Genomic DNA, 288,358 nt, shown 5'->3' with positions numbered 1-288,358 from the left:
CATCAAACCCATTTCTAAAGCACCACATCTGAAGCTATCCAGTGTGTGAGTCCAACTATGAAATTCAATGAAACATCTTAGCATGCATGGGGTAAACTGTACTATATTGAATAGTAAGAGTGCACTGTTCTTGGTGTGCTCATGGCATTCAATCGATGGCGTGCTGTAACATTACCTGGTGTGTTTGAGCGGGCAGCTTAGGGTGATTTATGAACGATGATGAAAATCGATGAGGAATAAGAAATGAGAAACAACTGAGCAGATTATGGAGGTTATTAAGGCATTTTGGCAAAGAGAAAAAGAATAGACACTTACTACGGGTCGGCTAGGCTAAGAGGACAGAGGAGGAGCTGAAAGAAAAAAACTTGATGTGAAAATACTGTGTGTGAGCACATATCCTTAGCAGTCTTTTCTGACTTTTCTTCAAGGAAAGAAGAAGTTCCATGTAAAACCTGCACTGAGCTAGAGGGTGTCATCTTTAGTTGAAAACTGCTGGATACAGAAAAAATGCAATCGTAAACCAAACAAATTAAAACCAGAATCATTTGTTTCATTATCTATAAGAAAACATACACGAGCCGTCTGCCTCTTCCAGAAGATTAATTAAAATGTATATTGATTAAAATACGCCTGAGAAACCTGCACAAATAAAAATGTAATTGGGAGTATGTGCCGTTTAAATAGAGGCTCCTTGGACAAAAACAAACCAATTGGAGTTGTATAACAGACAGGTGAAAATAGAGATATTGGAAAGAGTTTGCCTAATCTGCATTAGACAGACATTTTTAAATGGAGGGGCTGGATGGACTGATCCAATATGTTGTGAATGTGGGAGGAATGGTAATTGTCAACAATGCCGTGAGTTGGACAATGAAATGCTTCCAAATACAATTGTATCACTTTGACTACAAATGTCCATCAGTCTTTGCCTCACTCCAACAGTGTCATTACAGTAGGTGCATTACCAAGTCAAGACAGATGCACCCTCACTAAAATTGGCAGATTGCAGCGATGTATGGAAATTATTTAAGGTGTTTTAAAGTATTGTTCGATTACTAGGCATAATTTACCAAGAACTACTGACGTACTCCTCTATGTAAAGAGTCACTGCTGCATTTCACCAAAATGAGATGTGTGCGACATGTCTTGGAAATGAGTGGACAAAATTATTATCATCTGGCACTCGTTAATCATATGCCCGGCACATTAACTTAGTGAGTTCAGTCAACTGGGAATGTTGATTCTGTCTGAGAGCAAACTCTAGTCTCAATATATGACCTTTGATATAGTAGGTGAAGTACTACTAGAGTTGTACTACAGTAGCCTACTACAGCTACAATGGTTATTTTGACACAGTAGTAGAAGTAGGATATTAATGTGGAATCTATTCATTTGAATACAGGGGTTCTAGTTCCCACTTACAGAAATTTCAGAAGTATGTCAAAATCACCACTGCAGCTATCACAAATAGTGCTGAGCGATTAGTGCTTTTTGAGATCGGTTTGGATTTGGTTTCATAAAAAAAATATATATATATATATACTGTTTTCACTTTTGGTTTCGATGCATATTTTAACACTAAATGCATTGTGAAATAATTACATTACAATGATTTTAGAGCTTTTTAAATGGAAATTCCAAAGCCAAAAATGGTGAACATTCAATTGCCAAAATATTACTCCATTGTCTCTGTTAGGACCACATTGGGTAGACATCAATAGAAAAATAGGAAATTACTATGAATTAATTAAACTTTTCAACCATTTTCATTCGTTAAAGTCATCTCTGCTCAGGCAGTATCAGTCAGCCATCCAGACCATCTAACCTATTTGCTCCACATACTGTATTTAGTTATCCTATTTAGCTAGCCTGCCTAAGTATGCTGCAGAGCGGTCTGACGGAATTATTTTACTAGTTCTTCAAAGCATAATTTCATGTCTCTGTCCCTCTCGTCGTTGTGTTGTTTACATTCCTCTCTCATGCGGTCCAAATGTCTGTGTACGTGTTCTAACCTCACGGAGCAGTAGTAAAAGTGGATCTGTCCAGAGATCTGTAAATTGTGAGAGAAAAATGATGTACACTGCTCAAAAAAATAAAGGGAACACTTAAACAACACAATGTAACTCCAAGTCAATCACACTTCTGTGAAATCAAACTGTCCACTTAGGAAGCAACACTGATTGACAATAAATTTCACATGCTGTTGTGCAAATGGAATAGACAACAGGTCGAAATTATAGGCAATTAGCAAGACACCCCCAATAAAGGAGTGGTTCTGCAGGTGATAACCACAGACCACTTCTCAGTTCCTATGCTTCCTGGCTGATGTTTTGGTCACTTTTGAATGCTGGCGGTGCTTTCACTCTAGTGGGAGCATGAGATGGAGTCTACAACCCACACAAGTGGCTCAGGTAGTGCAGCTCATCCAGGATGGCACATCAATGCGAGCTGTGGCAAGAAGGTTTGCTGTGTCTGTCAGCGTAGTGTCCAGAGCATGGAGGCGCTACCAGGAGACAGGCCAGAACATCAGGAGACGTGGAGGAGGCCGTAGGAGGGCAACAACCCAGCAGCAGGACCGCTACCTCCACCTTTGTGCAAAGAGGAGCAGGAGGAGCACTGCCAGAGCCCTGCAAAATGACCTCCAGCAGGCCACAAATGTGCATGTGTCTGCTCAAATGGTCAGAAACAGACTCCATGAGGGTGGTATGAGGGCCCGACGTCCACAGGTGGGGGTTGTGCTTACAGCCCAACACCGTGCAGGACGTTTGGCATTTGCCAGAGAACACCAAGATTGGCAAATTCGCCACTGGCACCCTCTGCTCTTCACAGATGAAAGCAGGTTCACACTGAGCACATGTGACAGTCTGGAGACACGTTCTGCTGCCTGCAACATCCTCCAGCATGACCGGTTTGGCGGTGGGTCAGTCATGGTGTGGGGTGGCATTTCTTTGGGGGGCCGCACAGCCCTCCATGTGCTCGCCAGAGGTAGCCTGACTGCCATTAGGTACCAAGATGAGATCCTCAAACCCCTTGTGAGACCATATGCTGGTGCGGTTGGCCCTGGATTCCTCCTAATGCAAGACAATGCTAGACCTCATGTAGCTGGAGTGTGTCAGCAGTTCCTGCAAGAGGAAGGCTTTGATGCTATGGACTGGCCCGCCCGTTCCCCAGACCTGAATCCAATTAGCACATCTGGGACATGTCTCGCTCCATCCACCAACGCCACGTTGCACCACAGACTGTCCAGGAGTTGGCAGATGCTTTAGTCCAGGTCTGGAAGAAGATCCCTCAGGAGACCATCCGCCACCTCATCAGGAGCATGCCCAGGCGTTGTAGGGCGGTCACGTGGAGGCCACACACACTACTGAGCCTAATTTTCACTTATTTTAAGGACATTACATCAAAGTTGGATCAGCCTGTAGTGTGGTTTTCCACTTTCATTTTAAGTGTGACTCCAAATCCAGACCTCGATGGGTTGATACATTTGATTTCCATTGATCATTTTTGTGTGATTTTGTTGTCAGCACATACAACTATGTAAAGAAAAAAGTATTTAATAAGAATATTTCATTCATTTATATCTAGGATGTGTTATTTTAGTGTTCCCTTAATTTTTTGGAGCAGTGTATTTACCATTAATGGTTAACAATTAATACTTAACTTCACCAGGGTAGGGGGCAGCATTCGGGATTTTTGATGAATAGTGTGCCAAAGTTAACCAGTTAACCATTTGGATAGAAAACACTCTAACGTTTCCAAAACTGTTAAAATATTGTCTGTGAGTATGACAGAACTGATATGACAGGTGAAAACCCGAGGAAAATCCATCCAGGAAGTACTATTATTTTGAAAGGCTGTTTTTCCATTGAAAGCCTATCCACCATACAAAGACTTAGGACCCAGTTCACGATCTCTATGGCTTCCTCTACATATGGCCAGTCTTTAGGCATTGTTTCAGGCTTTTACTCTGAAAAATTAGGGAGATACAGCACTTTCAATGAGAGCACAGTGGAAATTTCCAGACATGAGTCCAGCGTGCGATCGGGAGCGCGCCTTTCTTGTTTCTCCTCTTCTATTGACTAAGCTTTTGTCCGGTTGAAATATTATTGATTATTTATGACAAAAACAACTTGAGGATTGATTTTAAACATCGTTTGACATGTTTCTACAAACTTTTATGGTACTTTTTTTATTTTTAATCTGTCTGTTGTGACCGCGCTTTGTTCCAATGTATTGCTGAACAAAACGCACCAACAAAATTGAGGTTTTTGGACATAAAGAGGGACATTATCGAACAAAACAAAAATGTATTGTGTAACATGGAGTCTTCGGAGTGCAACCATATGAAGATCATCAAAGGTAAGTGATACATTTTATCGCTATTTCTGACTTTTGTTACTCCTCTTGGCTGCTAACTGTTTGCAATGATTTGTCTGCTGGGCGCTGTTCTCAGATAATCGCATGGTTTGCTTTCGCCATAAAGCCTTTTTGAAATCTGACACAGACGGTTGGATTAACAAGAAGTTTATCTTCAAGCTGGTGTATAACATTTGTATCTTTTATGTATGTTTATTGTGAGAATTTCTGTCTTGTTGAGTTTCACTTTCTGCAATTTCACCGGATGTTGTTTGAGACTGTGGATTTTTGAACAAAATGGAGGTTTTGGATATAAACATGGACTTTATCAAACAAAACAAACATTTATTAAGTAAATGGGAGTCTTGTGAGTGCAAACATATGAAGATCATCAAAGGTAAGTGATTCATTTTATCACTATTTCTAACTTGTGTAACTCCTCTACTTGGCTTGTTACTGTTTGTAATGATTTGTCTGCCGGGAGCTGTTCTCAGATAATCGCATGGTATGTTTTCGCCGTAAAGACTTTTTGAAATCTGATAATTGTTTAATAACCAAATAAAAAGGGAAACAGGTTAATTGCTCAGCACCAGTCACAAAGCTATACAATTGGAGCTTTGCTGAAAAAAATCATAGAGTATAACACATAGTTATCAATACAAGAGGGAGAGGGTCCACAGTAAAATGACCACTTCATTCAGAGGTTATAGCACAACCCTTATCATTTAATAACATCCATTTCATTTTGTACAATTACAACAGCAGTATCCATAGGGACCGAGCCACCGACTTTGTCTATTACTCAAATCTGCTCTCTTTTTATTGTGGCTATTGTATCACCAAAGGTGGGTAACACACAGACATGCACAAACACACATTCCACAAAGCACAGGTTGTCCTAGGGATTATGGATTAAGGCTTGGACAATAAAAGAATGGGCCAATTGCTTTGATGGAATTGCAAGGGCCATGCACAGCTGGCTGTATTGAATTCAAGGTGGCTGGCGTGGCATGGGCCAGAGCGGGGCTCCAAGGGCTTGGAGCGGATGTGAGACCTCCCCATTCAGAGAGCTCCATCTGTTCCCTCTGTCAAGTCTGATGGGCAGGAGGCCCATGCCAGGAGCCTGCTGGCTGGGCTGCCCCGTCCTTATTCTCCTCTGGAGCCCACACACTGGAGTCCATTCTGGAAAACAATGAGAAGTAACTGTAGGGATAGGAAAGCAAAAGCAAACCGTAGTCTATAGAGTGAAACAGATCAAGTGTACTACCTGGGGGTCTGTGGGGAGGGAGAGAGTATGAGATGCTCCTTCTCTTTGACCCTCTTCCCCTTATTCATGAACTTGGCAACAGTGGTACAATGTTGCAGAGGATTTGTCCAGTGTTCGCATGTTGCCAAACTAGCCTGGGTTTTCAACACACCTAACAGCATTTGAATCCAGACCTTGTCTTGTCCTCACACAAATGCCCCACTGAGAATCCCACTAAACTGTATGTACTTAATTTAAACACGTTTCAAATGTTACTTTGGATTATACAAACTGGTGTTGAGGTCATTTTTAAAATACCATTAAACACACCCAAAAATGATGTTTGCTATACTGTTCGCTATCCCTTATGGATGGAAGCAACATTTTACTTGATTTTTAGCTTTCTCTTAGTCGATAAGAGGATTCCACTCTGCTAGGTGGCTCTGTGTTTTAAATCACTGTCAACATTAGGGCTTTCTCCAAGGATAAGATCTGTGATTTCATTACATTTGCTCCAATACTATCTCCCACTGAGTTGAAGCTTTTCTTAATGTTTTAAACAGAAAATGTTTCCCCAGACTGAAATTCATTTAAAGTTAAAGAGACTCGGATTGTGTGTGCAGACACTGCCACGTTCCTTTTGAAGCCAAATGAAAAAAACTTTCCTTTTGAACTCTCTGTCAATCAATAGGACTGCCTCTGTAGATTTGATTTCTTGTATTTCAAAAGGCAAGTGTCATAGGAGTGGATACCTTTGTGTGCATGCTTGGGGGATGGAATCTGAAGAGACATATTGACTTCATGGCAATGTAACCTCAAAGCAGCTAGAATTAATTCAAGAGCTTTGCGTAAGGACAGCTCTTTCGTATGGGCACTCACTTCTAATCAGTTACCATTTTGTCTTGTTCACAAGTGCTTATGACTCAGAGAGAGGCGGAGTGTGGTGTGTGCGTGTGCGCGTGTGCGTGTGTGAGAGGGGTTGAAAAAAAAGTTTGGACAAGTGGGAGACAGTAACACAGACAGACAAGTCTAGTTCCTTGTACAGACTTGTGTCAAGTACTTTTCTCGTTAATACAATATTTTATATTTATTTAACAAGGCAAGTCAGTTAAGAACACATTATTTTCTTCAATGACGGCCTAGGAACAGTGGGTTAACTGCCTTGTTCAGGGGCAGAAAAAAATATTTTTCCTTGTCAGCTCAGGGATTTGACCTTGCAACCTTTTGGTTACTAGTCCAACACTCTAACCACTAGGCTACCTGCCGCCCCAATATGTAATACAGAGCCGAAGGGTCGAGAGTACAACAATCTGAGGGATTTGGGGCTGAATAGAATTAATAAGCACGAACGGACCACCCGACTTTATCCACTTTGTGATTTGCAGATACAAATCTCATTTGAGGAGTCGTAATAGAGGGGTTATCCTCTCTAACAGCTGTGCAATGGAGGAATTGCCTGGCTCACTCCAACCAGCTCATGCTTGATAGTGCATTATCATTAGTGGAGAACCGCAGATTAATATTTCATTATGAGTACTGTGGCTTTGGCAAGGGCCTTCCAGGCGTATAGGGTGATGTGTTATTCTCCATTTCTCGCTGATTTGTCTTTTCCCGGTATAGTGATGGACAGGCCAATAGTGTGAGGTGCTGAGGACGAAGAGATATTCATTCATATCCATATTCATCCATAGTGAATGAGCAATACTCTTTGGAGTGACGTATTATGCTCTTTCTAGAAGAGGGATGAGTGAGTTTGAGACTGTATTACATTTTCCATCAGATTTGCCATAGGCCTATCAGTAAACTGTTTTATAGGGGATATACAGTATGCACTGGTAATTGGTATTCTATATAACACCTGTGGTGTTTTATGGATCAAGAGACTGATGGTTACACATACAGCATAAAAGAGATGTTGTAAAAATGTCCTTAAACTTTTGAGTTTATGGCAGCTTGCAAGCCTGGGCAGTGTCGGATTTAGGTGCAAAAAATGCACTAGATGAAAGCTTGGTGGATTCCAACCCCTTTAAAGTAACTGTCTGATTTCTGACATCCTGCATAAACTCTGTGAATGTTCAAAGATGACATGTTTAAACCTGGGCTCATTTGAAATATCAAAGGGGTGTAAACCAAATTTCCAAATGTCAGCACGGGGGATCCTCCAGTCTTTTGATACCTGTTTTATGAGAAGCACAAATGACACATCTGAAGGTAATTTACCACAGCTATCAGCATGGAAGTGGTGCTCTTCTCTAAGTATTTTACTTTGGAATTGTTACTTTGTCGATATTAAATATGAATAACTATTTCTCTACTCTACCCTTGACAGTTGTGTAGTATTTTGAAAGACATACTAAGTCTTTGGCTTAAAGAATAATGATTAGAGTTGGCGTTTCCTTGGATTTCCTGCCTCATGTAACCGGTGTGAAATGGCTAAATGCCTTGAAGGCCAGCATCCCGGAGTCACCTCTTCACTGTAGACTTTGAGACTGGTGTTTTGTGGGTAGTATTTAATGAAGCTGCCAGTTGAGGACTTGTGAGGCATCTGTTTCTCGAACTAGACACTCTAATGTACTTGTCCTCTTGCTCAGTTGTGCACCGGGGCCTCCCACTCCTCTTTCTATTCTGTTTAGAGACAGTTTGCGCTGTTCTGTGAAGAGAGTAGAACACAGCATTGTACGAGATCTTCCGTTTCTTGGACATTTCTTGCATTGAATAGCCATGTCTCAGAACATACTGATGAGTTTCAGAAGAAAATGGCCAGAAACAATGTCTGCACTGTTTTTCTGATAATTTTTGTTATTTTAATGGACAAAAATGTGGTTTTCTTTCAAAAACAAGGACCCCAAACTTTTGAACGGTTGTGTACATGATGGCTTCATGCTTTGAGTGACTCTATTATGTGACTAATGTAAAGTAAGTCATTTGCTAAGCAGCAGAGAACATTGGAGGGGTCTGTACACTATAATCCTTAATTGAAACAATAACAAAGTCGTCAACCAGGCTCTGTTTTGGTAAAAGGCTGAGGGAAATTTAACCACTCTCACATTCATAGACAGAGCTTTGGATGCAATGACTGACCATCCATGATATCAAAACGATAGTTTTAACCATGTTTTTAGGCTATACAGTGTTTGTTTACATTTAACTTGTAAAACAAGCTTACAGTTGAAGTCGGAAGTTTACATATACTTAGGTTGGAGTCATTAAAACTCGTTTTTCAACCACTCTACAAATGTTAACAAACTATAGATTTGGCAAGTCGGTTAGGACATCTACTTTGTGCATGACACAAATCATTTTTCCAACAATTGTTTACAGATTATTTCACAAAATCCAGTGCGTCAGAAGTTTACATACACTAAGTTGACTGTGCCTTTAAACAGTTTGGAATATTCCAGAAAATGATTTCATGGCTTTAGAAGCTTCTGATTGACATAATTTGAGTCAATTGGAGGTGTACCTGTGGATGTATTTCAAGGCCTACCTTCAAACTCAGTGCCTCTTTGCTTGACATCATGGGAAAATCAAAATAAATCAGCCAAGACCTCAGAAAAAATTGGAGACCTCCACAAGTCTGGTTCATCCTTGGGAGCAATTTCCAAGCAGCATCATGTTGTGTGGGTGCTTTGCTGCAGGAGGGACTGGTGCAATTCACAAAATAGATGGCATCATGAGGCAGGAAAATTATGTGGATATATTGAAACAACATCTCAAGACATCGGTCACAAATTGGTCTTCCAAATAAACAATGACCTCAAGCATACTTCCAAAGTTGAGGCAAAATGGCATAAGAACAACAAAGTCAAGGTATTGGAGTGGCCATCAAAGCCCTGACCTCAATCCTATGGAAAATTTGTATGCAGACCTGAAAAAGCGTGTGCGAGCAAGGAGGCCTACAAACCTGACTCAGTTACACCAGCTCTGTCAGGAGGAATGGCCAAAATTCACCCAACTTATTGTGGGAAGCTTGTGAAAGGCTACCCGAAACGTTTGACTCAAGTTAAACAATTCAAAGGCAATGCTAGCAAAGACTAATTGAGTGTATGTAAACTTCTGACCCACTGTGAATGTGATGAAAAAAATAAAAGCTGAAATAAATCATTCTGACATTTGACATTCTTAAAATAAAGTGGTGATCCTAACTGACATAAGACAGGGAATTTTTGCTAGGATTAAATGTCAGGAATTGTATTTGGTTAAGGTGTATGTAAACCTCTGACTTCAACTGTATATTTTGGGTTATGACAGATGAACTAAGCTCATGGCAGTTATAAGTTATTTTCTTCAAGAATCAATTAGTATGTATTGTTAATTGATCAAGCAACTCGGATTCCAGCTTTAGGTGATGATGAGTCTACGTCATTCATTCACTCAGTCACTCAAAAGGGACAAACTTTCCCTTGGTGATGATCTTGCGATCATAATTTCATAAATGTCTGCTCTAACATGTTCTGTGTGTCTTTGACAACATCAGCTCTCAGTCCTCCTCCTTTCTGTCACTCGTTCTCTTCATCTCTATCCCCCAAATGCTCTTCTCTTTTGTCTTTCTCTCTCTCACTGGTCTCTAGACTCTTCCATACACTGTGGATTTCCTTTGCCATCTAGAAGAATGTCTGATGGAGTTGAATTAAGCTGATTACCCCCCCCCCCCCACCCCTATCCTTTCTTTACTGCTTGGCGTGTGATCAGGATGTAGAAGGCTCACAATAAAATAGCTGGTGATTGTTACGCAACACAATGAGTGTATCCCAAATTAAACCCTGTATCCTATGTAGTGCACTACTTTTGAACAGGGTCCATAGGGAATAGGTTGCCATTTGGGACGTAGGCAAGCATACAATGACTTCACAACCAGCTAATCAGCCCATCAATTCTTGCTAAATAACAGTCGCTGTAGCAATTTCTCACGTCTCCAAAAAAACGTCCTACTTCAGTACAGTGCAGAAGTCATTAAATATTAGCAATCAGTGGTATGAGTGAGTGATCAGGACCGAAGAAACAAGAGCAGTGGGATCGAAGGAGGGGGGGATCATTTTTTGGGGAGCAGTGAAGGGGGTACCAGCAATCATGACCGAGATACCTCACCTCTCCTTGGGAACTGGTAGAAAGAGGGGCTGTGGTGCACAAAGTGATCGAACAGACAGAGCATGGAAGATACAGGTCTACTAGCCTTTTTGCATTTCAAATGAATAAATTACAAAAGCCCACCTTTAGCCAGTTGTTGATTGTCCTCTCTCTCTCTGTGTCGATCTACGTAGCTCAGATTTTTATATCCCTCCTACTTGTTCACCTGTTTCTCAGGTCTTCCTCCAGTATACTTCAGGGTGAGTGCGTCAGTAATGTCCTTCACCATCTGAAACAAGCATTTGTGTGGATTTTAGAGGTCTAGATGGCTTTGTTGTACTGCTGGGAAAAGCCTCATACACGTATTGTTCTGTGTTGTATACCAATGGTCTTGCTGTTGCCATTTTCGGTGGTGGAGTGCTGCGTAGTTGAAGCATTTCAGCTTGTGAAGAAATGGATGCATATGGACACACTCGGGCACACATGCGCACACACACTAGCCTACTAAACTCTGAAACGAATTTACATTCAGTATTTAAGCAAACCCAAGGCAACATGTAGAGGCAAAAGTACAATATGTCCCAAATGATTTGCCAAGAAAAGCACTTTGAGCGATGCTAATGAGATCCACTTTAAGTTCACATCCTTCCCAGTTGCAATATTAACCTGATCATTAACAAATGCCTCTCACAGCAGGCGTCTTTCATTAGCTTATTAATTAGAGACGTTCTTTGTGTTGGATAGTAGATAATTGCACAAGGGATGCCCTCCACTAAACCTATTTGCACACCAATTCTCCAGGAAGTTTGCAGATTTGTCTAAATGTTTAAGGGTGAGTAGAGATACATCAGACTTTCTTTGGGTTGTGTGTGTCTGTGCAAGGAATGCAGAAAAGAGAGAGCGAGAGAGGTAGCAAACTCTCCAGGCCTATAGGTGCTACCGAGAGAGGGAGAAAGAGAGAGAGGGCAAAGCAGGCGAGAGAGAGAGAAATAGCAAGCTCTCCCTAGGTTCTGCTGCAGAGAGAGAGAGGGAGACGGAGACAGAGAAAAAAAGAGAGGTAGCACACTCTCTAGGCCTCCTAGGTTCTGCGGAGAGAGGGAGAGAGAGCTAAAGCGAGTTAGAGAAATAGCTAACTCTCCAGGCCTCATAAGTTGGTTCTGCAGAGCTGTTCTGTTGCCTAGGCAAGCCTCTGATGCCTTCCCCTTCAGTTTGACATTCAACACGGTTCCACTCAGCTTCTGACCCCATGACCTCTTCCTATCCCTCTCCCAGCTTGTCTGTGACTCACCAGAGTGACTGCGGTGACCTTAAGTTGTGCACTCAGCGGACCTCTATAAATAGAGCCCTGAAAAAACCTGCCATAAATATTTGACTGTCCAGATGGATCTATCGTGAGTATAGGTTGTGGGTTACAGGATGTCTTGGGCTTGCAAAAGTTTTTGACTTATTCAATGCTTTTTCTAAAGCGTATCAACATACAGTATTCTGTTCCCTTAGGAAATGGCTGTATTTGTTTTGTCTACTCGGTTTTCAGCATTGTTTCTGTTGTTCAATCCAGGCGTCTCACTGAATACAAGAATTATGTCCAGCACTGATTGCGTAACTACAGCTTTTTTGGGAGTTCGGGTTTCTAAATTCATCGCCAGTCAGAGTTATCGGAAATGCCAGAAGGCTTAAGAGGAAGATTACCCTGTTGCTGTTTTCCATCCCAATGGCGGCAAAGTTTTCCCAGCATGTTCTTCACATGAATAGCCCTCCTCCAAGGAGTGTCTCCCAAAATGGCAGGCGTAGGAGCATGCTAAAGGTTCTCGGAGGCGAGTTTTTCTAAAACAACACTAGCTTTTTTTTCTTGCTTTCTACTTATTATTCCCAAAAAACAAGTGAATTCCCAGGGCAACTTCATCATACTTTTCTCTCTGAGTCTCAGTATGGTTGATGTTATGGCTTCAAGAGGACCCTGTGAAGTCTCACTCTCCTCAGAGCTGAAGCAGTGAAGGGTTTCAGCCATCAAGAAAACAAAGGACTCTGGAATCACCAGTTCCCCATTTGCCAGAGCAAAGTTAAAAGTGGCACAGTTCCTTCCAATGCTCAGATGCCTCTTTTCAGATATACAGTACTTATATTTTAATGTCTAATGTACACTGCTGCTGCAACGCTCTCAAAAGTTACAGTAGCTGTCTATTGTAAAAGGTTGTCTTTCAAAGAAAACAATAAACAAATCAAATCAAATGTATTTATATAGCCCTTCTTACATCAGCTGATATCTCAAAGTGCTGTACAGAAACCCAGCCTAAAACCCCAAACAGCAAGCAATGCAGGTGTAGAAGCACGGTGGCTAGGAAAAACTCCCTAGAAAGGCCAAAACCTAGGAAGAAACCTAGAGAGGGACAAGGCTATGAGGGGTCGCCAGTCCTCTTCTGGCTGTGCCGGGTGGAGATTATAACAGAACATGGCCAAGATGTTCAAATATTCATAAATGACCAGCATGGTCAAATAATAATAAATCACAATAGTTGTCGAGGGTGCAACAAGTCAGCACCTCAGGAGTAAATGTCAGTTGGCTTTTCATAGCCGATTATTGAGAGTATCTCTACCGCTCAGGCTGTCTCTAGAGAGTTGCTAGCAAGTTGTTGAACTTGTAACCTCACTTTTGAGAAAATGGCCTTGAATGCTTTGTTACCAACTGGAGAGCTTTACTTTGTCTACACCCATTCCATTCAGCATCGTTCACACCTGCTTAAGCTTTAGCCCAACCCATCTCTTTAAGGGTTGATCCGAGAATTCTGTACTAACAGCAGTCAAGCACCCAAGCTAACTGGCTAACTTGCTAGCTACTTCCAGACACAAATGCGAGAACAGCTTACTGAACATTACTCGCCCTAGCAGAGCTAGTTAGGCTGTTACTGTATGTTATCCAGAGCGTTGGTGACTGCAGCTGTGCTGTCAGATTGTCTGTTTATAAATTCAGAGCGTTTAGAGTGCACACTGGACGCTCTGGCCGACGATTTGGGTTGATCCGAGCATTCTGACCTCACAACAGCTAGCTTCCTTGCTACTTCCAGACACAAAATGAAAGAACACCCCACTCTGACCATTTTACTCGCCCTAGTAGAGCTGGTTCAGCTGTTTTCATGCTATCCAGAGCATTGGTGACTGTAACTGTGCTGCTGGCAACAATTTAATTACACTTTTTTTGCAGACTTTTACTGACACTGTTCAACACCCATTGAATATGTCAGTTTGTAAATTCATCAGTTATTCTGCACTCTGGCACAATCAGATGAGACAGAGTGTTAGTAGTAGATTGCCAGACTGAATTTAAGAAAACGCCTGAAATGGTTACTTGAATAGTGGAGTCTTTTGTTAAGACATGTAGCTAGCTAGCTAGGTTAACCAAGAACCATAGTCCCAACTCATGACTTTACTACCCTGCATGAATCAGCATGTAGCTAACCAACCAGGTTCAATGTTAGCTAAATAACATTAAGCTATAACTAGCTAAGCAAAATCACTCTGAGATAGAATAATAAGCTCACACACTTAATGCTAGCTAGCTAACAGTACACTTTAACTTGAAATTAAAATGACTTTGTCAAAATTAGAAATGCGTAATATCTGAAAATGTAGCTAGCTAGCCTATCGTACCCATGTTCTGAAATCGGAGTAGATAGCCAGAGCGAATTGACCAGTTACATCTATCAACAGTTGTGGCATTCTATTGAAATGCATACTTGCATATTGAAGTTTTTTGTTAAGACGTGTAGCTGGCTAGCTAGCTAAACAATTAACCTTAATCCCAACTCACGATGTTACTATCCTGTATGAATCAGCAGGTAGCTAAGCAACCAGGTTTAACCTGTTAGCTAGCTAAGATTAGACTAAAACCAGCAATGCAAATGGCTCTGAGATATGAATAATAAGATCATACACGTAACGTTAGCTAGCGAGCCAACAGTACACATTATCTTGAAATGAAACCACTTTCTGTAAAAATGAGAAACATGGAATATCTGAAAATGTAGCAAGCTAGATTATTTTACCCCTATACATAATGGATGGACACGTCTCCCTGTCACCGATGCCATGGCTGCCCTTCGTTTGAAGATGTAATCCGGAGAAAGGTGTTTTCTTCGTCTCCTTAGCTATCATACTCTAATTCCACAGATTTCAAAACTCGGTCCTCCAGAAAGTGGAGAGCAACACTTATGCAGTTTTACTACGCAAAACAAATATATATATTTTTTTTGAATTACCCCTTTTTCTCCCCAATTTCGTAGTATCCAATTGTGTAGTAGCTACTATCTTGTCTCATCGCTACAACTCCCGTACGGGCTCGGGAGAGACGAAGGTTGAAAGTCATGCGTCCTCCGATACACAACCAACCAAGCCGCTGCTTCTTTAACACAGCGCACATCCAACCCGGAAGCCAGCCGCACCAATGCGCCGGAGGAAACACCGTGCACCTGGCCACCTTGGCTAGCGTACACTGCGCCCAGCCCGCCACAGGAGTCGCTGGTGCGCGATGAGACAAGGACACCCCTACCGACCAAGCCCTCCCTAACCCGGGCGACGCTAGGCTAATTGTGCGTCGCCCCACGGACCTCCCGGTCGCGGCCGGTTACGACAGAGCCTGGGCGCGAACCCAGGACTCTGATGGCACAGCTGGTGCTGCAGTACAGCGCCCTTAACCACTGCGCCACCCGGGAGGCCGCAAAACAAATATTTTAAATTTTTTTAAATGCCACGTTAGACAGGATTACCTACTCATACTGACCAGCTCAAATAGACAGAAGCGTGCTATATAGCAGACCAATCTGAACTCATCTCTCGGCATGTCCAGCGCACTCATTATCTCAGCCAATCATGGCTAGCAAGAAGGTTGCTGTCTTTAAACCAACTGGGCTCATAATTTGACAGTTTTATTCGTATTTACAGATGAACATGAAAGTTAATGTAAAAGAGTGGTTGGCAGGTGGTGGGTGGCGGGACACAATGCAGATAGCCTGGAGCACTGGTTGGTCGGCCCAATTGAGGTAGTATGTACATGAATGTATAGTTAAAGTGACAATGCATATATGAAAAACAGAGAGTAGCAGCAGCATAAAAAGAGGGTTTGTGGGGGTTGGGGAGGGAACACAATGCAAATAGTCCGGGTAGTCATTTGACTACCTGTTCAGGAGTCTTATGGCTTGGGGGTAAAAACTGTTGAGAAGCCTTTTTTTCCTAGACTTGGCATCGCTTGCCATGCGGTAGTAGAGAGAACAGTCTATGACTGGGGTGGCTGGGGTCTTTGACAATTTTTAGGGCCTTCCTCTGACACCGCCTGGTGTAGAGGTCCTGGATGGCAGGCAGCTTAGCCCCAGTGATGTACTGGGCCGTACGCACTACCCTCTGCCTTGCGGTCAGAGCCCGAGCAATTGCCGTACCAGGCAGTGATGCAACCAGTGAGGATGATCTCGATGTTACAGCTGTAGAACCTTTTGAGGATCTCAGGACCCATGACAAATCTTTTTAGTTTCCTGATGGGGAATATGCTTTGTCGTGCCCTCTTCACAACTGTCTTGGTGTGTTTGGATCATTCTAGTTTGTTGTTGATGTGGACACCAAGGAACTTGAAGCTCTCAACTTGCTCCACTACAGCCTCGTCGATGAGAATGTGGGCGTGCTCGGTCCTCCTTTTCCTGTAGTCCACAATCATCTCCTTAGTCTTGGTTACGTTGAGGGATAGGTTGTTATTCTGGCACCACCCAGCCAGGTCTCTGACCTCCTCCCTATAGGCTGTCTCGTCGTTGATCAGGCAAACCACTGTTGTGTCATCTGCAATCTTAATGATGGTGTTGGAGTCGTTTCTGGCCATGCAGTCGTGGGTGAACAGGGAGTACAGGAGGGGACTGAGCACGCACCCTTGTGGAGCTGCAGTGTTGAGGATCAGCATGGCAGATGTGTTGCTACCCACCCTCATGTAGTATGTAGAATAATTTAGTAACCAAAAAAGTGTTATACTGAGATTCTTCAAAGTAGCCACCCTTTACCTTGATGACAGCTATGCATACTCTTGGCATTGTCTCAAACAGCTTCATGAGGTAGTCACCTGGAATGCATTTCAATTAACAGGTGTGCCTTGTTAAGTTAATTTGTGGAATTTCTTTCCTTAATGCATTTGAGCTAATCAGTTGTGTAGGGGTGGTATACAGAAGATAGCCATATTTGGTAAAATACCAAGCACATATTATGGCAAGAACAGCTCAAATAAGCAAAGAGTGTAATGCGGTGCGTGCTGGTGGCAGGGAAATCAGGCGCAGGATAATGAACTCGGTAAAAACGGAGCTGTTAAATAAACCTTTTTTTTTTAACCTGTTAGAGCTCTAGGGGCGCTATTTCATTTTTGGATAAAAAAACGTTCCCGTTTTAAGCGCGATATTTTGTCACGAAAAGATGCTCGACTATGCATATTCTTGACAGTTTTGGAAAGAAAACACTCTGAAGTTTCAGAATCTGCAAAGATTTTGTCTGTAAGTGCCCCAGAACTCATTCTACAGGTGAAACCAAGATGATGCATCACCCAGGAATTAGCAGAATTTCTGAAGCTCTGTTTTCCATTCTCTCCTTATATGGCTGTGATTGCGCAACGAATGAGCCTACACTTTCTGTCGTTCGCCCAAGGTCTTAGCAGCATTGTGACGTATTTGTAGGCATATCATTGGAAGATTGACCATAAGAGACTACATTTTCCAAGTGTCCGCCTGGTGTCCTGCGTCGAATTCGGTGCGCAATTGCCAGCTGCTTCTACTTTACCATTTGATTCAGGGGAGAAAGCATGTGTCCAAGAACGATGTATCAATGAAGAGATATGTGAAAAACACCTTGATGATTGATTCTAAACAACGTTTGCCATGTTTTCAGTCGATATTATGGAGTTAATTTGGAAAAAAGTTCGCGTTTTGAGGACTGAATTTTCGGATTTTTTTTGGTAGCCAAATGTGATGTATAAAACGGAGCTATTTCTAATACACAAGGAATCTTTTTGGAAAAACTGAGCATCTGCTATCTAACTGAGAGTATCCTCATTGAAAACATCAGAAGTTCTTCAAAGGTAAATGATTTTATTTGAAGGCTTTTATGTTTTTGTTAATGTTGCGTGCTGGATGCTAACGCTAATGCTAACGCTAAATGCTAACGCGAAATGCTAACGCTAGCTAGCTACTTTTACACAAATGATTGTTTTCCTATGGTTGAGAAGCATATTTTGAAAATCTGAGATGACAGTGTTGTTTACAAAAGGCTAAGCTTGAGAGATGGCATATTTATTTCATTTCATTTGCGATTTTCATAAATAGTTAACGTTGTGTTATGCTAATGAGCTTGCTGATAGATTTACACAATCCTGGATACAGGATTTTCATAGCTAAACGTGACGCAGAAAACGGAGCGATTTGTCCTAAACAAATAATCTTTCAGGAAAAACTGAACATTTGCTATCTGAGAGTCTCCTCATTGAAAACATCTGAAGTTCTTCAAAGGTAAATGATTTTATTTGAATGCTTTTCTGTTTTTTTGTGTAAATGTTGCCAGCTGAATGCTAATGCTAAATGCTACGTTAGCCATCAATACTGTTACACAAATGCTTGTTTTGCAATGGTTGAGAAGCATATTTTGAAAATCTGAGATGACAGTGTTGTTAACAAAAGGCTAAGCTTGAGAGCTAGCATATTTATTTCATTTCATTTGCGATTTTTATGAATAGTTAACGTTGCGTTATGGTAATGAGCTTGAGTCTGTATTCACGATCCCGGATCCGGGATGGGGAGATCAGAAAGGTTAAACTCAGAAAACCAAAGTATTCAAAAGTAACATAATAGAGTGCAAAATCCATCACACACCAGAACAAGTAACACACCTACATACAACAAACAATCTCTGACAAGGACATGAGGGGAAACAGAGGGTTAAATACACAACATGTAATGAATGGGATTGGAACCAGGTGTGTAGGAAGACAAGACAAAACCAATGGAAAATGAAAAATGGATCAATGATGGCTCGAAGGTCGGCGACGTTGACCGCCGAACACCACCCGAACAAGGAGAGGGACCGACGTCGGCGGAAGTCGTGACAGCACCCCCCCGATGCGCGGCTCCAGCTGTGCGTCGGCACCGACCTCGGGGATGACCCGTAGGGCGATCCGGATAAAGACGGTGGAAATCTCGCCGCATAGAAGGATCCAACACGTCCTCCACTGGAACCCAGCATCTCTCCGCCGGACCATACCCATCTCAGTCCATGAGGTACTGAAGGCCCATCGCCCGATGTCTCGAATCCAGTTTGGAATGAACGGAGTACGCCAGGGCCCCCTCAATGTCCAGAAGGGGCGGAGGAACCTCCTGCACCTCAGACTCCTGGAGTGGGCCAACCACCACCGGCCTGAGGAGAGACACATGGAACGAGGGGTTAATGCGGTAATCGGGGGGAAGCTATAACCTATAACATACCTCGTTCACTCTCATCAGGACTTTAAAATGGCCCCACAAACCGCAGACCCAGCTTCTGTCGGGGCAGGTGTAGGGGCAGGTTTCGGATCGAGAGCCAGACCCGATCCCCTGGTGCGAACACCAGGGCCTCATTGCGGTGACGGTCTGCGCCCACTTTCTGGCGCAGCATGGCGCACTGAAGATGGACATGAGCAGCGTCCCATGTCTCCTCAGCGTGTCGGAACCAGTCGTCCACCGCAGGAGCCTCAGTCTGACTCTGATGCCAAGGAGCCAGAACCAGCTGATACCCCAATACACAATGGAAGGGGGTAAGGTTTGTGGTGGAGTGGCGGAGCGAGTTCTGGGCCATCTCTGCCCAGGGCACGAACACTGCCCACTCCCCCGGCCGCTCCTGGCAATAGGACCGCAGAAACCTACACACATCCTGGTTTACTCTCTCCACCTGCCCGTTACTCTCAGGGTGAAAACCTGAGGTAAGGCTTACCGAGACCCCAGACATTCCATGAACGCTTTCCAGACCCTTGAAGTGAACTGGGAACCTCAATCAGACGCTATATCCTCAGGCACCCCGTAGTGCCGGAAGACGTGTGTAAACAAGGCCTCCACAGTCTGTAGGAAGACCGGGCAGAGGGAGGAGACGGCAGGACTTAGAGAAACGATCCAGGATAGTGGTGTTTCCCTGTGAAGGAGGAAGATCAATCAGGAAATCCACTGACAGGTGCGACCATGGTCATTGTGGAACGGGTAAGGGTTGTAACTTACCTCTGGGCAGGTGTCTAGGAGCCTTGCACTGGGCGCACACTGAGCAGGAGGTAACATAAACCCTCCCGTCCTTAGCTAAAGTGGGCCACCAGTACTTCTCTCTAAGAAAGCGCACCATCCGACCTGAGGAGGGTGACATATGGTCCCAATAGATTAGCCGGTCGATGAAAGCAGACGGAACGTATATACGCCCAGCCGGACACTGAAGGGGAGTTGTCTCTGTACGCAATGCCTGCTCAATGTCCGCATCCAGCTCCCACACTACCGGTGCCACCAGACAAGAGGCCGGGAGTATGGAAGTGGGATCCATGGGCCGCTCCTCTGTGTCATACAGCCGGGACAATGTGTCTGCCTTAACATTTTGAGAGCATGGTCTATATGAAAGGGTAAATACAAATCGGGTGAAAAATATGGCCCACCTTGCCTGGCGAGCCTCCTCGCCGCCCGGATGTACTCCAGATTACGGTGGTCAGTCCAGATGAGAAAAGGGTGTTTAGCCCCCTCAAGCCAATGTCTCCACGCCTTCAGGGCCCTGACGACAGCCAACAGCTTCCGGTCCCCCACATCATAGTTTCGCTCCGCCGGGCTGAGCTTCTTCGAGAAGAAGGCACAGGGGCGGAGCTTCGGTGGCGTACCCGAGCGCTGAGAGAGCACCGAGCACGGGAGCCGAGGTAAACAGAGCCCTCAGGTGACTAAAAGCCCTGTCCGCCTCAGCTGACCACTGCAAGCGCACCAGGCCCCCCTTCAGCAGTGAGGTAATGGGAGATACCACATGACCAAAACACTGGATAAACCTCTTGTAGTAATGGGCAAACCCTAAGAACCGCTGCACCTCCTTTACCGTGGTGGGAGTCGACCAATTACGTACGGCTGCAATGCGGTCACTCTCCATCTCCACCCCTGAAGTGGAAATGCGATACCCTAGGAAGGAGACGGACTGTTGGAAGAACAGGCATTTCTCAGCCTTGACGTCCAGGTCATGCTCCAACAGGTGACCAAGCACTCTACGCACCAGAGACACATGCTCAGTGCGTGTAGCTGAGTATATCAAGATGTCATCAAAATACACCACTACACCATGTCTGTGCAGGTCCCTGAAAATCTCGTCTACAAAGGCTTGGAAGACTGATGGCGCATTCATCAACCCATACGGCATGACGAGGTACTCATAGTGCGCAGAGGTGGTACTGAAAGCTGTCTTCCAATCGTCTCCCTCACGGATACGCATCAGGTTGTAAGCGCTCCTGAAATCTAGTTTGGTGAAGTGCGCCGCGTGCATTGACTCTATCGCTGTAGCTATGAGCGGTAGCAGGTAACTATACCTCACAGTTATCTGATTCAAACCACAAGTCAATACACGGGCGCAGACCCCCATCCTTCTTCTTCCTAAAAAATAAACTTGAGGAGGCGGGTGAAGTGGAGGATCGAATGTACCCCTAGAGCAGGGATTCGGAGACATATGTTTCCATAGCCTCTGTCTCTGCCTGTGAGCGGGGATACACATGACTCCTGGGAAATGCAGCGTCTACCAGGAAGTCTATTGCACAATCACCCCCGTTGATGAGGTGGTAATTGAGTCGCCTTCTTTTTGCAGAAGACGAGAGCCAAATCGGCATATTCAGGGGGAATGCGCACGGTGGAGACCTGGTCTGGACTCTCCACCATTGCAGCACCTACGGAAATCCCTAAACACCTACCTGAGCACACTCGCGACCACCCCGTGAGAGCCCTCTGTAGCTAAGAAACAGTGGGGTTATGACAGGCTAACCAGGGAAGGCCCATTACCACGGGAAACTCTGGAGAGTCAATGAGGAAGAGACTAATTCTCTCCGTATGACCCCCCTGCGTCACCATACCCAGAGGCGCGGTGACCTCCCTAATCACCCCTGACCCTAATGGTCGACTATCTAAGGCATGGACGGGGAAGGGCACATCCACGGGGAAAATGGGGGTGCCTAAACTATGAGCTAATGATCTATCAATGAAATTGATGGTGGTGAGGGTGGTGTCTCTGCAGGCCAGCTCCCGACGGACGTCCTCGCGTCCATCCAGCCAGGGTCCTAAACTCCGGAGCGAACTCCTGGGCGCTCCTCGTCTCCTGCCTCAGATGGTAGAGGCACTCACCCACCGCTCTACCCTCGGGCGGGTGGTCGAAGACTGGCTGGAAACGTCGGGTGAACTCCTCAAACTGGTCCAATGCCGCATCTCCCTCTCTCCACACGGCGTTGGCCCATTCCAGGGCTCTCCCGGGGTGAGGCTCGAGACGAGGGCAGACACCCTCTCATGGTCCGATGGAGCCGGGTGGACGGTGGTCAGATAAAGGTTCAACTGCAACAAAAAACCCTGGCAGTTCGCAGCCCTCCCGTCGTACTCCTGGGGTAAGGAGAGACGGAATCCACTTGGTTCAGGCGGGAAAGGGGCGCTCAAGAGAGACCCCGGTTGGGCTGGTGGAGGCGCTGGAAAAACTCCCTGTCTCTCCCAGCGGTCCATAGTTTGGACAACGCGATCCATGGCAGTGCTAAGTTGGTAAAGCATTGCTGCATGCTACCGGATGCGCTCCTCCACCTCAATGGCCGGGGTGTCGTGTCTTTACTATCATTAACTGAAGACTTATAGTTTTTATCAAAGATTCTCTGTAATTAGTATTACGCGATTAGACTAATTAATCATGTAACCGTAATTACTAGGAAGTCGGGGCACCAAGGAAAAATATTCAGATATTTTATCTGATCAATTAGTCTTCGAATTAATTAATTATTTACTTTACCTCACATTAGTCTCATTCCAATCGTCCTAAATTGTTGGTTATCTGCACGAACCCAGTCTTCACTATGAGTCATCCATACATCAATTGTCTTAAATCATTTATTTATTACTAACTAAGTAATTCACAGAAATGCATAAACATACAGTATGTATGGTTACAAGAAATGATAGGAGAATGTGCCCTAGTGGGCTAAACCGGCATCGTGGCTTGTTAGACAAAAGGGGAAATGGGGGTCGACTAAGAAGTCACTACACAGTGATAATTACAACAATTGAAATGCTAATCCTTTGCACATGAACGCTCACTCATTTGTGAACAATTGCAATCAATATATATATTTACGCTCAGTGTGTCGTCTTGATCGCTGGTGAAAAGTCTGTTTCTTTTGTAGAATTGTCAGTCTCTCTCCCTCTGTCGTGGTTATAGTGGCTGGTTCAGAGTGACATTAATTTGATTCGTTATAGAGTAGATATTTCGGCGGTTGTCGTTCTTTGCGTTCAATGTTACCGAATTTCTAGCTGGAGACTAGTAATTATTATCAAAGACTTGTTCTTATTCTGTTGGTATCGATAGTCTAAGAGTTTAACCACGTGGTATTGTTAAAAGATTCAGCAACCTTTGTCCTCCTAATGGAGAAAAACATGGTCCGCAACCTTTAGCCATCTCGTAATTGAGGTAAGCTCAGTCTGCTGATCGAAAACCCGAGTGGGGGTTTTATTCGGAAGGGCCGAAAAAGGGCTGTCCCAGGAGGCCTGACCCTAACTGGGCTCAGGGGCGGTCCTCTGATTTAGTTCAAATCAAAAGTGAATTGTATTTTCTTCATTAAACAGTCCAAAATCATATTACACAATTATACAAACAGTATCATACTCACTCATTCATCTTATTCAACAATTAGATGTAAACCTCATATCTGAGGCTATTATATAAACAACATTATGGTAATGTGGTCACACCGTCTCCCATGAGCTTCCCCAAGTTGTGACAAACGGACCAGTTCGTAGCTGGATTCTTCACTGATCTTCTATACTTTCTCCGGAACATGACATTTGTTCGTACCTCAAGTTCTGTGAGGTGGAAGGATTTCCTTTGTCCTCTATGAAAATGTACTCTCTCTATACTGTGTGTCCATGAGGAGATCCTCAGGAATTTACGACGTCTCTCTGACCACAGCAACCTAGTTGAAGGAGGAAAGGGGGAGGCAGGGAGAGGGGGATGGGGCTTGCTATACCCAAAGAGGCCAACGTCATGACACTCTCCTGCTGACTCCATAGTGTGGTCAGAGATTGTGTAATGCTGCTGGTGGCAGGGAAGTCAGGCGCAGCAGAATTAACTTGGTAAAAACTGAGCTGTTTAATAAACATTAAAAATAAACTCAGAAAACCAAAGTATACAAAAATAACATAATAGGGTGCAAAACCCGTCGCACTCCAGAACAAATAACACACCTACATAAAACAAACAATCTCTGACAAGGACATGAAGGGAAACAGAGGGTTAAATACACAACATGTAATGAATGGGATTGGAACCAGGTGTGTAGGATGACAAGACAAAACCAATGGAAAATGAAAATGGATCAATGATGGCTAGAAGGTTGGCGACATCGACCGCCGAACACCACCCGAACAAGGAGAGGGACCGACGTCGTGACAAAGAGAAATGACAGTCATCATTACTTTAAGGTCAGTCAATCCGGAAAATGTCAAGAACTTTGAACATTTCTTGAAGTGCAGTTGCAAAAACCATCAAGCGCTATGATGAAACTGGCTCTAATGAAGAACGCTGCAGGAAAGGAAGACCCAGAGTTACCTCTGCAGCAGAGGATAGGTTCATTAGAGTTACCAGTGCTTTGCTGGTGACACTGTCAGTGATTTATTTAGAACTCATGGCACACTTAGCCAGCATGGCTACCACAACATTCTGCAGAGATACGCCATCCATCTGGTTTGCACTTAGTGGGACTATCATTTTTTTTTTTCAATAGGACAATGACCCAACACACCTCCAGGGTGTGTAAGGGCTATTTGACTAAGTAGGAGAGTGATGGAGTGCTGCAGCAGCCATTTTTCTGTGCACTAATATCAATGGCTAATTGATTTGTGGTTTAACACCTGAGGAAATGGAAACTAAAAACATTAACTAGATTGCTAACTCTTAATATAATTCCCACTGCTAGTAGCCATGTAATTGTCCAACAGTAAATTAATTGCCCTATTTCTTTGCACTTGTAGGCTACAACCCATGAGACCTATAGGCCTTTGCCCTCACAATGGCCCTCGCATTTGGACTCCAGTCAAGTTGTAGTAACATCTCGAGGATGATTGATGGAAACAGGATGCACCTGAGGTCAATTTGTAGTCTCATCGCACAGGGTCTGAATACTTTCATATACTTCCATTGATAATCCGTGAGATGTTCTTTCAACTTTACTGTCGTTCACCTGTGGTAAAATCAACAGAGTGGACATGATTTGGAAAGGCACACACCTGTCTATATAAGGTCCCACAGTTGACAGTGCATGTCAGAGCAAAATCCAAGCCATTAGGTCGAAGGAATTGTCCTTAGAGCTCTGAGATAGGATTGTGTTGAGGTGCAGGTCTGGGCCTCCATCGTTCGTAAAGAGAAGAAGTTTGGAACCAAGACTCTTCTTAGACCTGGCCGCCCGGCCAAACTGAGCAATCAGGGAAGAAGGGCCTTGGTCAGGGAGGTCTGATAGAGCTCCAGAGTTCCTCTGTGGAGATGGGAGAACCTCCAGAAGAACAACCATCTCTGCAGCACTCCACTAATCAGGCCTTTGTGGTAGAGTCACCAGACAGAAGCCACTCCTCAGTAAAACACTGTCAGATTATGAGAAACAATATTCTCTGGTCTGATGAAACCAAGATTGAACTCGTTTTTCAGCGGCAGGGACTAGGAGGCTAGTCAGGATCAAGGGAAAGATGAACGGAGCAAAGTACAGAGAGATCCTTGCTGAAAACCTGCTCATGAGCGCTCAGGACCTCACATTGGAGCAAATGTTTTGCATCCAAGAGGACAACGACCCTAAGCACAGAGCCAAGACAACGCAGAAGTGGATTCGGGACAAGTCTATGAACTTCCTTGAGTGGCCCATCCAGAGCCCGATCAAATATCTCTGGAGAGACCTGAAAATAGCTGTGCAGCGACGCTCCCCATCCAACATGACAGAGCTTTAGAGGATCTGCAGAGAAGATTGGTAGAAACTCCCCCAATACAGGTGTGCCAAGCTTGTAGCATCATACCCAAGAAGACTCAAGGCTGTAATCGCTGCCAAAGGTGCTCCAATAAAGAACTGAGTAAAGGATCTGAATACTTAAGTATATGTATATTGATTTGCAAAATTTTTGAATAACGCTGTAAGGTAACAAAATGTGGAAAAAGTAAAGGGGTCTGAATACTTTCCGAATGCAGTGTGTGTACAGTGCCTTGCGAAAGTATTCAGCCCCCTTGAACTTTGCGACCTTTTGCCACATTTCAGGCTTCAAACATAAAGATATAAAACTGTATTTTTTTGTGAAGAATCAACAACAAGTGGGACACAATCATGAAGTGGAACGACATTTATTGGATATTTCAAACTTTTTTAACAAATCAAAAACTGAAAAATTGGCAGTGCAAAATTATTCAGCCCCCTTAAGTCAATACTTTGTAGCACCACCTTTTGCTGCGATTACAGCTGTAAGTCGCTTGGGGTATGTCTCTATCAGTTTTGCACATCGAGAGACTGACATTTTTTCCCATTCCTACTTGCAAAACAGCTCGAGCTCAGTGAGGTTGGATGGAGAGCATTTGCGAACAGCAGTTTTCAGTTCTTTCCACAGATTCTCGATTGGATTCAGGTCATTGGCCATTCTAACACCTGGATATGTTTATTTTTGAACCATTCCATTGTAGATTTAGCTTTATGTTTTGGATCATTGTCTTGTTGGAAGACAAATCTCCGTCCCAGTCTCAGGTCTTTTGCAGACTCCATCAGGTTTTCTTCCAGAATGGTCCTGTATTTGGCTCCATCCATCTTCCCATCAATTTTAACCATCTTCCCTGTCCCTGCTGAAGAAAAGCAGGCCCAAACCATGATGCTGCCACCACCATGTTTGACAGTGGGGATGGTGTGTTCAGCTGTGTTGCTTTTACGCCAAACATTTTGCATTGTTGCCAAAAAGTTCAATTTTGGTTTCATCTGACCAGAGTACCTTCTTCCACATGTTTGGTGTGTCTCCCAGGTGGCTTGTGGCAAACTTTAAACGACACTTTTTATGGATATCTTTAAGAAATGGCTTTCTTCTTGCCACTCTTCAATAAAGGCCAGATTTGTGCAATATACGACTGATTGTTGTCCTATGGACAGAGTCTCCCACCTCAGCTGTAGATCTCTGCAGTTCATCCAGAGTGATCATGGGCCTCTTGGCTGCATCTCTGATCAGTCTTCTCCTTGTATGAGCTGAAAGTTTAGAGGGATGGCCAGGTCTTGGTAGATTTGCAGTGGTCTGATACTCCTTCCATTTCAATATTATCGTTTGCACAGTGCTCCTTGGGATGTTTAAAGCTTGGGAAATCTTTTTGTATCCAAATCCGGCTTTAAACTTCTTCACAACAGTATCTCGGACCTGCCTGGTGTGTTCCTTGTTCTTCATGATGCTCTCTGCGCTTTTAACGGACCTCTGAGACTATCACAGTGCAGGTGCATTTATACGGAGACTTGATTACACACAGGTGGATTGTATTTATCATCATTAGTCATTTAGGTCAACATTGGATCATTCAGAGATCCTCACTGAACTTCTGGAGAGAGTTTGCTGCACTGAAAGTAAAGGGGCTGAATAATTTTGCGCTCCCAATTTTTCAGTTTTTGATTTGTTAAAAAAGTTTGAAATATCCAATAAATGTCGTTCCACTTCATGAATGTGTCCGACTTGTTGTTGATTCATCACAAAAAATACAGTTTTATATCTTTATGTTTGAAGCCTGAAATGTGGCAAAAGGTCGCAAAGTTCAAGGGGGCCGAATACTTTCGCAAGGCACTGTATATATATATACAGTTGAAGTCAGAAGTTCACATACACTTAGGTTGGAGTCATTAATACTTGTTTTTCAACTACTCCACACATTTCTTGTTAACAAACTATAGTTTTTGCAAGTTTTTTATTTTTATTTTACCTTTATTTAACCAGGTAGGCTAGTTGAGAACAAGTTCTCATTTGCAACTGCGACCTGGCCAAGATAAAGCATAGCAGTGTGAACAGACAACACAGAGTTACACATGGAGTAAACAATTAACAAGTCAATAATACAGTAGAAAAAAGGAGAGTCTATATACATTGTGTGCAAAAGGCACACAATGTTTGGGACATCTACTTGGTGTATGACTTTATTTCACTCAGAATTCACTGCAATTTGTGTTTAGAACTGAAAAAGTGTGTGCGAGCAGGTCTTCGCACACACTTTTTCAGTTCTAAACACACATTTTCTATAGGATTGAGGTCAGGGCTTTGTGATGGCGCTCCAATACCTTGACTTTGTTTTCCTTATGCCATTTTGCCACAACTTTGGAAGTAAACTTGGGATCATTGTCCATTTGGAAGACCCATTTGTGACCAAGCTTTAACTTCCTTTCTTGAGATGTTGCTTCAATATATCCACATAATTTTCCTGCCTCGTGATGCCATCTATTTTGTGATGTGCACCAGTCCCTCCTGCAGCAAAGCACCCCACAACATGATGCTGCCAACCCCGTGCTTCACGGTTGGGATGGTGTTCTTCGGCTTGCAAGCCTCCCCCTTCAGGTCTTCAAACCTGACTCAGTTACACCAACTCTGTCAGGAGGAATGGGCCGAAATTCACTCAACTGATTGTGGAAGGCTCCCCGAAACGTTTGACCCAAGTTACACCATTTAAAGGCAATGCTACCAAATACTAATTGAGTTTAAGTAAACTTCTGACCCACTGGGAATGCGATGAAGGAAATAAAAGCTGAAATAAGTCCCTCTACTATTATTCTGACATTTCACATTCTTAAAATAAAGTGGTTATCCTGACCTAAGATGGTCAGGAATTGCGAAAAACTGAGTTAAAATGTATTTGGCTAAGGTGTATGTAAACTTCCGACTTCAACTGTATACATAACATTACTGTTTTTGTTTGCCAATTTTAACCTGCACACCCAAGAAAATAATTGTCCAGCCCATCTGGCATTTGCCAGAATTACCAGAGAAACTGAGCAATGGGGAGCCAGAATGGCCAGGAGAGGGCTCTGCCTGTTAGGGAACAGACAAGCTACTGATAGCACTGAGCCTGTACTATCACCTCATCCACCCTCATCAGCATCCTCATCCATCTTCATCCATACACCTGAAGACCTGGAAACTGACCCAGGCATTAATACGCTGGGCCAGGCATCGACTGCCTTTGAATATTTCAATGTAGCCCTGTTTATCTCTCAGCCCTCTGACCTGCCGTTGAGGGAGGGGGAGAGAGAGTGCAGCGTGAGAAGTATGGAATGGATACTGTCTGTGTGCTGACATATAAGTGAAGTACAGCCTGAAGGTACAGTAGGTTTGTCTATGAATACCAGGTCTGGCTGCACTGTCATTTGTGGGCCCACAACTGATACTGAATTCCAGTCTTTTTCCGAATCCCTATTCAAATAGCCAGGGGAATGTAACAAAAGCAACTGCTATAGTAAGTCTTTCATTTTTTTGGAAAGAGATCTTCTCTAGTCTGCTCTTTCTGAGTCAACTGCGCTACTCCAATGTCCAATTCGTAATTTAAAAAGGTTCTTAGGTAGGAGTTTAGAGAGTATCTGCTTTAAAAATACAGATTAGCGTATGCAGATCAATGTTGAGGTTAATTTGCGCTGTAGATTTATCAGTTTAACGGTTTCATATTCAGGGCTGTAACCTACCCGTCATTAACTACAGTATCTGTCTTAATGTGAATACCATGGCTGACTGGTCCGGCATCATTTGGCTCCCTGACAAACTACAGAAAATGTATTTCAGGCCTGCCCGGCCTGAATTCCTTGAGATAGGACATCAGTGAAACAACCCAAGCTGTCACAATGACCACATACTGTATCTACATCACTCTCTTGTTAAAGTTTATACATACAGTCTACAGACAATCTGTGGATGCTATTGACACATGGGCTGAATACGGCTGAAACAGCATTGGACTGTGAATGTGTAACGGATCTCCTCGTCGTCTGACCAATGCGCAGCGTGGTCAGTGTCCATGTTAATTTATTAATTAAACACACAAAACAAAATAGCGAAGTACATACTCTAAACAGAAAACAACCACCCACAAACAAGAGTGGGAAAACAGGCTACCTAAGTATGGTTCTCAATCAGAGACAACGATTGACAGCTGCCTCTGATTGGGAACCATACCAGGCAAAACACATAGAAATACCAAACATAGAACAAAAACATTGAATGCCCACCCCAACTCACGCCCTGACCAACCAAATAGAAACATACAAAAGGAACTAAGGTCAGGACGTGACAGAATGTCATGGCCTCCTTGCCAATATATATTACCATCAGTCAGGTGATACTCTTACATGTAGCCTAGATTTTTGGCTTTGTCCCAAATGTCACCTTATTCACTACGTAGTGCAATACTTCTCTATGGACCCTGGTCAAAAGTAGTGCACTACATATAAGGAATATGGTGCCATTTGGGAAACAGTTTCTTAAGTACAGACCCTGGTCTGTCCTTGATTTGCAATTGGTGGTGCTTCCTGATGAGGCAAGGGAATAGACTGACCATCAGGCATCAGGGTAATCCCATCAAAAACCTCACACTGACTGCCACATGTCAGCAAGCTCATGCTAATGCATTTAAATGGAATTCACACTGTTAGCAATCTAGAGGCCATTGCACTGTTTTGTTGTCTGGTAGCAAACAGCATGATTGAACTCAGAGTAATAGCAGGTAGTGGGTTGCCAATCTGTCAGAAGAGCCCATCCATGGGGTCTGATTATTGAGTATGGGAGCATGAAGAGCAGGAGGTAGCTTCACCTAGAACCCAAGACACACAGTGGATAGGCCCTGGTGTAGACTCGGTCTAGAATGGAGCACAAGCTTGAGGAGGGATTTAGCACCAACCAGCAGAGAGAAGTTAAAGGATCATGGAATAGCCTAGTGTGTGGGGTAGGAAGGTAGAAGGAAGGAGGGAAGGAAAATGGGTTGAGGGAACCAGCAGCCCCTAATTGGTTTCTCATTCTGGGGCATCTATTGCTCCGTGCCTCGGAGAGCTAGAGCTGTACTCAGAAAGCCAAGACTGAGAGAGAGCAAAGCCTTTGGATTTAAAGGGAATATGTATCTTAAAGGAGCACTGTGTTGCTTGTGGAGGGGTACTATACAGGGATCTATAATTCATAAGACCTTCTCCTTATTAGGGGTCTTCTAACGGTGCCAAGGGTGCTTACACAGGGCTCTGTATCAGATGACAGGCTTCTCGGAGTAGCTACGTGGTCACAGAGGAACCCGCCGGCGCTCAACGACACCAACACCAACCACCACCACTGCACTCTCACCAGTTTTTCGACACAGATCCCTTTGTCATTCATGATCACTCACACATCTGGAACTCCTCCGCCACCCCAATCCATGCATCTTAGCATAACAATGGGTATGGTATATAAACTCTTGGCTTGTTTAAGGAAGTGCTGTTGCTGCCGTTTCAAGCCTTACACTAGGTCCAAATGAAGGAAAAAATACTATTTGTTTCGATAGTGCTCACACAGGCAGGATATGCATCCAGGGTATGAACTGTAAGTGTGTGTAAGCATGTGTGTGTATGGTGTGTGTCTGCTGCACTGTGTGTACAGTGCGTGTGTGTGTGTCCGTACGTGTGTGATGTGTGAATGTGTGTGTGTTTGTATGTACGTGTGAGAATATGTACAAGCGTACGCGTGTGCACATGTGCGTGTATGTGTGTGTGACTGACAAACACAGAGGCTGGACAGACAGGGAGGCCAGCCCTCATCTCTGGCCAGTACTCATTAGAGCGCAGCTGCAGCACGATACATTTCTCATTGGCCATGTGAAAAGATCTAATCATGTCAAACGAAGTCCTCAGGTTTCTTTTTTTTATCATTACCTCCCCCAGGTTTCCTTTTTCACTTCGTGTTTGGATCATAATCGAAAGCAATATTGACGGCAGTGAAGTTTCTTTCTTGAGTGGAACATTCAGTCCAGATTTCAAGGCTAAAACTTAAGTATGAGTAGTATCCAACAGTACACGTGGTTACTATATGGATATAAGGTACACAGTTGAAGTCGGAAGTTTACAGACACTTAGGTTGGAGTCATTAAAGCTCGTTTTTCAACAACTCCACACATTTCTTGTTAACAAACTATAGTTTTGGCAAGTCGGTGTGGACATCTACTTTGTAATTTACAAGTCATTTTTCCAACAATTGTTTATAATTGGGTCAGAAGTTTACATCGACTAAGTTGACTGTGCCTTTGAACAGCTTGGAAAATTCCAGAAAAGGATGTCATGGCTTTAGAAGATTCTGATAGGCTAATTTACATCATTTGAGTCAATTGGAGGTGTACCTGTGGATGTATTTCCTACCTTCAAACTCAGTGCCTCTTTGCTTGACATCATGGGAAAATCAAAAGTAATCAGCCAGACCACGCAGCTGTCATACCGCTCAGGAAGGAGACGTGTTCTGTCTCCTAGAGATGAATGTACTTTGGTGTGAAAAGTGCAAATAAATCCCAGAACAACAGCAAAGGACCTTGTGAAGATGCTGGAGGAATCAGGTACAAAAGTATCTATATCCACAGTAAAACATGTCCTGTATCGACATAACCTGATGGGCCGCTCAGCAAGGACGAAGCCACTGCTCCACATCAGTCATAAAAAATCCAGACTACGGTTTGCAACTGCACATGGGGACAAATATATTTGGAGGAAAAAGGGGGAGGTTGCAAGCCGAAGAACACCATCCCAACCGTGAAGCACGGGGGGTGGCAGCATCATGTTGTGGGGGTGCTTTGCTGCAGGAAAAGTATGTGAATATATTGAAGAAACATCAAGACATCAGTCAGGAAGTTAAAGCTTAGTCACAAATGGGTCTTCCAAATTAACAATGACCCCAAACATACTTCCAAAGTTGTGGCAAAATGGCTTAAGGACAACAAAGTCAAGGTATTGGAGTGGCCATCACAAAGCCCTGAGCTCAATACTATAGACAATTTGTGGGCAGAACTGAAAAAGCGTGTGCGAGCAAGGAGGCCTACAAACCTGACTCAGTTACACCAGCTCTATCAGGAGGAATGGGCCAAAATGCACCCAACTTATTGTGGGAGGCTTGTGGAAGGCTACCCGAAACGTTTGACTCAAGTTAATCAATTTAAAGGCAATGCTACCAAATAATTATTGAGTGTATGTAAACTTCTGACCCACTGGGAACGTGATGAAAGAAATAAAAGCTGAAAGAAATAATTATCTCTATTATTATTCTGACATTTCACATTCTTAAAATAAAGTGGTGATCCTAACTGACCTAAGACAGGGAATTTTTACTAGGACTAAATGTCAGGAATTGTGAAAAACTGAGTTGAAATGTATTTGGTTAAGGTGTTTGTAAACTTCCAACTTCAGCTGTATATGGATGAGTACTGTATGGATAGACATGATCCTTTAATAGTAATACTGATGATATAATTAAGAAACATTCCCACTAAATACTGTAAGCCTACATAAAGAACCACGAGGGACTGATAGAAGCAATATTCTATGGTATTTTGAATTCCATATGTGCACTTAATACAACTGAAATGGAATGCTGCGTAGCCGTGATCTGAACCAGATAAACGTTGATTACAGTTACACTGTGATAAATGGATGGGCTAGGGTGCCCATGTGAGCAGTTTAACTCACCATAGATCACAATTTGTCAGCCTGCTGTAGAGGAGCAGCATTCTACTGTCCATTTCACAAGGAGTCAATAAACTGTACTAATGTAAGGTTGGATGCATAGCAGAAACAACAACTGACTTGCATTAATTCATGGATGGATAACCTGTGCGGGTGCATGGCTGTGGGTGTGTGTCTTCAGCAGAGGACACACACATTTGTGCAGAAATTAGATGATACTGTGGTGTAGTCTTCCCTGCTGCTGCTATCATGCCTCATTGCACCCTCTCATTTTCCTTACAAGACACAAGCTGCTGTGTTTATCACTGTGGTTACACCGTCTCTCATGTCATTAGCCCTGATCATCATTCTTCGTATGGTTGCATGCCTGGCAACTATGTGTGTGTGTGCATGTGTGCAACACACAAATACACAGAACTTGATTTGCTGAGCTGGAACACTGGCAATTTGAGCCTCGTTGTCTAGATGAGTTAGGACAGTCTGCTCTTGTTCCATGCATGAAAATCATTATCTACTTATATATGTTTATGGCCTTTTGACCATGCAAGGTTGGCGATAAAGCAATGGATTTCTCTTACATTACTGTATGTGGCACTTTTTTGAGTCAATATATTTGCTAAATAATTAAGCATGGAAATCAATAATCATATTGATATTACACAATGTTTCCACTGCAGCTGAAAATACAACTGAATTCTTTCTGAGAAATGAAGCTCCAACCCAACCTGAGGATTGGCCAATCATGATAAGAGACTGCAGCAAGCCAGGGGTCAAAGGTCAACTTATTAATAGAGGGGTGCCAGGTAGAGCGTTGGGCCAGTAATCGAAAGGTTGCTGGATTGAATCCCCGAGCTGACAAGGTAAACATCTGTCATTCTGCGCCTGAACAAGGCAGTCACTGTTTCCCGGTAGGCTGTCATTGTAAATAAGAATTTGTTCTTAACTGACTTGCCTAGCTGAATAATTTTGTTTTATTTAGTCTCAAATCATAGGTTTCCATCAATTCCCATATTTTTAATTAAGTATAATGGTGATTGGCTGAGCAGATATGCTGAAAATAGAAACGGCCAGTAACTAGGCATATTATATTACATCTGAGTGAATTACAGGAAATTACAGAGCTCTCAAAACAATGTCCACTGAACTGGATTCAATTAACATTCACAATAATTTGGTTGATTCTGAAGCAATTCTGCCAGGTACTATTTTTTATTTTACCAGGTAAGTTGACTGAGAACACATTCTCATTTATAGCAAAGACCTTGGGAGATGAATGAGCAAATTGTAAGCTGGGGATAATTAGGTGGCCATGACGGTATGAAGGCCAGATTGTGAATTTAGCCAGGACACAGGCGTTAACATCCCTACAATAAGTGCCATGGGCTCTTTAGTGATCACAGAGAGGACACCTGTTTAACATCCCATCCAAAAGACAGCACCCTACACAGGGCAATGCCCTTAATCACTGTCCTGGGGCATTGGGACATTTTTAGACCGGAGGAAAGTGCCTCCTGCTGGCTCTCCAACACCACTTCCAGTGGCATCTGTTCTCCCATCCAGGACTGACCAGGACCAACCCTGCTTAGCTTCAGAAGTAAGCTAGCAGTGGGATGCAGGATGGTATGCTACTGGCTACTATAAAGTACAGATAATTTTGACTCATCTAGTAATTACACATTTGTTACCAAATTAAATGCTCTATGACCACATATCATTTGGAGAACATACTCCAATGTAAAGGATTGTGACCAAAATACATGATTTTCTTTATGAATTTTCTCTCTCAGTATTATTACCCAATTTAACATGAAAGTGAAAATTCATGAAAGACTATTTAATAAAGTGTGACCAAGTACTTCACCAAAACTCATAAGTACTTTATATTTTTGTTGTCTTAATGTCTTGTTTATTTCCTAAAAATAGCACATCATTTGTTGCTTAATAATTCCTTTGATTTGAGTTGGAAATATTAAGCTACTGGAGCCTTTTATGCATTGAATAGAAATGCTAAAATAATCTCTCTCGCACAAGACAGCCATTAGACTTTTGTTTACCATTGAAGTTCGTTAGACTTTGTTTGTCGTAGAGAGAATGTCTTCATGCCTTATTCTCTTTGAGATAATGAACTGCAACATTTCATTTCGTGTTGGCCTATTACCCTCGAGTATATAGAATGAGAATTTCAGCTCTTGAATTTTAAATATTTAGCAACTATAAATTGTTTTTATATGCGTATTTTTGGCTAATTTCCAAGTACTTGTGTCAGTCAAAAAGGCAATGTGACATTGACATGTCATTGCTCATTTAAAACAAAATACAATCTGTCTGTCATCTAATCAAGACTAATACTGCAGTGGTGGGATGCTTCTGTTGAACGGCAGCTACTGTGACATCGTAATCCTGTCTCCCATAGCTTCCTTGTTTCAGTGCTCATGTTAATTTTGGCTTCCCTTCATAGCAGAACTTTGGCTGGCCTCTCGCCAGCCTCCTGAGCGTGCCTATACTACTGGACAGCCATGTGAAAGATTGCAGTCATTGTTCTCCCCTGAATGGGACAATGTCCCTCCATAAAAGGATCCTTGGCATTATCTGCTTAATTGTGTCTCCGGCTTTCTGCCTGGATGTCCGACTTCCATTAACTTTTTATCACTGGTGCTGCAGACAGCAGTGGTACTAGCTAAGGTGTTGGCTATAAATTAAAACAGAAAGGTGATATTCTCTTGTTGTGATGTCAATGTTTTTTTCCCCATTTTAAAAAATATTATTTTGACGCTGCTACTTCCTTTGGTCGGAGTCTGCTGCCTCGTCCTCCGTCTATCACCTGGTTGGGTTTGGGCTGATAAAAATAGCTTGGCTTTCTGCAGCAGTGTGTATTGTTAGCCAGTGTTGCTGTCACAGCCTGTTCACAAACAGCCTTTCCGAAAGTCTGCAGTCCTCATACTGTCATATGTGATCGGGGTAGATGGAGTTGGATGGCCCATTCTGCCAGCGTGCAGATGATGCGTTACGAAGGCCCGAGGCCTTAGCCTGAGCGGTCACTGTCAGTTCTGGTCTTGGCTTAGGGGCAAGTGGATCAGCCATGGTAGAGGATTGAAAGGTGACATGAGAAGGATGTAGGGGGAGGAAGGTTGCTGACAGAATATGCTTTGGAATGGAGAGATCCTGTGAGGGCCAGCTTGACTAAAACCACACATGACTCACTGCCCAAAGGCAGATCAGGAAAGGGTCCTGTCATGCGCTATTACTCTAGCTACCTCTGTTGTAAGAGCAATGTTGCTGCTCCAGCACAGACCTACCCTGTTGTGTGTCGTTGTCCAGTGTATTTCCTCTCAGGAGGACATGTTTACAGTAGGTAGCTCTATTTGGGGTAGTGGAACCAGACTTAAAACATACTGTACAATATTTTGATTGTACAGTCACCTTTTATGTAGGGTCAATAGGGTAGCTCTGTTATTCTTAGGACTCCTCGCCATAGTAATTTCCCTGAGTGGTTTATGCACATAGCATGCCGTTTTAATATACGCAACAAATAACGACAGTAAAGCAGATTACGTCGATATTACAGGTCCGTGTGAATATCAGTCACTCAAGCGAGACAGCCATTAGACTTTTGTTTACCATGGAAGTTCGTCAGACTTTGTTTGTCGTAGAGAGAATGTCTTGATGCCTTATTCTCTTTGAGATAATGACCTGCAACAAGATGAAAACGAGTTACTTTCTTAATTCACTCTGCGTTTAGCATTGGCCTATTACCCTTGAGTATTTATAATGATCATTTAGGCTCTTGAATTTTCAATATTTTGCAAGTATGAATTGTTTGTGTGTGCTTATATTTGGCTTATGTCCAAGTAAAGTCTGTCAAAAATGTACATGTCATTGCTCCTTTAATCAAGACTGATAATCCAGTGTTGGGAAGCTGTTGAAAGTGAGCTTGGGTAGCTCTGTTTTTATTTTTTATAGAACGACAGTAAAGCAGACTAAACCGCTATTACACGTTAGTGTTAATATCAGTCTCAGATTTTCATTAGCACATCAGCCTACGACAATCTCTTCCATCATACAATATCTCCAGGAACCCCACAGTGCCTTGAGCTAGCATCAACATGGTAACACTCAACAAATGAGGACTCCTTGCAATGGCAGTGACAGCAGTAAGGCACATATCTGCTGTAAACTGAATGAGTAATCCATGGTCAGCAGGAGTTCTAGTCACATTTTAAATATCTCCTCCATAGGAATCCAAAATGTGTTATTCATGTGTTGGTTTTGCTCTTCCTACTAGTACACAGGGTCATTCAAATTACTGATAAACGCTAACAACAGGCAAAAAGGGTTATTCAAATCCAATGTTATTTGTCATATCCTCCAAGTACAACTTACGAGCCCTTAACCAACAATGCTTTAAGAAGCTAAAGAAGAAAAAAGTGTTAAGTAAAAAATAAATAACTTTTATTTTCTATTTTAATTTTTGACTTATGTTATCAGTAACAGTTTGTATGCCAAGAGCATTCACAACAAAGCTGCTAAATGTGATAAAATGGACAGGTGAATGGCACTGCAGTTAAAAAGGATTAAATACAACCATGTTCATTTGTCCAAATCTTTTAGCTGCACATTGGCAGCTACATAACAGAAAGCCAAACTTAACAGAAGAGATAATGATGGATCAGCCCTAACATTATGGATTTAGCCTTGGTTCAATTTGTGGAGGTAATTCATTTTTCAGGGAACTCTCGATGGTAGCTACTAGCTACACAGGGTCACTGTTGGTAGGCCAGCCACCCAGCTGTTTGCCTAAGGGTTGGTTGGATGTTTAGTTGGCTGGAAGGGTTGGTTGACTATGAAGGAACAATTGAATTAGACAGCAGTGGGAAGCCCGAGGGCCTCTGTGGCTGTCCTAATTTGGACACTGTTTATTGACACTCCCTTAGTTGGCCTCATGACTCAACACATAACTCCATAGGGACTGCTCTAGTCCTAAATATGCTTTGCGAAGACTGGCAGTGACCCGGATATTATACTGTCGATTTTTTTAGCAGATGTATGAATGGATATGAGTCCCTCACCTATCACTCCACCAATACTCTCACAAACCATAAAACACCCCATACAATCCAAAAACATAAAAATAAAAATAAATCAATTTGCAATGTGTTTCCCGATAAGCATATTGGGGAAGGGCCAAGCTGCTTTAACCTTTAACCTTCCACTGGGATCAAGGAACTGGAATTTCCCGCTCTGGTAAACAGTCAAATCTTTATCCTCCATATTGATTCCCCATTTCACTGGGCTTTTTTCATCACTTCACTTCAGGCTTCAATTTAAAATGTTCTGGACTTGAAACAGGCCCGAACACCAACTGTGTTATCATTATTATAAATCTCCTATATTTTCTTATCCAGATGGGTGCGTTTCATTGATCCATGAAGTGGTCATTGGAGTGTCACTCGATGAATAGAAGCCTGATCAAGCAGATGCGGTTGCCATGGAGATGGATAGGAGAGAAACACAGGTAAGGGCATGGATGATTGTCTGAACTGAAGTGCTGGTTGATGAGAGGACGGAGCTTCACTGTACAATCACAGCCAGCGAGCATTGAGCGTTCTGTCTTTTAGTGACAAAAAAAACACTGAGCAGTTTGGATGGAGCAGTGATTGAGCCGTGATTTCCAAATCTGAAAGGGATTTGCCGATTGACCGAGCAAATCCCTTCTCCTCAGGTTTTCAAAGCTACCCTTACAAAAAATATTGCGGTTTTGAAACTGCAATAAATGTGCAGTAACTGCAGCCGACTGTAGTATTTTGGACGCAGTATTTGCATAATAACTGCAGTTACATTGCAAAATTAAAACATATATACATGTATATATTTTGGACTCAGCATTTGCAGCATACTGCAGTTGTACTGCACTCTGACTGCAATATTTTTTTTCGTAACAATATATCTGAAATCTCATGAGAGTAGCGTAGGTCTCAGTCTGATATAGTCTGAAACCTTTTAATGGCTGTAGTATACCTGCCTCCATCCATTTAGAGAAACTCTGATTACCATATGAATTTCCACGATTGCAAAACAAAATCAATTGGAGGCAACATGCAAACACATTAGTCTAAAAAACATTACCCATTTTCCTCTTGGTACAGGACGTCATGACCCATCTGTGACACGAAAATAGCCTTTCACAATGTGTTCTTAAAGATGGTCCATGAATCACCTATGGGGAATGTGCTTAGTGTAAAATGATGCCCCACAGATGCCCCATTATCGATTCCCATCCACAGCCAATACTAAGCGTAATCTAGCAAGGCAGTGGAGCAGCACAGGCATCATCCCCCCCTCCTCTACGATGTGGCGCATAGAGATAAATGGCTTCCTAAAACACAGCAGCTTATTTTTTAGGTCTCAACCCTCTCTGCTGACAAATTAATTGTAGCTAATAAAATCTTTGTCCGGCTCCTTGCATCATCATGTGGCTGAAGCCAAACAAGAGGAACATTTAGAGGGTGAAAAAAAAAAACGCTGTACTGCAGCCAGCCTAGCCAGGGAAAGACTTGTGTTATCTTATCGTGCAGGTGCTGTAAGTGTGAGTGGTCTTGTGGCCATGGTGTCAGGTGTTGTCTGTATAGTAGGCACTCAAAGTCACTGGCAGCAGGCTTGTGAGAGAGACAGCATGCCAGAGAGCAGAAGAGAGGACGAGGGATGTGGTAGACATTGGAGGTGAAGGGTGTTTGTGAAAGGTGCTCAAACCTCAAAAACACATAGTAGAACATTGAAATAGCCTGCCTCTGTCATTTTGGCTCATTAAAATACAGGATTCAGTGTTTAATATGCAGTTCAGATGTGGGGTCGGGGTGGTGCAGGGGCTTATTCCAGATGCAAATAATGTGGAGATGGTTATTTTTTACAATACAGAGAACATAGGCTTTTGCAAATCTAATTTCTCAAATCTCATGTGCACAGCATGTCACCTTTGCCATGATTATCTTATGCTGTAACTTTGATAAGTCAGATTTTTCCCTGTTCCATAATTTTTCTGTTATTGTGGCTCGCATGGCAAACCAAATTTTCTGGGTCAAGAAAATATCTGAAATTCCCTCCTTGACTGTTGCGCCTGTAGCGTTTGTTTTATTCTGCTTCTTTCTTTCATATAAGCCTGTTTTATTACCTTACCAAAATGCAGTTTTTATTTTGTTTTGTATCATATTCTACAGCTGTACAAGTGTGAAAACATTTGATCAGTGTTATTTCCTGATAGTTTCTGGATGAAAATACCATCTACACAGGACTTTTTAATTAGCAGGTTTGCTTGGTGAAATCACCAGGTGGTAAATTGGCTACAAAGAGTTCCAAACCCAATCAGACCACTCCCAGACAGTCCTGGCAAAATTATTGCTTGAGAAATATTTTTTTTATTAATAAAAAGCTATTTTTTGTCCATTTTAATGGAAAACTATTACAGTAAGGTACTTAATTGTTACCCAAAAATGTTTTGATAATGATATAAAACAGCTGCATTGGGCCTTTAACACTATACATTTTGTTGAAATGATGAGTTGAAATGATGAAAAACTGAATGTATACAGAAAAGATATTGATACAGAAAACAATGACACAACATACTGCATATTACACAGGTCTGGTATGTATGCAACGGTTATATATGAACTATTTACTCCTTGTTAAAAAGGTTTAGAATGGACTGACATTACTGTAACTCTTGTAAATGAAGGAAATAATTTCCTATGTACAATCAGGGGGCTTTTCCATGATGTTATTGGCCAGGCAATCTTCCAATTTGTAGTTTAAGTTATTGATACATTCAGTGTACAGTATACACTGTATAACTCCTTGCCTGGTCTCAAACAAAACCACTTACATGCAAAGAAATGGGAGATATACACTGAGTGTACAAAACATTAAGAACACCTGCTCTTTCCATGACATAGACTGACCAGGTGAATCAAGGTGAAAACTATGATGCCTTATTGTTGTCACTTGTTTAAATCCACTTCAATCAGTGTAGAAGAAGAGGAGAACACAGGTTAAAGAATGATTTTTAAGCCTTGAGACAATTGAGACATGGATTGTGTATGGACAAGACAAAATATTTCAGTGCCTTTGAACGGGGTACGGTAGTAGGTGCCAGGCGTACTGGTTTGTGTCAAGAGCTACAACGATGCTGGCTTTTTCACACTCAATAGTTTCCTGTGTTTATCAAGCATGGACCACCACCCAAAGTACATCCAGCCAACTTGACACAACTGTGGGAAGCGTTGGAATCAACATGGGCCACCATCCTGCTGGAACACTTCCGACACCTTTTAGGTTGACACCTCAATATTAGGAAGGTGTTCTTAATGTTTTGTACACTCAGTGTATGCCCCCTCCAAACAAGCTATTTATGGTCTGTACATTAGCCGTGCTTCTATTTTGAGATCATGCGATTCAAATTATGCAAGCGGCGAACTCATGCCAAGTTCTACATGCAATGATACATACAGTACATAGCTACATCCCAAAGTGCACATGCATATTCATTAAATTTCAACCCCAGTGGGCATGCGCTACTGCTCTATATTTATTCCCAGATGCTTTCGACATGGTTAGCAGGCTGAGGGAGGCGCTGCGGTTAGAGAGAGTGTGTTCACAGAAGCAGGTGAGGATCAGGAAATATCGTAGTTGTCATTTATTACCCTCGGTGACTCAAGTTTTATGAAAGGTGTCCAGTGTTGCCAGATCTGCACAAGCAGGCAGGCTGGGGAGTCCCCACTGGCCTCTTCTCTCTGGGCAAAGCCGAGGCGTCAAGCTTAATCCGGCTCTCTCCTGCCAGAGGGGATATCTCGGAGATTGATAAATGATGAATTCCTGACGGATTGCCCCAAGTTAGTCAGCAGGACAGAAAAAAGCACTGCGCCGTAATAGACATGAGGGATGTTATCTGGTGCACACTGTACTGCATCTGACCCCCAGTCAGACAAGATAGATGACGTCCTGCGTCTTTGTTATTCTGTTACATCATTTTTTTTTTTACAACACACTTGATCTGTCAATAGTGCTTAACAATTATGGTCTCGAGCCCTATGGTTACATTTCAAGTGACCGGGTTTCATTTCTTTAACATACACATTAATTGATCGTTAGCTTCTGAATTGTTCATTAAGGCACGGGACATTTCCTGGGCGAGCCGCACATTGGTGGAGAGAGAATCATTAGTGGCCCTTTGGGTGCTTTTAATATACTCTCCCGACAGTGGCCGATTCAGCAGTCACTTCGGGGGGGTGGGGGGACGACGACGCTAAACCCGCAAATCAACCTGCTTGACCTGCAATTTGCACTGGGGTAGATCCGTAGCAGTAAAAGCAGGCGACGCCCCCCGGTGTTTCCCTACTATTGCTTTTCTATTTACCAGCCTTTTATTGTCAGCAAGAGAAGAGAAAGCTTGACATAGCATGCTGTGCTATTATAGGAAGTCATTGACCATAGTAGCATAAGTTAAGGTAGGGTGATTCTAGGTTTTGTGCAAAGTATCCCAGTTGTTTACTTATTGTCATTTCTGTATCTATTCATCTCCTCCTTTCCAGCCTTTATTGTCAGGAAGAGACAGCGCCACATATCATGAAGCAGTGTTGCTATAAGAAGTCATTGATAATAGTTGTAGTAATAGAGTGATTCTAGTTTTTGTGCTACCAACCCTGTATCTTAGCTGTTTATTTATTGTAATTTCTGTATCTTTCCCATGATTCCTGTGTATTTATTCTGATAACATTAGAACTTGCACTGTGGGCCATGTTAGTTCAATAAGAAATTATCACCTGTCCTGGAATCAATTATACCCTTATTTTTTAATAAATAAATACACCTCTTCCCCATTCATTGAGGAGACTCTCTCCAGGCAGACACATTGTTGGATTTTGGTTGTGGCATTTTTTGAGGCCATTTAGTTTGTTTTCTTGCTTTGGCACCTTTCAACACCCCTCATTATCACATCTATGCATGCAAACACTCACACTCACAATACTACTGACTACATACACCATTATATGTTTTTGTTTTTCCTTATCTCCACGTTGTGGGCTTCGAACCGGTTCGTGACACATTGCATTTTAAAAGACCTCTTCTTCGGTTCATCCATCCATATGCCTACATATCTTCACAAAGAGAGGCTGTTTGATCGGAATCGATCTCACCTTGAGTACATAAAAAGCCTCGCTAGTAAGATGTTACATTAAGCCGACTGTCTCTGACACATAACACACCGTAAAAGGCTTGTGACCTTTACACGACGAGGAAGTGCTTGCACTCCATCGATGATGAACTTGGCATGATGGGAAAAAATGACAAGCCTTCAAAAAAACTAAGAACAAGAATCAATAGGTCTTCCTGTTCTCAAAGGGAATGGTGGTCTACAGGGCTAAAATGTTGGGGTTGGCTTTTCCCTCATGTGCTGCATGACCTGGCGAACAGAGGCACCTCGGGTCACAAATCAAATCAAGCGCTTGATTGCAACCGATATTGATTTCCTGGGTCGGAGGATGACCACAAGTCAATGTCCTCCCCCCTGATTAAACATCAACGTCTCCTTTGACAAACTGTTGGAGGTTATCTCGACCACTATCTCCCTCACTGGGAATCCATGGCTGATTGTTAAGTGTTGAGTTATTTGATTGGTATAGAAATGATGGTAACACTTAGCTGTTTTCAATAGGCAAACACATGAAATACCTTCTGAGTGCATGTATAAGGCCTTATGATACACTTACATTATGGTGCACTATAAAACTTGCTATAAACTATTGTAACCTTTCGTATGGTGGATATACAGTGGGGCAAAAAAGTATTTAGTCAGCCACCAATTGTGCAAGTTCTCCCACTTAAAATGATGAGAAGCCTGTAATTTTCATCATAGGTACACTTCAACTATTACAAACGGAAAAAAAATCCAGAAAATCACATTGTAGGATTTTTTATGAATTTATTTGCAAATTATGGTGGAAAATAAGGTCTACATTTGCCATGGTTTTCAGTTATCAAGGTAAGACCCAGATGCAGACCGTGTCGAAGTAACAATGTTTAGTACAGCAACAGGTGCAAAGGTACAGGACAGTAGGCAGGGTCAGGGGCAGGCAGAGTGGTCAGGCAGGTGGGTAAAGTCTCAAAAACCAGGAGGACGAGAAAAGAGAGACTGAGGAAAAGCAGGAGCAGACACAAAAACGCTGCTGGCTTGACAAACAAGACGAACTGGCAACAGAAAAACAGAGAACACAGATATAAATACACAGGGGATAATGGGGAAGCAACACCTGGAGGGGGGTGGAGACAATCAAAGACAGGTGAAACAAATCAGGTTGTGACAATGGGAGACCACAGTAGTTTGCATTATATCTCCATTTGCTTTGGAGGTTGCTATTTCTTAAAAACTAGTGTGAAACAAGCGAGTGAGAAGTTAGCCCAAGTTTCACTGTGGAATGCAAGCTTGCAAAAGAAATGCAATCTACTAATTTACTGAATCACGTACACATGCTGTGTTGAGAAAACTGCACAACTTAAGAAATCACTGTGTAAATTCCCCCTGAAGCAGTAAGTCAATGTTGCCTTAGACGAATTGCCATAGCGTTATCTTTCAGTACGATATGCATATTAAGACCTGGATGCTACCTCAGACATGCCACAGCTAGCTTTGTTGGGTGCTGTCCATGGTCCTGGCAGTTTTAGATCCTTCGGTGGTGCTGAAAAGACCGGCTACATATTATAAGCCGTGTACCATATCTTCTTGTATATACGGTGTCCGTATTGTACAGCCTCAGAATCAAGAAGTTGGTGTCAGTCATTCAACTACATGCACACAACAATCAGCTATTATAAACTGAATATGTTTCCTTTTACAATGACTAAAACCCAAACCTTTGATCCATAGGATGATTTGAGGCCATCAGTGTCAACGGTTAAACTTCTGGAGATGCAATTGGTTGCCTGAAGCTATACTGTAGGAGCAAAGTTGGACACAACAAGCTTTGAAACGTTTGAGGCACACATTACGCTAATTACTTCAGGACATTTATTTGAATTAATTTGCTTCAGAAGTTCAGGGTGAAACATTCATGGATGTGTGTTTTCACCATGAATTTACAAAAATTCCACTTCCAGTTTGTCAACTCATAAGTTGGATTTCCTTTCCAATTGCCAACATGTTTTCATGCACATTTTTCTAAAATCTGTGCAAAAGCATTGCTCATTTTCCCACCAGAAATGGGATTCCATCAAATTGACTTGTTACATATAAAAGGCTGTGCGTGATGACATAGTGCTTGTGCTATGAAATGTAATGTAATGTAATATTTTTTAACTGTATATAACTGCCTTAATGTTGCTGGACCTCAGGAAGAGTAACTCATGCATTGGCAACAGCTAATGGGGATTCTTAATAAATACAAATAGTACACATAAAAATAACTGCGGTTAAATTTCCATGTACCGAATAAAGAATACAAGTTAAATGGGTTTCTAACTCTACTGATGGTTTTGTCATTACAAATGTTGTGTCGACCCCATTGAGCACACCTGTTGGATCAGAGGGTGAGGGCCATTCCCCCCAGAAATGTCCGAGAACTTGCAGGTGCCTTGGTGGAAGAGTGGGGTAACATCTCACAGCAAGAACTGGCAAATCTGGTGCAGTCCATGAGGAGGAGCTGCACTTTATTCGGTACATGGGAATTTAACCACAGTTATTTTTATGTGTACTATTTGTATTTATTAAGAATCCCCATTATCTGTTGCCAAGGCATCAGTTACTCTAATGCAGCTGGTGGCCACAACAGATACTGATGGTTACTTTTGATTTGACCCCCCTTTTGAACAGGGACACATTATTCCATTTCTGTTAGTCACATGTCTGTGGAACTTGTTCAGTTTATGTCTCAGTTGTTGAATCTTGTTATGTTCATACAAATATTTACACATGTTAAGTTTGCTGAAAATAAGCACAGTTGATTATGAGAGGATGATTATTTTTTTGCTATGTTTATAAGCAATACAAAATATCTATTTTTAAAGACCCATATTTAACCCCTTTTTTTGGCCATTAAACTACTTCCATATATACTTCGATATATTTTTAAAACTGGTACCAGGCTACCTTCGAAGAGTCTTGTTTGTGAGAGTCTCATCTTTCCATAGAGTGGTCATACTAGCTGGTAGGCCAAACCGTTCAGACGTTTTCATTAGAAGAAAGATTTTCAGGGTGTCTCATGGTCTGACAAACACCGCTGGAGCTCGACCACCTTTCACGGCAGATGGGAAAGGTCACCATTGGCGGATACGGTGTATTCAAATCAAATGTTATTGGTCACATACACGTGTTTAGCAGACGTTATTGCGGGTGTAGTGAAATGCTTGTGTTTCTAGCTCTGCCAGTGCAGTAATATCTAACAATTTCACAACATATATCCAAAGCACATCAAATCTATATAAAGGAATGGAATTAAGAATATATAAATATATGGACGAGCAATGTCAGAGCGGCATAGACTAAGATACAGTAGAATAGCATAGAATACAGTATATACATATGAGATGAGTAATGCAAAATATGTAAACATTATTAAAGTGACTAGTGATTTAAAGTCTATGTGCATAGGCAGCAGCCTCTGTGCTAGTGATGGCTATTTAACAGTCTGATGGCCTTGAGACACAGCCCATGCAAAAAAAGCTTAATACAGACAGATTTTGATTTGTTTTCTTTATTGTGCTATTTAGATTGGAGATCGACTCTAGGAAAGTTAAAATTGGAATTTCAGAATTTCAATTCAGCCTTCCTGAATTGATAAGGAATTGACAACAATATTGCTCACCAGTAAGCTTTTATGTATTTTGTACACAGGGCCAATGTCCGGTATCAAGTTTTTCCCCCAGGCCAGCAGGTCTAAACCGACTAACGTGTAGGAACTAGGAAAGTGTTTCTCAGTGTCTCTGACTGCCTTCCAGGAGGATGTGGGAAGTTAGGAGGCCTAGGAGGATAGAGGATTTGGGGAGCCAGCAGAGGCTGACTAATCAGCGGCTGCTTGGGAGAGCATTAAGACCGACGTGTGGAGGGGAAATGTGACACCTGGAAATTACACAATGTAATGGAATCATCCAAGTGGTAAATGTAGCTTTTAAATAGGTTTTGTGTTCTCCATTAACTTCCCAGACACTGATTGCCTTTGACAGTCGGGGAAAGTGTCGGACAGCATGTTGACCCCACCCCCCACCTGACTCCCCCCACCCTCACTGATCCAACACACACCCCCTCCCACACACACACCTCCCACCCACAACAAGACACAAACTTCTTCATAGTTAGTAAGATTGTCGGTGGTCAAATGACAATCAGGTTGGCGGTTGGTGTTCTGTAGAAAAAAAAATTGTGTCGGTGATCCCATTGGACAATGGGGCAGTCGTTATTACAGGACATTTTGTGGCTATAAAATATGAATGATCTTTGCAGATCTGACAAGTATTGCACGTTACGTTACGTTGGTTATGTTAACAAAAGCTCTGCAGCTAATGACTCAATTATTTAAGTATTTGTGACAGGGAGGAAAGTTTGCTCCTCCTAAAACAGAGGCTCATCATGCAATCTGTCAATTTGGTACTACCAATTAAAGAGCAACGTCTACAAATTAGCTGACTGATAGAAGGATCACTTTTGTGTTCTGATTTCTTGGTAAGATGATAGTGGAGAAGGATGTGACAATGTGAAAAGATCTCACGACTGTGTTATCCATATGAGGTTTAAAAGCAAATGTAAATATGCTCTTTGGCATGGAATATGGTTATTGTGCATACAACACAAACACTACATCATCATCTGCTCAGTCCCGCTTTGAAGATGGATACCATGCTGTTTAGGTTTTGTTACATCAAAGAAACATCAAAATATGTTTTTGGTCCAGTTAATTATTACTTCTGTAAACTATTTTCAAAGCGCTGGTACAGTTCCTGTCCCTGTAAGCTGTATCAATTTAATAAATGTACTATATTCAAATTAAAATACCTAAATTATCAAGTACCTTTTGTTACTGTGCTGGAATAGCTTGGGTAGTCATGTGAAAACCAGACTCTTGGAACTTGTCCATGGGTCCAATACTGTATTTAACAGTATAGGTTAATGCCATTAAATCTCTCTTGAATCCATACCAAGGCCCAATAGGGATCATGCAATAGGTATCCTGCTTTTCTCCTCATAAATGTAGAACAGGCAACTGTTTGGACTCACATTTGCCTTGAAATCCATTGAACATGTACTCTAACATGTGGGAGTGGGAGCTGGCCCAATGGGGACAGTTCTGTGCCATGAAACAAGCAACCCTCAGCCTTCACTCTCACCTTACAGGCCTTTCAATGCAAATTAGAGGAGAGTTTGGTGTGCATCCATCTGCTTTCCCTTTTTTTGCATTTCAAATGAATAAATGATGAAAAATTATAAAAGCCCACTTTCTGCCAGTTGCTGATTGTTCTCTCTCTCTCGCTCTCGCTCTCGCTCTCTGTCTCTCGCTCTCTCGCTCTCGTGTAGCTGCTCTTTTCAGGTCTCCAAGGAGGAGATGCAAGTGTATTAACATCATCAAATGAATAACTTTTGAAATTATGACTATTGATGTGCTTTGCATAGTATGCGACTGATGCAACTTTTGTCACTTTCCCAGAGCCCCATAGTTATTACCCCACTTATAAAGCCAAGTGGCTTTGGCACAATATCTGAAACACATTGCAAGAGGCTAATGTGTCCAGTGGTTAATTTTTTTTTGCTGGCAATTAATTACATTGACTTCAGTGCTCAGTGCCTGTGTGGTTCATGTTTGTCATAATGAGGAGGACCCTCTATATTAACATCCCACGCAAGTCAGCAGAGTCTCTCTAACTGAGCAGAACCACTGGTAACACAGTATCTCTGAATTCAGTGTTTGCTCTAACGATGAACATCCTACACTAGCTCTATTTGAACACTGGGATCAAGCATGGCACGTGTAACCCTGGGGTTGTGGGTTCAATTCCTACAGGGGACCAGTAATAAAATGTATACTTTTTCACTCTCAGAGCGTGAGCTAAATATGTCAAATGTAACACTGAACACCCTACACTTAAGTCAGTGTTAGCTCTTTAACACTGAATATCCTACACTGAATTCAAGGTTAGCTCTTTAACACTGAATATCCTACACTGAATTCAAGGTTAGCTCTTTAACACTGAATATCCAACACTGAATTCAAGGTTAGCTCTTTAACACTGAATTCCTAGAGACAAGCATTAAACTTTCTCCACCATTGTCTCCTCCTTTGCTCTCGAACAGTAGCAGCCTCAGGGAAACATTGCAGTGTGCACAGATCTGTAAAATAATGGGCCATTACTGCTTCTGTTCCTGGTAGAATGTCGAAGTCCACCACCGCAATGCTAGAATGGTGGGAGTGTACGAGTCAAACTGTGTGTTGCCCCATGGGATGTGGGGGTGTAGAAGAGCGTATGTTTAAGTCGAACACCAATTACTGTAGGCACTGAACTCTGGATAATCCAGAGCAAGAGTTTAAACTCTGCTGCAGGTCCACCATGGCTAGGAATGACAGGTAACTCCCACAACCTGTCCTTATTTTACTTATTGTAAATACATCTCAACTTAATATCTTAATTCATGAATGATGTATGAGTTATGTGTAATGTTTTTCAGAGTGGGTAGGATATTAATGTTTAGAGCGGTATCAGATACCTAGGGAATAAGCATATGGTCCCCAGTCAGTCAGTGCATTCAAATTCGACACTTTAAATGATTAATGTTCATTTGCATGTGAATGAATGTTCAGCATCCCATAGTACTCAACAACACACATGGTGATGATATCAAAAACTTTTAGTGTTTCCAACACATTGTTTAGATTGGCCACAGACTGGTTTGAGAGAACACAAATCTAGGACAAAAGCATAAATTATTCATCTAATTTCTCATCTGATTATCTGCTTTTTTAAATGTCTGTGCTCGATGCTGTTGAATATTAATAATTCAGAAACTATGCTGGCTCACAGACACAGATATTTTGACATCCCATGCTGTTTTGTAATGAATATAAAAGGTTGAGCTAACACAGTTAGTGTAATACTAGATCACCTTTACTCCATATGTGATATCAAATATTTTGAAGTTTGAGTGACAAGATATAAAATATATACAGCACTTAAACAATATTCAATTTTTTTTAATATACATTTGGTATTCCCACCGCTTCCACCAAATGTAATGTAGTTGACCACACCCAAGTAATTACAATACCTCAAATATCACATTGACTGGAAAAGGAATTGGACATAAAGAATGTTGAACATCATTCAAAGCCTTGCTCTGCCTTTTTTGAAGATTTGCACCGATACAACCTCTTATTTTCAGCATCTCAGCTTCACTGAAGCTCAACTCCAAGGTTGAAGTAGCAAGAACAAGAAAATGAGAGATGAATGGCTCCAGTTCCAAACATAGTGGCAGTCCCTTTGTCCTATCTTCAGATTGCTATGTGACTGGAAATTCTATTAGGCCAAACATTTAACCAAATGTAATCTTTAATGACACTGTTTCTAATTTTATCGTATTTCCCCTTTTAGAGCATCATCTAAAATCAGCCTTGCCTTGTGAAAATTCAGAGACCGTGGCGCGAAATGGTCTTATCAGCAAAGACAGATGGGATTGTCGATAGTTGACAGACATGCTGATAGCGGGATTCGTTTTATTTTTTTAATCTCAAATCACTTTATAGGATGGAATTCCAGGCAGGCTGCATCTTCAAAGCAACACAAAGCCAGCCAGACGGAGGGGGCTATGTTTTTAATAACCTCAGTGCCACAGAGGCCTCGGGATGACGCCAGACACCGGGGCACCAACCGGGACACTGCCACGTGCCTCTATGCCAGGACACCGGGCCTTGGCCCTCACACACGTAGGACAGCCAATACAACAGACTGCTGGCCTGAAACAGGTGATAATGTCTTTGCGTGACCGCCGGTTCCACATGAGGGAAAAAGTCAACAGTGATAGTGGAAGGTATCTTGGTATCTCGCCGGCTGTGACATTTAGCATTTTTCCCCCCTCTGGAACAAATGTTTTTGTTGAATGCTCAGTCGATTGTACTGTGGAGTTGTGATATGTCTCTAAATACTGTAACTCAGTTATGAGTTTCAAGGTTATATTACTTTAGCTTTCCTTCCCAATGTTGAAATAGCAGTTTCTGTTCCAAGCCAGTAGTCGAGGTCCAAAAATCTATAAAAAATGTTGAAAATAAACCTTTTGGTGAAGAACTACATTCTTTATACTCAGATTTAAGTGCGAAAAAAAAATGTTGATACCAAATGCATGAAGACCTAGTGCATATTTCTCAGTATTACCAATAGTTCCCAATGAGTGTTACAGTACAGTATGTGCTAGCCATCATGCTATTGAAGAGAGCTCTTACAGATAAGGTGAAATATATATATATATATATACACACACACAGTTGAAGTCAGAAGTTTACATACACTTAGCTTGGAGTCATTAAAACTCGTTTTTCAACCACTACACAAATTTCTTGTTAACAAACTATAGTTTTGGCAAGTTGTTAAGGACATCTACTTTGTGCATGAAACAAGTCATTTTTCCAACAATTGTTTACAGACAGATTATTTCACTGTATCACAATTCCAGTAGGTCAGATGTTTACATACACTAAGTTGACTGTGCCTTTAAACAGCTTGGAAAATTCCAGAAAATGATGTCATGGCTTTAGAAGCTTCTGATAGCCTAATTGACATCATTTGAGTCAATTGGAGGTGGACCTGTGGATCTATTTCAAGGCCTACCAACCTAACTCAGTGCCTCTTTGCTTGACATCATGGGAAAATCAAAAGAAATCAGCCAAGACCTCAGAAAAAAAATTGGAGACTTCCACAAGTCTGGTTCATCCTTGGGAGCAATTTCATGCACCTGAAGGTACCAAATTCATCTATACAAACAATAGTACGTAGGGTAGCCTCGTGGTTAGAGCGTTGGAGTAGTAACCGGAAGGTTTCATGTTCAAATCCCAGAGCTGACAAGGTACAAATCAGTGGCAAATCTGTCGTTCTGCTCCTGAACAGGCAGTTAACCCACTGTTCCTAGGCCGTCATTGAAAATAAGAATTTGTTCTTAACTGACTTGCCTAGTTAAATAAAGGTGAAATAAAAAAAATAATACCACGCAGTTGTCATACTGCTCAGGAAGGAGATGAGTTCTGTCTCCTAGAGATGAATGTACTTTGGTGCGAAAAGTGCAAACCAATCCCAGAACAACTGCAAACGACCGTGTGAAGATGCTGGAGGAAACAGGTACAAAAGTATCTATTTCCACAACCTGAAAGGCCGCTCAGCAAGGAAGAAGCCACTGCTCCAAAACTGCCACAAAAAAGGCCAGACTACAGTTTTCATCTGCACATGGAGATCAAGATCATACTTTTTGGAGAAATGTCCTCTGGTCTGATGAAACAAAAATAGAACTGTTTGGCCATAATGACCACCGTTATGTTTGGAGGAAAAAGGGTGAGTCTTGTAAGCCGAAGAACACCATCCCAACCGTGAAGCACGGGGGGGGGGGGGGGGGGGGGGGTGCTGCAGTAGGGACTGGTGCACTTCACAAAATAGATAGCTTCATGAGGAAGGGAAATTATGTGGATATATTGAAGCAACATCCCCAGACATCAGTCAGGAAGTTAAAGCTTGGATGAAAATGGGTCTTCCAAATGGACAATGACCCCAAGCATACTTCCAGAGTTGTGGCAAAATGGCTTAAGGACAACAAGTCAAGGTATTGGAGTGGCCATCACAAAGCCCTGACCTCAATCCAATATAACATTTGTGGGCAGATCTGAAAAAGGTTGTGCGAGCAAGGAGGCCTACAAACCTCATTCAGTTACACCAGCTCTGTCAGGAGGAATGGGCCAAAATTCACCCAATTTATCATGGGAAGCTACCTGAAACGTTTAACAATGCTACCAAATACTAATTGAGTGTATATAAATTTCTGACCCACTGGGAATGTGATGAAAGTAATAAAGCTGAAATGAATCATTCTCTGTAAAATTACTCTGAGATTTCACATTCTTAAAATAAAGTGGTGATCCTAACTGACCTAAGACAGGGAATTTGTACTAGGATTAAATGTCAGGAATTGTGAAAAACTGAGTTTAATGTATGTGGCTAAGCTGTATGTAAACTTCCGACTTCAACTGTATATATATATTTTTTTTTAATGTATTTACTTTTTTTTTCTCCCCAATTTCGTGGTTTCCAGTTGGTAGTTACAGTCTTGTCTCTTCGCTGCAACTCGCACGTGGACTCTGTGCGTCCTCCGAAACACAACCCAACCAAGCTGTACTGCTTCTTGACACAATGCCCACTTAACCCGGAAACCAGCCGCACCAATGTGTCGGAGGAAACACCGTACACCTGGCGACTGTGTTAGCGTGCACTGCGCCCGACCAGCCAAAGGAGTCGCTAGTGCGCGATTGCACTAAGACATCCCTGCAGGCCAAATGCTCCCCTAACCCGGACGACGCTGGGCCAATTGTGCGCCGCCCCATGGGTCTCCCGGTCGCGGCCGGCTGTGACTAGAACAAAGTTTGATTTGGACTAGAACCCATAATCTCTAGTGGCACAGCGATGCAGTGCCTTAGACTGCTGCACCAATATTTCTGACATCCGCTTGCCATCCTCACCCATCATGGATCCCTACCCATCATGGATCCCTTCCCTTCAGCTGATGTTGAAGGGAGTTATATTGACAAGGTTATGGCAGAATCTTATACATGGAGGCTCTGGGAGCTGCCATCCTACTCCCTTTTGGGCCCTGCTCTGCTTCTGAGACCAAGGCTTGTTATTCTGGTTCTATGGTATAATTGAAAAGGGAAGGAAGCCCAAGTAATTGAACACTTGTTGAGAAACAGTGAATCACACATGCTGAGCCATAGTGTTCCATCATGTCTCAGAAATCCAGTATATCCTAGAGTAAAAAATGACTATTGACATGCTATTGATAAATAATGTATCACTCCACAGTCCAATGCAAGGAGAATCGCAGATTAGAGGTAGCGCTCAATGTTTCATGGGAACATCGTTGAGAATGTGATGCTATACATGCACAAAGGATCTAGCCTTTAATTGTTTTCAACCACATGCACTGTTGCTCTTTTTCTGCAATATAGCAGTGGTTGAAAACGGGAAGATTAATCCAGTTCTTTACTGTACACAGCACATACATTGGAACATTGAGTCACAATTCTGATTCATAGAAAATGCTTTCATTCAGATATCATGTCTACATGCATTCATGGACATAAGGCATAAACATAAATGGGACCTATGTGCTTAGTACTGCAAGCTCCTGTACATAAAATGTTTCTATTTTCACATGGTTGTATCTCAATCACTTCGTTATCATAATAAATGTACAGCTGTTGTAATATACTCACTAAAAACTAACAGCAGACTGTTCAGCAACGGTGCACCTCAGGCTCAATCTATGCACATTTTCCAGACAGGTTTAGCAAACGGATGGTACATTATTAATGATGCTCCCTTAAGCGACAGGCCGTGGGCCAGGCCTAGAGACGACATCTGTCAAGCAGAACTACTTTTCTCTTTTGGTTGGAAATTCGTACAGGGCCTTATGGAGAAAAAAAACTTGACATCCCAGGAGCACCCCAAGTCCAAAGAGATCCCTGTTTGAAGGGCCTCTAATTTGACATTCCCGGGAATATTCCGGAATTCTTCCACTATTTCCATGTACCTCTTTCTTATAAAAAACCATTGACAGCCCAGGAGTATCTCAGCTCCAAAGAGATCCTATATGGAAAATCTTTGAAGGTGACATTCCAATCACAGTTCCTGATTTTGGGGAATATTTTAAGAGTTCTCCCTCTACTTTCATGTACTTCTATATATACACAACTCCAGTTTTGTCAAACAGAACACTTGGGGGTATTTTGAAACTCATTAGTTTAATTGGCAATAAACTGCAATTATTTCTGCAGCTGGAATGAGCTTGACGGTACTACAAACAATGTTGGGAAAAAGGAATGAAAGTAAAAAGGAAATGGAACGCCAGCTTTCAGTGAGTTTTCTCTCTTCATCCTCCATAGCTTTTAGGAGCGATATAATTACTTACTGTGGGGCAGGCAGGTTCATCTTGAGAAGTTACTTGGCACGACAAAGTGTCAACTTCTCTTTCCTCAGTTTAATAGTTATACATTTGTGGCCTTGTTTATTACTTCCCGTGACTTAATAAAAAAAATGTATGAATAAATAATACGGTCAATTTAAGGGACTTGCTCTCTCTTTCTCTCTCAAACACATACTGTAGCTCCCTGTTCCCCGACCATATCCATAATTCAATAGGTTTATGGAATGCAAGTGTTGGGTTAGACATCTCACAGAGGAAGGGTATCTCACCTAGAAATAACTGGAGAATATACAGTATATTGAGAATTTTGTAAGATAAAAAAATTACAGAATATACAGAATGTACAGGAGAGACGGTAAATCTTATGAGGTTGAGGCCAGAACCTTTTACATCGCTGGACTTGAAAAGGGATCAAGTATGGTCATTTCTTAGATTTTTCAATGAAGAGACTCATGGAATGCCTCACATGACAATAATGTTATGACCGTTTTGTTATGCCATTTTGTAGGGATTACAGCAATGGAGCAGGCGAGTGTGATGTAATGTTTGAATGTTGACTGTTGTAATCATGTGTAGATGATGGTGGTCATAAAGGGTGGCAGAGGACATCCATCCAAATTGCGGGGTCAGACAGAGACCTGCAGTTACTCTGTGGGGCTTTGCAGCACACTATTACGGGGGAAAGAGGTTGAGTTGAATTGGCTCAACTGACATTCAGGCACACAATAATTCAGAGTATGAAGCGTATACTGTGTGTGTGTGTGTATGTGTGTGTGTGTGTATTCGTGCACAGGCCCTATGCATTTGTGAGTATCTCACAGGCAATGAGATCTTGGACAGCAGGAGTAATTGATTTAGAGAATCTTAAAATCAATTGGTGGACAGCTGGGGAAGGAGAGATTAGAAGTGAAGCGCAGGTGGGCCGGAGTGCAGTCAGACAGGCCCCAGAGCAAACAGTAATCTCAGGATTATAGGCCTGGGGGAGATGTACCTGTATTCTCTCATTTCGTTCCCTCTCTCTCTCCAAACGGTGACAGTCTATTCACTAACCACTTTCCCCTGTACTCCCACTCTCACTCCACCAAACTCTCCTCCTTATTCTCCCATTCTCCTCTGATGTCTTACAACAAGAGAAAATAAGTAAATGTCCCCCAGCATTGCTGCAATGGCAAAATATTGAGAGAATGAATGACTGTAGGAAAAGGAGAAGGACAAATCAAATCAAACCTTATTTGCCACATGTGCCGAATACAACAAGTATAGACTTTACCGTGAAATGCTTGCTTTCAAGCCCTTAGCCAACAGTGCAGTTCAAGAAGAAGAAAATATTTACCAAGTAGGCTAAAATAAAAGTAACACAATAAGAATAACAATAACGAGGCTATATACAGAGGGCACCGGTACCGAGTCAGTGTGCAGGGGTACAGGCTAGTTGAGGTAATCTGTACATGTAGGTGGGGTAGCAGCAGTGTATGGGGGGGGGGTTTATGAATTATTCAGCAGTCTAATGGCTTAGGGTTAGAAGCTGTTGAGGAGCCTTTTGGTCCTAGACTTGATGCACTGGTACCGCTTGCAATGCGGTAGCAGAGAAAACAGTCTATAACTTGGGTGAATGGAGTCTCTGACAATTTTATGGGCTTTCCTCTGACACCGCCTATTATATAGGTCCTGGATGGCAGGAAGCTTGGCCCCAGTGATGTACTGGGCTGTTCGCAATACCCTCTGTAGCGCCTTATGGTCAGATGTCGAGCAGTTGCCATACCAGGCGGTGATGCAAACGGTCAAGATGCTCCCGATGGTGCAGCTGTAAAACCTTTTGAAGATCTAGGGGCCCATGCCAAATCTTTACAGTCTCCTGAGAGGGAAAATGTTTTGTTGTGCCCTCTTCACAACTGTCTTGGTATGTTTGGACCATGATAGTTCTTTGAGCAATCATGGTTAGCTAAAGCTAACTAAAAAGCAGCATTCCCCAAGAGAGGATGGCTTTCACTTCAGCAGTGATAAACTCATGAACTTCTTTGAGGAAAAGATCATGATCATTAGAAAGCAAATTACAGACTCCTCTTTAAATCTGCATATTCCTCCAAAGCTCAGTTGTCCTGAGTCTGCACAACTCTGCGAGGATCAAGGGAGACAGTTTTAGTACTATATCTCTTGACACAGTGATGAAAATAATTATGGACTCTAAACCTTCAAGCTGCATACTGGACCCTATTCCAACTTAACTACTGAAAGAGCTGCTTCCTGTGCTTGGCCCTCCTATGTTGAACATAATAAACGGCTCTCTATCCACCGGATGTTTGGCAGTAATAAAGCCTCTCTTGAAAAAGCCGAACCTTGTGTCATGCACGTGATTGAGGACCCAAAAGCGGTTTAACAAAAACAGAGTTCTTTAATGTCGAAACACAGGTAAGACATAGATCCTCTTCAAATGGATATGATGGCAAAATAAACAACCCGCAGAGAGGGCGACAAATGAAACATAAAGTCCTTCTGAATATCACAGAAGAGTTCCCCTTCTAGCAGCAGAGGAGAATAGCTGGGTTAGAGTCCTCTTCTAGCAGCAGAGGGGATTAGCTGGGTTGTAGAGGACAGAGGTACCTGATCACACGTAGCCTCAGATGAACAGGCAGATTCCGACAGGACAAGGTTGAAGCAAACAAGACGATAGTTTGGTTCTGGCATGAGAAACTCAAACGAGAATCTGACAAAGACAGAAGCAGGAACAGAGAGAGAAATAGAGACCCAATCAGAGGGAAAAAGGGAACAGGTGGGAAAAGGGTGAACGAGGTAGTTAGAGAAGACAAGGAACAGCTGGGGGAAGGAGGGGAAGAGAAGGCAACCCAATACGACCAGCAGAGGGAGACAGGGTGAAGAGAAAGAACAGGAACAAGACACAACATGACAATACATGACACCTTGACCCAGAAAATATATAAAACTATCGGCCTAAATCAAAACTTCCATTCCTCTCAAACATGTTTGTAAAAGCTGTTGCGCAGAAGCTCACTGCCTTCCTGAAGACAAACAATGTATATGAAATGCTTCAGTCTGGTTTCAGACCCCATCATAGCACTGAGACTGCACTTGTGAAGGTGGTAAATGACCTTTTAATGGCGTCAGACCGGGGCTCTGCATCTGTCCTCGTGCTCCTAGACCTTAGTGCAGCTTTTGATACCATCGACCACCACATTCTTTTGGAGAGATTGGAAACCCAAATTGGTCTACAAGTTCTGTCCTGGTCCATGTTTGTCTCTGTGAATGGTTTGTCCTATGACAAATCAACTGTAAATTTTGGTGTTCCTCAAGGTTCCGTTTTAGGACCACTATTGTTTTCACTATATATTTTACCTCTTGGGGATGTCATTCGAAATTTTCACTGCTATGCGGATGACACAGCTGTACATTTCAATGAAACATGGTGAAGCCCCACAATTTCCCTCGCTAGAAGCCTGTGTTTCAGACATAAGGAAGTGGATGGCTGCAAACGTTCTACTTTTAAACTCGGACAAAACAGAGATGCTTGTTCTAGGTCCCAAGAAACAAAGAGATTCTTCTGTTGTATCTGACAATTAGTCTTGATGGTTGTACAGTCGTCTCAAATAAAACTGTGAAGGACCTCGGTGTTACTCTGGGCCCCGACCTCTCTTTTGATGAACATATCAAGACTGTTTCAAGGATAGCTTTTTTTCCCATCTACGTAACATTGCAAAAATGAGAAACTTTCCGTCCAAAAATGATGCAGAAAAATTAATCCATGCTTTTGTTACTTCTAGGTTAGACTACTTGCAATGCTCTACTTTCCGGCTACCTGGATAAAGTGCTAAACACGGCTGCTAGAATCCTGACTAGAACCAAAAAATGTGATCATATCACTTCAGCAAGGGCTGATTTCAAGGTTTTATTGTTAACCTACAAAGCATTACATGGGCTAGCTCCTACCTATCTTTCCGATTTGGTCCTGCCGTACATACCTACACATACGCTACGGTCACAAGACGCAGGCCTCCTAATTGTCCCTAGAATTCCTAAGCAAACAGCTAGAGGCAGGGCTTTCTCCTATAGAGCTCCATTTTTATGGAATGGTCTACCTACCAATGTGAGAGACAGACTCGGTCTTAACCTTTAAGGCTTTACTGAAGACTAATCTCTTCAGGTCATATTGAGTGTAGTCTGGCCCAGAAGTGTGAAAGTGAACGGAAAGGCACTGGAGCAACGAACCGCCCTTGCTGTGTCTGCCTAGCCGGTTCCCCTCTCTCCAAGGGGATTCTCTGCCTCTAACACTATTACAGGGGCTGAGTCACTGACTTACTGTTACTCTTCCATGCCGTCCCTAGGAGGGGTGCGTCACTTGAGTGGGTTGAGTCACTGACATGGTCTTCCTGTCTGGGTTGGCGCCCCCCCGTTGGGTTGTGCCGTGGCGGAGATCTATGTGGGCTATACTTGGCCTTGTCTCAGGATGGTAAGTTGATGGTTGAAGATATCCCTCTAGTGGTGTGGGGGCTGTGCTTTGGCAAAGTGGGTGGGGTTATATCCTGCCTGTTTGGCCCTGTCTGGGGGTATCATCGGATGGGGCCACTGTGTCTCCTGACCCCTGCTGTCTCAGCCTCCTGTTTTTATGCTGCAGTAGTTTGTGTTGGGGGGCTAGGGTCAGTCTGTTATATCTGGAGTATTTCTCCTGTCTTATCCGGTGTCCTGTGTGAATTTAAGTATGCTCTCTCTCTCTTTCTCTCTCTCAGAGGACCTGAGCCCTAGGACCATGCCTCAGGACTACCTGGCATGATGACTCCTTGCTGTCCCCAGTCCACCAGGCCGTGCTGCTGCTCCAGTTTCAACTGTTCTGCCTGCGGCTATGGAACCCTGACCTGTTCACCGGACGTGCTACCTGTCCCAGACCTGCTGTTTTCAACTCTCTAGAGACAGCAGGAGCGGTAGAGATACTCTCAATGATCGGCTATGAAAAGCCAACTGACATTTACTCCTGAGGTGCTGACTCGTTGCACCCTCGACAACTACTGTAATTATTATTATTTGACCATGCTGGTCATTTATGAACATCTTGGCCATGTTCTGTTATAATCTCCACCCGGCACAGCCAGAAGAGGACTGGCCACCCCTCATAGCCTGGTTCCTCTCTAGGTTTCTTCCTAGATTTTTGAACTCTAGGGAGTTTTTCCTAGCCACTGTGCTTCTGCACCTGCATTGGTTGCTGTTTGGGGTTTTAGGACGGGCTTCTGTACAGCACTTTGATATATCAGCTGATGTAAGAAGGGCTATATAAATACATTTGATTTGGTGATGTGGACACCAAGTAACTTGAAACTCTTGACCCGCTCCACTACAGCCTCGCCAATGTTAATGGGGGCCTGTTCGGCCTGCCTTTTCCTGTAGTCCACAATCAGCTCCTTTGTCACTATGGTGTTGAGTGCAGGAGCTGTAGTCGATGAACAGCATTCTCACATAGATGTTGCTTTTGTCCAGGTGAGAAAGGGCAGTGTGGAGTGTGGTTGAGATTGCGTCATATGTGAATCTGTTGGGGCGGCATGAGAATTGGAATGGGTGTAGGGTGTCCGGGAGGATGCTGTTGATGTAAGCCATGACCAGCCTTTCAAAGCACTTCATGGCTACCGACGTGAGTGCCACAGTGTGGTAATCATTTAGGCAGGTTATCTTCGCTTCCTTGGGTCTATTGTGTTCTGCTTGAAACATGTAGGTATTACAGACTTGCTCAGGGAGAGGTTGAAAATGTCAGTGAAGACACTTGACAGTTGGTCCATGCGTGATTTGAGTACACGTCCTGGTAATCCATCTGGCCCAGCGGCTTTGTGAATGTTGACCTGTTTAAAGGTTTTGCTCACATCGGCTACCGAGAGCGGTATCACACAGTCATCCAGAACAGCTGGTGCTCTCATGCATTCTTCAGTGTAGCTTGCCTCGAAGCGAGCATAAAAGGCATTTAGCTTGTCTGGTAGACTTGCGTCACTGGGGAGCTCGCATTTGAGTTTCCCTTCATAGTTCGTAATAGTTTTCAAGCCCTCCCACATCCGAAGAGTGTCAGAGCCGGTGTAGTAGGATTCAATCTTAATCCTGTATTGACGCTTTGCTTGTTTGATGGTTCATCTAAGGGCATAGCGGGATTTCTTATAAGCGTCCAGATTAGTCTCCCGCTCCTTGAAAGCGGCAGCTCTAGCCTTTAGCTCGATGAGGATGTTGCCTGTAATCCACGGCTTCTGTTTGGGATATGGACGTAGAGTCACTGTGGGGACGATGTCTTCGATGCACTTATTGATGAAGCCAATGACTGAGGTGGTGTATTCCTCAATGCCACTGGATGAATCCCGGAACATATTCCTGTCTGTGCTAGCAAAACAGTCCTGTGGTGTAGCATCCGCGTCATCTGACCAGTTACGTATTGAGCAAGTCATTAGTACTACCTGCTTTAGTTTTTGCTTGTAAGCAGGAATCAGGAGGATAGAATTGTGGTCAGATTTGCCAAATGGAGGGCGGGGGAGAGCTTTGTATGCATCTCTGTGTGTGGAGTAAAGGTGGTCTATGATTTTTTTCCCCCTGGTTACACATGTGATATGCTGGTAAAAATGATTTAAGTTTGCCTGCATTAAAATCCCCGGCCACTAGGAGCGCCGCTTCTGGGTGAGCATTTTCTTCTTTGTTTATGGCTTTATAGAGTTGGTTGAGAGCGGTCTTAGTGCTAGCTTCGCTTTGTGGTGTCAAACAGACGGCTACAAATAATACAGATGAGAACTCTCTTGGTAGATTGTGTGGTCAACAACTTATCAAAAGGTACTCTACTTCAGGCGAGCAATAACTCGAGACTTCTTTAATATTAGACATTGCGCACCAGCTGATATTGACAGAAAGACACACACCCCCACCCTCGTCTTACCAGAGGTAGCGTCTCTTTTCTGCAGGTGCATGGAAAATCCCGCCAGTCAGGCACGTGATTTAGCGTGACCTTGCACCTGTTTACTCTCTTCGTAATTGTCAGTTTCCCCCCTAAAGTCCATTTCTTAAGACGTCAGGTCAGAGAGAGGTAAGCGGGCAATCTCTTACTGTACTAACTCAAAAGGGAACCACTTAACCTAATGAAGGAACTAAGGCAATGCGTTCAAAGGTCATTTGTATAATTGTTTTGGTTGACCGAGCTTTCGGAGAATGATGCAGACCTTTGTCCCAAAGCTGGAATATATCTTGTGCTCTTTCCGATAGATTGGATTAAATTACAAGAGTAAATCTGTCAGCTTAATAGTGGAAAGATTGGCTTCAGAAGTAAAGGGAGAGTGCATGGAGAGAGGTAAAGGAGTAATTTGAAAAAAGAGCATTGGAGCCGCCAGCACTACAGGCTAAAGTTGTCACAAAAATGTGCCACTTCGCTTTACAATTCCCTCCCATGTTTGCAGTTCCACCTTTTACTTTTTTCAGTCCCAGAGCTGCCATGATAAAATACAGTTTAATACAGTTTAGGCCTAATTAACTAGGGTTTGCTTGGTCCATTGTTCCACTGTAAGCATTTTCTGTGTACATAATGTGATGTCTATGAATGGGAAGGAAAAATCTAATTTTATTACAAAAAGTTTGTTTTTTCTAAGGTTTTAATCATTTGTCGAGGGATTTTAATTAACAATGGCACATCTGCATGAAGGGCAGTGCAGCGCTGCACTGTTCAAAATTGATCCAATAATTCAAATCAGCTCCTTTCAACCGAAAATGAAATACCAAGCTTGTTTTCATTACAGCGTTAAATATTTAATGAACACAAGCTATAAAAAAAAATGAAAGGTGAGAAAACTCTTGTATTAGGGACTGTGTTTTTTTCATCACCTCCAAATGAGAAGTGAACAAATAGACTCCATCTTATTGTTCCATTCACTCATGACAATGTTAAATGCACAAAATGCACTACCGACCATTACAACAACATAAAAAAAATTAAGACATAACCGATTTGCAGTGAATGAAACTCGACCAAACACTGCAATTAAAAGACGCTACCTGTTGAGCTGTGTGCAGTTCCTTAATGTTTATCTTCCTCAGGAACAAATGAATCATGCTGCTGTCTTATCAATCTGTCTATTCGTCAAACTCCCAAAAGCTACCATTTGACTCTGATCTTTGTCTGTCTGTTACATCACAAACTCCTCCCAACAGCATCAATGCCACTTTGCTGCCTCTTCTTCCATTCCCATTCTGGTTTCACATTCACTGACGTTAGTGAAACAGTGATTAGAATTGGTCCTTGCTGTGCCATATATAAAGCAGCTGTCTGACTAGTTTTGCAGAACTCTTGAGGAGTATTCAGTACTGCGTACTACTTCAGCACAAGAGCCTTGTTTGACGTCAATGGAGAACCAAGGAGACTGCATGGTCATGGAGAATGATACTGGACATAAGATGTCACTTTGCTCTGTGTGTATTAAAAATAGTCTGAGGACAGATTTGAACTCAGTGTGCTGGAGGCTTTATGAACAATCATAGGATCCATTTTGATGAAACATTGAGGCTGAAGTACGCACAAGGACATTGGGGATTAGAAAAGTGTCTCTACTGCACCTTTTAATTGGCTTATAACAGTACATGAAGTCATTGCCCTGAACTGTTTGAACATTTTACTAATTTTGACTTTGCAATTCACCATAGCCTCTCTAAAATAGTTCATATCAATAGTGTTCTTCCTCTCAGTCCTCTCTTAGACAAAAGGCAAAGCTCTCTCAGTAATTCTCTGTTTCCCACAGCCCTGCACAGTGCACAGACCGCAGACCTAAAAACGAGGTGCTCTAACTGGTTGTGATTCTTTTCAGCTGTGTTGTGACATTGCTGAGAGTAGTGGCTGGCTCGCTGCATGCAGCTCCCAGACCTCTTCACTGGGCTTTTAGGATGATTTAGCATTGTAAGTCAGCCGATGCTTCATGGTTTAGAAGTAATGGGCGCTCCTCCTTCAGTTCATAACCTTCCCATAACCCTCATTTATGGTCACTGGGGAAAATCAGTCTGAGCAGAGCATACTTAGAACCGTGGATGAGATCTGACTTAGATCTCACAGGGGACTGATGAATACAGTCACATGGTGGAGAGTCATAGTAGACTGATTTCCTTTTCATTGTTACGGTGTATGACCGCTATGGTATTATAGACTTTTGATTTAATTAGTATATCATTTCCAGAGTTGTCCTCTTTTGTTATGGACTGTTAATTGCAACCTTTTGCTGACTGGTTCTTGGGGGTAGCCTGGATATCATTACATTGTGAAAAATATGATGGCTTTGGTGCTGGTCCAAACCTAAATCTAATAATACATCTACATCCAATTACTGACGGAATATAGCACTAGTTGTTACGATCACAACTGCTGTTAATGTTTCGACAGACCCTTCAATTTATATGAAACCACAATCTTGACAAAGATGCACAAGTCATCAAAATATATGCAGATCTCTTTGCGGTTGGTGGAAACCCTTAGTTCGCCTACAAATTTTTCCCTTTGCGGAGCTCTCCCAAGTCTGCTGTGGGTTTCCTGAGGATTTGCATTTCCCATGGGCTGTGGAGGGTAGGTTCGACACCATAGTAGAATCGGTAGAGGGTGGGTGTAGGGGTATATGTGCTCACCGATCCAGAAGATGTGGGGGATCAGATCAAAGAGGGAAAAGGGAAAGCTGGGAAGCTTCTCAGTGTATTTCGCAGCTCTCCATGCCGGAAGCCTAAGATTTGACAGGGCTGGGTAATTTATGCTAGTCAGAATGAGTATGCACAACATGTAAATCAGACCTGACAAAGACCACAGCCTTTGGGCAGTATTGAACACAAAGCCAGCTAATGCACAGTAATGTACACATACATCTTGTTTACATTTATCCAAAGAATACATTTAAGACACGAAAGTGGTTACAACTGGAGTGGACTTATTTATTTATTTATTTATTTTTTAATTGCAGGTGTCTAAAAATCCCTCCCTGGCTGTTTTAGCATTGCCATCGACAGTACAGAAATCAATAGCTCAAAAATAAGGCTGCTGTACATCCCAATCCTCCACGATTACCAATAACTATTGTAAAGCTCTTCTTTATCCGATGTATCTAATACACATTTCAGAATGACCTGCCTCTGAATGTGCTCCCTCTAGGCTCCAGACACAGTTTCTTATGGTAAAAATAATAGACAAATAAAATGGCGACGGCACATGCAGCGCTGTTATCTACACTGCACCATACATCAATGTATCCTACCACCTCCATGATAACCATGGTGTTACACAAATACAGTGTACATCTTCCTGGCCGTTGTATAGCACTGTGGCAGATTCTCTGGCCGACTTATTGCTTCCTTTTTCAGGGGCCTAAAGCAGTTGCAATTGCCCAGTTTCGTCATAAGCCGGTTGAGTCGCACAGGTTTGGAGGATTGGACTGGCAGGGCGGGGTCCCCTTCAAACAGACATCAGGCATATGCTGGCTGGGAGGATTTTGCTGGCAAGGAGAAGTGGCAAGAGTTCAAAGGCTGTGGGCGAAAATCCTCAGCACCTTTTTCGTGATCAACCCCAACGTCAAGTTACAGCACAGACGGCTTAAACTTCCATAAACACATTTTTTTGTATTTTTTTACCTTTATTTAACAAGGAAGGGCTCATTGAGATTTAAAATATCCTTTTCAAAAGCGTCCTGGCCAAGATAGGCAGCACCAAGTCATTACAAAAATTACAGACAAACAACATGAAAAACTACACATAATCTAGTAAAAACCACAGAATTCACAAGAGTATAACAAAATAAAAAACAGCAAATTAAAAACATTGACAGGTTAGGGAATCAAGATCATTCATCAGTGATTTAAAAATACCAATCGGGACAAGTTCTTCCAGTTTAAAATTATTTTGTAATGCGTTCCAAGACAATGGCGCAGAGTACATAAATGCCCTTTTACCAAATTCAGTTTGGACATTTGGAACAGTTAGCAGGATAAAGTCCAGCGAATGAGGAGAGTACCCACCACATTTCTGTAAATAAAAGTATACCAGTGCCTGAGCCTACGAGTGACTAGAGAAGGCCAGCCAACCCTGGTATACAAAGTGCAGTGGTGCGTAAGGGTTTTGCAGTTTAAAATAAATCTCAAAGTGCCATGGTAAAGGGTATCAATTGATCTCAAACACTGAGCGGAAGCATTCATATATAAAATATCCCTATAGTCTAGTAAAGGCATAAATGTAGCTGATACTAGCCTCCTGGCTTCAAAAGAAAAACAGGCCTTATTCCTAAAATAAAATCCCAATTTCAGCTGTTGTTGAATATGCAATTTAAAAGAGGCCGTCATCAATTAAAATTCCAAGATATTAATATGAGGTTACAACCTCAATCTCCTTGCCCTGACAGGTAGTAATAAGTGAAAGGTTCAGAGGTCTATTTCTTGCTTTAGTTTTGTCAGTATTGAGGATAAGCTTCAATTGACACAAGGTATGTTGAACAGTATAAAAAGCAGTTTGCAAGTTCTGGAAAGCTTTTGTAAGAGACGAGGCACAACAGTAAATACCAGTATCATCAGCATAAAAATGAAGTTGTGCATTTTGGAAATTTTTGTCTAAATCATTTATATAAATAGTAAATAAGAGAGGACCAAGTACAGAGCCTTGGGGCACACCATTAAAGACAGACAATTTAACAGACATAAGCCCATCAAATTGAGTGCACTGAGTTTTATCAGACTGATAGTTAGCAAACCATGCAACTGCATGCTCTGAAAGACCTACACTCGACAATCTCTGCCTTAGTATAGCATGATCAACTGTATCAAAAGCCTTAGAGAGATCAATAAAAAGTGAGACACAGTGCTGTTTTTTGTCAAGGGCTTCAGTGATATCATTTAAAACCTTCATGGCTGCTGTAATTGTGCTATGTTTCTTCCTGAAGCCCGATTGGTACATTGATAAAATAGAGTTAGTAAATAAAAACTATTTTAGCTGTTCACTCACAAGGGTTTCAAGTATTTTCACCAGGGGTTACAGCTTTGGTATTGGCCTCTAATTATTTAAAAGAGTTGGATCTCTCCCTTTTAGAAGTGGTAGGACAAATGCTGATTTCCAGATTTTCTGAATTTCATTACATTCGATCAGTGCAATACACATTGTAACCACTTATACAAATATCCTTATCATAAACAGACTTGCTGAGCCAGGTTTCAGAAAACACAATTACATCAGCATCAGTGGATTTAGCGCAAATCCTAACCCCATCTATTTTTGACAACAGGCTGCGTACATTTAAATGAAAAATACCAAAACCAGATCTTCATTTAAAATCAGAGGGGGTTTGGAGACATTGCATATCAGGGACAGGGTTAGGTTGCACGTTACCTGATATCAACAAAATAAGAATAACTAGGCACCTCTGTTTAATAACCTTGCACGGCTTCTCTTTTTTAAGAGACCTACTGCAAGCGAATTCTACAAGTGAGTTTCCAGACAATACAAAACAGTCATTTAAAACCATTAGACTTTAGTAGTGACACAAATTCGTACTGTTCACATTATGCCACAAATACATCGGCACTTGGATGAGTGGACCTAGTGAAAAAGAGCGAGTTCCTGCAGACAAAATGTCGAATGGACGGCAGAGCACATTGTCAGATGTACTCACCCAGCGACAATGTTAGTTTTTTTCAGAGTTCAGTAAAGTCAGTGCACAAAGCAATACCACGAAATTGTTCTTTTGTCACGCCCTGACCTTAGAGATCCTTTTTATGTCTCTATTTTGGTTTGGTCAGGGTGTGAGTTGGGGTGGGCATTCTATGTTTTGTGTTTGGCCGGGTATGGTTCTCAATCAGGGACAGCTGTCAGGGACAATCAATCAGGGACAGCTGTCTATCGTTGTCTCTGATTGGGAACCATACTTAGGTACCCTTTTTCCCACCTGTGTTTGTGGGAGGTTGACTTTGTTTAGGGTGCTTAGCCTTTGAGCTTCACGGTTTGGTTTTGTAGTGTTTATTGTTTTTGTTCGGCGTCATTTTGATCATTAAAAGATAAGGTACGCTCACCACGCTGCACCTTGGTCCTCTCCTTTCATCAACCGTAACACATTTTCTCTGACAAATGTAAAAAATAGAAGCCAACGAAGGTAAGGGGAGAGAGGGACAGCGTGTATGTATGAGTCTGAATGTGAGTATTTGCGCGTGTGAGGAGATTGGGTGTTGAGGTCGATTGAGAGAACGGGTTGGGGATTGTTGAGCTACCACTGACAGCCAGGCGAAGAGCACAAAGGACCAGCTTGGACGAGACACTCCGCAGATGAAGAATGAACTCAAAAGATAACGTACGCTCACAACGCTGCACCTTGGTCCTCTCCTTTCATCAAACGTGACAGAACCTCCAACCACCAAAGGACCAAGCAGCATGGTGAAAGGGACTCCTGGACAGGTGAGCAGCGCTATCTGGAGTATGAGACAACCTGGGAGCAGATAGCGAGGTGGTCGGTCGACCCAGGGAGAGTGCCGGAGCCCGTCTGGGATTCTCTAGAACAGTGCGAGGAGGAATACCGGAGAATGGAGTTGGCGACACAAATGACTGGCAAGGAAGCCCGAGAGGCAGCCCCCAAAAAATCTTTAGGGGGGCACACGGGGAGTGTGGCAGAGTCAGGTAGTAGACCTGAGCCAACTCCCCGTGGTTACCGTGGCGAGCATGGGACAGGTCAGGCCCCGTGCTATGGGTTGATGCTCACAGTGTTGAGGCGGCGCATTCACAGGCCGGTGTGCTCAGTGCCAGCGTCCCGCATTTGCCGGGTGGAAGCTGGCATCCAGCCAGAACGGGTGGGGCCAGCTCTGCGCTCGAGACCGCCAGTGCGCCTCCACGGCCCAGTGTATCCGATGCCTCGGCCAAGGAAGAGGCCTCCTGGATGTCTCCCCAGCCTGGTGAGTCCTGTGCCTGCTCCCAGAGCCAGGTCTCCTGTACGTCTCCCCAGCCTGGTGAGTCCTGTGCCTGCCTCCAACCCGGAGCTGCCAGAGTCGCCCTCCAGACCGGAGCTGCCAGAGTCGCACTCCGCGGATGAAGAAGGAACTCAGGCCAGCCAGAGATAGGGTTACTTTGGTAAACTTCAAGTAATGAAGTGCCGAGTTGAGGAGAACCCCTGATCTTTACACCAGCAAAAACAAAATAGTTTGCACTACACAACAAGGAAGTTAGTCAACCATAAATAAATAGGTTATTAGTAGGTTAAAATGTACTAGTCACAGACAAACGAACTGACATGCTGCCATCTTGGATTTGCCGCTTGTAGCCAATGGAGTAAAACAAGCTTGTATTTTTTGCAAGTTGCAAGTTATTTAAGAATACAAGTATCCTTTTCAGGGTCTACAAAAGTAAAGTAGGAAAATGAAGTAGGAAATGTTGTCTTTTCACCTTGTTGAAACGTTCCACCTCACCATTCATCTACTAATTTCATGAGTTCCACATTCATGCATGTGATCCAACCAATTTAGGGAGAGAGAATGCATTATCGTGATTAGCAGGTGGCCCAAAATGTTGATTAAGGTGATTTGATACAGGCAGATAATTCCGCCTGATGTTTAATATTTGGCTGATCCAAAAGACAATGGACATTAATTATTCATTAATTATCATCGTTACACATGCTCCTGGCATGAAATTCGCTCATTACCTATTCCCATCTAATTTACAAACATTGAGAATGAAAAAGAGAGGGAGAGAGAAATTTGAGAGAGGGTGGGGGTAGAGAGAAGCTGAGAGAGAGTAAATGTATTCAGAATTCCTGGAAGTGTGAAACGAGAGGGTTGTCCACATACAGACGAGAATAAGATAGTCATTTTGGACAGTAAGTGAGTGAGCATATTATGGATGTTCAGTGGCGATCCGTCATTCAAGGCAGGTGGGGCAGAGACACATTTTTAGCAAAAAAAATGTGGTATTAATACAGTGGGGCAAAAAAGTATTTAGTCAGCCACCAATTGTGCAAGTTCTCCCACTTAAAAAGATAAGAGGCCTGTAATTTTCATCATAGGTACACTTCAACTATGACAGACAAAATGAGAAAAAAAATCCTGAAAATCACATTGTAGGATTTTTAATGAATTTATTTGCAAATTATGGTGGAAAATAAGTATTTGTCAATAAAAGTTTCTCAATACTTTGTTATATACCCTTTGTTGGCAATGACAGAGGTCAAATGTTTTCTGTAAGTCTTCACAAGCTTTTCACACACTGTTGCTGGTATTTTGGCACATTCCTCTATGCAGATATCCTCTAGAGCAGTGATGTTTTGGGGCTGTTGCTGGGCAACACGGACTTTCAACTCCCTCCAAAGATTTTCTATGAGGTTGAGACCTGGAGACTGGCTAGGCCACTCCAGGACCTTGAAATGCTTCTTACGAAGCCACTCCTTCGTTGCCCGGGCGGTGTGTTTGGGATCATTGTCATGCTGAAAGACCCAGCCACGTTTCATCTTCAATGCCTTTGCTGATGGAAGGAGGTTTTCACTCAAAATCTCACGATACATGGCCCCATTCATTCTTTCCTTTACACGGATCAGTCGTCCTGGTCCCTTTGCAGAAAAACAGCTCCAAAGCATGATGTTTCCACCCCCATGCTTCACAGTAGGTATGGTGTTCTTTGGATGCAACTCAGAATTCTTTGTCCTCCAAACACGACGAGTTGAGTTTTTACCAAAAAGTTATATTTTGGTTTCATCTGACCATATGACATTCTCCCAGTCTTCTTCTGGATCATCCAAATGCTCTCTAGCAAACTTTAGACGGGCCTGGACATGTACTGGCTTAAGCAGGGGGACACGTCTGGCACTGCAGGATTTGAGTCCCTGGCGGCGTAGTGTGTTACTGATGGTAGGCTTTGTTACTTTGGCCCCAGCACTCTGCAGGTCATTCACTAGGCCCCCCGTGTGGTTCTGGGATTTTTGCTCACCATTCTTGTGATCATTTTGACCGCACGGGGTGAGATCTTGCGTGGAGCACCAGATCGAGGGAGATTATCAGTGGTCTTGTATGTCTTCCATTTCCTAATAATTGCTCCCACCGTTGATTACTTCAAACCAAGCTGCTTACCTATTGCAGATTCAGTCCTCCCAGCCTGGTGCAGGTCTACAATTTGGTCTTGGCCATAGTGGAGTTTGGAGTACGACTGTTTGAGGTTGTGGACAGGTGTCTTTTATACTGATAACAAGTTCAAACAGGTGGCATTAATGCAGGTAACGAGTGGAGGTCAGAGGAGCATCTTAAAGAAGAAGTTACAGGTCTGTGAGAGCCAGAAATCTTGCTTGTTTGTAGGTGACCAAATACTTATTTTCCACCATCATTTGCAAATAAATTCATTATAAATCCTACAATGTGATTTTCTTTACTTTTTTGCCCCACTGTACATGTCACATATCAGTTTGCAAACAATGTAAAAAAAAAGTATAGATGTAATTGAGTTAATAATGCCGCATTACAAACAATCGCTTTTTTGTTTTCATCATCAAGAATCAAGTTGATAATCTACTGGCAAATATTTTTTAATCCTCGTCATATGAAGATAAATTATAGATAAAATGTATTGTTTCTCATCTGCCATTGGACATAAACACACCAAGTTGAAAATCGCAAATTCAATAATTAGTGGTTTGGAAGGAATCAGTGACAGTGGCTAACTGCCAGCATTGCAAAGCAATCACTAGCCTGTTATTCAGTGGATTGGCTGTGTGGTCCCAAATCTGGGATTGAGGGGATACTTTCCATGCTACAGTGCCTTGCGAAAGTATTCGGCCACCTTGAACTTTGCGACCTTTTGCCACATTTCAGGCTTCAAACATAAAGATATAAAACTGTATTTTTTGTGAAGAATCAACAACAAGTGGGACACAATCATGAAGTGGAACGACATTTATTGGATATTTCAAACTTTTTTAACAACTCAAAAACTGAAAAATTGGGCGTGCAAAATTATTCAGCCCCTTTACTTTCAGTGCAGCAAACTCTCTCCAGAAGTTCAGTGAGGATCTCTGAATGATCCAATGTTGACCTAAATGACTAATGATGATAAATACAATCCACCTGTGTGTAATCAAGTCTCCGTATAAATGCACCTGCACTGTGATAGTCTCAGAGGTCTGTCAAAAGCGCAGAGAGCATCATGAAGAACAAGGAACACACCAGGCAGGTCCGAGATACTGTTGTGAAGAAGTTTAAAGCCGGATTTGGATACAAAAAGATTTCCCAAGCTTTAAACATCCCAAGGAGCACTGTGCAAGCGATAATATTGAAATGGAAGGAGTATCACTGCAAATCTACCAAGACCTGGCCGTCCCTCTAAACTTTTAGCTCATACAAGGAGAAGACTGATCAGAGATGCAGCCAAGAGGCCCATGATCACTCTGGATGAACTGCAGAGATCTACAGCTGAGGTGGGAGACTCTGTCCATAGGACAACAATCAGTCGTATATTGCACAAATCTGGCCTTTATGGAAGAGTGGCAAGAAGAAAGCCATTTCTTAAAGATATCCATAAAAAGTGTTGTTTAAAGTTTGCCACAAGACACCTGGGAGACACACCAAACATGTGGAAGAAGGTGCTCTGGTCAGATGAAACCAAAATTGAACTTTTTGGCAACAATGCAAAACGTTATGTTTGGCGTAAAAGCAACACACCATCCCCACTGTCAAACATGGTGGTGGCAGCATCATGGTTTGGGCCTGCTTTTCTTCAGCAGGGACAGGGAAGATGGTTAAAATTGATGGGAAGATGGATGGATCCAAATACAGGACCATTCTGGAAGAAAACCTGATGGAGTCTGCAAAGGACCTGAGACTGGGACGGAGATTTGTCTTCCAACAAGACAATGATCCAAAACATAAAGCAAAATCTGCAATGGAATGGTTCAAAAGTAAACATATCCAGGTGTTAGAATGGCCAAGTCAAAGTCCAGACCTGAATCCAATCAAGAATCTGTGGAAAGAACTGAAAACTGCTGTTCACAAATGCTCTCCATCCAACCTCACTGAGCTCGAGCTGTTTTGCAAGGAGGAATGGAAAAAATGTCAGTCTCTCGATGTGCAAAACTGATAGAGACATACCCCGAGCGACTTACAGCTGTAATCGCAGCAAAAGGTGGCGCTACAAAGTATTAACTTAAGGGGGCTGAATAATTTTGCACTGCCAATTTTTCAGTTTTTGATTTGTTAAAAAAGTTTGAATTATCAAATAAATGTCGTTCCATTTCATGATTGTGTCCCACTTGTTGTTGATTCTTCACAAAAAAATACAGTTTTATCTTTATGTTTGAAGCCTGAAATGTGGCAAAAGGTCGCAAAGTTCAAGGGGGCCGAATACTTTCGCAAGGCACTGTATCTATGTAGCAAGATTTGTGCCGTGCTCAAAACAAATGCTAACTAGGAATTGTGAAAACTTGACTTCAGTGAGTTCAATACAACTGGGAAGTCGGGAATAAATGAGCTCTGACTGGAAAAGTACGTTTTGAATGGTCATCCAACCTCTTTCTAGAGCTACGAGCTGAAGATCAATGACGTCATCAGGATTTAACCTTGTTTTTGTTTTGAAAGCACCATAAATCCAGAGAATGCTAGACTTTGATCACAAAATTTGCCCACGAAGGACCGTCGCGCCACCTTCCTGTTCAAGCACAACAAGGTGAATCCAAAAATGTATTGTATGCTGCTGAATAAATGATGTAATATGCCAGGGATATATATATATATACTGTAGCTAAGAAAGTAATACTAAGTGTATGTTGTGTAGTAAGACGTTAGTAGCCCATGTTACTCATCCTAATAGTTTGGTCTATTTACCCCTCTTAATTTCACCTACATTTCTGACTTGGTGGTGCACATGTAGCCAATAACCTGTTTTTGAAAAATGTAATCATCGAATATTGTAAGAGCTTTCACTGTCTGCTTATATGGCCCCTTTATTTATCCTACGGAATTGTTGTACAGGGAGAACACTGTAAGAACGGCCTATGTTCTGAATTCTGTTACTGTACAGTTCAAAAGTGCTGAACAAATAATTATATTGACTACCTCCGTCCTAGCTCGCTCATTAATGTCTTATTACATACAGCCCGGAATAACTATTGGATATAAATGCGATGTCAACTTACCAACATTACGACCAGGAATACAATTTTCCCGAAGCGGATCCTTTGTCAGGACCTCCACCCTGGACATGGGATCTAATCCCAGAGGTCGACCCAAAACAACGTTGTTGCCGCAGGAGAGGCAGATGGAGCGGCCTACTGGTCAGACTTAGAAGGCGAGCATACAATCCACCGACTCCGAGCATATTACTCACCGATGTCCATTCTCTAGACAACAAGGTGGACGAAATTAGGGCACGAGTTGCCTTCCTGAGAGACATCAGGGATTCTAACATGGCTCACTCGGGATATGTTGTCAAAGTCGGTACAGCCACCTGGGTTCTTCATGCATCGCACCAACAGACTCATGGTGCAATCATAACAACATACAGGAACTCAAAGTCCTTTTCTTCACCTGACCTAGAATTCCTTACAATCAAATGCTGACCGCATTATCGCCCAAGAGAATTCTCTCCGATTGTAGTCACAGCCATGTATATCCCTCCCCAATCAGATACTTCATCGGCCCTGAAAGAACTTCACTGGACTCTATGTAAACTGGAAACCATACATCCTGAGGCTGCATTTATTGTAGATGGAGATTTTAACTAAACTACTTCTTTGCTCGCTTTGAGGACAATACAGTGCCACTGACATGGCCCGCTAACAAATCATGTGGACTCTCCTTCTCCGTGGCCAACGTGAGAAAAACATTTCAACGTGTCAACCCTTGCAAGGCTGCCTTCCCAGATGGCATCCCTAGCTGCGTCCTCAGAGCATGTGCAGACCAGCTGGCTGGTGTGTTTACAGACATATTTAATCCCTATCCCAGTCTGATGTCCCCACATGCTTCAAGATGGCCATCATTATTCCTGTTCCCAAGAAAGCTTAGGCAACTCTACTAAATGACTTTTGCCCGTAGCACTCACTTTTGACATCATGAATTGCTTTGAGAGACTAGTCAAGGATCATATCACCTCCACGCTACATGATACCCTAGACACACTCTAATGTGCTTACCGCCCCAATAGGTCCACAGACGGTGCAATCGCCATCACACTGCACACTACCTTATCCCATCTGGACAAGAGAAATACTTATGTAAGAATGCTGGTCATTGACTACAGCTCAGCTTCAACACCATAGTACCCTCCAAACTCATCGTTAAGCTTGAGACCCTGGGTCTCGACTCCGCCCTGTGCAACTGGGTCCTGGACTTTCTGAAGGGCAATCCTCAGGTGGTGAAGGTAGGAAATAACATCTCCTCTTCTCTGATCCTCGACGTGGGGCCCCACAAGGGTGTGTTCGCAGCCCTCTCCTGTACTCCCTGTTCACCTATGACTGCGTGGCCATGCACGCCTCCAACTCAATCATCAAGTTTGCCGACCATACTGCAGTGGTAGGCTTGATTACCAACAATGAGGAGACGGCCTACAGGGAGGAGGTGAGGGCACTCGGAGTGTGGTGTCAGGAAAACAACCTCTCACTCAACGTCAACAAAACAAAGGAGATGATTGTGGACTTCAGGAAACAGCAGAGGGAGCCCCCCCCCCATCCAGATTGACTGGACAGCAGTGGAGAAGGTGGAAAGTTAAGTTCCTCGGCATACACATCACAGACAAACTGAAAAGGTCCACCCACACAGACAGTGTGGTGAAGAAGGCGCAACAGCGCCTCTTCAACCTCAGGAGGCTGAAGATATTTGGCTTGTCACCTAAAACACTCACAAACTTTTACAGATGCACAATTGAGAGCATCCTGTCTGGCTGAATCACCACCTGGTACGGCAACTGCAACGCCCTCAACCGCAAGGCTCTCCAGAAGGTAGTGCAGTCTGCACAACGCATCACCGGGGGCAAGCTACCTGCCCTCCAGGACACCTACAGCACCCAATGTCACAGGAAGGCCAAAAAGATCATCAAGGACAACAACCACCCGAGCCACTGCCTGTTCACCCCGCTATCATCCAGAAGGCGAGGTCAGTACAGGTGCATCAAAGCTGGGACCGAGAGACTGAAAAACAGCTTCAATCTCAAGGCCATCAGTCTGTTAAACAGCCATCACTAACATAGAGAGGCTGCTGCCAACATACAGACTCAAATCGCTGTCCACTTTAATGAACGGATTAATGAAGGTATCACTAGTCACTTTAATAATGTTTACATTACTCATCTCTGATGCATATACTGTATTCCATACCATCTACTGCACCTTGCCTATGTCGCATGACCGTCGCTCATCCATATATTTATATGTACATATTATTATTCAACCCTTTACATTTGTTTGTTGAAGGTAGTTGTGATTTTGTTAGATTACTTGTTTGATATTACTGCACTGTTGGAACTAGAAGCATTTAACATCTGCTAACCATGTGTATGTGACCAATAGATTTCGATAATCAAAATTAAGGATTGCCTCTTATCCACTTCTGCCATAGTTTGTGCATCTCAATTGTCAGTAGAAACCACATTTGTTTAAGCAAGTCAGCCATAGCGGCTATGTTTTTTTTAAAGGCAATAAATGAGGCTAAATGAACTGTTTTGCTGCCAGACCCTATCCGCTGTTAGCCAGGTGTAGTAGTAGTGGTGAGATATTGAGACTGCTGTTGGCACAGCTTTATGTAGGCCCTAGCAGTTTGTGGCCACCGTTTGTCAACGTTACATTGCAATTCATGTATTGTTTAGTGTTGTGTAGTGGCTTTGCTGGCATGCATCCCACTTTCTTTTTGCCCCACCAAGATTTACATGCTACAATCGCCACTATGGATGTTAATAGATTTGTAAGGTTTCTACCATTTCAAACAACAGAATCACACCCTTACCTCCGAGGTAAACATCAGTCAGACTGTAAGCATTTTCCTAAATGCAACTTTTAAGGTCATCCTGAAGTTCTCTCCAGTAGTCCTCTTGTTAATGTTCATGGCAACCTGTTGGTGGTTATATAACTGTCAAAAGGGCCAGGTTTACTTTGAACACAATTTCGACATACTTTTCCAAATTATTTTCCCTTTCCCTTTAACAATTCAAAAGTGATGTGCCTTTCAGATTTAGAACATGGAAATTGTCAATGAAATGGCTTCCCATTACTGTATTCTTGCTAAAATGTACTAGGTCCCTCTGTCCCAGCTCAATTTTGAGAGTCCATAGTATCAGACAAAGTGCCACACCAAGCAAGAGAAATCGCCTTGTCACCACTATGATCTGGGGCAGTTTTGAGCTTTCCCATTCAATAGGTTTGGATTAGGATAAAGATGAACTGATCCTACATCAGAGTTTAGAAACCAAACCCTTAGGCCACATAAAACCTGACTCGGTGCAACGTTTTCCTCTAGTGTTCAATAAGAGAACAATGAGTGGCCCGAGGGAGAAGCTGTGAGATTGATAGGCGTGCCGCTTTGATCGCTCAACCAAAGCAAGCTGCTCCTTTCTCCGCTTTGTACACATTTATGTTTATGAAATTGCAATCGATTGTTTCAATTACATGAGCAGTTGGACCATGGCATTGTCACCATTGATGTGCAAGCCATGAACAAACCTTCATACACTGTATTAGGCTTTTTTAGGCTTCACGTGGATACTCTACCTCAAATGATGCATAATGATGAATAAGTCTGAGATGATTGCTCTCACAAATGCTGTCAATCCCATTGAGGTGCATCAGTTTTTGGGTAATGCTGTTGTCCATGGTGATGAAATTATATGGGGAAGTGTGGTTGTTGGAAGCAGATGCTTGGTGTTGTTGCTCTCCATGGTTATGAAGTCTTGGTCAATCTGTAGTGTAAGTGCTTTAAATTAATAACATTAAATAAATAAATAACATGATCAATAACATTGAACCCCACACCCCACACAAAAGCCTAATCTGAATGAGTATAGAAAAAGAAAGGAGCTTATGTGAGAATGCTATTCATTGACTACAGCTCAGCGTTCAACACCATAGTGCCCTCAAAGCTCATCACTAAGCTAAGGACCCTGGGACTAAACCCCTCCCTCTGCAACTGGATCCTGGACTTCCTGACGGGCCACCCCCAGGTGGTAAGGGTAGGTAACAATACATCCACCACACTGATCCTCAACACGGGGGCCCCTCAGGGGTATGTGCTCAGTACCCTCCTTTACTCCCTGTTCACTCATGACTGCACGGCCAGGCTGGACTCCAACACCGTCATTAAGTTTGCCTGATGACACGACAGTGGTAGGCCTGATCACGACAATAACAAGACAGCCTATAGGGAGGAGGTCAGACACCTAAGTGTGTGGTGCAAGGACAACAACCTCTCCCTCAACGTGATCAAGACAAAGGTGATGATTGTGGACTACAGGAAAAGGAGGACCGAGCACGCCGTCATTGTCATCGACGGGGCTGTAGTGGAGCAGGTTGAGAGCTTCAAGTTCCTTGTCGTCCACATCACCAACAAACTAACATGATCCAAGCACACCATGACAGTTGTGAATAGGGCACAACAAAACCTATTCCCCCTCAGGAGATTTGGCATGGGTCCTCAGATCCTCAAAAGGTTCAAGAGCATCGAAGCATCCTGACTGGTTGCATCACTGCCTGGAATGGCAACTGCTCGGCCTCCATTCGCAAGGCACTACAGAGGTTAGTGCGTACGGCCCAGTACGGCCCAATAACTCTACCTACATTGACATATTACCTCAACTACCTCGACTAACCGATGCCCCTGGACATTGACTCTGTACCGGTACCTCCTGTATATAGCCTCGCTATTGTTATTTTACTGCTGGTCTTTAATTATTTGTTACTTTAAGGAATATTTCTTAAAACTGCATTGTTGGTTAAGGGCTTGTAAGTAAGCATTTCACTGTAAGGTCTACACTTGTTGTATTCAGCGCATGTGACAAATACAATTTGATTTGATTTGAGTGTGAGAAATATTTTGTAGATGTTAGGGAACATTTTCTCTTTCTTCACCATGCTCGCGCACACACACACACACACACACACACACACACACACACACACACACACACACACACTGCTCAGCGTAATTACCAGTGCTGCACCTGTATTCGATTATAGCTATAGGTGATTGCTGGGATCATCAGCCCATAACTGGAGCATGTCGAAGACAAAGACTTCTGACAGTTAATATAATAGCGCTGGCTCTCAAAAATGGTTATCCTTAGTATCGGGTGGATGCGCCCCCTTGAATGCAAAGCACACATCATGTAACGTGAAAAAGAGCTGCATGGAAGTCTTGCGTAAGATATTAGACTTGATGTTGTTTTACTCATTAATGCTGCGAGAAACATCCCTCTGACTTGTCCCTGTCTTCTGTAATTATCACAACCAAATCGCCCAAAGACAGTGAAATGAAAATGGAAATGTCTGCTGCTAAAGGTATAGCTAAAATTCAAATACATATGTTTTTTAAATATGTGATTTAAAAAAAATGTTTACATTCAACCATTGTAGTTATATATCACTTTTGGTGACTCTTCGTAATCTATGAAAATACGTACTCTATGCAAGTACAGTACGTAACCTTTCTGAAGTTCAGACTTATGTACACATCAGAGTTCAAATGCTTTCTCCTCACCCCTCTTCCACTGCTCTGTGCATCAAACTGGAAATGTTATTGTCTTTAATCTTCAGTAACAGTCCATTGCCTGCAGTCTGACTGTAATTGTTATGTTTTCCTCTCTCTGTCTCAGTAAACATATCCCATCATTCACCATGGGGGGACGCGTAATGACAGTTGGTTGAGATAACACACGGATAGAGTCTTGGGTTGAAGAGAGCTCATTGGTTTGGGTGAAACTTGGCTAAACTTGGCTTTCTGTAGACACATATCGATGAGTCATATGTACGGAAAGCTTTGACAAACTAGAACAGTCAGAGTGGGGGTTGCTATGGACAGTATACTATAGTTGGCAAAGAATCTGTTACAAAAGATCATAGGGACAAACCCCAACATAATATTGTTTGTGGGCATCCCAAGGGGTACGTTAATAGAGATTAGTTCAATCTTATACAGCAAGAATATTCCAACCACATAGAAAAAATATATTGTACACATGCATGTCCCCCTCTCATAGCATAGTCTATCTGCAATTGCCATAGTAGTTTGTCTTGGAAAACGGTGATTGAAATTCCATTGACTACACAAATCCCTACTCTCTAATCCTTATAATTCGAGCATATTGTATTGTCATTAACCGCTCAGTGGCTGGTAAATACAAATCCCTTCACCTTTCACCATGCAGTCAACGGATAATTGCTGTATTCTTCTCTTAGAAGGGGGCCCATGGGGAAAACAAGCAAACAGTCAGAGAGAGAACCAGCAGCACAGTTGGGCTTAACACCGGTAATGGTGGGGTTAGCTCTGAAAGGGCCTTGTCTTCTAGAGGTCTGCCATCCCTGACAGAGCAAACAAAATGGCTAATTAGACCTTTGCAACCCAAGGTGGTGAAACACTTAAAGGGCTACTTTCTCAGTTCAAGCTTTAAGTCTTTAAGGCCAGTCTCTGGTGGGTTGGGGCAATGCATGACGCTCTGATGCATGACTTCATTCATCAGTGGTAGGATACTCACATGCTTTTACTGTGCAACTTCTCTCTTTCTGTTGTCCTTAACCTCATCAGGCCAAAGGATGCCAGCAAAAATGTGTTTTACCTACATGTCCAACCCCTCAAAATGAAGTGTTTTACCATGTCTTTTTTTAAGGACAATCAGAGCAACAATTTGACATAAACAGTTGCATTCATGAGTTTTATTGACAAATGTCAATATAAAAATAAGGATCCGCCAGGTAAAACCCTGATAAAAATGAATTTATAAGAATGCTGTAAGTACAGCAATTCTTTACTCAGTGGGAAATTAATATCTAACTAGTCAGTGACAACAGTGTGGAGTTTGTGACTGCAACTATGTGAGCTTATTACAGTATTTTATACACTATATCCTGAGATTTCCTATCTAGAATAATTTCTAACTACTGGCTTGTGAGCATCATAGTGCAAAATATGACATGTTCAGGAGAGCCTCAATTTTTAATAGATGGGTCATAATAGTTTGTAGCTCAAACCATTCTGACTTTACATACATTTTTGTGAGAAGATCCGCCCCCTGACCACTTCGGGATCCGCCCTTGTCTCACAAACACTGCTCTAACTCAGCCCCCACTTATCATACAGACTAATGGTATCAGTGGATGCCATACCCAATGGTACAACTCACAAGTATGTAGCTCAAACACACAATGTTTAAAAGGGGTTAGAAGTCCAAAATGCTGTTTGGGGTTTCAAAGTGGGTTTTATAGCACTTTGTGACATCGGCCGATGTAAAAAGGGATTTATGAATAAATTTGATTGATAGTAGCCCATGTGCCTCACCCTAAGAATATGGTCTATTTTCCCCTCTTAATTTTGCTTACTGTTCTGACTTGGTGGTGCACATGTAGCCTATAACTTATTTTAGAGTAACGTAATCATCTAATATTCTGTTACGTTCTGACCATAGTTCTTTTGTGTTTCCTTTTAGTGTTGGTCAGGACGTGAGCTGAGTGGGCATTCTATGTTTGGCCTGACGTGGTTCTCAATCAGAGGCAGGTGTTACTCATTGTCTCTGATTGGGAACCATATTTAGGTAGCCTGTTTCGTGTTGGGTTTTTGTGGGTGGTTGTCTTCTGTCTTCATGTGTCTGCACCAGACAGAACTGTTTCGGTTTTTCACATTTGTTGATTTGTAGTGTTCACGTTTATCGTCTTTATTAAACATGATGAACACTAACCACACTGCGCTTTGGTCCTCTCCTTCGTCCACAGAATTAAGCTGTTAAATATTCTAAGAGCTTTCATTGTCTGCTTATATTCCCCCTACAGTTCTGATTTGGTGTACAGGGAAAACACTATAAGAACGGCCCATGTTCTAAATTCTGTCGCTGTACATTTCAAAAGTGCTGAAGAAATAGTTACATTGACTATGTGCATCCTAGCTCGCTCATTAATGTCTTAATCGAAATTACAGATTGCCTCGTATCTGCTCGTCTTCCCCTTGTGACATAGTTTGTCCATCTCAATTGTCAGTAGAAACCACATTTGTTTAAGCAAGTCAGCCATATCAGTTATGTTTTTTTTAAAGGTAGTAAATGAGGCTGAATTACCTGTTTCACTGCCAGGGTTCTGTCACGCCCTGGTCTTAGTATTTTGTGTTTTCTTTATTTATTTGGTTAGGCCAGGGTGTGACATGGGTTTTGTATGTGGTGTGTTTTTGTCTTGGGGTTTTTGTTAGGTATTGGGTTTGTGGCTTAGTAGGGGTATCTAGCATAGTCTATGGCTGTCTGGAGTGGTTCTCAATCAGAGGCAGGTGTTTATCGTTGTCTCTGATTGGGAACCATATTTAGGCAGCCATATTCTTTGAGTGTTTCATGGGTGATTGTTCCTGTCTTTGTGTTTGTTGTCGCCAGATAGGTTTTTCCTCACGTTTGTTGTTTTGTTAGTTTATTCATGTATAGTTTTCTTCATTAAAAAACAACCACCACACTGCATTTTGGACTGCCTCTACTTCACCTGAAGAAAACCGTTACAATATGTTTCAGGAGGACACCAATTGTTCTATGAGGTCCTGTAGCAAGATTCCCAATTGATTTGAATGCTTCCTTTCATCAGTATTGTCAGTGCATCCTATTGATCCATGGTGCAAGAAATGGATGCATATGAGCCTGCAGCTACAGTACAAGACACATCAATGAGGTAAAACTGAAGACACTTGCAGATATGTTGAAGTATGGTCAGGATTTTCCCCCCAAAGCTTCAACATTCAAGTTTAAAGAAAGCTATGGTTTTTGAGTCATGAAATTATAACATTTAATACCTAATACTCAACCTAGTACCCAAGGGGGGGAAATTATTTAGATACATGGAAATGAAGTTGTAACACATTGATGGGTAGTTTACAGAAGTCAAATGAAAAAATGCCAAATCGTTTAATTAGGAGCAATTGAAGATCTTTCTAAACATGTATATATTTGCATTTTATCAAATGTTTTCCCTCTCTGTCTTAACAAATTACTAATCAACACAGCCTTTCTGATTCAACTTGGATACCAACATATTCAACATTGACATTTGCATCCGGTGCAATTTGAATAACTTTATCTTGATAATCGGCTTGAAATTGCTTGCTGGCTTTCAATTGGAGAAGAAAAAAAAAAGTCAAATACAAGGCATGTTGAAGTGTTACAAATGGGTTGATAAAGGCGCTCATATTCCCTCTGATGTGTTTCAGCCTCCTCCAGATAACATCAGAAACGGCGATTCATCTGATACCGTCTCAGTGAAACTGACTCCTGTAACTCAATATATGTTAATGTCACCCAGGCAAGGTTCACTTGTACTGATTATCTCTGTACCAGATCTTTGATTAAACCAGTGCACTGGCTGCTGCTGTATGCATTGACTGAAAGAGCAGGTTTTCTGACTAACCTATTTTTCACGTTCTATCTTTTTCTTTAGATCTCAGACAGCGATAACTTCAATGAGGGAGCTACTCATTTTCCACTGTGTTTTTGATTTAGAACGATTCAGTCAAGCATGAAATCAGTGTTAAATACTGAAACACAGGAAGGCATCTATTTTTATGCATTGTGTTATGAAAATGGTGTTATTATACAGACAAAAACACAGAGAAACTCAACTGCAAGAACATTTCAGAGGAGTTGTCATGCTCAGAATGATTATATTTTCACCGATTTTATTGTTTGGAAATGAATGCAAAATAATGTCTCCATTCTCAAAAGTTTTATTTTGCAATTTCATCCCAGCCCATTGCATTTTAGTACATGAGATTCAGAATTAAATGGATTTTCAGACTGAAACTGGCAGAAACTGGAACATGCTGTCCGTCGATCCAGAGCATCACAAAAATGCCCAATGGGTGTCATGTGTAGTGAGATTGCAGCACATGGAAGAGCTGGGACATTTTCAGCTTCCAGGAATAGTGTACAGATCCTTGCGACAGGGGTCATACGGAAACATGAGGTGATTGTGGTAGATGAATGGCACAACAATGGGCATCAGGATCTAATCACGGTATCTCTGTGCATTCAAATTGCCATTAATAAAATACTATTGTGTTCGTTGTCCGTAGCTTATACATGCCCATACCATAACCCCACCGCCACCATGGGGAACTCTATTCAAAACGTTGAAATCAGCAAACCGCTCGCCCACACGACACCATACACGTGGTCTGCGGTTGTGAGGCTGGTTGTATGTACTGCCAAATTCTCTAAAACGATGTTGGAGGCGGCTTATAGTCGAGAAATGAACAACAGCTCTGGTGGAAATTCCTGCCAATTGCACGCTCCCTCAAAACTTGAGCCATCTGTGGCATTGTGTTTTGTGACTAAACTGCACATTTTAGAGTGGACTTTTATTGTCCACAGTATAGGTGTCACTGTGTAATGATCATGCAGTTTATTGATATGCCACACCAGTCAGGTGGAGGGATTATCTTGTTTTTGAAAGTGTTGACAAGCTGAATGTACCGAGCTGTCTGTTTAAACACCCATACATACCCCACAAGACATGCCACCAGAGGTCTCTTCACAATCCCCAAGTCCAGAACAGACTATGGGAGGTGCACAGTACTACATAGAGCCATGACTACATAGAACTCTATTCCACATCAGGTAACTGATGCAAGCAGTAGAATCAGATTTTAAAAACTGGTAAAAATACACCTTATGGAACAGCGGGACTGTGAAGAGACGCACACACACTCTACAGACATTGTTGTATGGTGTTGTTATACATTTTGTATTGTATATGCAGTGCGTTCGGGAAAGTATTCAGACCCTATATATGTTTATGTATTGGCCAATGAGAGGGTTTGAAGCCACCGGTCTGCCAAATTGGCAATCCCCAGAAGAAGCAGTCCTCCATAGGAATGAATGGAATTCTACAGTATTTCAATTAAATGTTTCAATGACATAATTCCATGTATTAAAGTACTTTTTGTTGTAGTGGGGACAGTAACATTAGAACTTTCCAAAAAAGTATATTTAAGTAACATATTTTTATACATTTTGTCATTTTAAATGTTTGTTTATCTCACATAATATAATGCTAAGATATGCATTAAGGTGTCTGTAATAGAATAACTGTGGCAAAAACAAATGTAGACATCAATAAATACATTTCTATAACTTCTAAAATATTTTTTCACAAAGTGCCCAGATTGAGGCACGGTTGCTTCAAAGCAGAGTCCCCTGTCAGTCATCTATATATATATAAATCACTGGTTATAACAGGTATACATCAAAATGAAGAATACTTTGTAAACCAATATTCACGAGTGTTTTAATGGTTTACCACCCTTTATCCAATTCCAATGTTGTATTGCATTTGCCAGCAGGCCATTCATGTTTAGAACAGAATTGAGTAATGCCTCTTTCCTTATTATGGATAACACCTCATAGAGAGAGAGAGAATCAGGGGTGCCATCAGAGAAGTAGTTATTAACCCAGCATGGAATAATATGAGCATTCCTTATTTTCTATGGTAGAGTAGGTCAGGGCGTGACTGGGGGTTAGTCTAGTTTATTCTTTCTATGTGGAGTTTTATTTTTATTTTTCTATGTTGGTGATTTTGTATGATTCCCAATTAGAGGCAGCTGGTAATCGTTGTCTCTAATTGGGGATCATATTTAGCTAGCTTTTTTCCACCTGTGTTTTGTGGGATATTGTTTATGTGTAGTTGCATGTTAGCACTCCATTGTCGTCATGTTTCGTTTAGTATTTATTGTTTTGTTGTGGTTCATTTATTTCTAATAAAAGATGAACCCAGATCACGCTGCATGTTGGTCCGAGTTTGCTTCCAATGATCGTGACAAAATCAATCATCAATCTATACACAATACCACATAATGACGAAGTGAAAAGTGTTTTTTATTTTTTATTTAGCTAAATGTATTAAAAATAAAAACAGAAAAAGCTTATTTACATAAGTATTCAGACTCTTTGCTATGAGACTAGAAATTGAGCTCAGGTGCATCCTGTTTCCATAACTTGATTAGAGTCCACCTGTGGTAAACAATTGATTGGACATTATTTGGAAAGGCACACATCTGTCTATTAGGTCCCACAGTTGACAGCACATGTCAGAGCAAAAACCAAGCCATGAGGTCGAAGGAATTGTCCGTAGAGCTCCGAGACAGGATTGTGTCGAGGCACAGATCTAGGGAAGGGTACCAAAAAATGTCTGCAGCATTGAAGGTTCCCAAGAACACAGTGGCCTCCATCATTCTTAAATGGAAGAGGTTTGGAAACACCAAGACTCTTCCTAGAGCTGGCCTCCTTGCCAAACTGAGAAATCGGAGGGTCTTGGTCAGGGAAGTCACCAAAAACCCAATGGTCGAGCTCCAGAGTTCCTCTGTGGAGATGGGAGAACCTTCCAGAAGGACAACCATCTCTGCAGCACTCCACCAATTAGACGTTTATGGTAGAGTGGCCAGACGAAAGCCACTCCTCAGTAGAACTCCACTTGGAGTTTGCCAAAAGAAATCTAAAAGGACTCTCAGACCATGAGAAATAATATTCTCTGGTCTGATGAAACCAAGATTGGACTCTGGAGGAAACCTGGCAGCATCATGCTGTGGGGATTTTTTTCAGAGACAGGAACACTATTCAGGATCAAGGGAAAGATGAACGGAGCAAAGTACAGAGATATCCTATATGAAAATCTGCTCCAGGGCGCACAAGACCTCTGACTGGGGCGAAGGTTCACCTTCCATCAGGACAATGAACCTAAGCACACAGCCAAGACAACGCAGGAGTGGCTTCGGGACACGTCTCTGAATGTCCTTGAGTGTCTCAGCCAGAGGCCCGGACTTGAACCTGATTGAACATCTGTGGAGATACCTGAACATGAAAATAGCTGTGCAGCCAACGCTCCCCATCCAACCTGACAAGCTTGAGAGGATTTGCAAAGAAGAATAGGAGAAACTCCCCGAGCAGAGGTGTGTCAAGCTTGTAGCGTCATTCCCAAGAGGACTTGAGGCTGTAATCGCTGTCAAAGGTGCTTCAACAAAGTTCTGAGTAAAGGGTCTGAATACTTATATGATTTCTGGTTTATGTAAAAATGTCTAATTAACAGTTTTTGCTTTGTCCTTATTGCGTATTGTGTGTAGATTGAGTTTTTTTTTTTTAAATCCATTATAGAATGTAGTCAATGGGTCTGAATACTTTCCGAATGCACTGTATGTAGTGGTGCAATAATGTTGAATGATGTACTGTTTTATATGTAATGTAAGTTCCTTAATGTGTTTGGACCCCAAGAAGCATTTGCAGCATTTGCTAATGGGGATCTCTAATAAATAGAAATGCTCACTAACAGGAATGTAAACAAACTTGTGCACAAAATTTGAGATAAATAAGCTTTTTGTGCGTATGGAACATTCCTAAGATCTTTTATTTCAGCTCATGAAACATGGGACCAACACTTTACATGTTGCGTTTATATTTTTGTTCAGTGTAGTAACAATCGGGTTGGTTGGAAGTGATCACGATATGTATTCGTAAAGCCTTTATTACAACCAGGATGTTGCAGGACAGCCTGGCCACCACTGGAGGGTACAGCAGACAGAGCTACTATTGCCAATCTACAGGTCTCCTCAAGCCTACTCGACCCACTCACTGACTCTTGTCTTGTCCATTAAAAGACTTGCGTCTTTCCCTGAACTACTGAGATGGAGTATAAGGTCCCATGATGCCAGTGATGTCTTAAAGGTGTGTGTAGCTCCTGTCAAAGTGCAGGGGTACGAGGTAGTTGAGGTAATTGAGGTTACAGTATGTACGTGCAGGTAGGGATAAAAGTGACTAGGCAATCCGGATAGATAATAAACAGAGTAGCAGCAGTGTATGTGAAGAGTGTGAAAGTATGTCTGGGTGAGTGTGTGTGGCAGCAATATTCATGTGTGTGTGTGATTTGTGTGTGTGAGCTTATGTAGTATGTGTATCTGTATTTAATAAGGGTCAAGGCAGTGGCTACTCTTCCTGGGGTCCAACAACATTATTAGCTGTTCAGCAGTCTTACGGCTTGAGGGTAAAGCTGTTCAGGATACTTTTGGTCCCAGACTTGGTGCTCCAATACCACTTGCCGTGCGGTAGCACAGAGAACAGTCTATGGCTTGGGTGGCTGGAGTCTTCGAAATTCCATCTCTATTGTGAATTTCTCTCAGACCCTAATGCTCACAGTTGAATTGTTGTGACACCAGGACACTGCTCTCACAGTTTCAACTGAGAGAAATGCTTTGGTTTTCGAGGGAGCCTCAGTCATCCATCTGAATGAACCCATGACGATGGGCAACAAATACACATTCATGAATGATTCCAACAGCATACTGACCTGATCTAAAGTGTTTGTAGCAGACCTGGGTTCAAATACTATTTTACATTTTTCAAATACTTTGAGTGTTTGTTCTAGAGTTCCACATTGGCTGGGTTTTAATACTATTTTGCTATTGGTCCATTAAGCCAGGCAAGCTCAATCAAGCACAGATGTAGTATTTGAACCCAGGCCTGGTCTGTAGAGTGGCGTAGTCTAACAATGTTGACAAAAGTGGCCTCTCTCCACCGAAAATAAATACAGACTTTAATCTACAATTCATAACTGTTCCAAATATTGCATTATTTATTACAATTCACTAATCCTACCCTGAAATTTGCAAATACCACTGTGCATGCCCTTAGGTTCCAAACAACCAACAAAAACAGACATATTTACAGACAAATTTTCATCATTCAAAAAGAAAAAGCCCTGTAAATACACAAGCGAGTCCAATAATGCAAGACTCTAGTGCTGGCATTAATTCAGAAGAACAGTACGCTTTGTAACATAATTAAAAGTGGTCCAGGGGTAGGGAATGCTGCAGGGTGCAATTACTCATAACTGCCAATGTGATAACATGAAAGTCAGGGGATCACTGTATTGTTTAAATTTAAAAACATTTTAAATGAGCAGGGGGCCCTATTCAGAAGGGTTGTAATGTTTCACGCACGTATGCACAGATACAGACACAGACACACACAGACACGAATGCACGGATATGTCATGTTCGTGCATACACATGCTCACATTAGCACACATACTCACCCCCCCAACACACACATAGTACATGCAAACACACATACATGCATACTCACACACAGTCCACGCAAGCACACATCATTGTAGCTATTGCACAACAGTAGTATGTTGAGTTTAAAGTATAAACCCTGTGTGACCTTAAACCACTACATTACAAATGCTGTGTGCTGATTGAAGTCTTGTAGTATTAACCCACGTCTCCAGGGTCAGGTAAGCATATAGTGCCTTCAGAAGGTATTCATACCACTTGACTTATTCTACATTTTGTTGTGTTACAGGCTGAATTCAAAATGGATGCTATGTATATTTCTCAACCATCTACACGCAATACTGCTTAATAACAAAGTGAAAACATGTTTTTGAAGGTTTTGCAAATGTATTGAAAATTAAATACAGGAATATCTCATTTACATAAGTATGCAGGCCTAAGTATTCAAACCCGTGAGCCAATACTTTATAGAAGCAATTACAGCTGTGTGACTTTCTGGGTAAGTCTTGAAGAGCTTTCCACACCTGGATTGTGCGTAATTTTGCCATTATTCTTCAAAAAATTAGGTCTTGCTATAGATTTTCAAGAAGCTTTAAGTCAAAACTATAACTCAACAACATTCACTGTTGTCACGTTCGTTGTAAGGAGGAAACCAAGGTGCAGCGTGGTATGCGTACATTCTTCTTTATTTAAGAATGAAGACTGAACAAAATAACAAAATGAACCGCGAAGCTAATATGAGTAGTGCAGACAGGCAACTAAACATGGAAAATGGCCACCTAAATATAATCTCCAATCAGAGACCACGATAAACAGCTGCCTCTGATTGGGAACCATATCAGGCCACCCTAGACATACAGAAACTAGCATACCCACCCTCGTCACACCCTGACCTAACCAAAAGGTGCGGACTCCCGGCCGCAAACCTGAACCTATAGGGGCGGGTCCGGGTGGGCATCTACCCTCGGTGGCGACTTCGGTTCTGGACACAGCCACCCCTCCTTACTCTGATCCCTCCGCCTTTGTAAAACTGGACCGTGGATCATTGCCGGGGGGCTCTGGACTGCGGATCATCGCCAGAGACCCCGGGCTGGGGACCGACCCCGGACCATGGATCATCGCCGGAGGCTCTGGACTGCGGACCTTCGCCGGAGACCCCGGACTGGGGATTGTTGCCGGAGGCTCCGGACTGTGGCCCGTTGTTGGAGGTTCTGGACTGTGAACCGTCGTTGGAGGTTCCGGACTGTGAAACGTAACCGGAAGCTCTGGACTGGGTACTGTCGCCGGAAGCTCGGGACTGAGAACTGTCACAGGAAGCTCTGGATTGGGGACTGTCGCCAGAAGCTCTGGACTGGGTACTGTTACTGGATACCTGGTGCGTGGTGCCGGCAATGGTGGCACCGGGCTGAAGACACTCACCTCAGGGCGAGTGCGAGGAGGAGGCACAGTACGTACTGGACCGTGGAGGCGCACTGGTGATCTGGAACGTAGAGCTGGCTCAATGCGTCCTGGCTGGATGCCCATTCTAGCCCAGCAAATGTGAGAAGCTGGAATAGAGCATACTGGGCTATGCATGCAAACTGGAGACACCCTGCATAGCACGGTGCCTGACCAGTCACACGCTCCACACGGTAAGCATGAGGAGTCGACTCAGTCAATCTCCTTGTGTGCCCCCCAAGATTTTTTTATTGGGGCTGCCTCTCGTGCTTGCTTCATTTGTATTTTTCCCCGTAATATCGCTGTTCCGCTTTCGCTGCCTCTATTTCTTTCGAAGGCGATACTCCCCCGCCTGCGTCCAGGGTCCTGCTCCATCCAGAATCTCTTCCCATGTCCATTCCTCCTGAACACACTGCTTGGTTCTTTTGTGGTGGGTTCTTCGGACTGGGGACCAGAAAACAGAGATATTAAAGGTCAGAGCGTGACAACTGTCTTCTTGGTAAGCAACTCTCGTGTCGATTTGGATTTGTGTTTTAGGTTATTGTCTTGCTGAATGGTGAATTCATCTCCCAGTGTCTGGTGGAAAGCAGACTGAACCAGGTTTTCCTCTAGGATTTTGCCTATGCTTAGCTCCATTACGTTCATTTTTTATCCTGAAAAAAAATGCCCATTACTTAACGATTGCAAACATCCCCATAACATGATGCAGCCACCACTATATGGAGAGTGGTACTCAGTAATGCGTTGTATCGGATTTGCCCCAAACACAACACTTTGTATTCAGGACAAAAAGTGAATTGTGGTTTACAGAGATGAGGTAGTCATTCAAAAATCATGTTAAAGACGATTATTGCACACAGAGATAGTCCATGCAACTTATTATGTGACTTGTTAAGTAGATTTTTACTCCTGATCTTATACATGCTTGCCAGAACAAAGGGGTTGAATACTTATTGTCAAGACATTTCAGCTATTCATTTTTAATTCATCTGTAAACATTTCAAAAAACATAATTCCACTTTGACATTATGGTGTAATGTGTGGAGGCCAATGACAAAATTATATTAAATTCATTTGAAATTCAGGCTGTAACACAACAAAAATATGGAAAAAGTCAAGGGGTGGGAACACATTCTGAAGCCACCCCTGGAACACCTTATGCACCACACACATCAGAAATACCTCATCCATTTCATGAAAGTATAAATACTTTGATGTATATTCTGTTTAGTACCGTACTGCTCCAATATCCATCTTCAACCAATCCTCCCCCATCCCTATATTTCTCTTAAAGAAAATTGCTGATCTCCCACACGCATATAGATTCGGACAATAAGGCCATGAGAGACTATATATACACAACCTGTCCAGTCCGAAAATATCAGATTTTGCTAATCCTATCCGGCTTTTATAAAACAGCCATTCTCAATATCCGCCCCCCTCCCAAACCTCCCTTCCTCCCCCAGTCCTGACACCTGTTTTAGTTTTGAATCCTATTTTTCATTGGTGGAGAGCATTTTAATGGCCCATTTGATTTGGAAGCCACAAACGAAAACAAGTCTGTCTGGGATGGATATTGCATACAATTCATTTCTCATTGTTTGTATTAGACAGGGTCATTTAGGTTAATTGAGTCTTATTTCAAAATCCTGGCTGGGGGCCACGTGTGGAGCCTTTACTGTATATTGAAGGAGTAGGCAGCAGCGAGCATTGCCAGCCTAATGATGGGCAAACACAATGTAAACAACAACAAAGCCTGGCCTGTTTAACTGCTGGAGCGATATTAGCTGACGTAGCAGCTAATCGGACAGTCGCTGTCATCGACGTGTCTCCCTTTCGGTCACTGACAGACACTGAGTGGGAATTATAGGAATATAGATAACCTCCCCAAACAAAGCATTAGGTTTTTTGACTGGTGGTGTATTAGCTAGCTAGGCATGTTTATGATACAGTCCAAACGTCTCATAAAACTTCTAGCAAAGTATGAACCCCATGGAGATAATCAACACATTATTCTGAAAATGTGTTCTACTGGTGGCATGTACAATACGTAATGATCAAAGTGAAAAGTCATTTTTTTATTTGTTTTGTTTAACCAGGCAAGTCAGTTCCTATTTACAATGACGGCCTCATTAGCTATATGTATTAGCCATTTGCTTTAATGTCAAGCCCTGTCAACACGTATGGATATGAATTATTTGCATTAGCTCCATAACATGCAAACAAGAAACATAAGTGTAGGTAGTGGAGTTGAATTTGACTTCAGCTAAGAGGGATACATAATGCTTCATACATGTAGCAACATCTCTATACCTGATGTTACTACACGTATGCAGCAAACCTCCATTTAAAAGGTTGAAATGTGTCTTTCATCGTAAGTGTTTGGTGGGTGTTGGATTACAAGTATTGAGTTGGCAAAAAAAGTGCCACTTCACCGACTGTTGTGGGGATTGCGGAGTGTGCTGCAAGACAATGCTGATGATGATGGAGGTCTTGAGTTCCACATGCTAATTAAGTATGCAAATTAGATTTTATCAGCATAGGTCAAACAGCGCATTACATGTTTTCAAATCGCTCTCTGACAACCCTGAGTGTAGGTCAGGACAACATTTGATCTCTGACCTCTGAAGCACTTTGTTGCAGTCCAGGGTCAAGTACATTTCAGTCAAGTGAGTTCTCTGAGATAATGAATTACTCCTTGATTAATCTCGACAAGGTCGCCAACCATCCCTCTCAAGGGTCCTTTTCATGCAATTCCACCATAGCTCCTTGTGTGGCACACATGCTGCTATTTTACCAATGACCTGACATTACATTTCATGTAATGTAATCACCTTGAGGAAACCAGTGGTAGAAATACATAATTTGGAGAACGAATCAATGAGTTTGTAGGTCACTGGTGTCAGCTCCTGCACAGCAAACATGGCCTCATCATGTCTTGAAGCTATGCTACTGGTACGTTTGGATATCGTACTGAAATCGGGATTCTCATCTATAACTTTTTGGATTGAAACCCTTGCAGCATTAATTTCCCATCTCCCAGACTGTCTAGATGAATGATCAGGTCAGTGATTGTCTGCCCTCCCGCCACGGCACAACAAATGTCAGGCGCACCACATAGATCTTCAACTCAGTCTCCAGCTCCGAGCCAGAACGGGCCTGAGCCCACAGCATATAAACGCTGTGATCAGAGCCAGAATTTTGCCAATTCCTCATAACCTCATCTGCAGATGGCACGCTGCCTTGAATCATACGCGACTAGGCCACGGCAAGAGTTCAACCTGTCAACAGTGAGCAAAGCAGTAGGGCGATATTGCTTTAGTAAAGTTGAAGAGAGTAAATCAACATTTAATTATCTGTCTGCCCACTAAAGCGGCAAGGACGTTATGGCAGGATGATGGAGTCGCCACAAACACACAGCGTTGACAGGCTTACAGTATGTGTTAGGGAGGTGAAGTTCAAATATTTGTGGTTCAGCGTGACCATGCTAAACAATGTAGACTATAAGATTATATTTTTGACCAGTACAGACATAGGGTGAGAAATGATTGAAAAGTTCTGGAGGGAGACACTGTGGGCCCTTCCTCAATTATTTTTGTTCTATATTCCTCACATCCTCTCTCCTTACCACCTCCTCAACATGCATTGGAAAATAAGTTCTGAGAGGAGGGATCGACGAGACAAGGCCTTTATCAAGATGTATAGAACGACATAGAAGTAACACGGTCTAAATGTCTGTCCATAATGCAGTTTATTCGTATATCCCTTAGAAACCAGGGTCCAGCGTCTGTCAACACAAGACTTTAGCCGTATCATGAACAGATCCAAACCTCTTGACAAGGTTGCTTGGTGTTGAGTTACGTTTGCTACACTACATTGCCACAGTATGCAAATAAATTACCATATCAATCAGGCTAAACATACTTTTGAATTTGCAGCGCATAACTTTTAAAAATATTTTTAACATTTTTGTTTGAATCTCATTTTAAATTTCCTTTGGGCCCAAACAATTTCCATTTATGGTCTGGAAAGTAGATTGTTGGATTTGATGAAACCAATCATAAGATTGTGTTTTAAACCACTTCACAACACCATTCAAAGCTTTGTCATCAAAGAAGTGGTTTATTTCAAAGGAGACGCTCGAAAAACCTGACACCCAATTCATAACCATATTAGACTGTAGTATTTCTGAAAGCCGGGTTCCTATTCACCTTTTGTTGTAGGGAGATGTTCGATCTCCAACATTATCTTCTGCCTGGTGGAGATGCCTTTTATAATCTTCTTAAAGAGAGAATGAAAATCAATGAGAACAAATGTTTCACATGATTCATTTTTGCAGCTCAATAGCAGCACAGCAATTTATCAAAATAATTATGAAGAATCTAACACTGTGGATTGCACAACTCATCCTAGCCAATCCCAGGCCTTGGTTATAAGCAGCCACTGAAAGGCGCCTTGGGAGAAGCATTGATCGTGTCTTTCTATTCTGTTACCGTCACTCCAAAACAAAAATGAGCTGATCAATCCAGTCAACTAAGTGCAACACTTGTCGATGTTTCTAGTTTTACAGGGGGAACTTGGTGTTTTCTGAACCATTAGCTATGACTGACTCTCCAGACAAGTCATTGATCGCAAAAGTCTGCTAGCTTGTAAATGCGAAGGCAATCATTTCACCAGGACAGAAGCACACTCAAACTGTCGTCATATCTGAACGTGTGACTTAACAGCTGTCAGGTTGAATTATCTTTTAATTTACTGCTTGGCCGATGTGTAATGATTTTTGGTCATATAGGCTGCCCAGTAACACCACAACAGTAGTGTTCATACAGATTCTGACCAAAACTCCAACCCTTCTTTCACATAATAAAAAAATACTTACATTATAAACTCTGGATTGTTGATGATATGTATTGGCCAATGAGAGGGTTTGAAGCCACCGGTCTGCCATATTGGCACTACCCAGAAGAAACAGTCCTCCATAGGAATGAATGGAATTCTACAGTATTTCAATTAAATGTTTCAAGGACATAATTCAAAGTATTTAATTACTTTTTGTTGTAGTGGGGTCAGCAACATTAGAACTTTCAAAAAAATTATACTTTAAGGAACATTTTAAACGTTTATGTTTCGCTAACATAATATAATTGAAAAGTATGTGTTAAGGTGTCTGTAATAGAATAACAAATAAAAAATGGCAAAACAAATGTATACATTAAGAAAGGTATTTCTATGACTTCCCAAATATTTTTTACGAAGTGCTTCAAAACAGCTCCCTCTGTCAGTCATCTAGTGTATAAATAAATCATTGGTTATACCAGGTATACATCCAAGTGAAGACTACCAAATAAACTATCCCCAAAATGACTTTGTAAACCAATATTCACTGGTGTTTTAATGTTTTACCGCCCTTTTACTTTTTCCAATGTTGTATTGTGTTTGCCAGCAGGCCATTCATGTTTAGAACAGAATTGAGTAATGCACCTTTCCTTATTATGGATAATACCTCATAGAGAGAGAGAATCAGGGGGTGCCATCGAGAGGTAGTTATTAACCCAGCATGGAATAATATGAGCATCCGATGTCATTTAAATTTCCACTCATTATCCCTGTTATATTCAACAAACTATCTGACAATATTTATTTAGCATTATATCCACCTCGTTGTGTTACAGAGAAGGACTTACGGTTGAAGTCGGAAGTTTACATACACCTTAGCCAAATACATTTAAACTCAGTTTCACAATTCCTGCCATTTAATCCTAGTAAAAATTCCCTGTTTTAGGTCAGTCAGGATCACCACTTTATTTTAAGAATGTGAAATGTCAGAATAATAGTAGAGAGAATAATTTATTTCAGCTTTTATTTCTTTCATCACAATCCCAGCGGGTCAGAAGTTTACATACACTCATTTAGTATTTGGTAGCATTGCCTTTAAATTGATTAACTTGGGTCAAACGTTTCGGGTAGCCTACCACAAGCTTCCCACATTTTTGGCCCATTCCTCCTGACAGAGCTGGTGTAACTGAGTCAGGTTTGTAGGCCTCCTTGCTCGCACATGCTTATTCAGTTCTGCCCACACATGTTCTATAGGGTTGAGGTCAGGGCTTTGTTATAGCCACTCAAATAACTTGACTTTGTTGTCCTTAAGCCATTTTGTCTCAACTTTGGAAGTATGCTTGGGGTCATTGTCCATTTGGAAGACCCATTTGCGACCAAGCTTTAACTTTCAGACTGATGTCTGAAGATGTTGCCTCAATATATCCACATAAGTTTCCTGCCTCATGATGCCATCTATGTTGTGAAGTGCACCAGTACCTTCCTGCAGCAAAGCACCCCCACAACATGATGCTGCCACCCCTGTGCTTCACGGTTGGGATGGTGTTCTTCGGCTTGCAAGCCTCACCCTTTTTCCTCCAAACATAACGATGGTCATTATGGCCAAACAGTTCTATTTCTGCTTCATCAGACCAGAGGACGTTTCTCCAAAAAGTACAATCTTTGTCCCCATGTGAAGTTGCAAACCGTAGTCTGGCTTTTTTATGGCTGTTTGGAGCAGTGGCTTCTTCCTTGCTGAGCGGCCTTTCAGGTTATGTTGATATAGGACTCGTTTTACTGTGGATATAGATACTTTTGTACCTGTTTCCTCCAGCATCTTCACAAGGTCCTTTGCTGTTGTTCAGGGATTGATTTTCACTTTTCACACCAAAGTACGTTCATCTCTAGGAGACAGAACGTGTCTCCTTCCTGAGCGGTTTATATTTACATAATATTGTTTGTACAGATGCATGTGGTACCTTCAGGTGTTTGGAAATTGCTCCCAAGGATGAAGCAGACTTGTGGAGATTTACAATTTTGTTTCTGAGGTCTTGGCTGATTTCTTTTGATTTTCCAATGATGTCAAGCAAAGAGGCACTGAGTTTGAAGGTAGGCCTTGAAATACATCCACAGTTACACCTCCAATTGACTCAAATTATGTCAATTAGCCTATCAGAAGCTTCTAAAGCCATGACATATTTTTTCTGGACCATTTCCAAGCTGTTGAAAGGCACAGGAAACTTCTGACCCACTGGAATTGTTATACAGTGAATAAGTAAAATAAACTGTCTGTAAACAATTGTTGGAAAAAATCATGTGTGTCATTGCACAAGGTAGATGTCCTAACCGACTTGCCAAAACTATAGTTTGTTAACAAGAAATTTGCGGAGTGGTTGAAAAACGGGTTTTAATGACTTCTGACATCAACTGTACATCTTGTCAGGGGAGGAGTGCTGCGTGACTGGGTGATTGTGATTGCAGACCTGGGTTCATATATTTGAAGTCTTCCAAATACTTTGAGGGTTTGCTTTAGGGTGCCTGGAGTGCCAGTTGAGCGGGGTTTACTCTTTTGAGACTTTTATATTGGTTCCATTGCTCCAGGCAAGCTCAATCAAGCTCAGCTCAAATATTTGACATGCTTTCAAATAGTATTTGAACCCAGGTCTATCTATGCGATAGCTTGCGTGTATCCCATAGTTTCCCATAGCATCCCACCACATCTTGGGTGATGACACACCTGTCTGATCATTGTCATTGATCAGTCTGGGTGATGGTGAGCACTGCCACGAGGCTCTCTATAGAGGGCACCCCCAGACCCCCAGAATGTATTGTTTGCTGAAGCGGTGTACATTTTGTATTTGAAATAGCAGCAGTCAATTAATCTTGATAATGTGAGAGCAGGGCCACATAACTCACATTGATAGTCCTTTTATTGTGCCAAGGGTCTGCTCCTCAAGACAAGAATATGCAGTGGCAGAGACAGTTATAGTTATTTTAGCTCGCATGCCCTATGATACAAGCAGCCCCCCCCCCCCCCCCCCCCCATTCAAAATAGGAATATAAAACCAATGGGCCAAGCCATTCCCCCATCAGTGCATTCATACGCTCATTAAGACTAGATCGCCATTTCGCCATCTTCAGACTGAGTATCTCCAACAGAATCTTTTAAATCCCTTTATATTTCAATATGTAAACCAAGTGCAGAGATAAGAGGTAGAGACTCAGTCTAGAGATACCAACATTTCACTCTCAGCCTTTCCTTCATTAAAATATCAATTCAATTTCTAACAAGGTGACAAGCTGATATAATTAATGTGCGTTTTTCACTGGAATGTTTCATGGCAGTAAATAATACAGTACTGTGTATCACCGCGTAGATTAATACACGTGTGATGTGACTTGATACTTCCACACAGTCACTACTGTACCTACGGCGGAGAGAGGGGGCTGTGCACTGCAGGCGGTGGCACACTCTCTATGCGATCGCAATCATGTTTCACCCACCGTCTTGCGACGGACGGCTCCATATAAAAGCATGACAAATTGACAGACAGAAAGGCACTAAGCAGTTACGTGAGTTGAATGTGCTCATTGACGCAGACAGAGATTTCCGAATAACCATGATGATCAGTCTGCTTTGTCAGTGGCCCACGCCCCACTGCCAGACTATTATCTCCCAACATGTGAATACACAATTCAACCCGTTCGTTCAATCGTTTCCTGCTACATTTGTTCGCAGGCTTTCTTTGTCTTTCAACATGTTGATTAGGCCTGAATGGAGTGAGGACATGGCTGCACTTTTTTACCATAGAGACAACTTTACATTTGAGCGGCCTATGACTCAGTGGGATGAGTAGACTATACACTGTTAAATTAAAAGGGGAAACTTTTGTAGTGTGTTTCATTGCAATTGTTTAGGTATAATTGGCAGAATATGCATTTGAAGCAATGCACCATTGATTATTTTTGACAAACAAGATATTTATACTGAACATTTCAACAGTTTTTTAGGGAACATTAATCTAACCAAAAGTGCACCATCAACACATAGATGTAAAATAAGTAATAATTGAACATTTAGTAATCTGGAGGTATAATCTCACGTGTCAAATGTTTCATGGACATATTGTGATTTATGCCTAATGATTCAAGTGCCTCTAGTGGCACTATTGAATAAGGCTGGTGGCGCTAGCTCCCACAACCCAAGCTTTGCTCAGTACCAAAAAACATCATCACCAGTGAATCTGTCCAACCACGCACAGGTTGCGAGTTGAACAAGCATTCAATTTTTAAAAAGCCATTCTGGTCGTGCACGGATATTTTGTTATTGATTTTTCTAAAACTTGAAGCGCAATAGGTTTTTCCTTCACCACGCTATGAGAAAAACAGACAGCAATGACTACTGCATCATGAAGAAGCTTTTCTTAAACCTTTCGAGTCATTTTTTCTAGATGAACATTAATTACCATTTAGACAATAATCAGCATGATAACTACAATTTGGCTAAAGCTACATTTTTGACAAATGTAATATTTCAAATCAACACTGATATTTTATATATTTGAAATATGTTATGAGCTTGCATGAATTCTGAGGAAACTTATTAAGAAACAGGTTTTCAAGGCTTCTTGTGTCTAACACCGGTCAGAGCATCGTTGGAGGCGACCAAAAGTACCGCAGGCGCAGTCCCCTTCCGCGTTTGTACGGGAATCCAGCCCGGTTGTTCTCGAGCCAGCAGACAAATAGCATCAACGGTAGGAGGGGAAGGGATACAGACTCGTGCAGGCTAATTGTAGCAGCCAGCATTCGCAGGTGTAACACTGATCCGCCTGTGTGTGTAACTGGGGTATAATCTTGACAAGCCGTTCAAAGCATTGAGAGAATGTTGCACCAAGTACAATGAGAGCCCATTTGTCGCAGACACACAAACCCACATATGACTCCGTCGAATTCAAATTTGATGAGCAACACTGAAGCGACTTTGGAATTTTAAAAAGTGGATCACACGACTTTACAATCATGCGAAACACTTTGTTGTCTGCCCGGAGTTCGATTGTGGAATACTGGACATCGGCCATTCTATGTCTCTTTTGGATTCAGTACTCTTGTGGGATGCCTCATGTCATTCGAATAGGTAAGTGTCATTAATTGTCTATTTATCTGCAATATGGACCGGCTATAGGTAAAGAATCAGTTTCGTTCTTGGAGTGGAAATCCTATCTATTTAGCAAAGTGAGGGTCTCTATCTGTGCTTGTGCAGCATCTGTGGTTTTTGGAATAACGGTCTTGCCCTTCATCTATAATATATATATATATTTTACGCCCATTTCAAAGGTATGCCATCAGATGATTGTGTGCATCTAAAACAATATTGCAGAGACTATAGCCCACAATAGTTTATATGACAGTGATACATTGGATTAAATGCTGTGCCACTATTGTGACTTCATGTCAGGAGGCTTCGATTCAACCACATTGTATCAAAAATGTTTGAAAAAGTAGATAAAGTTTGCATAGCAATACAATATGTATATGCACAACCCAAACATCTTATTGCACTTAAGAGATGGCAAATAAGGAACAACAACACATATTAAGGGGCCCCGTGTGCTGAGATGGCACAAGTGTCGCCTGCTTTGGACAGCCGCATGACGCGAAGGCCTATGGAGTGAAGGAAGTTTGTAAGCAACTCCTGCGTTGATCTCTAGTGCCTTTTCTTTCCAAATCTTTCCCCCTTGCTTTACGGTTAATGTGATGATACAAGTGAGCACGTGATGCTGCCGCTGTCTTTTGGAATCACTCCAAGTAAAACAATGTGAGAATTCTCATTCTGAGCGCGGCGATACGATGAAGCGTTTTGTTCCGGGAGGAGAGAGGGACAGAATGAAGATCAATAGGTTTTTGTCCCAAGGCAAATCGCTTTTGACAAGTGGCTCGGTGCCATGCAGGACAATTACTCAAAATGGCATTAGTCGACATTAACGTAGCTATAAAAGGCTCAATTTAAATGATAGGGCCCAGGACAAATGTGAATATTTTGTTTTAACAGATACCCTAACCAGTCATTATGTAAAATAGTGAACAAACACTATTGTATTCTATTCTTGTTGTATTTTATTTTGCCCAAATCCAGTCCATTTGTTTTTAAAGAAGAGGCAGGCCTATGTCTTACAGTAAAATATATGTTATTACATAGTTATTAGGCTACACCATAGTCTAGTTTCTAACCTGTCAACAAATAACCAATAAGACAGTCATATAGGCCATACAGTACACATTCTAAATAATCAAATATTTGGATAAGTAAATGTTGATTTCTGGTAGTTGAAATGAGCAGCCTATACATGTATATTTTCCTATATAAATCATTAGAAAAATATTGAGAGCAAGCCAAACCATGATGCCTCACTAGAAAACTATGCATTGTATTGAGTATTACAGATGTGGTTTGTCATCGTTTCTGGCTGGTCATGTCTTGATGATTGACTGCAGCATTGTGAACAGCTATGACACTGTTGTGGAGAGTTGTGATTTCTTAGATGCTGCGCAGACTCTGCTGTGTTTTAGTGATGCAAATTGAAGAATTCCATTTTTTTCTATTACAGCCTGAGACAAATGTACCTTGAAATGTGCTACAGCTGCGTTATTGCAATTTTTTTTGTGAATATAATTTAGATTTTTCTTCTAGATGAGAAGGATGTGCCAAGAAAATGTGCTGAATTTGAGTTCATGTCCTCATGAACAAAAATGTGTACGTGAACCCGTCAGAATGTGTGTGAGAGTACAGTGGGGCAAAAAAGTATTTAGTCAGCCACCAATTGTGCAAGTTCTCCCACTTAAAAATATGAGAGAGGCCTGTCATTGTCATCATAGGTACACTTCAACTATGACAGACAAAATGAGGGGAAAAAATCCAGAAAATCACATTGTAGGATTTTTAATGAATTTATTTGCAAATTATGGTGGAAAATAAGTATTTGGTCACCTACAAACAAGCAAGATTTCTGGCTCTCACAGACCTGTAACTTCTTCTTTAAGAGGCTCCTCTGTCCTCCACTCGTTATCTGTATTAATGGTACCTGTTTGAACTTGTTATCAGTATAAAATACACCTGTCCACAACCTCAAACAGTCACACTCCCAACTCCACTATGGCCAAGACCAAAGAGCTGTCAAAGGACACCAGAAACAAAATTGTAGACCTGCACCAGGCTGGGAAGACAGAATCTGCAATAGGTAAGCAGCTTGGTTTGAAGAAATCAACTGTGGGAGCAATTATTAGGAAATGGAAGACATACAAGACCACTGATAATCTCCCTCAATGTGGGGCTCCACGCAAGATCTCACCCCGTGGGATCAAAATGATCACAAGAACGGTGAGCAAAAATCCCAGAACCACACGGGGGGACCTAGTGAATGACCTGCAGAGAGCTGGGACCAAAGTAACAAAGCCTACCATCAGCAAGGGCATTGAAGATGAAACGTGGCTGGGTCTTTCAGCATGACAATGATCCCAAACACACCGCCAGGGCAACGAAGGAGTGGCTTCGTAAGTAGCATTTCAAGATACTGGAGTGGCCTAGCCAGTCTCCAGATCTCAACCCCATAGAAAATCTTTGGAGGGAGTTGAAAGTCCGTGTTGCCCAGCAACAGCCCCAAAACATCACTGCTCTAGAGAAGATCTGCATGGAGGAATGGGCCAAAAGACCAGCAACAGTGTGTGAAAACCTTGTGAAGACTTACAGAAAACGTTTGACCTCTGTCATTGCCAACAAAGGGTATATAACAAAGTATTGAGATACATTTTTGTTATTGACCAAATACTTATTTTCCACCATCATTTGCAAATAAATTCATTAAAAATCCTACAATGTGATTTTCTGGATTTTTTTTCTCATTTTGTCTGACAGGCCTCTCTCATCTTTTTAAGTGGGAGAACTTGCACAATTGGTGGCTGACTAAATACTTTTTTGCCCCACTGTATGTGTGTGAGCTGGTTGTGTCTACTGTACTACTTAGGCATATTTTATACAGTAATAATATAGTGACATCTATGTCAATAACACTGTCTCTGTAAACATTAATTTTTAAGTTAATTTCTGAGTGCCTTTTAATGGGTTTGTATGTCTGTCTGCACGTAATCTACTGTATGTTTTGTCTATTGGCATCATCGCATGCTCATGTATGGTACATGTTATACCCTAGACTATCTGTGTGTAAGGGGTGTTAATTGGCAGTCACCATAACCTAGCTCAACATCAACAATTAAAAATAGGCTAGTAAAATCATTCCAACCCTTAAAAGCCAAATGCAGTTTAGTGATATTAGCGGGTTGACTTTAGGACCATGTGGTAGCCTGGCTGGCTAGAGTTATGGAGAGTGTATCGATGCAGCTGCAGGGAACAGCACGTAAAGATGGCTGTAGTAGATGGCTTTGGCTAGGTAACTGCTGTTTGACTTGACATGAAACTAAACTAGAGTTTTAATCCCGGTGCGTAGCAGTGAATTCTTGTATAGCTTGTTTGTGGAGTGTTAAGTCCCCTATTGACTGAGGTGAGTGACACTACAGCAACACGGTGATAATGGCTGGAGTCAATTTAGCTTGCCATACTCTAGGTTTAGTTGAAACGACTCCGCTGTGTGCATGTGCATTATGTGTGACGTTAAGAGAGTGTATCTGTGGGTATGTGTGTGTCTGTACGAGTATACTTTTCACACACTCAAATTCCGGGTCAAAGCCATTTATCAACAGACCACCAGAGGGCCCTGCTGTAGTTCATGGTCGCCGGTCAGCGTGGGAACAATACGTTACAATAGCAAACAAGCAAGCAACATTCACTGGAAGTGGGTGGTGGTGGCGGGCCAGTGGCGTGGGGTGTTCTGTCTGTGCAGTGTCTGCTCTTCGTTAGGAAGCCTAAGCAGTTCTCTCCAAGTACACCATCTGTGTAATGGTGGGCATCCAAGGTGGAGTTGTTTCCATTGATTTGAGTGTTTTTACAGTGCATAGCTCCATACTGAGGGCCAGATGGTCAATCGCGCTCCTTCTGCAGGCCTGTAAACGTCTGAGGGAAGAAAAGAGAGAAGTCTCATTCTACTATATCTAGGCCTATTTTATTCCTCCTAACCTTCAGCGTCCTCCCTCTTCTCTTCTTTTTCTTGTATTTACCCTGCTAAACAACTAGTGTTCATACCATCATTTCTATGGTGGATAGAGTGATTTTAGTATATTTTTTGCTAGGCTACCCTGGTTGACAATGAGGTCTGGTTTTAGCTTGTAATCAGTGAAGCTCAGACACCTATTGATTGTGTCTACCGGTGCTCATGATTAAATTGATTCTCTCAGTCATACGTGGAAACAAGGACCATGTTAAATGGTGCAACACTGTACAATAGTCATGAATTCAGGCATTTGCTTGTGCTTTGTCAGAGACTAGACCAACGGCCTAATCTGTTTCTCTACAGCATGCCATTGAGAAAATTCTAAACAAATCGAGACATGATCTCTTTCAAGGACAGTCTCGCAAAAAGAAGCATTCTTGCGTTCTAACTACCCGCTATTCAAAGTAGAGGTTGACCGACTATGGTTTTTCAACGCCGATATCGATACCTATTATTGAAGGACCTAAAAAAGCCGTTACAGATTAATCGGCCAATTTTTAAAAATTTTAACATGTATTTGTAATAATGACAATTACAACAATACTGAATGAACACTTATTTTAACTTAATATAATACATCAATAAAATCAATTTAGCCTCAAATAAATAATGAAACATGTTCAATTTGGTTTAAATAATGCGAAAGTAAAAGTGCAATATGTGCCATGTAAGAAAGCTAACGTTTAAGTTCCTTGCTCAGAACATGAAAGCTGGTGGTTCCTTTTAAATTGAGTTTGATATGTGATGAATCCAATTCGTAGTTGTGCTTAAGATCCCGGACTTCGTCTTTAAGTTATGCCAACTTCAATGGACGCCAATGGTTATGTAACAAATTCAGCCAACCACTGAGCTTTGAGTACACTTAATTTGTCATGAGGTAGGCTATAGCACCCATTTTAGAATGTAAAATGACAAGTTTAGAGGGAAGTTACTGAAAGCTAAGTGATGCAATGCAACTATATAAATACCTGAACAGTAGGTAAAGAGACATTAATTTTTCAACAGCTTAGAACAATGGCAATGATTTTATATATAATGGATGGCTCACTCTCATGCCTCACTGTCATAGAGCAGCCAATGCTTATGCTGAGAAGCAATGAAATTACAAACCAGCCCACAAACCTTTTAATAGATACTTATAGTTATGCTTATTTCATTTTAGTTGTAGGCAGAAGATTAATTAAACTAATTTATAGTCTCTTGTCTCTTTTATTTCTGAATGCTGCTTTTAAGTGCCAGACAGGGATGTATTGAATATTCAATTACTTTATCTACTGTACCTAATACTTCATCATGGCCAGTCAATCAATCTTCCTCATGATATGACATCACTTTCATTTATTTTGCTCCCTTTTGCCCTTCCTCAAACAGCCGATGTCTGCTTTTTCATTTTGTCTCCCCAAATGTAATTTATGCTTTGGGGAAAACACTACCTAAATACATTTTGTGTGTGAAATTGCAGTCGAGAAGTCTCAATATGTATTTCCTGCTGTATGCATTGTGACTGTTCCAAAGCCACACACTTCTGTGAGGAGAATTAGACCTGCTGATCGGTTGAAATTCTCCAAACACGACGAGTCACTTCAGAGGCTGGTATTTATCCCTTCCAACCAGAAAATGTTCTTCACGTGATTAGCTTCTCCAGAATGCAGGCGAGAAGGAGAGCACTCTCCGTTCACTCTCTCTCTCACTCACTCACTCACTATCTCTCACATACACACACTTGCCTAGATCCTCCTCACCGGGGTTCATGCAAACTTCTCATTTTTAAGGACTCGCCAATATTTCAAAAGGTTGGGAAAAAGGCCGTTGTGTGCAATCAGAATCCCGACAACAGAAAGAAGAGAGAAAGATAGTGGTGAACAGGGTTCAATTCTCGGGCTGACTCTTTTCTCTGTATACAGTGGGTCAAAAAAGTATTTAGTCAGTCACCAATTGTGCAAGTTCTCCCACTTAAAAAGATGAGAGGCCTGTAATTTTCATCATATGTACACTTCAACTATGATAGACAAAATGAGAAAAAAATTCCAGAAAATCACATTGTATGATTTTTTATGAATTTATTTGCAAATTATGGTGGAAAATAAGTATTTGGTCAATAACAAACGTTTCTCAATACTTTGTTATATACCCTTTGTTGGCAATGACAAGAGGTCAAAAGTTTTCTGTAAGTCTTCACAAGGTTTTCACACACACGTTTCTGGTATTTTGGCCCATTCCTCCATGCAGATCTCCTCTAGAGCAGTGATGTTTTTGGGCTGTTGCTGGGCAACACGGACTTTCAACTCCCTCCAAAGATTTTCTATGGGGTAGAGATCTGGAGACTGGCTAGGCCACTCCAGGACCTTGAAATGCTTCTTACGAAGCCACTCCTTCGTTGCCCGGGCGGTGTGTTTGGGATCATTGTCATGCTGAAAGACCCAGCCACGTTTCATCTTCAATGCCCTTGCTGATGGCAGGAGGTTTTCACTCAAAATCTCACGATACATGGCCCCATTCATTCTTTCCTTTACACGGATCAGTCGCACTGGTCCCTTTGCAGAAAAACAGCCCCAAAGCATGATTTTTCCACCCCCATGCTTCACAGTAGGTATGGTGTTCTTTGGATGCAACTCAGCATTCTTTGTTATCCAAACACGACGAGTTGAGTTTTTACCAAAAAGTTATATTTTGGTTTCAACTGACCATATGACATTCTCCCAATCTTCTTCTGGATCATACAAATGCTCTCTAGCAAACTTCAGACGGGCCTGGACATGTACTGGCTTAAGCAGGGAGACACGTCTGGCACTGCAGGATTTGAGTCCCTGGCGGCATAGTGTGTTACTGATGGTAGGCTTTGTTACTTTGGTCCCAGCTCTCTGCAGGTCATTCACTAGGCCCCCCGTGTGGTTCTGGGATTTTTGCTCACCGTTCTTGTGATCATTTTGACCCCATGGGGTGAGATCTTCCGTAGAGCCCCAGATCGAGGGAGATGATCAGTGGTCTTGTATGTCTTCCATTTCCTAATAATTGCTCCCACAGTTGATTTCTTCAAACCAAGCTGCTTACCTATTGCAGATTCAGTCTTCCCAGCCTGGTGCAGGTCTACAATTTTGTTTCTGGTGTCCTTCGACAGCTCTTTGGTCTTGGCCATAGTGGAGTTTGGAGTGTGACTGTTTGAGGTTGTGGACAGGTGTCTTTTATACTGATAACAAGTTCAAACAGGTGTCATTAATACAGGTCACGAGTGGAGGACAGAGGAGCCTCTTAAAGAAGAAGTTACAGGTCTGTGAGAGCCAGACATCTTGCTTGTTTGTAGGTGACCAAATACTTATTTTCCACCATAATTTGCAAATAAATTCATTAAAAATCCTACAATGTGATTTTCTGGATTTTTTTCCCCTCATTTTGTCTGTCATAGTTGAAGTGTACCTATGATGTAAATTACAGGCCTCTCATCTTTTTAAATGGGAGAACTTGCACAATTGGTGGCTGACTAAATACTTTTTTGCCCCACTGTATATCAACGATGTCGCTCTTGCTGCGGGTGATTCCCTGATCCACCTCTACGCAGACGACACCATTCTGTATACATCTGGCCCTTCCTTGGACACTGTGTTAACTAACCTCCAAACGAGCTTCAATGCCATACAAAACTCTTTCCGTGGCCTCCAACTGCTCTTAAACACTAGCAAAACCAAATGCATGCTTTTCAACCGTTCGCTGCCCTCACCCGCCCGCCCGACTAGCATCACTACTCTGGACGGTTCTGACCTAGAATACGTGGACAACTCCAAATACCTAGGTGCCTGGCTAGACTGTAAACTCTCCTTCCAGATTCATATCAAATATCTCCAATCCAAAATCAAATCTAGAATCGGCTTTCTATTTCGCAACAAAGCCTCCTTCACTCACGGCGCCAAACTTACCCTAGTAAAACTGACTATCCTACCGATCCTCGACTTCGGCGATGTCATCTACAAAAGAGCTTCCAATACTCTACTCAGCAAATTGGATGCAGTCTATCACAGTATTGTTACCAAAGCGCCTTATACCACCCACCACTGCGACCTGTATGCTCTAGTCGGCTGGCCTTCACTACATATTCGTTGCCAGACCCACTGGCTCCAGACCATCTATAAGTCTATGCTAGGTAAAGCTACGCCTTATCTCAGCTCACTGGTCACGATAACAACACCCACCCGTAGCACGTGCTCCAGCAGGTATATCTCACTGGTCATCCCCAAAGCCAACATCTCCTTTGGCCGCCTTTCCTTAAAGTTCTCTGCTGCCAGTGACTGGAACTAATTGCAAAAATCGCTGAAGCTGGAGACTTATATTTCCCTCACTAACTTTAAACATCAGCTATCTGAGCAGCTAACTGATTGCTGCACATAGTCCATCTGTAAATAGCCCACCCAATCTACCTACCTCAACCCCATATTGTTTTTATTTACTTTGCTGCTCTTTTGCACACCAGTATCACTACTTACACACCATCATCTGCTCATCTATCACTCCAGTGTTAATCTGCTAAATTGTAATTACTTTGCTACTATGGCCTATTTATTGCCATACCTCCTCATGCCATTTGCACACACTGTATATAGACTTTCTTTTTTTTCCTATTGTGTTGACGGTACACTTGTTTATTCCATGTAACTCTGTGTTGTTTCTGTCGCACTGCTTTGCTTTATCTTGGCCAGGTCGCAGTTGTAAATGAGAACTTGTTCTCAACTAGCTTACCTGGTTAAATAAAGGTGAAATAAAATAAAAGATAAAGAAAGGCAACAGCAAGAGGTGAACACATCAACAGTTGTGTGGAATTAAGATGGCCATCGATTGCCAGAGTGGAAAACGACTAATTTATGTGAATTTAATCTGTCCCTAGACAGAAGAGGAGGCTGCAAGCAGGGAGAATCCTCTTGGCAGAGCGCTAGGCTAGCAGCCTGGGAGTTGTTGCGGTGCATACGAACAAAGACGGGGAGAGGTCACAGTACAATTGTATCCAGCGAGAGTGGGCTCCTTTAATGTGTGTGATGCAGTGGTCTCTGTTAGCGACGCAGAGACAGATACGGAGATTGAAAGGGAAGAAGGATACAACAGTTATTCTACCTGTCAAAAACACACTTCACTCGCCCACACAGGCACAATATACACAACGTCTTCACTTAATAACTCATGCCTCTCTCTCTCTCTCTCTCTCTCTCTCTCTCTCTCTCTCTCAGCATCTCTCTCTCTCTCTCAGCATCTCTCTCTCTCTATATATATATATATATATAAAACGCACACTCACAAGAACTCCATCCACAAACACACTCCAGAACATATGTCTGGTCTCACAGGGGCTCTTGTACACAATCCAATTCCATTCACTGTCAGCAAACTTGCGGCCCGTCATTAGCTTGAATATAGCTGATGAGAAACGGCAGATGTTCATATTGTTCAGGAGAGGGCCCTGTCTCAGAATGTGTTCTTTCCAATCCTCCGCTGTCATCAGAACACACTGTTTCTGCTCCATAGGAGACACAATGTTACCCTACAAACAAGCAAACACTCCAGGCAATATACTGAAATATAAGGCTACTGTTAGGAACTTTCATATTCATGTGTTACGTGTTATGAATCCAGAAATATGTCAGCGTAAGTGACATATTAGTGTCACTATTTTGACATAATCTAATGAAATTCTAATGAAAGACCATAATAGGAAAGGTTTAATATAAGGCCTTATGAAAACGTTGACACAACGGGAAACACCATGATGATGCTATACGTTGTCTCAAGAAAGAGTACACCTGCCGTGTACATTAGTAGAGCTGTTGCATTATGCATGCTAGGTAATGATTATTAAAACCAAAATCCATTGGGGATTAATGTAACGGATATCCCTAACCGTAAGGTTGACACAGTAGCGCCTTTTAGCTACACAGCTAGCCTAGCTGTGTTCCCACACCAGATGGTGTTTTCATATCATACTACAAAGTGTGCGCTCCACAGTGAAAGATCTGCGGCAAGCATTTGCTTCTGATAACTGTTTCAATAAATAATATTGAGCAACCCCCACATCAATGCGTCCGTCTAGTTCTGAAGAAATTAGCCAAAAACTTGAGTTGGGCAGGAGTTTTATTGAGTAGAGTTTCAGTATTAACTGTTGATGTTTTTCTAGATTACTCTTATGTATTCAGTGTGAAGTATTGAGGTAATATATTGAATTGAACATAACCAAAAACAGCTTGCACGCATGATAAAGTCAGTTATCCGTCTCCCTGTCTCTCCCCAGCAGCCTCCTGGGACTATTATAGCAGCCGGAAGTGTGCTTTCCTGGATTTTGACAGCCATTTTATTTTGTGGGTCATGGTTCTCTATAGCATGGTTAATTGGAACCGATCCTGTTGGTGGAAAATGTGTCCCCACACCTCTCTGATTCAGAGGGGTTGAGTTAAATGCATTCAGTTGTGCAACTGACTAGGTATCCTCTTTCCATTCCCATCCCACACATGCATACACACACAAACACACACACACCGTTATGGTCTCCCATCCATTATTTTTCCCTCCAGACTGGAGGGAGACGGAGAGGGACGGGGAGAGAGAGAGAGCAGACGCAGCTTGGGAGACTCTTATTTAGTTTGTTAATTAGCTTGAACCTTTTGATCCCAATTTTAAAACCTGCCACGTGGCTATGCTCGCTTCTTTTGTGCATTGCCCCAAGCAAGATAAAAACAGAGCCTTTATTGCGTCGCCTTTCAAATAGCATGGCATTCAACGGAGCAGTTTCCTCCGCCTTCTCTATAAAAATACAGCCTTATCTGTCCACGGACTGTGTATCCTGGTGTAACTACGCAGCTCTAAGACACCCCTTGTTACACAGACATTACAACAGCGAGACCTTTTCTCCTCCTCTTTATAGTAATCAGGATTTGACACCGAAGGTATCAGTGGGCGGCACGGGGTTTAAATCCTATTTAGCTGGGACTTAGTACAATGTACAGGGCGTGGTATGATTTCAGTCTGCCTTTTTAATCAGGCACCTTATTGTTATGGGTGCGCTGCAAATGTCAGGTCTGGTCGTGTGAATCCTTCCCTGCATTGTGTGTGAGGTTTCATGGCGGGGGGGGGGGGGGGGGTTTGTTGCTAAAACAAACCTCCCTGGGCCAAACCATTGCAGAGAGATACCTCTCGAGCTTCCGCGTTTACTGCACTCGCTCACTCCCACCATTGACTGATAGCTTGGAGGTTGGAAGCCACTGTCAATTTAGTTAACACAGTGAAAGCACCTGAAGATCCCTCTGTGGCCTCTCCGTGTGCTATATAAGACAACCTGGGTATCCTCCTCCATCTAAAGGAATGTTTAACCGTCTACTGTCCCCGGGGTGCACTATGGTTAACCACAGAGTATATGAATCACTTAAGGCCTGCCCTTCTGCATGTACCCAGACGAAGATAGATGGGACTTGAGATGGAGATTATCATTGATGGGGAGGCACGGGAGAGGAATTGAATGGGGGAGTGGAGGTTAGTGGGCGACTTGGGATTGTCGCTGCAGATCAGCTAAGCTATTAGCGATGCATGCATGAACCATAGCATTGGCAGAAGGGCATTCCATCCAACGTTCAGAACAGTACCCTTCCCTCAGGTCACCACTACAGAAGTGAGCGAGAATCTTAGAAGGCCTGGGATGGCTGTCATAGTAATAGCAGTTTATGTTGTCAGCAAGGGGCCTGCCAATCTGCGATGTGATTGGATGACACCTGACCTTTTATTTTTTATCAAGAATGAAGTGTTTGATTGGTCCTCGGTCTAATCAGCACGCGTATTCTCCAAAATCAATTCTCTATCAAAGAGAGTTAATGAGTAGTTTCGCCGCAGTGTTTTTCTCAAATGTATATTTTTTCACTCTCAACTTTCCCCTCAGTATTTTTTATAAGATTGATTTGTTCATGGCAGGTAGGCTAGTGGTTAGAGCATGGGGCCAGTAACCACAATTTTGCTGGATCAAATTCCTGTCGTTCTGCCCCTGAATAAGGCATTTAACTCACTGTTCCCCGGTAGGCCGTCATTGTAAATAAGAATTTGTTCTTAACTGACTGGCCTAGTTAAATAAAGGTAAAATAAAAAATGTAACGGTTTCCAGTTACTCATAGTAGCGCTCGGTTTGGTTCCACGGTGTTATAGTTCTGTTCTAACTGCCAGTCTTTTTTGGTTAACCACTGTCTTCTATGTCATGACATGGGGTTTGACTCCACAATTGGGTGCAATAACACTGTCTATGAACCATCTGTGTATAATGCATTTTAGTGTTCATATCATGGCTCAGTCTATATACAGTACGAAGGTTATACATGATTTCATAATGCGCCGCTTACTGGAGGCTTATAGACATTGGTACTAAAATCTGTCACTGTTCATTTGATCACTAGTAGTGTGGTTTGCATATTGCTCGAAGATGTGATGAAAATGAATAGTGAATCGCTGGCTACAAGTCCAGCAGAGCAGGAGTCAGTCAAGCGTAGAAAATTCAATCTCACAAACAACAGCCCTTAACCTTTAAACTTCAACCTGATATTACAGTACACACAATATACAGAGTGAGAAATCTGATCTATATTCTGCACTAAAAAAATAGCAATTTTGAAACTGGTTAATTAGGTGCATGACATCAAGGGTAAACTTGAGATTATACAATTTGCATGAGGAACAATAGCCTTTAATCAGTGACTATTATTTGCTTAGATGAGTCAGCGGAAGGATGTCACAACAATCACATGTAAATGTAACGAGACATCTGCAACGTATGAATTACTCTGACGTCGGAAAGTAAACAATGCTTGTCATATTTGTCCATGCTAATCATTTTAGATCTAAGGAATTATTATTCTGTGTATTTTTGTTATACAGTATGTATATGATTCGAGCCTAGCAGAATATTCTATAACTGGACAGAGATGTTGTCATGTTGGCATGGCAATGTTCTCATTGTTTGTATTTCTTCTGTGTGCTTCGTGAGATATATATATATATATATATTCCCTTAAGTGAAACATGTATTGTAAATGTTTATCAGCACAGCATTTTGACAGCATTTTCTAAACTGTAGAGGGGGATCTTGCTCATATTTTGTAGGTTTCCTATACCATTACCTTTTCATATTATCTTTAAGATTATAGTCTTCATATGCGAATGGAATCCTTTCATACAATCATCCCTTCTGCCATCCTGATACCATCTAAAACATGAAGGAAGCCAGGGATAGCAAATGTGCAGTGAGCTCATTACACTGGAAATGGGGGAAATATGGGGAAATGTCAAAGGCACTGCTGAGTCATTCTGCTAAGGCCCAAGAACATTGAGGTGAGAGGTGCATCAGTGACCTCTAGGATTGGAAATAAACACAGGAAATAGCAGCTTAACAGCCGCCCTCTACGACAATGCGATGTCTAGACGGTGAAATATATTACGGAAACATACATGAGCATTGCAGCTTAGAAACAGCAATACCCTGAATGTCTAAAGTGATATATTCTAAATGTCAGACATTAGGGTTGAGGAGAGGGTAAGGCTGCCTTTGGTGGTAATAGAGAAAACCCTCTGATTTTTCATGGGATTGTTCCTCACCCTTACATCCTGGATACATGAAAACATTCACATATAGTCATGGTGTCATTATATATGTCAAAATAGTGAAATGTAACATTAGTTATGTCACTTCCATTCACATATTGCTTATATCACAAATTATTTGGATTTCATTCAACCAAATTATACTTGTACCTACTATAGATTGTATGGCATTTTGCAAAGTATCTCCTATGAGAACAAGAGACCCTCAACATTACCAGTCTGATTGTTGTACAGTGATATATGACCAACAGAGAAAGGCCACACTTAAAATGATTGGCATGCAGGGGGCGTCCCAGAATGAATGCTTGTTTAATGCCCTGCACTTGCTCTCGCTGCACTGTCCACGTATGGATCGCCTGTCTGTCTCAAAGAGTAATTACTTTAAATGTGCACAGGCCCATTCCTGAAGGAGACGTAGGCATTCTGTGGAGCGCACCCTGCAATGTAAGTCATGTTTGAATACTTTTCAAATGAATCCTTCCTTCTTCCCTTCATTGGGTTTGTTTACAGGAACACAATAATGTGATTATTGTGAATACTCAGATTAATACAATAGTTCTATTAAAATGTTTACATGCTTTACAAGAATAATTGTTTCCTTAATAATCCCTTTTACATGGGACTTTGATACATTCAGAAAATCGGCAGTCAAAATAAACCATACCCACCATCTTATTTCTGGGAAGCCTATTTGATTCTGTGTTTGGACACATAAAGTTTGTATGTGAAAACTATAGGTAACTGACAAAATAAAGGAAACACCAACGTAAAGCATCTTAATAGAGCGTTGGGCCACCACGAGCCAGAACAGCTTCAGTGCGCCTTGGCATAGATTCTACAAGTGTCTGGAACCTTATTGGAGGGATACGACACCATTCTTCAAAGAGTAATTCCATAATTTGGTGTTTTGTTGACGGTGGTGGAAAACGTCGTCTCAGACGCCACTCCAGAGTCTCTCATAAGTGTTCAATTGGGTTAAGATCTGGTGACTGAGATGGCCATCATTTTCATGCTCATCAAACCATTCAGTGAAAACCCATGCCCTGTGGATAGGAGCATTGTCATCCAGCCATGGTAGCCAAAATAATGGCCTACCCAGCAATTATATACATGACACTAAGCATGATGGGATGTTAATTGCTTAACTACCTGTAACTACCTGGGGAAGCACCTGCTTTCAATACACTGTATCCCTCATTTACTCAAGTGTTTCCATTATTTTGGCCGTTACCTGGATTTCTATGATGCATACTTTGAGTTTTTTTCGAACTCTCTTCACTCACGCAAAAGAGGGAGGCTTGAAAAGCTGGTGTAGGACATGCACAGATCCAATACACCACTGGAACTCCAATTAAAGGTGTTTACATGCCCTAATCATTTGAAAGATTGCTCAGATATCTGGTTTTAGTCAGCAGTGTGCTTACTTCGATTATGACCTTTACGCCAATTAAGATAAGCAGAGTAAGGTGTTTAGATTACTAATGCCGTACTTGGCCTACAGCCATCAAATTATTAGTGTGCATGTAAACGTACTCGTTGAAGTAATCACTGATCTGACAAGGATTGATAGGTAACAGTAAGGGTTAGACAACACAGCTTCCAACAATCCACGTTATGTCAAATTTGTTATTTCTTCAAGGAAAGTAGGAAGGAAATATGCATTTTTTTAGGTAAGTGAACAGGGCCGTAATGATAAAGTAACTGGAAATATACGTATTAGGCTGTACATTATACGCTATGTATAGAATTCATTGATTGATCCAAAGTTTGAATCATGTATGCATCACAATTGCCCATTGTTAGACTTGGATAGTCGGTTTTGCTCACACCAAAATCACTGATTGAACCACATGAGATCGTAAGGGTGATTGAAAAAGCTTTATTCCTATTCGGGGCACTCTTGGAGGCAAGGGTACAATCAGTGGGGCTTTGTGAGCCTCTGTCTGCAGCCGTTAATGACGGCTGGCACGAGCTGAGCAGAGAGATCAGAGCGTGCATGTTCTCCGTCAATAGACAGAGCAAGCACTTTGGAGATAACAGAGCCAGCACAGTGTGTGTGTGTGTGTGTGTGTGTGTGTGTGTGTGTGTGTGTGTGTGTGTGTGTGTGTGTGTGTGTGTGTGAGAAAGAGAGAGAGAGACTGTGTGTGTTCCGAGTGGTACCTATTAGAGCGGGGAGCTGCTCCAGCCACTGTCAAACTTTAAAAGAGAGGACCAGAGAAGATATTACCTGCAATGATGGGCTTTTGCTGACTAACGCTTCAGTGTTCAACTGTAAAGACTGGGCTTTATCAGACTGTCAGGATGTTAGACTTTTGTTCATTTATTAATACATTTTTGCCTTTGTTTCATCTTAGACATGAAGATGATAGGAAAGGGCTCCTTTTCCCCTCTTAACAACCTCCTCCCTCCTCCTTCTCTCCTCCCTCATTTTTTTCTTTGAGCGGTGAAAAAAACGCTCATTTAAACTCTTATTCCTTTAGGAGGAAAAGATAAGCTTTTGTTTGGGGTTTCATTCAAATAAAGGTATAGTAATAAATTCACTCTCTATTCCAATTCCTGTCTAACTGGAGATGCAATCCTGTTCAGCATGTGCTCATTGTTGTAATTCCGGCATGGGGACAATGGCCTTTCCCTTCCCCTCTCCTGCCCTTTTACGAATACCCCATCTTCCTCCTCTCACTGGATTATCGTCCATACATTTACATTTTTCAGACCAATTACAGGGTCTTACACGCTGACGGTTGTGAGGGAATTGATGACCATTCAATCATTTCCCATGTTTCCAATCGTCTTATGCACATTTGAGGGTTGAAATAACTTCAATGGAGCACTCAGTCAATACTATGTCCAGTGCATGGGCCTGAATGTGATCTGACAGCATTGTGTTTTGCAAATCATTGGGACCATAGGGACAATTCCAGACGACTTTGACACCAACAGCGGCACACACTTTTTTTTGCCAAATAATCTCTACCTTTCCGTCATATTCAACCCCATGAACGGTTATTTACTTGCCATTTTCAGATTTTCCCATCCCTTGAATTCCCCCCTCCCTTCCTTCCCATGGCTTGCCAGTCATCTGTACACCTTGATTTGTACGAATTGATGGAGGTAAGAAAAAACTGCACATGGAAATGGGCTGGTGATTGCCTCCCTGGGTGGTGATGGATGGTTTGAGAGGAGGGTTTGAGAGATCTCCCCACAGACGTAGCCCCTCCATGGGGGTTGATGAGCTATGGAGCAGGGTGCCACGCTGGCTGAACAGCCCCGCTCAGCCTTACTCAGCCCTGTCAGGGACCCATTGATTGCAGGGTGCTTCAGAAATCAGCCCGCCACTCTGCCTCGCGGTTCAGGGCTAACATGCTATCAGGTGGGACAATGCACAGTGCATTACTTTTCCATTTGCCGGTGAATATGCACATTTGAAAATGTTTCACGTACTTGGGATGGTGGTGGAGGGACGGCCAGTCAGCCTGTCTGGAGGATCTAACCATTGTGTGGTTGGGTCCAAACTGCATGGGAGGATACTGTCAGGGTGTTATATATTGTCCCTATAAATGTCCAAATGTATCCCTCCTCTGTGGTTAGTAGTCCTCCTTCTGAAGCTTGAAAGACACATTACAGAGACACGCTAAAGGCTGAGAGTTTTGGTGTCAGTGGATGAAATCTCTCAGAGAGAGATATGCTGTTATGTAACACAGTGTATTATTGTGCGAACAAAGAGCAGGGATGAATTAGTTGTTCTCCGTTGGGTGTCTGAGCTTGAGCAATGGATGTTAAAGAGGGTGGCTTCTCTCACTGTCACCAGCGCCGCCAGCTGAAAATGGGACTCATGTAATGACTTGAGCACGGCAGTTCTAATAGAATATCTATAATGGCATTCATAATAATTTTGTCATGAGACAAGATTGAAATTAAAATGGTTCTGAAATGAGAGTTCCAGCTCAGGTTATTGGTTCGTATGTCGCTCGTTTATATAAACTATTGGAGGACTGCAATTTATTTAATCGCAGACTATTAATTCAGACTTCGGATTCGTCCTCGTCAATCTTTTATGACCGTTGCAATTTGTTTCATTGGCTGTGGGTGTTAGTCACAAAACTACTGGAGATCCACCCACTTCATACCATTTCAGCGGTTCATCCTAGGACAAACCCAACACATTTGAATGTGGGTATAACTGTACCGAAGTGTGTTCTAGACTATCCCAAATCATATCTATTCCATAACACTGAGTCCAGTAACACATGTAGGCTACACACGGTACATGTACAGACTGCTGTACATGCTGTCGAACAAACAAACACCCAAGCACAGTCGCTACCTGGCAAACCGTCTCTGCCCTCCTGTTGTCCATCCTTCTGCCTCAAGTCAAGGGCCCAGCAGGCTCGCCTTGGCCACACAAGCATGTCCAGGCTTGTCCACTCACCAGGTAGCTGGGACAACCTCCAGTCACTCAATCCAGCAGCTGTTTTCACTCAACCAGGAAAGGAACACACAAGATGACAACATGCTACTTTGTCTCTTAAAGGGTTTTTCGTAATCCAAAACACTGTCAATAAAACATGACTTTGTCCATCGAAGCGGAAATTATTATTTTTAATGTCGGTTCTGATGTTCCTCTGTCTAGACCTGTGTAGTGGTATTTGGACTGCAAAAAGATTACAAAATCACTGTGACCCTCTTGATGTGTGCAATTGCATTTAGCTGGCTGCCAGCTTATATCCCATTTTCGAAGAGAAGTGGGGGACTGTGACCACAGGGCTCATTCATGTCCAGTTGGAAATATGTCTCTTTATTCAGACATATTTTGGATAAAATCACTCCCCCCGAACCCCATGTTTGTTGCTAACCACATTCTATATTTCCTTTTGCTTCTTTCAAGGGGACATTCATGTTTTCCAGGTGATTTGGTTGGATGCCAGTCTCTCCCACCCCTCTGGCTACACCACTGTATAATATTCTATATCTAGCTATGTTGCTCCGCCGCCATTAAAATGTCAGTCAGTTTAAGCCATTCCCAACACCGAGCTCCTACTATATGTTTACCAGACATTTCGTAGTAACCCTACTCTTTTCTCAGTGCTCCTTTGACAAAGATTATAGTGTCACATCACTTGAATAGTATAGGTTTCAATGTCTCCCCTGTGCCGGTAATAGACTTGTGGTCTATTGCGGTAGAATAGTATTGGAAAATAAATCCACAATCATATTCTGCACCTCATTTGCATAAGAAGTGGAAGGCTGTCGCAGACGAGTGTCTTGTAGTAACATTACACATTTGTTCAGCAAAGAATGTTCGTCAAAGACGGGGAAGCTTGAGAGAAAATATTGGCTTTGTCAAGGGCCCCTGAAGAGTGTTGTAATCAGAGGAAATAACATGCTAGCTAATGCTACTGCAGCATGCGGGTGTGTATGTGAATGTGTGTGTGTGTGAGTGCCATGCTTTTTCGGAAGATAAGCTAGGGACTTTGAATACCAGTAATTCATTTGTTCCCGCATTGGGTATAGATATGGTGGAGGGGGGCGGTGATGCCTGTGGTGGCATGTCTCTCCCTCTCTTCTTCCCCCAGACACTCACATGCTACCCCCCCCCCCCCCCCACACGCACATGCCCTCGTTCTCTCTCTCCCTCTTTCTCTCCACCAACACCCACATACCTCTACATGCCCTCTCTCTCTCTGTCCTTCTCTCCCTGACACACTCTCTTTTCCTCTCCCCACACACCCTCTCTCTCCCCTCTATCTCTCTCTCGTGCCCTGTTTGCCAGGATGTGTGTTTTTAACTCAAAGGTTGTGAGAGATAAGGGGACATAGCCTACCCTTGATATGGCCAGTCAGCCAAACTAAACTCAGCCTCTCAAAGTGTCACGCTCTCTGTAGTGCTGACCAGAGGCGGAAAAAAAATCTGAAAAATCTGCAGGTACACACACACACACACGTGAAACAGATCAGGGTGTGACAGTATCAGCCTCTGACCTACGGAGGGAAAATAGTCCGTTTTGACATGAACAACATACATATTATTATGAAATGACTGGTGACACATGACCTTCCATGTTATACCTCTTATAAGCCCCACGCCATCTGATGTTCTGACCCTTACGTTTGTCATGTGAACTACAGTATGTGACAGAGGCAACAGCAAGCAGCTTTCCACTGCAATTAAAATGTTGTTTTCTACTCTGTTTATGACATACACTTCCCTCCGCACATTCCTGATAGCGCCTCCCTGCAGGACACAGTTACAGTAGAGAGAACCATTCAAGGCAAGGCATATAATTCAGTTGACAAGTAGTTCTAGCTATGTGCCTGCGAGCATGCATTTTTAAGAACACTGGTTATGTCATAGCCTGCATTTTTATATGAGGAACCTCCTTAGTCCATTTTAAGCCACATGGAAGTCAGCAGAGTGGCTGTCGACCTGTGCACATCGTTTTCACCCCAAATGGCAGCCTATTCCTTAAGTAGTGCACTACTTTTGACCAGGGATCTGGTCAAATGTAGTGCATTATGCAGGTAATAGGGTGCCATTTGGGGTGCATGTATTGTGATTAATATGTCCAGAGGCTGGATGAGCTGCAATTAATGTCCGTTTGAGGTCAAGGAGATGGCAGCCATTTGTTTTCTTCTCTGAATGTGGAGGATGGGGCATTTTGCCAGTGCCACAGTTAATGTCCACAGTAGAAGCCGATTAACGGCTAATATTTGCAACCTACATTAACATTCAATTGCCAAGCTGTGTTTTTTTCTCTCCTTTTTGTTGCTGCAACAATTTGTTGTGCTGCACATTGTTATTTGTTAACTTTGCACATCATGATCATGAACATTGTCTTTTTGCATGAGTTCTTGTTGATTGGAAGATATAGGTGCATTCCATAACTCATGTAGTACATGACTACTCTCTAGAAATATTTGAAACTCTCGTGACATTTAGAGAATAGTGAGCGGAAAATGGCTTCTCTTGTGGTTATGTTTTTGCAAACAATGTTCTCTCTAAATGTCTCTCTGATTCATCCCTCCCGCTGATTTACAGTAAAAACGGATCCTGATTAGCCATATTTCATCCAATGAGAAGGCCCATTTTGTCCCTCAATCTCTGATGTTCAACAAATGTATTCAATATTTTGGGCACTTCCCATTTCCCTTTATCCCCAATGACAGTGTGGAATTGAAGTAGCAGATGCCTCTGCTTTTATTACGACATTCATCCTGATTTTTTTTGATTTGTAAAAAAAGTTGTCAAAGTAATCGTGCTGGTAAGGATCAGACCTTGCTGTCTATCTAAAGCATTGATGTGGGCCTTATAAGGCAGCCATGGTTACATTAAGCTGTTCAGGTATTTAAAAAAAAAATCCACTTGATTCACTATGCAACTTCCCAAACATGCACAGAGGCACTTACCCATACACAAACCTGAAGAGACACACAGACACACACACACACACTGCAGGGTATACTGCATTTCTTCAACCCTGCAGGGAAGAGGAAGGTGAAGAATATGAGACAAATGGTCCATTATATAAACTTGATCTTTTCTGTGGCGGCAAACATCAGCAACCCCATTTAATCCCCCCTCCCTGTCTGGGGCCTCCACCGTTCATCATGTTCTTGTCAAGCATAGCAGACAGCCTAATATGAGAGGGCAAGCACTGTGTAAACAGTGGGCAGATTTGAGATGTATCACTGTAATGGAGTAATTACCCGGCAGTGGGGAACTGCACAAGGGCGCTAACCAACACGCCGGCGTTTGCATTAGGGTCGACCTCTCAGAAGATCAAAAGGAATGTCCAAATATGGAATTTAATTTTTTATCACCTAACCCCTATTGCCCTCATTTTTTTGTTAAGCGCTTCATAACCACGGGACAGCTTCTCCTCTGTTTTTTCTTTCTTTCTATTGGAAACCAGAGGCTGCATGGGGAACGTGAAATCGGTAGACTGCCCGCAGTTGCGGCAGCCGCTGTATTGTAAACAAATGATTAGACATAATGGTATGTAGGGAAGAGAAAAGCAATGAATAAATAACAGGTTATGCAGGCGCGGAATTCAAATCAGCTTCGGATTCAATTTGTCGACGGAATGGTAATCGGGAGGCCAGAGAGGGGAGGCAGAGAGCGGTGCGATTCTCTCTACCCCACCAGTGTCACACCGTGCTAATTCGTGTTTCATGCTTGGCAAACTGCTATTTTCTCCCTTCAACCATTGCCTGCCATTAGAGTTCTCTTTTTTTTCCCTCATTTTTTTTTAAAGGGATCTTTTCAAAGTGCTCCCCCTCTTTGGAAGCATTAGCTGTGGATAAAAGTAATTTTACGAGGGGGTTCGAGAATAAACGTCTAGAGCTTAATGGCCCTTCCGTGAGTCGGTGAGATGTTTGCGAGGCCTCTTCACATCCATCGGCTGCAGGGGCTAGTTGGGCCTCCTTTCCATGGCTCCTGTGTAGCAGCACATCCTTGTGGCTTCTTCAAAGCACTTTGGCCCCATGCTAGCGGAGAGTGTGTGGATAAGAAAAGAAGCAGACTATAAATGCCCTGCTAATGACTATCAGCAGGACTTCCCTTGTATCTTTTATGAAACGGGGGAAAAGGCCTGCATCATTATACAACGCCCCTCTGAATTCCACCGGCAGCATGATGCTCAACAAAGAGAATCCCCTCCTGGTGAATTGCGCATAATGGGACACATTAGCGTATCGTTAGCCTGCTAGCGTTGCCTGGAGGTCAAGCCAGTGTTTCGATGTTCATGCCAAAGAACTCCTGTGTCTCCAGATGGTAATTAAGTAATTTCTGAACAGACAAACACTAGTAGCTAGAAACGCTTGCAGACACAAATGGGTGTGTAGTTCACATGATGTTGTGTCATTGTTGGTTTTTTGAAAGAATTATAAACTTGAGTTAAAGAGAAAATCCACTCTAAAACTACTTTGGTATTGGTTTCATTAGTCCACTGTTGATACACTTCCAAACGCTGACATGCAAAACATTTTGGGACTTTATCAACAAAATAACGTTTTGGGGGATTTTCCCTTTAATGTAGGCTGTGCGTCTAATGGTTAGTCTTGTAAAGAAGATTCTGGCTCTTTAGTCTATACTGCATCTAGCTGAAGGTGGGCAGGTGAACACGATGATCGATTCCAAGCTTTCCAGTGGCCATTGTGTTGGTCTTTGAGCAAAGGAGGTGAAGGATGGGCCTTTTTGTGGGAGAGTTCTTTGAAACTCTGGACCATTGTCAAGCCTCCTATTGGGCACGCTTCTCAGAACTATGACTCATTGTCCCTCGTCTCTCCACTTAACGCTTGAAAAATGGAGCAGTCGAGCTAAGTTCAGAGCTCTACAATCTGCAACAAATGTGCTCTGGAGGCTGTTGAGTATTTCCATTGTGTCACCCAGGGCCTGGAATGACAAACACTCGAGTATAAAGATAGAGGGAATTAAACTACATGGCAACATGAATGATTTGAATGATTCAAGGCAACAGACTTTCGTTGCTCCATTTTTCAGGAGAGTTTTTTTGCTCCCTTTCAGTTCCCAGCTCCAGGAGTGGACAGGGTCATCGCCACGATAGAAGATGGTTACATGACAGAGGGGTCTGATTATGGTATTGCCAGTTGGAGGGATGGGTAGACAGAGCCAGAGATGGATAGTGAGGAAGATAGGTTGTAAGCATAGAGATTGTTGAGAGGGATAGATGGGTGGACAAAGTGAGAGAGAGCACAGGGAGGAGGGGGCTACTGCAGCTGAAGCAACTACATACCAGGCTCTATCTGTCACTCACTCAGCTATTCTCTCATGATAAGATATCAATTGAATATCAATTGTCTCTGATTTCACGGGCTGGCGTTAGTCATCATGGAGTTTACCATCGGCCAAATGATACCAAAAGCAACCGTGATAGGCTGGCCCTAAAAGAACACCTGTTCATCGAGAACCTTATTTTTAAGATTGGGAGATTGTAAAATAATGATAACGGGAGGATCAATTGTTCAGTCTGAATGCAAATGTGTGTGGAAGGTGTAGAAGCGATGGATTGTCAGGCTAACAAGTGAGGGTAAGTTAGTGGATAATAGGAAAGTTATGTGTGAGAGATGAGTATCAATTATAGGCACCAATGATCAGAAAAAGGATCAGTGAAGGTGGTGTCACATTTCCCAGAGTCAAGAGTGGCGCCTTAAGATTCCAACAGAGTGCTGAGAGCTATGAATACACAAATGTCCTCAAGACCTGCTGCCAAGGTCGTCAGACGGCACAATGCAATTAACACTATTCCAAGGTTGGAACATGTCTCTCATCTCTTACAACATGAGATGGAACTGCTGTGCTGCTGTTGGCTTGAAATGACAAGATTTGCTGCTGACTGTGTGTGTCCGTTTTGAAGTGCGGTATGGGGCCTGGTAGTCTACGTAAAAATGTTCAGGCAGAGAGCAGTTTCACCCAACATTTAGCCAAGATGGTGAGCTAGCTCGCTAAAGTTGTTCACTCCTACAGTCGATTGCCAGCTAATGTAATGCTGTTGTATCAAAAACATGGCAAAAAAGAGGTTTCTCCATTATTTAGATTTTACACATTGTAAAGTAATCCCTTTTTAAAATTGTTTTCAAATAGGGACTCATGCACCCTCTGTGTAATATTAAAATTACACGTTTCATTTTCACTAGTTGTTAGGGTCCTCTTAATTTGGTGAAATTGTTTGATTGGCGGTAGTTATTCCAAACTGTTTACATAATGACTAAATCAATAGAATTAACCAACACTTGCACTTGACTCCCTCGCTTGCTAGCTTTGACTTTTCTAATAGCTTCATTGAGGAAAGGTGTACTTACTATGCCTGTGATATGTGGTTGTCTTAAGCTCTTAAAATGAATGCACTAACTGTAAGTCGCTCTGGATAAGAGTGTCTGATAAATGGACATTGGGCAAAGTCTTTGGGAGGTGTTGAATTGGCCCTATCCAAAGTTCTCTCCCTGTCACACCCTGACCATAGAGAGCCTTTTTATTCGCTATTTTGGTTAGGTCAAGGTGTGAATAGGGTGGGTAATCTAGGTTGTTTATTTCTATGTTGGCCTGGTATGGTTCCCAATCAGAGGCAGCTGTTTATCATTGTCTCTGATTGGGGATCATATTTAGGCAGCCATTTCCCCACTGTGTTTTGTGGGATCTTGTTTTTGTGTTGTTGCCTGGGAGCACTTCATTGACATCACGTTTAGTTTGTTCTGTATTGTTTTGTGCGTTTCACTTCAATAAATATGTGGAACCCACATCACACTGCGCTTTGGTCCGAATGTTCTTACGACGATCGTGACAATCCCTTTGTTCTATGACGTTTGGGCCTTGTGCTTTGGGTGCTTTATGAAGAGAACATGTCTGGCCAAGAAAGAGAGCATGTTACCACTGACATCGCAGCACATTTCCCTCACTCCTGGGTTATTAGATTATGTCTGGTGGCAGCCTGCTCCGAGATTACCTCATTATCCATCTGGCGCACAGGTCAGCTCCACATTTCGTCAAATAAGACGTACTTTTTGACAATCTCTCATCACAACACCACAGGAAACATGGGAAACGCTACAGTAGGAAGAGCAAGAGGACCCTGTAGATTCAACAATGACACAGCAATGGGTTTATAGATTGATTCATTCACATACTCTAGGCATATATTTTCCCAATTTTCCGCAGATGGCTGTAGCCATTGAATTATGTTTTTGAAATATGTTATTTATTTGTACTTCAGGGCATCTGGAGCATTTGACCTCCTGAATTGAATTGCAAATGCAATATCCCTTCTACTGCCCACTCCACTCTGCTTGTTTCATTTAGTCTCAGTCTACCACAACATTTTATGATTAAAGTGTGTAAGAGTGTAACAATGTGCAAGAAGTATTAATTTCAAGGTTATACAAAGGTTTATTTAATGCATCATGTTTTCTTGACATTTAAGGACTTAAAAGGAGGAAAATACATGCAATGATGGTTTATTTATGAATGCATCTCACAAGCGTCACTAAATCCATTACTCAGATTATTTATGAATACATTATTACAACACTGGTATTTTATGATATTGTATGCATCTTTTTGTTATTTATAATCAAACTAATGATTACTTCTTGAGTCTGTTATTTCCTCTGAGGGGACTAGTCCAGAACGGAAGACATTTTCTATTGCTATTTTTAGTTTAATCTCTGACACCGTACAGTTGTTGCCTTTCTGAACCCCCAATGTTAGGCAGAACTCAGACTGTCCTTGATTGGCTGATTGTAACCAATAACATACAGTGGGGCAAAAAAAGTATTTAGTCAGCCACCAATTGTGCAAGTTCTCCCACTTAAAAAGATGAGAGGCCTGTCATTTTCATCATAGGTACACTTCAACTATGACAGACAAAATGAGAAAAAAAATCCAGAAAATCACATTGTAGGATTTTTTATGAATTTATTTGCAAATTATGGTGGAAAATAAGTATTTGGTCACCTACAAACAAGCAAGATTTCTGGCTCTCACATACCTGTAACTTCTTCTTTAAGAGGCTCCTCTATCCTCCACTCGGTACCTGTTTGAACTTGTTATCAGTATAAAAGACACCTGTCCACAACCTCAAACAGTCACACTCCAAACTCCACTATGGCCAAGACCAAAGAGCTGTCAAAGGACACCAGAAACAAAAGTGTAGACCTGCACTAGGCTGGGAAGACAGAATCTGCAATAGGTAAGCAGCCTGGTTTGAAGAAATCAACTGTGGGAGCAATTATTAGGAAATGGAAGACATAAAAGACTACTGATAATCTCCCTCAATGTGGGTCTCCACGCAAGATTTCACCCCGTGGGATCAAAATGATCACAAGAACGGTGAGCAAAAATCCCAGAACCACACGGGGGGACCTAGTGAATGACCTGCAGAGAGCTGGGACCAAAGTAACAAAGCCTACCATCAGTAACACACTACGCCGCCAGGGACTCAAATCATGCAGTGCCAGACGTGTCTCCCTGCTTAAGCCAGTACATGTCTAGGCCCGTCTGAAGTTTGCTAGAGAGCATTTGGATGATCCAGAAGAAGATTGGGAGAATGTCATATGGTCAGATGAAACCAAAATATAACTTTTTCAACTCGTCGTGTTTGGAGGACAAAGAATGCTGAGTTGCATCCAAAGAACACCATACCTACTGTGAAGCATGGGGGTGGAAACATCATGCTTTGGGGCTGTTTTTCTGCAAAGGGACCAGGACGACTGATCCGTGGAAAGGAAAGAATGAATGGGGCCATGTATCGTGAGATTTTGAGTGAAAACCTCCTGCCATCAGCAAGGGCATTGAAGATGAAACGTGGCTGGGTCTTTCAGCATGACAATGATCCCAAACACTCCGCCCGGGCAACGAAGGAGTGGCTTCGTAAGAAGCATTTCAAGGTCCTGGAGTGGCCTAGCCAGTCTCCAGATCTCAACCCCATAGAAAATCTTTGGAGGGAGTTGAAAGTCTGTGTTGCCCAGCAACAGCCCCAAAACATCACTGCTCTAGAGGAGATCTGCATGGAAGAATTGGCCAAAATACCAGCAACAGTGTGTGAAAACCTTGTGAAGACTTACAGAAAACGTTTGACCTCTGTCATTGCCAACAAAGGGTATATAACAAAGTATTGAGGTAAACTTTTGTTATTGACCAAATACTTATTTTCTATCATAATTTGCAAATTAATTCATTAAAAATCATACAATGTGATTTTCTGGAATTTCTTTCAAATTTTGTCTGTCATAGTTGAAGTGTACATATGATGAAAATTACAGGCCTCTCTCATCTTTTTAAGTGGGAGAACTTGCACAATTGGTGGCTGACTAAATACTTTTTTGCCCCACTGTATCCTCTGTTGGTTCATCTATGAGTCATTGATAGCGCTTTCATATACTACAAAATCAGTTCTTCTTTCCTTCCTATTCCTGCTATCTCATCCCATGGGGTTACTTTATGTAGTACTCTGAGGAATTGCTGTGCTCTCGATCATCCTGAGGTATTCCTGTTTGTGCAACAGTGTTTCGGGTCAGACAAAGTGAGATGTGTGCCATAGTGTAATATGTGGATTTCCCAGCAGTGACATTCTGCCTTGTTTTTGGATAGACCTGAGATAGGGCTTGTGACAGGGTCCCTTGCCTCAGCTAGGGGTTAATTGCATCTAGCTTGGAAAATGCTCTCCTCTATTACCTTCTCATTTGATATGGCTGCATTCGACAGGCCTCAACATGTAGGCCTGTACCACAGAAGGAGGATGTGGGCTCAGTGTTGAGAGTGAGCTAGGCGGTGTTCATTTAGGGAACAATGGAAAACAGAAATTAGCGTTTCTTTATTGGACAAGACTAAGTTGTCCTTCCCTTTTTGAGCGGCAATCTATTAGAGGGACTGACGGTTAGGGTTGTTTTGAAATCTATAAAAAGTTTCTTTCAAATGTTGTGCACAAATGTATTTACATCCCTGTTAGTGAGCATTTCCCCTTTGCAAAGATAATCCATCCACCCCACAGGTGTGGCATATCAAGATATATTTTGTTACACAACACAATGTGACAGACGTCTCAAGTTTTGAGGGAGCGTGCAATTGGTATGCTGACTGCAGGAATGTCCACCAGAGATGTTGCCAGAGTATTGGATGTTTCCCTATTATAAGCCGCCCCCAACCGTCGTTTTAGAGAATTTGGCAGTACATCCAACCCGCCTCATAATCAGGACCTCCACGTCCGGATTCTTCACCTGCGGGATCGGCTGAGACCAGCCACCCGGACAGCTGATGAAACTGTGGGTTTGCACAACCGAAGAATTTCTGCACCAACTGTCAGAAACCGTCTCAGGGAAGCTCATCTGCGTGGTCTTCGTTCTCACCAGGGTCTTGACCGGACTGCAGTTCGGCGTCGTAATCGACCTTCTATTGCCACTGGCACGCTGAAGAAGTCTGCTTTTCACGGTTACAACTGTACCGGGCAGATGGCAGACAGCGTGTATGGCATTGTGTGGGTGAGTGGTTTGCTGATGTCAACGTTGTGAACAGAGTGCTCCATGTTGGCGGTGAGGTTATGGTATGGGCAGGCATAAGCTGCAGACAACGAACACAATTGCATTTTATCGATGGCAATTTGAATGCACAGATATTCCGTGACGAGATCCTGAGGCCCATTGTCGTGCCATTCATCCGCAGCCATCACATCATGTTTCAGCATGTCCCAGTTGTTCCGTAGCCTGCATACTCGGCAGACATGTAACAAATTGAGCATGTTTGGGATGCTCTGGATCAACATGTACGACAGGGCATTGCAGTTCCCACCAATATCCAGAAAATATCAGTAAAGTGTTACCGACAATTGTGTGTATGGGGAACAGAGATGAGGTTGTCATGCAAAAATTAAACTCTATTAATGCGCGCAGAATGAGTCCATGCCACTTATTATTGTAATGTGTTCTCTAGGAGTCGGGAAGGAAGTACAGGGAGTGTATTTTAATAAAAAAAAAAAAACATGGACCAAAACCAAGAAACACGAGTAGCATACCAACATGGGACAGAAACAATAAGGCCTAAGGAAAGAACCAAAGGTAGTGACATATATAGGGAAGGTAATCAGGCAGGTGATTGAGTCCAGGTGAGTCTGATGAGGTGCTGATGCACGTAATGATGGTGACAGGTGTGCTTAATAATGAGCGGCCAAACTAGCTCGTGCACCGGAGAGGGAGTATACGTGACAATTATGTGACTTGTTAAGCACATTTCCACTCCTAAACTTATTTAGGCTTGCCATAACAAAGGGGTTGAATACTTATTAACTCAAGACATTTCAGCTTTTCATTTTGAATTCATTTGTAAAAACATTCACAAACAATTCCACTTTGACACAATGTTGTATTGTGTGTAGGCCAGTGACACAACATCTCAATTGAATCCATTTTAAATTCAGGCTGTAACACAACAAAATGTGGGGAAAGTCAAAGGGTGTGAATGCTGTATATACTGGCAGTGTAGAAAGGGGAAACGGGGATACCTAGTCAGTTGTACAACTGAATGCCCTCAACTGAAATGTCATCCGCATTTATATATACTGTATGTGTGGCTTTGCTCTGTATTTCCACAGTGAAATGTATGAGTAGTATGGGACATTCAATAATTCATTGAGTTTGTGAGCTAACTGTTTAAATTAAGCCATCTTGTAACCTCTTCCAATGGCTTACAGTGCACTATTTCTAGAGTTCCATGGGGGTTGCAGCACAACACTCCACTTCCCTCCTCATGCATCACCCCAGCCCTCACCCCTGCTAAACTCCAGGGGGATGTCCCTGCCCACCGACACCCCCACACGTGGCCGGCCTGCGCCTCCCCCCACCTCTCCTCTGCGCCTCCTTCTCTTCTTCCTCCTCCCACTGGCAGCAGTCTAGGCGGTAATTAATTTTCCACATTTAACAAAATGTGGCAAAAACGGCTAGCGTCTTGGGACACGGCAGCGCATGCCACCAGCCTGCATCCCGGATTCCGGGGATTAGGATAATTAGCCCCCGGAAGAGCGTACCAGACAGATGGAGGAGATGGTGGCATCTCGTGGCCGTGCATGGTGGAGGACTGCTGATCCCTCCTGTTTTCCCCCTCTCCCCCAGTTCTTTGAAAAAAGTAAGACTGTAAACAATAGCTTTCCCACCCAAGAAATGAGGAGGAAGAGCCCGAACACGACCAAATCTCAGAGCAGTTCTGAACACATTTCTGCCTAAGGGTAGAAGTTTTCTGATGTGCTCTGTTTTGTTGTTCTGGGTGTTTAGGTTGAGATTGTGGATATGTTCTCCAAAATTTTGAAATCAAATAATGACTTTGAGGTTAAAGTGCAGACTGTCAGCTTTAATTCGAGGGTATTTTCATTCATATCGAGTGAACCGTTTAGAAATTACAGCACTTTTTGTACATAGTCCCCCATTTTAGGGGAGAAAAATTGGGACAAATTCACTAACGGTATATGTATATTAAAGTAGTAAAATTGTAAAATGTTTGTGCCATATTCATAACACGCAATGACTACATCAAGCTTGTGATACTACAAATTTGTTGGCTGCATTGGCTGTTTGTTTCGGATTATCGTGAATAATGATGAGTGAGAAAGTTACAGATGGACAAATATTATACCCCCAAGACATGCTAACCTCTCACCATTACAATAACAGGGGAGGTTCGCATTTTAAGGGTGGGTATGATATTTTACCGTCTAACTTTTTCATTCATCGTTATTCACTATTCATTCAGGATTATCCGTTACCATGGTAGCATCCACATTCACGTTGAAGTGTTTAGAAACATATTATATTCTTATTTATAATAAAAGTGACTCCGAAATGACATAATACATTATGTACCATTAATTTATATTGGGAACAAAATTATCTGAAACACAACCAAAACAAACAGCAAATGCAGGCAACAATTGTGTAGAGTCACAAGCTTGATGTAGTCCTTGCTTGCTATGAATATGGAACCAAATACTTAACTTTTTAGTACTTTAATAGAAATATAAGTGCTCCCTTAAAATGGGGGGGACTATGTACAAAAAGTGCTGTAATTTCTTAACTGTTTACCCGATATGGATGAGAAAACCCTCAAATTAAAGCTGACAGTCTGCACTTTAACCTCAGTCATTATTTGATTTAAAATCCAAACTGAAGTATAGATTCAAAAGAAGAAAACATATTTTTACTGTCCCAAAAATTACAGAGGGCCCTGTATATACGTAGGGTGGATATGCTACTTGTTGAAATACATTAATGTGTGTTTGTGTGCATCCATACAGGCGTGTGTGATAGTGGGCTCTGTTTTCAGAACACTGTGTGCCTTGCCTGTAGTGCTGAGTGATTTTTTCTTTAAGTGTTGCCAGTTCAGAAGGGAAACCCGAGTTTGGTGACATCAACTGATCACATCAGTGGATATTGCACCAATTGGATTCACACTACTTACATGCAGTATATTTAAGTTGACCAGTTCTACACATGCTTCCTCGAAGCCGGATCTCTTGCGAACCATGCGCTGGTGTCTCTTGCTGCCATTGCGTTGCTGCTGTAACTAGCTGTTACTCCCTATGTTTGCTGTTTTCTGATATCCCACCACCACCCCAGCCTCCACCTGTCTGGGTTCTGTGTTTGTTCTTTCAGGGGATCTGGTATAGCATATCGTGCTCACTGCCAGTAGTTATTGTATCATCTTTATATGATGCTTCGCTCTGGCAGTGAGCTACCCTGAAGGAGCAGAGCCAAATACCAAGACGATCCATTTTAGTCTTTGCCAATAAATGGTTAAATGTACACGTGGTGTTACCTTTTCTGAAAACAACTAATTGACAGACATTTGTTCAGTTACTTGAATTCTGTTTAGTTTTTTTTTTTGCAAGCCCAACGCACCGTTTCTCTAGAGAGAAGTTAAATCATTCACGAGAGAAATCAAGTCAAGAACTAGGTGGGCTGCTGGGTTTAGGGAGTTGTGGTTTTCATTAAGCAAATATTCAACCTAGTTCAGCACAGAAACATGGTAATTAACTACAATGACCATAATCCACTGTCCCAGTTTTTGTTGGGCTCAGAGACGGATCAGAGAGGAAGAGGCAAAGAGAGAGGCTTCACTCTTGCCAAAGTCTGTCCAAAATAAGCTCAGTACGTTTCTATGGGCTTATTTTGGATCTAAGCTTGTCGCCTGCCTTCCTAACATTGGGACAACGACTCCCATTGTTAGGGCGGAGACGTAAGCATCTCGTCATTATATACAGATGTCTGGACGGATACACTTTTGCACCTGCTACGTTAGGTTAGATACACACATAGACCGCTTGAGAGAGGAAGGTACACAACACAACTAGGAGGGACAGAGGCAGTTTGTGAAAGTATGCCTTATCTACTTTGAAGAACTAGTAAAATTATTTTGTCAGACAGCTCTGCAGCATACTTAGGCAGGGTAGCTAAATAGGATGACTGAAGACAGTACAGTATGGGGAGCACATAGATAACGTTAGGTGGTCTGGCTGGCTGCCTGAGCAGAGATGAGATTATGACTTTAATGAATGTAAAAATAAAGTCATAAAATAAAAACTAAGTAGTAGACACAACTGAAATATTGTATTATTTCGTGGTCATTTTCTCTATTGATGTCTACCCAATGTGGACCTGGCAGAGACAATGGAATATTCCCAATGTTTTGGCAATAGTATGTTCACTACTTTTGGCTTTGGAATTTCCTTTAAAAAGCATTCAAATCATTGTAATTTCATTATATCATAATGCATTTAAAGGTGCGCTATGCAGAAATTGCTCTGCCACTTCCTGTTTGCAAAAATGTTAGTTTGTGACAAAACAAGCAAGTATAGTGTGGAGGATCATTGTAAACTGCTGTGAAAAATCTGCTCCACACTCCAGTCCGCTGACCAACCGCCCGGCCCCAGCCTCCAGACTCCCTCAGTCGGTTAATGCAAAAGAGAGTGGACTTGTTGCAATGCGCCGATGTAGAAAAAAGATGAACTCAGCTGGGCTGCACAAACCTAGGCCCCAACATCAGCTGCACATCATGTGGTGGGATATGGAATGGAGGGAGTGAAAGGTAGCAAGGAAGGGCGGTGGGGTGAGGCTGTGTAGATATTCTAGCCCTTGGGGCGATTCCTTTGACCCCTCACCTCCCCTAGCCCTCTGGTATGGCCGCATCGCCAAAGACATTAATGTTACAAGCCTCTAAACATGTGTATCTCTTAAAGATTTCTAGCGGAGTCTGACAGCTTTGGCCGTCTTTTCCATCCTGGGTGTTTTTTTCTCTCCCCCCTCTCTCTCTCTCTCTCTCTCATGAGCAGAACAAGAAAAATAAGTGACAGTTAGCTCCAGAGACTCTAACGCAGTGGTGCGCAATGTCTGAGGCTGGCATCTGACAAACCGCAATAGGGGGTATGCGATTGTGAATCAGCTTGACTGGGGGAGACGAGAGGGAGAACGTAGGAGGGGAGCGGGGATACAGAGAAGGCTTTTGACAGGTAGACAGCAGGTGCAGGTTGTGCATGTTCCTCCCGCACAAAATATTTTGTATCAGTCCTCACCGCAGTCTTCAGAGTTATATTAGTGTCTTATCATTTTTACAGTTATGCATGTAGACCAACTGAATTTAAATGATGTGCCAATCTCCAGTACTGCATGTCAATTCTCTGTCTATTAGATCCTAGGCCATTTTTGGGTTCTCAGTACATAGTTTGGTCTTTTAGGGATTAGGGTCTACTAACATGCTCTCATGTTTCATGTTGCATATTGATGTTTTGATCTTATCCTAGCATATTTATGTTGGGAAAACCTTCCCTGTTCAATAATATAGTTTCTAACGCTTGCCAACAGCCTGTTTTGCTATTTCTGTATAAAAAAAAATCTACAACAAAGTTGTCTCTTTTACAATGGGGGTCTATGGGAAAGAATGTTTGTTTTCCCCAATTTGTGGGCGTGGTCAATGGGAATTCTTTATTATTACATGAATATCGACTCGGGGTATACCGCCTGGTGATGTCTCCACGAGCCAAAACTCCACCCATGCAAAACCTGCATATTACAAGGTCCTGTGAAGATTGGATTTTCAATCAGCAACAATCAGGAAATAACACAGATCAGTTTTCTTCACAGTTTCATCAGCTGTTGTACAATATGATACACAGGTAAAACTGAATGTTGACTGCACTGGGCCTTTAAGTAGTCAATTCTTTGAATTTGGTCAATAAGGCTACTTCTGAAGTAAATTGCTTCACAAACATATTGCAATGTTACCATAATAGCTTTAAAAAAACAGTTTTAGATAGAAGCTCACTTGGAATAGTGTAAGTGACTACCTGGATGAATAGGCTACCCTGTCTATTTGATAAAGTAATTTGTTGGGGCCCATAACATCATTGATCCTACTCATCAATATTTTTTAATAGATACGCTAACCTTTAGCCTTTCTCAGTCAATTTACAATAAAAAAGTGTTTTATTGGATAGTGAAATGCAATGGCTCAGTGAAATTAGCATGGTTAGCTGATTGATACAATACATAATCAACACGGCTAATTAAAGATATAGGCCTATTTGTTAGGTGTTGACAAAATGCTGACTTGAGCGTGTCCCTGTCCTTATTTGCTCTGAATGAGAGAAAAAAAAAACTCTTAAAGGCAGAGAAAGTTGGCTGTAAATACCTGGTGTCATAAGTTCACACCAGGTGTTCGGTGGGGTACATTTGGGTCACGGCTTCAATCTTGCTGAACAAGCTTAATTGCTTGTAACACATGTGAAATGGCAGAGTTGTGACGTGATGAAATCGAATAATACTTCCAAGATACAATTAAGATAATTAATCAAGACATATAGATCTGAATGTAGTTAATTTAGTTAAGGGGAATACATTACAACAATCGTATTACTTCTACTCTACCTCAGTCTCTTTTGGCCAGGAAGCAAAGCAAAGTAGGAACATTTTTTTTTTACATGCCATAATCTAAAATCAGCTATATCTATCTGTTGGCAAACACAATCCTAAACTCCCCTGCTTTACCTTCGTAGCAGTAGAGTGGATAAACCCTGTAAAATGTAATTCTGTACGGTATGAGCTTGCTGCAAATAGAGATAATATGTCCAAATGACTTGGTAAGAAATCACTTCATCTTCCTTATCGCATTGAATAAGGTTTCATTTGCATGGGAAATATTACAAGATGAATAATTGAGCAGCTCCCATGCCAAATGAGTCTTGGGGATTGATTAGTGTGGTCTTAACCTGTGATCCCAGGAAAAATATCACACCACCTATTGGTGTCATCACGCAGACAACTTCCACCCAATGATTACTACATTGACGTCAACTTCATTTCAGTTGACTGAAATGACTCTCCCAGTCGAATCCGGGTTAGGTAAATAATAAATAAGCAATGTCGCTTCATGCAGTGGACCGAGTTATGATTGCGTAGCCACTGAGCTTGTTAATTAAGTCTGTTAACAGGCAACGACACCGCCTGAAACAGCACGCGTCACATGTAATGAGTCCCCGTGATTCCACCAGACACCTAATATGATTTAGTTCAGTGTCCTTTGGATAACGACATGTCTTGACTGATAAGCAAGGTCTGACTCTCCACTCACTGGTATGTGGCACAGGTCATATTGTGACCCATGCTGTCGAACATGTAAAATGTTCAATGTCTGCGTATGTATGGCATATTCTCTTGATTGCCATGGCAAGCCCTGGCCACAATAGACTTACTAAAGTGTTTCAAGGGCTGTCAACGTGTAATTTGAGAAACTAACTAAACCAGTGCAGTTTAAAGTCCTTAAGGAGTCCTGGTACTTACTCTCTCCTCACCCTCTCTCGCTGTCTCGCTTTCTCGACATGCTCTCGCCCTGGTCTCTTGATCCCTCAAGCAACCTAGAGGTTGGCCACTCGTATTTGAAAGACGACCCTCCTGGCAGACGCCGTTCATTTAATTGGGTTAGATCGGCAGGGAAAACAATAGTGTCTTTTTCTCCCAGAGGCCTCGGTCAGGCTGAGCTCACGCCAATCAGAGGGCCTCCCCGGGAGGTCTATGTATGGACAGATGAGATATGAAGTGAGGAAAAACCCTGCACACTCCTAGTAATAGTCTTTAGAATGTTAGTTGGTGTGTTGACCTGAGATATTCCATGATCGGAAACAAAATACGGAAAATTTGCACTGGTCTCATGAGATACCCTTATCAAATATTTAGGCTTAATACTGGCTACAACAATACGGTAGTAGCCAGTCATCAAAATGCATTTAACATGTTTTTGGGCACTCTGTATGGTCCATAGCTAAATCTTGTAAATGAAACATTGTTTGCTTGATATATGACAACTTCTGCAAAGCCTTTGTGAGATGGGAGAAAGTGATTTCAATTTCTAGGGTCTATTTGACATACACTCACAATAGTGGGGTGGTAGGCGGAGAGTTGCAGACTGTGCAGTTATTGGTCAAAACTTTAACAGTAAAACCCCTTCGTAAAAAAGACCCAGAAGCAACACAGGTTCCTGTGATAATGAACTTGTCAGCTTTCAAACTTTGGAGTTTTGGGCTTCGTAGTTTCTGCTGTTATTATTTAATTCAGCACTAAGGTTGCTCTCCTCTCACCCTTCTGATTTCTCAAATGCCACAATCTGCCTCTTGTTTTGCTACCAGGAACACATTTCCCACTTTCCCTGTGGAGCTGGGCTATATTTTATTGCCTCTCATTCAAAATAAATAATCTGCTCCTATATTGCCACTGATGCCATGTATTCGCACAAATGCTAAACAGCCAAACGTCACATAAGCAGAGGGGATTTTGTTATCTTTTTCAATAGTATTAGCGAAAGCCTATAAATACATTAGTGACTTGACTTCACAAGAAGGTGAGGTTCAGCGTGCTGCATGGATTTGAGCTCAGTCTCAGTTTTAATGGCCCTCAGATGTTGGAGGAAAAGTGCCATAGCCAGGCAGACTGTATAGATAAGCCTAACATGCAGTGCTCAGAACATATATGCGAGAGCATTTGTAGCATGGGGGAGGGGTTTGATGACAGTATTTGTGTTTTGTATTTGTATTTATAATGGTTCCCCATTAGCTGCTGCCAAGGCAGCATCTACTCTTCCTGCGGTCCAGCAAAATTAAGGCAGTTTATACCATTTTTAAAACATTACAATACATTCACAGATTTCACAACACACTGTGTGCCTTCAGGCCCCTACTCCACCACTACCACATATTTACAGTACTAAATCCATGTGTATGTATAGTGCGTATATTATTAAGTGTGTATATGCATGTGTCTGTGACTATGTTTGTGTTGCTTCACAATCCCCACTGTTCCATAAGGTATTTTTTTTATCTGTTTTTTAAGTCTAATTTTACTGCTTGCATTAGTTACTTGATGTGGAATAAAGTTCTATGTAGTCATGGCTCTATGTAATATTGTGCGCCTCCTATAGTCTTCTGGACTTGGGAACTGTGAAGAGACCTCTTGTGGCATGTCTTGTGGGGTATGCATGGGTGTCCGAGCTGTGTGCCAGTAGTTTAGACAGACAGCTCGGTGCATTCAACATGTCATGTCACCTCTCATAAATACTAGTGATGAAGTCATTCTCTCTTCCTCTTTGAGCCAGGAGAGATTGACACGCGATATTAGCTCATTGTGTACATCCAAGGGCCAGCCGTGCTGCCCTGTCCGGAGCCAATTGCCTTTTTTTTGTGGCACCTGACCACACGACTGAACAGTCGTCAAGTTTGACAAAACTAGGGCCTGTAGGACCTGCCTTGTTGATAGTGTTGTTAAGAAGGCAGATCATATGTGCATACACAGTGTTAGAACTAGATATGATTTGTTGTTGACAAATCATACAAACGGTACATGCAGTTTCAAACCCGTGTGAAATAACTTTAGACATATGTTTGATAGTACTGCTGAAGTAATGGTATGCCAAACCCCCCTTTATTGGTCAAGGAATACAGCACAGATGGATAAAATTAACACAGCTATGGGCATGCACTATATTACGACTACTGTATTTCTTCACTCATAACTCAAAAGGTACATTAAAGGTACTGTGCCAGCCCACTATTACTATCACAGAATAGTCGTTCAAAAATGGAGGTGGTGGAAATTCAAGTTATTCATAAAAGCTAGGCAATGAATTCTGAATGGGTAACGTTTTCACAAAGACAATTTCATATCAATGCGCCTCCTCTTATTTATATATATGTCTTTCCCCCCATAAGCTTCTCAGTGGTCTGTCTTGACAGGTAGGCTAGTGCCTGCTGTAATGGAATTATTATATCAGACAGGTAAATCATTGTACTGCAGTCTCTCTCTCCACTGTAGCACAACAACACCTACATGAAACATATCGCCCAAGACTGTGATATGAAAGAGATCCGCAAGGTGCAGCTCATCTCATTCTCCCCGTGTTGTTATTTTGCTGTGCAACGAGTGAGACCATCCCTCAAAGAGAAGGGGTGGAGGAGCTGACGTACTTTTTGATATTTGTTTTAAAACAAGCAGTTGTTCAAGACAGTCAGAGAGATAAAATCATATGGCGTGAAGTCATTGAAGACGAGAGAGCGGTTGATGTTTAGATATCCCATGCACCTTTAAGGCTACACAGATACATCTGCGAAGCCATACATCCTTCTAATCAACTTTCCCCTCTATCTTCTTTTATCAAAGAGCAACTCATTCTCGGTTCGGTTTCAGATGACGAATGCCAACGGTTGGGAGATTCATGTCATTTACAAGTGGGAGAGGAGTCAAGGAGCATGTACAGCTGGGTGCAGCATTGCAGTTCTGTTCGGTGAGAAGAAACTGAATCGAAGAGCAATTCATATAGAGGATCCCAAAGTTTTACATTAGGTATGGTGTACTCAACTCACCCCTCCTTGAGTCAATTGATGCTGAGGATATCCTAAAATGCACACTGTGCAGGGAACATTACTGGAAACTCAGAAATGAAATGAAAGTGATATGTTTTTTGTTTCACTCTGTTTATGCATTGCTCATGATTGCGTTGTTGACAGTGGTATTAAAGTGGTATTACATGTCTGGGACTTGGAACATGGGGATCTGTACGTAAACAGCACCAATGCATGTTTATATGCTTCCTCATCATCAGCAGCAATTCCAATCAAGGACAGATTGGTGTATGGGCAGCAGGTAGCCTTGAGGTTAGAGCACTGGGTCAGTAACCAGAAGGTTGCTGGATCAAATCCCAGACCGGACAAGGTGGAAAAAAGTATCTGTGGATGTGAGCAAGGCACTTAACCCCAATTGCTCCAGGAGTGCTGGGCAATGGTGACCCTGGCTGTGACCCCACTACCGGTGGGTTTCTCAGTGGAGTTGGGATATGAAGAAACACATTTCCATTACACACTTGTGTGTAATAGAACAAATATCAGCACCCCCAAAATGAGTTGGACAGAAGCTTGGGGCTTGAGTTACGGTTTCAAAATCTGGTGGCAATGATATGGGCCTTTTAAGTTTTTTTAATATAGCTGTAATACGGGAATGTAAAATTGCGTTTAGGTTTTCGGAAGGACAATGAAGTTAGGGCTAATGTACGGTGTCCATATTAGGACAGTCACATGTTCATGGAAGCTTGACACTGACCAAATTTCAGATCTGCTGAACATTGTGGAAATTCTGTGCAACTTCTGGCGCGCGTTTATTGTGAACACTGAGGCTGTACCCACTTTATGTTACAGTTTTAACAGTGGCCAAGTAGGCTGCTGTGGATATTTGATTATAATGTAGGCCTACCAGAGTGACCTACCATCAAAAACAATGGAGACAAATGCATCCCATAACATTTTAACATGGAAATAGCTGTGCTGTTCAATGAGACTTAAAAAAAAAACATACAGGGCTTGACATTAACCTGTTTATCCTTCAGATAAGGAGGTGACACGTCGTGTTGTTTGATGAAAGAAACCACTTTATTATCCCCATACCATTACTAGAGAGAAACAGACAAATTATGCTACCCTCTGCCTATTGTCTGCTTAGCTTATTCAAGACCATCTCAAAATACAACACGGGCCTTTAAGACATAAAACAAGCTCTTTACCTGACTCGATTTTTAAAGATGGCTAGAAATGCACACGTTGTTTTCTTGTAGGAAGCAACCACTTCCCCATTGTTGACTAGAAATGATCTATAACTGGGCTAATAACTCACTAAGTAGCAAATAATATGATCAAATGTGCACAGGTGGCTACATGCAGCTCTCACTTTGTTATAAAAACAAGCATATCTACTAGCGACCACTCATGCTATAAACACAGTCCAGTTCAAAGTGAATGGCACAGATCCATATATGGCAATGGTTATTTGCATATAGGCCTACTGCAGCTCAGATTTTTTTATGGCGCACTCAATGCAATCGTCCTGTCAATGGAATTGAATCTTACTCCAATGCCTACAAGAAAATCTCCCGCACAGTTAGTGTTGCATACTAAGTCTTGCATAGTTTGTTTTGTTTTGGTATGTTACATTGAAATTTGCTAATATTGAGTTGATTGGAGCTCAATTCCCACAATAGAGCGTACGGTTGATAGTGCTAACTAAAGGGGAAGCTTTACAAAGTTGAATGAAGTTCAATCTCGTGCTTCTCTGCATGGGCTGATATTTATTTTGTGCGCCAGTCTGGGGGGGGGGGGGGGGGGGGGGGGGGCTGCTCACCCACGCACATGTGCAGCTTAGAGGGAACATTGGTCCTAACCCTAGGACTAGGACAGTGTCCATATTAAGACAGACTCACACTCTGACACAACTTCCATGGTGTCACGCCCTGACCTTAGAGATCATTTTTATTCTCTATGTTTGGTTAGGTCAGGGTGTGACTCGGGTGGGAAAGTCTGTTTGCTATTTCTTTGTTTTTGGCCGTGTGTGGTTCCTAATCAGAGGCAGCCGTCTATCGTTGTCTCTGATTGGGGATCACATAAGTTGTCGTTTTGTAGGATCTTGTTTTCTGTTTAGTGTCTGTACCTGACAGAACAGTTTTTTGTCTTTGTTATTTTTTGGTGTCATCAATAAAAACACGATGTACGCCTACAACGCTGCGCCTTGGTCTCCTTCTCCCAAAGAGAGCCGTTGCAGAAGATCCCACCACCAAAGGACCAAGCAGCATGGCCAGGAGGAGCAGGGATCCTGGGACCGAGAGAAAAGGGAGTGGAGGACATCCTGGACCTGGGAGGAGGTAATGGCAGGGGACAAGACCCTGCCATGGAAGCAGGCGGAGGCAGCGAGTGAGGAACGACGACTTTACGAGGAGTTAAGACAAGGACGGAAGACTGAGAGACAGCTCCAAAATAAAATGTGGGGGGAGGCACACGGGGAGATTGGCGGAGTCAGGGTTTAGACCTGAGCCAACTCCCTGTGCTTACCGTGGGGAGGTTGTGACCGGTCAGGCACTGTGTTATGCGGTGATGCGCATGGTGTCTCCAGTGCGCATTCACAGCCCAGTGCACTCTGTTCCAGCTCCCCGCAGTTGCCGTGCTAGAGTGGGCATTCAGCCAGGATGGATTGTGCCGGCTCAGCGCTCCTCATCTCCAGTGCGTCTCTTAGGCCCAGGATATCCTGCACCAGCTCTACGCACGGTATCCCCAGTTCGCCAATACAACCCAGTGCAGCCTGTTCCAGCTCTACGCTCCAGACCTCCAGTGCGCCTCCACGGCCCAGTATATCCTGCGCTGGCTCTACGCACTATGCCTCCAGTACGCCTTCATAGCCCAGTGAGTCCTGTGCCAGCTCTCCACACTCACCGAGCTAAAGTGGGTATCCAGCCAGGACGAGTTGTGACAGCTCCACGTACCAGGCTTCCAGTACGTCTCCTCAGTCCGGTGAGACCTGTTCCGGCGCCACGTACGAAGCCTCCAGTGATGATCCATGGCACGAAGCCTCCAGTGATGATCCATGGCACGGAGCCTCCAGTGTTGATCCGCGGTCCGGAGCCTCCAGCGACTGTCCCCTGTCCGGAGCCTCCAGCGACGGTCCCCTGTCCGGAGCCTCCAGCGACGGTCCCCAGTCCGGAGCCTCCAGCGACGGTCCCCAGTCCGGAGCCTCCAGCGACGGTCCCCAGTCCGGAGCCTCCAGCGACGGTCCCCAGTCCGGAGCCTCCAGCGACGGTCCCCAGTCCGGAGCCTCCAGCGACGGTCCCCAGTCCGGAGCCTCCAGCGACGGTCCCCAGTCCGGAGCCTCCAGCGACGGTCCCCAGTCTGGAGGTCCCGGCGATGATCCCTTCACCAGAGACGCCACCGAAGTGGGGGGAGCCTCAAGCGGGGTCTGCGTCCCGCACCGGAGCACCCACTGAGAGTAGATGCCCATCCAGGGGGTCAGGGTAAGACTCGGGTGGGAAAGTCTATGTTTTCTATTTCTTTGTTTTTGGCCGTATGTGGTTCCCAATCAATCACAGACAGCTGTCTATTGGTCTCTCTGGTTGGGGATCACATATAAGTTGTCATTTTCCTTTTGGGTTTTGTGGGATCTTGTTTTCTGTTGAGTGTCTCTACCTGACAGAACTGTTCCCTTTCGTTTTTTGTCTTTGTTGTCATCAATAAAAACACGATGTACGCCTACCACGCTGCGCCTTGGTCTCCTTCTCCCAACGAGAGCTGTTACATATGGACAACATACTGGTGCTAGGAATAGGGTTAAATGAAAACTTGAGTGAAAGAATCAGTATCAATAAATGAATGTGAAATACACATTTTGAATTAGTGCATTCAGAAAACTTTGAGAAAATATCTGTATTTTTAATAGCTTCAAGGACAGAGTAAATGTTGACGATGTGACATTCTCGGATGCATTTAATATGGCAAAACAAATAAAAACCTGAATTATTTTTCAAAAGGCATTGTCTTTGATCTTTATCTGCAATTGTGTAATGAAACTCGTGCCTAATGTTTTGTTTAAAGTGGCTTAATGGTGTTCTTGGTTGTCGTCCAACGAAGAGGCAATACAGGAATAATTTTTACATTTAATGTTGAACCATATATTTTTTGTCAAGGGCACTGATCTCATTATTATTCGCATATGCAATCTGAACTGGGTGTCTTTCGAGCTAGTGCTTTGTTTCCCTCCAACTTGTATTTCTTTGATTGCGATTTCACTGAGCGAGACAGAGAGACAGCGAGAGAGAGAGAGAGATTAGTGATGAGATGAGTCTCGATGCACCTGTCAGAGTTGACCAGATCAGGTAATGAGGATATACTCCCTGAAGATGCTAATTATGCTAACGAACCCATTAGCCACTCATGTGCGAATCACTGAGAATTACGGAGGATGCCGGGACATTCAAACACAGCAGCCAAATTAAAATGCGCCGCACATGGCCCTGAAATGTAAATATCCTGCCTTTGCAACGATGGAATTGGCCCCCTTCTCGGCTCCTCTAATCGGCTTTCAGAAGACGGTGCAAAGTACTCAGGAAGTCGGTTGTGTGCTGTGATAAAACACCAAGCTTTTATTATAAACCGACAATAGTCAAGCTGTGTTTGAAAAGGAACTCAAATGTAAGCTCTGTGCATATTGTTCAACCCATCTCAAATAAGTATTCCTTCTTTTTGCCCTGCCGTAGCGATTTTGTCCAGAGACAATGGCCTGTCTCGTGTTACACATTTCCATTTTCATATTCATATAAACACGGGTATTTCCTTGCCAATTAGATTGTGGTATAGAGGAAATTATATTGTGTTGATTTGTGCCTAGTTATTTATTTCATGTGCCATGCTGCATCCTCCAGTATGGACATGACAGTATGCTATATACACTTATGGCATATATTTGGTTCCCCGACAGTCCCCTCATATATAATAGGCATACTTAGAGTAACAACTATATTGACATATAACTACTGTTGGTTGAGGGTATGTTGGCAGAACGTGTTTTAGATACTGTAGCTGATATTTTGCTAAGAATGTCAAATTGAGATGATTGAAGTGAAATGTTATATAAAGCAGACCATTGCTAAATGTCCCTTGGCTTATCGCCAGGTTCCCCACCTCTGGGAAGACTTCAGAAGAGGAGCAGGTAACCATTTCTTTTATGACTGCAGGGAATAATCTTGCTCCCCAATAACACCAGAAAGGGAGGGATGATGTAAAAAGAAAGGGGTAAAAAAAAAAAGTATTGAACCCGAATTGAGATTTCGCGATTGGTTCTGTTCCAGGGGAAGTGAAGGCGATCCAACAGATCACACTTAATTTCCATTTGAGTGTCTAACTGTCCTAGAAACTAGCCAGAGGTGTCCCAAAATGATGTTCCCCTGCACCTCTCCCTCATTTGTCTACATTAACATTGCATGGTGTGTGGTCCTTGCCCATATTATCTGGGACAGTTTTACATTTAGCCATGTCCACAAGCACCTTGAAAACAGGGTAACCTAGTCTCCTCGAAACCTGTCGACGATGTGGCACGAAACTTTCCCTTCTTCCCCATAGAGCTGCACCTGGCTACATTTTAACACCTTTGACAAAACCTGTTGTGAAGCAGTAATAGAGACTTCCTATACTCAATGTTTTATTTTTTTTTTCAATTTTGCACTTAAAACATTTATAGAATGTTTCAAAGTAATACAAGTGATCATAAACCAAAACTTCCTTTCGTTTTTTTATGACCGCTTTTGGCAACAGAAACTAATTTCCGTGTTTGTGGGAAGATAATAGCTCTGTCGAGAGAGTTTTATACACAGCTACGAACAGAATCTTCTTTTCTAATTTTGTTACGTCGTAAAAACAACAGAACCAGGGTCAAAACTGCCTAAGCTAATCACATGGAGTCCATAAACAATGGCAACTCTTTCCCTTGACTCCCTACATATGGAATTTGAGGTGGCACTATCCACAGGGCTAAACACAGCTTCGATATTAATTGCATCCTTAGTTGTAAAATCAATGTCAATTACAGCAGCCTAAGTCGTTGTGACCCGCAGTAGATATCTAACCTTGTGATCTATGTTTTAGAGACCCATTTGGCAGCGGTTGGAGAGACGGGTGGAATTAAAAGCCCCTTTCAAGTACCAAGAATGAAAACGAAGCCACGAAGCCCCTAAGCTACCAATTGACCTGTCGTATAGAATTATGCACATACAAATATACTGCTGCACAGTTCCGTTGTTGAAAGCTATTAATCTTCTCTACTCCTCCTCCTTGTCACACTCAGTCAGCTTTTAAGCTGTTATTTCCCTGACCCTGTTCGTTGAGCTACTATTCAGGCACTTTACATTAAAGAGGATACGAAGAAACAAAACGCAAAGCAATTGTTTTGTGAAAAAGGATTATAATTAGTCTGGATTTGTGATAATTGTCCATTTTCATGTAAGTGCTGACCTAGAATAGGCTATGACACTTCGTTTTATTTAATTTGACTGTTTTTACATGTGCGTTTTTTCTACGTTGACATTGCAGGGAGTGTTTAGGGTGTGCAGTGCCTGCTAGCAGGTGATGTGCATTTGGAAGAGAAAAAGTGATGGTTTGGCAGTGTGTCGCAGTGTTTCGTGTGGGGCAATGTGTGGCAGCTGGGATGTTTACAGAGCTCGTTCTCCATGCTCACCTGGCTCATCTTACTCATTCAGGAACCCGCTAGGGCACAAAGATTTCAATCTTTGATGCCATCCTCCTCTCCCTGACTCTCGTCTCTATCTTTCTCTCTCACCTCTCTCTCCACATAAAAAACAATGGCATCAATACAAAGAAACCGTTTTTGTCTCTCCGCAGATGCAGAGAGAGTGGCTTTCTCCTGCTGCGAGCCACCTTTGTGTCCTGCAGTGAAAAGAGGCCAAGGCTATGGGTACTGGTTCTTCTCTGCCACCGTATGTGGACAAAAGAGGGGGATGGTGGGTATGGTGTTGGGAGTGAAGGGGGTGGCAGGTGGAACGGTGGAAAGCTGGCACTGCTCTGGGCCCCCATCCACCTGGCTTTAGTTACCATTGTCCCTTGTTCTGGCACTATTTAATGGGGGGGGGGGGGGGGGGGGGGGGGAGTTGTTGGTACAGATTTACCTCAGTGATAACAATGGAACTTAATGGAGAGGGGGAGATGAGGGGGTGTTTGTACCTGGCATGGTGGACTGTCCATTGGAGGTGTGCTTCGCATTGGGCTGCTGTGCAGAGAGGGATTTATGGTCCATAAAAAAGGTAGTTGTGTTTACCCTATACACACACCATTATATTAATCAAATCTCTCTCACCCCCTCTGGGTTGTCCCAGAGCCCTGGTTGTAAGGGACTTCAAGCTATTTATAATGAGGGATACCTGGATAAAATCTGACCTCTCTGAAATTAAAATGTATATTTTTTACCCGACCTTGACTGCATGCTCGGAAAAAAAAACAAGTGGCCCTCCCCTATACCCAAAATAATAATTAAAACATAAAATGGAAAACAGAGAATATGCCTATCGTTTACACTCCCTCCTAGGACAGACCAGAGTTTTAGAAACTGTTCTTCGTTTTGTAAGCATTAAATGGCAAATTAGCCACAAGGTTGGGAAAAGATTACAATCAAAGCACTGCGTGAATCAATCATCTTATTTGCGGCCCGAGAAAACATTTGCCATTTCATGCCATTCTACGTAATTTTACATGACTGAAAATAAGCAGAGTCTTTTCTAATACCACAATAGAGCTTGAAAATGAATGAGTGCGTGCTTAAGCACCGGAGACGTTTTGATTTGCATACAGGCTATTGTTAAAAAAGTGGATAGTCTAAGTTTGGAACAGTGCTAGAGTTGTCTATCAACTGCAAAAATGTAGCGCAACAGAACCAGTTACAACTGAAGTATCTGATCATCAATGAATTCGAGAAAAATAAATTTGTTGTTTAACACAGCAGCCACATATCATCAGGTAGACCTAAATACATTTTTTTCATTTGGGAAACTATGATTTTCAAATGTATTATATTTTATTAATAATATTGTGGTACAAAATAGATTTCTGTTGACTGTGATTAGGGCATGGGAATATAAGAACATCTGCTAGGCTAAATTAACAAACTAGGCATGCATAGCTCAACACACGAGCCTCAAACCGAAGACTGGCCAAACACTGTATAGCCTAATAAGGCATTTTTCGTTTCATTATTATTTAATTCTAAGTCGTTATTTTTTTTAAATGTAATTTTATACAGCCTAAATACAAAATGTATAGGCATGTTGTTGAAACACTCCTGCTAGCCTGTAGCTTCACAATTGATTTCTTAAAATGGCAGGCTACAGCCTTGAAATAATAATAATGTATCCCAAACAATTAATTGTCATTCATTTTTAGGCTACCTGGCTTGCTCATGACTGATTTAGAGTTAGTATGTTGTTTAACCCTCCTGTTGTTTTTGTTTTATGTTAATTAATTCTGTGTTCCCGGTCCAAAATGACCGCCCCATTATAGCTGATTATAAATCCATAATAATACATATATTATCACCTAATGTTGTGTTTGATCCTAAGTTTTTGAAATGGTGCTGACAGAGTTGGTCGCCTCGCTTCACGTTCTTAGGAAACTATGCAGTATTTCATTTTTAATGTATTATTTATTACATTGCTACCCCAGGAAATCTTAAGTCTTATTACGTACAGCCGGGAAGAACTATTGGATATAAAAGCAACGTCAACTTACCAACATTACGACCAGGAATACGTCTTTCATGAAGCAGATCCTCTCGTCGGACCCAGGACAATGGATCTAATCCCAGCAGCTGACCGAACACAACGGCGACGCAGAAGGGGCAGACGGAGTGGTCTTCTGGTTAGGCTTCGTAAACGGGCTCACCGCTCCCAAGTGTACTACTCGCCAATGTCCAGTCTCTTGATAACAAGGTAGACGAAATTCGAGCAAGGGTTGCCTTCCAGAAAGACATCAGAGATTGTGACATTCTCTGTTTCACAGAAACATGGCTCTATTTGGATATGTTGTCGGAATCGGTCCAGCCACCGGGCTTCTCCATGCATCGCGCCAACATAAATAAACACCTCTCTGGGAAGAGGAAGGAAGGGTGTGTATCCTTTATGACAACTCATGGTGTGATCATAACAACACACATGAGATCAAGTCCTAATGCTCACCCGACCTAGAATTCCTTACAATCAAATGCCGGCCATTCTACCTACCAAGATAATTCTCGTCAGTTATAGTCAGAGCTGTGTACATCCCCCCTCATGCAAACACCAAGATGGCCCTCAAGGAACTTCACTGGACTATATGTCAACTGGAAACTATATACCCGGAGGCTGCATTTATTGTAGCAGGGGATTTTAACAAAGCAAATTTGAGATCAATGTTACCTAAATTTTTATCAGCATATTGATTGCACTCTCGACACTGCTACTCAAACTTCCACGATGCATACAAAGCCCTCCCCCGCCCTCCCTTCAGCAAATCCGACCACGACAACATCTTGCGGGTCCCGGCTAATAGGCAGTAACTCGAACAGGATGTACCAGTGACGAGAACCATTCAATGCTGGTCTGACCAATCGGAAGCCATGCTGCAAGATAGTTTTGATCACGTGGACTGGAAAATGTTCCAGTCAGCCTCAGAGAACGACATTGATCTATACACTGACTCTGTGAGTGCGTTTAAAAATAAGCGCATTGGCGATGTCGTACCCATTGTGACTATTAAAATCTACCCTAACCAAAAACCGTGGATGGATGGCGGCATTCAAGATAAACTGAAAGCGCGATCCACCGCATTTAACCATGGAAAGAGGTCTGGTGATGTGAATGAATATAAACAGTGCAGTTATTCCCTCCGCAAGGAAATCAAAGAAGTGAACTGCAGGTACAGGGACAAGGTGGAGTTGCAATTCAACGGCTCAGACACAAGACGTATGCTTATTTAAAAAATATATATATTTCACCTTTATTTAACCAGGTAAGCAAATATCATTTACAATTGCGACCTGGCCAAGATAGAGCAAAGCAGTTTGACACGTACAACAACACAGAGTTACACATGGAGTAAAACAAACATACAGTCAATAATACAGTAGAAAAATGTATGTGGCAGGGTCTACAGGAAATCACAGACTACAAAAAAAACAGCCACGTCTCGGATACCGACGTCATGCTTCCAGACAAACTAAACACCTTCTTTCCCCGTTTTGAGGATAGTACAGTGCCACCGTCGTGGCTCGCTAACAAAGACTGCGCCCTCCCCCTTCTCCTTCTCAGTGGCTGACGTGAGTAAAACATTTAAACTTGTTAACCCTAGCAAAGCTACTGGCCCAGACGGCATCCCTAGCCGTGTCATCAGCGCATGCGCAGAGCAGCTGGCTGGTGTGTTTACGGACACATTAAATCGCTCCCTGTCCCAGTCTGTTGTCCCCATATGCTTCAAGATGGCTACTATTGTTCCTGTACCCAAGAAGGCAAAGATAACTCAATGAAATGACTACCGCCCGTAGCACTCACTTATGTCATCATGAAGTGCTTTGAGAGGCTAGTCAAGGATCATATCACCGCCAACTTACCGGCCACCCTCGACCCACTTCAGTTTGCATACCACCCCAACAGTTCCACAGATGACGCAATCGCCATCGCACTGCACACTGCCCTATCCCATCTGGACAAAAATATTACTTATGTAAGAATGCTGCTCATTGACTACAGCTCAGCATTCAACACCATAGTACCCTCCAAGCTCATCATCAAGCCTCAGGCCCTGGGTCTCAACCCCTCCCTGTGCAACTGGGTCCTGGACTTTCTGACGGGCCACCCCCAGGTGGTGAAGGTAGGGAACAACATCCCCACTTCACTGACCCTCAACACAAGGGTGTGTGCTCAGCCCTCTCCTGTACTCCCTTTTCATCCACGACTGCGTGGCCATGACCGCAGACGACACAACAGTAGCGGGCGTGATCACCAACAACGACGAGACAGCCTACAGGGAGGAGGTGAGGGCACTCGGAGTGTGGTGTCAGGAAAACAACCTCTCACTCAACGTCAACAAAACAAAGGAGATGATCGTGGACTTCAGGAAACAGCAGAGGGAGCACCCCCCGTCCACATCGAAGGGTCAACAGTGGAGAAGGTGGAAAGTTTTAAGTTCCATGGTGTACACATCACAGACAAAATGAAATGGTCCACCCACACAGTCAGTGTGGTGAAGAAGGCGCAACAGCGCCTCTTCAACCTCAGGCGGCTGAAGATATTTGGCTTGTCACCCAAAACCCTGACAAACTTTAACAGTTGCACAATCGAGAGTATCCTGTTGGGCTGTATCACAGCCTGGTATGGCAACTGCAAGGCTCTCCAGAGGGTGGTGCGGTCTGCACAACGCATCACCGGAGGCAAACTACCTGCCCTCCATGACACCTACAGCACCCGATGTCACAGGAAGGCCAACAAGATCATCAAGGACAACAATCACAGAGCCACTACCTGTTCACACCGCTATCATCCAGAAGGCGAGGTCAGTACAGGTGCATCAAAGCTGGGACCGAGAGATTGAGAAACAGCTTCTATCTCAAGGCATGAGTCTGTTAACAGCAATCACTAACTCAGAGAGGCTGCTGCCCACATTGAGACCCAATCACTGGACACTTTAATGAATGGATCACTAGTCACTTTAAACAATGCCACTCTAAGCAATGCCACTTTAATCATGTCTACATGTCTTACATTACTCATATCACATGTATTTACTGTATTGAGAACCAATCACTGGACACATTGATAAATGGATCCCTAGTCACTTTAAACAATGCCACTTTAATAATGTTTGCATATCTTACATTAGTCATATCACATGTATATACTGCATTTTATACCATCTACTGGACCTTGCCTCTGCCGCTCGGCCATCGCTCATACATATTATATGTTACATTATATGTACATTTTCTCATTCACCCCTTCAGATTTGTGTGTATTAGGTAGTTGTTGTGAATTGTTATAGTATTTGTTAGATTTTACTGCACTGTTGGAACTAGAAGCACAAGCATTTCACTACGCTCGCATTAACATCTGCTAACCATGTGCATATGACCAATAACATTTGATTTGATTTGAAGTTCTTGTGTACATTACCTGAGCTCATACAACTCATTTTTGAGTTAAAAAAGCATAATGTATGGATTATTTTGACTGTAACAAATACTCAGATGAAACATATTGTGCTATATATCATAGACTACTTTGTGTCAAAGTTTAACAAGGACATTTGTTTTGAAACCATTTCAAATTTTTAAATAGTGGCAGGATTTTATGTGATCAACCCGGGATATGGCGTATCTCGTTGGCCCTGGGGTCATCCTGATAACATTTTCAGCCGACAACTCTCCTCTCAGATGGGGATGAAGACCAGGACAAAATCCCATTATTTGGCTGGAATGTAACAACATCCTCAGCAGGGCCCTCTTCCTCATCACTGGATTGTTCCACATCGGTTGTCTCTTGGTCTGGATCATATTCTGTGTTGTCTTCAACTTCTGACACTTCCTCCGCTAATGCATCTTCACTGTCATTTTTGCTGGCCTCTTTCCTCCTCACCAGTGTCATGATCAAAGATATGATCAAGAGCCTCACATACAGGATATTGTTTGGTCATTGTGCTGCCACAGAATGAATTGTGAGCAAGGCCTCAAAAAAGCTTTATATACCAGAGCTGCGAGAAAAGTTCTATATATTATTGAAACAATGTTGCGATTGTTTGTGAGAATGCCAACAGGTATAGTTCCCATGGGGGAAAGATTCTATTGGGGGTTGCCATGGGAGCCAAGAAGGGGAGTGAGGTGTGTGTGTGTGTGTTCAAACACACATGCATGTGGGGTCTGGGGGAGGAAATGTGTCCATCTGATGAATGGGAATGTGCCTGAACTCAATTTTATACACAAATTGTAGTCTTACCCAGACATTTCTAATGACCGGTCATTTTTGACCGGGAACACAACAGGTGTACAAAAGTTAAATAAAACACACAAAATGTCATGAAAATCATCCAAATGTATTTTGTGTGTTCAGATGCCCTGTGTGGACAAAGTCATGGAAATTTATGACAATCAGATTAAAGTAACTTGTAAATCGTTCCAATTTGACCGGAACACCGGTCGAAGGGTTAATAGCCTGTTTTAATGTGGAATGTTAGAATCAAATCAAAGTCAAAGTCATTTTTTTAAATCTCTTATGTCTTAAAGACAATCCAAAGATGTCCAATATTCAGAGTCACGTCTTTCCCCGCCATTTTAAAGCTTGATTCTTGAGGACTAAAGCGTCTAGTGGTTAGAGTGTTGGGCTAGTAACCAGAAGGTTGCAGTTCAAATCCCCGAGCGGACATGGTACAAATATGTCGTTCTGCCCCTGAACAGGCAGTTAACCCACTGTTCCTAGGCCGTCATCGAAACTAAGAATTTGTTCTTAACTGACTTGCCTAGTTAAGTAAAGGTAAAATAAAAATAAATAAATAGATCGATTATATCAGGGCTGGGGGCCAAAAAAAACAGAACTCATCATGAGGGGCTGCAGTGGCTCGTGGGTCTGCGTACCCAGATCTAATTTCCTACAATTCTACACATCTTGCCATAGGGTGGAGGCAAATGTTTGCAGCTTTTTGTATGATAACTGATGATCAATGGGCCCCACCCCGGTCGGTAATTTGACCATGCTTACTACAAGTTTTTAGATAGCTGGCCGGGAGACTCATTTATCAATCTATCTAAAAGTGCTTTGCTGACATGGGCTAATTGAGTGACTGTTGATGCACAACCACATTTCGAAATTGCACCTTTTGTATTCTATTATATATACATACACACACACACACTAATGTTCAAAAGTTTGGGGTCACTTAGAACTGTCCTTGTTTTTGAAAGAAAAGCAAATTTTTTGTCCATTAAAATAACATCAAATTGATCAGAAATACAGTGTAGACATTGTTAATGTTGAAAATGACTGTTGTAGCTGGAAACAGCAGATTTTTTTATGGAATATCTACATAGGCATACAGAGGCCCATTATCAGAAACCATCACTCCTGTGTTCCAATGGCACGTTGTGTTAGATAATCCAAGTTTATCATTTTAAAAGGCTAATTGATTATTAGAAAACCCTTTTGCAATTATGTTAGCACAGCTGAAAAAGAAGCAATAAAACTGGCCTTCTTTAGACTAGTTGAGTATCTGGAGAATCAGCATTTGTGGGTTCGATTACAGGCTCAAAATGGCCTGAAACAAAGATCTTTCTTCAGTCTATTATTGTTCTAAGAAATGAAGTCTATTCAATGCAAGAAATTGCAAAGAAACTGAAGATCTGGTACAACGCCGTGTTACTACTCTCTGCGCAGACTGGCCCTAACCAGAATAGAAAGAGGAGTGGGAGGCCCCGGTGCACAACTGAGCAAGAGGACAAGTACATTAGAGTGTCTAGTTTGAGAAACAGATGCCTCACAAGTCCTCAAATGGCAGCTTCATTAAATAGTCCCTGCAAAACACCAGTCTCAACGTCAACAGTGAAGAGGCAACTCCGGGATGCAGGCCTTCTAAGCTGAGTTGCAAAGAAAAAGCCATATCTCAGAATGGGCAAAAGAACACAGACACTGGACAGAAGAAGATTGGAAAAAAGTGTTATGGACAGACAAATCTAAGTTTGAGACAGACATTTTTTTTAAGATACTGAAGGAGTGCATGACGCCATCTGTCAAGCATGGTGGAGGCAATGTGATGGTCTGGGGGTGCTTTGGTGGTGGTAAAGTGTGATATTTGTGCAGGGTAAAAGGGATCTTGAAGATGGTAGGCTATATCACTCCATTTTGCAACTCTATGCCATATCCTGTGGACTGCACTTAATTGGAGCCAATTTCCTACTACAGCAGGACAAACCAAAGCACAGCTTCAAACTATGCAATAACTATTTAGGCAAACAGTCAGCTGTTATTCTGTCTATAATGGAGTGGCCAGCACAGTCAACGGATCTCAACCCTATTGAGCTGTTGTGGGAGCAGCTTGACTGAATGGTACGTAAGAAGTGCCCATCAAGCCAATCCAACTTGTGAGAGGTGCTTCAGGAGCATGGGGTGAAATCTCTTCAGATTACAAATTGACAAGAATTGCAAAGGTCTGTCTGCAAGGCTGTAATTGCTACAAATGGAGGATTCTTTGGCAAAAGTTAAAGTTTGAAGGACACTTATTATTTCAATTAAAAATCCTTATTTATAACCTTGTCAGCGTCTTGACTATATTTCCTATTCATTTTGCAACTCATTTCATGTGTTTTCATGGAAAAAATGACATTTCTAAGTGACCCCAAACTTTTGAGCAGTAGTATATATATGTAACTCAGTCTTGGTCTCATCTTACTGTTGAGAGTTAGAATAATATATATATAGAGTTGAAGTCGGAAGTTTACATACAATTAAGGTGGAGTCATTAAAACTTGTTTTTCAACCACTCCACAAATTTCTTGTTAAACTATAGTTTTGACAACTTCCCACAGTAAGTTTGGCCCATTCCTCCTGACAGAGCTGGTGTAACTGAGTCAGGTTTGTAGGCCTCCTTGCTCGCACACGCTTTTTAAGTTCTGCCCACAAATTTCCTATGGGATTGAGGTCAGGGCTTTGTGATGGCCATTCCAATACCTTGACTTTGTGGTCCTTAAGCCATTTTGCCACAACTTTGGAAGTATGCTTGGGGTCATTGTTCATTTGGAAGACCCATTTGCGACCAAGCTTTAACTTTCTGACTGATGTCTTGAGATGTTGCTTCAATATATCCACATAATTTTTATTCCTCATTATGCCATCTGTTTTGTGAAGTGTACCAGTCCCTCCTGCAGCAAAGCACCCCCACAACATGATGCTGCCACCCCCGTGCTTCACGGTTGGGATGGTGTTCTTCGGCTTGCAAGCCTCCCCTTTTTTCCTCCAAACATGACCAAACAGTTATATTTCTGTTTCATCAGACCAGAGGACATTTCTCCAAAAAGTACAATCTTTGTCCCCATGTGCAGTTGCAAACCGTAGTCTGGCTTTTTTTATGGCTGTTTTGGAGCAGTGACTTCTTCCTTGCTGAGCGGCCTTTCAGGTTATGTCGCTATAGGACTCGTTTTATTGTGGATATAGAAACGTTTGTATCTGTTTCCTCCAGCATCTGCACAAGGTCCTTTGCTGTTGTTCTGGGATTGATTTGCACTTTTTGCACCAAAGTATTTTCATCTTTAGCAGCCAGAACGTGTCTCCATCCTGAGCAGTATGACGGCTGTGTTGTCCCATGATGTTTACACTTGCGTACTATTTTTTGTACAGATGAACATGGTACCTTCAGGTGTTTGGAAATTGCTCCCAAGGATGAACCGGACTTGTGTAGGTCTACAGTTTTTTTTTAGGTCTTGGCTGATTTCTTTTGATTTTCCTTTGATGTCAAGGAAAGAGGCACTGAGTTTGAAGGTAGGCCTTGAAATACATCCACAGGTACACCACCAATTGACTCAAATGATATCAATTAGCCTATCAGAAGCTCCTAAAGCCGTGACATAATTTTCTGTAATTTTCCAAGCTGTTTAAAGGCACAGTCAACTTAGTGGATGTAAACCTCTGACCCACTGGAATTGTGATACAGTGAATTATAAGTGAAATAATCTGTCTTCAAACAATTGTTGGAAAAATTACTTGTGTCATGCACAAAGTAGATGTCCTAACCGACTTGCCATAACTATAGTTTGTTAACAAGATATTTGTGGAGTGGTTGAAAAACGAATTTTAATGACTCCAACCTAAGTGTATGTAAAATTCTGATAAATATAAATATATAAATAATATATACTCTACCGGGCAAAAGGTTTAGAACACCTACTCATTCATTTTTGTAGAATAATAGTGAAGACAACAAAACCATGAAATAACACAGTGGGAATCATGTAGTAACCAAAATAGTGTTAAACAAATCAACATGTATTTTATATTTTATATTCTTCAAAGTAGCCACCATTTGCCTTGATGATTGATTTGGGGGTGAAATACATAAGATAGCCCTATTTGGTCTTAACACACCAAGCTCTTCACTGACACTGATATTTAAAGGGTGCTTGGTGACTGAAGCAACTGGCTGACAAAATGTATGGATAGTAGACTATACTTGAATCTGTTAAACAGGTAGGCCTACCTTTAATTTTGTTAATTGGAAGAAATATGCTCCAACACAAAGCCCTCTTGTTGTTAGAAGCCTAAAACCAACTTAAAATGCTAACTCTTTCAATGAATTAAGCCTTCTCAAATTTGCCTACTTTTCAGCACCCATGCGCTGTCCATCTCCACAGCTGCTGCTTCATAGTTACTCGAATATGGCTAATTGTGAGGTTTATAACTCTGATTAATAGCTTAATTTTGGGTACAACCAAACATATTGTTTTATTAACATCAATTATAGCAGTAGCAAGTTTACCTCTGGTCCTCCTTCTCATCTTCACCCTCTCCCTCGCAAATTGAACAGGACATCAGTAGGTCTAGTCCGCACTCATAGATATTAAAAAGTTTTTTTTTTTTAAGTATTTTCGGAAGAAGCCTTTGACTCGCCTCCTGAGGTGCCACCTTAGGCAGCACAAAAGGTTTGCATCAGCAAGAGCAGTGCAGGCCAGGATGACTGTGTAATGCAGTGTAGCCTAGTTTTATATACACCATCCCAGCCACGCAAAAAATCTGTAAGGAAGTACCTTTTCTTAAAATAGAACTTTGCCCATGCGCTTCTCTGAGCATGCTCTTCATAAAGCCTAGGCCTATAGCCTATAGTATAGGCTTTGGATCATTTTACTGAGACCACACTAGGTGCACTTGATATTGTGCGGCCAGCAGAAAATCAGGGATGAGTGGCATCATTGGGCACACATCAAGATACAGTCGTGGCCAAAAGTTTTGAGAATGACACAACTATTAATTTTCACAGTCTGCTGCCTCAGTTTGTATGATGGCAATTTGCATATACGAAGACTGATCAGATGAATTGCAATTAATTGCAAAGTGCCTCTTTGCCTAGCAAATGAACTGAATCCCCCAAAAACATGTCCACTGCATTTAAGCCCTGCCACAAAAGGACCAGCTGACATCATGTCAGTAATTCTCTCGTTAACACAGGTGTGAGTGTTGACGAGGACAAGGCTGGAGATCACTCTGTCATGCTGATTGAGTTCGAATAACAGACTGGAAGCTTCAAAATGAGGCTGGTGCTTGGAATCATTGTTCTTCCTCTGTCAACCATGCTTACCTGCAAGGAAACACGTGCCGTCATCATTGCTTTGCACAAAAAGGGCTTCACAGGCAAGGATATTGCTGCCAGTAAGATTGCACCTAAATCAACCATTTATCGGATCATCAAGGAGAGCGGTTCAATTGTTGTGAAGAAGGCTTCAGGGCGTCCAAGAAAGTCCAGCAAGTGCCAGGACCGTCTCCTAAAGTTGATTCAGCTGCGGGATCGGGGCACCACCAGTACAGAGCTTGCTCAGGAATGGCAGCAGGCAGGTGTGAGTGCATCTGCACGCACAGTGAGGCGAAGACTTTTGGAGGATGGCCTGGTGTCAAGAAGGGCAGCAAAGAAGCCACTTCTCTCCATGAGAAACATCAGGGACAGACTGATATTCTGCAAAAGGTACAGGGATTGGACTGATGAGGACTGGGGTAAATTTATTTTCTCTGATGAATCCCCTTTCCGATTGTTTGGGGCATCCGGAAAAAAGCTTGTCTGGAGAAGACAAGGTGAGTGCTACCATCAGTCCTGTGTCATGCCAACAGTAAAGCATCCTGAGACCATTCCTGTGTGGGGTTGCTTCTCAGCCAAGGGAGTGGGCTCACTCACAATTTTGCCTAAGAACACAGCCATGAATAAAGAATGGTACCAACACGTCCTCCGAGAGCAACTTCTCCCAACCATCCAGGAACAGCTTGGTGACGAACAATGCCTTTTCCAGCATGATGGAGCACCTTGCCATAAGGCAAAAGGGATAACTAAGTGGCTTGGGGAACAAAACATCGATATTTTGGGTCCATGGCCAGGAATCTCCCCAGACCTTAATCCCATTGAGAACGTGTGGTCAATCCTCAAGAGGCGGGTGGACAAACAAAAACACACAAATTCTGACCAACTCCAAGCATTGATTATGCAAGAATGGGCTGCCATCAGAAGTTAATTGACAGCATGCTAGTTCGGATTGCAGAGGTTTTGAAAAAGAAGGTTCACACTGCAAATATTGACTCTTTGCATCAACTTAATGTACTTGTCAATAAAAGCCTTTGACACTTATGAAATGCTTGTAATTATACTTCAGTAGTCCATAGTAACATCTGTCAAAAAATATCTAAAGACACTGTGGCAGCAGACTTTGTGAAAATTTATATTTCGTCATTCAAAACTTTTGGCCACGACTGTACTATAATAAGCAACTCATTCTCAAACCCTGAGCAATATGACATTTAATTGCAAATTACCTCCCCTGGACTAAATAAATAAAGAATAAAGCCTCCTTCTGACTGAAATTGAAAAAGCATGACCCTCCCCCATTTTCCCCTGGGTAACAATTATGTACATTTCTACCGCTCCCTAAGTTATGAAGCTCTGGCCTCAGACATTTGTGACCATTTGTGGCTCAATTCAGACTTATGTAGCAAAATTTGAAATTTAGTTTTTTACATTGGATAAAAGTAGAGACTCAGAGCTAGAACATGATATATCATACACTACAGTTGAGAAACAATGGGAAAGTAATCCTGCTTTGTAAATTGATAAACTTGTAACCCCACTTTTGAGAGAATGCTTTGTCTACACCCACTCAGCATCGTTCACACCCTATTAAGCCTTAGCCCTACCTATCTGAGGCCATGTGCTAAACAACCAAAGATTTCAAGACTTAAGCTGGTTTATACTACATCTATCGACATGTCTGTAGACAGTTGTCGCAGTGACATCATGAACATTGTAATGTCATCCGACATCAAACTTGTCGATGTCGTTATGAAAAAGTGTAAACACAAAAACAACAAGCTGCATGACATCAGCAGCCTGGTGGTCCAAAATAGCATAACTGGTGTATTTTAACACCAATAAACCCATCCGTTCAAAAGTGAATTTAGCGAACCAGGCAACGAAAAGCAACTTTCAAATAATGACCATATCATATAGCTGACAACGTCTTAACTGTATTCATTATAACATACTGTTTTGAATGTGACAAAATTAAAGCAGGACATTCTACCGGAGAATTTTAGTGTGTGTTTTTTCTGTGTATTCTTTTTTCGACTCCCTCTGCATTTTTGTAATCAAATGCCAGAATTTATCCATCTCCTTAGCTATCATACTCTGCTTCCACCAGGCATCCCGCTGACTTCAAAACTCGGTCATCCAGAAAGTGGAGAGCATTAAACACGTTTGCAGTTCTTTGTGTTATCTTTCATAAAAGCTGTGTTCTGAGTGGGGAGGGGAAAACAGAACATTTGCTGTTATTTGCAGAAAGATTTTGATCCCTCTTTCTATTGGTCTGTTAACTCATTTACCACATTGTAATCTCACCAGGCAGGCCAAAACGCCATCCCACCAGGACAAGCTGAAATTTCAGGCAGTCTTTTCAAACTGCTCTTACACTAAAACAGGGTTCCCCAGGTGGCAGGTTGTTTTCTGAGCATGTTGGACATAAACGACAGTAAAAAGAAAATCAGTTCCAAGTGTATACAAATGTAAGCAAGGTTTGAAATTACTATGTTTTCGTCAAACATCTATTTGCGCTTCTTGCGGTCCAATTGCAGTCTATTAATTATTTGTTATTATGTTCCGGCCCCCTGACCACGGCCCCCCGACCATCTGCTCCAGAAAAAGTCGGCCCGTGGCTGAATCTAGTTGATGATCCATGCACTCATAATTTTCACAATTTCACAGTGTTATTCCAACCGCATAGTGTGGAAATATATATATATAAAACACAGTTTTGCAGTCTATGAATTATTTGTAATTATGTTCCGGCTCCCCGACCACGGCCGCCCGACCATCCGCTCCAGAAAAAGTTGGCCCGTGGCTGAATCTAGTTGATGATCCATACACTCATAATTTCCACAATATTATTCCAACCTCATAGTGTGAAAATATATATAATACACAGTAAAAACAGGTTTTTGACTGCTCTGGGCTGCTCTCTTTCAAAATGACTTCAGTCCGGTTCCTACTGAAAGCACGCCCCTTATCCTCATAATTCGGAGGTACCCTATGTGAAGCCGAGTGCAGGCTCCTGCCCTTGACAGATTATCCGGTGTGGATGTTTGAGAACGATAATGAGATCAAAACACAGCCACGCTAAGCTGGGAAATAGAGGGAGGGAGAAAGTGAGAGAGGGTGGCGAGAGAGGAGGAGAAAAGAAGGAGAAGAGGGAGAAAGCGATAGCTGCGATAAATTGCAGAAGCAGAACCACTTGAGCATAAAATTAGATTTCACAAATGTGTTGTTACCTGACAGGCCTGTGACGAAGGAGATATCACAACATTATAAGGTTGCAAGAGTATTACTATCGGTTAGAGTGTTGGGCCAGTAACTTAAAGGTTGTTGTTTCGAATACCCAAGCCGACATTGTGAAAAATCTGTCGATGTGCCCTTGAGCGAGGCACTTAACCCTGCGCCATACTACTATGGCTGACCCTGTAAAGCAACACAATTCACTGCACCTATCCGGTGTATGTGACAACCTATTTTTATTTTTTTTATCAAATAAATATGGATGTCTCTCAGCTTTGATAGAGTTAGATGTATATTCAATATAGACCGAGTCAAAAAAAGGTGGTCTATCTTAATTAAAACCCCTTTTCTCATTATGGACTTAAAGATTATATGGGGATAAATTAAATGTATACGATGATATAAGATGCTTTGTAAAACTGTCCCTCATTACAAAGCATTCATTTGAGTGCTCTTGCAGAATCAGGGTATAGACAGTGAAGACAGTGAGAAGTTAAACACGATTTCATCTCATGAGTGAAAATCTGTCCTTTTATGGTCATTCCAATCCAAAGACTTACACCTTTCAGTATCCATTTCATGACCGATGTAATAATCAGTCTTCCACTTCAATAAGAGTAATGTAATGACCCAACCTAGCCAATCAGAACTGTGTCTGTGGCCCTCAACCATAGTCTAGTCAACTGGTATCATATGGTCAAGTAATTGTTTTAAGACTAACCAATGATATGCATTTCCACATTTTGTGGAGGTGGTTCGGGGAATTGAAGTTGTGTGCTGATCTTTTTTCTTTTTTTTGATCTGAAGTCTTGTGTTATATAGATCCCAGAGCTAATACCTAGACTTTGGCTCAGTGGGTTAACTTGGTCTTTAAATAGAAACCAAGAGTTTGATATAAGGTCAGTTACATTGACAACTTGTGCAGATTACTATACAAATGTAGAACAACTCTTAATTCCAACAGATGGATAGATGTGAGCAGGAACATTTGTTTGTTATGGTATTAGTGGTTCTGAGGGGTAGTTAATGCATCATTAAACCATTCAAACATTACTGAGTGAGATGGAGTGCTTGCATTTGGATGATGAATGGGTGCAGTTGACAAAAACAGAATAGCGACTGTGCAATCAATTTAAAAATTAACTCTCATTTGGATATGAAAATCAAATGTGCAATGTGCATTTGTGGGTATGTTTACAAAATGTAAGCTTTCTGATGTCTCAAAGTGTTTCATCTTTCTAAACAGCACTTGAGTTGCACTTTTTTTCCCCTCAGATCCCATCACTGCCACCAAATATGTTACATGTCATTAAAGAGGAACATATTACAGCTCAAATTTGTTCTATTTTCCAAACCTACAGTGTTTTACAGGTGCTTTGTGATGGTCATTGTTTGCTTGCATCTTTTCTCTCATTGTATCGCTAAGTGCTTTCACAGATCCAGGGAGCAGGAAAGCTTTTCACAGGCAGATTGGGAATCCTACCAGAGAAAAAAAGTACAAAGGAGCTCCAGTCAGAAATTCAGTGGGCTAGCATACCTTTATCCAAGAGCAAAATTATATTGTGTCATTGTTTAGGCCTTGGCATGGTTCTGTCTGGCAGTATGGTGAATGTGAACAAGCACAACGTGTGGTAGGCTATATTGGAAGGAGGGTTTATAGAGAAACCAGTACAGTGTGGACCTGCTATTTCTTCTCCCAATTTTACTCTGAGCTGATTTTCTGCTCTAGCCAAACTACTAATTAGATCTACCGTAACAACAAACATATTTAAGACCACAGACGTGTTATTTATGTGATACACAGAGAATTAAGATGAGAGTTTATCTGAATGTTCCCATCTAATATTCATTGTGATTTGGTAAAAATCAGACATACTCAAATGGAATCCTTAGGACTAGGGTCAATACATTCTGGGAAATGTCAATCAATTCTGGGAAATCCTTGTTAAATGGACATAGATTCCGATGTCCTTGCTGATTCTGAGAGTCCCAGATCCAGCATTTTGGGAAAACTAGGGAATTAATTGAACGTTCCCAGAATGACACAGATGTACAGTTGAAGTCGGAAGTTTACGTACACTTAGGTTGGAGTGATTAAAACTCATTTTTCAACCACTCCACATATTTCTTGTTAACAAACTATAGTGTTGGCAAGTCTGTTACTTTGTGCATGACAGAAGTAATTTTTCCAACAATTGTTTACAGACAGATTATTTCACTTATAATTCACTGTATCACAATTCCAGTGGGTCAGAAGTTTACATACACTAAGTTGACTGTGCCTTTAAATAGCTTGGAAAATTTCAGAAAATGATGTCATGGCTTTAGAAGCTTCTGATAGGCTAATTGACATAATTTTAGTCAATTGGTGGTGTACCTGTGGATGTATTTCAAGGCCTACCTTCAAACTCAGTGCCTCTTTGCTTGACATCAAAGGAAAATCTAAATAAATCAGCCAAGACCTCAGAATTTTTTTTGTAGACCTCCACAAGTCTAGTTCATCCTTGGGAGCAATTTCCAAATGCCTGAAGGTACCACGTTCATCTGTACAAACAATAGTACGCAAGTATAAACACCATGGGACCACACAGCTGTCATACTGCTCAGGAAGGAGAAGCGTTCTGTCTCCTAGAGATGAATGTACTTTGGTGCAAAAAGTGCAAATCAATCCCAGAACAACAGCAAAGGAGCTTGTGAATATGCTGGAGGAAACAGGTACAAAAGTATCTATATCCACAGTAAAACAAGTCCTATATTGATATAACCTGAAAGGCCGCTCAGCAAGGTAGAAGCCACTGCTCCAAACCCGCCATAAAAAAAGCCAGACTACGGTTTGCAACTGCACATAGGGACAAAGATCGTACTTTTTTGGAGAAACGTCCTCTGGTCTGATGAAACAAAAATAGAACTGTTTGGCCATAATGATAATTTTTAATTTAAAAACACCAATTAGAGAATATCTCGAAACTTAAACATGAGTGTGCATGTATCAAAATAAGGCTCCAAAAACTTGGCTCTGATCAATACACCTTCCCTTCAATACTTCAGTGTTTTGCCTGGAGACAGAATCAGCACCTGTGGCCTACTGATACCCCCCAACAAGACATTGCAAGTGGTCAATGGAATCACAGACCTCTGCTGCTACAAGTGCCTTCAGAAAGTATTCACGCCCCTTGATGTTTTCCACATGTTGCGATACAAAGTGGGAAAAAAATATATATACAGTGGGGCAAAAAAGTATTTAGTCAGCCACCAATTGTGCAAGTTCTAAAAAAAGATGAGAGAGGCCTGTAATTTTCATCATAGGTACACTTCAACTATGACAGACAAAATGAGAAAAAAAATCCAGAAAATCACATTGTAGGATTTTTAATGAACTTATTTGCAAATTATGGTGGAAAATAAGTATTTGGTCACCTACAAACAAGCAAGATTTCTGGCTCTCACAGACCTGTAACTTCTTCTTTAAGAGGCTCCTCTGTCCTCCACTCGTGACCTGTATTAATGGCACCTGTTTGAACTTGTTATCAGTATAAAAGACACCTGTCCACAACCTCAAACAGTCACACTCCAAACTCCACTATGGCCAAGACCAAAGAGCTGTGAAAGGACACCAGAAACAAAATTGTAGACCTGCACCAGGCTGGGAAGACTGAATCTGCAATAGGTAAGCAGCTTGGTTTGAAGAAATCAACTGTGGGAGCAATTATTAGGAAATGGAAGACATACAAGACCACTGATGTGGGGCTCCACGCAAGATCTCACCCCGTGGGATCAAAATGATCACAAGAACGGTGAGCAAAAATCCCAGAACCACACGGGGGGACCTAGTGAATGACCTGCAGAGAGCTGGGACCAAAGTAACAAAGCCTACCATCAGCAAGGGCATTGAAGATGAAACGTGGCTGGGTCTTTCAGCATGACAATGATCCCAATCACTCCGCCCGGGCAACGAAGGAGTGGCTTCGTAAGAAGCATTTCAAGATCCTGGAGTGGCCTAGCCAGTCTCCAGATCTCAAACCCATTGAAAGTCCGTGTTGCCCAGCAACAGCCCCAAAACATCACTGCTCTAGAGGAGATCTGCATGGAGCAATGGGCCAAAATACCAGCAACAGTATGTGAAAAGCTTGTGAAGACTTACAGAAAACGTTTGACCTTTGTCATTGCCAACAATGGGTATTTAACAAAGTATTGAGATAAACTTTTGTTATTGACCAAATACTTATTTTCCACCATAATTTGCAAATAAATTCATTCAAAATCCTACAATGTGATTGTCTGGATTTTTAGTTGAAGTTGAAGTGTACCTATGATGAAAATTACAGGCCTCTCTCATATTTGTAAGTGGGAGAACCTGCACACTTGGTGGCTGACTAAATACTTTTTTGCCCCACTGTATTATTGGAAAATAAACCACTAATATATCTTAATTAGAGAAGTATTCAACACCCTGGGTCAATTCATGTTAGAATCACCTTTGTCAGTGCTTACAGCTGTGTCTTTCTGGGTAAGTCTCCAAGACCACACCTGTATTGTACAATATTTCCCGTTATTCAAGTCTTGCAATACATTTTCAGGCTGATTTAAGTTAAAACTGTAACTAGGCCAATCAGGAACATTCTTGGTAAGCAACTCCTGTGTATATTTGGCCTTTTATGTAATTGTCCTGCTGAAAAGTATGAATTTGTCTCCCATTGTCTGTTGAAAAGCAGACTGAACCAAGTTTTGCTCTAGGATTTGGCCTATGCTTAGCTCTATTCCCTTTCTTTTCATTATAAAAAAAATCCATAGTCCTTGCCGATGACAATCATGCCCATAACATGATGCAGCCACCACCATGCTTGAAAATGTGAAGGGTGGTACTTAGTGATGTGTTGTGTTGGATATGCCCCAAACATAATGCTTTGAATTCAGGACAAAGTGGATTTCTATTGCAAACAGGATGGATATTTTGAAATGATTCTGTACAGGCTTCCTTCTTTTCACTCTGTATTTATGTTAGTATTGTGGAGTGACTACAATGTATTTTATCCATCTTCAGTTACCTCCTATCACAGCCATTCAACTCTAAAAACTCTTTTAAAATCATCATTGGTGAAATCCCTGAGCGGTTTCTTTCCTCTCTGGCAACTGAGTTAGGACGGGCACCTGTATCTTTGTAGTGACTGTGTCTATTGATACACGATCCAAAGTGTAATTAATAACTGTATCATGCTCAAAGGGATATTCAATGTCTTTTTTTACCCCATCTACCAATAGGTGCCCTGGTCTTTGTGGTTGAATCTGTGTTTGCAATTCACTGTTCAGCCGAGGGACTTTTATGTGTGTGGTACAGAGATGGGGTAGTAATTTAGGAATCATGTTAAACATCATTATTGCACACAGTGTGAGTCCATGCAACGTATTGTTAAGCACACTTTTACTTCTGAACTTATTTAGGCTTGCCATAACAGAAGGGCTGAATACTTATTGACTCTAGACAATTCAGCGTTGAATTTGTAATTAAGTTGTAAACATTTTGAAAAACAATATTCCACTTGGACATAATGGGGTATTGCGTTGTAAACCAGTGACACAAAATCTTAATTTAATCAATTTTAAATTCAGGCGGTAACAAAAAAAACTTTGAGGCTTTGAGGCTGTCCTCATATGGGCACCATACACTATTTATGACTGTGAATCCCCCTTTGATTCCAAGGGGATGTGATTACTACATTAAGTAATTGCTGGAGTATATACTAATTTGACTGTTAAGAGGATAAAATGTGCATTGCTCAGAAGCACTTTAACAAATTTAATAAACAGGGAGACCTGCTCCTTGGGAAGAAATCTGGGGAAATTTGCATCATCCTTTTTCACAATCCTGCCAGAAGCACAATGCCTAGGCTTTAATGGGTTAGGAATTTCCAGACGCATCAAATAATGAGGAATAAGCAGCTCAGTGTTGATACCACAATATCCACACTAATAAACAAAGGGGCATATTATTGAACGATAGTTACACAGAAAATAAGCACTCCCGGTTAGGCAATGTAATGCAATTTATGACTGAGGGTAAACACAAACTGAGATGCAACTTTAGATTTGGGATTTGTTCTTGTGATCCTCTGATTAACATGTTTACTGTTCTTAGTCTGCCTCACAAAGGCCCTTAATTAATCTATTGGGTTGTAGCCTGGCACCTAATTGCAGGTCCCTAAGTTAATAATTTGGCTCTCGTACAAATTTTGGTAAATCAGCTGCATTTAAAAGCTACAATAGTTCACTCAAAATAAAATAAATTAACAGCTGTGTGTTAGAAAAAGCACAAGCCTAAACTATGACCTTATAAAAAAAAAGTTTGACATATAAGCCTATAGTACGTGTCCTGACTGCCTTCGTGAGGCTTATGTGTAAAATACCATAAAATTCAGTAAAACAAACACAGGGTCAGATCCTAAAAAAACATTTCACACCACTGCATCAATAACAGCAAACACAGTGTCACGCCCTGACCTTAGTTATCTTTGTTTTCTTTATTATTTTGGTTAGGTCAGGGTGTGACAAGGGTGGTATGTGTGTTTTTGTCTCGTCTAGGGGGTTTTGGTTTGTCTAGGTCTATGGTGGCCTAAGTTGGTTCCCAATCAGAGACAACTGTTTATCGTTGTCTCTGATTGGGGATCCTATTTAGGTTGCCATTTCCCACTTTGGTTTTGTGTGTTAATGTTTGTGTGTAGTTGCCTGTCAGCACGCGTATCTTATAGTGTCAAGGTCGTTTTGTTTGGTGTTCTTCGTGTAAATAAATAATGTATTCGTATCACGCTGCGCCTTGGTCTCCTCCTCCTGTCAGGAACGTGACACACAGGTCCATACTAGATATGTGTCCACTTTTACGTCAAAGGCAAAACACTGTAACACTGATGTGGTTTATGTATCATTCTGACACCTGTTGTGGTGAGGGAAAACATAACATTGTTGTTCCACTTAAGACTAAAATGGACTTATTTTGAATTGTACAATTGACATGTGTTTGAATTGTGCATCCAGTTCTTGCCTCTTGTCAGTGCTGCTAAGCATGAAGCAAATCTCTCTGATACTGTCATGTCTACAGTTGAAGTCAGAGGTTTACATACACCTTAGCCAAATACATTTAAACTCAGTTATTCACGATTCCTGACATTTAATCCTAGTAAAAACTGCTTGTCTTAGGTCAGTTAGAATCACCACTATTTTAAGAATGTGAGATGTCAGAATAATAGCAGAGCGAATGATTTCTTTCATCACGTTCCCAGTGAGTCAGAAGTTTACATACACTCAATTAGTATTTGGTAGCATTCATTGCCTTTAAATTGTTTAACTTGGGTCAAACCTTTTGGGTAGCCTACCACAAGCTTCCCACAATAAGTTGGGTGAATTGTGGCCCATTCCTCCTGACAGAGCTGGTGTAATTGAGTCAGGTTTGTAGGCCTCCTTGCTCACACACACTTTTTCAGTTCTGCCCACAAATCTCCTATAGGATTGAGGTCAGGGCCACTCCAATACCTTGACTTTGTTGTCCTTAAGCCATTTTGCCACACCTTTGGAAGTATGTTTGGATCATTGTCCATTTGGAAGACTCATTTGCGACCAAGATTTAACTTTCTGACTGTCTTGAGATGTTGCTTCAATATATCCACCTCATGATGCCATCTATGTTGTGAAGTGCACCAGTCCCGAATGCAGCAAAGCACCCCCACCCCATGCTTCACGGTTGGGATGGTGTTCTTTGGCTTGCAAGCCCCCCCCCCCTTTTTCCTCCAAAAGCTGATCGTATTTAGTTGTACATGAAAACTTGTTATGCTGTACATGAAAACTTGTTATGCTGTACATGAAAACTTGTTATGCTGTACATGAAAACTTGTTATGCTGTACATGAAAACTTGTTATGCTGTACATGAAAACTTGTTATGCTGTATCTAACTGATACAATATGGCATTTCTATAATACCAAGGGCCCTAAATATAACATGCTCAATTTAGTGATAGTAATAGTGATTTAATTCAATATTTTCTATTATACCTGAGTAGTCTAGTACCTACACCAAGTTATCTGATCCACCTGTGTTTTAATGTGAACTTAAAGTGAACCAATGGAGAAGAGAAGAAACTGAGCTTCTGTTCTGATGGAGCCATGTTCTCTGTCTCCTTTCCACTCTCCTCACTCTCTCCCATTACTGCAGCAGACTTCAAAGCTGCTGTTGGTATTCACAGCATTCCCTGAAATGGAGTGGGGCTTTCTCTCTGTTTACAGAGCAAATCTAATGCCGGCTCTAATGTACACAATCTAGTCCACTGCCAGTGTTTAGTGCAAAACCCCTTAAGAATTTTGGCAGTAGTTTCAGACAACTGTGTTCCAGACCAGTTGGCCTTGAGCTAATGTGTCTCCTTTTTCTCAGGGGGGATTTTTGAGCAAACAGAGGGACCGGTGCCGCTCGTCAGCCCAGAGGAGCTTGCCTTTAAATTTGCAGTGAACAACATCAACAGAAACAGGACTTTATTGCCCAACACGACGTTAACGTACGACATACAGAGGATTAATATCTACGACAGTTTTGAAGCGTCGAGAAAAGGTGAGTGACATGCACTTTGTTTGCCCAGGGATTGTGCCCAATGGCCACACAGTGCAGTGGACGACAGCAGACCATAACAAACCAACCTAAATGTTTATTGCAAGTATTTCTGGCAAGTTGTTTCATTAGTCTAACTCAAAGTACTTGGCTGTTATAGATTTAATAGTGGTATTTTGTTTGATGTTATTTCATTAACTGCACTCTGAAACCAGGATTTATTCTAGTAGACATAGAAGTTTGATAATTCACTAAATACATTATTCAGCTCACTTGTTGAACGTCGTGATGTGGTGTCTTTCCGAGAGTTAATTCTCCCTCTGTTCTTGCCATTCTAGCCTGTGACCAACTGTCTTTAGGTGTAGTGGCAATATTTGGGCCCTCACATAGCTCGTCCTCAAACGCCGTCCAGTCCATCTGCAATGCGTTGGAAGTGCCACACATCCAGGTGCGATGGAAACATCACCCTATGGACAACAGGGACACATTTTACGCCAACCTGTACCCCGATTACTCTTCTCTCAGTTACGGCATCTTAGATTTGGTGCAGTTCCTCAAGTGGAAAACAGCCACAGTCGTATACGATGACAGTACAGGTATGACGTTTTCTAACCATTGGGATTGGCGGGGTTGTTAAGCTGATTTTAGTACTACGAAGATCAGCTTAAGTCCAATCATAGCGATACAAAACTTTCTGGAAACTAAGCATTTGTAATACTCTACAGTATACTTTTGAATTGTGATCATTTTGTCTGGGAAATGTTATGTGTAACATCAAACTACTAAATTACACTTTACAAGAAGTTAAATGTTTTTGATATGTGTGTGTTGACAGTTGAATGATGTTGTGCGTGGCTGTTAGCTTTCTGATGTTTGTTTCCTAAAGGTCTTATTAGACTACAGGAACTGATAATGGCCCCCTCCAGGTATAACATCAGGCTAAAGATTCGCCAGCTCCCTCTTGACGGAGAGGACACCAGGCCCCTCCTCAAGGAGATGAAGAGAGGACGGGAGTTTCGCATTATCTTCGACTGCAACCACGAAATGGCTGCACAGATCCTTAAACAGGTGAGAGCCTCACTGGCACTGTTCAGAGCTGACATAATTTAACTGATCGAAGCTATAGACAATATCAAATTCATATTCTGCGTTGACATATAGTTGAAGTCGGAAGTTTACATACACCTTAGCCAAATACATTTAAACTCAATTTCACAATTCCTGACTTTTAATCCTAGTAAAAATTCCCTGTCTTAGGTCAGTTAGGATCACCACTTTATTTAAAAAATGTGAAATGGCAGAATAATAGCAGAGAGAATGATTTACTTCAGCTTTTATTTCTTTCATCACATTCCCAGTGGGTCAGAAGTTTACATACAGTCAATTAGTATTTGGTAGCATCCCCATTGGGATGGTGTTCTTTGACTTACAAGCCTCCCCCTTTTTCCTCCATACATTACGATGGTCATTATGGCCAAACAGTTCTATTTCTGTTTCATCAGACCAGTGGATGTTTCTCCAAAAAGTATAATCTTTGCCCCCATGTGCAGTTGCAAACCGTAGTCTGGCTTTTTTATGGCGGGTTTGGAGCAGTGGCTTCTACCTTGCTGAGCGGCCTTTCAGTTTATGTCGATATAGGACTCGTTTTACTGTGGATATAGATACTTGTGTACCTTTTTCCTCCAGCATCTGCCCAAGATCCTTTGCTGTTGTTCTGGGATTGATTTGCACTTTTCGCACCAAAGTACGTTCATCTCTAGGAGACGTCTTCTTCCTGAGCGGTATGACAGCTGCGTGGTCCCATGATGTTTATACTTGCGTACTATTGTTTGTACAGATGAACATGGTACCTTCAGGCATTTGGAAATTGCTCCCAAGGATGAACTAGACTTGTGTAGGTCTACAGTTTTGGCTGATTTATTTAGATTTTCCCATGATGTCAAGCAAAGAGGCACTGAGTTTGAAGGTAGGCCTTGAAATACATCCACAGGTGCACCTCCAATTGACTCAAATGATGTCAATTAGCCTATCAGAAGCTTCTAAAGCCATGACATAATTTTCCAAGCTGTTTAAAGGGACACTCAACTTAGTGGATGTAAACCTCTGACCCACTGGAATTGTGATACAGTGAATTATAAGTCTTCAAACAATTGTTGGAAAAATTACTTGTGTCATGCACAAACTTGCCAAAACTATAGTTTGTTAACAAGAAATGTGTGGTTAAAAAACGAGTTTTAATGACTCCGACGTCAACTGTACATTCTGGAATTGGGCTTGTATTATTATAAAGTTGTCTTACAAAAAAAAATTGTTCTGCTTTGAGCCATTCTGAAGCTTTTTGGAAAACGTTATTGCAACAGTGTCAAAACTGAGTTATGTATATCTGTTTTTCAAAGCCAATATTATTTGTTTTGCAGTGCTTATTTTGGTTGCCTTGATATCTATTGTCTTTTACACTACATATGAAATGCTGTTATTTGATGTTCTGATTCACACAGCAGGAACACTCTTTGTTGATTTTAATATTGTTATTGAAGCACATACTGTGGTTTCTGACAAATTGCTGCTGTTACAGATGCATATCAGACCCATAAACTGTAAACCATCACAGATTTATCGCTTACAGTATGTGGTGAGGATACAGAATGTAATCCAAATGCATTTTAACATGAGTAGTTCAGTTTACTTTTGAGGTTTTGATATTCAAAAGATTGCGGGCCATATACGTCATGACTCTTCTGAGGACGAAGAGATGTTCAGCAACTCTAGTTAGGGTAATGGAGGCTTACGTCAAATGTATCTTGTATGTATAAACCCTCTTTAAAAATAGACATGTATAACACTACGTTTGAACTTTAATATGGAGTTTGCTGATAGTCCCTGGCCTCCCCACAATGCCCTGCTTTATACCTGTCTGTCTGCACTCTGCAGCCTGTCTGGTGTTCTCACCTAAACGCAACCTCCCCTCGTCAGTTCATATCCCCCCTCCAGGTGTGGAGAAAATACATGGAAAACATGGCAGGACCAGACCTATATCCCAGGTGTCTCTTAAAAAGCGATGACCCTTTAGCGACGGTTCCATCCGAGAAGCACTTTTTGTCACTTTTCTTTAAGTGGCTTGGCCACCAGGGGAGAGAGGGACAGATGGAGGCCAATGAAATGAGGTTGATGAGGATGTAGTAGAGTCAGGCGAGGGACCCAAAACACACACATCTTAATGTGACTTTGAAAGTGCAGGATATATATATATATATATATATATATATATATATATATTTTAAAAATCATACACTCTTTATACTCCCAGCCATTTAATTTGGGCGCTATACTTTCCATAGGCTGGCATTCATCCAACAATAATCGAGATCCCATATCTATAAATTGTCATGCGTTGGAAATATTTTTTCCCTTCTGACATCTTATAGTTTTGATAGTGTCATAAATTGTATTTGTAGTCAGTAGGTGCGTTAAATGGAGAAGAGACTTCCACTTCCAAAAAGCACAGCAGCTTATTTGCATTTACCTTGGGTATTCTTCACAACAGATGGTACAATTAAACAGGAAATACTGCCGCCATGGGAATGTAGAACATTTGAATGTAGATTGAGTGAAATAAGTGGTCGTGATGGGGGGGGATGGTGCAATAGGAGGAACAGGTTACTGCTCACTTCCTTGATTGAAGGCCTCCTTTCTCCAGTGAGGGAGTCCCGTGATCAGAGCAATTGCAAACCCTTTAAATGCATGGTGTCGAAAAAGCCCTCAGTCAGCGTGGAATCACAACTTGCTTTTACTTTATTACCCAAGGGTCACATTTGCGCCATAATTTCAACAAAAACAGAGGCGACACACAGCGATGGTCAATACACTCATTAAGACCTGTGGTTTTTCTCCCATTGCTCCTGAACAGCTTCAATGGTGTTCGCCGTCTGTTTGCCATTGTTTGTTTTGACTGTGGATATTGATTGCAAATTAGCCCAGCGTGACACAGTGACCTTCTTCATTGTCTTGTCTCTCCAACCCCCCCCCCCACCCCCCCCCACCTCTCCTACAGGCCCAGACGATGGGAATGATGACAGAGTACTACCACTACATCTTCACCACTCTGGTAATTTACATTGCTTGCTAATGCAAATTGAGTCACATTTTTCCCCATCTCCCCCCCATTAGATTTTTTTTGATGAATGCTGCCTAATTGCCGATGGGGGTTTGGATCCGGTCCACAATACCAATTTGGTTTGACTAACTGGCAGCGTAATGGAGTCTTCAATAATTTGCCACCTGTAAACACTTCTCTCGCTCTTAAAGGCAACAGAAGTCTTTGAAAAGGTCGCACAAAGGCAACAGATTTGAAGTAGATGATGGAGAATGTTGCTTGAGAGTTTGATGGAGGAAACATATTCATGCAGATAACCTACAATAAATCTTGAGGGAAGGTAGATTACTGATTAGGCCTATTGTGTAATATGTCAGATTATTTTGGACGTTATCCCCCATTGTGAGACATATTGAATGAACACTACCACATCAGTGTTTTGATTGTAGAATTTGCACAAACAGTTTTCAGGGAGTGCAGCCTTGTCCTTTCCACCCTTTCGAGTGCTGTAGTCTAATGGCCCCTTTTAGCCACATGTCATTTTGTTCAGAATAAGCACAGGTGTTTTCCATTTACAGTTTTTTTGGAGTCACACCACAATTTGAGTAAGACTGCGGCTCAGGACACTTTGTTCAAGGGTTATACTGTATATGCACATTCTGTGTCCTTTCATCAACAAACTATTCACAGTTCCACCTTGAATATCCCCTACTGCCATATTGAATTTGGAGGACGTTAGAAACACTAACTCACAATACAGAAACACATTTCTAGGAGGCGACGACCTCCCTCGGGTGTGTCCTGTGCCCAGTCTGTTCACTGCTCCCAGCAGAGTACAAGCCTGGGCAGCACAGATTTAATCTTTCTGTCTGGTGACAAAAGGACAGGGCAGGATTAATACAGTGGTCCCCATGGTGATGGTGCAGGTGGTGCTGTATGTGTTCCTATTGGACAGAACTCTTTATTTCTCTCTCTCGTGCGATCTATCTCGCAAACACGCACTCATACTGGGGATCTGGAGGATGGGGGCTAGACAGACCCTAGCATGATGGACTTGGCCAGTCTGTGATAATACAATATGGCATGCAGGGCCATGAACGTCGCGTGTCATCTTGGCATTGTTCTGCCATGCGTCGTCATTTGTGTAGGCCTACCCCAACAAACATTTTAACAGTGCCCAAAGCTGTCCCTGTCACACTGTATAGGTCTCAACCAAGTGGGAGAGAAACTGGTTGAGTTATTGATGGTTGAGTACTTCAAATATGATGTAAAATATACAGACACACATTTTAGTTGATCTATTTTACATTTCTCAAAACATAGGATTTATTAATGGAATGGTATGGGACCGCTAGATCCATCTAAAGCAGTAATACACTGTCATACTGACGGTCATGCCATTTCAAAGATTATACCTGCAATGATGAATACATCTATGGCATATAGGGCAACAATATTCCCCTTGATAATATTCAGTGATAATGTTTATCATCCTGGGTGAGGGGAACACCAAATTATTAGAGCGTGAACAGGTAATACCGGAATGGTAGCAGGGTAATATAGCAGCAGCCTTGTCCTCTGAAATGAGGCTGTCATGGCTTCAGCCCTTTACACCCTACAGGGTTATCTCCAAGAATCTGTGCTGAGAACTTTATGTTTTCCACCTTCCTGTATTAGTGTATTGTCAGTGATATGGAGCATTTTGAAGGTACAGAGGCACAGAGTGTGTGGTACTGTAATATAGTCTAATGTTGATTGACAAATGCTGAATTCAGTTTTCCCAGTCAAGTAACTAAATTCAAAGAATCCATTAGTAACTAAATTAGTTTGAATCCATTACCTGATGGTATTTTATACTTTGCAATGGTTGACATTGCCCACAGCAACTCAAAATCTTCAAATGGCTGTTTGAATTGTGTGCTTGAGTTATAAAATCATTTAAAACATTATTTTTAAGGAACTTGTATGCTTCGCAATAAATCTGGTGAACATAACCTGAAGAAAATGGTTTCCCCACAAATGGCATTTAGTACGACAGGGACTTTAAAACAATTGTGCCATATGAACCCTACTGCTTGTGGAGAGACATTTTTTTTCTCTGTATCTGGAGGCAAGCGGTCTTCAGCGTGTGTCTTACACGCTCCCGTTCCCCCAGCACTAACACCACAGGGTGCTAATGAAATATCTATTATGTTCCTGCAAATGTCTTTTCCGAGGCCCCGTGGCACATTCCAACATGATATGTGTCGACATGTGACTTCACACTTGAGCCGGGATGGCGTCCCTAGAAATTACAGTTGCTCAGAGAAATCTGTGTTTGCTTACGGGTTGCGGAGGGACTGTAGCGGCTGCATTATTAATTGGATCCAGCAGATGAAGTGGTTCCCCTTTTAGGCGATGAACGTCGTCTGCCTCATTTACTCAGGGAATATTTAGGATAAGCCGCAGCGGCAGAACACAAGGTAAAAGGTCACGCCTTCAGGTTTTACTTCTGCACAACAACCAGCCAACACGAAGCTTTGAGACATGATAAAGGAGTCAAAGCACAGTTTTACCTGGTCCCTCTGTATCATGGTAATTCGCATTTAAGGGTTTCATTCATACTTGCAGTTGGGGTTGTGTATAGTCATGAAGGTTTAGGTTGAATTACATTGGAGGAAGTCCATTTGAAATGCCATGTTAAGGTCAACCATTCAACATGGTTTCCGTCTAGTAGTTTAAGTGAACCTACCTACTGTACCGTACCAAAATGCCTCTGTGATTGAGGATTAGTGGATGGCTTTAACCACACTGAGAGAGACTGACACCAATGCCTTGTGTTTGGCTTCATTGACTGAGGCACACACTACACTCGAAACACCATACCCTTATCCTCCAGACGGCTCAAAGCTCAATCCCCTCTTTCACTTTAATACATCTCCCATTTACCACCCTCTCTATCCTCTCTTCTCTAACAGTAACAACGAGGCCCCAATCCCAGCCGTCTGAAGCTAAACAAGATCATCTACTCTTTGTTTCACCCCCCTCTTTCTGAAGGACCTCATGGCTATCGACCTGGAGCCCTACCGTTTCTGTGGCGTCAACATGACCGGCTTCCGCATCCTCAACGTGGACAACCCTCAGGTGGCGTCCATCGTTGAGAAGTGGTCCCAAGAGAGGCAGATACCTCCCAAGCCCGACTCGGGTCTCCTGGAAGGGATCATGACGGTATGCTTTTGGTCTTCTGTTGTGGAACTCTGAGGCTGATAGTATTCTAAAATCAGCATGAAAGACATCATATTGATATCTATATACCGTGTGTCTTTCACCAGCCCTACTCTCAACATTTTATGTCAATAACATTTTGGGGAAAAAAAATGCAGATTGAACATTATAGTCTCATCTGTCGTAACAGTACTACCACTATTTCTCTACTATTAGTAACATTATTACTACTTGTACTACGTACCACCAATTATGTCAATAATAATGACAATGGTGATAATTTTGGGGCCTATTATCATCATAAAGTCAGATAAGAAGCGCTTGGAAGCAGGATGTTCACAGTCTACTACATTCTGAACTAATTCATTCAATGTATTCAGGGGAGCTCCTAATCATTCTCAAATCCCATCACAATGGTCTAAATCCAATAATCACAAATCCCATCCCTGATATTCCAATAAAGCCTCCTTTTACGCTCTAACTTAATAAGCGAGCATCGCTAATGGAAGATAAAGAGTTATACATGCGCGTGGTATATTCAATATGAATATTATATTGTTGCAATCCCTCGTTGTTTGTTTATCTATTAATGGATTTGACTGGGGTTCAGATACACCCACACTGCACTCTCACAGGTCTCATTATTTCTATATGGAGAAGGAGGGGTTTTATGGAACGGAGTGTGCTCGCTCTGTGTAGTATGCACTTTTAATTGCTCCCAGGAACTCCGTAAGAGATAGAATCTAGGTGACACAAACATCAAGGTAGGCTGCCTTTAATTTCGTCTTACTCGCCCGGAAAGCGTCATATACGTGTTTACAAAAGGAATTGAGCTCACTTTCTCGGGCATGCTATCTGGAAAATAAGAAACGTCTGAGCTCTTTGATTTCCCTTTGTTAGCTTTTTCTCAAACACTTTTTGCTGCTACTGGAGCGAAGGGAGTGGACTCCCCTTGTCCACAGCCCGTCAGCTGAAATAATGTCCCCCTTTATTCCAGACAGATGCTGCTCTGACGTACGACGCGGTCCACATCGTGTCCGTCTCCTACCAGCACGCACCACAGATGACGGTCAACTCGCTGCAGTGCCACCGCCACAAGCCATGGAGGTTCGGCGGGCGCTTCATGAACTTCATCAAAGAGGTGATGCTGAGCGTTTTGTTTTCTTTTGATGTTGATGTTTGATCTTGTGTGTGATATCCATATTAGGAGATTGTGGATGCCGTACTGTTTGTCTCTGAATCCATTTGACAAATGCAATTACATTTGGAGAAGAAGGAAACATTGTGTAATCATGGAACATACATTTTTACAAACAAAAGCAACGTTATCTGGATAAATCTCTTATTCATGGATAGTGTCTCAAAGTAATGAACTACTCAAAGCTGTGTTAATGTTCTCTCCAGCTAAATTCCCTGTATTCATAACCTATTTACAGATGGCAAAACTCACAGTGAGTCATTGTGTCCTATTTTTACTGAAAAGGGAAACTGGTGCGCCCTTCTGTGCACTGTTCACAATAAGACTGTTTGAAATAGGCGAGTTGTATAATCAGCTCTTGTTTCATTTCACAAGAGAGTGTGTGATGACTGTGACTCAGAGTAGTCAGATTAAGGCTGTAGAACATGATGCCATGGTGACACGGCGCCTAGTGTACCGAACATCACAAGGCCAGAGCCCGGAGTATAAGTGAGGGGAATGTGTTAGCTCCATAGCTTCATCAGTAGCTCCATCATCGCCAGGGGTAACAGACACATCTCTCTGAGCGCGGAGAAACATGAGGAGGGCTCTGGTGGGAGAAAGGGAAGGAGGGGGGGATGTCAGTCGATCATAATGATGGGCATTTATGAGTTTTTTTCTCCCTTGTGTGGAAACAAGTGAAGGACATGGTCTTTAATTAACACTGTGGTCTGGGAGAAAATGTGTCTGAGGCGTTGGGATGTGAAATGTAATTAAAAAATAAATGCAGCCCAGTGTGTGTGTGTGTGTGTGTGGCCTTGGTGTTTGTTTTTACATGTGTCCGTACTCACATGCTTTAATGAATGAGTGTTAATGTGGGGTTGTGTGTATTTCTCTGCAGTCTCACTGGGAAGGCCTGACGGGGAGGCTGTCGTTCAACAGGACCAGTGGCCTCCGCACAGACTTTGACCTGGACATCATCAGCCTGAAAGAGGAGGGCCTGGAGAAGGTAACACACATCATTCCGACCACAATGTTTACAACTATCAAACTAACAACACTTTAAAGAAGTATAGTGTTACGTAATAGTTTAGGTTTTCACTTACGAACATGAATGGAAATGTAAAGTACATACAAAAAAAAAATACAACAATAAGCCCATACCCTGGTGATTTTACACCTACACACATTTATTTATCATCTCCACCATACACTACACTCTCTTTCTCTCTTAGGACATAACATTTGTTTTGCATATCCCCTGTTAAATCGTCTAGAGTGAAAATCTGAAATCCATTCCAGTTTTCTTCTTTAATATGGAACAAATAATGCACAACGGTCTCCATTTGACAGTATCATTTACCTCCTAACAAGGAAGCCAATGGGCTGTTCAAACATAAGCATACGTTAATGGATCATAAAGCAAATTGGATGAGGGAAGACATTAAAGTGTTCATTGCAAGTCTCAAATGGTAATTCGAGTTGTTGCCCGAAATGCTGTTTGCTAATGAGGTGTATAAACCTCACTTTTTTACCCACAAAATAAAGTTAAAAGTTGGCAATGAAGAAGGATAATAATAACTTCCTGTGTTATTTTAAAAGGCAGAGTAGCACCCTGCGGACTATAACTGCTTTGTGGTGATATGGGTTTGTCATGCATTATGGAAACATTAACTCGAGATAAGTGCCATTATGACTTCCTCAAGCGCTCCCGTATGGCAGAGCCTGTATGAGCCTGTATAATAGCTAGGCCATGTCAGCTCAGAGTACCACTGCAGCTCCAGGCTGGAACAACCACAATGCGCCAAACTATTTCCGAATCGCATTCTTCTGCTGTGCTGGGTCTACTGTTCTATTTGCACAGCTTTAGTGTGCTAAAACCAGCATGAAAGACATGCTATGTAGGCCTACTGTGTGCTTTTCTACATCCCTGGTCTCAAGCTTGTTACTTATCCCGCAGGATTTTGTCTCTTTATATCTGTGGAAATCGGCTTTTGCTAACTGTTCTAGCCAGTAAAGATGGCGACTTTTAGGCCTAATCTGCCCTAATTGAATATTAGCCCGAGTTGGAGCTCATACTGGAATTAGGAGAGGTTTCCAGTCGGAGTGGAAAATCCACTGACATTAATATAAAAGAGGGAAGAAAAAAAAGTCAGAAGCTCTCTTTTCCCTGTAGTGGCACGAGTAAATAACTTTTGAATTGCTTCATTGGCTATACACATTTAATGAATTGAGTTAATTGGCCACAATTAGTAAGACTAGGCTGGCATGCAGAGTGGAAGACATGGATATTTTTTAAAGCAGCTCTTCTCTTCAGTTGCTTTTTTTGGGGGGGGCTGTTTCACACAAGCTGTAACTAATATGCTTTTCAAATTTGAGCATACGCTCCTCAGTGGATCAAACAGAAGGACTTTGTCAGGTGTTTTTCACGCTGGCTGCGATGCAGCGTGTTTGTGTACCTTTTAAACGGATCCACCTCGAGTGCCAGCCAGCCCTGTGAATATTAAATGGCACTTTGGTAGTTACCCATGAAGGAGAAAGAGAGGAGGATGGGAAGGAGGATAGTAGGGAAAGCGAGTGACTGCGAAGTAGGCATGCAAAATTAGATCGTTATCGACAGTCTACAGGACTGACTATTTTATGGTAATGATATGTTCCAGAGTTGTCACGACAGTATGGAAGGGGCTTTTTTTTGCCCAGAAGGCCCTACTCTAGTGCAACTCCCTGTATTTGCTCTGATCTTTTAGTATTTATCTTCGTGAGATTACTCAGAGCAGAACTTCTCTGCCAGCATTCTCAAGCTTTTATATTTCCATTGCCGACAACCCCATGCTGGGCTTTCTTTTCAAAATGAATTGTAGGATTTGTGTTTTGCTACGTTCCTAAGGGCACAAAACTGCAAAGATACCAGACCTGAAATAACCATATGATAATTACGCTAGGATGCTTATCTAGTTTGCTATTTTTAATGCTCTGGTTTCTGCATGTGTTTTAACCAGCGAAAGGAGTAGATTATGAAGCCCAAATGGAAGTCTAAATGGAAGACATTGATCAGGAAATTATATTTGATTGCTCTCCCAATTTCTCCACGTTGCTCACACACATACCACACAGAAACTAACAACCTATCTTCTTTTCCTGCATTCAGAAAAGTGCTCCAATTACCTATTGTGTGTGTTATCAGAGAAGCGTTGCAAGTGAAAAGAATGGTTTGTTGTAGGAGTTCGAAAAGGCTGTGCTCCCTCTTCATTTCAACAATTCACAAGCTATGATATTCACAAGGTATTGGTATTTTTAGAACAAGGCCAACAGAGGTGACAGGTGACAGTTTGGAGAGTCTGACATCTTTTGATACACTAAAGTTGCAGAACACAACACAATGTTTTCGTGTTAGTCTTAGAGACTACTACTGAATTATGTTGTTTAAATTCTAGACAAATTTCACATTTTTGCATATTACTTATATTCCAAACCGTAACACCAGGATGAAGTGAAACATATCCATCATAATTCCATCATTCCCAACAGAACCATTTGATTTCTTAAGACTTCTCTCTCCGACAATGTCAATTCGTTTAAAACCTGCCTCCACGTCCCACCACCACCTCTCCCAATAGCCTCATGGTGTATAGTGTGTCCAGAGGTGACACAGCCAATCAGCTAATGGAAATGTGTCCCGGTGGGCGCTAATGCAGCAAGGCTTGTGTGATGTCAGGGTCATGAGTTGCCGCAGTAGAAAGGTGAAGTCGAACTCTTACACACTTTTCATCTTCCCACAGGTGGGGAAGTGGAGTGCGTCCGGAGGTCTCAACATCACCGAGGTGCCCAAGCGGAAAGGGATGAACATCACAGACTCGCTGGCCAACCGTTCCCTGGTCATCACCACCATCCTGGTAGGGTCAGCTGACTTTGATCAGCCCTTTGTGAAAGATCTCTCTCTCTCGCTCTCTCAGATTTGAGCTTTTCTGCTTGACAAGCTACTCAAAACATTACCTTAGGAGATGGTTCTTTACATATCAGTGTCTTATCATTCAGTATTTTACAGGGAAACCAATTTTCCCTTGCTAGTTATGTATAATTTACATTTGGAAAAATAACATCTTTAAACATGGTCCATGTTAGAAGGTTGAAAAAACATGTTTGGCATTGAGGCCCTCTCTGCTACCACCACTCAGACCGGGAAATCAGAGATATCTGTCAAATGAATCACAGTAAATGAACTGAACACCACCTGGAATTTACCTTGCCAATCTAAATCCAGCTTGGATTGTCAAGGGATGTACTGTAGAGCATCATTATGTCACATTAAGATCACCATGGGGATGTGAGGCACTTGCAGTGCAAGGAGCCCGTAGAGAAGAAGACAGGGAGCCACACTGGACCAGTCTATAAAGTATCCATGAATTACATGTTAGGAAATAAACAGGTGTTCTCTCCCACCAGCTTTCCACATTCATTTGCAGATCATATATGGTGTATTCATACGCCTGTGAACTGGGAGGTTAGAGGGTCTTTGTGGAGCTATCACCGGGGTGCTGACAATGAACATCCCCCACGAGCTTATTCTGGACGGACACACAAGTTATCAACAATGATAAACACTCTCATTAAGCCTCGATTGGAGCGCAAGGCTGTAATTATGACCGAGTGAGGTTTAGAAGAGATATAATCAGTGCCTTCTGGTGCCAACCATGGGGAGTAGCAACTTCAATCACAAAGACAAGAAATAGAACCATAAAACAGGTGTTGTTTAGAGCTGCAGCCAAAAATAAATTCACAAAATAATAAGATTCAGGGTCAGTTTGAGCCAGATTAAGCCTATTCATGGACTAAAAAACATTGCCTATGGAAATATCCCATTGGACGTGCTTTTCAATCCAGGAGTAGGGTTTAGGTCCAAATCAGCCACTTGCATGGGATCACCTGCATCTTTTGACAGTGTATGATGGTTTAGGAGTATTCTAGAAATCAACACTTTTAGATTGTAAAAGCAGTATGAGAATAGAGCATCAGCAGCACTAATATCAGTGTCTGTGTTTTTTGATCCATTCTGAGCTTAATGACATTGCATCAAACTGATCGCAGCGATCCGCGAATAAGACGTCTGACAGTTTTATGGCGATAACTTCTCGCATTCTACGAAGAGATTAAGATATTTAATGTGTTTCCCAGCTCTCACATTAATTGTTTTCACTCCATTGCCTGTGACTGTGTCTGCATATCTCCTTCCCCATTTTCTTATGTAAACCCATGCTGCGCTAGAGAGTGTAAAACTGGTTTAAACACTTTGATTTGAGTCCAAACCTTGGGGAATTTAAAGAGTTGGGAAGGCTAGAAACAGATGGTAATGACATTTTTCTTCCCCCCCTCAACACTTTTGGATCAAGATAATTGGACAACTTGAACAAAGTTTTCCACTAAGCTCTTGCTTTCTATCTAAATGCATTATTATCAAGCATTCCTTGGTTATAATTTATTTAAAGGTAACGTCCTAATTGCAAACGGCCAATTAGCTACATATTAGGATTTTAACCAATTATTTACGTGACATTTTTCTGTCCCTGAGATGGTATTTTGGGTGTAGAAAAGGACACCTGTTAAGTGTCAGACTAGGATGTGCTAGACCAGGAGTGTTAGACGTGTTTTGATTCTTCCACCAAGACCTCCCTTCAAGGCATTTACCATCAAGACAACATGATTTGAAACAACAGTGATTTCCATATTTTCCCACGGCATTATTATAATATACATCAATCCATTTCTTTGCCACCATAAGCAGAGCTAAACCCATCATTGTGAAACACACGTTTTTCTGACCGAGGGGTAAACCCGTGTTATGACTGGTTATTTCCCCCTCTTTCATGGCTTTTCTAGCAGCTTTGTGTCACACAAAGACGTGGCCGATGGGAATACAGGTCACCTTCACTGTAGAATCAATTACTCTGCTTATGAGTAGACTTCATTAATTGCATGTCTGACCATCGGAAGCAATAAATAAATAGCCAGTGGGGGAAGGGGACAACCCATGTCTTTAAAAAAAATGCAGAGTGGGATATCTATGATCCCTATTTGGCAGACAGAAAGTGGCAGACACTAAATAAAGGGACATTTCGAGCCATCCGCCAACCTTTCTTTGAGAGTTTAACCATTGTTCGTGCAGGCAATAGGCATTACCTGGAGACAGAAACATTTCAGGCATGTTCCATTTCATTGAAGCATTCTATTCCTAATCAAGCTTTTCTTCAACCTGATATTATTAGGAGCCTTGGGAGAATGTTAGAGGGCAGTAAAGACCGCTGGCTCTCTGACCATAAACTGCATCGCACTGTCGTATACAATGTCTACAAGAGGCAGTAGGCAGGGATGTGGGAGACGGAACGGCCAGGGAAGGTTGGCTGGCTGCAGAAGCTATTTTGGAGTGCCTAGATTCACCATCTATTGTATATCAACGAGACTTCCTATTGCATGCTGTACATTTCTCAGATTGCAGACCATAACCGTCACTTAAATCAGTTAGATTTTCCGGTCGACATACAGTGCATTTGGAAAATATTCAGACCCCCTTGACTTTTTCCACATTTTGTTGCGTTACATCCTTATTCTAAAATGTATTAAATTGTTTTTTTTCCCTCATCATGCTATACACAATACCCCATAATGACAAAGCAAAAACAGGTTTTAAAAATAAAAAGCCCAAATAGGACATTTACGTAAGTATTCAGACCATTTCCTCAGTACTTTGTTGAAGCACCTTTGGCAGCGACTACAGCCTCGAGTCTTCTTGGGTATGATGCTACAAGCTTGGCACATCTGTATTTAGGGAGTTTCTCCCATTCTTGTCTGCAGAACCTCTCAAGCTCCGTCAGGTTGGATGGGAGCATCTCTACACAGCTATTTTCAAGTCTCTCCAAAGATGTTTGATCGGGTTCAAGTCCGGACGTTCCGAGACTTGTCCCGAAGCCACTCCTGCATTGTCTTGGCTATGTGCTTAGGGTCGTTGTCCTGTTGGAAGGTGAACCTTCGTCTAGTCTGAGGTCTTGAGCGCTCTAGAGCAGGTTTTCATCAAGGATCTCTCTGTAGTTTGCTCCGTTCATCTTTCCCTCGATCTTGACTAGTCTCCCAGTCCATGCCGCTGAAAAATGCTCCCACCACCATGCTTCCCTTTAGGGATGGTACCAGGTTTCCTCCAGACGTAAGACTTGGCATTCATGCAAGCGGGCTGTCATGTGCCTTTTACCTAGGAGTGGCCTCCGTCTGGCACCTCTAGCATAAAGGCCTGATTGGTTGAGTGCTGCAGAGATGGTTGTCCTTCTGGAAGATTCTCCCATCTCCACAGAACTCTGGAGCTCCTTCAGAGTGACCATCGGGTTGTTGGTCACCTCCCTGACGAAGGCCCTTCTCCCCTGATTTCTCAGTTTGACCAGGAGGCCAGCTCTAGGATGAGTCTTGGTGGTTCCAGATTTCTTCCATTTAAGAATGATGGAGGCCACTGTGTTCGTAGGGACCTTCAATGCTGCAGACATTTTTTTGGTGTTCTTCCCCATATCTGTGCCTCGACACAATCCTGTCTCGGAGCTCTACAGGCAATTCTGTCAACTGTGGGACCTTTTTATAGACAGGTGTGTGCCTTTCCAAATCATGTCTAATCAATTGAATTTACCACAGTTGGACTCCAATCAAGTTGTAGAAACATCTCAGGATATACCTGAGCTCAATTTCGAGTCTCATAGCAAAGAGCCTGAATAGGGTATTAATTTGCAGTAAAATAAAACAAATGTATTGTGTGTAGATTGAGGAGGGAAACAATTTATTTAATACATTTTAGAATAAGCCTGTAACGTAACACAATGTGGAAAAAGTAAGGGTCTGAATACTTTCCGAATGCACTGTACATTCTGTTAATGCAAGGAAAACTATTCTGTTCATCCCATATTTAAACATACAGTGCAGCTATAACCACACATTGGACTGGAGTCTCTCTGTCTTATCAGCACTTATCAGTCCAAAAACGACGTATCAGCTCAGATCACTTTGCCTCAATTAGGTGCGTGTGCCGAAGAACAAATGGAAAAAGCTGACCTCAACACTGGTTTCCATTAGATTTTTTTGTGTCTGTGCAGGAGGAGCCATATGTCATGCTTAAGAAGTCTGACAAGGCGCTGGTGGGCAACGACCGTTTCGAGGGATTCTGTATCGACCTGCTCAAGGAGCTGGCCAGCATCCTGGGCTTCACCTACGAGATCCGCCTGGTGCCTGATGGGAAGTACGGATCGCAGGACGACAAGGGCCAGTGGAACGGCATGATCAAGGAGCTGATGGAACACGTGAGTTGGACTACCAGTTACCTTCTGACTGTTACTATTACTGTCTTACTTTTGCTTATAGCTAGTGTTCAACATTGTAAATTATTAGATGTTTTGACTACAGATTCAATCATTTAGTCTTGTTTGTTGGGACCCTGTTTTTGGGTGTTAGAATCTGATTTGAAACTTATCACAATCAAGCTTAGTGTGTTTTTTTTACAACAAATATAAGGATTTAAGACATACTATGAAGAATAGAATTATAGCAACATATTAAAGTTGGTTTTGAACGCATCAGATGAAAGCATCAAAGGCTGTTAAAATATAGCTGACATTGACAACAAGGACAGTGCCCTGCTAGCCTTTTGAGAGTGTCCCTCCCCATCGCCGTCTCCTTGTCCTCAGCCCCCCTGGTCAACGATGTGCTCGGCTGGAAAAGTTGTAATAGCTTAAGTGGCATTTAGAGAAGGGAGAGGGTGGGAGTCGGACGGTTCGAGTCAATGGCTAGGTGCAGAAAGGGTTAGGAAAGGTGGGCTAACCACGCAGCACTTCATCTCTACCTTAGCCAGATCCAGGTTGATATCTGTAACCTTGAGGGGGAACTAAGAGATTAAGGCAGGAAATGTTGCTTATAGAAATACATGCTTTCTTCTTAATGAACAGTAAACATAGGCTATGTATGTATGTTGTTTCAGCTTACTGATTATTATCATCATTATCATTATATTGTATTCTGCATTGTTGGAAGGGCCTGTAAGTAAGCGTTTCACTGTTAGTATACACGTTGTTTACGAAGCATGCGACAATAAAAAGTCAATTTCATTTGATTTGACCGAGTTGACTGTTACCAATAGACAGGATATACAAACTGAGTTCAGTCCTCCACTTTTGTTTTACGGGAAACAATGTGATTCAGTCTGGGCTTCAAAGCTATCTAGACAATACAGTAGAGCACATTTGAAAACAACAATATCCCATGCTGTGAAATATACTTTGTACTGTACTCAGTGCACTCCAGCACATTTGCCCCCCCTATAGTGTGTTATGGGCAACATATACTTAGTACAATGCAGATTAATTCAAGCGGTCCTCCATGTTTTGTTTTATGGTTTGAGTTCACTCTCAGCAGTTCCTCACAGTTAAATAGTTGGCTGAAGAGGTCTCTGTGCCCAGTAATTCCTAAACACTTAACTTGGCTTTGGTAGAAAGGAGAATGCTTCCAGATGTGTTCTGTATTTGGGTCTATTGCTTCCATGAGAGTAATGTCGGCTGATAGTAGAGTAATCAAGAACACCAATGTTCCATTCAGATATTACGTACTGTAGGTCTACCGATTATCCTCATCATGGTTGTAGAATACAGTGATATAGGACTAGGTTTTGACCTAGTATATTCCTTGCACAGTATGTAAAGGGTAAGTGTGCTGTAGACTGTCTCCCTGTGCTACTGCTCTTTATTTGAATGGCCTACACAACATCACCACTGCTACAGTGTATGGATTTATTTAGCTGGAACTTTTCTTCCTCCTGTCTATACTGATAAGCTGATCTTGAATCAGCAGACAGGAAAAAGGACACTTTGGAGTCTGCTCAAGAGAACTGACCTGAGATTGCCATGAGAAGCTTGGATGGATATTGGTTTCCATACAAGTAAAATGTGCATATTGTTGTGAAATTGTTAGATATTACCTGTTAGATATTACTGCACTGTTGGAGCTACAAACACAAGCATTTCGCTACGCACACAATAACATCTGCTAAACACATGTATGTGACCAATAGAATTTGACAACCTTATCCCAAGGATTGGAATCATGGCAGTGGTGCTGCATTCTGTTCATCCCAAACCAGAATCACCATGTGTCATTGGCGTGTTTCTGGGATGCTTTATTGTAAATTAACAGAGGTATGAGCTCAGATGACAGCAAACAAATCTTTCTGAAAAACAAACAATAGTACACGGGGAGGGGGTGCTTTATTAACGGACAGTGTCAATGTTATTAATCGGTTAAATGTATTTCCTTCAGATATTTATTAACCCCCACCATGCTACATTACAATGCTGCCGTTTACTATTGACAACTCACCCAACGTGTCACCTAGTCAGATTAATGAATTGGTTTAAGGAAGACAACAAGCAAAACAAAGCCGTCTGCGGTTGTTTTTAGCTGATTCATTCTGTCAGCCTACAATCTCACATAAATCATTGTTTCATTACTCAACGGTGCAGTACCCGTGTGGGTTTATTAAAAGCAGTTGTAAGCCTTCATTGATCTTTGTAGGTGACCGAGCCCTGTCAAACAAAGAAGCAAATGTGGAATGACAAAAATAAAGTCTTTGTTGTTATGTCTGATGTCAACGTGTAGGAAGGAGCGAATGGTCTCTGATTTCTAAAAACGTGCATGTAGCTGGGTTAGTGTTTTTATATACATTTCCTGAGATTGTACTATTGAATAAACAACGAAAGAAGTGTTGCAGTGTGTCTCACCTACAAGTCCAACTTTGTGTGCATCACGTGAATATCTTTCTGTCTATGCATACACACACAAATGTGCATAATATACATGATTAATTGGCCGTTGCGTGTAAATACAAATGGGATAAATCTTGAATGAGAACGAGTGTGTGTGTGTTGTGGCTAATTAAATAGAAGAAGCCTTCCGTGCCCATGTAGCATAGCGGCCTTTATTTTCCTCTGAGTCGTTAAAGCCCACTACAAAGCCAAAGGGCATTGTGGGAAAGGCGTTAAATTATGCAACAGGTCATGTTAAACTTGATTTAGTCACAATAGATGATCCAATTAATCATGATGTTGATGCCAGTATTATTAGCGAGCTTAACACATCATTTGTTTCTGTTCAATTAGTCTCTTGCGCCGACAGATACACAGGAAGTTTACGGCGAAACAAATGCACGCCACGGTAAGCCACGCATCTCATTGTCTAGATGTAGAGATAGCAGACTGGATTTGGGACCTTGGCAAGATAGTGGATTGAAAAAGGGCTTTATTTGCAGTTCTAGGCACGTACATGCACGTGGATCTCCATCTGAGGGTCGCTGACCTGATTGGTTTTACAGTGGAACACGGAGGGGGTTTTGGCTACTGAGGGTGGGATAGTGGTCAGAGCTGTCATTTTGACGGACGGGCAGCATGACTTTCAATTGCATCAACAACCACAGCTACATTATTCTGCTACATTATAGTATTTTAGAATTCTACTTGAAGGATAGGATGATGTTATAGTAATGCAAATTCCATTATCACTCTGCAATCCTTTGCCATTCAAGGGGGACGTACTGTAGAGTCAGACGATGGAATTACCAGGGACTACATTTCTCTAGTCATATATGCAAATTGAAACAGTGATGGACAATGAGGCAGTTGGAGCACCGTATGCAAATCATTGTAAAACAATCATCGAGTTAAGAGGTACAGGAAATGTGGCGAACTGTGTCATTTGTGAGGCAAATGTTCTCCAGCACTGTCCAAGAGTATCATTCAATACACCTGTAAGACTAAATAACCAAACCCCACAAACGTTAAAACCAGTAAATGTCAAGGGACTGCAAGTAACACAGATTATTATAGATGGTTACAGTTAACCTCTGATGGGAGTGTTGATCTAGGTGTGATTGTATGTATCCTACAGAATGTCATCGGGTGTGGTAGTATGAAGGTAGCACAGCTCAAAGCTTACAATACCATCTGCGCGCCCATAGATAACACAGAGCCATGTGGCACTCAGCAGGGTACTATCAGGTTATCACGCGTGTACTCGGCAATACGTGTCTAAGCAGAAAATAGCCGTGCAGCGTGTATATTAGAGCACCATAGGGATGGCTGAGATTGGCTTGGATCACCTGCTGCTAGGTCTTCCGGTTGAGTGGCAGCTAGCTTGAAAAGCGGCAGTCGGCGGCAGAGAACAGAGGAAGCGGGTGTGTGTTGTAAACGTAAATGTTTAATGAGGGCACAGTGGATTGCACCACATGACAGATTGGCTGTGCCCACACTGTCTCCTTGTTAAGCTTTCTTGTGTTTAGCCACCACAGTGTTGGCCACAGGCACAGGTATAATCCAAACGGTCACACGTGGAGTTCGACCATTTTCTTATACTGACCCCCATTGACTGCTCTGAATGTTAGAATAGTAATTTGTCATTTTGTTGGAAGGGGGAAAGTGACTGAGCTGTGGTAGTGACACCCCAAAAAATACAGTATATGACTATGACACCACAGAAGCATATTTATTTTTCAAATGTTGGTGGTTATTGTTCTACATTGTAATGACAGCATGTCAGCTAAGCAAATAAATGAAGGGGATTGATTAGATGCATTGCCAGCCTTGCCCATACATTATACATTACAGTATGTCTTTGATTGTCCAAATAATGTTGGGTTGGGTAGTACAAATCAGCTACATTTGTTCCTTGGAATTCTTATGAGCATTTTCTTTATAGGGAGCAGGGTTCTGGTAATTCAGACGGTCATATGATCTACAGAACTAGACATCCTCCACACTTGCCAATGTACACACTAATACCTAATTTAACTGACCTCCATCAGGGACATTCTGGTGCTGGCACACTGAGCGCTGTTCCTCTGCCACCACTCAAAAAGGAAGAAAGGGAGATTGGCCCAAACCCCATTGTGAGTTTCCTTCGGTTCCGAGGAAGGGAGTTATCCAAGCGTGAACCAAGCAGCTGGTTTCATTAATCTCCTGTCCAACCCAGATGTGTTGGAGGTGTGGGGGGAGGTAGTGTGAATGGTGACCTTCTGAATATGCAGCCAGACACAAAACCATGGGCCGCAACGTTCACCATCAGATCCTGCCAGGGCAGTATCTCAGAGGGCTATATTAGGCTAGTCAGAAGGTACCAGGCTCCAGATAGTGGAGGCATGGGGAGAAGCTGGTGGGAAAGCATGTGGGAATGGGCCTTGTTTCTTGTGATTCATTGGGGCAGGTGTTCATCATTTATGTAGAGAACAACAACAACAAAAGATTGGAGAAAAATTGGAGGGAGGGGGCAACCTGTGATCTCCGCTAAATTACATTGATGTAAAGTTCAACGTAACTTTTATTTGATCAAAGTATGTCATATGTTACAGGACTTAATGCAGTGCCTTGAAAAAGTACTCATCCCCCTTGCCGTTTTTTCCTATTTTGTTGTATTATAACCTGTAATTTAAATAGACAAACCTGCCCCCCACCAACACTCATGGACAAGGCACAGAGGGCATTAATCAGAGGCAACAAAGAGACCCCTGAAGGAGCTGCAAAGCTCCACAGCGGAGATAGGAGTATCTGTCCATAGGACCACTTTAAGCCTTACACTTCACAGAGCTGGGCTTTATGGAAGAGTGGCCAGAAAAAAGCCATTGCTTAAAGAAAAAAATAAGCAAACATGTTTGCTAAAAGGCATGTGGGAGACTCCCCAAACAAATGGAAAAGGGTACTCTGGTCAGATGAAACTAAAATTGAGCTTTTTGGCCAGCAAGGAAAATGCCATGTCTGGCACAAACCCAACACATCTCATCACCCCAAGAACAACATCCCCACAGTGAAGCATGGTGGTGGCAGCATCATGCTGTGGGGATGTTTTTCATCGGCAGGGACAGGGAAACTTGACAGAATTGAAGGAATGATGGATGACGCTAAATACAGGGAAATTCTTGAGGGAACCCTGTTTCAGTCTTCCAGAGATTTGAGACTGGGATGTAGATTCACCTTCCAGCAGGACAATGACACTAAGCATACTGCTAAAACATCACTCAAGTAGTTTAAGGGGAAGCATTTAAATGTCTTGGAATGGCCTAGTCTCAATTCAATTGAGAATATGTGGTATAACTTAAAGATTGCTGTACACCAGCGGAACCCATCCAACTTGATGGAGCTGGAGCAGTTTTGCCTTGAAGAATGGGAAAAAATCCCAGTGGGTAGATGTGTCAAGCTTGTAGAGACATACCTCAAGAGACTTGCAGCTGTAATTGCTGCAAAAGGTGGTTCTACAAAGTTTTGACTTTGGGGGGTTGAATAGTTATGCACACTCAAGTTTTCTGTTTTTTTGGGGCTTATTTATTGTTTGCTTTATAATAAAAAATATTTTGCATCTTCAAAGTGGTATGTTGTGTGAATCAAATGATACAACCCCCCCCCCAAAAGTCTATTTTCATTCCAGGTTGTAAGGCAACAAAATATAAAAAATGCCAAGGGGGGTAAATACTTTCTGAAGCCACTGTACTTGTTATGAAACTAACAATGTATTTTATTTTCCTCAAACTGGTTTTCAAGTTTCATGTACCTTTTTGTGTAACAACAATGGTTCATGCAGAACTATGATTTTCAAAAATACCTGAAGAACAATGAAAGTACCAGCAATAGAAGCTCAAATCAAATGTTAGTCACATGCGCCGATCTACAACAAGCGTAGACTTCACTGTGAAATGCTTACTTACGAGTCCTTTCGCAGTAATGCATTTAAGAACAAAAATATACAAATAAAATAGTAACAAAATAAAATAACACTAAAAAGAACAATAATGAGTCTATATACAGGCTATATACAAGGATTACCAGTACCGAGTCAGTGTACTGGGGTACGAGGTAGTTGGGTGATTGATTGAGGTAATATGTACATGGAGGTTTGGTTAGGTGATTGATTGATTGAAGCACTATGTGCATGTACTGTAGGTAGGGGGTGAAAAGCACAAAGTCCGGGTAGCCGTTTAATTAACTGTTCAGCAGTCTTATGACTTTGGGGTAACAAAGGTAATAAAGCTAGCGAAAGGGTCTGATCGTTTGACTGATCGTCCCTTCTCTTGTCTCACCTACAGAGAGCCGACTTGGCTGTGGCCCCTCTTACCATTACCTACCTGCGTGAGAAGGTCGTGGACTTCTCCAAGCCCTTCATGAGCATGGGCATCAGTATCCTGTATCGCAAGCCCAACACCACCAACAACGGCTTCTTCTCCTTCCTCAACCCCATGACCCCTGACATCTGGGTCTATATCCTGCTGGCCTACCTAGGCGTCAGCTGTGTCCTCTTCGTCATCGCTAGGTGAGTCCCAGACATTTCTTGGCTACTTCCTGATATGCCTGTGTGTTTATGTTTATTGAACTTTAGTGAGAGTGATATATTTTGTTTATTCTACTTGTAGGGCTAAGTTAGTTGCAGTCACTAAACAGTTAGTTAAAAAAATAACTTGTACAGCGATGTAGTTTTTCTGTGACAACACTGTCTTTCACTAGGAGAGCACCATGTTGAACATGCCAAAATAAAAGGCGCAACCTAACGCTTTAATGTCTGCAACTGTGTATGGTTGCAGCTATGTGGAAATGTTTTATCTGGGAAGATATAGTGCACAAAAGAAGGCTGGCCAATCCGAATCTCTGCAGAACTGAGTCCGTCAATGATCGTCTCAAGTGATTCCATCATTTGGGGATAAGGAGAGGTCTCTGCTCGGCAGTAGGTCCATGTTCAATTGGTACAAGTCCAACATTTTGTGTGAGCTGGTGGGTAGTGATCAAGGCAGTTATGTCAGCGTGGGCTCTCTGTGGAGCCCAGCATTGGAGGAAAAGAATGAGAGTAGCAAACCACCAGTGAAGTTATGCTCTCCAATTCAAAGCGTTTCCTGTATAATTTCTCTGCAGTTGTAATGCTTCTTTGAGCAACTTTCGTTTTCGAAATGTATAAAAATAAATACCTGCCGATACCTGGAGAAAGAAATTTGATAATAATAAAAAAGTCTCATGACATTTACTTGTGCTTGTTATCATATCCACATTCCCCACAAATCATTGAAAATCATTGAAAGTTGAACCTATTAGTAAATGCATGAAATTAGAATAGATTGAAATCATTGAAGAGTATCTCTGATTTTTTAAATGTTTCCCTATGTGTTCCAAATGTGTTCCTGAGACTTTCTGTGGCATTCTTTACATAAGAGATAAAGAAAAGAACCCATGTGCCACTTGCAGGCATCCTCCTCGCCTTGGGTGGTCATTGTCACTGCTTCTCACCACTTCCTGGTGCCTCCAAATGCAGAGTGGTGCTTGAGGAAGTTCTGAGAATGTGGAGCTTTTGAAGGGGCTTGAGGTTCTGAGAGGAGCCAGCTGCATTCCTCAAACCTCTCCCATTATGTCTTGAGACAAGCTCACAAGCTCGTTTTAGCACCCTGTTCTATAAGTATAACTAAAAAAATAATCTCTGACTATTGCATCATTCTTTGGAGATCTGCCTAGAAAGCGAGCAGAAGTGATTTAGCCAAAAGAAGGCTCAAATAGCAGTTTGATGTATGGGTGCTTGAGATGTTAGAAAAACCAGAACGCCTTGAAGAAAGAGGCAAATGTATGTTTTCAATATCAGGTAGGCACGTACTGTACTGATTGATAGTCTATGGGTTTAAAACAATTCAGACAACTTTGAAATCAAAAGCTTTTCTGGACAATCACGATCCATGTCACTGAGCAGGCACTCATGAGAAGAGAACTATGAAAGCGCTAAGCCTTATGCTTTGCCACAGCCATCTTGGAGTCCATGACTATAGGTCAACAATATGGGAAATCTACTCGAGTGCTTACAGAAGCGTGACAACAACAAATGAATCACAACCATGCTCTAAGTACGGAAGAGAAAACATTGAGCAATGCCCGGTAGAGTATACTGTATGCACAGTGCTCTTAAAACCTGGCATCTCTTTAAGGATGTAACTAGGGGGGTAGAAGTCATCACAAGCTTCAATGCTGCATTACACTATCCAGGACCTGGAAAATATACCTTTGAAATTCCATAAGATAAAAATGGGCAGTGGAATACAGATGACAAAATAAGACTTCTTCTATACCATGCCAATGTTGATAAGAACTTACGCTCTAGCAAGTGTGTAATAATGGACTTTTTCCCCAGTCATCCTTATCTTTTCAAATAGCAACACATTGGCCAAGTTTCAATTTCTTTGAGTAACCGCTTCAGGTGCTTCTGCTATGTCTGTCTAGCTGCCGAGAATGAGGGAGAGGCGAGGGTTTGCTTCTGAATCTCATTCAGGCTATTTAGAGGACTGATTTTTTGGAGAGATTGTTGCATCATTAGAGTGTGACCTGATTTAATGAAAAACACACAATGAGTGGCGAAGGTGCATAAAGATTTTGAAATTAAAATGTGACATCATGGTTTTACAACTATCCATTTAGTTTTTAAATTACGGTGTGTGACATGGTTCAATGCGCCATTAATCAGCACAATCTACTATTTTTGGTTTTTAAAATTCTCTGCTAAAATTGTGTTCATGTATACTGTACACACTGTGCTAATGATGATACAAAAATATTGTAGCATAGAGCAATATACAATACAGAGAATTTGGTACACAATGAATTTCTATTGAGTGCAAGGATGCCGCCATCTTTAAACACCTTCCCCATTAAATGGAGATGCAAAGCTATGTGTTCCATTAAATCAGCTATTTCCCCCAGGGGTATGCGCAATGCCAATGTCTACACATTTACAAACAGTACATTTATATTTTCCAACGGGGCTATACATTTGGGTGAGTTTTTTGTTGTTGTTGCCTGAGTAGCCTCGTTTCACTGTCAAAAATAAAATTAAACCATCTAGCGTTCAGCAAAATAACAACACAATGTCAAATACAGGTAGCCTAGTCAAATAATTAACATCCAATCACATTAACCGTTACTCTCTTGCGCAGACATTTAAAAATAAAACATGAAAATGCAAACACTTGTTCCCGACGCCACTTGGTTACACTGCAGCATCCACTGAGAGACTCTTGCTGCCAAGGGAATGCCTGACAGCTTGAAAGACATTTTGGACACTACAGTGATAATGGTTAACTTTGTTAACGCAATGCCCCTGACCTCTCATTTATTTTCTGCATTATGCAATGATATGGGCAGCAACCATGTAACGCTTTTACAACATAAGTGTGCTGGTTATCAAGGGGCAAGGTATAGACATGTTTTTTTGACTTGAGAGACAAGCTTAAAGTTTTCTTTATTGACCATAATTTTCACTTGTCTGACCGTTTGCATGATGATGAGTTTCTCACATGACTGGCCTATCTGGGTGATGTTTTTTCTCGCCTGAATGGTCTGCGTCTAGGATTACAGGGACTCCCCACAACTATATTCAATGTGCAGGACAAAATTGAGTTTATGCTTAAGAAGTTGGAGCTCTTTTCTGTCTGCATTAACAAGGACAACACACAGGTCTTTCCATCATTGTATGATTTTTTGTGTGCAAATGAACTCAAGTTTACGGACAATGTCAAATGTGATATAGTGAAGCACCTGAGTAAGCTGGGTGCGCAATTACGCAGGTACTTTCCCGAAACGGACGACACAAACAACTGGATTCGTTATCCCTTTTATGCCCTGCCTCCAGTCCACTTACCGATATCTGAACAAGAGAGCCTCATCGAAATTGCAACAAGCTGTTCTGTGAAAATGTAATTTAATCAGAAGCCACTGCCAGATTTTTGGAAAGGGCTGCGCTCAGAGTTTCTTGTCTTGGCACTTATGCCCTTTGGAACCACGTACCTATGTGAGAGTGGATTCTCAGGCCTCACTAGCATGAAAATATGAGCTCTTTGTCACTTCCCACGAGCCGGGTTGTGACAAGTCTCACACTCATTCTTATGTTTGATAAATGTCTCATATAGTGTGTGTGTGTGTGGCAGGCTTACAATGATGGCAAAAAAACATTTTGAGTGTGCGCTGACCCTGGTGCAAGAGGGTGTACACAGCTGGAGGTTGAATATTTGAAGGGGTACGGGACTGTAACAAGTTTGGGAACCACTGCATTAAATACAACAAATGTTTCGGGAGACACTTTATTGACACTGTATATGGTCCTCACCCACAAATATCGCTCAGCATAAATGTCACAGTGACTGACGAGGTAAAAATAGATCATTGGCATTTGACATCTAACTTTTGAAGGTCTTGATTTTAGTTTCTTCTTTTTGAAAAGAGACTATTTTCGGGATTATTTCATTTGGATCATCTGTAGAGCATCATCCTATCAACAAACTATTTGTTGATAGCAGCTGCTTGCTAAGGTTACGGTTAGGGTTAGGTTTAGAATAAGGGAAAGGGTTCAGATTAGGTTTACTGCTATTAAGATTATTGAAATGTTACTGATGGACTATCAAAATAAAGAGTTACCTAATTATCTCCGCTCATTGGCCAACTTTCACAAAAGTCAGTAAATAGAAGCAGCATATTTTAAGAAGAGTTGCCATCTGGCTTCGAAGGATCTAAGCCTCCTCTTCCTCTCCTCTGACAGCAAAACACCCTGAATAAATCAGATCGTATTTGAAACATTTTCCAAATGAATTTCAGGAAGGGAAAGCACTGACATTTACCATGTGTTATCTCGCCATCTGCCTTTAAAAAAGTGACTGTTTCATCGATATTAAAGGATTTACGGTGTGCAGCACTTTGAAAATACACTAAAATGGCAGAGTATGTGGATCCACGGGCTTCGCAGGTATTATTCTACTACATTTCCAGCGTTGCATGCCTCACGTTCTATCACATGACATTTTCAATATCTGTCGTCCTGAAAGTGGCATTTTTGGTGGACAGTTAGCTACCTTTTGAGCACAGAGATATATAAAGGTACGGCAAACCTTTTTGATTTGAACAGGGTTGACAGACAGCCATCGTCAAGGACACATAAGAGCACGTTAACACAGCTGACAAATGTACCACAAACAATCACTTTAGTGAAAACAATACATGTGGACGTCTTTACAGCTCGTCTTTTGTTTGTATAGTGAGTAAAAAGCCATATGAAAATATGGCTCCTTGTGCAACCCGTAATTTGTGCCCACGGTTGCACAGTTCTTTAGGGACACTGTAGGCTAACACTTCATGGGTGGTTTTTGTCAGGCGAAATTCAGGTTAAGTGCTAGGCTCAAGGACACATCAGGAGTGCTCTATCCAGCGGAGAGGCCTTCGATGCAGAGAACTAGAATGTATTATTAAGCACAGCTTCTGTTCCGGTCTTATTAGAACCAATTTGAGATGCATTACTATGGTTCAAACCCCAAAGCCACAGGATTACTGGCCAAGAACATGAAATGAATCCAAGATAGGTATACCCATGCATAAAACATGTAAACTTGGGAGCAATATTTCAGATCTGTGTAAGTCCCTATATTACAATATGAATGCAGTTATATTATATCATTGATTATTAAACTGCTTTGAGTCATAGTTTTACTTCAAACTAATTTTTCTCTTTCTTTGTATATAATATCTGTGTGCAAACATTGGTGGGCTACATGAGTATCCATTATTTCTATATTGATATTGATGTTGGTGAGACAGGGATTGAATTCCAATACACATTATCTCTTTCCCCATGCCTCATCAGGGTTAACTGAGCCCCACAGTAACAATACACTATTATGCCGAAATGGTGGTACACTGGAGCCTTTGTTCCTGATATCATTCTCCACCTGTCTCCCTGTAGGTTCAGTCCATACGAATGGTACGACGCCCATCCCTGCAATCCCGGATCCGATGTGGTAGAGAACAACTTCACCCTCCTTAACAGCTTCTGGTTCGGTGTGGGCTCCCTCATGCAGCAAGGTATGGTATAGCCTAGCTTATTCCCTCTTTCACCTGTCAAAAGCAACAGTCCCCCCTCCACTCCCTTCCTCCTCTGCACAGCCACCCTCCCTTTCCCTCCCTCTCTTCACCTCTTTAACTGACAAGCTACCTAATTTCCATTGTTTTAGAATACACTTGCCTGTCAGGAACAACTGCAGCTCAGACGTACATTACAAAAGAAAGCTGTTGTCACCTCCCTGCCTGCTCATAGAAACAGGAGTAGGTGTCAGACACCTGTCAGAATGTGGCAGGTAAAAGACAGAAAACACGGTTGCATTTGTTTCCCCATAACACAGCTGTTTGTGTTTTGGGACGAAAGGGTAAGTTGGAGAACGTGTCTGACAAATGCCAGCTGTCACTCCTCGCTGGCATTGGCTATGGCCACAAGGTTGACGTTTATATTGTTGTGTTTCCCGAGTCCTTGTACCAAAGACCCATTGTCAAAATATATACCCCCCACACAGCTCAGCTCTCGGGACAAATTACATTTTGTTAAATGCCACTTGGGCCTTTTATGGTGCTGGAGTAGTGCCATTATTGTCCTTTATTCATAATATGAAAGTATGTCAATTCTCAGCATCTTTCTTATGCTAGAGCAGACAGTTAGCTTTAGTCTTTCCCCAACCCCCAAAATACCTATTTGAATTATTCCACCTTCTGTGTAAGCTTACACAAATCTGAGGAAGGTTAGGGGAAGGATATCACGGCAACACCAAGCTAATGCGGTCGTCTCGTCCACCCTTGAAGACATTCGTAAGCAAATGGAGCCCCATAAATGCTTTGACGTAATGAAGTCAGCCGAGGATTTAAAAAAAAGAGCTACTAATAAAATGTTTAACCTCAATGTAACAAGACAAATTAGGGAGGCTCGACGAGGCTCGACGGTGGATCTCTGCCGGTAAGGAGAGCAAATGCGGCAATCCATTAAGCACAAAAGCTGTGCTCCTCGGCAGCTCTCCCGCGTAGCTGCAAGGTATCTCTGACAATTTGCATTGTGAGTGGAGGCTAACAGTACAATATGAAAGGGAGGAGAGGAACGAGCAAAACAGAAGGAAGTTGGTGATTCATCTTTGAACAAGACGGATGGTAGGTCTTGAATCTTGAACTTAAAATAATATTGAATAAATAATTAAAGAATATTGTTCCTTTGATACTGTCCTCCTGTAAGCAGGTTAATGTTGTTCCCCCAGATTACATTACTATACAACAGGATATTTTACTTCGACACAGCAAAATGGTCTGAGAGTTAACTAGGTCACAGAAAGTAAAGTGTACCGGAGGTGGTTCGCTGAAGTCCACTTGCATTATGAGTATAACTTTCCTTGATAAATCATCCCAAAGTGTCTAAAATGTATTTTTTTTAAACTCTATACAGTTATTTTAAAATGATTTGGACATCAAACACGGAAAATTATTTTATCTGGGATATTGACTTGCATTGTTCTTTGGACACAAGCGCAAAAGAAAAATGCATTTGGTGACAGTAGCAAGGATAACAAAATGAAAAGGATATCTACTTTTGGAATTTGAGTGAACTATCCCTTTAAGATCATAGCGCTAACGTGGTCTGGAATCGCTTAGAACAATTACGTTAACAAGTTACAACTACTCTTTAAACATGTTGCCTTTTCCCAATTTAACTTAGTTCCCTATGACGAAGTGAAAAAAGTAGGTCAAACATTGATTCTCTGGAAGACATACCCAATGAAATGGGTATCTCCTCATAGCAAACCTTTACACTATCTAATCGATTGATCATGTAATTTATCAATGCAGCAATAACATAGTCTTCACCCTGGAGCACCATGTGCTGCCTGTGCACGTTTATCTGTGTTTAGATGGAGGCGCCAGAGGCGGACTGGCCATGGTGGCTGGTGTGTGTGAGAAAAAATGACCATGCAGTTCAGCAGGTACTCACACTCAAACCATTAAAAGGAAAAACCATTGAGCGGGAGAAATATACTTCATTTAATTCCATGCTGGAAAGAATACAATAAGTTCCAGTGGAAAGTGCAAAAAGTTCAATGTGTTCTGCCCTGATACAAATGGACCAAATATGTATCCAAATGGGTCCATTTTGTTATACACACCAGACACCTTATGCTCTGCAGCCAAACTCACCGACAGTCGCTGAGGAAGAAGCCATTTCATTGACATGTTTAAAATGCAAATGGCTATGTTTGGAAGAGGAAGAACAGCCTAATAAATCAAATTCCTGCCAGCTTGTCTGTAGGAGTGAGGTGTCATACAAAACAAGAATACACAAAATGGAGAGGTGTAAAAGCAGACCTTGCATGCTTCAAAAGAGGCGTGCCCTGGGCCGTGTGAGGCTTTGCTCATGGCAAACAGTGTCTGAGGTGTTGCAAAACGGGTGAAACATGAAAATAAGTTACTATATTGATATGCAAAATGTGTAAGTAACATAAGCTATACAATTTATTGCATTTATAGTCATGGGGCATTGTTTTGACCTTATCGGTGTTAGTTTTCTTATCCCGATATGGAGAAGAGAGTTTCTCAACTTTGAAAACATTTTTAGTTTTTTATGACGTTCAGTTTTTAAAAGAGATTAATAAGCAGTAACAGCCTCTGGTGTAGAGAGCGTGTTTTTATGTGATGATGCCACGAAGGAGAGAATGTTAAGTTCAGGTAATGATTCTCACGGGAAGAGGTGCCTCCCTGATGTTAAATTGAATCTTTGCTTGTGGGGAAAATAACATGGGGAGAAAGCCAGGGCATTGCATTTAATAGTACTCAGTGCTTCTAAATCCACAGAGAATATAACTCTTAAGCATGTGTGCTTTTGTCAAGGCTGTTATAAGGAGCCACGAGTAGTTGTGAATGCTTTTTGCTAGTCGTATATTGCATTATGGGTGATAGACGGTACTGTAAACACACGAATTTCACACAGGTGGATCACAACAAATGTTACTAATGTATGTAATATTACAAGCATCAAGAATCATCACAGTGAATTCTTGTAATTTTTGTTTGTGTTGATTAATCCCATAAGGGATGGGTTGCCAACTGGTGCTTTTACACAAAAAATAAAATGTCCTTAATTCATTCAGCATCCCTGAGCCTAATACCTTTCTCAATAAAATTGCCATTTTACCGTAGTGTGTATTTAGTCACACCCCCATTATGTAACCTACTTTATATTTGAATGTTTTGTCATAGTGTTTTGCAAGGCCTTTCACTGTACTTGTGCACATGACATTACAACTTGAAACGATGACGTCAGCACCTAGCCATTCTAGCTGCAGCAGCCCTGCAGTCACTCAGATTGTGTTGCTTTGTTGACTGGAATTGCGTCATTATCTTCTGCTCTGAAAGGACATTTGGCTTAGAAGACATGAAGTCCTTCTTCAATGAGATGCATAGTGCATTGACAAGGTTTTTATTTCCTCGGCAGCACTGTGTGACCAATCCGTTTTTAGTATTTATTTGAGTGTCCTAGGTGCCGTGCGCTCCAGCTGACAACAGCATTTTATGGCCTGGAATCCAATTGGGCTACCAGTTGTACCAGTTCCTTACCAGTTTGACTGCTGAGCTGAGTGTCCTATCACTTAAGTGATAGTTCTTACCTTGGAGTGTTACAATACTGGCCTTGTTTGCCACCGTGTAAGGCTGTCAAATTACAAAGGACAAATCCAATCAAATTGGGTAAGGAAGGTTAAAAAGCTGACCACTTTACCTCCTCTCAGTGGGGTGGTTACTCTTCAAAATTGCCCTCATAAATCTTCTCAGTAAAGTAGTGGAGGGCACTGAACTCAACCTCTGGTGGAGAGGTTGTTTTAGACGTCGACAGGGACAGAAAATAAAGTAGTCAAAAAGCTATTGTAAACAAGATATATGGGAATTGAACTGACAGAGGACCTCACAATGTCATACTAAATGCTGTGGGAGGCAGTCTGGCCAACCTAAGTAATTGAACATTTATGTCCAGACTGATAAGCCATTTTCACCCTGTTAAATGTAAGTTGTCACAAATGGATGTATGTTATGCATGCATTATTTGTGAGGCACTGCTCCACACAATTCAAAATCATGCAAGGAAGATTACAAAACACAAAATCGACACATTGTAATCTCAAAATGCATACAACAGCCCATATAAAAGCAAGCATGTAGTGCATGTATACTATGCAAGCCATTTTACGGGTGCAGGGAACATATGACTGTGGCAAAGGAGGTGAAACATTTCAAAGGCAGAGAAAGAGCCGAATAACATTTCGATGTGACCTCTTTGTCTTGGTGACATTATTTTAATTGGACACATGCCAAGTGGAAGGGTTCTTAATGAAACCCCACAACGAAGAAGCAAACGCGTGTCACTTTATTATTTCAAAAACACCAGAACCGATTCCACCATCAGTTTGTGCTTTCTGTCTGTTAAAACCTCTTTGGGCTGCAATCCCGTTAACGGGATGATATGACAACAGCCAGTGAAAGTGCAGGGCGCCAAATACAAAACAACAGAAATCTCCTAATTAAAATTCCTCAGACATACATGTATCTTATACCGTTTAAAGGTAGTCTTGTTGTTAATCCCACCACAGTGTCCGATTTCAAATAGGCTTTAAGGCGAAAGCAGCACAAACGATTATGTTAGGTCACCACCAAGCCACAGAAAAACACAGCCATTTTCCCAGCCAAAGAGAGGAGTCACAAAAAGCACAGAGATAAAATGAATCACTAACCTTTGATGATCTTCATCAGATGACACTCATAGGACTTCATGTTACACAATACATGTATGTTTTGTTTGATAAAGTTCATATAAAAAAAAATCTGAGTTTCCTTCGACGCGTTACATTCACTAGTTCCAAAATCATCCAGTGATTTTGCATAGCCATATCGATTCAACAGAAATACTCATAATACATGTTATATACCTGTCCTTAATGCAACCGCTGTGTCAGATTTTTTAAAAACTATACGGAAAAAGCAAACCATGCAATAATCTGAGACGGCGCTCAGAACAATCAAGTCAAAATAAACCATAAATGACATGCTAAATATTCCGTTACCTTTGATGATCTTCATCAGAATGCACTCCCAGGAATACCAGGTCCACAATAATTGCTTGATTTGTTCGATAATGTCCGTTATTTATGTCCAATTAGCTACTTTTGGTATACGCTCGTTCTGGTCAGCGTTACGTCGGACAAAAACTTCAAAAAGTTATATTACAGGTCGAAGAAACATTTCAAACTAAGTACAGAATCAATCATTAACCATCAATAAAGTTCCAACCGGAATATTCCTTTGTGTCTTGAGGAGCCATGGAACGCAGGTCACTATCATGTGAAATGCACGTGACCAGGAAATGGCTGACTGCCAGACACCTGATTTATTCTGCTGTCATTCAGTCCCACAACACAGTAGAAGCCTCATTCAAATTTCTAGAGATGGTTGACATCTAGTGGAAGCCCTAGGAAGTGCAACTTCATTAATATCTCAAGCGATTTCAATGGCAACTGTGTTGAATACATACCAACCTCAGATTTCTCACTTCCAGTTTTGATTTCTCCTCAGGTTTTTGCCTGCCATATGAGTTCTGTTATACTCACAGAAATCATTCAAACAGTTTTAGGAACGTCAGAGTGTTTTCTATCCAATACCAGTAATAATATGCATATATTAGCAACTGAGACTGAGGAGCAGGCCGTTTACTTTGGGCACCTTATTCATCCAAGCTACTCAATACTGCCCCCCAGCCAAAATAAGTTTTAAGCTTGGTGGAATCAGAGGCCGCGTTCCCGGCTGACTACATTGCAGATGCATGCCAGATCTCCAGCCCAGACTACCCACTATCTACTGACAAGTCGGACATACTGGACAATTTAGTGTTGCACCTCATCCTGGGGGCTATCACTATAATGAACAATTCTATGTAGCTTCCGTCTATGGGCAGGTGGAGGGAGGGGGGGGGGGGGGGTGTTATTTATGTCTGCCTTTTTGTTTCTTGCTGTGTTTTATGCGTTCATGTGTGAGCTGTGCTAGGATTTTCCTCTTGTACGACAATAAACCTGATTCTAACCTGACTGATATCTCACAATGCACGTATAGGTGTTTAACATTTCAACTAACTTCATCATATGGTATAGCAATCAGATAGCTGCAATCGATTACTTGCACACAACCATTGGATGGTGCATGCAAAACAACTGGAATATTGTCAGCTTGGAACATGACCATTATTTTAAAATGAACTCTCAGCCCAGACTGAGGGTTTGTTTGGATACAGGAATTCTACTGTATCTGGCATTAGATTTTGGGATCGCCCCCCAAAATGTTCTGCTCATCCTCTTTCTTCATAGCCAGCTAATTGTAGTCAAATTAAAATATAAGGCTGCCAGGTACATATATATGCCCCTTTAGTTGTTTTCCATCTGAGAATTTGAGTAAGACCAAGAGTGTACACTATGTGTGTTCCATTGATCACCTTATGTGAAAAAGCAACCACATGACCACTGTGTTTGTTATATTCTGTAACAGTCGTAAATAAAGAAGATGCGTATGTGATGTCAAACGTCTCCATTACAGGGGCTACACTAAATGTTTACCTCTGGGGGTACTCTTGAGTTCAAATGGGTCCCCTAAATGGACAGAAATATATAATGGAATATGTATATGAACCCTACAGCCAAAATTCAAGCCAAAATGTGAGCTAAACAATTAGCGACTGAATACCTACAGTGTATCTGTAAGATGACTGTTGTTCTCCCTCACCCTGTCTGCCATCCAGGCTCTGAGCTGATGCCCAAAGCCCTGTCCACCAGGATCATCGGAGGCATCTGGTGGTTCTTCACCCTCATCATCATCTCCTCCTACACGGCCAACCTGGCCGCCTTCCTCACCGTGGAGCGCATGGAGTCGCCCGTGGACTCTGCCGACGACATCGCCAAGCAGACCAAGATTGAGTATGGTGTGGTCAAAGACAGTGCCACCATGTCTTTCTTCAAGGTATGCATCTTAAAAGACGTGGTCTGTCTTTGCTTTGGTTTTGAGTTGTGCTTTGTTTCATTACTCATGTTAAATGAACAATCTGCCAAGAACGTTATCCGAAAAGAACAGAATTAAATCTCTTCATTTAATTTCTCCAGTCTTTTTAAGTAGTTTGAATACGGCCCCATTCATTGATTGAAGCACGCTGAGTACACGCAGTTATATTGTCATAAATCTTGTTTATGAAGAACTGATGCTGCATCAGTACTTTTTTTATATACAGTATGCTTCTCAATAAAATAAATAATCATATTATTTCACAAAATATATTTTTTTATTTTATATTTTATATTTTTATTTCCAGTTAGATCTTAATTCCCACTGCAAAAGCAAGTTCTCCACTTCTCCACATTGTTTTATGGGATCCTCCCAAAGTTTCAGCTTTTGCCCTGCAGTGTTCTCAACTTTATTTTATTATTCTGAGTTTCGACTCAGATGCTGTTACTGTGGTGCTGAATAACACGTAAGGGTTTGCTGTTTTTCTGTGTAAGAAATGGAAAACATTGGACACAGTTCTATGGAACATGTTTCATGGACAAGGGAAAAGCTCATGTGTTTATGGCACACAATAGCAAGGAAAACAGATTATTTTACCCACGGTGATTGTCCAATTTGAACACTTTCAAATATTCTCTATTGAATAGTTCATAAATACCTTATGTAATATGTGTGCCTCTGCTAAAGAGTGTATCTTAGGAGTTTCCCCTGCCCTGACAATATAATTGAGGATGTATTTTAGTTGACTTCTCTCTGGCCCATTTGCTATTTCCGTCATCCCTATTTCCTTTATATTGTTTTATTCATATTATAGTGGCACTTAGTTTTTTTGAAAAGTGTGTGATAAATATTATTATTATTCATAATTTCTCAGCTGCTCTATGACCCGGTCAGAATATCCATCAATAGAATTTTCACCCGCATAATGATTTCCTGTGACCACCAAAAAATCCACTAGGTGAGAAAGAGCACATTAGTACCCGTTCTATTCCATAAGGTTTGATTAACATGGAGTTCAATGAGGGATTAGGCATGGTCCATGGAGTAACTAGAATTTGTGATTATACCAAATTAGAGTCATCAGTTGCCTATCCATTGGAACTACTGGCTATGGTGTAAACCAGGGGTGGCCAACCTTCCTCCTGGAGAGCTACTGAGTGTTCAGGCTTTTGCTCCAGCCCCTACTGAAACCTTATCCTACTAATCATCTACTCATCAGGGCCTTTAGTTCCTGATGGCTGCCTGTCTACCCTGAGCTATACCCATCTATTTGAACCTTCTCTAAATGAAAGATTGACAATTAGTCAAGAACTTGCTGTAAGTTCTCGGCACAGTAAAAAGTGGATTTTACTCCTTGAGCGTGTTTACTTTGATTAGTGACAGATATGATTGCATTGTTATTAGTCAGAGGAGACACAGGTGTCTATAATTACCTCATCAATTGCAGAGCTCAAGTGCCCTTCTCGTTATCACTGGGAGGGCTAACGAGCTCGACTGAAGCGGATGAGGGAGCTGATAAATACTGAAGAGGTCGGGGAGTAGCTGTAGATTTGTCAAATCACACTGCATGGAAGGGCACTATAGGGCAAAGTAAATCTTTGCACTGTAATCTCTGGCGCACTATGCTATCTTGAATCAGATGTACTGCATGTGTGTCACCTGCACCTATAAATAAAGTTTTTCACATTTTAACCGCCAATGCAGGAATTAAGTAACTAAAGAGCTTTGACGTCCTACCTATTTTGAAATGACTATGGTGACGAGACAGTCATTATCTCAAATTAGGTATGGAATAACATTTGGCCCCTTGTCAAATAGCATGCAATATCACATAGACAAACGCAAGGCTAATAGAGAGGAACTCAATTAATCCAGACTTTTTTCTTATTTCCTGTGGATGAAAATAGATGTACATTACCTCCCCGTACTAAAATATTGTATCCAGTGGCACAAGTCACTTCTTATATAAAATAAATAAATAGATGTATATGTGTCAAAGTAGATACAGTACCTGAAAGCTGTGAATGTTAAAGTGGCATTGCACAGTTTATTCCTTTTCTTGGAGCTCAAGGCTCCAATATGTTCCTTTATTCCTGCATTTACATACCTCGAGATGGAGAAGTGCGGGAAAAGGATAATAACAGCATGATAGGTGCTCAAGATTGCCAGATTATTTTCAACACCAATACTATGTGCTACAAAGATGGGGGCCATATGTGCAATGGGATCAACACACGGTAGAAAACATGTACATTTTTTTAAAGTACTGTTTAGACTCAATGCCCCTTTGACCAGGTGTAATGCACAAGCTGAGGTTCAACATTGATTGTACTTTCAATTCTTCTCCTTACAGAAATCAAAGGTGTCTACTTTTGAGAAGATGTGGGCTTTTATGAGTAGTAAACAGAGTACGTCGCTGGTCAAGTCCATTGAGGACGGCATCCAGAGGGTTCTGAAGTCTGACTATGCCTTGCTCATGGAGTCCACCACAATCGATTACATTACCCAGCGGAACTGCAACCTCACCCAGGTTGGAGGCGTCATTGACAGCAAAGGCTATGGAATAGGCACTCCCATGGGTAAGATGTAACAAAATCTGTCATTCTTAAGGATTAGCACCTTTTTTTGCAATTTTCGCCTAAAATGACACACCCAAATCTAACTGCTTGTAGCTCAGGCCCTGAAGCAAGGATATGCATATTCTTGGTACCATTTGAAAGGAAACAATTCAACATTTATTTTTTTGTACCATCAACTTTGAAAAGCAAGAGAAATTCCATAATGTATTATTCCAGCCCAGGTGCAGTTTAGTTTTTGGCCACTAGATGGCATCAGTGCATGTGCAAAGTTTTATTATTTCGCTGTAATAGCTACTTTAAATTAGACAGTGCAGTTAGACTAACAACAATTGAAGCTTTCTGACAATATCAGATGTCTATGTCCTAGGAAATGTTATTTTTACTTACAACCTCGTGCTAATCGCATTAGCCTACATTTGCTCAACGTCCCGTGGAAGGGACAAGAAGTTTTAATAGATAAAATAGGTTGATGGTATGAATACTCTCCAGCTCTCCATAACTCCTGCAACAAGCACCATCCCCCACTGATACATTGGTAGGAGGTGGTCCTCTCGAGCTGGACAAACAAATAACACATTAATTCTATATCTGTGCTTTCGATGCAGAGCATTTTGATGAACTACTATTGTATTTTACTCTTGTTATTTTTGTAATTTCTGGACAATGTGTGTATTGTAAAATTTTTGCTGCACTATTGAAGCTAGAAACATAAGCATTTCACTGCACCTGCGATAACTTCTGAAAAACTGTGTACGCGACCAATAACTTTTGATTTGATTTACAGTACCAGTCAAAAGTTGACACCTACTCATTCCAGAGTTTTTCTTTGTTTTTACTATTTTCTACATTGTAGAATAATAGTGAAGACATCAACACTATGAAATAACACATATGGAATCGTGTAGTCACCTGGAATGCATTTCAATTAACAGTTGTGCCTTAAGTTAATTTGTGGAATTTCTTTCCTTGTTCATGCTCAAAAATAAAGAAAAACCCTTGAATGAGTAGGTGTCCAACCTTTTGAATGTATATTAATATGCAATGACAACATACACATTTAAGCCATGTGTTGTGAAAACACCCCTGTGGCCTCTTCAGCGAGGTCCAGCTAGTGGTTTGTCTTATCGTTCAACCAGACTTAAGCAGACCTGTTGCTTGCCTTACAGGCTCTCCATACCGGGACAAAGTGACCATCGCCATCCTGAGCATTCTGGAGGATGGCCGTCTGCACATGCTCAAGGAGAAGTGGTGGAGCGGCAGCAGCTGTCTGGACGAAGAGCGCCGTGAGAAAGCCGGCCCCATGGGCATTCAGAATTTGGGAGGGATCTTTATAGTGCTGGCGTCTGGCCTGGTTCTCTCCGTCTTTGTGGCTATAGCCGAATTCATATACAAGCTAAGGAAGACGGCGAAACGTGAGCAGGTAGATATTAAACCCATGAATGTGATTCAAGATTGTTGATCAGTAATGTATGTACTTGATGTGATTATTTTATGGATGACATTGTTTGCATGATGTACAGTATATGTATTGGTTAATTTTAGATCCTTCACTTCCATTATTCAACTTGCCTAACTGTGCTTATGTCTGACAATATGAAAACAACTTTTAAATTCAAGCTGCACTCTGTTCATTTTAGTTCCCTTTATTAAAGGGATTTGCATTCCCTCAAATAATCCCTGTGCTATTTGGCCATAAAATAGAACATTTTATCAGGCATAATTGTAAATTGGAGCATGCCGAATTAATCTGTTATTAGTCATTGCAGATGTCAGAATACCATGAAACTCAAGTTGTAAATCGCAGATTGGAGTTATGCAACTAAGCGGGTTGTGTCAAGCATTCTTGTATAGTTAATGGAGTAAGAATACGGCTCTGTGTTCAATCTATCTGACAGAGCAGGAACAGTGCACATTGCGTGGGTTGCATGTGGTGGGGGTTGCAGTTTGACATGGCTGTCAGCGATGGGAGAGGAGCAACATACATGACTGTTTTGTGGCTAATGTGTTTTTGATTGTTGACACTCTTTGCTCTCAGAACCAATTAAAGCTAAGGCATTTACCCCCCATCCCCCCCCCCCCCCTTCTCTCCCCTCCTCCTCGCCCTTTTCGCCCAGAGGTCTTTCTGCAGTGCCATGGTGGACGAGATCAGACAGTCGTTCACCTGCGGGAGGCGTGTGAAACACAAACACCACCACCAGGTCCCGGTCATGGTCAAGACGGATGCAGTGATCAACATGCACACGTTCAACGACCGACGACTCCCGGGAAAGGACAACTTGAGCTGCAACACTGGGATGACCCCCGTGTTCCCGTGACGGTTTGCGCCTCCCAGAGAAAGAGCCTCCTGGGCAATGTGGAGGGCGTGATTGGTCCCGAAACCTGGGACAATGGAATCGAGGGGATTACCAGATTCACCATCAACCACAGCGGCATAGGGACACTAACGAAACATGGAACACTAACTCAACATGGTACCATCAAAATGGCAGCATCGGCGACACAGGTATGACAGCGTTCACCCATGTATTCCAAAAGAGACAGAAAAAGAGAGAGAGTGAGATGGAGGAGGAGAAGAACCGTTCCTGGAAAAGGAAACAACATCTCCAAATAATCTGTATTCAAGTCCGATGTTTACGTACGTAACACAAAAATACACTCACCAAGGAATCCTTGCTTGACAACAATGATTCAACCTTTTTATTGGACATATGGCATAAAGACAGAGTTGGCTTCATTGAGCATGGCAATAAAAGAACTACAGACAGACATGGGAAATTAGGTTTTGATGGGAGATCAATTATGTCACACATAGCACATCACGATCATTCAAAGTCAAAGTTCTGACTGATTCTTTTTTATCTTGTCTGTAGGTCCTTTGGCAGCAGAAAATTATGTTACCTCAAACCTTGTACAGACATAACATTGAGTCTTTGATTTGCTCTCTTTGAGTCACCGTCTATTTTGTGGGAGGCGTTTTTAAACGCCTGGCTTGGACCACCGGACTTCTATAATTCCACTAGAAGAAACACGTCCTTAGTACATGCAGATGACAGCAATGGAATCCCAACAGTGAGCAAATCCCACAGTAAGAGAGAGCATTAGTCACTCAGTGAACTTGGTTTGCAGATCTTTAATTGACGAAAAATGACTGTTCAACGAGAGAGAGTTGACATCACTGAAGCTATCCTGAGGTTTTAATGGGGAGACCTTGATATATTGGTAATAAATTACGTTTCCACATATTGTGCCATTTTGTTATTGTGACACAATGTAGGGCCCTATATGTTTGTGCTTCACCACATTATTTGTAGACATATGTTTTGTGGACATTAAGATAATCTTGTCCGTGAAAAAAAATAATAAGAACAATGAGCTAGCCAATTTCCAAAGATCTGCCCATAAAATAAAACTAAACATTGGATGTGACTGCTCATGCAAGTGCTTCATGAGATACTGTTCCCAAATTTGTAAATTAGACTATGTTAGAGAGTAATATCCATGGCCTTTTTCCTCTTTACAACACAGGGTAATGTGTTCCTATCAGATATAATAACTTTTGGGGGGGGGGCATTTTATTAATCAAACAAACAAATATACAATACTCTTGGCATAATGAATGAGGAGTGATTTGCTTCAACGTATTCATGTACCAAAATGCAAGTACAATAACACTTCAAGTTTACTCTAATTCGGCTACCAATGATAAATGGACATGAACCCCCTTTTACTTGTTGCACCACTAGTCTATATTGTCCTCTAAAATAACTACCTGGTCTCATTACTTTTTTGATATGTACATGTTGAACAACTGTACGATTTAGGGGTATAAACTGAATTTATTTCCTCATAAAAGCACAACATGGTTATGTTAAACCCAATCATACCGTTCATGTTTGAAGGGTTATGGTTAGGGTTATAGTCAGCTAGTTAGCTAGCTTGGCTAATTGGTTATCTCTAGTTGGTTATATCTGCCAATGTCCACTTAATAAATATTTCAGAGAAATGTGTCTGCATTGGCTTTGTGTTGTTAAAAAAACAAACAATGGCAATATAACATTTTCAGAGGGCAATCAGCCATCTGTTTCCATTTTGTGAAAGTGTCTCTACAATAAGGCCCCTCAGAAATAGCCATGTTATAATTGCACAGCGTCCATTGAATTGCTCTTGCTGCTTGCAATGAATTACCTTCTGACTGCTAAACAGATACTCTAATCTAGTAATATCAGTGACATGAAAGAAATGCAGAGAGCACAGTACAGATGTACAGGCTGCATAGTCACTGTTTTAAGCTGTTTGGTTTTTGGTTCTGCAATTGCAGGTGATTGTAAATGACTAGGTTTTGTATTGTGTTGGGCGGAGGACATTGGACAAGGGACCTTATGAGTAAGAAACAAATGCTGTCATCATTTTCAATGGTACTACATACTATTCCTTCTGCGTGTGTTTACTTTGTGGCCACGGCAACAGTGAATGTCCCCGGGACACGCACATTATTTTGCTTATTCATATTGCAGGGCCGATATTAAAGCTTTGTGGCAGCGTTACCGAACGCTACGCTACCATTACGGAAATGAGATAGGCTAGCTCTGAGCGGCTGATGAGACCCTTTTGATTTTTGCATTTGATTTTCATTCTGTACACTAGAGATAGATATCATTAAATGAATCATTATCATGAATCAATATCATGCTCAGATGATGAGATGAACAAACAGATGGAAGATCTGAAGTTTGGGTTTTCTGGGTTTATGTTGTCTGGAATGCCTATAAACTGTATATCTGCAATGAGTATTGAGCTGTAGGATGCTAGGAGTCTATATGTGAGCTGCCGGAATAGGGAGCTGAAGAGACAGCATACCTCTGTGAGGTTTACAATATTGATAAAAAAGACAAACTATCATGGGTTCCTTTTTCTCAACATTAACCATGTAAAGATTCAAGGGAACTTAAATCTGTGTGACTTATGATTGGTTTGGTAGAAACTCATTGTATAAATGTTAATCAACTCCCTTCTGGAAAGTAGAGTATATGTAGATAAGATGAACAGGAGAAAATGTATTTTGCTAAATTTTTACAGGTAAATGCATACATTTTTGCTCTCAGCCAAACACAATTTCTTAATTTAAATTAGGTTTCATAAGCCACTTTAACCTGTACCCCACTCCCACTTCCCCATCCTCCATATTAATTTATTCGATTGGAATGGATTATAATATATTATATTGGATTATGATCATCAAGAGTAGAATATTATATGTAAATCTTATTTTATCGCACCTAATATATTGATATGAGGTGTATGTGACGTTGTAATATTGAATTCCCCAAAACTGTAGAGGAAACTTCTTTAGAATAGATTTTGTATGATCTAGCTGGCTCTTTTCTTCTCTTTTGAAACCCATGATGCAGTTGGGCAAAGACTGGTTGTTACACTACACGTTAGACTGGCTTCCAGTTGAATTCTCCTTTGACTGCAAACAGAAGTTACTTTAGTGCTTTTTATGTTAATCCATATACTCTCTGAAATAATTGTGGTGAAAATGGATGTCAGTGATCCATTAATAAAACTATTTACATTTACTACCAAGATTTGAGTTCAGTTAATTCAATCAATCCCAATTATGAAGCATACTGTCTTTTTTAAAGCAAAATGTGAATCCAGTTATTTTTCAAAATTTTATGAAATCCAAGATAAAAATAAAGAAAAAAATAACATGTGCAGTATTTGCTATGAGTTAGAATGAGTTGCACTTTATTAAGCAATCAAAACAGTCACAGCGCTAGGTATTTATTTATGTTTTGTTTTGAGTTGAGCTGAATTGTCTACTTCTATCATTTGACAAGAAACCTCTCAAACAATAGGATTGATATGTTGGTGCCGACCGGGGTTTTCTTTGTGGACATGCAGAATTTCTATGAATATAGTTTTTTGTAACGTTTTGGAACATTTTCTGTTTACCTAATAACTGTATGTGTTAAGAGAATACCATTATTAGAATAACCAAGTAAAACATGGGGAAATACAAAATCATAGAGAGGCTATTGCGTTATTTTCTTTTTAACACTGTGAATAATTCAATTGTACAGTTTGCTGTATGGGTTATATGATTTTAAAGTTTTAAATAAAACATGTAAAACTATATTACTCTTGTTTGAGTCCTATTATTCAAAGACACTGTGTCAGCTGATAGACTAGATTCATACAACTAAACCTGAGAATACAACACTCTCTCTGCAGAACTGGCTCAAGGAGAACTTTTGTTGTATGGATCCATTCACTTGGGCTGGAATATCCCTTTGAAGTCATGCTTTACCTGAGTTTGCTCATACCGAATCATTGAAGTATAAGTTCACAGTGACATGAAAGACCGGAGGGCGCCACAGAGAAACATGTACATTTTGAAACCTGCTATTTACAATATTACCATTGTGACTTGCTGAGACATGCACATCAAGCAGGGAGAGTGGAGAGAGTAGTGCATGTTGGAGTGGTAAGTGACTGAGCTGTCTAATGTGTGGGGAGCTTCTGCTATGCGAAAAAGATGGATAGAGGCCTTCTGAAGAGAGTTAATCTGCAGTGACCGCATCGGAGACTTCAGGGGTAATTACTGATACACACTGAGCGATCATTTGTCTATTTCATGACTATTACTCAATGGCAAACATCCATACATGAGAGCATAGAAGCCTTCTTAGAAATGATCTCTTCTGCTCGTCTGTTACATTTAATGAGGATCAGCAAGCAGAGATACCTTCTTATATAATTATATTTACCTAGGCCTTGATAGAGCTTGCCAAGCATCAACCCTTATACTATCCCAGTAATAATCATCATCATCGTTTGGCTGCAGAACATTTGTATAAGCGACAGAATGCAATATTTCAAGAAAGGAAGAACATAATACATAGTCTGTCCATTGAATAATGGCCCAAGATACACTACATCACCAAAAGGACACCTGCTCGGCGAACATCTCATTCCAAAATCATGGGCATTAATATGGAGTCGGTCCCCCCTTTGCTGCTGTATTCCACTAGATATTGGAACACTGCTGTGAGGGGTGTGCTCAATTTTATACACCTGTCAGCAACGGGTGTGGCTGAAATAGCCGAATCTCCCCAATTTCGTGGTATCCAATTGGTAGTTCGTCTTGTCTCATCGCTGCCACTCCCGTACAGACTCGGGAGAGACAAAAGGTCGAGAGCCGCGCGTTCTCCGAAACACAACCCAACCAAGCCGCACTGCTTCTTGACACAATGCCCACTTAACCCGGAAGCCAGCCGCACCAATGTGTCGGAGGAAACAGCGTACACCTGGCGACCGTGTCAGCATGCACTGCACCCGGCCCACCACAGGAGTCGCTAGTGCGAGATGGGACAAGGACGTCCCTGCTGGCCAACCCTCCCCTAACCTGGACGACGCTTGGTCAATGGTGCGCCGCCTCATGGGTCTCCCGGAAGCAGCCGGCTGCAACAGAGTCTGGACTCGAACCCAGAATCTCTAGTGGCACAGCTAGCACTGTGATGTGCCACTCGGGAGGCCCCACAAATCCACTTAATTGAAGGGGTGTCCACATACACTATATATATAAAAGTATCGCAAAACAATTAACAATAGTCCACAAACTGTAAATGTCTGACTGGTGTGTGTCTGTGTGTGTGTGTTTGCATCTGATCACGAAGCAAGCCAGCAGACAGACCGAACTGCGACAGAGAGAGATTAACCTTGCTGCCGTGGAGATGCCAGACGTCGGTGTTAAAGGAAGCAGGGGAACCCCGGGCCTCGGCGCTCAGAAGCAGCTGGTGCATAATGAGCGATGGGCAGGGGCCTGCTCCTAATGGGAAGATTTATTATCTCTCACTATCAATTAATCCCTGCGGACAGGCAGGGGCCAGGAAGAGAGCATCAGGAGTACATAAAAGAGAGAGGGACAGAGGGAGGCAGAGATGGATAGAGGGAGCGAGTGGGGGAAATAAAGAGAGATGTGAAAAGATGTGAGAGGTGGTGGAGGGAGGAGTGGACTGAGAGGTAGTGAAATCAGAAGTATGTAAAAGAGGGTGAGAGGAAGGGATGAAGGGAGGGCGGGAACTGGCCATATGTAAAGAGAGAGATAGGAAAAGAGACATGAGACTCATGAGTATGTAAAAGAGAGAGGGATGGAGTGGAGGGGGGGCTGGCCAGATAAAGAGATGTGAAAAGATGCACAATTTGGAGGGAGCAGTGAAAGATAGTGAAATGAGGGGTGTGTAAAAGAGAGAGGGATGGAGGGAGGGAGGCAGTGGGGGAACTGGACAGATGAAGAGAGAGATCAAAAGAAACAAGTGAGGTGGAGGAGGGAGGAAAGACAGGTAGAGTGAAATGAAGATAAAAGACAGTCGGAGGAGAGTATGAAAATGTTATGGGGGATAAAGCCCACAATTGAGAACGATGCAAACGGGAGAGAGTAAATGATAGTGAAGGGTTAAATGTGTGTCACGTGAAAGTGTCGTAGGAAATTATGAGTAATAAGATGGGAACAAAAGGAAGCCAATGCATGAAATAGAAGCGAGAGGGAGAAGAGGGGAGAGAGTTGAGGAAATGTGTCAGCTAAAGTGAGAGACGGAACAGAGGTGAGAGATAAAAAGAAGCAAAGAGGATGGAGAGAGAATTGGAGAGAACAAGCCAGTGAAGGGAACAGGAGGAATAGACAAACAGAGAAACGATGTAGCTAAGTATAGAAGTTTTGTGGGAGTGATTAATTCACATTGGAACATTAATTCAGATAACAATCGCTCAAAAGGGCAGAACATTATACAATTTTTATGATTGTTAATTTAGTTATTTAATTGATTTAATGAATTAGTCCTCCCACTCAAAGGGATACATATTATGTCAAGCAAAGAGTTAAATATATTTCCCAGTGATAGCTTTTATGGAAGGAGGCAATATGTTTTAGGTGATGCAAAGTCAACGCTACCCTAAAATGTGCTAGCTCTGCTGTCAGATATAATACTCTGAGTGAACAAAACATTAGGAACACCTGCTCTTTCCATGACAGACTGACCAGGTGAATCCAGGTGAACGCTATGGTCCCTTATTAATGTCACCTGTTAAATCCACTTCAATCAGTGTAGATGAAGGGGAGAAGGTTTAAAAAGGATTGTTAAGCCTTAAGACAATTGTTTGTGTGCCATTGAGGGTGAATGGGCAAGACAAAATATTTAAGTGCCTTTGAACGGGGTATGTGCTAGGTGCAACGGTTTGAGTGTGTCAAGAATTGCAACGCTGCTGGGTTTTTCACACTCAACAGTTTCTCATGTGTATCAAGAATGGTCCACCACCCAAAGGACATCCAGCCAACTTGACACTGTGGGAAGTGTTGGAGTCAACATGGGCCAGCATCCCTGTGGAATGCTTTCGACACCTTGTAGAGTCCATGCCTGGCAAATTGAGGCTGTTCTGAGGGCAAAAGGGGGTGCAAGTCAATATTAGTAATGTTTCGTACACTCAGTGTATATTTACCCGTCGTTGTTTTTACGTCCTTCCTACTGTTCTTTAACTTATGTTACGAATGTAGACATAAATTACAGTAAATATTAATCCCCTCCACAATGTATTTTATACTAAAGTGTATCACTTCATCCATGTTTCTCCTTATGTTTCCTTTGCATAACATGTGAGGGCTATGTATATCTTTTGTAAAGTTGAGAAATACAGACATATAATAAACACAATATCATACTCTGTGCAATATGAAGCTTAATGCACAGTTTGTAAAGCTAATGTACTGTGTACAGACAATCTTTACTATTAGATTGATGTGCTCTGTTGCTCATGCATGGTTGTGGTGGTGTTCTGGCTGTAATGGCAGATGTCCTGCATTTCTCCCGATGACATTGACTGGGACGTTCCACGGGTGTTCCACATTCTGTCCTGCTCTCTGGGGTGAGCTGCCGGAGCCCCGCGGCCATGCACCATCGACCTGTTAGAGGGTGAGTGGAGCTGCCACAGCCCTGGCCGTGACCATCTCCCTGGGCCTATAGGGCGAGACCCATCTAAAATGGAGCAGCATTTTTTTGCTTTGATAGGGGCCAGTGTGCACCGAACCTTAGCATGGACTATGACTGCACAGAAAACCAAGCTCCCTACAGGAATATCTGGTTGTAACCTTGAAGGGCATGGCTAAAAAACAAGATTGCCCAGCGCTAGTATCTGAAGAATGTACTGTAAGTAGCTAGTGCCTTACTTGTTGAACACATAGTTGAAGGAGGAGTGAATTACAAATAAAAACTCTGAGTTAAACTTAAAAAGTCATGACAGATGAAAGGTTCTTGACTTAGTCCTGTACTGGCAAATGTCATTTGGAAGGATAGATATCATGAAAGGGCAAAACATTATGCATTTTTTTCATGCAAGCATAAAATCTAAACTTTGCCCACAGGTAAACAGCGAATATCAGAGGAACATCATCAGGAGATTGTAGTAAACTGGAATATCGGTATACAGTATTTCTTTGAAGTTTCTAGGCTGGTGCACATAACTAGCCTACTGTATAAGATTGGGCCCAGAACCAGTACATTTAATACTGGAGTGTAATAGAAGGTAGCTTAATACTTCTTGACGCACCCATCCCGTTAGCGGGATCATTTTCATCAACATCTGCTGAATTGCAGCGCGCCAAATTCAAATTAAATTACTAAAAATATTTCATTTTCATGAAATCACAAGTGCAATATAGCAAAACACGGTGTGTCAAATTTCAATAAAGCTTTTCAGCGAAAGCATACTAAGCGTTTATGTAAGAACATCTCTCTCAGTAGACAAAATATTACAAACAGCTAGCAGCCAAGTAGATTGGTCACAAAAGTCAGAAAAGCAATAAATTAAATTGCTTACCTTTGATTATCTTCAGATGTTTGCACTCACGAGACTCCCAGTTACACAATAAATGTTCCTTTCCTCCATTTGTTTGGCGCGTTATGTTCAGAAATCCACAGGCTCGAGCGGTCACGACATCGCAGACGAAAATTCCAAATAGTATCTGTAATGGTGGTAGAAACATGTCAAACGTTTTTTATAATCAACCCTCAGGTTGTTTTTACAATATATATATGTCAACCGGAATGTAGCTTCCTCCATAGGAGAGAGAGAGAAAATGGCTGTTGCGCATGAAAAACTCTGCTGGCACCCAGTCATCCACTGAAGCGATGGGTTTTTTCTCGCTCATTTTTCAAAATAAAAGCCTGAAACTATGTCTAAAGACTGTTCACACCTTGAGGAAGCCATGGGAAAAGGAATTTGGTTGATATCCCTTTAAATGGAGGCAAGGCATCCAATGGAACAGAGAGCTTTCAGGAAAAACAGCACTTCCTTGTTGGGATTTTCCTCAGGTTTTCGCCTGCAATATCAGTTCTGTTATACTCACAGACAATATTTTGACAGTTTTGGAAACTTTAGTGTTTTCTATCCTAATCTGATAATTATATGCATATTCTAGTTTCTGGGACTGAGAAATAGGCAGTTTAAAATGGGTATGTTTTTTTAGCCAAAAACTAAAATACTGCCCCCTACACTAAGCTGCCCATCCCAATAGCATTAATAACGGTGAATAGTTGATGTGTGTAATTACAGTACACCATAGTCCTCCAATTGAGGAGTCCCATGGAGGGAATAATCATGCATATTCTTCTCCCCTAATGAGCCTGGCATAATATGCATCACTCGTGTACTGGGAGAAACCATATGGTTTATTTTTGGAATGAGAATAAGCTATTGTCTATTATGTAGTCGTCGTCTTCCAATGTACTGTAGATAGCCAACACAGGCTGGTATCAGAGCTTGGTCCTCAGATAATAATGTTGGCAGGTGACTGTTTCACCTTCAGTGAGAACTGAGAAGCCTCTTGGACTCTTGGAGATGCCAATTGCAGAGATGTCTGGAAGAAAATGAATACCTCAGAGACACACTCAAACCATTCAGAGACAGACTTTGAAAGTGCCATGATTTGCATTGATAAATGTACAACATTTTCATACAGGTTGTTGTAGGCACATTCAATCAACGTCCCTATTGTAGAACGAAGGTAAAAAGGATAAGGCAGTCTTCTTAGAATGTACTCTATGGATCTGGTATCAATTCAGACCGACTACATTTCAAACATTGCATTAAAAAAATATATAGATATTTAACCAGGCAAGTAAGTTAAGAACAAATTCTTATGTACAATGACGGCCTACACCGGCCAAACCCGATCACGGCCGGTTGTGATACAGCCTGGATTCGAACTAGGGGGTCTGTAGTGACCCCTCTAGCACTGAGACGCTGTGCCTTAGACCGCTCCGCCTCCGCCACGCGGGAGCCAGAGAACTTATAGATAGAGTAAACATAAACAATTGGATGTGGTGATCATTTTGCATAATTTTGACTGAATATATCAAAGTGTATCTTCTTTAAGGTTTATATTGTGTGCCTAGTAGTATTGCAACCTCATTAAACATATAAAAAGTATTGAGTTTGTAAGCGAGATTGATAATGTAACTATAGTCTGTACTTTTACTCACATATACACTAAAAGCTTGATTGCAGTGGAATATAATATCCATCCCATGACTTTGGTCATATGAATGGTCATACATTGATGATTGTTGTAAAAAATGTTCCACATACATCTTCCACAACCTGTCTAACTGCTATTATCACAGGGTTTTGATTTTGTAAGTACTACAATGCTGCTAATTTTGAAGAATTGGTGACAGAGAATTGTTTATTTTGCCACAATAGCCAATGTGTTCAATAGAATCCCCCAGAATCGGAAGTAGTTTAAAAAATATTTTGTCAGTAGGCTTGTATGTACAGTAGGTTAACTATATTTATGGACTCATTGAATATGACATTAAAACTGCTATGTTATTGAATAACAGATTAAGTGTTTTTATCCAGTGTTTTTATCCTGACAAACTTTAGAGGGTGACTAAATTCCTCTTGAAAAGGCCATTGGAGTACCTCAACACACATGGCAATGCTTTAGAAGTCTGTGTATTTGTATGTAATTATCAACAGCACATCTCCAAAACATTTTCATGATGGACGATGCCATTTTCCAAGTATGTACAGTAGCAGTCTAAAAGTTGACAAACCTACTCATTCAAGGGTTTCTTTATTTTTACTATTTTCTACATTGTAGAATAATAAGGAACACATCAAAACTATGAAATAACACATATGGAATCATGTAGTAACCAAAAAAGTACAAATAAAAATATATTTTATATTTGAGATTATTCAATGTAGCCACCCTTTGCCTTGATGACAGCTTTTGCACATGCTTGGCATTCTCTCAACCAGCAGCTTAATGAGGTAGTCACCTGGAAAGAATTTCAATTAACAGGTGTGCCTTGCTAAAAGGTAATTCATGTATTTTTTTCCTTCTTAATGCTGCTTGAGCCAATCAGTTGTGTTGTGACATGGTAGGGGTGGAATTCAGAAGATAACCCTATTTGGTAACATATCAAGTCCATATTATGGCAAGAACAGCTCAAATAAGCAAAGATAAATAAAAGTCCATCATTACTTTAAGAAATTAAGATCAGTTAATCCGGAAAATGTCAATAACTTTGAACGTTTCTTCAAGTGCAGTCGCAAAATCCATCAAGCGCCATGATGAAATTGGCTCTCATGAGGACCGCCACAGGAAAGAAAGACCCACAATTACATCTGCTGCAGAGGTTAAGTTCATTAGAGTTACCAGCCTCAAAAATAGCAAAAATAATAATAATAATAATTCTTCACAGAGTTCAAGTAACAGACATATCTCAATATCAACTGTTCAGAGGAGACTGCGTGAATCAGGCCTTCATGGTCGAATTGCTGCAAAGAAACTACTACTAAAGTACACCAATGAGAAGACGACACTTGCTTTGGCTAAGAAACAAAATCAGTGGACATTAGACTGGTGGAAATCTGTCCTTTGCTCTGATGAGTCCAAATTTGAGATTTTTGGTTACGCCGTGTCTTTGTGAGATGCAGAGTAGGTGAATGGATCATCTCTGCATGTGTAGTTCCCACCATGAAGCATGGAGGAGGTGTGATGGTGTGGGGGCGCTTTGCTGGTGACACTCGGTGCTTTATTTAGAATTCAAGGCACTTAACCAGCATGTCTACCGCAGGATTCTGCAGCAATACACCATCCCATCTGGTTTGCGCTTAGTGGGACTATAATTTGTTTTTCAACAGGACAATGACCCAACACACCTCCAGGCTGTGTAAGGGCTATTTTACCAAGGAGGAGAGTGATGGAGGGCTGTGTCAGATGACCTGGCCTCCACAATCACCCGACCTCACCCAAATGAGATGGTTTAGGATGAGTTGGACCACAGAGTGAAGGAAAAGCAGTGCTCAGCATATGTGGGAAGTCATTCAAGACTGTTGGAAAAGCATTCCAGGTGAAGCTGGCTGAGAGAATGCAGAGAGTGTGCAAAACCTGTCATCAAGACAAAGGGAGGCTACTTTGAAGAATCTAAAATCTAAAATAAATTTAGATTTGTTTAACACTTTTTTGTTTACTACAGGATTCCATATGTGTTATTTCATAGTTTTGATGTGTTCCTTATTATTCTACAATGTAGAAAATAGTAAAAATAAAGAAAATCCTTTGAATGAGTAGGTGTGTCAACTTTTGACTGGTACTGTATATTTAAGTACACATTCTGATGTTAGTAATTTATTCAGTGAATATGGCCAAAATCTATCATTACCCATCAAAAAGTCTTTGACTGCATTTACAGTATGTCAAATGTCCGATCCTCACAAGGTAAAGTGATTATTGATCAAAAATGTCTCTATGAGAAGTTAGTGGGAAGCTGTCAGAGAAAAGTATTTTTGTTTGTTAATGCACAAGTTAGACAATAATTCTGGAACAGATTGATGATTTTAAGCATTATAATTATGCCAAAAGCAACTATACATATGTTTGTTCCATATTCTAAGTATGTATGTATGATTATAGTCCGTTTGTATTGATTTGCTAAGTCAATTTGGTCAAAATCTGTGACGATCCTATTTGGCTGCTTGAAAAGGACATTAGTTGTAATATCTCTGCCCAGGTAGTCACCTGGTACAGTGGTGTCTCCTGCAGTTTTCTGAGAGGTTCTTCATCATCTGAGAATAGTCCTTGGTGATCCAACAGACCACAACTGTAGCTGAACATATATTTTCTGTATATATATATATATATATATATGTCGTGAAAAGTAATAAATACAGCTCGGATCACACGCAAACACTTTCATAGCAGCCACATATTGCAAACATCATGATCCCTTTGATTGTTGTATAATTCCCTCTCACATCTACAGTTGAAGTCGGAAGTTTACATACACTTAGGTTGGAGTCATTAAAACTAGTTTTCAACCACTCCACACATTTCGTGTTAACAAACTATAGTTTTGGCAAGTCGGTTAGGACATATACTTTGTGCATGACACAAGTAATTTTTCCAACAATTGTTTACAGACAGAATATTTCACTGTATCACAATTCCAGTGGGTCAGAAGTTATCATACACTAAGTTGACTGTGCCTTTAAACAGCTTGGAAAATGATGTCATGGCTTTAGAAGTATCTGATAGGCTAATTGACATCATTTGAGTCAATTGAAGGTGTACCTGTGGATGTATTTCAAGGCCTACCATCAAGCTCAGTGCCTCTTTGCTTGACATCATGGGAAAATCAAAAGAAATCATAAAAAGACCACAGAATTTTTTTTGTAGACCTACACAAGTCTGGTTCATCATTGGGAGCATTTTCCAAACGCCTGAAGGTATCACATTCATCTGTACAAACAATAATACACAAGTATAAACACCATGGGACCATGCAGCAGTCATGCCTGCTCAGGAAGGAGGCGCGTTCTGTCTCCTAGAGATGAATGTACATTGGCGCGAAAAAGTGAAAATCAATCCCAGAACAACAGCAAAGGACCTTGTGAAGATGCTGGAGGAAACTGGTACAAACGTATCTATATCCACAGTAGAACGAGTCCGATATCAACATAACCTAAAAGTCCGCTCGGCAAGGAAGAAGCCACTGCTCCAAAACCACCATAAAAAAGCCAGACTACGGTTTGCAACTGAACATGGGGACAAAGATCATACTTTTTGGAGAAATATCATCTGGTCTGATGAAACAAAAATAGAACTGTTTGGCCATAATGACCATCGTTTTGTTTGGAGGAAAAAGGGGGAAGCTTGCAAGCTGAAGAACATCATCCCAACCGTGAAGCACGGGGGTGGTAGCATCATGTTGTGGGGGTGTTTTTCTGCAGGAGGGACTGGTGCACTTCACAACATAGATGGCATCATGAGGCGGGAAAGTTACGTGGAAATATTGAAACAACATCTCAAGACATCAGTCAGGAAGTTAAAGCTTGGTCGCAAATGGGTCTTCCAAATGGACAATGACCCCAAAGCATGCTTCCATTGTGGCAAAATGGCTTAAGGACAACAAAGTCAAGGTATTGGAGTGAACATCACAAACTCTGACATCAATCTCATAGAAAATTTGTTGGCAGAACTGAAAAAGCGTGTGTGATTACGGAGGTCAGAAGGAATTGGGCAAAATTCACCCAACGTATTGTGGGAAGCTTGTGGAAGGCTCCCCGAAATGTTTGACCAAGTTAAACAATTTCAAGGTAATGCTACCAAATATTAATTGAGTGTATGTAAACTTCTGACCCACTGGGAATGTGATGAAATAATGAAAAGCTGAAAAAAATAATTCTCTCTACTATTATTCTGACATTTCACATTCTTAAAATAAATTGCTGATCCTAACTGACCTAAGACCTTTTACTAGGATTAAAAACTGAGTTTAGATGTATTTGGCTAAGGTATATGTAAACTTCCGACTTCAACTGCATGTGCTCTCTGCTTCTCACCTTTTCCTTTTGCTTGTTGACTTCAGGGCACAACACATCAGCTGTCTGTGACCAGGCGAAAAATAATTTCCAAGCCAAGCCTTCATATCATAACGGCTAACTGCTACACACAGCCTACATCGTTGTCAACATATTAGCTAACGTCATAGACAACATAGCTACTGGAACGCTTTCGTAAACCTGCTACAATCATGCAGTCCAGTGTACAGGAATGAAGAAATGTTAGAGGAAATCCTGGTTCAGTCTTATTTCCACCAGCCACTGGGAGATGAATTCACCTTTCGGCAGGACAATAATCTAAAATACAAGGCCAAATCGACACTGTTGCTTACCAAGAAGACAGTTAAAGTTCCTGAGTGGCTGAGTTACAGTTTTGACTTAAATCTTAATCTATGGTAAGACCTGAAAATGGTTGTCTAGCAATCAAACAAGCGAAATGTCGGTACAGGGACAAGGTGGAGTCGCAATTCAACAGCTCAGACACGAGATGTATGTGGCAGGGTTTACAGGAAATCACGGACTACAAAAACAGAAACAGCCACGTCACAGACACCGACGTCACGCTTTGAGGATAATACAGTGCAACCGTTGCGGCACGCTAACATAGACTGCTCCCCCCTCTCCTTCTCAATGGCTGGCGTGAGTAAAACATTTAAACGTGTTAACCCTTGCAAGGCTGCTGGCCCAGACGCCATCCCTAGGCTGGTTTGTTTACGGACATGTTCAATCGCTCCCTATCCCAGTCTGTTGTCTCCACATGCTTCAAGATGGCTACCATTGTTCCTGTACCCAAGAAGTCAAAAATAACTGAACTAAATGACTACCGCCACATAACACTCACTTCTGTCATCATGAAGTGCTTTGAGAGGCTAGTCAAGGATCATATTACCACCACCTTACCAGCCACCCTAGACCCACTTCAGTTTGCATACCGCCCCAATAGGTCCACAGATGACGCATTCACCATCACACTGCAGACTATCCCATCTGGACAAAAATAATACCTATGTAAGAATGCTGTTCATTGACTACAGCTCAGCATTCAACACCATAGTACCCTCCATCAAGCTAGAGGCCCTGGGTCTCAACCCTGCAGCGTGCAACTGGGTCCTGGAATTTGACGGGCCGCCCCCAGGTGGTGAAGGTAGGAAACAACATATCCACTTCGCTGACCCTCAACACTTGTGCCCCACAAGGGTGTGTGCTCATCCCTCTCCTGTACAACAGTAGTGGGCTTGATCACCAAGAATGACGAGACAGCCTACAGGGAGGAGGTGAGGGCACTCGGAGTGAGGTGTCAGGAAAACAACCTCTCACTCAACGTCAACAAAACAAAGGAGATGATCGTGGACTTCAGGAAACAGCAGAGGGAGCACCCCCTATCCACAAAAGAATGGTCAGCAGTGGAGAAGGTGGAAAGTTTTATGTTCCATGGTGTACACATCACAGACAAAATGAAATGGTCCACCCACACAGTCAGTGTGGTGAAGAAGGCGCAACAGCGCCTCTTCAACCTCTTCAAAACCCTGACATACTTTAACAGTTGCACAATCGAGAGTATCCTGTTGGGCTGTATCACAGCCTGGTATGGCAACTGCACCGCCCTCAACCGTAAGGCTCTCCGTAGGGTGGTGCGGTCTGCACAACGCATCACCATGGGGCAAACTACCTGCACTCCAGGACACCTACAGCACCCGATGTCACAGGAAGGACAAGAACCACCCGAGCATCTGCCTGTTCACACCGCTATCATCCAGAAGGCAAGATCAGTACAGGTTCATCAAAGCTGGAACCGAGAGATTGAAAAACAGCTTCTATCTCAAGGCCATCAGACTGCTAAACTGCAATCACTAACTCAGAGAGGCTGTTGCCTACATTGAGACCCAATCACTGGACACTAATAAATTGATCACTAGTCACTTTAAACAATGCCACTTTAATAATGTTTACATACCTTACATTATCACATGTACAGGTATATACTGTATTTTAGACCAACTATTGCACCTTGCATTTGCCACTCGGCCATCGCTCATCCATATACTTATATGAACATATTCTCATTCAGGTTTGTGTGTATTAGGTAGTTGTTAGGGAATTCTTAGATTACTAGTCAAATATATTACTAATGAGGTTTCCTGTTGCGAACAATTACTACTGTGGACTGTAATTTGGATGGCTATTTCTGAGGCCTACAATTTTGGCTGGCTATTTCTAAGGTCTATTGTGGACTGCAATTTTGGAAGGCTATTTCTAAGGCCTACTGTGGGCTGCAAGTTTTGAAGTCTTGAAGAACTTTTAATGATTGAACTGGTAAAGATCAATCTTTTTTTAAATTATTTGCAGTATAATTTATTAGATTTAGCTTATTTGGGATTATTTCTTGATTGATGATTTAAGCTGGAGGACAGATACATACAATAGGTTGATTGCAACAGTGATTTTATTTGTTTTTGGGAATTTTGGTGTATGCAAGCTGCTGTATTTGTTAATACACATTCTATATATGACATTTGTGCTGTCCCTTATTTTTCTATTAGTGGCATTAGCTTCAGTGCTAACTAAAGTTACAGCACTGCATTGTATAACTGTGAAAACGAATTGTGCTTACACAACGTGGCAAGTTTAGATGCAGTATGTGTTTTCCTTGTGCAAGACAGGTTTTGCTCACCATCAAATAGCAACTTCTGATCTTTTCGTTCATTTCTACCTAAGGAGAAACTGTCAGTGTTTTTATCCCAAGGTTGTTTGCTGCCTACAGCTAGGCTGTTTGAAGTCTGCCCTGGACCGTCCTCTCTCCTGTTCCATAGGCGGTAAAAAGTTCACGAGGAGGCGTTTAACAATTCTGCATCAAACCCCATGACAGATTTTCTATATCCCCATCCCTGCTTGAGGAGCATGCAGTGCATCCTCTATTGTACTTTCATATAACCATCCTAAAATGTGTGCTTGCATAAGAACGAGTAGTAGGCCTAAAATACTACGAAAGAACAAAGACAATAGCTTTGTGTAATAGTTTGGCTTAACCCCCTGCTTTTATAGGTAGATAGAGCGGTGGTGCCTTCTCTTTATTGCTGTGAAGGATGTGTTCAGATTTGAGTCACCGCTACCTGTAAAGCTTTTGCTTTTGCAGGTAACATATGCGGTCTGGCATCTCTTGGCAAACACTGGAGTGTACAGAGCCTACATACAACGCATGCAACAACAACATTGGGCTGGTTTCATTCAAACCTGCCATAGGTCAAGGTTTAGGTACAGTATTTACATGCAATCACATGTATTATTTTGAAAATTTACTGTGCCTGTGAGGGGATTCTAAATGGTACTTATCAACTGTATGAACAGTATGGAAATACCGAAAATAGCCATGTTCAAACTGTATATGACAGTGTAAATATCGCAATTGGGGTTGATTTGTCCCTTTCCCTGTGACTGTCATACGGAAAGAATCATTAGCGATATAAGTAGGAGGTTGCTCGCTCTTTATTTATCTAGTGCACTTTATATGGCCAGTCCGCAAGGAAGAGTCTGAAGGGAGGTTAGCTAGGGGGAAGTTTATGGGCTGTGAAGGCCAATTTGAGCAGCTCGCGGACGGACTCCCTGCATGCTGTGTCACCCCCCTCTTCCATGGTTCCTCCATCGCTCTCAGTCAGGACCTCGAAGGCAACAATATCCCTAATGACTGAGAAAACTTGGCACTGTGCTTTTGACTACTTGGGATGTGGACGGGAGCTTTGTAGCTTAAGCTGCTCATTAATATTGAATAAGGAAGTGACAGTTGGAGGAGGCTTGGCACAGAGTCCTTGTGCTGTGGTTCTCCTTTTTTTGACTCAGTGTGTTGGTGTTTCAGTCAAATGGACGTTTTTGACTTTAAGAGATCTCTGGTTGGCAGTCTGATTTTAGACACAGAAACATGAATGTTAGAGGAATATTATTTTCATCTAGTAAGGAAGGATCCATGATGTACTTCGAAGAGTGTATGAATATTGAAAAATGGCAAATCAATCAAAACCATCAGTTAAGGGATAGGCGTCCCATCAACTGGGTAGTTGTAAATCATGCAGAACCGTGAGTCACGATCACAGGTTTTAGAGAAACAACAAATGCTGGTACATATAAGTGTCTTATATTGGCTGGAAACTTAAATTCTTAATATAACTGCACTGTCCAATTTACAGTAACTATTACTGTGAAACAATGCCATGCTATTGTTTGAGGAGAGCTCCTAACAACAGAACACTTTTTTCACCGCGATGGGTTTGATAAATTCACCTCTGAAGATGAAATGTGTACTTACATTCTGAAATCGTGCTCTGATTTATCATATGAAGTGTCCTTTTGTTAGATAAAATCCCTTTTCATGTCCTAAAAAGGTTCAATTTGCAAAGAAAGGAATCTGTGAAAATCTATCCCTAAAGATTGTTCAAACAGTCAATTACGTTTGTATGTTTTCCTGCTTACATTCTAGAGATCCTAGAATGTAACCAGACTTCACTAAATCATTAGGAGTGTAGTATATCCTATAGGACACCAAATTTGGTCAGAGAGCGACATATTCATGGCGCGCCGATGACACGGGTGGTCTTCACTTGATTGACTGTAACTTTGTCAATCGGGGTCAATCAAAGCTAGCTAGATAGCCAATTAGCTGGGTTTTATGGGAGTATGCGGAAACCCCGTATCTGTTGCACAAATTTGCTGCTAACCTTGTGTGATTTCAAGCCTTTTCCTTTGGACAAAAATTGCAAGAATATGGAGAGTTATGAAAACTGGGTGTTTTGCTAATGTTGAGCTTACAATATGGCGACTAATACTGAAAAAGCTAAATCAAAGTCCAAGTACACAGATTTGCAGAAAAATGTGATGTAAATGTAAATGTGTCCTTCACGATTTTCACAAATGTACCTGGGTGACTTCACACTAAATGAAATGTAGCTTGCTCATACGTCGCACATACAATGCCACCCTCTTGTGGACACCATCGGAATTACAACTAGAGTGATGGCTAGATGTGGGACCTTTCTGTTTAATTTCAAATACCGTGATAGAAAAAAAAAAAAAAAAAAAAAAATGTTTCCCTTTGTATTTCCTTCTACCAGATGTATTGTGTTATATTCTCCTACTGTTTCCTTTCAAATGGTACCACGAATATGCATATCCTTGCAGATTTGGGTATGTCATTTTAAAAAGGGGGCTATCCCTAAGAAGTTTTAATAGATACATTTTTCTTCATTTAAACGGATCTTTACCGAACATATGTCAGTGACTTTTATCACTCAAAACCACAGATTCAGGTGAAAACAATAGCATAATTGGAGTGAGTATGATTCGGTATTCATAATTCTTAGGCCTACTGACCTCACACTCTCATAAACAAATTACTATCCCTATTAGCTTGAAAAAATATTTGTCTTCGAGAACTGGTTGTATATGGCTGAATAAAATGACTTTGGCAGGAGGGCATCTGCCATGATCAGCCAGTAAACAAACGTCCGTGAAAGAGGGGCTATACTACACCAATCTAAAATATACACTTGTAAACAAAGCCAAACACTTAATGTAGTGGTTAAAAACATTTTTAAAACAGGTACGGCTCTGTATAATTGGCTAGCTGTTTACGACATCCTACGACCTCCGATTGCTTACTCTGGATGTGCTAGGCTGGTTTTAATAGCTGCTCGTTGCTACAAAATGTTAATGCTTGGCCGAAACATGATTTTATGAGTACAATGTGCATTAATACTTTTGTAGTCTTCTGTTCTCTCTGTGTCAGTGGGATGGCCTGAATTAGAAGTCATATTTAATTACGGTGCGTTATTGCATGCTGGTGTCTCCGATATAAAAGTTAAAGTAACAGTGCTCCTAGCTGTGCATAAATGAGACCATTTCTCATCTTCCTGTATGACTAGGAAGAACTGAAATAAAGCAAATACACTCTTTAATCAGTGCGCCTAACTCAAATAGTTAATAACCTGAGGCAAGACATTTACAAACAAAATGTGTTGAAATTCCAGATTAGCAGTGTTACTCTGATGCATACAAGGGACTTGCCAAAATGCCAATGCCATTTTGAACAAGGCTAGAGTAGACTAAACACCAAAGCTTGTCCTTGGGGGAGAGTCTTGAGCCACAACACCCTGTTATGGTTTCTCTCCTTTGACTTTTCAAATTGAAATGGCCGTTAGGAAAGTGTGTTTGGCACGGAGCAGAGTGGCGGTTTGTGCCGTTGCATATGGGAAGTCTTTCAAAGTCGCCCGTTGTGCCGCAGGCAGCATTCTAATGAGGTCATCAATAACCTGCAACAGCTGCTTAAAAAGAGACACTCATCTGTTGCAGCTACAGTCTTCTCTAACTGAAAAATATCGACTAAATAATTTGATCAATTTAAGTGTGGCAGTATTTAAATCCTCATAGTAAGTGTCTATTTGATTGTCTAATGACATTCACTGTGAATTTATTATGCTTTCTCTAAAAACACCTACCAAAGATATGGATGTTTTCCAATGTAAATGTCTTTATGTAAACGAGTAGACTGACCTTTTGCTTTTATTTGTTGGGAGATATTTTGAAATGATGACTTTATCTGTGAACTTATCGTTCATTATATTCTTGTCTGCCCCATTTTCTATGATTTTTACCATGGTTGTAAGGTTGAATTCCGCCTCATCCCCCTCTCCTTCTCTGTTGCTGCCCCTAGAGAAACAGGAACAATGACAACAAGAAGTGTGGTTTCTCTCTCTCTCTCGCACTCCTTCTCGCCCTCTATCACTTTGCCTGTCTTGCTCTGCTTGTAACTCCCTGACCAAACAAACAGGCCTGTTGTAGATTCAGCCTGGCGTCCCTTCCTATTTGGAGACAGACAGCAACTCTGAGACACAGGTGCAGCTGCTTCCAAGTTAAAATCCATCTGCTCACCCTCTCCATGTTTGTGAGAATGCCCGGTCAAATTGATTCGTCTGTAGTTAGTAACCTAATCTGTTAGGGAGTACTATGTTTTGAACATGGATTTGAGGAGTATTCTACCATTAATAGCAATGTCTGATTTGTGAATAGATCCCTCAATTGAAGGATACAAGTATACATTTCTGCTACAATTAAAGAAGAGAGTACCAGCCAACTTTCACTTTAACCATTTCGTCTGTAGTTGCGCCAATACGGTTCACGTGGCAGGGATAATTGGGAAGGTGGTGTTAGCAGGTGGTGGTAGCTGCGGCTGTATTGAGGCTGAGCCTCTGTGAGAAGGCCATCTGTGGAGACTGCTGAATGGAGTGATGCAGGCTGGCAAGTTGCCAAGAGCCTCACCTCAGATCAAGAACCCCTTCATTACTATAGAAATACACCGTGTTTCTAACAAACAACTGGGGAGACCTCCAGCTCTGCTCAGCATTCATTGTAACACAGACTAACACACAGTTTTGTATTTATATCTTTGTGGGGACTAAATAATTGATTCCAGTCCTAAATTCAATTTTCCCTAACCCTAAATCTAACCCCAACCTGAACCTTAATCTAAACCTAACCTTAACCATAAGCACCCAAAGCCCTAACCATAAAACTATACCTAACCCTAACCATTACTCCTAACCTTAACCCTAACCTTAATTCTAAGCCTAACCCTAATTGTAACCCTAACGCTTCGATTACACCGTCAGCGTCATTCCATTTTGGTACACCAGAATGACATTAATTTCCAATTAAATGTTACGTTTGCCTTGCAACATTGCATGGCAGAGGGTAGACGGCGAATGTTGAACTTCTGTTGCACACATAGTCAGACGATGCTGTGTGCTATTTTCCCCAATGATGCTGTCGATGTGTTCGACGCGTAACCCTAAACATAACCCCTAAGTCTAAAATAGCATTTTTCCTCGCGGGGACCAGCACAATGTCTCCACCAAATGTTCATTGTTTTACTATCCTTGGAGTACTTCTGGTACCCACAAGGATAGTTAATAAAAACACACACACACACTATCCCCTTGAGTTTCATTATACCATCAATGTAGCTCATCTGGCCTGCTTTGATTGCAACTTTATTTACTTCCTGGAATGTACTTAGTACTAGCGTTCATCTTTAAATGGTGTATTACTCTTATTGATAGACTCATCTACTTAAACTGTCTCTGTGTTCCAACTAATAGTGTCCATTGATTGTTTCGTTTTCAGTCATTAGTGCCCCCTCTTCTAAAGTGTACGTTAAAGAATATCAGTGTTTACATCCCTTTTATCCAAATCGATGTGTCAGATATATTGGCCATACTGTTTATGTGGTATGTTTCTTTCAAAACAAGATACAATTTATGTTGATATCACAAAGAACTTTCTCTGGAACATAATGTGCTAAGAGACAATGTACATTTAAGATATTTCATCATAACCAGAGTGGATTCACTAGGTCATTTGTTTTATTAATGATGTTCATCAATAATGTTCCCCATGTGTCATGGATAAAGCAACATTTTGGGCGGTTGAACCTTTTTCATTATATTTGTTCAAGTATGAAACAGCAATACAAGACAGATTTCACTGTGAATATTACTAGCAGGCCACAGAACGTAAATGACGCAGCAAAAACGATGAGAGGTTTGACAAGTCAGGTCGGGGGAAAAGTGAATGTTACATGCTGTCTGACCTCTCCCTGTCCTCCTGATAACTTCAGCAATGCTTAACATCATGATGTTGCTATTTATGGCACGTGTTAAATAAGGCAATATCTCTGGATCGATTTTGCTGCCGCTCTCTCTGTCCCCTGACTACCTCCTACAAAACATGGTGGGTGGATTTGATGACTCAAGCTCCATTGATTTTTCTACAAGCAAAAATAGTCTGAGTAGGAGCATCAACAACATACTGTAGTGGTGACAACCTGTTCTTTGGCAGTAGAGTCAGAATAATGACATAGTTGTTTGTAAGGAGGGCCTCATTTCCTTGTTGCTGCAGATGTAGGATCTTAATTTGAGCCAGTTTGCTACAGCAGGAAAATTCTTTTTTTTGCAGCAACAGGAAATGTTAATTATTATGTGGATTATAAACAAGGTAAATATTCTGCAGACGTTGATACATTTTTTGGAATCGAAATTCAAGCCTGAATTTCTGTGGAAATTTAACTTCCGAAACCTTTTTTATCCTCCAATACAAGTATAAATGTCCTGCATTGCAGGAAAATTCTCCTGCAACCGGGTGATCAAATGAAGATCCTACATATGTACTGTATCTCCATATCAAGGGTTAACTCACAGCCACATTTAATGGCAACTTAATAAATCATTAGAGTATAAAAGGGACAAAAACACATGTCATTGCATTTAAAGGATGGCTCTACTGAGTTAATATAAAGCGTTGCCCGTTTGCTTTGACCAAGAAAAATGTATAACGCCACAGAATCATATCACAGCTGCACAGGCTCAAGACAAGGTGTTTCAGAAAATATCAGCCCTCAAACTGGAAAGCCTACAGTACTTTAAATATGTGTTGTTGACAACATGCTTTCTTGAAGGATGGAGCAGATAGAATGTTGAGAGGATGTGCGGGAGATTACATGTCCAGACACGCATATGTCTGCACAAAAATGAAATAAGCAGAGCCCAGTAAACGTACAAAAGTTAATGGTATGGCAGCATTTGGAAAGGTCTTAAAGGAACAAAATAAATAAATAAGACATGGGAGGAGAAGGAGGGAGAGAGAGAGATACAGAGAGCATAACATTCAAATGGCAGATAAGGATCTGGCTTCCTGAGTTAGGAGGGGAGAGACTGACAGAAAATAATGGATTTCTGTGCCTGGTGTGATTAAGAGGCTGTACTAAACCTGCAATAATGTGCTGATATCTATGGGGAGCTGCTTGACGCCGGGCTGATCCTAATCGCCAGTGCCCGGCTAGAGGATAGTCAAGCAACCACTTGCCCCTCTCTGTAGCCCTTGCTGCATTATGCCCATGGTTCTGCCTCAGAAACACCATTTTGTTTTCCACCCATCTCCTCCTATTAAAGAATGTGATGTTGGCTTAGTTAGCACCAGGGCTAGCTCTCGGGTAGCCTGTCTAGATGCTAGTTCCGATCCATCTCTTCCCCGCAATGATAATAGATTTCCTTTAGATAGTGTGCAGTATTTCTCCGTAGCATAATAAACCACACAGATAGTTGGAGAGCTGGTAAACACTCCACTCTGAGAGTGTTCTCTACCAACAACAAAAGATCTAGACTGTTAACATGAATGCTAATTAGTTAACACATTAACATGCTAGCTAGCTAATACATGCACATGCTAGCTAGATAGTACATTTACAGTGTCTTCAGAAAGCATTCATATCCTTTAACTTATTCTACATTTTGTTGTGTTACAGCCTGAACTCAAAATTGATTACATTGATTTACACACAATACTGCTTAATGACAAAGAGAAAACATGTTTTTAGAAATGTTTGTACATTTATTGTATTTCATTTTCAGACATCTCATTTACATAAGTTTCCACACCCCTGAGTGAATACTTTGTAGAAGCAACTTTGGCAGTGATTACAGAGTCTTTCTGGGCAAGAGCTTTCCACAGCTGGATTGTGCAACATTTGTCCATTATTCTTTTTCAAAATTCTTCAAATTGGTTGTTGATCATTGCTAGACAACCATTGTCAGATCTTGCCATAGGTTTTCAAGTAGATTTAAGTCAAAACTGTAACTCTAGAAAATTCCCTGTCTTCTTAATTGGTATGCAACTCCAGTGTATATTTGAGCTTGTGTTTAAGATTACGGTCCTCCTGAAAGGTGAATTAATCTCCCATTGTCTGGTGGAAAGCTTACTCAATCAGGTTTACCTCTAGGATTTTGCCTGTGCATAGCTCCCTTCTGTTTCTTTTTTATCCTGAAAAATTCTAATCCATAACGATTATAAGCATACCCATAACATGATGTAGCCACCACTATGCTTTAAAATATGGAGAGTGGTACTCGGTAATGCATTGTATTGGATTTACCACAAACACTTTGTATTCGGGACAAAAAGTGAATTGCTTTGCCACATTTGTTGCAGTATAACCTTAATGCCTTGTTGCAAACAGGATGCAATTTTTGGAATACTTTTTTTTGTACAGTCTTCGTTCTTTTCACACTGTCAATTAGGTTAGTATTGTGGAGTAACTGCAATGTTGTTGACCTATCCTTAGTTTTTTCCTATCACAGCCATTAAACTCTGGAACTCTTTTAAAGTCACCATTAGCCTTCCTGACCAGTTTCCTTCCTCTCCTGCAAATGAGTTAGGAAGGACACCTGTATCTTTGTAGTGATTGGGTGTATTGACACAACATCCAAAGTGTAATTAATAACTTCGCCATGCTCAACGGGATATTCAATGTCTGTTTAAAAATATATTTTTACACATCTACCAGGTGCCCTTTGCGAAGCATTGGAGAACATCCCAGGTCTTTGTGGTTGAATCTGTGTTTGAAATTCACTGCTCGACTGAGGGACCTTACATATAATTGTATGTGTGGGGGTACAGAGATGAGGTAGTCATTAAAAAATCTAGTTAAACAGTATTGTTGCACACCGAGTGAGTCCATGAAATTAATTATGGGACGTGTTAAGTACATTTTTACTCCTGAATTTATTTAGGCTTGCCATAACAAAGGGGTTGAATATGTATTTAAATGTCAGCCTTTCATTTTTAATGAATTTGTAAAAACATGATTCCACTTTGTATTTATGGGGTATTGTGTGTGGGCCAGTGACAAAACATCTCAATTTAATCAATTTTAAATTCAGGCTGTAACACAACAGAATGTAGAAAAAGTTAAGGTGTGTGAATACTTTCTGAAGGCATGTAATATTTTGTTCTGGGGTAGTAGATGGGGTACCACTAGCAAAGCTGCAAAGGAATGGCAAAGGCAAGGCAGGTAAGTTGGCTAAATCAAAGATTCAGTGCATGAATCACTGCTGATGTTCCTTGTGTCATGGCCGTTAGATTTCGCTATGCCGTTTCACATCTTAATTTTCATCTTAATCAATGTTCCGTACCCTAATGAGAACACATATTTTTACACGCTTGTTGACCTGCCAGTGGAGGATGTACTAAGAGAGATTAAGCACGTACTGTATTAACCTCAAGTAGGTGAGAACATGCCTCTAGCGAGATCCACAACACAATTTTACAGTGTCCATATTAGGACATAGTCTTGAAGAACACTTCTGTGTTGAGCGCTTGTTCCTTTCCTTTCATTTGCCAACCGGTAATTGAAATAACACTAAGCAAATTTCTACCAAAAGGAAGTTAGCCTCTTTAAATGATACAGTAACTTTGAGTAGCCAAAGTTGAAGTCTCCCAATGCCCCAACAGACAGCCATGGTTAAGGCTTTGTGCACTACCTGTGGAGATGCGACACAGTCAACACTGTCAATGTGTTCCATACTGCCATTACCACTTAACTGGTCCTATGGGACTCCTTACAGAGGAATAACAAGTCGCTCCATCTTAACACCATATGTCCCTCCTTGTCCCCAGGGAACATGGCTTCAGGCTGCAGCCTGGGTCCCTTCTCATTGAGTTTAAGAGGAAGAATCCTGACAGCTATATATTGCACTACTAAGATGGATTTGTGTGAAGTACTGCGGTTAGTGCATAAAGGCATCACAGGCATTATCAGATCATTGGCAGTGGAAGCCTGTGCTTATTGTCTAATAAGCTTTGAGGTATAGATAGAGCCATTGTGGTATAGAATAGACAGCTGGCTCATATCTTTTACAAGCGAGTTATGCCACTGCTTTTATATCTGATCAACGACAGCGACCAGATGTATAAAAAAAAAACACCGTAGAAGGAGCTCTACATGAACTTAAGTCACGTGGGTCATAGTCAGATTTATTGGTGACAGTAAGCTCAAACTGAACTATGTACTGTACCATAATGTCACGCCCTGACCTTAGAGATCCTTTTTATATCTATATTTGGTTTGGTCAGGGTGTGATTTGTGGTGGTAATTCTGTTCTATTATTTGGCCGGGTAGGGTTCTCAATCAGTGACAGCTGTCTATCGTTGTCTCTTATTGAGAACCATACTTAGGTAGCCCTTTTCCCACCTGTCTTTGTGGGAAGTTGACTTTGTTTATGGCACACAGCCTTTAGCTTCACGGTTTGTTTTGTAGTGTTTATTGTTTTGTTCGGCGTCTTTTCTAATAAAAAGAAAATGTACACTCACCACGCTGCGCCTTGGTCCTCTTCATTCAACGGCCGTGACACATAAAGCATATGACATGATTTTGATCAAATTAAAGACCTTGTGGTGGGGTTATGCTGTCATGGTGAGACTTCCATGTGACCCAAATTAGACATACATGGAGAATCATTGTCAGTTTGCCCGTACGAAGCTCATGCTTCATGTAAAGAATATATTTATGTTTATTATATGTGCTACAAATCCATAGATTAGTATGTTCTGTGTGGATATGTGAGTGAATGCTACATGCTGGTTTTCGCCATTTTGTCCAATAAGTAAAGTTTGAAGTCACCTCATTAACCTTATACATGTATCTGAAGTAAAATCAGACAGATTAATGCATGTTTGCGGTGAAATGCACTAGATTAGGGGATGGGTCTTCATATGATGTGGGATTGAAAGGCTGGGGGGAACGACTTGGCACCAACACAGATAAGAGCACGGGAAGAATCTGCTAGGGGTTTCATCATGCACCTCTGAGGTTTAGCAATTTTTGGAGCATTCGAAAGTATTAGCGCTCAGGATAGATGTATTTTTAATGTGTTTTGATTGCAACGCATGTCTTACAGGGGCGTATAGTGCATGCTGTTAATATCCTACCACCGAGCCCTGCATACTGATAGATACAATATGAATGAGAATGAATTGCATAAATTAATAGGAAAGATAATTTGTTTCTTTATTTTCTCCTTGTTCATTATTATATTAAATGATGCAAACCAATTAGTAGCGTGCATTACCCTTTCTTGCCGTTTGATTAAACAAGTAAAATATTACAGCTGATGCTCAGCCAAATTATGTAGCATTACAAATGCCTAAAATCATGCATCTTTAATTGATTTGCGTAAAGGAGTATCTTATTTCATGAAAACCCTCTAACGGCAACTAAAACACCTATGAGTTGGATTGCTGACAATCCTTCTCTCAAATTAATTCTTGAAATTATTGCTAAGCTCAAGAGATTGATTTAATCAGTTGTAGCTTTCACATTCATGCCCGTTTGCTCTAAATACAAAAGCAACCTAGATGACAGGTCTTGCAATGCAGCATAGCCTCAGCACCATGCATTACAACGGTGGGCTTTAAGTTTGACCCAACCGATGGAAAATAAACTGTTACTTACCAATTACAAATTGGGTATGCATTGAACATAAAGCACCATCTAAGCTTTATTGAGCATTTGATTTATTCTGTGACACAATAGCTGCAGTGTCTGTGTCAGGATGTGTATCCGCAACTGTTATTCAAAAGTGTACATCAAGTTGTGGCTCCACAATGGCAATTATGAGACTCTCTCATATCCCTATTATTGTCTTTGCATTCACCCTCTTCCCATCCGGTTGGCATGCCAGCATACAGGCAGCCATTGACATAATTTATCTGGATGTCGAGGGAACATTCGGGTTTCATTTTGCTGGAACACACTCGACACACCTTAGGGGAATGGCAACATTTCAGGCCTGCCATTCCAATTCCCAGAATGTCTAAAAAAAACTGTGCTATCTCCTCTAGTTAATTTCTCTCACTCCTGCTTCATAGTTGTTATATTATGATTATTTTCAGCGGCATTGTAGCATAGATAATAATTTAGGTATGTGAAAAATAAGAATTTGGATCATGTAGTGTTACAAGTTCTGTGTAATGTTTGGAACTCTTCCAGTAACAAACTCTAAGTATCATTTCATGTTAGTTTATCATGGAGAGAATCATTGTGATAGACTTCCATTCAGACTAAAACAGTCACATGAAAGTGTTTCCATAAAGCACCTTTTACTTTGTCCAAGCATGTTACTCTGATGCCTTTCACAAGAGAGCAACAACAGCTGCTTGGAATTGAAAAGGTAATCATTTCCTATTTGCAAAGGAAAATGACAGGTGTCATTTGTAATTCCTTGACACATTTCGGGCAGCTGGCTCTGAAAAAAACAACAACCTCTGTGTAGAACAGATCAAATATTTCTCCAAATGACTAGAATTTTCCACCATGTCTGTGACAAATATCTCTCCTTTACAAGGCAATGTGAATGTGATGAGGCTTACTTTCTCTTTTATCTAACCTTTGGGGAGTGCTGGAACATTAACTTGGCATGGTGTGTAGTCTATAATCTGGGTGAATGGCTCTGACATTTACAGTGGCTTGCGAAAGTATTCACCCCCTTGGCATTTTTCCTATTTTGTTGCCTTACAATCTGGAATTAAAATAGATTTTTGGGGGGGGTTGTATCATCTGATTTACACAACATGCCTACCACTCCGAAGATGCAAAATACATTCACCCTCCAAAAGTCAATACTTTGTAGAGCCACCTTTTGTAGCAATTACAGCTGTAAGTCTCTTGGGGTATATCTCGATAATCTAGCCACTGGGATTTTTGCCAAATCTTCAAGGCAAAACTGCTCCAGGTCCTTCAAGTTGGATGGGTTCCGCTGGTGCACAGCAATCTTTAAGTCATACCACAGATTCTCAATTTGATTGAGGCCTAGGCTTTGACTAGGCCATTCCAAGACATATAAATGTTTCACCTTAAACCACTAGTGTTGCTTTAGCAGTATGCTTAGGGTCATTGTCCTGCTGGAAGGTGAACCTCCATCTCAGTCTCAAATCTCTGGAAGACTGAAACAGGGTTCCCTCAAGAATTTCCCTGTGTTTAGCACCATCCATCATTCCTTAAATTCTGACCAGTTTCCCAGTTTCCCAGTCCCTGCCGATGAAAAACATCCCCACAGCATGATGCTGCCACCACCATGCTTCACTGTGGGGATGGTATTCTTGGGGTGATGAGGTGTTGAGTTTGCAACTGACATAGCTTTTTCCTTGCTGGCCAAAAAGCTCAATTTTAGCATCATCTGACCAGAGTACCTTCTTCCATATGTCTGGGGAGACACCCACATGCCTTTTGCCGAACACCAAACATGTTTTCTTAAAGAAATGACTTTTTTCTGGCCACTCTTCCATAAAGCCCAGCTCTGTAGAGTGTAAGGCTTAAAGTGGTCCTATGGGCAGATACTCCAATCTCAGCTGTGGAGCTTTGCAGCTCCTTCAGGGTTATCTTTGGTCTTTTTTTTGCGTCTCTGGTTAATGACCTCCTTGCCTGTTCCGTGAGTTTTGGTGGGCGGCCCTCTTGGCAGGTTTGTTGTCGTGACATTCTTTCAATTTTTTAATAATGGATTTAATGGTGCTCTGTGGGATGTTCAAAGTTATGGATATTTTTTCATAACCCAACCCTGATCTGTATTTCTCCACAACTTTGTCCCTGACCTGTTTGGCGAGCTCCTTGCTTAGTGGTGTTGCAGACTCTGGGGCCTTTCAGAACAGGTGTATATATACACTGAGATCATGTGACAGATCATGTGACACTTACATTGCACACAGGTGGACTTTAGCTAATTATGTGATTTCTTAAGGTAATTGGTTACAGCAGATCTTAGAGACTTCATAACAAAGGAGGTAAATACATATGTACGCAACACTTTTCTGTTTTGTAATTTTTTTCATTTCACTTCACCAATTTGGACTATTTTGTGTATGTCCATTGCATGAAATCCAAATAAAAATCTATTTTAATTATAGGTTGTAATGTAACAAAATAGGAAAAACGCCAAGGGGGATGATTCTTTTGCAAGGCACTGTATTTTAGAACTTGGCAAGATTCCTATATGTTTCCCTTTCTTCAGATATTGAGGGTAAATAGAGGTTGGTTTTCGGACAACCATAGTATAACACAAACTAGGCTTTAGGGTAAAAAAAGAAGGAAAACGCATACATTTCTGTATTCTTGACAATGTATTATTTATTGAAAAGACTGACATTATACGCTGTAAAAAAAAGTCAGGTATGAAAGCATATACATCCACAAAACCCCTTTACTTATTTACATTTGAGGAAATATATTGTATATTTACAGTATTATAGGCCTACAATTATGTACAGCTTGATACCAGTCTGTGACTGGACTGTATGTATTCTCTCATGACGAAGAAGTGTAAACAATTCTCCATTCTACCCCCCCCCCCCCCCCAATAGATACATTGATCTAAGGGGTTTTGACACAATCTACCACAATCAGAAAAACAACTGGACATAAAAAGAGCTTTCTAACAGGACAGCAGTTTTTGGACTTGAACACTTGTGTTGCTTTCTCATGGGAGAAAACAATAGAATGGAGGGGGAGGGCATCTGCAAAAATCAAACCATCCGGTCCTTAATGGAACCTCTCACTGTATCGCTCATCGCCGTTCCCCCCCAAGGCATAGCAAGATTGAATACACCATATGTTTATCCCAAGCTTTCTTTCCTCGTAAGTGGCACTGACGGCATGATTTTGGCACTACTCTTGTCCTTCCCATAATGCATCATTCCAGAAGCTCATTGAGAGAGTCACTTTCCAAACCTTGTGGACTGAAAGTGACTGGTGAGGCGCAGTCACTGGCAGGCTAGAACTATCATGACTGTAAAGTCATAGGTTTCTTTTGCACACACTGTAACCGCGTGTACAGTGTTGGATATTCGTCTTGATACCTTGTCAAATATCTCTGGTAACCCATTTGTAACCCAAATTCACAGAAATATTGACAACAATATATGAATAATGTGAAAGTAAAGTATCGTAATGAGTTTGAGGTGCATATTTCAAGATTCAACCAACATAATTTTATCTGAAGTTCTAGTAGCCTTATCTTTATGGTACATTGGGCATGACACCCTGCAGTATGCATAATAGTTATGTTTATCATAACATTTGAAGATTGGTTGGCCTGTACATTCCTTAGAACACAGGCAATTACACTGTCTTATCCCTCAAGCCTCCTCTATGTCTCTGAACTGTATAGTAATATTTTCATAATAAAACCATCTCATCTCACCTTGTAATGATATTCCCCTGTCCTAGCCAATTGGCCCTCCCTCCTCTCTCGTCCCTTCTCCTCCCCAACCCTTCTGCTGCCATGTGGCCATTTTTAGCCCGATCATTTCCTTGGCAGTAAGCTCCTGATGAGGTTGGTCAGGGATGAAGACTTCTATTAACTCAAGTGTCGAACATGAAGGGATTTACAGAGCCATAAAGCAGGTTCTTGTCAGTCTCCCAGGTGAGGTGTTGCATGAAGAGGACACCCTCCCTCTCCTCCTCCCCCGACAGATTTCCTTCCCTTAAAAGTTTTGCCGCCCTGGGGGAAATAAAAACTTTGATAAAGCTATACTCGATTTTTCTCCCATCTCTTCACTACCTTCTAACTAGTTTGTTTATACTAGCTTCAGTGGGAGATGGGAAAACAAACTTAGCTAGGTTATAACTGTCATCTTTGCCTGTAAATACAGGTACTGTATAGTGGATGTGGTGTGGATCACTAGTATCTTTTAACTTGTCAGTTCCAGTACTGTAGTTATTAAAAGTCAAGGCCTACAGAGGACAAATGACTATTCCATTTTGATTGACTCATAGATGGACTTCAGTGCAGAGAAAAATAGACACTTCTTTATCGGTTCTGCCTTAGTTATCAAGTGTTTACAGTATTATAGTGAGCTCCAAAAGTATTGGAACAGTGACACTTTTTGTTGTTGTTCTGTAGTCCAGAACTTTGGATTTCAAATGATACAATGACTATGAGGTTTTTGTACATAGTACCCCATTTTAGGGGACCAAAAGTTGGATGAGTGATGAGTTAGACGCACAAATATCATAACCCCCCCCCCCCACAAAAAATGCTAACCTCTCCTGTTATTGTAAACTCATCATTATTCACGACTATCCGTAATCATGGTAGCATCGACATTAATGTAGAAGTGTTTAGATTTACAATAAAAGTACATCTCAAACATGGCTGTCACTCCCACACATACAGTATAGATTGCACAGACACTACAACATACAACTTTCCTAATGAAGGTAATTTAGAGTAAACAAAATGGTGGTACAAGGACATTGGACCTGTAACGACGTTCGTCTGTAGAAGGAGAAGCGGACCAAAAAGCAGCGTGGTGGTTACTCATGTTCTTTAAAACCTGTTAAGTCTACACTCTCCTTTTTCGAACATTCTGTTAAATATTGCGCAACATTTCAGCGTCCTGCTACTCATGCCAGGAATATAGTATATGCATATGATTAGTATATGTGGATAGAAAACACTCGGAAGTTTCTAAAACTGGTTAAATCACGGCTGTGACTATAACAGAGCGTGTGTTTCATCGAAAAGCGCAAGAAAAACTGGTCACTGAAAGCTGAAAATAATATCCATGCGCCACTTGCATGTATTGTTTAAAGGACACCAAATTAAATAGGGCCAAGGATGCAATTCCTACAGATTCCACACGATGTAGCCATTGTCGTCATTTTCCTGATAGTTATTTCTTGGTCAAACAAAGGAAAGAGATTCCATTTCTTCCGGTCTCCGACAGGATGTTTTGGAGGAGAGATTTGAGACCATGATTTGAAGACGTGGAGCTATTGAATACACATCGCCCCGTGATCATTTTGATAGATTATAAACGTTTACTAATACCTAAAGTTGGATTACAAAAGTATTTCGAAGTGTTTTGTGAAAGTTAATCGTCAACTTTTTTAATTTAAAAAAATTACGCAGCGTTTTGAAACAATGTTTTTTTCTGAATTACACAGTTTCCATAGATGGCTATTTTGGGTATATATGGACCGATTTAATCGAAAAAAAAGACCCAATAGTGATGTTTATGGGGCATATAGGAGTGCCAAGAAAGAAGCTCGTCAAAGGTAATGAATGTTTTATATTTTATTTCTGCTATTTGTGTAGCGCCGGCTACGCTAATTATTTTGTTTACGTCGCCTTCAGGCATTTTGGGGTGTTGCATGCTATCAGATAATAGCTTCTAATGCTTTTGCCGAAAAGCATTTTAAAAATCTGACTTGTTGGCTAGATTCACAACGAGTGTGGCTTTAATTCAATACCCTGTATGTGTGTTTTAATGAACGTTTGAGTTTTAACGAGTACGTTTAGCATTTAGCGTAGCGCATTTGCATTTCCAGGTGCCTACTTGAGACGTCTGCGTCTCAAGTAGGATCAACAGGTTAATGGAAAATGAACGATACATGAAATAACTTAAATCTACAAAACAACAAACGGAACGTGAAAAACCTATACAGCCTATCCTGTGACAACAAACACAGGGACAGGAACAATCACCCACAAACACACAGTGAAACCCAGGCTACCTAAGTATGATTCTCAATCAGAGACAACCAATGACACCTGCCTCTGATTGAGAACCATACTAGGCCGAAACATAGAAAAGCCCCAAAACATAGAAAAACAAACAGACTGCCCACCCAACTCACGCCCTGACCATACTAAATAAATACAAATACGGAAATCAAGGTCAGAACGTGACAGGACCGTTATGTTAGATCACGTCTGTCTGAAGCCACTGGCAGGCTAATAGGCTGGCGCTGTATATATTTCACTAAAGCTCATTCTGTCTAATTAAGTTCTCTAATAGCCACAATTAAGTTAGCAAAGTATCTGGATGAAACACGAAAACCTCAAGGACATGGGGATCAGAGGAAAAACACAATGCATAGAACAGGCATTGCAGCATCCCTAGCTTATATAGCTAGTTGTATCTCGTCAACATGGTCTTTAGGAGAGGGGAAAAATTATTTTGAAATCATCTAATTTCGACAGGATTGGTATAGTATTATGGTATGTATTGGCTTATAATGTTTTCCTACAGGCTTCAGGAAATGGACCAGTGTTTGCAGACCTTTCATATGAGTGCGATAGCTGTCCTTAAGCATTATATTAAGCTAATTGATGCTCATGGGAGACCGTCTGGTGCGGTTTCCCCCCAGGTATCAATTAAAATAATTTACAACCTCCAGGCATTAATCATGATGCTAATTAATGATTGGCTAAAACTTAAACCTAATACTTGATATGCCTACAGGACACTAAAAACACACACACACAGGGCTTGAATAGTTTTTACTTTCATTGTAGAGGAATGAGTCATTCTTTCAATTCGGACAGTGAATGTACAGTACATAAATTATGTTCTTATATTTTTATCCTAAAAATGTTACATTTCATGCTGATGCTGAACATATTAAATATCATATTTAATTTGATTGCTACTAAAAGAGGATAGAAAAATCTATTCTGTCTCTTTGTATTGCTTGACTGAGTTAATGCGAAAAACAGTTAGGAAAATATGAATGTGAATTGAAACCGCACAAAAGTGTATGTTATTGTTCCTATTTGTGCAATTTAGTGACACAGTATCTACTAATCCAGGTTTGTTCCTATCAACAATTAACAATTTCTTCTCACTAATTAGTCATTTAAATCCGAAACCAGGGGCAGCCAAAGTACGACGCAGCATATTGCAATTTCTCTTTTACAGTTCTTGGGATGGGAATCATATTTTATGACGAAAGTAAATTAATACACCGGGCCGAAATTGGCAAAACAGTAAGTCTATTTGTTGCGACATTTTATCAGTAATTGTTTTGTCTCAGGCAGCAGCAAAATATTTGGGACACAGTGAAAACAAACATTTCATAATGTTGTTGGATATAATTTGGCATAGTTGGCTGCAACACCAAATGTATTTTGGGTTATTAAAGTAACATTATGGCTGATGGACACATAAAAGCATATTTTCAAATGTCGGACATTATCATCGTTTTTGGATTCACTGCAAGTTGATTTTGGCACAAAATGTATTTGTTTTGGCCAATTGCATGCTGAAAGACTTGAGGCCTTCATCATCAGAATGATAGCAGGTGAAAATATGTCAGGTGTTTTGGAATGTACTGTATCTGTGAAACAATTTCAGCCATTTGCCTTTTTTTATGGCATCTACTCCAGTGATATGACTGGTCAGTATAACAAAACACAGTCTGGATGTATTTTGAGAACTACTTGTTTACTTAGCTAGCAAACTAGCTGCAGTACTGACACTTTATTGAGGTCATGTCTTAATGTGTTGGTTCTGTTTTGCATATCACTCATTGTCTGTGTTCCACTTTGATGGAAGTGTATGCCTCAAAATAAATTTGCGGGATTTGTGCTCCCCCCTCATTCCCATAAGTCTAAATAAAGAAATAGCAAATACCAGCCTGTTACTCTCACTCCTCCCAACTCTAAGACCTAATGTATCCCCAAGTATTCCACCCACATATTGCAGCTTGAATTCTTATAACTCAATTGATAACCTCACCTGTTATGTCAGCAGTATAGCATTCACAATGAAGGGGAAGGTGCAAACTACACAGTGATTAGAGCATGTCATCGGTGCAGCTTTTTGACACTATCATTTTAAAGGCTGGTTAGGAAAACAAATGCTATCGTACAAAGGTCAATTAAAACCTATCCATACCCGGGCATTCATTAATTTCACCATGGTGACTGGCTTTCACGTAGTCAAACCTTTCTGACACACCATTTGTAGCTTATAATAATTTGCAAGACCTTGAAAATATTTGGTTGTAGTAACAATTAGGTCAAATCAACTGCCTGTGACATGAACTCTTGACCTGTAAGGCCATCACAATAGACTAGACTCAGGAGAAATGAAAGGCTATTGCTATCTCCAGTTCTGATCTCATTTATTATAATGAGCAGAGGTAATGGAGTGTTTTACTTGCTTCAGAACAGAAATGAATATCATGATTAAGAAGATGGCAGTGTCACTTCCCCACCTTGAGAGAGAGAGATGATTCTACATGTGGCGGTTGTCGACTTGAGTTAAATGCCTGTTTCATCACTGTCAGCGACAGATGTCTGCATCGCATCCCACCGCCTCCAGCATGGAGCTGCTGCAGAGAACTGACGGAACCCTTATCACTGCAGGGAGAACATGATCATGCTAAAGTCAGTAAAAATGTTGTCTACAGTTTTTCATTTATAGGCCCCAAAAAATGGGTTAGTGGAACTATTCATCTTTACCATTCATGTGGCACTGTATTGATTTTCTGTTGCAACATTATTCCTTCTGACTGCTGCCTAATGTCGGACTCAATTCTGGGCTTTGGGGAAAGTCTCAGAGTGGAAAGAGGTCATTTGCCACTAGACCCCCATTGGAATTGCCAGTCGGAAATGTATGGTTTGCTGCAATTCATCAACTGTCTGCAGAGGTGTGTGCTGCGATGCTACCATTGGTCATTAGGACCACAGAGTTTTACTACCCTGGCAATGAGCAGCGTTTATAAACTGCAGTAATCCTTGGGATTTGTATGATTGTTATGTACAAAGTGATGGAGTACCTTGACTTCAGTGAACCGTAAGGTGGCGACTATGGAATCATTGAGACCTCCAGCTGGTGAAGAGCTATATAAATATAGATTGCTGTGTGTTCAATAGGGCCAAAACCATAGCCTCGACTTGAGGAGAAGCTGTAATTATGGACAAGAGTGGCTAAGACTGGTTGTGTTTGTCTGGAGAAAACAGAGTCAATCTACAAAAGTCTGCCATCTATGGGCTTTTGCTCTGTGCTGCACCTCCGCACATTACAGTATACATTCGTTCGGTTACTCAGTTGAGGAAAACACTTGTGCAATCATATACTTTTCTCATTGAGACTGGTTCAAATGGCCCAAGCCAGAGAGGTTAGTTGAGTTGTAAAGCACAGACAAATGTCTCTTGTTCTGCAGGCCCAAACTCCTGTGAAAGCTGACATGATGATGGAGAGAGTCCGGATGGGGCCTTGTCTCCAGTGCCATCCCCAGAGTAAAGCAACAGCGGATGAGAACTCTTCACTTTCAGTTAATGCAAAAAAAAATAGAGATGTAAGCCAAAGACTGTAGAATAGGGCGGTAGAGAGGGACTCCCTCACTCTCGTAGTCCACATAAAGGAGAGGAGAGAAGACACACAAGCCTGGCTTTTGTGGAGCGTGTATTCACAGAGCGAGCTGTGAATGGAGCACTGTCAATTTGCCAAAGTAGCTTGGGTGATTAACATTTGAACTGTGGCACATCAAGAGCCCCCAGTGGATGAATGGCCATTATAATCAGCCTCATTAGGGGACCCTATTCACAGATGCCAAGCACAAATTGCCCGAGCTCAACTGACAAGCATGGACAGAGAGGGACAATGGGCAACCAAAAGTAAACAGTGTAGTACTTCGTAAACAGCCCGACAAATATGCAGATAAACAACATTCTGAGCAGTGGAGTTTGATGGGAAAAAGTGTTGTGTGGTTCTTGAACTGGTGGAGTCATGTGGATACACGAATGCACACTCAAACACACCATTACAAACATATTGTAACAATGCTCCAAACAGAGAAGTTGTGTAAAAAAAAAAACATGAAATATTCTTAGAAGCACATTTTGTCTGGATAAAAGTTGACACTGTTGCTTTCTTAAGGTTATCCCGAACATTCTTCCTCCAGGATGCACCAGACTGTTCGGTGGATCAAAAGGTATTTTGGGGGAATACACTGACTTCAAGCACAGGATTATTTGGGGAATCCAACCCCCAAAAAAGGAATGAGTTGCTTTTCATTCAACCATACATTTTTATTTGACCTCTTACTTACTTTGACTGTGTTTACTGTTTACCATAACTATTGCTACTACTACACTGCATTGTACAAGTAACAGTCTGATTAAACTTAAAACAAAGTATTGCTCAATCTTAAAATGTCAAGTACCTAAGGCACGTGTATCATATCACTCTTAATTCACAAGTTTTAATGAGAATTCCTCTCCTAATGCTCTTAAAATGAAATGCACGGTACAAAAACAAGGCCTTTGGCTACCTATTAGCAATGCATCACTCTCTCTACTTTCAGTCATAACGATAAGATTTGTTTGCGTAATAAAATATTAATTTAAAATTGTCTTTAGTTATCCCAGGAGACAGTCACAGCAGATATCTCTGTTGCGTTTTAAAAATAAGAATTATAATTTCCCTTTGTCTGTTTGTTTAACAAAAGCTATGTTTCCATTGTGTGCGTACTTAGCATTTTGCCAAGAAGACATATTCTGCAAAAAAAGTGTGGGTATGTAATTTCGTTATATCAAGCCTCGAAACATGGTTAAAACTATAATGTTGATCTCATGGATGGTCCTTGTGTCCGTAGCTCTGTCTAAATACATTTGAGTGGTTATATTTCTCCAGCCCTTTCCCTCTGCTCTGCAGACTGTTCCTTTAAGACATTATGGATGTAATACTATGGTATTATACAACAGGTGGGTCTAATCCTGAATGCTGATTGGTTAAAACCACATTTCACCCGGTGTCTATTCCACAAGTTACCACCGGCTAAATCTATGACATTATAATAACTATTTACTATTTTCCATCTGACTGTGCAATCCACTGTCTCATCAGCCCAGCCAGGCAAATTATAAACTTGATCTCCACTATAAAAAGCATCTAGACATTATCTCACAGATTTGTATAAACCTTACTGTCTGTCTCTGACATTCTCAACATTGCATATTAATGAATGAGTTGGGAGTCAGGATGGGACAGACAGGCAAGCTACTTTTCTCAGCCAGTCGAAATCATGAATCAGCATAAGTTTTATAGATATGCTGTATACAAAGAGATATCAATAGAAAACAGGTAAAAGGAAACGAAGTGCAGCTTGTCTTTCCAGCTTGTTTGAAGTGATTGTATTAGCTGTGTTGTTGGCTAGCTCCTCTGAACAACAATGTCCTGACGAGAGAGTACATTTTCTATACCAGGTGAAATCGCGCCTCATTAGCTCATTGTTCTGGATATATCCAAATAAGTGTCACTGGAAAACAACTTAAACAAATTAAGCAAATGAAGTAGTGAACTTTGTTGTTATTCTGGCTGCACTGTTTGACATGACTGTAAGTTAGCCGCAGTTGGCTAGCTAGCAAGCAAGGGATAAGAATGTTGCCAGCCAGTGTTGCAATAGAACATTCAGAACGAACAAATGGGTTGTGTCCATAGATACAGATAAATGCGTTGCGTCTCTGGCAACCGAACTGATAGAACGAATGACCAGCCGGCTATATCTTATGGAAGGATGAAATGGTAAGAATAAATTCATAAAAATATTTTTTTTATTGAAAGAAGTAAATCGTTAATGGAATATGTTGTCAGGCCCGAGAATAACTTTAACCTGCAGCTTTGATATGTGCTGAGAGAAGGACAGTGTACCATCTAGCCATACTCCCAAGTACTTATATGATGTGACTACAATTCCTTGCAAAAGTATTCATCCCCCTTGGCGTTTTTCCTATTTTGTTGAAACACAACCTGTAATTTAAATGGATTTTTATTTGCGTTTCATGTAATGGACATACACAAAATAGTCCAAATTGGTGAAGTGACAAAAATAACTTGTTTCTAAAAAGAATTTATGGAAAAGTGGTGCGTGTACATGTATTCACCCCCTTTGCTATGAAGCCCCTAAATAAGATGTGTGCAACCAATTACCTTCAGATGTCACATAATTAATTAAGTCCTGTGTGCAATCTAAGTGTCACATGATCTCAATATATATACACACCTGTTCTGAAAGGCCAAGCAAGCGGAACCATGAAGACCAAGGAGCTCTCCAAACAGGTCAGGGACAAAGTTGTGGAGAAATACAGATCAGGGTTGGATAATAAAAAAATATCCAAAACTTTGAACATCCCACGGAGCACCATTAAATCCATTATTAAAAAAATGAGAAGAATATGGCACCACAGCAAACCTGCCTAGAGGGCCGCCCACCAAAACTCATGGACCAGGCAAAAAGGGCATTAACCAGAGAGGCAACAAAGAGACCAAAGATAACCCTGAAGGAGCTGCAAAGCTCCACAGCGGAGATTGGAGTATCTGTCCATAGAACCACTTTAAGCCGTACACTCCACAGAGCTAAGCTTTATGGAAGAGTGACCAGAAAAAAAGCCATTGCTTAACTTCTTGCGACTAGCAAACCCGTATCCGGGAGCGTAATCATAGCCTCAAACACATTGGCATAACGCAACTTTTCCTATTCATGAAAATCGCAAATGAAATTCTTCTTACCAAACCATATGACCTTTGTTTTGGAGATGTTCAGAACAAGGTTAAGGGCAGAGAAAGTTTGTTGGACACTAAGAAAGCTTTGTTGTAGAGCGTTTAACCTCTTCATCCTACCCCCTCCTTTTTCGAACATTCTGTTAAAAATGGCGCAACATTTCAGCGTCCTGCTACTCATGCCAGGAATATAGTATATGCATATGATTAGTATATGTGGATAGAAAACACTCGGAAGTTTCTAAAACTGGTTAAATCACGGCTGTGACTATAACAGAGCGTGTGTTTCATCGAAAAGCGCAAGAAAAACTGGTCACTGAAAGCTGAAAAAGTATCCATGCGCCCCTTTCATGTATTGTTTAAAGGAAACCAAATTTAATATGGACACGGATGCAATTCCTACAGCTTCCACACGATGTCGCCAAAAACGTCATTTACATTGACAAAAATCCTTTGAGACATTTCCAATAGATCCGTCATTCCATCCAGCCTACCTCAATCGATTTTGGAAGATTGAAAAATGGACATTGTTTTCTTGAGTAGCTGCTATTGAATACAGATCGCCCAGTGATCAATTTGATCGCTTATTAACGTTTACAAATACCTAAAGTTGGGTTACAAAAGTAGGTTGAAGTGTTTTGTCAAAGAATATAGGCAACTTATATAATTTTTAAAAATGACGTTGCGTGTTGGAAGAGAGCTTTTTTCCTGAAGCAGACAGGTTATACAAATTGATATTTTGGGCATTCATGGACGGATTTAAATCGGGAAAAAGACCAATTTGTGATGTTTATGGGACATATAGGAGTGCCAACAAATAATATCATCAAAGGTAATGAATGTTTTATATTTTATTTCTGCGTTTTTGTGTAGCGCCGGCTACGCTAATTCTTTTGTTTACGTCGCCTTCAGGCATTTTGGGGTGTTGCATGCTATCAGATAATAGCTTCTCATGCTTTCGCCGAAAAGCATTTTAAAAATCTGACTTGTTGGCTAGATTCACAACGAGTGTAGCTTTAATTCAATATCCTGCATGTGTATTTTAATGAACGTTTGAGTTTTAACGAGTACATTTAGCATTTAGCGTAGCGCATTTGCATTTCCAGGTGCCTACTTGAGACGACTGCGTCTCAAGTAGGATCAAGAAGTTAACACTAATTCCAGGGAGGGGCCAGCTGAGTGTAAGACTGTATCATCTGCATATACATGGATGAGAGAGCGCCCTACTGCCTGAGCTACAGTATGTTGTTGATGTAAATTGAGAAGAGTTTGGGGCCTAGGATCGAGCCTTGGGGTACTCCCTTGGAGACAGCAGAAGTTCTGACTTCATACACTGCACTCCTTGAGAGACGTAGTTAGCAAACCAGGCCAAATACCCCCTCAGACACCAATTCTCATTTGCCAGCCCACAAGATTGGAATGGTCTACTGTATCAAAAGCATTGGCCAAGTCAATAAAAATAGCAGCAACATTGATTGCTTTGAATCAAGGGAAATAGTGACATCGACATCATTGAGGACCTTTAAGGTTGCAGTGACACATCCATAACCTGAGCGGAAACTAGATTGCATACTGTACCAGAGAGAATACTACAGTCATCAAGATAACCAGTCAGTTGATTTTTGACAAGTTTTACCCTGCTGATCAAAAGTGTTGGAAAAACAGAAATAGGCATATAACAGTCAGGATCAGCTTGATCCCCCTCTTTAAATAAAGGACACACCGTGGCTGCCTTCCAAGCAATGGGAACCTCCCCAAAGAGGAGAGACAGTTGATGTTGAGATGTGTTGGATGTGTCTGTTACTTGAACAATCTGAGGTGCAGTTACCGCTCATGAACTTATCCTCTGCAGCAGAGGTAAGTCTGGGTTTTCCTATTCCTCTGGCAGTCCACATGAGAGCAAGTTTCATCACAGCACTTGATGGTTTTTGCGACTGCTCTTGAAGAAACTTTCAAATGTCAAAGTAATGATGGACTGTCGTTTCTCTTTGCCTATTTGTTACGCCCTGACCATAGAGAGCTGTTTATTCTCTATGTTGGTTGGATCGAGGTGTGATTTAGGGTGGGTTATCTAGGGGAATTGTATTTCTATGGTGGCCTGATATGTTTATCGTTGTCTCTGATTGGGAATCATATTTAGGTAGCCATTTTCCCATTGCGCATTGTGGGATCTTGTCTATGTATAGTTGCCCGTTAGCATTATTCTAGCGTCACGTTTTTTCGTTTTGTTCTTTGAAGTTTTCTATTCCAAAATAAAGGATGGAAACATACCACGCTGCATCTTGGTCTACTCCTTATCACGAACATGACACTATTTGAGCTGTTCTTGCCATAATATGGACTTGGTATATAACCAAATAGGGCTATCTTCTGTATACCATCCCTACATTGTCATAACATCTGATTGGCTCAAACGCATTAAGGAGAGAAATTACACAAATGAACTTAACAAGGCACACCTGGTAATTAAAATGCATTTCAGGTGACTACCTCAAGAAGCCGGTTGAGAGTATGTGACATGTAGCCTAGTGGTTAGAGCGTTGGACTAGCAACCAAAAGGTTGCAAGATCAAATCCCCGAGCTGACAAGTTAAAAATCTGGCCGTCATTGAAAATAAGAATTTGTTCTTACCTATTTATTTAGTTAAATAAAAGGTTTTAAAAAATGCCAAGAGTGTTTAAAGCTGTCATCATGGCAAAGGATGGCTACTTTGAAGAATATAAAATTGTGATTTATCTAACACTTTTTTGGTTACTTCATGATTCTATGTGTTATTTCATATTGATGTCTTCAATATTATTCTACAATGCGGAAAATAGTACAAATAAAGAAAAACTCTTGAATGAGTAGGTGTCCAAACTTTTGACTGGTACTGTACCTTATAACACAAGCGCTACTGCCGTAAAAACTGATGTATACAGACATAATAGTATACATTTCAACTATCCCCAACTTTATTTCCAAAGATCCCTCTACATCAAGTAATGTGAGTCAAATGTATTTATACCCAGGTGCAGAGTATAATTCCAGTCTTGAAGGGGGTGGTTGTGTTGCCTTAATAATCTACGAGGCAGGCTATGTTTAAATAATTACAATACATTCAAAGTATCTTTGTAGAGCTTCACTTCACCCACACCTGGACTCCTGGTGAGCTGAATTAATATAACTCCTGCTTCACAACATTTTCTACTCAGCTAATATAATATTTATGCTTTCGACATAACGGAAATGCTTATCGTAGCATGTAGTATTACTTTGTTGCTCTGTGTGATGTTGTTAGTCGAGAAAGCTCATGATACATTTGAACCCGAGGGCAGTGATATGCAATGTTGGTGTGTTATGTGTGACAAATGTATACAGCAAATCCGGGTTCTGGAATTAGTTATTTGAGTTAGCTTTAAAAAGAGTTCAACTGAAGGAGCTTAAAAAGAGGAGCCATAACTTTGAGACATACTTCTTTATTCTTTCGGGAGCAGCTGTGCTCTTTTGAGGTGTAAGTAAACACCATAAGGGCTTATATGTTCAACTTTAACCTCCCGTCTTGCAAGGCCTATTTGGAAGTGTTATCAGATGAAGTTTAACGTCCCTTCCCAAAACATTTTTGATTACTGTAGGCTTCCTAATTTTTTTTTCACTTCTGCATCTCTCTTCCGTTAAACATCAGCGTGATCTTGTTTGATAGGCATGTTTACCCGAGCTCTGGATGGAACTCATTACCTATAGTTAAGAGTTTACTTGATCAGGAGAAAAAAAAAGGATTATGTGAAGTCAGATAAAAGGGAGCTGAGTTGAAACAAGCGAAGCAGATTATCAAGCGCTGCCAGGCAAAGCAGGCTGCGTTTGGAGCCGGGCCCCTTCTGATCGCAATCGTTAGCGCTTTATTCGTCAAACGCCTGCTAATACCTTACACAAGCTTGGCTTAATCCAGACTCCTGAACAGGACCACAACTCTGGAGATGCCTTATTGACAGCTTGCTGATAAAAGAGAAAGAGTGTATATTGTGGGTGAGAGGTAACTGGGTTTGAATAGCCTTTGGACAATCCACAATGCTCTGCCTCAGTCATTATTATTACATTGAACACAGGTCAGCTCTGTTACCATTCTAAGCCCTATCAATACTCAGAGTCGAGCAGATATGTAAATCTCACACGTTTTTACCACGCTGTAGCGACGTTAAGACTTACTGCGTTACTGGTCCTGCTAACAATCCCTTTAGGTGAAACACTGATAGAAGATGATTTATTTTGCTCCAATATCTCGGTCATCCTTTGTGAGGGAGAGGTATACAGAGGCTGTCAGCTCCTGTCTAGTATGTGAGTTGTTCTCCAGAACTCAGAGATGTGTACAAATGTGCTGGTAAACATTACACTAGCTGTCACACTGTAGTCTTTCATCAACCTGTTCATCTTGCAAATGCTAAGATCGTAGGAGGAGAAGACGAAAACTTTGATGCTGAAATTCACTTAACAAATTTCCTTCATTGTAAGGTGATTTGAATACACTTTGCGCAGCGTACACTGTCTTAAAAAGCATATTCCTAAAGATATGCCTGACTAGGAATTCTCCACACTGTCTGTGTTCATTGTATTTATTGTCAAATTGCATTGTAGACATACAGCATCAACATGGTTCCTTAGAGGACCTATGTTGAATCATATAGTGTGCATTGCAAGGTGAATTGTAAAGGTTATAGCAAGCTTCAGTTTGGCTGAACTGAATGAGCGTGTGCTCGCATACTCCCTTAAAAGACCTTTGCAAAAAAACGACAATGGCATTGCGTGTCAATTTTAAGATGTCATAGCCAGTATACACTTTCTCAAAAGAGTCAGAATTAACGTAAGATAACTCAAGATTTAATTTTTGTTTTTGCAGAAGCTGTCTTAATCATGCAACTTGCATCTGACTAGGATGTTTGGCACAGTAGTGAAAAATTTAATTGTTGACTATTTCATTTTTGACCGATCGCCGACAAAGGAGCATAGTCTTTGGCTAGCGATTTTGTCTTGTCTCGAGAAAAAATGCTGTGTGTCCGAACAGCTGAAAAAAAAAAAACACTTGCCGATGTTCAAAACAAACAAAAACATCACAAAATGTTATAACATATGCACAAACTGTTCAAAATGTTTCGGCAGGGAAGCATGCAGAAGCCTTAAGGTGAATCCCTTACAGTATTTTCTTTGTAAATTTGCATGTTGCTGGAAACAATCTTGTCAATGAATAAGAGCATCTTCTGTAGAGTTTCTGTTAAAACATGATTTAACAAATTAAGGAATGACTATTCATAAGAGGTGAACTGTTTTTCTCATCTGTTATAACAGTGGTTGCCTTATCTCCTAATGTATAATGCATGTGGAAAATGGTCACAAGCTCAACACAAAGGGGAAACCTGGGCATAAACATAACAGATGGGGAAAGTCGACAGGAGATATGGCTTTGGAACACTTGTGAGGCATGATTTGCATATGTTTTAATGCCATAAATTACTGGGCCATCTGGAGATGAAATTTAACATTTCTCATATCACCTAGTATATTAAGGTTTAAGAATGTACAACGGAATACACAACTGATCTCTGTACCATTGTTCATTTCCATTTCATAGATCACACCATTTTAAATAGGACATCATGTTCCTCAATTTGGTTTGTCATACTGTAAGTACAGTGCCTTGCGAAAGTATTCGGCGCCCTTGAACTTTGCGACTTTTTGCCACATTTCAGGCTTCAAACATAAAGATATAAAACTGTATTTTTTTGTGAAGAATCAACAACAAGTGGGACACAATCATGAAGTGGAACGACATTTATTGGATATTTCTAACTTTTTTAACAAATCAAAAACTGAAAAATTGGGCGTGCAAAATTATTCAGCCCCTTTACTTTCAGTGCAGCAAACTCTCTCCAGAAGTTCAGTGAGGATCTCTGAATGATCCAATGTTGACCTAAATGACTAATGATGATAAATACAATCCACCTGTGTGTAATCAAGTCTCCGTATAAATGCACCTGCACTGTGATAGTCTCAGAGGTCCGTTAAAAGCGCAGAGAGCATCATGAAGAACAAGGAACACACCAGGCAGGTCCGAGATACTGTTGTGAAGAAGTTTAAAGCCGGATTTGGATACAAAAAGATTTCCCAAGCTTTAAACATCCCAAGGAGCACTGTGCAAGCGATAATATTGAAATGGAAGGAGTATCAGACCACTGCAAATCTACCAAGACCTGGCCGTCCCTCTAAACTTTCAGCTCATACAAGGATAAGACTGATCAGAGATGCAGCCAAGAGGCCCATGATCACTCTGGATGAACTGCAGAGATCTACAGCTGAGTTGGGAGACTCTGTCCATAGGACAACAATCAGTCGTATATTGCACAAATCTGGCCTTTATGGAAGAGTGGCAAGAAGAAAGCCATTTCTTAAAGATATCCATAAAAAGTGTTGTTTAAAGTTTGCCACAAGCCACGTGGGAGACACACCAAACATGTGGAAGAAGGTGCTCTGGTCAGATGAAACCAAAATTGAACTTTTTGGCAACAATGCAAAACGTTATGTTTGGCGTAAAAGCAACACAGCTGAACACACCATCCCCACTGTCAAACATGGTGTTGGCAACATCATGGTTTGGGCCTGCTTTTCTTCAGCAGGGACAGGGAAGATGGTTAAAATTGATGGGAAGATGGATGGAGCCAAATACAGGACCATTCTGGAAGAAAATCTGATGGAGTCTGCAAAAGACCTGAGACTGGGACGAAGATTTGTCTTCCAACAAGACAATGATGCAAAACATAAAGCAAAATCTACAATGGAATGGTTCAAAAATAAACATATCCAGGTGTTAGAATGGCCAAGTCAAAGTCCAGACCTGAATCCAATCGAGAATCTGTGGAAAGAACTGAAAACTGCTGTTCACAAATGCTCTCCATCCAACCTCACTGAGCTCGAGCTGTTTTGCAAGGAGGAATGGGGAAAAAAATCAGTCTCTCGATGTGCAAAACTGATAGAGACATACCCCAAGCGACTTACAGCTGTAATCACAGCAAAAGGTGGTGCTACAAAGTATTAACTTAAGGGGGCTGAATAATTTTGCACGCCCAATTTTTCAGTTTTTGATTTGTTAAAAAAGTTTGAAATATCCAATAAATGTCGTTCCACTTCATGATTGTGTCCCACTTGTTGTTGATTCTTCACAAAAAAATACAGTTTTATATCTTTGTTTGAAGCCTGAAATGTGGCAAAAGGTCGCAAAGTTCAAGGGGGCCGAATACTTTCGCAAGACACTGTATATTAAGACATCAAATCAAATTTTATTGGTCAGATGTTATTGCGGGTGTGGCGAAATGCTTGTAATGCATCTGGGGTAAAACTCTGACCATTGCGATTCCTATAGTATTTTGCCAGTATATTACTCTGTAGGTTGATGTATTATGATGAAAATGCGGGCTTTCAAATCAGAGGCCTAACACAGTACACTTCAAAATGTGGAAAAAGTATACACTACATACCTGTCAATCTTTAAGTGTACGTGACAGCCATATTTTACACCTACAATACAGGTGACACAAAAAATGTAATGCGCAATGATTGAATTCCAGCCATACACAGAGAGATCCTCACACCAACAGTACAGTATGTATTGCATGCATCACAATTTAGTGGTAACTACAGTACACATACAGATGTCTGTAATGCCCAATTAAAATAGAAAAAAGGAACATGAAAGCTTAAACTGTTCTCTCACTAATTTTACTCCCTTCCCAAAATACACAACTAAACCACGCTACCGTTTAAATGCCTGGCTCTCTCACTAAGGAAAACCAACACAGGGCCTCAGTGACTTTGATTTGTCTGATGAGGTGTGCCTGGTTTTGCTTTTGATGACCAAGTGCAGTCCTTCTCTTACAATGACGGCTACCAACTTTTAGTCACACATTTTACTGTTAATTGCACCATATTTGTGTAACTTGCCAGACAAAATGGCAGCAAATTGCTTTTGCCGGAGGACCAACAAGTAACAACCTAGCCTACTGAACATCACAGATAGAAATGTCATGACCAGATCAGCTGAAATGATTCCTGACTATGCATGCCAGATTGTAAAACAATCTGAGTTGCCTATTTGATAACTTCACATGAAGTTGCTCGTATACTTATGTTGTAATGACGTTATCACTAAAGTGCTGGAAAGCAACATTTATTTTTTGTAAAAAAAATAATCTACTCCAAATTGAATGAGGTAATCAAGTAACATTGACTTGAAATAATTAATTACCCAACTAATACAGTGTATAGTGTTTTTCTCATCTTGTTTGTATTACCTAAGCCTCTGTTTCAGCGTTCTAAGTAGTGTTTCAGTATATGTGAGTTATCTTTCAAAAACAGACCACCTTTCTTTGCCAAAACAGAACGCTGACAAATCTAATAAGGACGTCAAGGAAGCATGCGCTTTTTATCATTTGAAAAGGCACTCAGGTGAGAAAATCGTGTTTGATGTCAATCCTAATGCTCAGAAAAATCGTTACATTTTCATCTTTGCTTCTAAAACTGTGACAGAAGAAGCAGAGTAGTAGGGCCATCTTGTTAACTCTGGTTGTATACTGAAGCAGCAGCCTATTTGTAGATGTCTGTGTCTAAAATAGAAAAGAACATCAAAGTACATGCATGTCCACCCACACAGCCGAATGGTGGTGAAGGAGCAAAAGCGCCTATTCAACCTCAGGAGGCTGAAGAAATTTGGCTTGTCACCCAAAACCCTGACAAACTTTTACAGATGCACAATCGAGAGTATCCTGTCGGGCTGTATCACAGCCTGGCACGGCAACTGCACCGCCCTCAAATGCAAGGCTCTCTAGAGGGTGGTGCGGTCTGCACAACGCATCACCGTGGGGCAAACTATCTGCCCTTCATGACAACTACAGCACCCGATGTCACAGGAAGGCCAAAAAGAACAACAACCACCCGAACCACTGCCTTTTCACACCGCTATCATCCAGAAGGCGAGGTCAGTACAGGTGCATCAAAGCTGAGACTGATAGAAGCCGTTTCTCAATCTCAAGGCCATCAGACTGCTAAATAGCAATCACTAACTCAGAGGCAGCCGCCTACATTGAGACCCAATCACTGGACACTTTAGTAATTGGATCACTAGTCACTTTAAACAATTCCACTTTAATAATGTTTACACATCTTACATTACTCATATCACATGTATATACTGTATTTTAGACCATCTACTGCACCTTGCCTATGCCGCTTGGCCACCACTCATCCATAGACTATATGTACGTTCTCATTCACCCCTTCAGATTTGTGTGTATTAGGTAGTTGTTGGGAATTGTTAGATATTACTGCACTGTCGGAACTAGAAGCACAAGCACTTCGCTACACTCGCATTAACATCTGCTAACCATGTGTATGTGACCAATAACAATTGATATGATGTTATATGGCTGTCTGCGTGACAGAAAGATATACATATGTATTCTGTATGTTTTTGCTTCATGAGTCATCATGGATTAAGCACCATCACAGTAGGCTACTGCAGTATAACTACCTGATGTACAGTCCTGTATTTGCCTTTGAGCTATCACAGTAGTTCAGAAAGGAAACACCATCATCTAACCATTTATTAGCAAAGACTACAATGGATAGTCTTGGCGTTTGACTCTGCTCCTTCAGGGTAACTCACTGTCAGAGCGTTGCATCATATAAAGATGATACAATAACTACAGGTGGTGAGCACGATATGCTATACCAGATCCCCCGAAAGAACAAACACAGAACCCAGACAGGTGGAGGCTGAGGTGGTGGTGGGATATCAGAAAACAGCAAGCATAGCGTGTTACGGCAATGGATATAAACAACGGATGTTGTTTCACATTGCTTTTCAATTCCCAGTGAATTTCTTTGGACGACCCAGCTGCTGATGTTGCACTTCTTGAGACAACAAACGAGAGAATTTCATGTCTCAGCAAATATAAGAAATCTCTATCAGAGAGTAATGAGGTGACTGGAATGGGAGACAAGGCCCCAGCAGGATGACTTTCAGGGGATCTGATTATACTTTGTTGATTATCATGCTTGTTGTGGTGACATTACTCTTTAGTTGCTCAGCAGACTCTCATACCCTGATGGATACTGTAATATGGATGTTATGTCATCTGCTGTTTTCACGACCATCCATGATGTCTCTGTTGCCGATATCTACAGTATAACATTATGCAGCTATCTGAGCCATTGTAAAAAACTATAAAGGGTGCTACAATGGTCAATTTATCCAATTTATCAAGCGTGTGGTGGCCAATAGCCCTGACTGTAGTAGGCTGCTTAGAGTCACTGGTCAGCATCTCTCGAGTAAAAGAGAAAAAAGTGACAGACGTAAACAGTCTTCTTAAAAACATGCCAGGGGCAAACTGTTATTTGCCATACGAGATTGACAATCACTTCCTTACAGCTTTTAATACTGTCGTTCCCATTTTGGTTGGCGAACAGAAAGGGAATAGTTATGCAGTCAGTAAGGCCAGATGATACCATGTTAGATCTGTTTGCTGTAGGGATACATGTCATATTAAGTTAGATGGCGATGGAAATGTATCGCTTGAGGATTCAAGACCTCGCAAACATTTAATGTGGCGGCCCTATCTGAGGTTGAGGCTGAAGCAGTGGGATAAGACTCGGAGGAGAGTGTTGCTCTCCTAACACACCCTTGAGGCGAACTGGCTGTCGCTGCCTCTCTGCAGCAGAATCAAGCCTCCACTTTGATTTGTGCAAGATAGGCCCAGGTCCTCAAGAGGCTTACCATCTCACTGTTTCCTGCACACAGGGAGTGCAATGTGGGGATCATTTAGAGATCAGACCTGATATAGTGGAAGTTGGTACAGCAACTATGTTTTCATGTGAAAGCCTTTGGGAAAGAGGAGATACATAATTTTGGATGGGTTCAAGAATTAAAAAGGTTCCCATGACAACCAAAGATCTTTGTAGAAAAGTTGAGGGGCTCGGTTCCAAATGGCTGATTAGTGAAAAGGTACTTGCAAGGGAGGAAGTGCTTGACTCATTCAAAGCGGAAGGCAGCTGTGCATGATTGGAGCCAATCAATTTCTCTGATTGCAGTCATTTCAGAAGAGCCCTGTTTGTTTCAACAATGTCAGAGAGAAATTCTCCAATTTACAACAAAAATAATACATTCTTCAAATCCTAAGTTTGGTTCCTCATGACATCACTACCTAAGGTATTGGGCTTTTGGTTCCTGATAAACTGGGACTTGATCTGTACCTCTCTTTGAAACAACATGAGCCCAGATAGATGAAATAGGTAGGATCTGCCCTTACACACTGGTACAGGATTAGATATTTTGTCATCCCCTAATGGTTATAGCTCCTGGAAAATGATGTGTATCCCCAAACAAAGAGACCCTGCTCTTAGAGGGACTCAGCTACTTTACTATTAGGGAAACCTAAAATCGCTGGTGACAAACATGCTGGGAGGCTATTTGTTTATTAACACACATTTAGTTGTGTGAAGGCACTCCTATCCATCACTGTCATCTTCTCAGGGTCAGGCAGAGGACACAATCAGGCTAATAATGAAATTAGCCTTGATCAAATTACTTCAGCCTTGGTGGTTAATAGTACCGCAAAGTTCAGCACCCCCCGAAGCCAACAATACATGATTATAGGATGTTCTTAGTGCAGTCTAAGTTAAATTAACTTTGAAATTACAGGCTCATAATGGTTATGAGTTCCCTCCCCTGGGCCCCTATTATAAGTTAAATACTATAGTTTCTCCAATATATTCCCAAATTCCACCTTGCAAAGGAAAACGATGCCTTCTCCTTCAATCTCATCGTATATCTCGTTTACCGACCTTTTCATTTTATTGTGTCTGAATTGATTTCCTGTTTTTCTTTGCTGAGAAAACATCAGGGATATTCTACCTTTATGGTCTTTACATATGAACCTGAAGTGTTTACCGAAGCATGGTACAGGCTCAGTGTGTTGGTCAAGGGTAGAGAAGAAGCAATAACATACACACCTGGGATTTGATCATGTCCATAGTGGTCATCAGCCTCTCTAACTTCGGACCAAAATGCCTACCTTCCAGCAGGAGCTCATGCTGTCAGGTGTCAGGTGTCAAGTGGAATTATCAGGGCCTTGGAGAGAGGCCTCCATTGTTTGTGAAAGCCTCAGTCACTGTCACACCGCATCTCTAGCCACAAGGGGAAATGGGACAGGAAAGCTTCTAAAGTGATCTAATTCTACATGTTAGTCCAGGTAACTCAGAGGGGAATGTGGCAATACCTAAGGCAATAGATTCACCACAACATTACAGAGTGTATTTAAAGGGTCTCCAGGCCAAGACCTACTTGTGTCTGTTGAACACGATTATGAATATTTTACCTAACTAGGCAAGTCAGTTAAGAACAAATTCTTATTAACAATGATGTCAATTATTAAAAATTGTTCAATGGGCAGAACAACAGTTTACCTTTCGGTTACTGGCCAAACCCTCTAACCACTAGGCTACCTGCCACCCCATTATGTAAAGGAACCGGATTCACCAGATGTGATGATAATGTGGAATTCCTCAATTAAGAGATATACAGTGAGGGAAAAAGGAAGTGATCCCCTGCTGATTTTGTATGTTTGCCCACTGACAAATAAATGATCAGTCTCATTTTAATGGTAGGTTTATTTGAACAGTAAGACACAGAATAACAACAAAAAAATCCTGAAAAAATAGCATTTCAAAAATGTTATAAATTGATTTCCATTTTAATGAGTGAAATAAGTATTTGACCCCTCTGCAAAACATGACTTAGTACTTGGTAGCAAAACCCTTGTTGGCAATCACAGAGGTCAGACGTTTCTTGTAGTTGGCCACGAGGTTTGCACACATCTCAGGAGGGATTTTGTCCCACTCCTCTTTGCAGATCTTCTCCAAGTGTTATGGTTTCGAGGCTGATGTTTGGCAACTGGAGCCTTCAGCTCCCTCCACAGATTTTCTATGGGATTAAGGTCTGGAGACTGGCTAGGCCACTCCAGGACCTTAATGTGCTTCTTCTTGAGCCACTCCTTTGTTGCCTTGGCCGTGTGTTTTGGGTCATTGTCATGCTGGAATACCCATCCACGACCGATTTTCAATGCCCTGGCTGAGGGAAGGAGGTTCTCACCCAAGATTTGACGGTACATGGCCCCGTCCATCGTCCCTTTGATGCGGTGAAGTTGTCCTGTACCCTTGGCAGAAAAACACTCCCAAAGCATAATGTTTACACCTCCATGTTTGACGGTGGGGATGGTGTTCTTGGGGTCATAGGCAGAATTCCTCCTCCTCCAAACACGGCGAGTTGAGTTGATGCCAAAGAGCTCCATTTTGGTCTCATCTGACCACAACACTTTCACCCAGTTGTCCTCGGAATCATTCAGAAGTTCATTGGCAAACTTCAGACGGGTATGTATATGTGCTTTCTTGAGCAGGGGGACCTTGCGGGCGCTGCAGGATTTCAGTCCTTCACAGCGTGGTGTGTAACCAATTGTTTTCTTGGTGACTATGGTCCCAGCTACCTTGAGATCATTGACAAGATCCTCCCGTGTAGTTCTGGGCTGATTCCTCACCGTTCTCATGATCATTGCAACTCCACGAGGTGAGATCTTGCATGGAGCCCCAGGCCGATGGAGATTGACAGTTCTTTTGTGTTTCTTCCATTTGCGAATAATCGCACCAACTGTTGTCACCTTCTCACCAACCTGCTTGGCGATGGTCTTGTAGCCCCTTCCAGCCTTGTGTAGGCCTACAATCTTGTCCCTGACATCCTTGGAGAGCTCTTTGGTCTTAGCCATGGTGGAGAGTTAGGAATCTGATTGATTGATTGCTTCTGTGGACAGGTGTCTTTTATACATTATACAGTGCCTTGCGAAAGTATTCGGCCCCCTTGAACTTTGCGACCTTTTGCCACATTTCAGGCTTCAAACATAAAGATATAAAACTGTATTTTTTTGTGAAGAATCAACAACAAGTGGGACACAATCATGAAGTGGAACGACATTTATTGGATATTTCAAACTTTTTTAACAAATCAAAAACTTAAAAATTGGGCGTGCAAAATTATTCAGCCCCCTTAAGTTAATACTTTGTAGCGCCACCTTTTGCTGCGATTACAGCTGTAAGTCGCTTGGGGTATGTCTCTATCAGTTTTGCACATCGAGAGACTGACATTTTTTCCCATTCCTCCTTGCAAAACAGCTCGAGCTCAGTGAGGTTGGATGGAGAGCATTTGTGAACAGCAGTTTTCAGTTCTTTCCACAGATTCTCGATTGGATTCAGATCTGGACTTTGACTTGGCCATTCTAACACCTGGATATGTTTATTTTTGAACCATTCCATTGTAGATTTTGCTTTATGTTTTGGATCATTGTCTTGTTGGAAGACAAATCTCCGTCCCAGTCTCAGGTCTTTTGCAGACTCCATCAGGTTTTCTTCCAGAATGGTCCTGTATTTGGCTCCATCCATCTTCCCATCAATTTTAACCATCTTCCCTGTCCCTGCTGAAGAAAAGCAGGCCCAAACCATGATGCTGCCACCACCATGTTTGACAGTGGGGATGGTATGTTCAGCTGTGTTGCTTTTACGCCAAACATAACGTTTTGCATTGTTGCCAAAAAGTTCAATTTTGGTTTCATCTGACCAGAGCACCTTCTTCCACATGTTTGGTGTGTCTCCCAGGTGGCTTGTGGCAAACTTTAAACTACACTTTTTATGGATATCTTTAAGAAATGGCTTTCTTCTTGCCACTCTTCCATAAAGGACAGATTTGTGCAATATATGACTGATTGTTGTCCTATGGACAGAGTCTCCCACCTCAGCTGTAGATCTCTGCAGTTCATCCAGAGTGATCATGGGCCTCTTGGCTGCATCTCTGATCAGTCTTCTCCTTGTATGAGCTGAAAGTTTAGAGGGACGGCCAGGTCTTGGTAGATTTGCAGTGGTCTGATACTCCTTCCATTTCAATATTATCGCTTGCACAGTGCTCATTGGGATGTTTAAAGCTTGGGAAATCTTTTTGTATCCAAATACGGCTTTAAACTTCTTCACAACAGTATCTCGGACCTGCCTGGTGTGTTCCTTGTTCTTCATGATGCTCTCTGCGCTTTTGACGGACCTCTGAGACTATCACAGTGCAGGTGCATTTATACGGAGACTTCATTACACACAGGTGGATTGTATTTATCATCATTAGTCATTTAGGTCAACATTGGATCATTCAGAGATCCTCACTGAACTTCTGGAGAGAGTTTGCTGCACTGAAAGTAAAGGGGCTGAATAATTTTGCACGCCCAATTTTTCAGTTTTTGATTTGTTAAAAAAGTTTGAAATATCCAATAAATGTCGTTCCACTTCATGATTGTGTCCCACTTATTGTTGATTCTTCACAAAAAAATACAGTTTTATATCTTTATGTTTGAAGCCTGAAATGTGGCAAAAGGTCGCAAAGTTCAAGGGGGCCGAATACTTTCGCAAGGCACTGTACATTTATACAAACTGAGATTAGGAGCACTCCCTTTAAAGCGTCCTAATCTCAGCCCGTTACCTGTATAAAAGACAGCTGGGAGCCAGAAATCTTTCTGATTGAGAGGGGGTCAAATACTTATTTCCCTCATTAAAATGCAGTCAATTTATAACATTTTTTATATGCGTATTTCTGGATTTTTTTGTTGTTATTCTGTCTCCCACTGTTCAAATAAACCTACCATTAAAATTATAGACTGATCATTTCTTTGTCAGTGGGCAAACGTACAAAATCAGCAGGGGATCAAATACTTTTTCCCCTCACTGTACATCTAGAACGGCGCCGATAGAGATGGCCGCCTCACTTTGCATTCTAAGGAAACTATGCAGTATTAAATGTTTTATGTATTATTTCTTACACTGTTACCCCAGGAAATATTATGTCTTATTACATACAGCCGGGAGGAACTATTGGATATAAGAGCAACGTCATCTTACCAACATTACGACCAGGAATACAACTTTTCCGAAGCGGATCCTCTGTTTGGTCCACCACCCAGGACAATGGATCGGACGGCGCCACAGAAGGGGCAGACGGAGCGGTCTTCTGGTCAGGCTCAGAAGACGGGTACATCGCCCACCTCTTCCGAGTATACTACTAGCCAATGTCCAGGAAACCCGAGCAAGGGTTGCCTTCCAGAGAGACATCAGAGATTGTAACATTCCGTTTCACGGAAACATGGCTCACTCGGGATACGTTAGAGTCGGTACAGCCACCTGGTTTCTTCACGCATCGCGCCGACAGAAAAAAACATCTCTCTGGTTAGAAGGGCGGGGGTGTATGCCTTATGATTAACGAGTCGTGGCGTGATCATAACAACATACAGGAATTCAAGTCCTTTTGTTCATCTGACCTAGAATTCCTAACAAACAAATGCCGACCGCATTATCTACCAACAGAATTCTCTTCGATTATAATCACAGTGGTGTAATTCATTGATTACAGCTCAGCATTTAACACCATAGTACCCTCCAAACTCATTAAGCTCAAGACCCTGGGTCTCGAACCCGCCTTGTGCAACTGGGTCCTGGACTTTGAAGGGCCACCCCCAGGTGGTGAGGGTAGGAAACAACATCTCCACCCCGCTGATCCTCAACACTGGGGCCCTACAAGGGTGCGTACTCAGCCCTCTCTTGTACTTCCTGTTCACCCATGACTGCGTGGCCATGCACGCCTCCAACTCAGTCATCAAGTTTGCAGACGACACTAAAGTGGTAGGCTTGATTACCAACAACGACGAGACGGCCTACAGGGAGGAGGTGAGGGCCCTCGGAGTGTGGTGTCAGGAAAATAACCTCACACTCAATATCAATAAAACAAAGAAGATGATCGTGGACTTTAGGGAACAGCAGAGGGAGCACTTCCCTATCCACATCGACGGGACAGTGCTGGAGAACGTGGAAAGTTTTAAGTTCCTCTGCGTACACATCATGGACAAACTGAAATGGTCAACCCACACAGACAGTGTGGTGAAGAAGGCGCAACAGTGCCTCTTCAACCTCAGGAGGCTGAAGATATTTGGATTGTTGCCAAAAACACTCAAACTTTTGCAGATGTACAATCGAGAGTGTCCTGTCGGGCTATGTCACAGCCTGGTACGGCAACTGATCCTACCACAACTGTAAGGCTCTCCAGAGGGTAGTGAGGTCTGCACAATGCATCACCGGGGGCAAACTATGGTTCTCAATCAGGGACAGCTGTCTATCGTTGTATCTGATTGGGAACCATACTTAGGTAGCCCCTTTCCCTCCTTTCTTTGTGGGAAGTTAAGGGCTATGTGCCACAAAGTTAAGCTTCACGGTTGTTTTGTATTGTTTATTGTTTTTGTCGGCGCCATTTCTAATAAAAGGAATATGTACTCTCACCACGCTGTGCTTTGGTCCACTTCTTACGACGGCCATGACAAAAGCAAAGCAGTTCGACACATTCAACAACAGAGTTTCACATGTAGTAAACAAACACACAATCAATAATACAGTAGAAAAATCTATATACAGCATGTGCAAATAAGGTAGGATAAGAGAGGTAAGGCAATAAATTGGCCATGTTGGCAAAGTAATCACAATATAGCAATTAAACATTGGAATGGTAGGATGTGCAGAAGATGAATGTGCAAGTTGAGATACTGGGGTGCAAAGGAGCAAGATAAATAAATACAGTATGGGGATGAGGTAGATTGGATGCGTAATTTACAGATGCAGTGATCTGTGAGCTGCTCTGACAGCTGGTGCTTAAAGCTAGTGAGGGAGGTAGTCATTGGCAGCAGAGAACTGGAAGGAGAGGCTGCCAAAGGAAGAATTGGCTTTGGGGGTGACCAGCGAGATATACCTGCTGGAGCACATGCTACGGGTGGGTGCTGCTATGGTGACCAGTGAACTGAGATAAGGCGGGGCTTTACCTAGCAGAGACTTGTAGATGACCTGGAGCCAGTGGGTTTGACGACGAGTATGAAGCGAGGGCCAGCCAACGAGATTATACAGGTCGCAGTGGTGGGTAGTATATGGGGCTTTGGTGACAAAACGGATGGCACTGTGATAGACTGCATACAATTTGTTGAGTAGAGTGTTGGAGGCTATTGTGTAAATGACATTGCCGAAATCGAGGATCGGTAGGATGGTCAGTTTTACGAAGGTATGTTTGGCAGCATGAGTGAAGGATGCTTTGTTGCGAAATAGGAAGCCAATTCTAGATTTAATTTTGGCTTGGAGATGTTTAATGTGAGTCTGGAAGGAGAGTTTACAGTCTAACCAGACACCTAGGTATTTGCAGTTGTCCACATATTCTAAGTCAGAACCGTCCAGAGTAGTGATGCTGGACGGGCGGGCAGGGATCGGATCAAGAGCATGCATTTAGTTTAACTTGCCTTTAAGAGCAGATGGAGGCCACAGAAGGAGTGTGGTATGGCATTGAAGCTCATTTGGAGGTCAGTTAACACAACAAAGGGCCAGAGGTATGCAGAATGGAGTCGTCTGCGTAGAGTTGGATCAAAGAATCACGAGCAGCGAGAGTGACAGCCCGAGAATTGAACCCTGTGGCACCCCCATAGAGACTGCCAGATGTACGGACAACAGGCCCTCCATACTGAACTCTATCAGAGAAGTAGTTGGTGAACCAGGCGAGGCAATCATTTGAGAAACAAAGGCTGTTGAGTCTGCCAATAACAATGTTGTGATTGACGGAGTCGAAAGCCTTAGCCAGGTTGATGAATACGACTGCACAGTAATTTCTCTTATCGATGGCGGTTATGATATATTTTAGGACCTTGAGCGTGGCTGAGGTGCAGCACCCTTGACCAGCTCTGAAACCATATTGCATAGCGGAGAAGGCACGGTGAGGTTCAAAATGGTTTGTTAACTTGGCTTTCAAAGACCTTAGGAAGGCAGGGTAGACTAGATGTAGGTCTGTAGCAGTTTGGATCTTGAGTGTCTCCCCCTTTGAAGAGGGGGATGACCGCGGAAGCTTTCCAATCTATGGAAATCTCAGACGATACGAAAGAGAGGCTTAACTGTCAGGTGCGTGAATGAGGACCCAAAAGCGAATTAACAAACAGAGTTTCTTTAATGATGAACACACGTGGGCTCAGATGGACAGGTAGATTCCGACAGGACAGGACAAGGTTGCAGCAAACATGACGATAGTCTGGTTCAGGCATGAGACACACAAACAAGAATCCGACAAAGACAGGAGCAGAAACAGAGAGAGATATAGGGACCTAATCAGAGGGAAAAAGGGAACAGGTGGGAAAAGGGGTGAATGAGGTAGTCAGAGAAGACAAGGAACAGCTGGGGGGAAAGAGGGACAGAAACGGTAACCTAGTACGACCAGCAGAGGGAGACAGGGTGAAAGGAAAGGACAGAAAGACACAACATGACAATACATGACAGTACCCCCCCACTCACCGAGCGCCTCCTGGCGCACTCGAGGAGGAAACCTGGCGGCAACGGAGGAAATCCTCGATCAGCGCACGGTCCAGCACGTCCCGAGAGGGAACCCAACTCCTCTCCTCAGGACCGTACCCCTCCCAATCTACGAGGTACTGGTGACCACGGCCCCGAGGACGCATGTCCAAAATCCTACGGACCCTGTAGATGGGTGCGCCCTCGACAAGGATGGGGGGGGGGGGGGAAGACGAGCGGGGGCGCGAAGAACGGGCTTGATACAGGAGACATGGAAGACCGGGTGGACGCGACGAAGGTATCGCGGAAGAAGAAGTCGAACTGCGACAGGATTAATGACCCGAGAAATACGGAACGGACCAATGAACCGCGGGGTCAACTTGCGAGAAGCCGTCTTAAGGGGAAGGTTCTGAGTGGAGAGCCAAACTCTCTGACCGCGACAATATCTAGGACTCTTAGTTCTACGCTTATTATCAGCCCTCACAGTCTGCGTCCTATAACGGCAAAGTGCAGACCTGACCCTCTTCCAGGTGCGCTCGCAACGTTGGACAAAAGCCTGAGCGGAGGGGACGCTGGACTCGGCGAACTGAGATGAGAACAGCGGAGGCTGGTACCCGAGGCTACTCTGAAAAGGAGATAGCCCGGTCGCAGACGAAGGAAGCGAGTTGTGGGCGTATTCTGCCCAGGGGAGCTGTTCTGACCAATACGCAGGGTTGCGAAAAGAAAGACTGCGTAAGATGCGACCAATAGTCTGATTGGCCCGTTCTGCTTGACCGTTAGACTGGGGGTGAAAGCCGGAAGAGAGACTGACGGAAGCCCCAATCAAACGGCAAAACTCCCTCCAAAATTGAGACGTGAATTGCGGACCTCTGTCCGAAACGACGTCTGACGGAAGGCCATGAATTCTGAAAACATTCTCGATGATGATTTGTGCCGTCTCTTTAGCAGAAGGAAGCTTAGCAAGGGGAATGAAATGAGCCGCCTTAGAGAACCTATCGACAACCGTAAGAATAACAGTCTTCCCCGCTGACGAAGGCAGTCCGGTGACAAAATCTAAGGCGATGTGAGACCACGGTCGAGAGGGAATGGGAAGCGGCCTGAGACGGCCGGCAGGAGGGGAGTTACCGGACTTAGTCTGCGCGCAGACCGAACAAGCAGCCACGAAACGACGCGTGTCATGCTCCCGGGTGGGCCACCAAAAACGCTGGCGAATGGAAGCAAGCGTACCCCGAACGCCAGGGTGGCCGGCTAACTTGGCAGAGTGAGCCCACTGAAGAACGGCCAGACGAGTAGGAACGGGAACGAAAAGAAGGTTCCTAGGACAAGCGCGCGGCGACGGAGTGTGAGTGAGCGCTTGCTTTACCTGCCTCTCAATTCCCCAGACAGTCAACCCGACAACACGCCCCTCAGGGAGAATCCCCTCGGGGTCAGTGGAGGCTACTGAAGAACTGAAGAGACGAGATAAAGCATCAGGCTTGGTGTTCTTAGAGCCCGGACGATAAGAAATCACGAACTCGAAACGAGCGAAAAACAGCGCCCAACGCGCCTGACGCGCATTAAGTCGTTTGGCAAAACGGATGTACTCAAGGTTCCTATGGTCAGTCTAAACGACAAAAGGAACGGTCGCCCCCTCCAACCACTGTCGCCATTCGCCTAGGGCTAACCGGATGGCGAGCAGTTTGCGGTTTCCCACATCATAGTTACGTTCCGACGGCGACAGGCGATGAGAAAAATACGCGCATGGGTGGACCTTGTCGTCAGAGAGGGAGCGCTGAGAATGAATGGCTCCCACGCCCACCTCTGACGCGTCAACCTCGACAACGAACTGTCTAGCGACGTCAGGTGTAACAAGGATAGGAGCGGATGTAAAACGATTCTTGAGGAGATCAAAAGCTCCCTGGGCGGAAACGGACCACTTAAAGCACGTCTTGACAGAAGTAAGGGCTGTGAGAGGAGCTGCCACCTGACCGAAATTACGGATGAAACGACGATAGAAGTTCGCGAAGCCGAGAAAGCGCTGCAGCTCGACGCGTGACTTAGGGGCGGGCCAATCAATGACAGCTTGGACCTTAGCGGGATCCATCTTAATGCCTTCAGCGGAAATAACAGAACCGAGAAATGTGACGGAGGAGGCATGAAAAGTGCACTTCTCAGCCTTCACAAAAAGACAATTCTCTAAAAGGCGCTGGAGGACACGTCGAACGTGCTGAACATGAATCTGGAGTGACGGTGAAAAAATCAGGATATCGTCAAGGTAAACGAAAACAAAGATGTTCAGCATGTCTCTCAGGACATCATTGACTAATGCCTGAAAGACAGCTGGAGCGTTAGCGAGGCCGAAAGGAAGAACCCGGTATTCAAAGTGCCCTAACAGAGTGTTAAACGCCGTCTTCCACTCGTCCCCCTCCCTGATGCGCACGAGATGGTAAGCGTTACGAAGGTCCAACTTAGTGAAAAACCTGGCTCCCTGCAGGATCTCGAAGGCTGAAGACATAAGAGGAAGCGGATAACGATTCTTCACTGTTATGTCATTCAGCCCTCGATAATCTATGCAGGGGCGCAGAGACCCGTCCTTCTTCTTGACAAAAAAAAACCCCGCTCCGGCGGGAGAGGAGGAGGGGACTATGGTACCGGCGTCAAGAGCTACAGACAAATAATCCTCGAGAGCCTTACGTTCGGGAGCCAACAGAGAGTATAGTCTACCCCGGGGGGGAGTGGTTCCCGGAAGGAGATCAATACTACAATCATACGACCGGTGTGGAGGAAGAGAGGTGGCCCTGGACCGACTGAACACCGTGCGCAGATCGTGATATTCCTCCGGCACCCCTGTCAAATCACCAGGCTCCTCCTGTGAAGAAGAGACAGAGGAAACAGGAGGGATAGCAGACATTAAACATTTCACATGACAAGAGACGTTCCAGGAGAGGATAGAATTACTAGACCAATTAATGGAAGGATTATGACAAACTAGCCAGGGATGGCCCAAAACAACAGGTGTAAAAGGTGAACGAAAAATTAAAAAAGAAATGGTTTCGCTATGATTACCAGAAACAGTGAGGGTTAAAGGTAGCGTCTCACGCTGAATCCTGGGGAGAGGACTACCATCCAGGGCGAACAAGGCCGTGGACTCCCTTAACTGTCTGAGAGGAATGTCATGTTCCCGAGCCCAGGTCTCGTCCATAAAACAGCCCTCCGCCCCAGAGTCTATTAAGGCACTGCAGGAAGCTGACGAACCGGTCCAGCGTAGATGGACCGACAAGGTAGTGCAGGATCTTGAAGGAGAGACAGGAGTAGTAGCGCTCACCAGTAGCCCTCCGCTTACTGATGAGCTCTGGCTTTTACTGGACATGAAGTGACAAAATGACCAGCAGAACCGCAATAGAGACAGAGGCGGTTGGTGATTCTCCGTTCCCTCTCCTTAGTCGAGATGCGGATACCTCCCAGCTGCATAGGCTCAGCTCCCGAGCCGGCAGAGGAAGATGGTAGTGATGCGGAGAGGGGGGCAACGGTGAACGCGAGCTCCTTTCCACGAGCTCGGTGACGAAGATCAACCCGTCGCTCAATGCGAATAGCGAGTTCAATCAAGGAATCCACGCTGGAAGGAACCTCCCGGGAGAGAATCTCATCCTTTACCTCTGCGCGGAGACCCTCCAGAAGACGAGCGAGCAAAGCCGGCTCGTTCCAGCCACTGGAGGCAGCAAGAGTGCGAAACTCAATAGAGTAGTCTGTTATGGATCGATTGCCTTGACATAGGGAAGACAGGGCCCTGGAAGCCTCCTCCCCAAAAACAGATCGATCAAAAACCCGTATCATCTCCTCCTTAAAGTCCTGATACTGGTTAGTACACTCAGCCCTTGCCTCCCAGATTGCCGTGCCCCACTCACGAGCCCGTCCAGTAAGGAGAGATATGACGTAGGCGACACGAGCAGTGCTCCTGGCGTAAGTGTTGGGCTGGAGAGAAAACACAATATCACACTGGGTGAGGAACGAGCGGCATTCAGTGGGCTCCCCAGAGTAACACGGCGGGTTATTGATTCTGGGCTCCGGAGATTCGAAAGCCCTGGAAGTGGCCGGTGGATCGAGGCGGAGATGGTGAATCTGTTCTGTGAGGTTGGAGACTTGGGTGGCCAGGGTCTCAACGGCATGTCGAGCAGCAGACAATTCCTGCTCGTGTCTGCCTAGCATCGCTCCCTGGATCTCGACGGCTGAGTGGAGAGGATCCGAAGTCGCTGGGTCCATTCGTGGTCGGATTCTTCTGTCAGGTGCGTGAATGAGGACCCAAAAGCGAATTAACAAACAGAGTTTCTTTAATGATGAACACACGTGGGCTCAGATGGACAGGTAGATTCCGACAGGACAGGACAAGGTTGCAGCAAACACGATGATAGTCTGGTTCAGGCATGAGACACACAAACAAGAATCCGACAAAGACAGGAGCAGAAACAGAGAGAGATATAGGGACCTAATCAGAGGGAAAAAGGGAACAGGTGGGAAAAGGGGTGAATGAGGTAGTCAGAGAAGACAAAGAACAGCTGGGGGGAAAGAGGGACAGAAACGGTAACCTAGTACGACCAGCAGAGGGAGACAGGGTGAAAGGAAAGGACAGAAAGACACAACATGACAATACATGACATTAACATTCTAGTAATAGGGGTTGCAATAATTTCAGCAGATTTAGAAACAGAGGGTCCAGATTGTCTAGCCCGGCTGATTTATAAGGATTCAGATTTTGCAGCTCATTCAGAACATCAGCTGTCTGGATTTCTGTCAAGGAGAAGTGGGGGAGGTTTGGGTGAGTTGCTGTGGGGAGTGCAGGGCTGTTGACCGGGGTAGGGGTAGCCAGTTGGAAAGCATGGCCAGCTGTAGAAAAGTGCTTATTGAATTTCTCAATTATTGTGGATTTATCGGTAGAGACAGCGTTTTCTAGTCTCAGTGCAGTGGGCAGCTGGGAGGAGGTGCTCTTATTCTCTATGGACTTTACAGTGTCCCAGAACCTTTTTGAGTTTGTACTACAGGATGCAAATTTCTGTTTGATAAAAGCTAGCCTTAGCTTTCCAAACTGCCTGTGTATATTGGTTCCTAACTTCCCTAAAAAGTTGCATATCACGGGAGCTATTCGATGCTAATGCAGAACGCCACAGGATGTTTTTTGTGCTGGTCAAGGGCAGACAGGTCTGGAGTGAACCAAGGGCTATGTCTATTCCTAGTTCTACATTTTTTGAATGGAGCATGCTTATTTAAGATGGTGAGGAAGGCACTTTTAAAGAATAGCCAGGCATCCTCTACTGACGGGATGAGGTCAATATCATTCCAGGATACCCCGACCAGGTCAATTAGAAAGGCCTGTTTGCAGAAGTGTTTTAGGGAGCGTTTGAAAGTGATGAGATGTGGTCGTTTGACCTCAGACCCATTACGGATGCGGGCAATGAGGCAGTGATCACTGAGATCTTGGTTGAAAACAGCAGAGGTGTATTTGGAGGGCAGGTTAGTTAGGATGATATCTGAGGGTGCCCATGTTTACGTATTTGGGGTTGTACCTGGTAGGTTCAATGATAATTTGTGTGAGTTTGAGGGCATCAAGCTTAGATTGTAGGATGTTTGGGGTGTTAAGCATGTCCCAGTTTAGGTCACCTAGCAGCACGAGCTCAGAAGATAGATGGGGGGCAATCAATTCACATTTGGTGTCAAGGGCATAGCTGGGGGCAGATGGTGGTCTATAGCAAGGCTCTCTCTGCAGTAGATTGCAACACCGCCCCCTTTGGCAGTACTATGTTGACAGAAAATGTTAGTTAGGGATGGAAATTTCAGGGTTTTTGGTGGTTTACCTAAGCCAGGATTCAAGACATCTGGGTTGGCAGAATGTGCTAAAGCAATGAATAAAGCAAACTTAGGGAGTTCTAATGTTAACATGCATGAAACCAAGGATTTTACGGTTACAGAAGTCAACAAATGAGAGCAGCTGGGGAGTAGGAGTGGAGCTAGGCACTGCAGGTCCTGGATTAACCTCTACATCATCAGAGGAACAGAGAAGTAGGATAAGAGTACGGCTAAAGGCTATAATAACTGGCCGTCTGGCACGTTCGGAACAGAGAGTAAAACGAGCAGGTTTCTGGGCACGATAGGATAGATTCAAGGCATAATGTACAGACAAAGGCATTGAGTAATGAAGAGAGAGATATAGTCTCTAGAGACGTTTAAACCAGGTGATGTCATCGCATATGTGGGAGGTGGAACAACATAGTTGGCTAAGGCATATTGAGCAGGGCTATTGGCTCTACAGTGAAATAAGACAGTAATCACTAACCAGGACAATAATCGACAAGGCATCTGCTAACCATGTGTATGTGACCAATCAAATTTGATTTATTTATTTATTAATATTACGAGAAAAGGTGAAAAGGCCATTTTATGATCCTTTGTGTAAGAGAGAAATAAATCAAATCAAATGTTATTGGTTGTATGCACAGTATGGGAGGTGTAGCCAAGTGCTTATGTTCATAGTTCCTATCAATAAATGCAGTACAAACAAGCACACAATCATCAAAAATGTACTACAGCAGCAGCAGCAACATTATTAAAGTTACCAGTGTTCATTTCAATGACTATGTGCATAGGCTATCAGTCCATAAGGTGCAGCGTAGAGTACACGGTGGTCGCTAGCTGTTGACAGTGACTAAGGGGCAGAGTAAGGCACTAGGTAGAGGGCAGGGTACTGGCAGGAGGCTGTCTGGTGGTGGCTATTTAACACTAAAACCGCTAAAGCAGTCATTTGGACTGCTCATGAATTTAATGGTTTTATTACCCTGCCATTTTCTCAATAAGTCTATACAACACTGTCGGTGTTATAATCTTAATATCACAAACAGAACTGGACTTACAGTATAACCAGTTTCAGGAGGGCATGTAATTTACCCCTGCTGGCCCTCCTTCTCCTGACATTGAAGGTGCAGTGCTCAGTTGATAATCAATCAGAACATTGCCTTGAAACTGAACCTAAACTATACCAAAAATAATTTCACACATATCACAACAGATGAAATAAATGAAGTAAAGTATTATGTAATCACCAATTGTGAATGAACAGGGTGGGCCATCCTATTGTATTTATCTATCTATCTTTAGCCTATATCAGTCTACCAAATCCTAGCAGTCTTATCAGTCTACTCTGGACTACTTGGAGTACACAGTGAGAGCGTGCGTAATTTACAATGGCAAGAAGAACAAGACGGATGGATGCACATGCTGCATTAGCGTTGCTACAACATCTGAATGAAAATGACTCAGGTGGTGGGGAAGAAATGAATTGAAAAGAAATCTCTGCACAATCAGGATCAATGCACAATTTCTCATTTGTGACCGAACGGCTCGATTCGGTCCTACAGTATGTTGCAAAATTTGAAATGGTGTTTTCATTGGATTAAAGTAGAGACTCAAAGCTAGTAAATGGTATATCATACACTGCCGTTGAGGAACAATGGGAATGTAATTCTGCTTTGTAAATTGATAAACTTGTAGCCCCACTTTAGAGAAAATGTCCCTTGAATGTTTTGGAACACCTGTTGGAAAGCTCTTCTTTGTCTACACCCAGCCACATCTAGCTAGGTGGATGGATCACTATTGTCTAGATCTGTACACATGTTCATGAAATACAATAGATGACCATAATGTCCCCTTGACACATCTGGCGAAGTGTCAGTGTGAAGGGACCGATGTGCACACCAAGGAACTCAAAGCTTTTGACCTTTTCACTACAGCCCCGTCGATGTGGATAAGGTGGTGTTCTATGCCGTCTTCTGTAGTCCACGATCAGCTCCTTTGTTTTGTTGATGTTGAGGGAGAGGCTGTTTACCTGGCACCACTTTGCCAAGGCACTCATCTCCTCCTGTAGGCTGTCTCGTCATTGTAGTTAATCAGGCCTACCACTGTTGTGTCTTCAGCAAACGGATTGAGTTGGAGATGTGTGCAGCAACGCAGTCATGAACAGGGAATACAGGAGAGGTCTGAGCAGCACCCCTGTTGTGCCCTCGTGTTGAGGATCAGTGTTGCGGAGTTGTTGTTGCCTACCTTCACCACCTGGGGTCGGCACGTCAGGAAGTCCAGGACCCAGTTGCACAGGGAAGGGTTCAGACCCAGGGCCCTGAGCTTAGTGGTGAGCTTGGAGGGCACTATGGTTTTGAAGGCTGAGCTCTAGTTGATGAACAGCATTCTTACCTAGCTATTTCTCTTGTCCAGGTGGGATAGGCAGTGCGCAGTGCAATTGAGATTGCACCGTCTGTGGATCTGTTGGGGCAGTATGCAAATTGTAGTGGGTCTAGGGTGTCAGGTAAGATGGAGGTGATATGGTCCTTACCAAGCCTCTCAAAGCAATAGTAATTTTGTTCAGTTGCTTCACTTTCTTGGGTACAGGAACAATTGTGAAAATCTTGAAGCGAATGGAGACAGAGATCCTCAACTGAGGTCATCCAACATTGGTGAGTAATATACTCGGAAGCATTGGGTGGTGTGTACGCTTCCTGAGTCTGACAACAACCCCACTCTTCCCTCTTGTCCGGCAGCAACGTTTTGGAGTACCACCCGGGAAGAATGGGGCTGTTTCGGGTAGTTCAAACAAAGGATCCAGGTCCGGGAAGTCGAATTTCTAGAAACAGAGTGAAGGTGTCTGTCAGCACCATCTTGTTCAAGAGAAAATTTTCGAGGGGACAAATCTTAAAGCCTAGATTCAAATCAGACTAAGCGTTAACTGCCGGTAGCCGACAACCGCATAGCTGGTGTTTTGGCTGTGTCAGAGGTGTAACTGCTTTAGAGCTGTGAAATCGGTGATCGGTTGCACGTGTAATTGTCACAAAGCCACACCACTGTGTTAGAAGTTTAGAACGAGAAAGTGTAGGCTATATAAAAATAAATGACACTCAAATTGAAAATCATTAAAGCAAAATAAAAATGATTTATATCAGCCTAACCGATAACACACATTCCAGTGTTCGAATTTAAAACAAGACTGCATGAGATTATTACTAATGCGACTTGGCGCATCCAATGGCAATGTCCGCAATAGTAATGACGCTAACCCTAACCCATTTTCTGATTTGACAGATCCAACACAGTCCAACACCTAAATACAAACAAACTGCTATGCAGTTGTCAGTTATCGAGGGTGAAGGCAGAACTGATTGAATCTAGCCCTATGTAGTAGTCAATACAACATATGCCATAAAACAACACATTGTTACACACCGATAGAACATCTGAAACCTTTGGACTCTCTCCTTACATGACATTGGAATTCTACCCACTAACTTTGAGCTATTTTTACACTCAAGACATACAGGGCAAATCATGGCCTGGGCTTTTTTTTCCAACCTTGGATGACATAAGGGGGAAGGTGATCTTTCACGGTTGCACACCTTATGGTGTTTACAGCAGAAAACGGATGATGTATGGTCCGGGTAGTCCTGCAAGGTAATTAACAAATGATGTTTTGGCTAACAAAGCATGGTTTTGATGGGGATGAATCACTTTGAGAGAGCCCCACAGCTAGACCCACACAAGGATGCCACTTAATAGAGTTTGATGAATGGACTGTGGCCCCTGGACCAAGCAGGTGGACCCCCCATCCCTCTGCCAACACACACACAAACATCACCCCTTATGGAGAGTGTGTACGGATGCAAGGTGAAAGATGGCAAAGAGGAGACCAATTATTCTACATACAAATGACCTGGGATGTGGGAGGCCTGATCATTTTTCCTGCTTACGTGTGGAACTCTGCTGCTGTTGGATGCTGATGACGGATACCTCCACCTCATATCAGCCTCTACCTCTTCATGCTATCCAGTGCCCACCTTAAAGGCATGTTTACCTCCCATACTGTTATGCTTACATGGTAGCTTTATCGTTTACTGTGGAAATCTTCTCATAATGGTATGCATCAGAAACAGTATTTATGCCTTGCATGCATAATCAAAAAAAGGATGCTTAAGAAAACATACAGTAGTTTCCTCTGATTTTACTTAAATGCAGAATTTGGAGAAGGCATGAGAGACTTTCCGTAGTTTGCACAGTAGCCGTGTGTGGTTTAAATCACTTGGGAAGTCAAGCCAGGGAAAAAAAGCCATATTACAACCTGTGTTGTGATAATTGCATTGTTTGCTCTAAAAACCTGTTAGTTCATATGCCTTGCCACCGTAATATATAGGCCTAAGGCCGAGAAAATAAGACACAGTGGCAGAATAAATTCAACCACACCTTTGTTTCATCACAAAACCTGAGAGCAATATCTGTCCTGTTTAGTCCCCAAAGCATATTGCATGTAACAAACAGTTACATGACCTACAGCATGGTCAATCAAGTTAATGTTTCAGACATTTTCAGACTACTTAACTATTGATTTAGAACACCAGAGAGTTATTGCAAGTCGCAAAGTAAACAGGAGCTGCCGCCACTATTCCAGCACCATTTCATCATCATCAAATCGTCTATGCTTAGTCTAATAGTTTGACAACTAAAAGATCCAAAACAATGTAGTCCAATCAATGTAAGATAAATATCATGTGTATATCCGTGCTACTAATCTCTGTGTGTGTGTGTGTAAGTATAAAATATATGTTGACTCACTCTACTTTGGAGAAACGCCAATGCCGTGATCCGACTCTCTTTCATGTTGCCGAAATGGTCTATGACTTACATTACATCATTTTTTGTGGTTGTAGGCTACCTGGCAAAAAATGCTTGCTCGCTAGGCTAAATTCCTTTCATGGGCAAAGATTAGCTAGCTAGTTAACAATAGCCTACAACATCTACAGTTGCTACATATTGAACTTCCATCCTCTCAGGCCAGAGGCACAATGTATGATTTTTTTTTCTGTCAATGACATTTGGATTTTGATGTGATTGGTGTGGCTTCCGTTGCATTTAAAGCTACGGGCAGCAACAATATCATACTATTTTTGACCAGACAGCATCAGATTGATTGGCTGCAGTGGTGCTGTTTTTCTCACTTGGATGCTTTATCCAGTGAGCTACATTTAACCTCTTGCAAATTGAATGCAAACTATGAAACACAGAGGCGAAGGGTAAATGATTTGAAATGTTCTTTTTTTTCCTGGTCAATTTTTGGGGGAAGTCTGGTTTTCCATGGCATCCTTTAACACACCAGTGAATTTGTAGCATTGTTACCTTTTATGGGATTATTAAAACTAGGACAGAGTGAAAGCATTTTAAATATATATCACGCTTGTTACGTTCCGACAAGACAGACTCTAAATGTCACTAAGGGAACTAACAAAATGTCAAAGGGAACTAACAAAGAAAATTACAGAAAACAAAACAGAAAGGGGTTCAAAAGGGGTTCTGAAAGGCACTCATGTGGGTGCCCGCTGAAAGTTGGCAAAGTCACTAATAAGGGGTTCTGAAGGACACCCACCATGGATGCCTACTAGGTTTGCCTCCGAAAAGACAAACTAAAAGTAAACCCACAACAATTTAGGATAGGGAGTGAAAATAATATGGAGCAAATTGAACAAGGGAAACCAAAACTCAGGCTTTTTTCAAACTTTTATATAGGTTGAGCTTGAATTCGCACCTTAGCTGGTGTGAAGTATCACGCTCTCAAGGTCAACTGGAGCATTGGGCCAGCCACTCCTAAATAGCACCTGGGCCAACACAGGTGAAACACATTCCCACTAACGAGATGGTAACCAGCACAGGTGTAACACATAATGACTGACAAGGTGACCCCAATCTGTGCGCCCTAAGTGCTAAAATGCTATACATGCTAAAAGTCCAACCTCATAAATGGAAAAACCAAAACCTGTAACACACTTAAGATAAACTCCTTTAATCATCCTCCACCTACTTTGTGTGTGAGGAAAATAAAAGTGAATAATTTTTGGCCAAAGCATGCACTAACAATGTATTGTTTTTATGGACTTCCAATCTGCTAGGTAGTAGAAGGACTCATTTGTACAATCTCCTGATACAAGTTAACTATTTTAAACATGTGTAAATTACATTAATCTGATTTACATAATGTATAGACAGTAAGAGAAAACAATACAGTCCAACCCATTGTAGTAATCTACACTATGGCAGGACAAATTGCTTAGTCAATGAAATATTTTCAGAATAAATTAATGTTGTATTTTCCCCAGAGGACTATTTTAATCAGAATATACTATCACTTTCCATTTTTGCTTAATGAATCATGTGAATTATAGTCATATTACAAATGGCAAATCTTTGCAGGCTGTTAGTTTGTTTCTTTAGGGGTCTAATAGAAGACATGCTTCATTTAGGTCCCAGCAGTGTCCCGGAGCAATACAGAATGAATAGCATTATTTCCAACAGCTGCCATTTTCAAACGATCTTATCAGAAGTACTTTAACATAATGCGGCAGGGGGAAGTTATTATTCCGGACCAGCCGCTTTAGAGTCTCTCCATAATAGCATTCATCTTTTCAGATGAGGTATTTTACTTCCAGTTCTCCATCCCTCTCACACATTCATAGTGATTTTTACTTAATTACAAAATGTATTATGCCTCAGATGGATTCTGTCAGTGGATACATTCCCGGGGAGAAGATTTATATTCACCAAGAGTTTTGCCTTAACTTTCATTTTAATGGTAATGCCGGAGCTTTATTTAACTCTATTGTGTAAACTATGTTTTTGCTGGAACTATGTAACTACCGAAATGCAAATGCATTCACACCAAGCTCAATGCATTAATTACATTTGGTGGATCTCAACAGTCTCTGTGGATATTTCGATTTCATGGGACGAAAATTAAGGTTCCTAATTTTTGGTTCCATACCCAATATTTTTTCTAGTTTTGGATGACACCTGTTGGAACCTTGGCTGCCTTAGCATTTCTATCGAAGAGAACATGGCACAAAGAATGTTGATGTCAATATCTGACATTGGGCCAAAATAACCTGTAAGTTAAATTAAGGATAGTCAATTAAGAACAAATTCATATTTACAATGATGGCCTGGCAAGATATGCTACGAGCTTTACCTTTCTGCAGTAGTTGGCTGAACATAGAACAGGAACAAATGAGGACACCATGGAGACATCTTTAATGAGGTTAAATTATACTCTCTCTATCTTTATTCTGTCCCTCCTGTCAGTGGGTATTAGCTAATTTGGAGGAGGGTTGATTTTATGGTAGGGAAGGGGTAGGGATCCAGGATACAGAAGACAAAATAAAGTCACATTAGATACCATATGGACATTTGTTTTTGTCACTCTGTCTCTCAAATCTTTGTTCAGCAATTATTTGTTCAACTAGTCAGAATTAACCCTGTCAAAATAAATAGATAAACAAAACAATGATCAATCAGTGCATAAAATAATTCATTTCAGAATAATTGTATTTGAATATGTGACAAAAGATGATGGTTAATTAAAGAGATAAAGGATGGAAACAGAATGAGAAAAAGCTTGGAATAACACTGTACATTTATTTAGCTCGTCTGATTTGGCCCCTGCATGTTAATTTCTTCCTATTTGCATAATGTGTACTCTTAACAGCTTTAAGAGGTGCTAAAGCTGTCGATTGCACATTTTTCAGTGGTATCATAATATTGTGAGTGTTCTGGAAAAAAGGAGCAAAGCACATTTTTTGCTGAAAATAATTGTATTTAATTTCATTACTTGCCTCATTGTAGGTGCCCATGAATGAAAATATAAATTCACTGATGGCCCACTATTGATTCCAAGCATCCAAATCTTATTGTTGAATCTATGAAATGATATGCTTGCTGTCATCACAAACAGCTGTACATTATGTTAATATATAGGTCAATCAATATAGAAGTAACATTGTTTGTAATCCGGACTATTAATTGCCTAAAATAAGTTACATTATTCAACGGCATTGGCATCTTGTTTCAAAAAGTTGGCATAGATGTTCAAATGCAACTAACTGGCCCATGTCCATTTTTATAAACATTTAGAAGTTTGCGTTAACAATCTCTTCCCTTTGAGGATTAGTCTTAGAAGTAAATTAGCATAAAATACATATGTAAATAAGACTTAACACAAACACAATCAGGCTTGATTTTATTCAACTGAACATTTCTCCCCCAAACTGAACACTCCTACTTCATCATCTCTGAGTAGAGATGTTATTTTGCCTATAATAATAAACTTCATTCCTCTCTCTTGTTTGTCGATCAAAAGTGTCCACTTGCCGCCTTGAATAGGAATAGATTACGTTCTGATTACTTTAATAATACATGAGAAATCTAATGAACATATTCAGAATCTGGCACATAACCCGAGTGTGGCGGCGTCGAGCGTTGATTAAAGTTTGCCTGTTTGGCATTTGGATAATGAACAAACACTGTAGAGAAATAGCAACCATTAACCTTTGCGCCATCGTCAGTGAAATGACTCCATTTCCTTCTGTTCGAAACCACTGAAATTGGACGTTACAATTTCTTACCCGCATTTTCTACCACATTACCTTTCAAGAAGCAGACTGTCTGATGGTTTTGTGTTGTCAATGGACATCACATGGCCCTCAATAGTAAGCTATACTTATGCCTGCCAGAACACATTTAATGTCTATATTTACCTATATTCAGAGTATGAATGAAATTCATTGAGTTAATTGGCTAGAAGAGCATGCTTCACACAAAGCAGACATGATTCATCTCTTATCCCGATCAGGCAATGAATACTCAACCATTTCAACTTTGCTACCACAAATCAGCACTATGGACAGCTCCTTGTAACATGTCCAATGTAAACACAACGTATATTCCCCTAACATAGAATGGCTCCTGTGGAATGTTCTACTATTCCATTAAATTCAGATGAAGGCCATTTGCAGAAAAAAATGTTTGTTTTTTTATTTAAAGAAAAATACGTCTGCTTTTCATTCTGAACAATCTCTATTTCTCTTCTAACCATTAAGTATTCCATTCAATGACAGAGAGCAGTAAGGTAAACCGGTGGGTTGAAGTAAAGACACTCATAGTTGTGTAATCTTCAAAATTAGGTGCATCAGAATGTATATATGTGTGTCTCTGCTTGCTGAGTTCCTTGTTGCCTATATTGTGCGTTGCAAATTTGCAGAGAGCAAAGAAACCGACCAGATGTCCTTCTACATAATGGGGTGCTTGGTTGTCTTACTATTGCTCCAAAGTTCTGTTTGTTTCTTCAAAGTATGGTCTTTCTTGGCACACCATCTCACTTCTGGTGTGACTCACAGTGTTCCAACTGGATATGTTTATTGTTAGTTCTGAGGCATGGTGCTGGTATGAAACCTGTTTCAACTGTTACCCAGCAACAACGATAATACGACACC

The 288,358-nt window shown here is 41.8% G+C and overlaps 1 protein-coding gene across 1 annotated transcript; it reads left to right on the top strand.

Annotated features, from left to right (window-relative positions):
- The first annotated feature begins 100,507 nt into the window (after positions 1–100,507).
- LOC110489131 (glutamate receptor ionotropic, kainate 3) lies at positions 100,508–215,657 on the top strand. The gene is made up of 16 exons (XM_021561718.2): positions 100,508–101,383; positions 170,346–170,519; positions 170,855–171,112; positions 171,403–171,584; positions 174,568–174,621; positions 177,646–177,816; positions 178,811–178,954; positions 179,892–179,999; positions 182,770–182,883; positions 187,111–187,314; positions 194,124–194,347; positions 199,787–199,905; positions 206,681–206,898; positions 209,291–209,516; positions 210,683–210,936; positions 211,633–215,657. Exons 1-16 carry the CDS (start codon positions 101,269–101,271, stop codon positions 212,023–212,025), a joined length of 2,958 nt encoding a protein of 985 aa, XP_021417393.2. The 5' UTR covers positions 100,508–101,268; the 3' UTR covers positions 212,026–215,657.
- Positions 215,658–288,358: the final 72,701 nt, after the last annotated feature.

Source organism: Oncorhynchus mykiss, chromosome 2 (genome assembly GCF_013265735.2).
Source record: "Oncorhynchus mykiss isolate Arlee chromosome 2, USDA_OmykA_1.1, whole genome shotgun sequence".
Lineage (NCBI taxonomy): Eukaryota > Metazoa > Chordata > Actinopteri > Salmoniformes > Salmonidae > Oncorhynchus > Oncorhynchus mykiss.
This window is presented reverse-complemented; position numbering and strand designations above follow the sequence as displayed.

What these genes read in the sequence shown, in the direction of transcription:
- LOC110489131 (XM_021561718.2), top strand. Translation starts at nt 101,269, where the DNA reads ATGCGAAACACTTTGTTGTCTGCCCGGAGTTCGATTGTGGAATACTGG. An exon ending in CTGCACAGATCCTTAAACAG is followed by an intron (nt 171,585 to 174,567) that starts GTGAGAGCCTCA and finishes CCTCTCCTACAG; the next exon opens with GCCCAGACGATGGGAATGAT. An exon ending in GGGCTCCCTCATGCAGCAAG is followed by an intron (nt 199,906 to 206,680) that starts GTATGGTATAGC and finishes TCTGCCATCCAG; the next exon opens with GCTCTGAGCTGATGCCCAAA.